Here is a 254,353-nt window from a genome sequence, read left to right on the forward strand (position 1 = left end):
TCCATTACCTGCTATTAAGTTCACTTAGAGAATAGCCACTGCCATTAGCAATGGTTACATGGAATAGACTTAGTTTTTGGGTACTTGCCAGGTTCTTATGGCCTGGATTGGCCACTGTTGGAAACAGGATGCTGGGCTTGATGGAGCCTTGGTCTGACCCAGTATGGCATGTTCTTATGTTCTTATGTTTGCGGTCCCAGTGTTATCTGTCCATGTATAGTGCTACTGCTTACGTCCATGCCAGGACTACATGAACCGCCTGCCCCACCTCAATGGGGGGGGGGGGAGAAGAGATTCCTGCGGCGCAGAGCAGGTGTCAGGGGAGGAGGCGCGCACATACCTATGACATTTATTGAAGGGGCTTCGTATACGGGCAGTGCACTGCAGAGACCCTGGAGCTGTGAATGGAATCGCTAGACCTAGGGAACCGTACAGGCCATCCAGACTACAGAGAGCGGACTACGAAGATCCAATTGCCAAGCCGCTGCTTTCCGAGCCATCTGGTCCTGGGGGGCTGCAGTGCTGTCAGCGAGGAACCTTCTTCTCTTTCCATTGCGCTAGAGAGGAAGAAGGCCTGTTTGGGTGGCCTCTGTAATACAGGAGCCAAAGTGAAACTGGATGGCGCGGAGTTCTTCTGCCATAGATGTGGGATGCTGGGCAGAGATAAACCAAGGGTTTGGGAGCACTTTCTAGGCAGCCCTCGTTCGCCCTGGGTCCAATAATCCCAGAACTACTCCCAGAGGGATTCCAGTAGGAAGGGCTCCGGCCTGTGTATGTGCGCATCAGTTTGAAGAGCAAAATGTTTGGGGCTCCAACTTGTTCTTCTGTAATCGGATTCAAATAGACGCCCAAAATCTGCTAAACTGTGCCGCTCAGCATCCAGTTACTACACCCAACAGCCGCTGCACTGCAGAACCAGCCCTCTGCCTATTCTTTTAACTACGGCAGCGTTAATTCAAGGCTCATTGCTCTCAATTTGTTGCTCATAATCCCAGACTCACCTCTGAATCTGTTCTGCTTGTGGTGCCTCGCAAAGCAAGACTGAAGAAGTGATTTATGAAGCACTGGAACATAATTAAATAACGATCAATTAAGCCCATGCACGTGGAGGTCACGTGATGCTGCGAGGGAGAGCCGACGCTGTTACCTGCTCTCCCCGGGGGGCGCTCTCTCCTCCTTTTCTTTTTTTTTTCTGCGGCGCTTTCCGCTCACCGAATTAGCCGGCTTCCATCGCCACCGCATTCCACCAAGGTTGGAGACGCGAAACGTGGCGAACCTTGCAGTCTCCCCGCATTCATGGCGTGCAAAGAAGGAGAAGGACGAGGCGAGGGGAGGTGAATCCAAAATGGCCGACGCGCCCGATATTCCCGCCGCAGCTGAAGAGCCGGACCCGATGAGCTCCGATGCGGCGGCGGCTGCTGCCGTGTTTGCAGCCCTCGACGGCAGGTTTGCTCAGATATTCACTCAGCTTTCCGGGGTAAGCAATCAGCTGGCCCAAATTCAGCAGCGGTTACAGTCCGCAGAGCAGAGGATCCCCGATGTGGAGGATAAGACCTCCTCCATCTGCACCGACACGAAGCACCCGCGCGCCCCGTGTGAGTCCCTGAAGTCCAAAGTGGGCGACCTAGAAAACAGGTCTCGCGGAAATAATTTGCGGCTGGTAGGGATTCCCGAATCTCTTCCAGACAGGGAACTGGGGCCGCGGTTGGAAGCTTGGCTAACTCAAACCCTAAGCCGGACAGACATTCATGGTGCCCTGAGGACTGAGAGGGCCCCGTGCTCCTGCTAAACCCGGAGCAGTGATATTCCGAGGCCTTCATTTTGCTCACAGACCTGAAATATTAAGAGCCTGTCGCCTCCAGAAGGAACTCCGCTTTGAGGGGGGCAGAGTATTGCTCTGCGGCGGTGGCCTTGAGGCGGAAAGTGTTTGTACCGACACGCACTCAGGTCTCCGCTGCTTTTCCCTGCCAAGCTGAAGACCTTTCACAAGGGGAAACACGTTTTCCTTTACTTCAGCGGAGGAAGCTCAGAATCTTTTTTACAAGGGCTCAACTCTGACTCTGGATGAAGTTCCTTATATCTGCCCTTTTGTACTCTGATTTTTGTAGCTGCGTGACTTCCTTACTACAGCTCAAAGTCCTTTTTTGGGCGCTGGTTTCGGGGGAGGAGGGGCCCCTCACAGCACACATGGTTTTTCCAAATTGGCTAATTTTGGCTGGCATTAGGGGTGTAGGGTGGGTTTTTTTAGCCTTCACCCAATGCCTCTTTATATTGGGGTTTATTGTTTTTGGTGGGGGGGTTGACTGCTGAGAAGACATGCCCTATGTTTTTGTATCATGCCTATTGTATTGCTGTCCTTTTTTGCTGCTCCATTTCCTGTGCATTGCAATCTTTTCTTGGAGATGGGTGTTCTTCTCAGGTGTGGTATAGATGTCCTGCCTCTATCTTTTCATGCTTGGGAGGGGTGGTGGGTCTATGCTGGGGGCCTATCACCTTTATGGAGATATTGCATTTTCCTTACATTGTAATTTCATTCCCTAGGGGTCTTTCCGGTGAATCTCAGATGCTTCACGTGGAATGTCTGTGGCATCGGCTCAGTTCCCATAGGTTATAAGGTCCTTACAGGCTGTGCACTCAGGTCCCGTGTAGACACAGCTATACTGCAAGGAGCTGAGCATCAGAAACTGCAGAAGCAGTGGGTGGGCAAGGTTTGCTCTGCCTCCTCTGAGCACCGCGGGGCTGGCGTTGCCGTACCTGTTCATAAATCCCTGGTGTTTACTGGGCGGCACTCAGTTGTGGATCCAGAGAGCAGGGATCTTTTACTCGTGGCAGAGCTTTTTGGCAAACAGATTTTGTTGGGGAACAGTTACGCTCCCAAACGCTCACTCACTGTCTGTCTTTACTAAAATATTGAATATTCTCTCTCTATATTCTCACTTACCTATTGTTTTGGGGGGAGATTTCAATATGGTGTTTGACAGTGTTATTGATAGACAGCCTCCTAGATCCTCTTCCCAGGCTGATATCACACGTGGCCTTCCATTTCTGGATTTAATAGAGGTCTGGAGAGTCCTTCATCCTTTGTTGGACGACTACACCCATGTATCTCGGACTCATGGCTCAAAATCCTGGCTGGATTATCTCTTAGTGAGTAAGGCTTATTTTTCTAAGGTGCATCGGTTCTGAGATTGGCCCTTTGGCTATTTCAGATCACGCACTTGTGTGGTGCGATATTGCGGGTATTTCTCCCCCAGTCAGCAGTGGAAGTTGCCTCCTCATCTTTATTATGATACCACCTTTCACACTTACCTGCGGGATAAATGGCAGGAATATGCCCATGTTAATGAGGAGCACCAGTCCAGCCCTGTTGTTTACCGGGATGCTGCGAAAGCAGTGCTGCAGGGGGAGGTTATAGCTTAGGTTGCCAAAAAGAAACAGGCGCTGGCTAGTGGCATTTTGCGGTTAGAAAAACAACTCCAAGGGGCTAAGAGACGCTACTGCCAAGATCCTTCTGCCCCGAATCGCACCCGGTTTTATACAGCCCAGAGCGCCTTGAATGAGGGGGGGGGGGGGGAAAGGTGGCAGAATGCCATTCTGGGTTGCTGCACCCAAAAATTAAGCCCCGAAAAAAAGACACAAACTGGAGCTGAAATTAGCACAAGTTAGAAACTTGTGAGCTGCAGTGCCAGTCAGCAAGGCAGGGCTGAGGCCTGGATAACTGGCACTATGGCTTATAAGTTTCAAATCTGTGCCTTGGCTTTCCTCTGAAGTTTCTGCTTCGGTGATGCCTCTTTTCCTTCTGTTCCCCTGTAAGACAAGAGGGGAGGGGCTGAATGAGGGAGCAGTGCTCTGTCCACGCCATCAACCCCCCCCCCCCCCCCCCTTTTACCCTGCAGACTGACGGGTAAGAGCTGGAGAAAAACACTCCTACTGCGCTAGAACTTCCTGAAAAGTTGCAAATATTTTGTTTCAGTATAATACAGATAGAGAGAAAGGTAAATAGACAGACGGAATGGGCATTATCCACAAATGAGTTTTTTTCCTTATCTTGGTCTATGGGAGAAAGCTTTATTGAACAAGGCCCGTAGACATAAATATATAGATATAGGCACAAAAAATGTTTGTGAATACAACTTTTGCCGCACCCTGAGAGAGAGGATCTGGCTACACTTGTTCATTGTGTGGCGACCAGCCAAAGCGATTACCAAGGAATGCCTGCTCTAGGTTTGACACGGCTATCGCTTGTGCAAAACACTGGGTCGAAGAGGTGGGAACGTGTCCGGCCACTTGGGAAGAGAACGTCATTGGCGCCCGGTAGAATTTCGAAGGCGATTTAAAATGTTGGCAATAGTCTTTAAACGCTGCCGGGGAAATGGCCCAAAATATTTGGCCGATGCATTGGCCTGGTACAAGCAGGATGTTTACCGAGGTCATCCCTGCAGATGCTGTCAGAAACTCTCCCGATTGGGGGCTGCTGGGTTAACATCTACTCAGCAAGCTGCTTTCCGTTGCTTTGGACCCTGCTTCCCCAGGAGATCTGAGAGGGGGAAAAAAAAATGATTTGAAGCTTCAGAAGGGAGCAGAGTCCTCACCATTTAAATTGGCGTTTGAGAGCTAAGCACACATTGCAGTGGTGAGTTCCCACCTGATTGGGTTAGGACCGGGTCTGCAGAATCAGGAGGGTCATTTTATGGGACATTGGCTGGGACAAATGTATTTTATATTTTTATTTTTGTTTGGGGAGGGAAGGGATGACGGGGGTTTCTGGCCAGATTTGGGGGAGAAACCTTCAAGTGTTTTGTTCTTTTTTGAATTTCTAGCCTTTTTTATGACATGTGGTATGGCCCAGGACCAAATATGGGACTGTATGTGATGTTTTCTTCTTGTTCAATTGAAAATAAAATATATTTAAATATAATTGTATTTTTGTGATATCAAGTGTGACTAAATAAAGGAAATAACATCTGTAAAGAACCAGGAATAACAAGAGGACCGAAAAAAAGGCTACATACTGCCAGGATGATCATTTAAAAGAGATCAGAAAGGAATTATTTCAAGAACAAAGGTGACAATAACTAAACAGAAAAGAATAATTCCGACTATAGCATTTACATCTAGTGGTGATATTTTTCCGGGTCACTGACCTGGAACATCTTTGAACTGTGGCAAATACATTTTTCATAAATTTGCTGTGGTCCAGGGGAGAAATCTCCAGGTGCTGTGTACTTCTAAGGCACTGCAAGAATTTTCAAAACTCACAGGCTGGGACTTCCTGACTGCCGAGCTTCTGCACCAGGCGATCAGCAGCTTGGAAGTGTCGGCCAACGAGCTTTAAAAACGCTTTCTGTGCATGAACGAGGCAGCTAGCAGAGTCCATCCTGCCTGCCACCGAACAGAGGAGGCAGCCAGAGTGAAGGAGGCCCAGGCAGCTGATGGAGCCCATCCCGCTAGCTGCTGAAGAGAGGAAGGAGGCCCGTGGTGGCTAGTGGAGTCCGTCCCACCATCTGCCAAAGAGAAGAAGGAAGAGGCCCAGGGCAGCCGGCAGAGCCCACCCTGGCAACAGTCAAAGAATGAAGGAGGTCTGGGGCAATGGGGAAAGCCCCAACCTGCTAGCTGCTGAAGAGAGGCAGGAGGGCCAAGGTGGCTAGTGGAGTCCGTCCCACCATCTGCCAAAGAGAAGATGGATGGTGCTACAGTAACCCCTTGTGATAGTTGAACCCAGATAATAGTTCCAGAGGCCATAGCTCACATTTCTAATAAAGGTGGAACACTGTTATTATGCCATAAGATATACTTTTCAGGGTTTCCTGCGTGAGGTAACATTTCCTTTCAAGGCCCTCACATTGCTCTTAGTATTTCCCAAGTCTTTGTATACAGCACTAATGATCACAGTATTAGAGAATAATGAAGTCACTACTCAGTGAATCACCAGGATTGTTGTTTAGTGGTTTCCAACATTTCTTTTACTGATAAGGTTCAAATGATGAGAAGGGCAACCAAAATGATAAAGGGGATGGAACAGCTCCCCTATGAGGAAAGGCTGAAGAGGTTAGGGCTTTTCAGCTTGGAGAAGAGATGGCTGAGGGAAGATATGATAGAGGTCTTTAAGATCATGAGAGGTCTTGAACGAGTAGATGTGAATTGGTTATTTACTCTTTTGGATAACAGAAGGACTAGGGGGCACTCCATGAAGTTAGCAAGTAGCACATTTAAAACGAATCTGAGAAAATTCTTTTTCACTCAATGTACAATTAAACTCTGGAATTTGTTGTCAGAGGATATGGTTAATGCAGTTAGTGTAGCTGGGTTTAAAAAAGGATTAGATAAGTTCTTGGAGGAGAAGTCCATTACTTGCTATTAATCAAGTTTACTTAGGGAATAGCCACTGCTATTACTAGCAACAGTAACATGGGATCTTCTTAGTGTTTGGGTTCTTGCCAGGTTCTTATGGCCTGGATTGGCCACTGTGGGAAACAGGACGCTGGGCTTGATGGACCCTTTGGTCTGACCCAGTATGGCGATTTCTTATGTTCTTAAAGTTTCTATAGCTGTTTACTTCATTTGCAAGATAGTACAAATGCTTTTAGTAAGTTTGTGACTTCTTACAGTCTCTTTTAAATTAAAATATTACTCCAATTGATGTAATTCTTTTAATTGTTTGATCTCTTCTCTCCCATTGGTACTGAGCAAAGCTTTTGTGCTTCCCTCCCTTGGTAGTTTGATGTGTCAAAGATGTAAAGTATTTAATCTTTTATCTTCTCTCCTTGCAGTACCATTCTGTCCTCATCTCCCAATCTTCAGTAGATATTCATGGGCCATTAAAGTGGTCCATCTCCCCTCCTTCTCTTTCTTTTCTCCTTCTTCCTCTTACACAGGATGGCTGGAAGTCATCTTCTCCTTGGATCTTTTGGTGATCTCAAGTCCATCTTGCATGAAGTGAACCTCTCCCAGATGATAGCAGAGCAAGAATTAGATTAGCATAATCGAGTCCCAAATTGCTAGGTATTCCACACTTAAAGAAATACATTAGAGACTTAATGGTGGATTGGGAGGGTGGAAAGAAAGTCCCAACCAAATAATATGCTCCATGGAGACAGAAGTTTTTGGGTACTTGCCAGGTTCTTATGGCCTGGATTGGCCACTGTTGGACACAGGATGCTGGGCTTGATGGACCCTTGGTCTGACCCAGTATGGCATGTTCTTATGTTCTTATAATCAGTAGAAAAATTAGAGAACAACACAAGACATGCTGCCTCCGCAAAAGCAAAAGGGGAATCCACAAAGTAAAATGGTGCACTGGCTGTAAGTGCCAGAGGGAGATACCATCACCAGCTTCCACATGGGGGAGCTGTAAACCCACAATATTATCCTTAGGTCTCTCCCCATACCAGTTGGTATATTCTTTTACTTAACTCTAGAAGGAGACTAACAGGATCTCTCCACTAAGTTGAACTGGAAAAACAGGCAGGGTACCCCCAGAACAGGAGATAGCTCGGAATCAAATGACATTTCCGATCGCCTTTATGGCAAATAAATAGTAGGGCTGGTTTAACCCGGGATACATCTTTCCTTTTCTGAAGCCTTTCACTTTTAGCTGAAAGAGCCAGGCTTTGTGTTCAGCACAGATGCAGGCAAAAAAATGTGGACAAATGGCCTACGTGAGCCAGAGTTGCCTTCCTCCAGAGCTTTTTTTTTAGCCCTTCTGTGCTTCTGGCCAAAATTTTCAAAATTAGCACTCATTTGTTGTAAAACAGGAGAGAGAGGGGGGAGAGTGAAAAATCCCAAAGCAGCACGTGCCGCGAGGTGATTGGCACGAAACAGTGTCCCAGCTCCCCCCTCCAGGGACCTGCGGGAGGGCTTCCAGCCTGCTAGCCACGCTGGGATGTAAGGAAAAATAATTATTGCTGTTAAAAAGCATAGAACAGCAATAATCCCCTTGAAATGAAACACTAACACCATTCCAGGAAGGCTTGCCAGAACAGTGAAATGCCCTCAGCACTGCCTCCGACCACAATTTAAATGAAATAAAACCAGCTTTTGTTTGAGGCTGGCTCAAGCAATGCATCAGCCCTGAAGAGAAGGGGAAATGAAATGCGGAATCTTGACGCATTAGCTCTTTGAGTCCCTGTAACTCTAACAAGCAATTCTGAGGGCATTAACTGGCTTTGTTTCTTTCATGAGAGCTCGTGGCATGCCACCTGCCAGCCCTTGGGTGGGAGGCAAGTGCACCGTATTTCCATTGTTTGGAATTATCGGGCTCCTCAGCTGAAACTCCTGCATTTAGAAGCTGTGTGGGATTTTTCAGTGCCAATCGCCCGCCGCCTTTCGAGTCCCTTCACCCGTTCAGACAGCTGGTGGTGCTTCCCTCTGAATCTTATCAGCTGGCACCAGGATAATGTGCTGGCACACTGTCATCTGTTGCTAATTCAGTGACACCAGAGTGAAAAATCAATCCTGCACCAACCAGATGTGTACAGCTGGCACCATCAACTATTGGGCCAAGCCCTGGTATAGATCCAACATCCAGCACAGCTAACACATCAACCAAAATTGAGTTCAAGCAGAGATATCTACAGCTTCTTCCTCCTCCTCCCTCTCCTGTCCTATCTAGCTCTTATCAGGAAGCCATTAAACATGATCAGGGCTCATTTTCAGTTTTTATTGTTCCTGGGAATTTATCAGTGTTTTATCAGTTTATCGATATCGTTACAATTTACAAAACAGGAGAAAGTCAGAGTGAAAATTGTTCCGTATTTTTCTGGGTAAATCCCAGGGGTTAGTTTGGTAGACAGAAGCATGAAGTATTGCAGGAGGGCAGGAAACAAGGCTGTGGAATTGTACTAGGGGTATCTGGGTGGTAGAGTCCATTCCAAGCGTAGGGAAAGCCAGGCCAGTCATTAATTTTGCAGGACCGAAACAAGTCTAAATATAGAATGTAACAAAATTAGGAAGAAAAATCAGTAAAAATTGAATAATAGTCTTTGTAACACCCAGGAATTTTTCAATTTAAAAAAATTGATTTAAATGGAAAATGAAGGGCTCTAGATAAATATAAACGGCAATGTGCGAGATTGTAGGGGGAAACACCTTTGTACACCAAGCATTGCAGATGCACAGTGATGAGATCCTTGGAGTTTTATCTGAATACAGCGACATTTCTTTTACCTTGACAGGCCTGTTAAACCTCATTTATCTGAAGTGAGTCTCCCTCATGCTTAACATCTTTAGCCCAATACACTTAAGAGAGTCTTGTTCCTGTTAATACTGGAACTAATCCAACATAATACCAATTCTAGCTCATATCTTGCTCATTCACACCTTCCAACCTGATAACTCACTAATGATTGTGATGTTGTGATTCTCTTTTCAGAGAGATGAAATTTGATAGTTACTGATGCTAGCCAGGGTAAGGCCATCAAAGTCTAAGGAGACAAATGATATAGGGAGCGAGCTGACATCTTAAAATGATGGCAGTGATGTGCTGAAGGGGACTCTCGGGACCCTTTGTTAAATTATTTTTTAACAAAAAGTATCTCACCAAGTGAAGCAGAGCTGGTGAGGGCTCTTGATAAGAAATTGATAGCCTATCACTGACTTGTAGTCTTTTTCTAGAGATAATGGTGGGCTGTGCTCATTTTGACGCTTACATCTTGACAACTATGTCTTGTAACAGTCGACAATTAAGATAACTATGATGTCTTATTATAAGTTATTGCTGGGCAACTGGGTGCTATCCAATAATAACTTAAAATATCAATATCAAATTAAATTCTAAAATATGGTGTTATGCATGAGCTTAAAGCTCTGTGGGATCCAGCTGTCAATTACAATTCAACATGAAGTGCCCTACAAGTCTCCCTGGGAGGTTGCATCCTGTACCCTTCATCTGCAGGTACATCACCTCTTTCATCTGCCCGAACCCTGACACAGAAAGAGATCCAGACTCTCACTATTGTCATATTCCCATGGTGATAAGTCCTAGATTCCACCTAAAAAGATACTGGCATTCCGCCTAAGAGAGTCCAATCAGTTTTCTTTCATCTACAGAATAGACTGCATCTCTTGTGGTTTCATGTAACATTTTTATTGAGATCAAAGTTTCAAACATCTATTTCACATCAATTTTAGTTGCTTTGAATACAGATATTTAAGAAAATAAAGGCAATGCTGTCAAAGTACCATACATATCCCTAACTTTTCAGGATTTTTACTACACTTTGTTCAATTTTTACCATTTTCGTTTGCACAACATATTGTCAGTGCTGTTTGTCCTTCATAACAGAATCTGTGTCACCTTGTTGCCAGAAGCTTGAATTTCCAACAAAATGCTTGTGAACTATCAAATGTCATGCTTCTTATAATATCTTGATCCTGCTCCATCTTCCAGTCTATTTTTGTTCTTCCCTCTCCTTAAACTGCATATCTCTCCTCTGCTCAATAAACCCTCTCTTGACCCCGTTCTGCTCTCAAACTAACAACCTATTAGCACCTTTCAAAAGGCCTCCAGCTGCCTTCTCCTTGGGCTCAAGTTACCTTACTGCATTCTGACCTCTAGAGGGCAAAATATTGCAAATATTGAGGTTCTGATGATGCAAAAAAGCCGATATTTCATAAATATGCAGCAAAACTAGAAACCCTCTATCAAATGCCATCTTCAGTTCAAAGACTTGGCAACATTTTTCCAACCTTCCATCATTTCATGCACTCTTTCATTTTAGATTATGTGCTTCCAGCTAAGCTTCAGAATTAGTCAGTGAAAGAGCGTGCACATGCATGATAGTGAAAGAGCGTGTGCATGCGTGTATGTCGGTGAGAGCGTGCGCATGTGTATGTCAATGAAAGAGCATGCACGTGGGTGTGTGTCTATCATTGAAAGCATGCACGGATGTGTATATCCGTGAAAGAACGTGTGTGTGTGTGTGTGCATGTGAGTGCATATACAGTATGTCAATGAAACAACATATGTGTGTACGCATATATCATTTGCTCAAGTACAAATTTAGATTGTGAGCCCTCAGGGGACAGGAAAATACCTACAGTACCTGAATGTAATCCGCTTTGAAGTGCCGAAAAGTGGAATATTAAATCAAATAAATAAATACTCTACACCACATTTCCAATCTACTTATGATCTCTTTGAAGTAAGTCCATGTTGCACTTATGCGTCCTACCACTGAAAAGATGCAAGGCTCGGTAGATTTAGATGCAAGTTCCTCTTAGAAAATTCCTTACGGTCACAAAAGCTTTTTTTTTTTTTGCTTTCCCAATTCTTCTTTATTACTCCTGTTAAACATTTGCCATGCAAAGATAATTTCAACCATAAAACACATACTGACATGTGCAAGTCTGGCACTACCATAAGGCAGCACAAGCAACACCCTAGGGCAGGGGGTGGCCTACTCCGGTCCTCGAGAGCTACAAACAGGCCACGTTTTCAGGATATCCACAATGAATATGCACGAGATCGATCTGCATACAATGGAGGGTAACGTATCCGTTTTAACCTATAAAAAGACAGTCACACGGATAAGAAGATGCGCCAAGGAAAATTTGAAAAAAAAAGGAGAAAATAAAAGACTAAGACTTTCAAAGAGACGCCATAAACTGTACATACCAACAGAATTAAACGCCTCGATCTGCCAAATGTAAAGTAGTAGGACACCTACTGTAAAGGAAATACCTAAGCATTTTTAAAAAGTTCAAGAAAGCCCACCAAAAAATCATGGGCCAATCACGAGTAAGATAGATAAGTCTTGTGAGAGTGTACATCAGCATTTAAAAGGCCAAAAAAAGGTAATGACCAGAAAGAGAACTGAAATCAAAAGGTGAATGTGATTAGTACCTGAGGGAGAACTGAATTGCCCAAAGCTTAAGGATAGGCCTGACCATAAAGAGAACTAAAACTCAAACTCGCCCCTACGGTTGTATACCTGTCGGATAAAGAGCTGAAGCTGCTGGGTTAAGAGGATAATTCAAGAAGAGAATTCACAAATAAGAATCACAGAGAGGGGAAAGGAGGTAACAGGCAAGGAGGGATATGAAGCCGGAAAATTCTACATATAAACGAACCATTCTGTTTCTTTATTAAGGCCCGCAAGCATTAAGGAGTTGAGTTTGAAAATCCAGCGTTGTTGACGATGGATTAGTGAGCTTGAAAAATTGCCTCCATGGCTCGTAGGAGGGCAATATTTGAGCACAAAAAATCTCAGATCAGCAATTGAATGAGAAAACGATAGCCAATGGACATCAAGCTGAGCCTCCACATGGCCTGACCGAAGAAGGATCTGTGTTCAATTATCCTAGTCCTTAATGAGGGAACCATTTTGCCTACTGTAACCAAAGTGTCAAGGAAAAAAATATGAGATGAATGTAAGTGAAATTCAAATTGAAGGTTTAGATCATGAACCATTCCATAAATATACAGAACTGAACTGAAGTACCATTCCATGGAAGAAAAATATCGATATACCGAAGGCATAAAGGAAATAAAACTGTATGAAAAGTGAAGAATGAATATGAACTGCTTTGAAATGGGCCAGTGACTGGAATAATTGGTATCAATAAGCTTCTGAGACAATGGAAAAATTACCTACCTGATAATTTCGTTTTCCTTAGTGTAGACAGATGGACTCAGGACCAATGGGTATAGTGTACTCCTGTTAGCAGTTGGAGACGGATCAGATTTCAATCTGACCTCAGCCCCTAGTACATATACCCCTGCAGAAAGTGCAGCTCTTCAGTATTCTCCTCGAAAAGCACTGGGGATACATGTGTGACCGACTAATTTAAATAACTTCATAACTTGAATAACTTGATTAACTTTATAACTTGATTAGCTTGATTAACTTGGACTGGTTGAATTGGCTATAGCTGGAGACCGCCAATGCCCTCAACCGGGAAACATCGACACCTGGTAGGATGGGTGTCCTAGATGAAAGAAAGCATGGCTTACCCTTGAATTACTCGCTCCCGGGGATGTCCCCCCAAAATTCCATGAGTAACGGCAGCTGTGGGTGGGATGCTGAGTCCATCTGTCTACACTAAGGAAAACGAAATTATCAGGTAAGTAATTTCTCCATTTCCTAGCGTGTAGCAGATGGACTCAGAACTAATGGGATGAATAAAAGCTACTCCCGAACTGGGTGGGAGGCTGCCCGTGACCCACTTAGTACTGCCCTTGCAAATGCTGTGTCCTCCCAAGCCTGAACATACAAGCGGTAAAACTTGGAGAAGGTGTGGATGGAGTACCATGTCGCCACCCTGCAGATCTCGGCGGGTGACAGCATCTTGGTTTCTGCCCAGGACACTGCCTGGGCTCTAGTAGAATGGGCCTTGACTTGTAGAGGCGGCAGCTTGCCTGCTTCTACGTAGGCCACCTTGATGACTTCTTTGATCCAGCGGGCTATGGTTGCTCGCGAGGCCGCTTCCCCTAGCCTCTTACCGCTGTGAAGGACGAATAGGTGGTCCGTTTTTCGTACGGGTTGCGACATTTCCAGGTATCTGGATAGGAGTCTGCCAATGTTGAGGTGGCGTAGACTTCGAGCCTCTTCCGAATTCTTATGCTCATCCGGCAATGGTAGCGAGATGGTTTGGTTGATATGGAAGTGAGACACCACCTTGGGGAGGAACGAGGGGACCGTGCGTAGCTGGATGGTTCCCGGGGTGAGCCTGAGGGACGGCTCAGGGCAGGACAGTGCTTGTAGTTCGGATATATGACGGGCTGAACAAACTGCCAGCAGGAAGGCTGTCTTCAAGGTTAATAGTCGGAGAGACAGGACGCAGAGAGGTCTGAAAGAGGCTCCTGCTAAGAAATCCAGGACCAGGTTGAGGTTCCAAAGAGGGTACCGGCCACTTTAGGGGTGGGCGGATGTGCTTGACTCCTTTCAGGAAGCGTGAAACATCTGGGTGAGAGGCTATGCTATCACTCTCGGTTTCGTAACATGACAATGCGGCCACCTGTACCTTGATGGAGTTGAAGGACAGACCCTTCTGTAGGAATTCCAAGACAGCAGGAATTTTGGCTGAGCGTGCTATGATGTTGTGGTCCTCGCACCAGGCTTCGAATGCTCTCCAAATCCTTATATATGTTAAAGATGTGGAGAACTTGCGTGCTCGGAGTAGGGTTTTCTCCGTTAAATGTACTCGAACGCTGTGAGAGAGTGCAGGAAGTCCCTAACTGCTATGGAGATGGAAAATACTGAAGAGCTGCACTTCCTGCAGGGGTGTATGTACTAGGGCTGACGTCAGATTGAAATCTGATCCGTCTGCAACTGCCATCAGGAGTACACTATACCCATTGGTCCTGAGTCCATCTGCTACACGCTAGGAAATCGGATCTTTTTGCCAATACTGAGGTCTTCTTCCCCTTTTCAAAAAATGTTTCTAGTATTTTCATTATCGGGCCGATACAGTAAAAGTCGCGGGAGAGGCTCTCCTGTGCGCGCGATACAGTAAATAAATTTACTTAAATTAGGCCCAGCAGTAAAAAGAGGCGCTAGGGACACTAGCGCGTCCCTAGCGCCTCTTTTCGGACAGGAGCGGCGGCTGTCAGTGGGTTTGACAACCGACGTTCAATTTTGACGGTGTCGGTTCTCGAGCCCGCTGACAGCCACGAGTTCGGAAACCGGCAAATTTGAGCGTCCGGTTTTCAACCCGTGGGCCAATTTCAAATTTTTTTTTTATTTTTTACTTTTTTTAACTTTTGGGGCCTCCGACTTAATATTGCCATGATATTAAGTCGGAGTGAGTGAGACAGAGAGTGCCAGCATGTGTGTAAATATATGAGAGAATGTGTGTGATTGAGACTGCATGTGTAAGAGAAAGAAATGTGTGAAAGCAAGAATCTGGTCAGGGAGGTGACTGGTGTGTGTATGAGAGAGAGATTGGTCAGGTAGGTGACTGATGTATATGAGTGAATGAGATCGGTCAGGGGTGTGACTAGTGTGTGAGAGAAAGTGTATATGTGTGTGTGAGACAGACAAATCATGGACCCTAAGGAAGAGGAACGTCAGAACAGAGCTTCACCAGCCATTGCTGCTTCTGGTGTGTGTTAAGGCCTACAAGGGAAAGGAGTAGGAGAGTTGCTAGTGAGGGTAAGTAAAGGTGGCTTTTTAAGTTTATCTTTCTTGATTGACTGCCATTTTAATTATTGGGTATTATGTGATGTGCCTGCTGTTTGAAATATTTTATTGGTGTTTAGGGATTTTTTAATAATTTTGTAAGTTTTTAATGATCAGATATTATTCTATTTATCAGCTATTTTATATTTATTATTCTAGTTTTAGAATTATTATTTTATATTACTTGAGAAATGTATAAATAGAAATGTGGAGACAAAAACTGAATTGGAAACAGCAAGAAGCCAGACTGAGTGTATTCATTGCAACAATGGGAAAACAAAATCATTTACTTGATGATCACTTTATTCTGTATTTGGTGATGGTCTATCTGTGTTCTGTGTGTGTGACCCAGGTAAAGGTATTCTGCAAGCTTGTAGTTTCTGTGTAGGGATCTATAGCAGCTTGGCTTGTTCTGGTTTTCCTCATAGGAGGTGTATTGGTGTTTAGGGCCTGGTTAAATATTTGTAGTGTTGCCTTTTCATAGATAGGATTGTTACTGTTTGAATGAGTTCCATAATACAGGTGTAACTTTTTGTGCATTAGTTTGTGTGCATTATTGCAGATCCTGGAAGTCTATTAGGTGCTATATTTCTGTTTCCATTTCTTCAGTTTTGCACTGCATGCAGAGTAGCTTTTTTGGATCTCCATTCCAGTGTCTCCATATTTGGATTTTGCGGTCTTTCTGTACTTGGTGAAGGTCGATTCTGTGTGTGACCGATGTGAAGTATTTTACAAGCATGTAGGCATTTGTATCAATATTATTTGTTGTGTTTTCTCAATAGGACATGTATTGGTAGTAAATTATTATTTTTTCATAAGGAGGGCTATTGCACCTGATAGGAGAGAGTGTTTATGTTGCTGTTACTGAGATGACACCAGAAATATCTTTTTTGCATGGTAAATTGAAAGGGGAATGTCCTAGTTAGGTTCTGCACCCACTGTTAGGGGTCAGGGTGGATCCCGTAGATACAGAGACTGGGGTAGATTTTATAAATTTACGTGCACGCGTACTTTTGTTCATGCACCAGGCGCGAACAAAAGTACGCTGGATTTTATAAGATACGCGCGTATCTTATAAAATCCGGGGTCGGCGCGCGCAAGGGGGTGCACATTTGTGCAACCTGCGCGCGCTGCCTGTTCCCTCCCCTCACCTTCCCCTACCTAACCGACCCCCCGGCCCTATCTAAACCCCCCCTACCTTTGTTGGCAGATTTACGCCTGCCAGCGGGCTGCTGGCGCGCCATCACCTGACCCGGGGGCTGGTCCGGAGGCCTCGGCCACGCCCCCGGTCCTGCCCCCTCCCTCCCCCGGACACACCCCCTCCCGCCCCTTTTACAAAGCCCCGGGACTTACGTGCGTCCCGGGGCTATGCGCGCGCCGGCGGCCTATGCAAAATAGGCGCGCGAGTGCCCTGCGCGCGTAAATCCGGCCAGATTTACGCACGCAGGGCTTTTAAAATCCGGCCCACTATGTTTACATTTAGCCCCGTGACCGTCATGTGTTCAGTGTGTCACGCATGTGACAACCATCTGTCAGGTGTGACCTGACCGAAAAAAGGTTGAGAACCACTGCCCTAAACGTACCACCTGAAAAGTGGGTGGACCACATTTGGGAGTCTCTGTAGCTGACACAAGTCTGGTCGTGTCCTTGATGGAACAATGCACATGATTGTTGGCGAAAGTTCTGATTTTGATTCGTACTGAATTTGCCTTCTGAAAGCAACAAACAGATTTTTCATAAAACGTCTCTCCTCCTCGCAAAGCTTCGCAACGTCGCCCTCAGCCCTTCCCGTATCTTTCCACTCTAGTCCGGGTGCCTCGTGTCTATGGGGCGCGCGCGGCGCCACTCTAACCTGCTCTCGCTGGCTCCGGCTGGGCGCGCGCGCGCCTGCGCACTGACCCGGCATTTGCGACGTCCTCCGGCGCGAGGGTCGCGCGTGGTTGTGGGGAGCGGGAGGGGGAGGGTGCTCTGTCGCGATGTGGCGGTTGCCGGGCCTGCTGAGCAGAGGTGAGTGGCGCTGTCGGACCGGAGAGCGGCCGGGACTTGGCGTCCTTGGGGGAACGTCTGGAGGTGTAGGTGCGGGGGGGCCCGGCGCCTGTGCACGCCTGCGGTCCGCGTGTCTTCCCCGACGCGGCCTCCCGAGCCGAGCTCCTGAAACCTGCCCGGGGCATATCGGGAGAGTCGTGCCGGGATAAGTGACAGCGCGACAGAGGTCCGGTGAAACCCCCGAGCGTAGACGTAGTATTTATTATTGTGTAAACCGGAGTTTTGAAGGTTGAGGGACTTTTCAATGGACGGCTGTCATTGTGCGAAGATGATGTAACACCTGAACCTTTCACGTCGCGGGGGGGGGGGGGGGGCGTGCCTCTCTTCCTACGCTTTCTGGAGTAGCTCCAAAAGTCATGCATAAGCAACATTTCCGGATAATTTAGCCGTTCTTCCAATTATTGATTTGATTTATATTCCGATCTCAGAGGGCTTACAGTCAATTAAAAGCATCACATCTGGCAGAGAGTTTAGTGCGGCTACTAGAGCGTTCTCTAGGTAAGAATGGTGCCTTGTATGGCCTGAGAGCCACCAAACCAATGGAGCTCTATGAGGTTTGTATGGTACATTACATTACGTAGTGTCTGCCATATAGCTATACCGGTATCTCCATATGTTTACAGTAGGAATATATTGGTCCAGAAAATCTCCTTGCCAGAAAGCTGCTAACATGCCTTTACATGTTTCAGTACTTTATCTGACAGGTTATATTCTGCATAGATACAAATCTGAAACATGCGTAAATCATACCTCATTTTGTAAAGTTTTTACCCTTAGCTAACTTTTTACTTTTTTAACCTTTTTTTGTTTTTTTTTTCTTAGTGCTGGAAACTTAACTCCATCCGATCCTGCAGTTAAGTTTCCAGCACTAACAAAATCCTGGCCAGGCCAAAGCACTTCTCTCCATCAGGGAGTACTGCTTAATGCCCTTATTTGCATGGGATTTCCATGCAAGGGCACTAAGCATGGAAATCCCTTGTATTACCTAGTTAGGACTCTTGCTGGTTAAACGTAATTTATACTTGTTACTAACAACCAATACAAAAGAAAGCAGGCCCTGTTTTTAAAATGAGTATATTGACTGTAAATAGAAAAATATGAAATATGTAACAAACATTACTCTTTCTTCTCCCCCATTACAGCCCTGCACCGTTTTCATGTGCCTCCTGGTCCAAGCTCTGCACATGTGACACCAGGGACACACAGTGAAACTGAAGTCTTTAATTCCTCTTCTTTACTCCACTTTGGACAGAGTACAAGTAGTAAGAGGTATGTATGCACATGAACAAAATATTACACTTCAAAACTCTACAGAGATAACAGATATTCACAATCTTTTATACCCACTGCCCAGGGTATAAAAGAAAGCAAAAGGAAGGCACCATTAAGTCCCCATCCCTCATGCTGATATCACGTGTGTCGCCCTCATCAAGTGACCCACAGCGAGGTGGGATATCTTAGAAAGGGCATCCCAGAAGTAGTTGCCCTTTTGGGAGTGTTTAGGGGCATTTGGGCCACCTATGCTTTAGGTAGATTGCATTATCAGTAGGAAGACCTAGGGGCTAGTGGGGCCTATTTGGTAGTATTTATTGCCCTGGCCATTCAGGTTTAGGTTTTGGGGTTTGTAATTTAATGCTTGTATTATGTTTGTAATTCATGTCTTAGCTCTTCTAGTCCCTAGTGAGAGCAGGGCGTATGAATCATTTGGGAGTCTGGGGTTTTTCATTAATTTATTTTGATTATAAATTATATATGATCTATATTTTTATTAATCCTCTTCCACCTACCAAGCTCCCCTCCTCTGGAACTCCCTCCCCTTGGACATCTGAGTAGAAACACATTTTTTATTAATTTCGAGAAGCAGTCAAAACCTGTTTCTTTAACTAGACTTTTAACATAGTAACATAGTAATGATGGCAGAAAAGGGCCAAATGGTCCATCCAGTCTGCCCAGCAAGCTTCTTATTGTAGTTAACTGCCGCGCCATGCAGATTGCCTCCATGTTTCTCTTAAGGGTAGTAGCTGCTGCACCATGCAGTTATCCCCAAGGGGATAAGGTAGCAATATTTACAGTCAAAACAAAGCGGCTGTCAAACCCATAAAAATTACCATTAGTGACATTTTCACTGGGTGAGGAGCCTTCTTGAAAATCCAGACAATGCTGCTTGACTTGCTTTGCTTTTGGAAGTGGCCATGGAAGCAGTCCTGTGCTTTTTCCCATATGTATGCATTTCATGACCACAGACCATAAAGGCTGAGGCCCATGTTGGTTGGCATCTGAATCCAGTCCCCCTTTTTGCTTCCCCTCCATAGAAGCAGAGAGCGATGTTTCTTCAAAAGCATCAAGACTTATTGGTTAAAGGTAGTATTACCCATGCCTTCTGTTAAGGATAGTAACTGCCGTGCTGTGCAGGTAACACTCATACTTATCAGTACCCCAGATGGTAAAATTTGAGGCCATCATTGGTTGTTTGAATCCAGCTGCACATACCCATTCGGTTTTGGGACCTTACATTTGGGCTAGCAACGGCATCGCGTATGTTCACCAAAGTGATGGTGATGGTGGGTGGCAATTCTACGGAAGGAGGAAGTCCTGGTGTATCTATATTTGGATGACTGGCTCATTCAGGCAAATTCAGAAGGCCTATGTCAGCAGTCATGGGTCATGCCCAATGGGTAATGGAGAGGTTGTGTTCTCTGGACTGGATGGTGAACCTGGCAGAGAGCAATCTCATACTATCCCAGTTCTTGGAGTATCTGGCAGCCTGTTTCGACACCGGATTGGAAAGGTATTTCTCACAACAGACAGGATTGTGAAGCTGCAGAACTCGGTTTGCCGTTGTTATTTATTTTATTTATTTATTTAAAGGATTTATATACCGGAAGTTCCTGTATAATATACATATCACCCCGGTTTACAAGGAACAAAACTATCGCTTCATTTAGTGGTTTACATTGAACAGATTAATCAAAGTAACAAATTAGTATATATTGCTAAACAGTTAATAAATAACATGCGAGTCAATAAATAAATAAAATGGTTATATGTTTGTCAACATTAATCATTAATAAATAAATAAAATGGTTATATGTTTGTCAACATGATTATATGAATATATGATTATATAATAAATAAATAACATGATTATATGATTAAGTACAATTCAATATTGATCTCTTCAGGAATTTTATATGCTAGGGGCTGGGGAAAGAACGAATAATTTGAAAATGTCTTTCTTCCTGCTCTTAGCTCTAAGGGAATGCTTGTTTGAACAACCAAGTCTTAAGTTTCTTTTTAAATGTAGTGTGGCAAGGTTCAAGGCGAAGGTCTGGAGGTAGCGAGTTCCAGAGTGAAGGGCCCGCTGTGGATAGTGCGCATTTCCTCAGAGAGGATTTCGCCGGTTGGGTGATTAGTCTGTTCTGATACGCACTTCTAGTCGGTTTCACGGATGAGTGTAGCTGAATTTGAAATGTTAAGTTGAGAGGAGCGATGTTATATAAGGCCTTGTGTATCAACATTATGGACTTGAATTGGATCCTGTATTTAATCGGAAGCCAGTGGAGATGATGAAGGATTGGGGTGATATGATCGCTTTTTTTGGCGTTTGAGAGAATTCTTGCCGAGGCATTCAGGACCATCTGAAGTGGTTTGGTGGTGCATGCTGGTAGGCCTAGGAGGAGAGAGTTACAGTAGTCCAGTTTCGGGAGTATGATGGCTTGTAGCACCATGCTGAAGTCTCTGTATAGAAGGAGTGGCTTTAGTTTCTTTAAGGTTTGTAGTTTAAAGAAACATTCTTTTGTTGTGTTATTAACAAATTTGTTGAGGCTGAATCCGCTGTCTATGATGACCCCCAGGTCTTTTACTTGTTGCGAGGTGGAGTACACGGAGGTATCCAGACGTTGGCTAGCGATAGGAGGTGTGGGTGGGACATAGTTTTCCGGTGCTATAATGAGGATTTCGGTTTTGTTTGTGTTTAAGACCAGGTTGAGGCTGGTCTTAAACACTGGTTGATAGCTGAAAGACATTTATTCCAGTATGACATGGCTTTGTGTAGTGAGTCTTCTATAGGGATGAGAATTTGTATGTCATCCGCATATAGGAAGTGTATTAGCTTGAGGTTGGTGAGTAAGTGACAGAGCGGGAGAAGATATATATTGAAAAGAGTCGGAGAGAGGGATGATCCTTGCGGTACCCCCCTCTTGGATTCGATGGCGTGAGACTCTTTGTTATTTATCTTGACCTAGTATGATCTGTTCTCCAAAAACGATTTGAACCAGTTGAATGCTGCTCCTGTGATGCCAATGTCCGTTAGGCGTTGCAGGAGGCACGGGTGGTTTACGGTATCAAACGCTGATGAGAGATCCAGAAGAGCGAGGAGGCAAGGTTGGCCTTTTTCCAGATTAAAGATAATAGTGTCTGATAGTGAGGCTAATAGCGATTCGGTATTCCTAGTCTTACGAAAACCAAATTGGTTTGAGGTGAGGATGTTGTTTTCGTCAAGAAATTCTGTAAGTTTGTTAACAACTTTCTCCATAATTTTGGCTATCATAGGGAGGTTTGCTATGGGTCTGAAGTTAGCTGGGTCTGAGGTGGAAAGGTTGGGTTTTTTGAGGAGCGGTTTGAGCATGGCTAACTTGAGTTGGTTAGGGACTTGGCCTTGGGTGAGAGAGCAGTTAATGATGTCTGCAACAGGTTTGGCTATGGTGTTAGTGATCAGACTCAGTATGTTTGAAGGAATATGGTCTGATGGATGAGAGGATGGTTTTATCTTCTTGAGGATATTCTCTATTTCTAATGTGGATGTGGGCTCAAAGGTGTCGAGCACTGCTGGGGTTGTGTTGGGTTGTTGAGCGGTTGAGTGCGATGGTTGTTGGGTGGTTGAAAGCGATGATTGTTGGACGGTTGAGTGCGATGATTGTTGAACGGTTGAGTGCGATGATTGTTGAACGGTTGAGTGCGATGATTGTTGAACGGTTGAGTGCGATGATTGTTGAACGGTTGAGTGCGATGATTGTTGAACGGTTGAGTGCGATGATTGTTGAACGGTTGAGTGCGATGATTGTTGAACGGTTGAGTGCGATGATTGTTGAACGGTTGAGTGCGATGATTGTTGAACGGTTGAGTGCGATGATTGTTGAACGGTTAGGTGCGATGATTGGGGGCTGTGGTTGATTACGTGGTTTGGATGTGTAGATGATCCCTTGAAGGGGTCTAGGAGTGAGGTGATTTTATTGTCCAAGAAGTCTGCTAGTTCGTTCGCTTTGTTGAGAGCTTGATCGTCTGGAATGGTAGGCGCCGGGGGTTTAGTGAAGGTTGAAACATAGGAGAAAAGAGCTCTTGAATCAAAAATGAGGTGGTGGATTTTTTTTGGAGAAGAATTCTTTCTTGGTTTTGTTGATGTCGTTTCTGTATGAGTTGAGGCCCGATTTGTAGATGAGGAGGGTGGTTGAAGATGGGGTTTTTCGCCAATTTTGTTCCTTGCATCTCAATTCATGTTTTCGTTTTTTCAACTCCGGAGTGAACCAAGGTTTCCTGTTGTCTTTGTTTGGATTGATATATTTAGTCATCATGGGGCACATTTGATCTGCAACCTTTTTAGTGATGTTGGTCCATGATGAAGTTGCTGAGTTGGCGTCGGAGAGGTCGAGGTGCACTAGTTCCTTGGCCAGGTGTTCGCTGAGTTGGTCTCAAATAATCCCAAACACTGTGCCCAGTGTTTGGGATTATTTACAGGTCCTGGGTTTGATGGCATTTACACTACACTAGATCTAGTTCCTTGGTTTTTGCGCATAAGCGCCCCCTTCAAAGGGCGTTCCTATCCCAATGAAATCCATTATCGGAGAAATTTCAAATTCTGTTAGCCCTCTGGGGGGGGGGGGGGGGGGAGGCCAGGTTCAATCTTTTGTGATGGCTTTCTTGGGCCGATCTGAAGCAAAGAGTGGAGCTGGAAGTCCTGTCCTGGAGTGGGTGGTGGTAACCACTGATGCCAGCCTTGAAGGGTTGGGAATTGTTTGTCAGGGACAGATGGCTCAAGGCTGATGGTCAATCAAGAAAGCATCATGGTCTATCAATCAATTAGAGACTAGGGCGGTTCGGTTAGTGTTACTGTCTTTTTGGCCACGGTTGCATGGATGAGTGGTGCATGTCGTATCGGACAGTGCAACAACAGTGTCTTACATCAACTATCAAGAAAGAACCTAAAGTCAGAATGTTGCGCAGGAGCTGATTTGCTGGGTGGAGCAACACCTGGCGGCATCTCACATAGCCAAGGTGGACAACATTTAGGTGGACTTTCTCAGTCTGCAGGGGCTAGAATCCGGAGAGCGGGAGCTGGCAGAGGAGGCGATATGCCTCTTTCAGATCAGGGTATGCTTCACATGGATTTGATGGCGTCGAGACAGAATGCCAAGGCACCCTGCTTTTTCAGTTGCAGGAGGGATCACGGAGTGGAAAGAATTAATGTGCTGGTTTTACCATCTAGCCCACAGGGATCCTTCTGTATGTATTTCCCCCATGTCCCCTGGTGGGACGAGTGACACGAATAGAGAGACACCCTGGTGAGGTGATTCTTGTGGCTCCAGAATGGCCAAGTCGACCATTGTTCGCAGATCTAGTAAATCCTGGCGGTGGACAGGCCATTGAGGTTCGGGCATCTGCAAAGGTTGTTCCGTCAGGGTCCAATATTTTTGGATCAGGCGGATTGCTTTTGTCTTGCAATCTAGCTTTTGAGAGGCATTGCTTGAAATGGAAGAGTTATTCCGAAGAAATCATTACCAAATTGCTGCAAGCTAGACGACTGTCTACATTCTTGGCGTACATTAGGGTGTTGAGAGTATTTGAAACATGGTGTTTTGAACAGCGCATACAACTAACTCAAGCATTGGTTTTGCATATGCTGACATTTTTGCAAAGAGGTCTGGGAAATGGACTGGCTTTTAATTCCCTTCGATTACAGATGGCAGCCTTAAGCTGTCTTTGGAGTAAAGTATAGTGAGTGTCCCTGGCTTCTCATCCAGACGTGGTTCAGTTTCTTCGTGGTGTGAAGCTTTTGCGTCTTCCAGTGAAGAAGATATGTCCCTTGAAAAACCTTAATCTGGTCTTGCAGGTACTTTGTGGAGCTCCGTTTGAGCCACTGAAGAGGGCATCTCTAAAGGATCTAACCCTGAAGGTCATCTCTTTGGCTATGTGTTCAGCCAGAAGGATTTCAGAACTTTAGACATTATCGTGTAAAGACCCTTTTCTGCAGATTTCAGAGGAGGTTGTGTCATTGCATATGGTGCCTTCTTTCCTGACAAAGGTGGTGTCTTCCTTTCATCTCAGACAGTGGAGCTCCCTGTGTTTCCAAACTTGGATGCGTCTACACCACATGAGAAGGAACTTCATTTATTGAATGTGCATTGAGCCTTGTTGACGTATCTCAAGATTACCAACAATTTTCGGAAATCGGATCACCTCTTCATACTTTGCATGGCCCAAAGAAGGGGAATAAAGCTTCCAAAACAACTATTGCACGATGGCTGAAAGAGGAAATTGGCTTGGCATATATTCGTAGGGATCAGCTAGTGCCAAAAGGGCTGAAGGCCCACTTAGCTTGGACGCAGGCTACCTCCTGGGCCGAGTGTCAGTTTTTCCACAGGAGAACTGTCAGGCAGCTACTTGGACGTCGCTCGCTTTCACCAGACATTACTATCTGGATGGCCTGGCTCTGGAGTCAGCTGGTTTGGGGAAGAATGTACTGTGAGCGGGGCTGTTAAGTTCCCGCCCAGTTTAGGGTAGCTTGGTATATACCAGGCATCTAGACTGATCTAGGGTATAAACATGAAAGGAAAATTGGTTCTTACCTGCTGATTTTCGTTCCTCGAATACCACAGATCAGTCTAGAGCCCACCCATTCTGGAAGCCCACTTTCATATTCAGTTTGTATATAGCAGCTATATGCAGTTTGTACATAGTGCAGAGAGTTTGTTACTCGTTGGAAAGTCTATCATTCATATTTGACGGAAGAGCTTCATTTTCGAGGACTCCACCTTCCTCCATGCTCATTTCAAGAGGAGGGTTAAAATTTGTATTGCAGTTGTTCTCATCTTGGCTTGGGTACAGGTCATACTGAGGGACTGCAGGTGGTATGCTAGATTAAGTAGCAATGTCAGTAAAGCTTTTCTTCTGTCTCCATCTGCTGGCAGGAAGGCAAAGCCCAGGTGTCTGGACTGATCTGGGGTATGTCAGGAAGTATTTCTTCACGGAGAGGGTGGTGGATGCCTGAAACACCCTTCCGGAGGAAGTGGTGAAGACCAAAACTGTGAAGGATTTCAAAGGGGCGTGGGATAAACACTGGATCCATAAAGCCTGGAGGATGGGAATGAAGAGAAGAGGTATGGGGGTGGCTTGCGGGAATGACGGCTACTACCTGGTGATTAATACCCTTATTCAATAAACGTTCACACGGTTAATGTGACTCCAACATTGCTCTATGCTTCAACGGCAAGAGGAAAAGAGGATTTGCATTCGGGCAGCAACCAACAAGGTAGCACAGTCTGGGTAAACAAATAAGCATGGGAGTAGCTTGCTTGTTGCGGTTATTACCCTGAACCAATTAAGCCTGTTACTTCACTTGGAAAGCATATCCAGCGCAGCTCACTGCTTCAGCGGCAGGGGGGAATGAAGAAATAGGATTTACATCCAGACAACATCTAACAAGGCATTGATCTGAGCAGTATGCGTATACAAACATCGGGGTAACTTGCTCGATACCACGGTTACTACCCTCAAACATCACTTTGCATTTCCAACACTGCTCTCTGCATCAATGGCAGGGGTGGAAGGAAATTAGAATCAAAAAAGTTACCAATAAGGGCCCTGAACTCAGTGGTCGGAGTAACAGATAAGTATGAGAAAATAAGTGTGAAAGCTTGCTGAGCAGACTGGATGGGCCTATTGGTCTTCTTCTGCCGTCATTTCTATGTTTCTATGTATGAACAGGAATGAAAATTAGCAGGTAAGAACCAATTTTCTTTTAAGCAAGTGTGTTTCTTTGTCATCCTCTACTCATTTCTTTCCTTCACTTCATCAGTCTTCTAATGCCACTTTTAAACTTCCTTTTTATGTGTTTAAAAACAAGTCTCTTTCCTCCTCTCTATTTTACTGTATTGGCTGGTTATTTCTTTCATTTACATCTTTGTTCTCTAGACTATTTTCCCAGCTTCTCTTAGCTTTGTTTTTCTAAGTTTATTTTATGTTATCTTTATTTGTGACTTTTGTTCATCTAGCTCCAAGAATGGAAACGATCAAAACGACCAGAGAGAACGAAAGACGTTTAGGTCTTTCCAAAGACAACCACCACAGTACTCTGCTCTGGATGCTTTTGGATGGGTAAGCAACAGCAAACAGCTTTGGCCCCCTTGGGGATAGGTTAATGACTGCAGTGCACTACATTGTTAGAAATGGTCTCTTTAAGTAGTAGCAGAATAGCACACAATGATTTTGTGATAGCTGAGAATATTTATTAGCCAGAGAGGACTGAAAACTTATTTCCTGGTAAATTTCATGCTTCAATAACATAATTGTGGTAATATTTCATTTGAACACTGGAGGCTTAATTTTGTATTAAGGAAGACAAAACTCCATATTGTATAATTTATAGATAGGCATGCAGTATTTATTTTATTTGTATTTCTTGATCTCTTACTGCCTAAGCTCTAAGCAATTTACAATTTTCAGACATACACAACCGAACAAATAAAAACCGACAAAAAGGTTATAAAACCAAAAACAAAATTTTTTCATGAGACAAAAAATAATAAAATTAATAAAAAGATAAAAATTTGTAAATCATTAAAAACAGATTAAAAGATTTTGTCCGAAATAAATCAGAAAGCCTTAACTTTCACTGATCAGTTAGGTTAATGTTCTCATGGTTAAAGACCATGTGATCAGTAAAAAGCCAATTTGAATAAAAATGTATTATGGTCACTTTTTCTGTTTTGGCTCTCCTCATTCTGTAGTAGAGAGAGAAAAAGGATATATTTCTTTTTACATTAACTAGATTTTTCTTTTCCTATTTTCATAGATATATTTGCATTGGGATATTACTTGGTTCCAAACTGTTTTGAAAACCACTGCATGTGGAGCGTAGGTGTTGGCATTCGGTATTGTCTTGATTTCATGTGCAGCTTTTGTTCTGTAGATGGAGTCCTGATGGATTCTAACGTTGCGCTTATTTTAGGAATTTCCCTAAATCAGTGTTTCTCAATCACTGCCTCATCTGAAGGGCCTGGTTTTCAGGATATCAAAAATGATTATGCATAAGATTGATTAGCAGTATTATCCCCAATGCAAATCTATCTCATGCATATTCATTATGAGTGCCTTGAAAACCAGATGTGTTAGAAGTAAAGTTTTGAGACCAGGTTGGGAAACAAGGCGGTGGTCTGCATGTGTAATGTAGAAACAGATGAGGTGTATTTTACTGGTATGTTATGATGGACATTTTTCTGCAGGGTGCCGCAGCGGTAGTCTTTCTGCAGCTGGCCAGACAAGGCCTGTTTCTGGGCTCTTTGCAGGCTCCTCATAGAGAGAGAAGTCTTTCCTGGCATCGTTGCCTAAACAAGCTTCTAGATTGTCTCCTGCAACATCAAGGTACAGCAATCTGGACTCGGGGAGCTTCTGATAAATATTGGAACCTTTTTCTGTCTCTTGCAGTAGGTGTTCCCATCTGAATTAGAGTTCCCTCTTTTTCATACTAAAGGGTTATAGTAAGTATCTTTCAGCACCCCAAGACAAAAACTTAGATTGTACTTGACTCAGTATCTTGAATGGGATGCCATATTTAACACTTTCTAATCCCAAGCTCTCAGAACCTGTTGCATTTGGATAGATGGGCTACCTAGAAATGTCAGTGCTACTGTTCTGGTAGAGAGTGCTTGTACTGCAAGAGTCCATTAACCAATCATGTTGGAATTACTAAGTGAAGCCTTTGTAGCTTATATGGGAGCCTTTTTTGTTTTAGCACATTTGATTCAGCAATGATGCACAACATATGATGATGCTTGTACATGCATTGCACTGTTGTGTCTACAGACCTCTTTGGTAGCTATTTGTTTCATGATTGGTTTTCTGAATCAAATAATGTGCATCTCTGAGCTTATTTTCAAGGTTTAAATGTTAGTTCTTTGTGTTTCAGCACTACGCAGCCAGATCGTGCCTAAGCAAAGTAAAGCATCATGTATGAACGAATATGCAGTGCAAGAATTAGTCTCGAACAGCTTCTCCAGCTCACAGACTGGAAATTCATCTCCTGAGAGCTCCTCCTCCTCCTCTTTAGGGGAGAATGTGACCTACAATAGTCCTGTGGAAGGTATGGTTCTTGCTCTTCACACCCCGATAGCTAAAGTGTGGGATCTGTTCCCCTCTCCGCTACAAAGTTAAAACCAATTCTTGTTTGCAGAAAACCACAGCAGCCAAATACATGCTAAATGTATCATCAGTCCACCAGTTGTACATTGGAGGCCTTTCTCAGATGAGACACCATTTTTCTTGTAGAGGATCATGTGATTTCAGTATAGTTTCAGTCATATTAGATCTTATCAACCCACCAGATAGAAGAGAAAAATGAGAAAGATTATGGAGCAGGCATGGCAGCCTCTAACAAATCATTGCACTAGGTGAGAGGGAAGATGGATGGGGCAAACAAGGGGAGTAACCATTTGTATGATCTCTAAATGATCCAGGCATGATCGCCGAAACATAGCTGAAGCAAGATTAGCTTAATTTATGCTGTTAAGTTCATGGTCTGCTTGGTATGTATTAGGTTAGACCAGTTAGGAGTTGTCATATAATTCAAAGTTTCTATCTTTGATATTTTTATTCTGCCTTTTGTGGCTGGCTAGCCACTTCGAGGCAAATTACCTAATAAAGTGTTTTCTTTGATATCAAGAATGGATTTTATTAATGTCTGTACCTGACCTTTTGCAGTAATTCTTAAATGCTAAGGAGAAACAAACTGAGCCTTCTTTCTCCCCCCCTTCCCCACCCCATCCATCGGTCTGCAGTTGGCATAGTGTCAGTAAGCTGTAGGCTGTGACAGTGCAGACGTACAGTGGGAGCTGTGCTCCCAGTTCCCTTAACTCCTTCTCCTCTCCTGGTGGCTTTCTGTTTAGAAAAGGAAGCACATGCCAGAGGTAAGAAACAGCTGTAGGAACCAGTTGCATTGCTTTCATGTGTTCCTATGCTGTTGATCTACTGATGCTAAGCCTGCTGCAGTGCATGAAGGGTAAAGACGTTTCTCGGCTGAGTCAGCTTTATGCCCAAAATGGTTTACATCATAAAATGAATAAAATACATCTGTGCACGTGGGCAAGATGACCAGCTGCCGAGGCTGCTTCTCCTTGCATGAGGGCCAAAGTTGGGTGAAGAATAGCCAGTACCTAATGCCCTCCTTTTGAACTCTGGCACCAACATCAAGCTCTTAGGCACCTAGCTTGCTTCATGGTACTGAATGAGGTTGCATTCTATAGAATAGGAAGTTGACAAGTGAAACAGTAGGACCTGACGCAATGAGCTGCTACAGAAATCTGAGGAAGGAATAAGGTTGATCAGTGCTTACCTTACGACTGGTGTTTCCCCTCTGCTGTTTCTCATATCTTCCACCACCCCATGACAACATGTCACTAATAGAATTTCATATCATATTGCAGACGAATTTTCCTTCGTGAGCAGCAGACTCACCGGATGTGGCTTAGAGCAAGAGGAGATACCCCCACAGGTAATTTCCAGCAGTCAGCACAGATGTCTTGCTTCCCTGTTTAATTTCCAATTAGGGCCTACCAAAAGGACGTTGACCAGATGACCGATGAGTGCCTGGCCTTCTTGCCCTTACTTTAAGTGACCCGCAAGCCAGTTTCCAAGTTCTAAAACATTGTGGCACTATTTTCACCTAAAGGAAAAAGAGACCAGATCTGACTTTGTTCTGGTGCTGGGGCTCAGTAATACAGGAGGGGATTGCATTGCTGCTTCTGTGCCTGGTGTTTTTAAGTGTCCTCATGCAGTGTCAGTTTGCTCTGTTCCTTCATTGCATGTATTCTGTAATTCCTTTCTTTATGGGTCAAAGATATTTTTAGATTTTGGGGGACCAAAAAGTGTGGCCATGCCTCTTGTGCCATCTGTTCAGTTACTCTGGCTGTTTTTCCTACTTGGGAAGCCCAGAGTACTGGTACTAGCTTGGGTTTGTAGTTTGGCTCCATACTGATCAAAAGGGCAAGGCAGGGGAGATCATTCATAAACTCCACTCTTCTTTTGCCTCAGCACTGAGAACCATTAAACGCAGAAATACCACCCACAACAAAAAATAAATGTAGGAAATGGTAACAGAAGAAAATCTCTAATGTCTCTCTTTCTGAGATTAATTTTCTCACCTTTGCATTAGTTTTGCTCTATTTGACTTGTGTTTTGTGTCCCCTGACAGGAAGAGCCCAGCCTAGGAGAGTCTCTGGAAGATGCAGCCTCCAGGCTGCAGGAAGTATCCCAAACCAGCGTCTCCGTAATTCTTAATATTCTCGGTAACTTGGATCCAGACTGCTCTCCTGTGCCAAACTGTTTTGTCTCTTCTAAAATGAGTTGATTTCCTCCTTCTCCCCTCCACGACACAGAAAGCTCCCCTAAAATTGTTAAACTCCAATATAAATTCTCCAGTGGGAAACGCTTTAAACCCTGCTTCTCTGGCGCGCTGCCTACACGTTTGCGAGTCATTTGGCACAGAATAGCATAATGGAGTAGTAAAGAAAAAGGGAGCCAAAGAAAACAAAGGAGAAAGTGATGGCCAAAATATCTGAAAACTATTAAGATAAACTGAAACAAACCTTAAAATATCAGTAAACCCTTAGGACTCTTCTGTTTCCTCAAATGCTTAAAACACTATATGATGTAGTCGTAGGTCCTTAATCTTTGTTTCTATAGATACTAGCTGAAATCTGCAACATGTTTGCAGGTGAATTAATTTCTTTATTCTGTACATATAGGATTTCTAGTTATTCTTTCACCTACGACTATAACAGAATCCCAGCTTCAGAGGAGCATCTAAATTGGGGGGGATCAGTACTGGGGCTTCCTTTGGCTCCAGTCCAGCTTCCCCTCCCTATCCCAGTCCCCTCCCTCCGTGCTGCCCTGATGCCAAATTCCCTGTCACCCACATCACACACTTATTTATTTTTTAAAGAAAATTACATTCAGGTTCTGTACAATAAGTTTTTACCTAAGGCAATGGAGGGTGAAGTGATTTATTCAAAGTCACAAGGAGCAGCAGTGGGGTTTGAACCTTGATGCATCCTGGCTCTGCTGATGCTAATGCTGCCACAACCAGTGCGGCCCATCTCCACAATTACACGACCTGCCTTGGTTTCATTCGTTCTCCCCACCGTACTTTAGTAGTGATATTCTTGCTTTCAGTGGATTCAGATAAATGGGAGGCTGCAATAACAGGAGAGGCCACAAGGTGGCAGTGTGTCTGTCCTAGGATAGTACATTTCAAAAATCCACACTTCTATGCACACACTACTTGAAAAATTAGTTTTTTAAAAAGTACACCTCAATGAAAAAAATCAGTTTCAAAAATTGGGTGAAATAATTTTCTACACTTTTTCCTCTAATAAAAAAATGAGCCTTTCCTAGAATAAAATCTAGGGAAGGTGTTAGATGCTTTTGTGGACCATACCTCAGGTAGAGCTGGGCAAGCAGGGGGTTGGAATCCTTGGTCTGGCTCAGCCCGAATTCTCTAGAGGATTGACATCCAGGGGTCTGGTTCTCTCAGTCCCGCTGAAGTCCTCTCTTCTGGGTCTTCCCTTCGTTGGACACTGACCAGCTGCAGGGAAGTATTTTTTTGTTTTCTTTGGGGTGGTCAGCAGGACTGTCTATTTTAAAAAAAAATAAATAATTAAAATTTCAAGGAGGCATAGCTAGGGGGGACAGCAATCCTGCTGTTTGAACTCACAGGAAGGGAGAGGCCGAGGCACTTCTGTGACCCGGGGAGCCATTTGAGGTGACTGGGATGAAAGTTTTTCGGTGGGTCGGTAATGTGTAGGTCACATGGCTGTGACCATGGGGCACGGGAAATGCTACAGGGCCTGCAGGGAAAAGAAATTGCAGCTCGGTGCAGCAGCACGTTTTTTTGACGTCTGCCTCCAGGTTAGGAGGAAACTCCGGGTTGGTATGGAAGCAGGCGAGCCACCCTGTCAATAAATAAATCTGGAGGTGATAAGCGGGCCATTTCCAGTAGCACAGGAAAAGTGACTATTTTGCCTCCACATGATATCAAGTAACAGGCTTCAAGCAGAATAAGCCACCACTTTAGTTTCATCCAGTCTTGCCTCCTTCAATGTAGAAACCACTAACCGCACTTCTTGAGAACAGTCAGGAATCCTGTCCTGACTGTCATCTGTCAATTGTAAGAAAGGTGGTTGTTAAAAATTGTATTAGGTGTACAGCCTAGTGTTTGTGTGTTAGGACTGGTATTGGTTCTGAATGTCATAAACCCAACATTCAGCAGAGCTTGTAGTAGTAGCTTTTCAGCCTTGTCTTTCCGGTATCTCTGGCATTATGAAGTCTGACTTTCACACCTGCCTAGTGCAGTTTCAGGTGGAATCTTTGGATCTTGCACAATGGGACTTGGGCTGGTCCTTTCCTGACCTAATTTTCCTACCTATGATTATTTGCTGCTTCTAATTCTGGTCTTCAAATTCGGGACAGTGATAGAAGCAACACATTGGACAACTATAGTAGATGTAATGCAGATTGTTGCATTGTATGATGATCATATTTGGTACACCCACAGCAGTTGTGAATGTCAGGTGCATATGGTATGCTTTCTGGATTAGTGCACAGAACTGAAGCATAACAAAATTTGTTATGCTTCAAAATTTGTTATGCTTGGGTGTACCAAATATGATGAGCCCAGTGATATCTGCACAGATTTGTAGCTTAATTATGTTCAGGTCTATCTTACTTGCCATTTTCCTCATGCTCTAAACCAATTTTATAATCCACTGCATTCAATGACTATAGTCCATAACATTCTTTACAGGTATTGAGAACTCCAGGGACGGTGACTACAACACAGCTTTCTTCTGCTTCCAGGCAGCCGCTGATCGGGGCTACAGCAAAGCCCAGTTTAACACTGGTGTGTGTTATGAGCAAGGAAAAGGTGTAGCAAAAGATATGGAGAAGGTATGGAGCTGTTTTGGAGACCTGCAGAGAGATTCCAAACTCATAACACTTCTGAGTCATAAAACAAACCAGTTAGATGGCACATTACTTCCTGTTGGGGGAAGGTCTGATTCACCAGTACAGGATTTCTTGATGGACAATGCCAAGATGACATTCCAGTGTATTTTGTGACATAATCTAGACGGAAACCCTTGTGCTCTTCCTAGCACTGGAGGCGAGAAATCTGTTGAGCAGTGTAAATTCGGTTGTAATTGCATCCTGGGACATCTAGAGCTTCTTTTATTGGTCTGTTCATGTGTGATGAGAAGACCTGTTTCTGTGGCAGACATGGAACTTGATCATATGCAGATGAACAGAGAATCTGCTATTAAACATAAGAGAATTATAGTGGAACATTCTTTTCTGCCCAAATGTTGTACCAAAATTAAAGGGTGATAAGAGAGGAACTTCTCCAGGAAACCCCATACCCCCAACAGATTGTTCACATTCACCTAAACGTTTCTCATCTTCTACCAAGAAAAACATCTCGGGCATGGTTCACTGCTCAGACCCTGCAAAATAAGTCTGTCTGTCACATGAAGGTCTTTACAGTCTGATGCCCATTGCTTTGGACTTTAGCAGAAGTTCATCTTCCTTTGGTTAGGAAGCCTAGTAAAGACTGGAATGGGTAGACTGAGTTGTCCAAGCAGTCCTTAGAAAAACAGATAATGTTGTTCATACGACCAGAATGACAGATTGTGTGTATGCGTGCATATATGTTCTGTTAGTATCCAAAACTTACTCAATGCTTTGGGATAGCTAATGTATGCATTGGAATAGACTTTTTATGTTTGTATGCATTGATGCATTTTGAATGCTGGTTTTTTTTTTTTAGTGCTTTTCAACACATGTAAAAGCATTTAAGGGATGATTCAATCCATCCGTCAGTCTGTCCAGAAGCCCAATAACTTCCCCTAATGTACCCCAGTCAGGTACAAACGTGGGAGGAAGATCCACCATGGTCTCATACGGTACACTATTGAAAATGACCAGAACTTGAGGTTGAGATTATTTTCAGTAGGGTAATGTTGAAAATCACTAGAAAATCCCAGCAAACGTATGGTGTTGTCTTCCTCCCTGGTTATCAAATATATCTGTAATTGATGACTACTGCTCTAATGTTTAGTTAACGGAGCAGTGTTGGTGAAGCTCAGCAGACAGTTTATCTTCTGCAGAGTGTCTCACAGTGTCTTACTTCATGATACACATGGTGCCAAATGTGGCATTGATCAGACCCCCTCCCCCAACACCCCTCACAAGTAGGTGTGTGAGGGGAATGTGTTTTTTTTTCCTCTTTATGACTAGGTTTCCCTTTCTGTTGCCAGGCAGCTTGCTATTACCAGCTTGCAGCTTCCCAGAGACATAGCATGGCATTATACCGCTACGCCAGGTATCTTTTACACCACAAGGCTGGTAGAAATGCAGAAGATACGCAGAAGGCATTGACAATGCTGAGACAAGCCGCAGAAGCTGGGCTAAAAGAGGTGCGTCTCCAGTTGGAAGGTGCTTCTTTCTATTTTATTATTTAATAATTTCATGCGAGCATATCAAATTGGTTTACAGTAGTTAGCAAAAATTCATTTAAAAATATTTGCATTTCCAAAAGAAGAAAGGAAGTAGATGCATAGTTTCTTAATGTTTTAGTAGGCTAAATAATCATAAAACTTAAACAATTAGAGAGGCAGTAAAGTAAAAGTAGAGATAATAAAATCAAAACTATATACATTACCTTGGTATAAAATCAGTAGTTTGAAATCATTATGTTAACAGCTCTTGGAAGCCAAGTTTGAATGCCCTTTTTAAATATTTTGATGTCAGCTTCCAATCGAGTTCCTGTGGAATAGAGTTCCATAGTGGGGTCCAGCAATAGAGAGAGTTCTTTCTCTTAAGTTATTTAGGGAAGGAATTGACACCATCCCTGTGCCGGTTGATCTAGTAATTCTTGAAGGGGGTGTGGAAATGAAGTGATGAAGTTAGCCATTCAGTTTTTTCATCGTAGAGGTGCTGGGCCCTGTGTTTGCCTGGCAGCCAGTGAAGTACTCTCTAGCAGTTTGGGCTATGTTTCTGCTGCAGTGATCAGATGTCTTTGTCTTTGATGCAGGCACAGGCTTACCTGGGTGTGCTTTATACCAAAGCCCCTCACTTTGATCCACAGAAAGCAGTCAAGTACCTGTGGCTGGCAGCTGAAAACGGGGTAAGAAATAATTGCTGAGATGTGCAGCGGAAGCCCCCAGACTCACTCAGTCTTGCAGATGGCTGGCGAGGAAACTCAAAGCTAGGATGCAGATTGGAATTATTCTGCATTGATGACAGGAATATGGGGAAATTATCGATCCAGGTTCGCCTCAGAATTCCTCAGCCATGATGGCATCTGAGGCAAGGAACATGACTTTGATTTTCATTGTGAATCTGGTAGCTGATTATAGCACTGATCTGCAAACCTGGACTCCCAGGTTTTATTTTCCCCATCCTTAAGTTATTAGGCAGCCAACTTATAGGTATTTAATTTAGAAAATATATATCTGCTTTTTTAGAAAATTCAAAAACATCAAAACCCCTAATAAAATAAACTGTATCCCCCAACCCAGAATCTGCTGCCTCAAACAGATAGGTAAAGCACAAAGTCCTCTATTTCATCTGCACTGTTGTAAAAAGGCTCCCCTTTGTCCTTTCTTCAGATACCTGGAAACACCGTCTTTGCTTCTCAATCTGTATTCTTACTACATTAGCCTGCGCTCTTTAGGTTCAGAAACATTTTGTGAATCTTTCCTACTTTGTTTATTAAACACTTGCAAACCGCCCATCAACATTTCTAGGCTTTCAATCTCAGAGTAACAAACGCTGTGGGTATCTAGCAGCTGGAAACTTATAGTAACATAGAAATGATGGCAGAAAAGGACCAAACGGTCCATCCAGTCTGCCCAGCAAGCTTATGGTAGCATCTGCCGTGCCATACATGTCTCCCTTGTAATGGTATCACCAGGGGGTGGCAACTGCTGTGCCGTCAAGTTACCCCTATACTTAGTTTCCCAAACCATTAAAGTCAGGGCCCTTGATGGTTGCTGTCCAATTCCCCATTATCTCTTGCCGTTGAAGCAGACAGCAGTGTTGGAGTTACATCACAAGTATAAGGCTTATTGGTGAAGGGTAGTAACAGTTGTATCCGCAAGTTACCCCCATGCTTATTTGTATTCCCAGACAGTAAAATTCAATGTCTGAATCTAATTCCCCTTTTCCTCTCTTCCCCCTGCTGTTAAAGCAGAGAGCAATAATGAGTTGCATCAACTTGGCCAGGTTCTGGAACAACACAGCGCTTATTTCTCACAATTCAAAAAATGTTGCTATCATTGTCCTTCAGTATCTTGGTAAAGTTCTGGAACAAGCAGACCATTTAATGCTGCAGCGATTGTGTCTCTGTAGCTTGGTAAAGTTAGTTCATGCCACAGTTCATCTCTCGCTCTCTCCTTCTGACCTCTGAGCCAACACCTGAAAATGCTTTTAACTATTAGTGTGTTAGGAGTTTCCCTTCAGAGATGCTGGCTGCTTGGTAATCACCTGAAAGAATGCTGGGAGTTGTAGTATCCTGTCAGTGGCCATCTTCCATGCCCAAAAGGGCACGTATTGATGCATCTAATGTGCAGTATTTTGAGTTTGTAAATTCAAAATAATATAAATGAGGTGAAGAATCAAGAAAATCTGCTCATTATTTACATTTGCAATGTTAATTTTCCAATGCTAAAATGCACAAAATGGCCTTTTTGCAAGAAACTTAACCACACCTTTCAGAGATGTAGTTGGGGGGTTTTTTTGCCTGCGGTTTCACAAGAACTTTTAATGCAAACTTAACATGAACCTGATTTGTATATCGTGCAAACTGTTATCACAAGAAAATTATCGTACATTAATGAACCATTTCTGCGATCTGCCCTCTGAGTTAGTACATTGGCCTCGTAACCTGTTTGTGCTCAGACTTTAGAAAGTAAGAGTTTGCGAATTGTCTGGCATATCTCTGTGTACGTTGATGCTATATAAATAATAACTATACATTGCTTAAGTTTACTAGTCACATCCAAAGCTGAGTAGTAAGTTACAGCTGTTGTGTACTGGTGCTGAAAGCTTTCAAAATTTCAAAGTGCAATCTCTGTGTATTGATTGGGGGGAATAGGGAGGTAGGAAAGTGATCCATGCTTCGTAGTCACTGATATCCACAGTAAACAACAGCTAAACTCAAAAACAGCTAGGGTCATTCTCCCCAGTTATGTTTTTCAAAAAGATCCCAGCTTCCTTACTGAAGTGATTCATAGCTCGGCATCATGTTCCCCTATTGTAATTTAAATGTGTCCAGGTTTTACTCATGTCGTTTGTTCAGGATTCTCAAAGTAGATACCATCTAGGAGTATGTTATGAGAGTGGTTTTGGTGTTCAGTGGAACCACGAAGAGGCAATAAAACATTATGAGACAGCAGCAGCAACAGGAAATAAACCAGCTCGAGAAATGCTGAAAGCCATCCACCAAAAACAACTGCAAGGTACTCTCACTGTTCTTTTCATAGAAAACTTCCAATTCTGAATTCAGATCAGGAAAGGGTCTCTGGACACTTGAGGAGACTTGGAGCCTGCTGGAGTCTAATGCTGGCTTGTGTCATGCACCGCTAGAATCCAGCCGGATTCAAAAAGGGCGCTAAAGCGAGAAGCTGGTGCCGCTGGGATCCAGCCAGACAGAGAGGGCACAGCTGGCGGGAAGCTCATGCCGCTGGGATCCAGCCAGACAGACAGGGCGCTGCTGGAGGGAAGCTCGCGCCACTAGGTTCCAGCCACACATGAGCTTCCCGCTGCTGGCGGGAAGCTCATGTTTTTGGTGTCCTGGCTACTGCTGGCAGACTGCGCTGTAATTTACACTACTGGATACTTGAGCTGGGTGTACATTGGGCTGGACTCTCACAATTAGGGATTGTGATATCTGTCAGGGTCAGCAAATTAGTACTGGAGCAGCTACTGGCTCAATGCATCAGTTTGGCTGGAAATATGGAACTGCGGGGTCAATGTATTTAATCTTTAAAATCAACAAAAATTTCTAAGCATTTTTTCAAGGATTTTCATTTGAGAGTTTTTTGAAATAAAGTTTGGACTTTGTGGTTGGTAAATGATTCTGTTCGGTGCTGAATGTGATAGCATAGGCAGCACGTTTATGGGATGCCAGGCATTTTTTCTGATTTATTTTTGGACACTCACTTTTTGAACGTGCTTCTATTTAATTCTTCTTGTTTTATGTAGTAAAAAATGACAGTTTGGATGTTTTGGTTTTCTCCCTCAACAGACCTGGTATGTAGTCATGCCCCTCAGCTGACTCTGAGAACAGCATCATCCAGCCCGAGTCTCTCTACTCTGGACAGAATCAAAGTACTGGGCCAGCCATTGCGTGGGCAGCCGCCATCTCTCGCTGCGGGCGGTGCGGCGTTCTATCTGCCACACTCCTGGAGCACAGGAAGCCTCGTCGGTGGGGGAGACAGTCCAGCTGCAGCATACATGGACAGCCTGGAGCCTCGAGCAGCCCTCAGTGTGCTTCCACTCTCTTCTCTCAGGGCAATCGGTGTTGGATGACCAGAGGGATAGCAAAGAGCACATAAAATGAGCACTTACAACAGGTACCCTCCGGGCAGCAGCTCCTCCTGCCCAGAATGTAGCAGTAGAACTGCAAAGTGCTGTATACAAGTGCTTTATCTGCTGTTCTCTGCCTGGGGGGGGTTCCTCTGAAAATATTTCTAATCTGAACAGGCATATTTATGATTTCTAGGCACATTGGGGGTAATTTTCAAAAGGAGTTACATGCGTAAATGTAGCTACTATTGTAGCAATTTTCAAAAACCCACTTACTCAAGTAAAGTGAATTTACTCCAGTAAACCTGGTTTTTACTCGAGTAAATGCTTTTTAAAATCAGGCCCATTATAATTACAGCAGCTGTTTCAGGAATATGGTGGGGCTTGTTTGTGGATGCACATCTCATTAGACTGAGGCAGGTGTACAATTGTAACCCACTAAACTCTGGCTTCTTTAAGTGCAGTGTAAGCTCCCACCATCTGCTTCCCCAGCCAATGTAATCAGACATACAGTGTTCCTAACATCTTAGCAGGATGTCGTATAGTCAGAAGGGAGACTGGCTGAGGAAGCCCTGTCACAGTAACAGTGATGTTAGTGTAGATTGCTTAACATCTGATACATTGCTAATGTAACAGAGATGAGTTGCTGCTTATGTGTATGAGAACAGGCGAGTCTGTTTCTGCCACGATATAAAATCGTAGGAATAAAACTGGAAATGATGCTAAGGGCCTATGGTAGTTTACCTAGCTACAGGTGTTAAGGTTTATCAGTAACCCTGTTTTTTTTTTGGCCTGGCGGTTTCTTCATGCTTTTTTGGGCTTCCAGCTCATTGGGAACAGGCCTTCAGTTTCCACTACATGGGGTAATGTTCCCCGTTTTATAATTCCTCTCCCAGCGCAGTTCAGCCATCTTGGCAGCAGCCCTCCTCCAAGGGCCATAAACCGCAGCTTCGACTCCAGACATGGAGGATCCTAAACTTTGGCCACTAGGTGTCGCTATTGAGCAATGACGGTGAATTCTCCTGGCTCCTGTCAGCATTACCTGCACAGGCAGCAGAAAGCTGACAACCGGGCTGACCAGTAAGATTGCTTTTCTACCTTTCCTTAGAGTAGATGGACTTAGCTATACGCACAATGTTTTTTTGAAAGAGCAGTTTTTGGGTGTTTTGTTTCTTATTGTTTTCTGATGTATTCTGACATTTTGACATCTTGTTTTCATTTTGGTTTGTGAATAAAATCTATTTGCAGTAATCTAAGACTAAGGGGTTTAGTGAATAACGACTCTGTACTGCTCAGCACATGGCAGAAGGAAGGAAGGGGCAGCGAGAAAGCTCCCACGCACCAATTTTACTTCCTAATCCCAAATCGGCTTTTGTAGTGTGACCCTTCAGAACCTGCACTTCCTCAGGGGTCAGAGCTTACCCAGCTATTTGTTATGTGTCAGAAGGGATGGGGCATGGGTGGATACTGTGCTGCAGTGCCTTATGGAAACAGAAGTCAGCCTTCATTTCTTGCATCATCAGTACAAGGAAGCCCACAGCCCAGGGGATCTCTTATTTCCGTTAACATTTGTTTGTAAGCATCAATTAACAGGTACTGATTCATGGGTTTGCCCAGACTTAGCAAATGAGAGATCATGTGTAGTATTTAAAGAAGGAACAGAGAGAAATGCCTCCTCCTTTATTCAGAACCACATTTCCTTTCTGCTTTACAAAAGAACAGGGTAGGGCTTTGCTTGAGGGAAGCAGAACTCATTTGGTGACACACAATTTGCTGTGCTTGTATTTTGCTGGTATTGCATCCCTTTTTTCTTATCGCTAGCTCTTTGTTTCTCATATTTTTACACTTTTTGGAATGGCATAAAGCTTGTATGCCTTTTTCTTATAACCACTCCCTTCTGTTTAAATCTCTTTACTTGTCTTTCCTTTGGAGGTGTTTTGTATGCTCCAGTATCACCATGATGTCTGCATGGCTTTCTGGGGGGTTATTGGAAGCAGTGCCCTGATTTATTACAGATTCAGAATAATGGTTTTCAGAAGCTAGGGGGAACTTTCAAAAATGTAAAAAGTCTTTAGATTGAAAAAGAGGGTGCCAACTGAATAATATAAATTATTTGTGCCATTTGCTGTTTTAAAATCACATAAATGTTGGCTAAACACTCGCTGTCATTTTAGAAAGTCTATAAATTTGTTGCCAAAAGTCTATGTGATAGTCAACAAAGGTTTTTATTTTGCTGCAAAAATGTTTTGATAATAAAGCTATATTTGTTTTTTCTTAGCCATGAGTCTTTTTCTTCATACTTCTGTGTTTGCGTTGTTTTGTAATGAAAGTTGAAGACCACGGCAGAGTCTGACTGTTTTAGAGATGGCTCTGCTCTTCCCAAACTGCTGAATTCAGCGCAGGTGCGGCTCCCAAACTCTCACCAAACTCCCTACACCGAGCTGGGAGGATGTGGTCGGCTGGGAAGAGGGGCTGTCTACTTCCCCTGCTCTGTGGCTGGTTTTAAAAACTGTCGGGTATTGACACGAAAATGCAAACATGAAATAGGAATTTTCATTTTCAAGTGCACTAATAAAAAAAAGAGCAGAATAACAGCACATTGAGAAAAATATCCAGTGCACTGCCTGTAGGTGTCTCATTGAGGTGAGTTCTGTTTAAATCGCTCTATCCTGTCAACCATAAAAATGCTTTATTTTATGGTTTGCTGTCTGGTGCAGTTTAAATAGGTAGTGCACAGGATTTTGTTGATATTCCACTCCTGTTTTATTAGCATATGTCTTATGTGGATAGTGGGGCTTAGCCTCTCACGTATACTTTTTAACTTTTAAAGTGGGCCAGTTCTGTGGAGCTGAAGGTTTTCCTGTGTCTTCAGCAATCACACTGTATCCCTTCAACGACCCGGAGTTATTCTGTTAATTGTGTGACATATTTTTGTGTCAGGGGGGGGAAAAATATCTTCCCTTGAAGGTCTGTTTCCAGGTAGCTGTGTCTGTATTCTGTGGTGTTTTGTTCCTCTAAACAGGATTCATAATACGAGGAGCAAAGCAATAGATCACTTTCCCTTGAACACTAGAAAAAGATGGTGTGGGAGCAGTTATCCCCAGTCGCTTGGCTGGTACCTGCTTTTGATCTTTCTCTTCCATAACCTCTTCATGATTTCTCAGCACCCATGACTGACCAAACCCACAAGGCAAAATGTGGCTTCAGGTTTCTCTCACTATCAGGCCGATAAAGTACAGTGCGCTCCGACGGAGCGCACTGTTAGCCGGCATTTGGACGCGCGTTTTCGACGTGCTAGCTTTACCCCTTATTCAGTGAGGGGTAATAGTGTGTCCAAAATGGCGTCCAACCCCCCTGAACCTAATAGCGCCCTCAACATGCAAATGCATGTTGATGGCCCTGTTAGGTATTCCCGCACGATTCAGTAAGTAAAATGTGCAGCCAAGCCGCACATTTTACTTTCAGAAATTAGCGCCTACCCAAAGGTAGGCGTTAATTTCTGCCGGCACCGGGAAAGTGCACAGAAAAGCAGTAAAAACTGCTTTTCTGTGCACCTTCTGACTTAATATCATGGCGATATTAAGTCGGAAGTCCCGAAAAAAAAAGTTAAAAAAAAAAAAAATTTGAAATAGGCCCGCGGCTCGTGGGTTGAAAACCGGACGATCAATTTTGCCGGCGTCTGGTTTCCGAACCCGTGGCTGCCAGCAGGCTTGAGAACAGACGCCGGCAAAATTGAGCATCGACTGTCAAACCCGCTGACAGCTGCCGCTCCTGTCTGAAAAGAGGCGCTAGGGACGCGCTAATGTCCCTAGCGCCTCTTTTTACCGCCAGGCCTAATTTAAATAAATTTATTTACTGTATCACGCGCACAGGAGAGTGCGTGCGCCGGGAGAGCGGGCGAATGCCCGCTCTCCCGGCGCACGCACAGGCCACTCAACTTTTACTGTTATTGGCCTGTGTGTGCTTCCTACCAACTGTGCCCTGTCTGTGCCAGCAGGCCCTCAAGGAGTGTGAGCTTCTTATGGCAGTGACTTCTCTTGGTCCCAGACTGGCGTCGGCATTACAGTGCCTTGCGTTTCCTTCCATCTGGGTTCATTTAGTTCATGATTTAAAGCTGGTTGAGACTAGCCAGGGAAGAGCAGCTAAAGATATTTGGACACATGCGGCTGCAGTAGCAGTTGAACATGCAGTGTGACATGTTTAGTACAGATGTGAGTTCCTTTTCTTTTCTTCAGACTTCACCTTTTCCCTTCCCTCACCCACTCCCGGGAAGCCCTTGATATTTTTGTTAGAAGAAAAGTCTATCCTGTCACAGAAACACAGAAGATGCCAGCAGAAGAGTCTGCCTACTGTGCTGCCACAGGTTTTATTCCATCTGTGGTTTGGTCCCTCTCCATGCTAGACTCCTCTCACCTCCACTGGAAGTCTGTTCCAGATGTCCACCAGCGTCTCAGCGAAAGTATTTTTCTTTTTTTGCATTCATTTATTTTGAACCTTTTCCCCTTCAGCTTCAGGTGGGGATCCCTTGTCCATCAGTTTCTTTTCCTAAAGATAATGCTGCCTTCTGGTACATGTTAGATATTTGAATGTTTGTAGTATTCCTCTTCCTAGAAGAGAGTGTATCCTTAGCTTGTTAAGTCTCTCTGTAGGTAAGTTTTCATTTGGTAGTTTCAGCTGCTGATTCTCCATTCTGCAGAAGCCATTCCCACACTGAAGACTTAGTATGAGGTGGAGAGGTTGGACCTGGTTCTGAAGGATCACAGCCGTGAGCAATACCTGAACAACTTGCAGATTCTGGCCCCGGGCAGTATAACCTTGGTCAATAACACAGTCTAGATGCTATAGAGTTCCAGCAGTACAGAAGAAGAACCAGTTGCCTGGGGCTTCTAAAGATTGAGTGCATGTAGCCAAAAATAACCAGCTGTGTCTAACAGACTAGTAAAGGAGAATAAAGGTAAGACAAAGAATTGTCCTGTACTCGCTATGCTATGCAGAGAACTGAAGACCTAAAAGCTTTCCACCAGCTAAGTCGATCAGCCTGCCTCTCATACAGGGGTTTTCATCCCTGTCCTTGGCGCACACCTAGCCAATCATGTTTTCTGGATGTCCATAATGACTATGTATGAGACAGATTTGAATGTACTGCCTCTGTTGTAGCTCATGTATATTCATTGTGGATATCCAGAAAACCAGACTTGCTAGTAGATTATTCCATAGACTAGGACTTCCCAAACCTGTCCTGGGGATCCCACAGCCAGTCGGATTTCCAGGATATCCACAATGAATATGCATGAGGTAAGCTGACATACTGAGTCTCCATGATATGCAAATTTATCTCATGCATATTCATTGTGGATATCCTGAAATCCCAACTGGCTGTGGGAAGCTCTGCCATAGACCCATGAACTCAGCATCTGCGTTTTCTTACCCTATACATTACTTTTCTCAGTACCCATTGGTTTTTAGCTAGAGTAGATGCCCTTTTTTTCATGCATCATTTTGTGTTTATTCTTTCCATGGCGTGGTCAGGTCGACCCCCAGGAAACTGTTCTCAGCTCTGCATCTAACATGTGCAACCATGTCCTGTCCCCTTGTAAAGCATAGTCCCAACACCCAGGTCCTTATCCCTGTGCACCCAACTATCACTTCCCTAAACTCAGACCCTTTCACTGGTACACTCAGGTTTGGCAAATAATTGTGTCTGTAAGATGAAATGCAAACGTTTTTGTTCAGTGTGCATTTTGACAATTCGAAGAGTTTGTGTTACAATGTATTGAATTTGAGCTGATGCCTGAAACTGGAATTCTCACCTGCTTCTTCATCCAGGTATGTAAACTTCTCTGCCTTCCTTTCTTGCCACCAGGAGGGGACTGTAGGCTCCCAAATGTGTCCCCAGTGTAGCTTACAGTGCTAGAGCTTTGGGAGAGCATTCAGTGCATTTCAGTAAGGATGGAAGGTAGGGAGGGCTAGGTGGGGGCTTGGGATTCCCCTGAAACAGCCCCCCCCACCCTGGGGCATAGACCCCACCTGATGTACTCTACCCCTATGGGCTCAGTGTTCCTAGGAAACGGAGCTCAGGCGAGATCTTCCCTTTTTTTTTTTATATTGTTACCTTGTTGCCTGGTGTTTGCTTCCTATTTTGGGCTCTCTGTCAGATGCTCAGTAATCACATTTTTTTATCTGCACTATTCTTTATGGCTCAGGATTGCAGGAAGCAAAAATGCACAAACGGCCAGACCAGAAACTGCAGGACCCGTCCTTTGGTGTGCACTGTGAGGAAATGCGATCCTGCAACAGCACGAAATGTCCATCAAGTGACCTAAAGGAAATTAGTTAAAAAAAAAAAAAAAAAACAGCAAGGTAAGCCATCATGAGGCTAGTGGATGCCCGACGATGCCAGCTTTGGAGACTGCTAGGATCTCCTCATCTGGAAGCGTTCGTCAGGAAGGTATGATAGTTTCATGAGGCTTTTCTTTAACCAATTTTAGTTTTTGCCAAGCTAACATGGTACTCCCTGTTTTACTGTGCCCTACGGTAAAAATGTAATCTTTCATTCATATTGTTTATTGGAGGCAGGGGGCCTTTGTCGCTGTTTTGACAACTGTGCTATAATCTGGTACTGCTCTGTGGCTGGCAGTTGAATCCTGCTCCCTGGGGATTCACAGTTTTCCACCATAGACAATATAAAGATTAAAAATATAATAACGGGACCTGTTTACCAGGTACGAGGTGATAAATGTATTCATGGCAGCAGGGGTGGTTATTTATTTCTGATGTTTACAGGGAGCAGGATTCCTTAGGGATTGGGTCTCCTTTATTTCTCACCAGACTCATCCAGGGACGGCACTGACCTACGATTCCTTTATCGGGGTAGCCAGCCCCCTTCAGTGTTAGAGCTGACACACTCACTCCCAGGGCTAAGTCCCAGTTCTCGAGTACCGGTCCTTTCAACCCTGAGGTATGAAGCACTTTCCTTCGGAGAGGAAAAACAGGCAGGACACCAGAGAAAAGTCCATTCAAAAAATAAAGTTCAAGATTACTCACAAAACAAACCAAAAAAAAAAAATCTAGTTGATGTTCTCTGAGCCAGAATCCCTGTGGGACAATTTCAATACCCAGGCTCCTGGGCCACTGAAAGTAGGCTCCTGGCACAAAGACCAGGTCCTGGTATCAGAAGGTCCAAACTCCTTGGACCTTGGCTGACAAAATCCAAAACCTTCCAAAAACACTGGGAAAAAAAAACTGCTCCTTCTCTCAAACCGAAGGAAAAGCCTCTGCTCTCCCTTCAACGGGGCCGAGGGCAGACACAGCACCCTGACTCGTTCCCTTCTGAAGCTGGGATCAGGTCCAAAAAAAACCCCCGAAACCTTCTCTTCACCAAAATGAGTCTCTCCAGGCCAGATGGGCCTGGCCAGGGACCTCCATCAAAAACCAACTTCAATCCCGCTCCAACACCTTCTCCCTTTTGCACCTTTCTCAGCCTCAGTTTATGAGCTGATCCAGCCCCAGCCGTGGGAGAAGGAAGCTTTTAGGGGCGATCTAAAAAAAAACTGCAGAAAGGGAAACCGTATTAGTAAGGGGGCAGCGTATCCCTCTTCTGTAGAAGAAGGTGACAAGGAATATCTGCATCCGGGGCACCTTTTAAAGCATAAGTTCATCAGTACCCTACTTGGTGGCAGGCAATGTCCACCCCCAGTCCTCCTACCCTACAAGAGCGAGGGTCCTAACGGGGACTGCGGCTTGCACCTCTTGAGTTGGTAACAAGAGTGCTAGAGCAGGACACATTTTAGAGGTCTGCAGTTTCTATTTCCTGCTGGTAGGTGCATTAGTGCTTTCCTGGTGATGTCGGACATTGGGTGCAGCCCAAAACGCTGAGCGAATTCCCCTCCCCTACTAATCTCAGACCGAACAAGACCTAAAAGTTCCCAGGGATGGGCAGTGCTTGACCGTCCCCTTTCAGGATCCCTCACGTCCCACTTCTTACATCCTGCTGGGGCTCCCCAAGTCCCCTCTCTGATGGGGTTCCTCATGCAGAGCCCCCAGACCATTTTCTTCTTGTTCTACCTTCCGCGGGGGGGGGGTGTAGCATTGTACAGCTGCAAGGAGACTTTTTGCAGAAATGACTGTAGGATTGAAGAGCCACTTTAAGCCGAATTTAAGAAGAGAGATCTTTGTGAATTTAACTTGTGAAAATGAACAGGCAAACATTTAGGTGGTGGGAAAAGCTGTTCTGTCCCTCATGGAAAGTAAAAGCCACAAACAGGAAATATGAGCAGTAAGAGGGGAAGGCAAGAGAAGTTATCAGGGGGGGGATGATGGATGGAGCTCTGGTAGTCCTGGGCCCTGCAGCCCCTGAGAGTTGTTCTAAGTTTATTCTAACCCAACAGGGCCTGCTATCGAGTCCCTAGCAGATGTGGTTATATGAGGGATGCTTCGGGAGGACATCTTGCACTAAGAATGGGCCTGTCTTATTAATCTGTGAAGCATGACGAGAGGAAAAAATTAAGACCCTGGGCACATGTTTCAGAATTATTCTCAATGAATGTTCCTAAGAGGTTTGCATACAGTGATTATAATTTCCATATTTGTACAAACCATGCTGAAAATCAAATGTTTACGGTTTATTAAGGTCTACGGTTAACTCTCTTCTCCTATAGATAGGGAAGTTACTCGTGGTTTTTGTTTTATTAAGAACTGTAACTGACTTAACTCTGCGATGTGACTTGGGCGATGTCAGACTTGTTTAGTGAAATAATAAAGTGTCATGCACTGGTTGAGAAAGACGTCTAACGAGCTGCTACCTTCATTATGAATTAGTGGATGTTTTATTGTATGTTTCAGAGCAGTGTTAAGCGATAGCGCCACAGCACATGTGCTTGTCTACGCCCAGCTCTCTTCCTGCCACCCAGGCATTCAAAACACTGCTAAGCACAGTGCTCCCAGGAAACCCTTAATTAGAAATGGCGAACACGGAGGGAGGGAGGGAAGAGCCCGCTGGTGTGGTGCATGGCTCTGAGTGTAAAATGGAGCCTCAGCGTTCTGCCTCCAGAAACCAGATTAACGGGCCTTGGGGTTTGTGCACATGGACAGAAGACTGCATGCCTGACTGGGCTGAGAGTTACAGCTGAAGATCCTTTCGGAGACAGCTGCATTGTCTCCATTCTCGAACTTTCTGTCATACGAGCAGCAGCGTGGGCCTTGCATGTCCATGGCTACTCTGTCCGCGTGGGGCCTGCCTGGTGGTTAGAGCAGCAAGCTAAGAACCGGGGAAGTCAGAAGTTCGGATTCTGCTGTGGGCAGGTCGCTTCACTCGCTATTGCCGCAGTTATGATTTGTGAGCCCTCTGGGGCTAGGGCAATACCGACAGTACCTTGAGCTCCCAATGATCAGATGTGAGCTTAAATGCACAATAAATAAAGGGCAACTGCGGAACTTGCCTTTGAAAATTCCAGCTTCAGGCTGGGGGGGGGGGAATGAATGAGGGTACTTTCCACCTGGTGCACTTTTCCTCTCCTGACCTAGCCTTGCTCCCTTTTCTCCTGCATGTAATGGAAGTGCACTGTGAATAGCAGGTTGACTTGTACCTGCACTGGGGCGAGCTGCAATTTTCAAACATGCATTTTGTGCAGGTAAACACCTGCTTACACATCTGATAAGTTTTGAGAATTGATCTCAAAACGTGTGCCCTCCTGTAGCTTTAGTTATGAATTAGTTAGCATTTTATTATAATAGTTTAATGTGTACTTCTGGGATCAGACCAACAGCCTTAAAATGCAGTTTCCCTGCCTTTCCTTAAGCAGCCAGGGTTACCCTTGTATAGGAGGTGGAAGGTAATACCTTCTTAACAGCCCTTTGTGGTGCGATGGAACCTCAACAGGGAGGCAGGGAGAGGGTGGTTGCAGGCTGATCCCTCTTAGAACAGGAGCAGGCAGTGCTGAATAGTTCTGTGTAGTCCACGGCTTTCCTTCCTGAACCTCCTAGCTAATCAGCCTAGATGTGCAGGGAAGTGAGAGAAATGGGCAGACTGGAGGAAATGGTCTCTCTGCTGTAACCAGCCTGTCTCATACAAGTGATCATATAAAGGGTGTCCCGGTGCAATAAATGCAGACCTTACTGAAAGTTCCGGAATGAAAAGATCCTATGCAATTATCCTTATCATGTGACCGTCCCCTTAATGGGTGGCCTCCTTCAGTCAGGTGTAATATATATATATATATATATATATATATATATATATATATATATATATATATATATATATATATATATATATTCGTTCAACTACTATGCCATCCCCTCTTGGACACAGGAGCTGAAGAAAATTCAAGAGCAGAACTTGATTAGAAAGTTCCTGAAGGGAAGCCATTAGTAAGATCAAGGTTTAAGGTTAAACACAGCATTAAAAGGCAAAGCAATGGAGCATATTAACCTTTTCACCAAACTTTACTTAGACAGACAACATATACAAATGCTGGAATACATTTTATATGACCAGAGGAGTACAAGATAAATAATTTATAAATAAAATTAAATTATAAAATAAGTGCGCTTAATTCTCTCCTTTGACTATTGGGAGACTAATTCCCTTTTTCTACCTCAACTCCAACCACAGCTTAGCTCTAGGGCTTTTTTAACTGCAAGATTTTTACACACATTCCGCAGTTGGACATGTCTCGCATCCCATCCGTGCTATGGGGTCGTCGCTCAGCTTCCAAAATAAGTCATAAAAATAAGATCTAGCCTTGAGATTTGTCAGACAGCATGAGGTGACCATGCAGTGATGCCCAATCAACTCTGACCAATGGCAATACAGCTGTAACATTGGTTGATGGCATCACAATGGGCCTGAACAATTGGCAGGGCTGGACAAAGAGCAGAAGAAAGTGAGAGGTAACATTTTCATTGTGTGGCAGGAAATACTCCAGGGTGTGCATGAAAGGATTTCAGTGTGTCTTCTAGCTGCTGCAGGCACTCGCCAGTACATCTGAAATCCTAGAACCACCGCCGGCACGTTTTCATGCTGGTGCAAGTTTTAAGAGCTTGCACGCTCAATGTATGTGATCACAGCAGGTTGAAATTCTCTGACTTTGTAGATTTTTTTTTTATGAACTTTGGTTTCTGAAAACTTTAGCCTCTTACCCCCTTCAGTATTTGATCCACAAGTGGAACAGCCTAGAACAGCCAACCGACACATTTTTGTGCTGGTGAAAATTTAAAGGCTTGCACAATCAGTGTACATGAACACAGTGGGTTGAAATTCTGTGAATTTGTAGACTTTTTTTAATGAACTTTGATTTCTGAAACTTTTACACCTCCACCCACTTCTGCATTTGCTCCACATGTACCTAGTACCACCGGCAGCATTCACAGCCCCTGAAGGGGGAGGGAGTCATGGTCAACAGTAAGGGTGAAACCTAGTGCCCACGACGAAGAGCTCCAGAAGAAGTCCTGATGCATGGCTCCTGGCCTCTGGCCTATTGCTGCAATGACCGAACTAGGAAATGTAATCACACAGAAACAGAATCCCAGAACTGGTTCCAGTTGAACTGGAAGAAAAATGAAAAAAGGAGGGAACTACCAAGCCAAAAAATAAATGTGGCTTGTTTCCACAGGCTTCTGGCCTTGACCTGCAAAGGACCATCCCCACCTCCCCTAATCAGTCTGTATGATTATTCAGCCCTTCTGCTCCCACCAGACGAGCTGTACCAGTTTGACCCAACTCTGTCAGACAAATGTCTCCTTGTCTGGTACTGTTCATCGGTAACTACGATTATGTCACTACACTGTACAATAGCATGGGGAGTCCCATGCAAGGTCAGTAATACTTATAAAAGAGCACTTCTCTTATGTGACACTGGTGCCACTGAGCCAGTTAGGAAAATGAGTTCAGTTCCTCAGTTATCCCCAGGGAGCCCAACCTGAGACCTCCTTGCAGGAGCACAATATGTACATTTCTGAAGCCTTTGTGCCATTGTATCAGTCTTTGCTTAGCTCTACTGTTGCCCTCAGTCCTGCTGAGTGTTCCTGGGGGTCTCTCTGGAACCCCTTCTCAATTTCTAGAGCTACGGCAACCCCAATATCCAGTCCAAGGGTCTTGCCACCGGCAGAAATCCTCAACGGCACCTCGGAGGCGGTGCCCGCATGGGCTGCAGCTGTCTGCGTCAGCGGCATCCCTTTGTTCCATCATCTCAGTCTTTGGTCAAAGCTCTACTGTTGCCCAAGGTCCTGTTAAGGGTTCCTGGGGTCTCGCTGGAGCCCCCATCTTCACTTTCTAGAGCCATGGCAGCCCCAATGTCCAGCCCTAGGGTCTTACTACAAGCAGAAAGCCTCAGCAGCACCTCAGAAGCGGTGTCAGCATGACCTTCGGCTTTCTGCGTCAACAACATCTCAAACAAGGTGCTCATCTCTGCCAGGAACGTGCCAGTCAGCCGGGGTTCCCCGTCTCCTGGGTCGCAGCTTCCTCCACCTCCGTTGGCTTTCCCAAATGTCAGGAAAGTTCTCAGTTCGTCTCTCTCAGCAGCACTGATGGGACGCTGGTCCTCGGGGAAGTTCAGGGAGGCAGGGGAAAAAATGTTGTCCTTATAATTGGTGGTGAGTGGCAGTGACAGCCTGGCCATCCATGCAGGGTCAGGCTCATTCCTGTCGTCATCATCCAAATCTGCAAGTGAACACCAAGATAAAGAATAGCACATCCAATTTAAATCAGTTTTAGAGCCCTGAAATATTATAAACTTGGATCCTGCAGACTGAAATATGTATTATTTCTTTGTAGTATAGTACAATTAAAACTCTTCTCTTCCAAACGATTTCCCGTTGTGGTACTACCATCCACAAAAAAATATAAATGATGGGATTTCCCCATTTGAAAATACAGTAGAATGGCAGGAAGGGCCTCTCTCCCACCAAGCAGAAGCCAAGATTTTCACTGCATCAAGCTAGAAGCTATGGATTTGCAAAAAAAAAATGTATACTATTATCCAGAATTTGCATAATGTCGGTCCTACAAGACAGACTTTCCAAAAAACCTCTGGCAACTGATTTTGAGACATGCAAGAGCGTTAAACATGATAACATGGCAAGGGTGTTAGCACAGCCAGGACTGACCACGTTGGGGTGCACTGGGGGTTAATGTGGAGACATTACTGCTGCCTCCAATCCTGCCCTTATTCCCCCATCTTCTCCTCCAGCCCTACTCATTGTCCCACCTCCAATAAGTCAAACTACAATCGTGCTAAATCACTGCTGGCGATGGGGGTGATTTTGTTCTTCACACATCTGGCCCACAAATAAGAAAGTGATTTCTTAGTACTTTGTGAAAATATCCTATAATTGCAATAATATTTATTATTTAATAAACACATAAGGGGAGCATTGTTAGGCACAAAGTACAAAACCGAGACTCAACAGGGCAGCAAGAACAACCCTAAAGCTTTTAACAGAACTAAAGACGATTTGATCTTAATCATCAAACAGAGAGGAGGAGACGTCATGGATCAAACATAGAGGCCTAAGGACCAGTAAGGCATTTCTTTGGGGCTAGGAGATGATCCCAGGGTCACACACCCCTTGCCTAAACTTAAAGGGAAGCTCTCTCATTACTGATCCGCCGGTGTTACTACAAAAGACGGTCCTGCTCACCTGCACCAGGGTCCAAAAAATTCTCCAGTCCTTCCTCCAGGAGCATCTGGTTGGCAGACAGGTCACCACCTGCTTCCGAGTCAAGGTCTCCAGCCTCGCTCTCTCCATGGCCGCTGTCCTTTGTGCTCAGCCAGTCAGCATCCTGCCCAGCAGCTCTGGCAAAAAAAAAAAAGAATTAAGCAACAGTCCCACCGTAAGAGCAGGCCAAGGTCTGCCTTGCCAGATGCAGCCGTCCGGCTCAGTTTATGCCTATTCTTCCTCAAAGCCATCTCAATCTCCTCAGTTTCCCTCCCTCTGTCGTCCCCCTATTTTTATGATTCTGATTCTGTACCAGGAGATGGAATCTGCTTTGCCTTTCGCTTTGAGCACTGCCTGTGTTCTGGGTTGTCTGTTGCCATAGGCTGGCAGCGATACTAACTCAGCCACGTTTGAAAGCATTTCTGTGTCTGTCATTGTGCCCTGGGGCAGCCATGTCGCCTCTAGTGCAGGCCAGGGCACTTCCCATGGTGTATGCACAGCCGGGCTGGTACCAGTTCACACAGACACGGAGCCAGTTTTAGGGCGGCAAGCACTACAAGCAGTCCCTTTGGCGAAGTTCACTGAACCGGGGCTTCAGGGCTCCTCGTACTGGCTTGGCCCACTCCTTAGCTTCTGCCCTGGGCCTCAACGTGTCTAACACCGACCCTGCATAGACATCAAAGCAGAGTAATCATTTTGGCATTTGTGTGGCACACTGCCAAGGGTGTTTTACATTGAATATACAAGACAGAGGAAACGGTCCATAGCAGTGGAAAATGAATCAGAAGTATCAAAGTTAAATAAAGTAAACAAAAGCCCAACTCTGCAGGACACAAACCTACAAACAAATTAAACAACACGTCTGCATGGCGTACGCTCAGGAAGACTATCGTTCCCTGACTGGTCATTGCCGCATCCCTGCTTTGAGGGTAAACATTTTGCACACAGGCAGCAGACTCCTTTGATTCCTAGCCCGGAATTTTATTCTCTTTGCTTGCTCGGTTACAGAAAAATATCTACCAGCAACCTTTTGCCTCCCCCCTAGCCTTCTGCTCCTTGCCTGAAACACAGGATGGCTTTGCTCATCAGGCTTGTCCTGGCCTCACCGGAGGCCTGGCCAGAATCCTGGGCGGGATTTCAGCTGAACGCTGCAGTGACATCGAGCAATGACCCCCACGCCACCTCTCTGCTTCTCATCAGGCCCGCAGCGCTCCAGCCAGCTCCTGCTAATTTTGCCCGTCCCTGTCCTCAGTGGCTTTGCTTTCTACCATGCAGAATCAAAAGTAGGAGCTTTGCTGGTTTCTGACTGAGACTCGCTTTGCGAGCTGCCAGCATGGACGGACGGCTGGCTGGCTCAGGAACCAAGCTGCCACTTCCATGACAGGAGTCCAGAGAGGGTGAACTTACAGAAGGCCACAATGGACCACCTAGTATCTCTCTCACAGGGAGATTTCAATGCTATTCTGGAGCCATTAATGGACATTTCCATGCAGATTTTGCTAGAATCTCAAACACACACGGGAGCTGAAAATGTTGGAGAATCCAGCAAAACAGGAGCCTTTAGAAAGAGTGCAGAACCCTTGAGACCTTAGCTGGCCACTCCCCTCCTCCTGCTGTCTTCCTGTACAAAAGCGAGCTGGGAATGTGAACAAGGCCGCTTGCTTTTCACTGGGCACCTTTGAGACTGCACACTGTGCAGGTTTCATGTCCTAGGAACGAGTCCGTTCATGCCCGTCTCCTTCAACTCCCAACCCACATCCCACAGCCACTGTGAATCTGCAGTGTGTTTGGAGATACTGGAGCTGACGTTACCCAGGTCCTCCTTCCTCCCAGTCTCCCAAGAGCCTTACCTGCCGCTCTTCGCTGGGTACTTGTTTCCTCTGTGGTTTGGCCTGGGGTGGACCTGACCTTGGTGTAACAAGGACAGCAGCTGGGATATTTGCTGTAAAACAGGAAAACCGGTTCATTCTATACAATCGCCATCAAGCCCCACTTCCCAGCAGGATGTTTGCTCTCCATCCTGCCTCTCTTGTTTTTAGAGCTTCCTCTGCTTTCAAATGTTTGCTTGAACTGTTCTAGGACCCAGCAGAGGAGGGAAGGGGGGCATCTTCATCGCACAGGGATATTTTTCTTCCCTCCCCCCGCCCCGGCATCCTCTCTCCCCCACACTTCCTCAAGTTCATTTGTGCTTCTGCTATCTGAATGAGATTTAAAGATGTTTGGGATGTTTAGAAGGAAACTTGTTCCATTCCTGTTTCTTTTTTAATTTCTCAGTCTCTGAAGGCGCCACATTAAACCGCTTTTTGTCTCAGAATGACTTGCGAACTGTGGTTCGTGCCATGGTAACTGCAATTTCCTTTGCATTGGACCCCCCAGTTCACAATTAAAGCATTACAGCGAATCCCGAATGTGGCAGCCCGAGTAGTCACTGGAGCCAATATTCGTGAACATATATATATATATATATATATATATACATATATATACACCTCCAATGTGAACATATAGTATATATATACACCTCCAGCGCTTCTGGATTTGATTGGCTCCCAGTATCCTGGCATTGCTGATGTATACGGCTAGTAAGAACTTGGCCCCGCCCTGTTTCGGCTCCCTTTTAAAAATATATTGTCCAACGCACACCCTACCACCATCATCTCAAAATCCACTTTCAATCCCTTCAGTTCGGCGGGTCCGCTTTAAGGAAAATAGAGAATATTTTTATGTGGCAAGGCCATGTTTATGGAATTCATTACCTAAGCCAGTTATAAATAGACACTCGTTGCAAGCATGTTGTAAAATATTAAAGACCTATTTTTTTTCCACAAGCATTTTTATGAGTTTTTTCATCTCACCCTTGTAAATATACGGTCACATTTTCCGAGAATACCAATTGAAATGAGCCATGCTTTTATGCTTTTACATTTTGGAGCAAGCGCATTAAACCATTAAATTATTGAGTTTGAATTCTGCATTGAGAAGCCGGGCACGTGCCAAAATCGGGGGATGCGCGCACCCAGCGGATTTTAAAAACCGCCTACGTGCGCGCCATCTCCTGATATGCAAATAGCTCGATCCAGTAGGAGGGGCGTTGGCATTCTGGGGCGTGGCCAACAGATGTTTATTTATTTATTTATTTAGCATTTTTATATACCAACTTTCCAATAACAGAATTACTGATCAATTCGGTTTACATTTTAACAGAACAATAACATTGACAAGTAAATGTCTTACAAAGAACAGGTCGATATAACTTGGATAAGTAAATATGGGGTTAACCAGTAAAGATACATTGCCTAATATAGGTATAAGTAAAAGATACAGTGCCTAATGTAGGTTAAATAAACAGTTGCTAATTATAAGACTAGGTTATGTGTGCTCAAATAGTCATGCGCCTGGGCACGCGTCCAGATCCAGCGCTGCGTAACTTTACTTCTGCTATGGAGGAGGGGAACTTAAAAAAAACATTTCTGAGAGGTTTAAAGAGTCTGAGGAAACTGGGGGGAACTGCAGGTTATTAAACCAGGGGATGGTTGAGGATCTAGTTCTATACTGGGTGAACTGGTGAAACTGGTCATGGCGTGTGCACGTGCTGGTTATAAAATTCCCCCACATAGGTGACTCAGACCTGGATGTGCACGGCTGTGCATGTCCCGTTGCAAAATTGGGCGCACACATATGCACGCCCAGGCTATTTTATAACATGTGCGCAAATGTTATGAAATCGCCACATGCCAACGCACACACATCAATGTGCGCCCACTCGTACCTTTGAAAGTTAACCCAGATTACTAATAAGCATTTTTTAGGAATTTTATAATGAAGCATTTTAATGTTTTTGTGTTGTATTTTAGTCCTTTCATATTATTTATATTTGTGTCTTATGTTTTGGTATTGTGATTGCTGTTTAGTGCTTTTACATGATTGCTTAAATTTGAGAAATTAGTTTTAATGTGTATGGACACCTGTAATATACATTTATAAATAAATAAGATCCAACCCCAGGCCCATTTTGCATTTTAGTGTAAATATAGAAATATACTGGGTGAACTGGTGAAAAATGATTTTATCTTGTAAATGACCTAAATGGTGCATCACTGATTTAAATGCTTGCTAGATTCCAAACATTCGGCTCGCTTCCCTTTCCATTTTGATTGATTTGCATTTAGTGTCCGAAGAGGCCATAACTTTTCAATTGTTTTCAAAGTTAACTCCACTTCTTCCAAATGCCCAAAGTGTCAGTCGGACACCTGCCCAGTGATAGGTTAAGCTTTTAAAATAGTAGCCCCCGTGCGTACGTCAATGAGGACGCTGCTGTGCCCACTTTCATTTGAACCCCATGTACCTTCACTCTGACACATGGAAAGCAGAACTACAGCAGAAATAATGGAAGAAGGGACTCACCCAGCAAAGGAGATGTCTGTTTTAATTAGCTAGGGCTATATGAAAGGGTACACACCTTTTTTTTTTTTTTTTTTTTTTTTTTTAACAACATAGCATAAAAATATTAGAAATCTAATATGTCAGGGTTGAAAGGGAATTTAGGGAACCCCATTTTGTGAAGAAGCAACAGAAGCAAAAACAGATGAGTTGATATCTTAGAAAGCAATAGCTAATGCTGCTGATTTAAAGCCCTGTTCTAGGGTCACTGGGTATTAAATGGGACCTTTGGCTCTTCTGTGACTGGTCAGTGACTAGCAGCTTGGAGCTGCTCAATTTATTGGCTAATGTCACTTTTACAGACTCAGGTACCATAGAGAGGAAACGGTCCAACTGTTGTCTTTGGAGCTGGCATTGTCAAACAAGAGAATAACCTTAGTGTCAGCTCCAGACAATACATCCTGAGCTCTAATATTCTATTGTCACTGCGCAGTAACAGACGGAATTACAATTATTATCACTGCCTAATATAAGCTCAGCAGGGCAGGAACACCACAGGTCTAACTTCTATGCAGCAAAATTTAGCACCAGTAAGACACTATACATTGAGACAAAGGAGGTGCTAGAGGGAGATGTGGGCCAGCTAAAAGCACTGCCCTGCCAGGGAGAACAGATCTCAAATTGTTAATCCCTAAGAATTTCACGAAGGGGAATGCCTGCAGTGGTACCAGGTCTCTTATTTGCCTTCCTGTGAGGTCAGTGGTACTGCCGCTGACCTTCCTGGTTTAATTCCTCACGTGTGCAATGATTGGTAAGATCCCATCATAAAGATAATATGGACCCTTGATGCAACAATGGTGCAGAACAAACAAGGCAAGACAAATAAAAAAAAGAAAACATATATGCCACTGTAAACGACACAAAAGTCAACACAAGGCTGAATCCAACATTGCTACACTAAAGGAATGGCACAGCCACCTGCACCCCATTTGTCAAAACCCAGGAGCAATCTTGAAAGTGAACTCTCATGTAAAAAATAGCCTAATTCTGACTCTGAAAAACTGGTATGGACTGGAATAATTGTTTCCTATGCTTTTTTTGCACTGTACGGTGCAGATTTTTGTTTCTGACATTAAAGAAACCTCTCTTTTGGTTTTAACAGACCTGGTAGAAATGTCTTTTCTATTACATGGAATTTGTCAGCCATGACCAGCAAAATCCAGAAAGAGCAGCATGTAAATGTCCAGTTCTTAAAATAAATAAACAGGAGCGCTCCTACCTGCACGTGCGGTGATTCTACAGTGAGCTCCACGCGATCCCGCTCTGCCAGTGCAGCCATGGATAACCTGACCAGGCTCCTCAGGATCTGCTGGTGAGGGTCCTTCTCTGGCCTTGTCCTTACGTCTGCATTCCTTTGACCTCTCGGGGTCCTGGTGGTTGTTGGGGAGGCGGTTATATTGGCTTGCAAGAGAGGGTCAGTGCTCCGATCGTCTCTTGATCTGACCTGCGGGCTCCCTGGGTTCTTCAAGATCCTGGAAGAAGGCAGCAGGGGATGTAGCTGCGGGTCTTGTAAACTTAGGCTCTCCCTTGATACGCTCTTCTGCCGTTGATACTGAAAAGTCCTGCATGCCGCTGAAGGCAGGTTGAAAGCATCTGGAAAAAGCTCCTTGCTTTCGTCTAAGGTTGCTTGGTTCCTAAGGGTCCTGTAAAGAGTTGGGGTCATATGAAATGGGGTTTGCAGTGGGTCCTCTTTTGTCACCTCTATGTATGCATCCTTTACCGGCGTCCCAGCACAATGATCAGTTGGTGCACCATCGCTCTGTTCTTCTTGTTTATTCCTGAGCACTGGCACTAAGTGAATGTCTGTTTTATGAATCTGCCTCTGGGGCCTCCTGGGTTGATGTCTATAGGTTGACTCTGCTTCCCTGCAGTTATAAGCTCGGTTCTCCTTGTTATCAGTTCTGCACACAGACAGTGTTAAACCTAAAATGAGAAGAAAAATAACCAGCAGTACAGCCAGGCAGATCACTGTCACCACAGAGAGGCTCAGTTTTTCGGATCTAGCTGAGTTTTTGAGATGGTCCTGATGACTGCTAAAAATAAACTTCATAAGTGCTTGAGTGTGGAGCGAGGGATCTCCTTGGTCCCTCACCAAAATTTCCAGTTCCCATTCACTTCCGATGAGGCTAGTGGCATTGCTAACATTTACATACACTTGTCCTAACTGCTGGTCCAGAGCAAAGAAACTGGCATCGTGCCCCCCCACAATATCATAAGTCAAATCGCCATTCAATCCCGAATCGGCATCAGTAGCCACAATGCTTAGGACCGGGTATACGTTTGATCTAGTGATTGCTGGTGGGGTCCCCATATATCCTAAAATGTCAGTCACTGCTGTAAAATATTCAGCTCTGTCAGCAGTCGGGCTCTCTACAGATGTCAGTAGCAAGCCTGTCTCTGCATTGACTAGGACAGTGATACTTGCTCTGTCTCTCTTTAGCACTGGCTGTACAATTACTGGATAATTATCATTTTCATCCTGCACACTAACTGTAATAGATGCGTTGGATGAAAGCTTGGGTTGGCCTTCATCTTCGGCTAGAACAAGGAATTCGAACCTTGACATTTGCTCATAATCAAAAGATCTAATAGCAAAGATTTCCCCAGTGTTAGGGTGAATGGAGACCAATTTTGAAACTGGGTATCCTGAAACAAGAGATTCTTGGATGCTATAGGTGATTTTGCTATTAAGATTTAGGTCAGCATCATGGGCCGTCACAGTTAGTAAATGGGTGAGTGGAAGATTATTCTCTGCAATAGAGACGTTATAAGTATTTCTTTCAAATAAGGGTGCATTGTCATTGGCATCACTGATATGAATTGTCAAGTGTCTCATCCCTTTCAATGATGGAATTCCTTGGTCTTTGGCCTGTACAGTCAGGTTGTATTCTGCGCAACTCTCCCTGTCCAAGGTGGCATTGGTCACTAAAATATAACTGTTTCCATTTGTTCTTCTTAACCTGAAATGCCCATGACTCTGGCTGAGGTCACATTCCACCTGCCCATTGCTCCCGGAGTCTGGGTCACTTGCTGTTACCAAGGCAACAAAGCTATCCTTATGTAGAGCTTCAGATATGACAGGGACCTGAGAATCCCGAGGTGTCCAAGTGATGTGTATCTGTGGGGCATTGTCATTCACATCTAAAACCTTGATGAGGATTTTGCAGTGGGCGGGGATAGGGTTGGGTCCTAGGTCCCTTGCTTGTACATCCACTTCGTAAGCATGCGTTACTTCATAATCCAGTGGTTGGCTCAATACTATGCTGCCTGTCTTTGCATCAATCCTGAACGTGCTTAACACTTCCTGTGGCACATGTTTACTGAAGGAGTATTCTATCTCTCCATTGGGCCCTTGATCAGGATCATTGGCTGTCAGGTTTAGAATAAGAGTCCCAGGAGAAGTATCTTCTGCGATCTCCACCATCAAAGAGCTTTCTACAAACACTGGGCTGTTATCATTAGAATCCAGCACATTGATTCTAATCAAGGTGGTTCCTGATTTTGGTGGTTCACCCTGGTCAAAAGCTGTTAACACCAAATCAAAAGAAGAATGAAGCTCCCTGTCTAGTTCTTTCACCACCACAAGTTCTGCATGCTTGGTGCCATCAGAGCCAGAGATCACATCCAAAGCAAAGTGCTCACTGGGAGACAAGTGGTAAGATTGCAGAGCGTTGTGATCACTGTCCAGGTCCAAAGCACGATCCAGTGGTATCCGTGTACGCAAAGAAGCACTCTCGGAGATCTCCAGTTCCAGCTCCGCTTTTGGAAACCGAGGCTCGTGATCGTTGATGTCTAAGACCTGAACCTGCACGTGGATTAAAGCCAAGGCTTTGGTAGCCAGCACATCAAACGATACCAGACAAGGGTCCTGCAACCGACAGAGCTGCTCTCTGTCCAAACGACCTTGTGTGGAGACGGAACCATCTCCAAACCCAACCTGGACGGGGAGGGCACTGGGGTGCTGCATTAACTGGAACTCTTCTGCATGCCCTCTTCTCCCCTTCCAGCCCAGCTCTTCAGGTAATCTCCCAATCACTGTCCCTTCAGGCGTTTCTTCAAACACTTTGTACTTCACCACGAAAGTGGCCACCTCCTGGCATACCACGGAAAAAAAAAGGCACCACGGCGATAGTAAAGCAACAGACTGAAGCAGCATCCTTAGTGCTAGAGCCATGATTCCTCCGCAGTCAAAGGATATCTCGGTCTGTTAGTCACTGACTATTGTCCCACCGCTCTGTAAGCTTTTAAAAAAAATAACAGGTCCAGTAAAGAAGACTGGCTTCATCTGTATCCAGCCACGGAATGGCACCCCCTGTGTATGTTTACAGGCGTGCAAGGATGACAGCACTCTGAAGCAACAGGATCTGTAGATAAACTGGACCTCACTATGTGTGTGAGAGAGGAGATATCTTCCGATCTGATGCCTGGAGATGCTCCGAGTGGGTCGCTAGAGCACACAGCTGCACTGTAGGGACTGGGGGAAAAAAAAAAAAGGTTTCAGTGAACTTTGAAAGAAAGAAAACCTTTTTATTTTTTTTTTTGCCATATAACATGACGTAGGGAATCCCTGATCCAATCGACTCCAGAGGCTTAGGTGCCAACTCAGTTTTTCTCATGGAAACCCCACCTACAGGAAGAGGGTGAGGAAGGAAGGAACCAGGGACACATTTGCTAGCTCTGCAAGTTTCAGTTGCCTGGTTAACTCTTGGCGATGCCTCTTGGAGGCTGTGTGTGTGTGTGTGGTGTTTGTTAATCCTAAAAAAAAAAAAAGTGACACCTCAATCCTGTTTTTCTAACATTTCACTGTAAAGGTGGCTTTATTCCAAAATGCATTCAAAAATTGTAAAAATAGAGCTATTTAATCTAACTTTAACCTTCTTCAAAAAAAAAAAATAGTGGCATTAGTGACCACATTAATAAAATCAGACTCTGCCTTCAAAACGATTCAAGCAAAAAGGTGCAAGGCATATGGAAAACAATTATTTCATTAGCTAATAGCTATGTGACTTGTTATGATAATGCTATTTGTCAACTTTAAATCCAACAATGCTGTCAACTAGATCAGCAAGAAAGTCATTGACAGTGAAGATGTAAAGTTTGATCATTTAAGGCCTTGGTTATCTGAGACCACCCAAACATCCAGGCTTACATCCTGAAGTTCAAAAGAGGGAGATTCAGTGTCAGCAAAAGGGAAATGTCTTAATTCCCCACTGCTAGTAAGGAGGGGAAATGTAAGGGAAAGTGGAAAACGGTGACCTTTTCTGGCTGGAAACGGTCTCTCTCCTAACTAGGGAGAGTAGACAACTTTGCCCAGAGTCTGAGTGTAGGGCTGGTGCTTCCAGCAGGCAAACCAGGCAGTTGCAAGAGTGGCAAACTTTCGGGGATGGCAAACTCCTGCTGGCGTGAAGCAGAGAGGGGTGTTGTGCCAAAGAAGGGCGTGCGTAGTAGGGATGGGCATGTCTTGCTCCATTCGTTTGGATGGTACGCGCATCTCTTACATTGGATGGTAGGCGCGCAAAACGAATAGTGTGTGCGAACGTTTACTGGAGCTGTTTGCTAACAGGTAAAATGGTGAGAGGGATGCATGACTAAAGGTTCACCTAGGGTGCCAAATACTCTTGAATTGGCTCTGTCCGAGTGATGCCTAGAGCACCTCACCAAGCCTAATGCCATTTAGGTACCCTTGCTCTGGGGCTGGTTTGTATCCTTCACAGCTGCGATTCACTCTTACACTGTAAAAGCAGAGTAAATGACCAAATCCACCTTTCAAGTGATATTTCACTCAGCAGCACCGGAGCTTGGTGCCCCTCCTGTCTAAACTGACTCCTATCCTTTCTCTATTTTGCTAGTACTTTGGCCATAGTGAAATAAGCAAATCAAAGGTGGGTTCTCGGTTAAATGAAACTAAACAGAGGCCATAGAGGAGGGTGGGCCACTGGAGTTAGGGCCCGGCCAGCTGTTTGCCCCACAGAGAATCAGCAGCCATGGAGCTCGGGGTTGGGGGTAGGGCAGGGCCAGCTCCCCCACCAAATCCAAGAGGTATTCTGCTGCCCCTGAATCATGAAGAGTCCTCCTTTTTCATTCTGAGTAACTTCTATATAATTCCTGAGGTGATATGATGATGGGGAAAGGGGGGCGGTTTCTTTTGTTTGAGAGGGGTAGGTGTTTCAGGGAAGTCTACCAGTTTTGCTCCTTTTTTTGGGTCCTCCAGCTCAACTGGAACCAGAGCCTCCTGGAATTACAGGAGGCTCTGGTTCCAGTTATGAAAAGTTCATTTCTATTTTAACTCTCTCCCCACCCTCTCGTCCAGCCCAACCATTGTGGCAACAGTCTTTAGCCAAGGGCCACAGAAAGCAGCACCTTCCAGAACAGGGATGGCCAACTCCGGTCCTCGAGAGCCACAAACAGGCCAGCTTTTCAGGATATCCACAATGAATATGCATGAGATAAACTTGCATGCACTGCCTCTCATGCATATTCATTCATTTATTTATCACCTAACAGAAAATATCTTCCTAAGCAATGTACAACATAATTCAAAACATAATATAAAGAATTACAAAACACATAGGATCAAAATACATAATAACATCCTCAATACTTCTGGACAAATGTTTTAATTCCTCTCTACCGGGCCCTTCTGTTTACTAAACAATTTCATTCATGAAGCAGGTTTTTCATCAGTTCCTTTCCTTGTTTTACTAGAATGTCATAACAGCTTGAAGGATTCAGCTTATTGCTTTGAATAACTTTTTCCTTGCATAGGTCTCTTTCCTCTGTAAAGCAGTCCACTTTTTCTCCAAACTCTAGATCATGGTCATCAGTTGATTCATCTAGAAAATCCTCCTCATCCTCGCTGGAGCTCTTGTCTCCAGACTCCTCTTCATCCTCATAACTGGGGCCAGTACCTTCTAATGGATGCGACTCTCCGGGACGTGGTCCGACTTGTCATGTGACTCAGCTTCCTCTGCTTTACAATCTCCTGGATTTTCAGAGCTTGCAGTACTTTTTCTTTCCAAGATTTCTTCCACATGGTGGATTTTCTGCAAAAAAAGACAAACCCTGCCCTATTTGTTTGTGGCTCTCGAGGTCCGGAGTTGGCCACCCCTGCTCCAGAATCTGGTGCATGTGTACCTTGAAGCTGAGCATTAGATGTCACCATTGTGCAATAATGGGAATTCCCTTTTGCCCTAGGGCCTGTGCACACTGGAGATTTTATTTGTTAAAGTATTTGAAAGTCATGCCCGGTAAATCAGGGCACTGCTCATTGTTGTTGGATGTGTGATATCACGATCATACATTGATTACACTCACATGCAGTGCCCACAGTGCCAGGCACTCTTTCAGAGGAATCTGCTTGAAGATCATATGAGGCTTGAATGTCCACAGTGGCAGGTCTCCTGTGAATTCTGCACTACGTTCATGGCTTATGAAGCTAGAACGGGATCATGACCAGACTTATCCTTTGGCTATGTGATGTGTGAAAACTGCCACACACAGTTCATTCGACAATGCCTAGTGACTATAACATGGATTGTCCTATGGCTCCTGACCCCTGTATGGACAGTTTCTTAAGATGCCTAGAAAATATGCATAGGAATGACCCGGCATGTCACGAGGAAGAGTTCACTCAAGTACACATGCGAATGATGGCGCAGACCCTCTGAAGTGTTAGTGCTACCACATCCTATTCAACCATCCATGTATCCAGGATTGACCCTTTGTGATTTGAGCCAGGACCTTCTGGAATGACAGCAAGGCACTCTTCGGCCTCACCCTTCCAACATGTCTGCACCCCTGAAGTTCGGAACTTATGAGGGACTATTCTTTAACTAGAGGGCCGACTAGTTAAACAGGACCACCAGAGCCAAGAGCTGATGGCTAAAATGGAGACCCAGCACTAACATAACAGATTTGAAATGCAACATTCAAGCATTAGAAAAGAAAATGGCTGAGGTGCAAGCTCAGCAATGCAACTCTGCCTACCCCTCCAGCTGTAGCTACCCAATACCCAGCGCTGTGCTAATTTTATATCTCTGCATACTATGCAAAGAGCTACTTCCTGTGGCCATTCCAGGTTTTAACATCTGCGCATTGGTATTCAATATTAACACCTAAATTCCCACTACTAATGTTTGTTTGTTTCTGGTATCCTGTATCATCTGTTTCATATTTTATATTATCATTTTATGAGTGTTTGTATCTGTACACCACGTAGAACTGTGAATACAGGAGTTTATAAACGCTTAAGTAAGTAAAATAATGTATGATAATTATTTTAGATGCTATTACAACTCTGTGCAGCGGTGTCAACAAAACAGCCTAAAAGGGCAGGGCGTCCATGGAGGTTTCATGCCTTCCTTCCCAGTTTCAGAGCTGTTAGGAAGCATAGGATTTTTATGTTTGATTTCTTTTAACCATTTTTCCATCTCACCGTATATTTGCAATGTATATTTTTCCATTTTTGCTGACTACATTATTATTATCTTTTTTTTTTCTTAAAACATGATCATTTTCTATTTCAGGTGCAGCAGCAGTGGCACTGCTTGTGCTGACCCTTATCTCAGCAGCATGTGTCAAACTGATACATTTAGAGGATGATTTTCAAAAGAATTTGGCCAAGAAACTAAACAATTACATAGGTAAATCCTTTGATCTGGAAACTGCTCTCCCCCTCAATAGCCAAAAGTATGCGTAGTTGTCTCCTAGTCACAGTGCGTACTTTTGCCGATGGGGTGAAGTTATGAAGGGGGATTTTAAAATCCCTGTGTAAAGCTTTGCACCTGCTGCCCCCAAATTGTTTCTCTTTGAAAAACAGTGCACAGGCCCTTAACTACAAGGTACCTAAAGCAGGGCTTCCCAAACTGTGGGTCAGAACCCCAAATGGGGTTCTGACCCACAGTTTGGGAAGCCCTGCTTCCCAAACTGTGGGTCACAAGTGCTTCAATTGGCAGCACTTGTGACCCCTTCAACTGGGGTCACAAGTGCTTCAATTGGCAGCGAGCATTCTTCAGATGCCAGGAGCAGCAGCATCTGTAGTTGAAGTCTGCTCGGGGCCTGTGAACCAGCCCACGCTCCCAGGGCCTGCAGCGGACCCACCCTTCCTTGAGATTGTATACTACTTGGAAGCCCTGTGTGAGGAGGGAGCTGGGGTGCTGCAGGGCCTGTGAGCTTGCACTGGCTCACAGGCTCTATGCCGACTTTCATTGCTAATGCTATTGCTGTTTACAGTTGCACGTGGGACCAGCTAAGAGGAGGAAGGGAAGGTCTGAGTGTAAAAGGGGCTGATGGTGACTGCCACTACTTCCTTTTCCAATAAATTTACCCATGAGAAAATTGCTGCCATTATCATCAGCCTGCCCTCTATTCCCACCAGCTGTCATCTATATTTGGCCCGGGACTCAAAGCAAAATGTTGCTGGCCCTGACCAGGGAGAAGGGTCTGTTTGAAGGTTCACTTAGGGTGCCAAATACTATTTGCTCTGTCTGAGTGATCCCTAGAGCACCTCACCAGCCTAATGCCATTTATGTACCCTTATTCTGGGGTGGGATCAGATACAGGAGAGGCCTGAGGGATTGGCTATGGACTGTGAGAGAGGGGGAATGACAGAAGATCCCCTGGTGAATGTAATGGATCAGCTGGAAGGGGGGATTTGAGAGAAGGGTTGGCGGGAAGCAGGTGAGGCTGTGAGGTTTGGGAGAGGGAATGGGGCTGAGAGTAAGGGTATGACAGGATCAGTTGTGGATTATAAGGGCTTTGGGGTGAAAGAGAATCAGCTGGGGGGATGTGAAGGGTTGGAAGAGGTAGGGATAAGTTTGAAGATGAGAAATATTGAGGGATATAAGAGGGGCAAAGGTTGAGAAAGGGGGTTTGCTAGAGGTTTTCAGCTAGAGAGAATGGAGCTTGAAAGTGGGGATCAGTTGGCATGCGGGGAGGGTGACGGCACCCCTGCTAATTTGTTTTGCCCGTCCTCCGGGATCATGAGTATTTTCAAGTACTAAAATGGGATCACACTGGCCTGAAGTTTGGGAAGCCCTGACCTAAGCACTTGCAAGCTGCCCCAGGCTTTCACAATTATGCCCTGAAAGAATAAATACAACATGAACAGCTGAAGAATGGATTGAAGAGGGTTTTATAAACAAAACGAATGGACACAATGAAAGATGCATATATTTATTGCAAAAATGTGAAAATATAAAAAATATCAAGGAAGGAAATATAGGAATAAAACCCAAAGAAGAAGTGAGAAAGGTAAGAAACAAGCACATAAAATATTCTGATGACTGTAACTGCTATGGCTGCTTTAAACTCAGGGTCACTTTCTCCTTCTCACTGTTGAGAAAGGGAGGAACAGATAATATCCACTTAAGAATTCTTTTCAAGTTAGCCAGAGGGATTCCGAAAGGAGATAAAGGAGGAAGGGAGAGAAAGACATTCAGATAATTCAGACTGAGTCAGGAAGCAGGTGGGAGGGGGACTCCATGAGTCTTATTGATATGGCTGGGAAGCTGTTTCCCCAACTCCCTGGTTCCAGCAGCAACCCAGCGATCGGAATCACATGAAGGCCCCTGGAGAGGAAACTCCGACAAACTTTCTCATGGAGAATATGGGCCAATAGCAAGAATAAGAGCTTTTCATCAGATAAACATAATTTCTCCTATCTCCAACTGCCTCTACATTGCTCCTGTGTGTTCAATTCACTCTCACTTTGCAGTCCTCTTGCCTCCCTTTGATTTTCTTTGCATCACATTCCTTCTCATTGTACTCTTTTTTTTTTTTTTCTCTTCTTAATTCTCATGTTCTGCATTAAAAAGAAAAAGATGCTGACAGAGGGCATGCAGTAGAGCACACATTTTTTGGGTGTGCAAACTTTACTCTGGATGCAGCAAGGAGTTTTGCATACAACAAAAATGTGTGCCGCTTACTGCCCTCACATGGAAATCCCATTTGCTATACCTCCCCCCTCCCCCCCCCCCCCCCCCCCCCAATGCAGAGGTGCACTGGCTCAACTCAAATTTTTCTTAGCGCTGGAAATTTTGAGGATAATTTTCAAACAAATGGATGTGGCGGCATATATGCGCGTATATGACCTCAAGCAGATCTAGGCTTATAAAATAGGTTTTATAAAATATGCGTATCTCTATACCGTAACATACACATGTATGTAGGCTTATGCATGAATACATGCAACGCATTGAAAAAGCATATATCAATGCACTGAATGTGCATACTTTTCCTATTTAAAAAATATACACAGGTATATTTTATGTGTGACAATAAAGTAGGACTTACTCGTATAAACCAAGATTTACATGCATAAATTGGTGCATTTTAAAATATGTGCTCGTTAAGGAAATTACCAGTTTTACCAATTACGCCATCAGTTCACCCAGTCCTTCTCCAGGTCATCTAGACCCTCCTGGTTCTTCAGCATGAGTTCCCCTCAGTTCACCCAGGCAATAATGCATAATGAACATGTTTAATACCATTTGTGCAAGATAATTAGCAGGGGTAATATTACACAAGTTGGCAAACCTATGTGCATAAGTGGTTTTTAAAACAGTAATTTACGCATGTAAATGTTGGCCCTGCTCTGGAACACCCCAAGACCACCCTTTGTTTATGCACGTATATGTGTATGAAAATGAAAATACAGGCAGACTTTTATAAAATACGGAGATCACAAATAGAGGCTACTTGCACATATATGCTCATTTTTACTCGTGTAAAGTTTTTAAAATTCACCCATTAGTCCTGGTCTGAGGTAATGTTTCCAGCACTAGTCTTAGCCCATGGACAGAGAAGTAAGAGTTCCAGTGCAAGGATCTAGAGTCTGTATTTTAGGCACAAAAAGCATGGTCTTCTACAGGTAAAATATGATTTATGTGCATGAAACCTTTTCTTTGCACACATTTTTGGGTTTGTGTGTACGTTTTCATTCCAGATGCATTAGCATACCATTATGAAATTCGCTTTTGCGGGCTGTACTAATCATTGGAATCTGATCTGCTGACTTAGTGGCAGTGCTGTGTACTGTCATGGCGAGCCTGACCTCCAGGGAATGCTGAGGCAGCGGTAATAACGGCCTCAGATGGGAGGGGATCCTGGTGACAGGATTTACAGCCATGAGACAGCGCATCTCCACCCCTCCCAGGACTATTGTAGGGAGGGTTTATTAAAAAATAGGGCCAAATCCCGGACATTTTTTATTTATTTTTATTTAACACTTTTCTATACCGACCTTCATGGCAGTGACCATATCAGGTCGGTTTACATCGAAAGGGGGAACTGTAACGAAACCCCGTAGGTAACAGGAAGAACAAAGTTACATTCAACAGGGGAGGTAAAACTTGGAAGCAAAGACTGCTGGAAAGAAAAGACTAAGGAACGAAGTGCTTAGGATAATAATAACAGCTAAATGCATCCTCCCAGCTCTAGTTTCGACTGCACTGGAAGAAAAACGACAAAGGAAGGGGGGGGGGGGTGCGGTGCCTAAAACTGTCCTTAATAATAATAGCACCGGTTTAAGGGATTCGGGAGAGAGAAGAGCCCCAAAGCTGATCCTAAGGATTCGGACGACCTGAGCCTCTGCGGGCTGCTGCGGTCTTGCGATAATGAGCGCAAGAAGCCAAAGGGTGAGCCAGACGCGGCGCTTCCTTCCTGGGCTCCCCCCAGCCCCGGCCGACTCTGAGGCCGAGGGCAGGTGCGGCCGCCTCAGGAAGGGCCGGCGGCGCGTCACGTGGGCTGGTTGTCATGGCAGCAGGGCCTGCTCCTCCCACAGGGGAAAGAGGCAGTGGGCGGCTGCGGTTTCCTCTGCCCGGCGCGCTCAGCAGAAACTTCGGGGCAGGCCGGGCCCTCGCGGAAAGCAGTTGCTGCCCCTTCCCCTCCCACCCCGCCTAAAGCTTATTTCTGAAATCCCGAGATGTGCGCTCACGTTCAGCGATTTATACGAAGGGCTTATGAGCAGCGAAGCGGCTGCGGTTACTTTTTACTTTAGCGCCTTTGCAACAAGCCGCGCGTTATTCAGCCCACGGTTTCTTAACTCCGGATGCAGTAAGCTAATTGTATTGTAATGCATTAGAAGCTTAAAGAAATGACCCCAACCAGATAAATGTGCACAAAGAGAAGGCGGGGGACACTAACTTTCAAACAGCTGCGCGTCCGGCGCGCGCAAATGGACGGGCCATTTTGTGCGCCCAGGATCTAAAACAGGCTTATGCACGGGCATATGCGCACAGTTTTATATGGGCACGCGCATGCATGCAAATAACTCTGCCATGTAAAGTGGGGGGCTTTTAAGAGACGTGCATTGACACAATTACCAGTCTGCCCAGTTTGTTCCCAGTTCACCCAGGTAAAGGATAGGACTTCCTAACCCCCTAGCTAAATAGCCTGCCTTTTACCCTGTTAGCTCCAACCCTCAAAAACCCCACTGACTAGCCTTGATTTTTTTTATTTTACAACTTTCACGCCATCCATAGCAGAAGTAAAGTTATGAGTTAAAGGATCCTGGTATGCAGGTAAGTATTTATGCGCAGATTTCATTAGCCTGTTGTTTTACTCCGCCCATACCATCCAAACTCTGGATCTGTACGTGTCCTCTGAAAATTTGGTATTTTCTCAGGATCTTTCATCTCTATCTTCTATGATCTTTCTTTATCTTTCTCCTGTCTTTGGTGTCTATTCCTCACTTCTTTTTCTTGCTGTGTATCTTCCTGCTTCTGGCACTTTCTTATTAGAATAATAAAATGGGAACCAGGAAATCAAGGTTCAGATCCTGCTTTCTCCCACTGATAGTCCTTGTGACCTTGATCAAGCCACTTTCTTTCCCATTGTCTTTGGTAGTCACTTAAGCGAATTTGAAAAGTGTTGCTCACGCTAAAAGGCGCCTTCGCTGCTTGAGCGCCCAAATTGGACGTGCGTTCATGCACCTTCGCCGGCGGGGCTGCTGGAAGCCGCTTTCGCCGCCGGCTGCCCCCGGGAGGCAGGGGAGCCACGGTGGGCGCCTCGGGAGGAGGGGAGAGAGGACTGGGGATGTTGGAAGCATGCAGTAAGTTTACTTTTGTTACAATTTCTATTTGCTTTAGTAACATGTCGAGTCGATTTTCGCCCTGCGCCTTGCTTCGGGAGGGGGGGAGAGAGGACTGGCAGTCCCCGATGCCCGAGCGTAGGAGAACCATCCACTTCCTGGTACCTGTCATTTCAAATGACAGGTACCAGTGCACCCAGGATACTGTATAGGCGCTGTATAGCGCTCTATACAGTAAAATGGATTGCGCTTCATGGACGCGCTTTGGACGCGGCTTGCATTTGCATGCCATTTAAATACTGTATCGAGCGGTATGTGATCCGGACTGTGCGTGCGGCAAACGAGGGTGCGCCCGGCACTGCCGCTCTATTTCTAACGCGTCCTTACTGTATCGGCCTGATAATTAGCTGCTAATTAATTGACTCTGTTTGACCTTGTAATCCCTGTTTGCTATTGTTACCCTGTAGTCTTGGGAGCATCCTGGTTCAGGAAACATGGGAGACAGGTTTTTGTCAATGATCCTCCCAGTCCAGAGAAAGACTTTGAGTTCATTAAGAGCCAACATCTGACAAAGTGGACTCCTGTCCTCAAACGTGTATGCCTCAATGAACCTGTTAGAGATTGGTGGCTCCTTATAATCTGTCATTTTGCTACTAAAGACTAACATGGAAGTTTTAAGAGCCAGCAGAATACCACCTGTGGTGCCTTGGGGGAGTTTACTTATTTGTAGTGGAACTAGAAAAGGTGCAGGGGAGGGTGACAAACCTGATAAAGGGAATAGAACGGCTCTCCTACCATCAGGCTGATTCAGTAAAAGTTGTGGGAGAGCGGGCACTTGCACAGGCCACTCTCCTGTGCGCGTGATTCAGTATTTAAATGACGGCCCGCGGTAAAAAGAGGCGCTAGGGCACTAGTGCGTCCCTAGCGTCTCTTTTTTGACAGGAGCAGCGGCTGTCAAGCGAGTTTGACAGCAGACGCTCAATTTTGCCGGCATCTGTTCTCAAACCTGCTGACAGCCACGGGTTCGGAAACCGGATGCCAGCAAAATTGAGCGTCCGGTTTTCAAGCCGCAGGCCGATTTAAAATTTTTTATTTAAAATTATTTTTTACTTTGGGACCTCCGACTTAATATCGCCATGAAATTAAGTCAGAGGGTGTAGAGAAAAGCAGTTTTTACTGCTTTTCTGTGCACTTTCCTGGTGCCGGCAGAAATTAATGCCACCTTTGGGCAGGTGCTAATTTTTTAGAGTAAAATGTATGGCTTGGCTGCACATTTTACTTAGTGAATCGCACGGGAATAACTAATAGGGCCATCAACATGCATTTGCATGTTGCGGGCGCTATTAGTTTGGAGGGGGGTTGGACGCGCGGGTAAATGTAGCGCGTCGAAAACCCGCGTCCAAAAGAGAGTTTACCATGCGCTCCGCCGGAGCTGCATGAGAGGCTACGCAGGGCTCTTAAACTTGGTAAACATGGCTGAGAGAAGATGTGAGAGAGCTTTCTAAAATCATGGGTGGAAAGGGAAAATAAAGGACTGTTATTTACCCTTTCAAATAACATTAGGACCAGGGGCATTCTATGAAAATAACCAGTAACAGATTTAAAACATATCGTAGAAAGCACTTTTTTTTGCTCAGTACACAATCAAGCTGTGGAATCTGTTGCTAGAGGATGTGATCAAGGCAATTTGCATAGCAGGTTTAAAAATAGGTTTGGACAAGTCCCCGGAGAAAAAGTTAATTAAAAAACAGGTAGACTAAAGAAAGCTTATTTCTATCCCAGGGAATAAGCAACAGGAAATTCGTCTGCTTTATAGGATCTGCCAGAAACTTGCAGCTCGGACAGGCTTCTATCAGAGACAGGATGCTGAGCTTGATCTGACCCAGCATGACACTTCTTATGTTCTTATTTTAGCAGAAGGCGCAGTATGAAATTGTATCTACCAGGAATGGCTCTGTATTCTGATGAAATATGTTATTTTTGTGCAGCATCACTCCTAAAATTCCTTTACAGCAGTGCATTGTAACCATTCAAACTGGCAGGAAATACATTATTGTAAAATAAATAAATGCATTTGAGTGGTTAATGTCCCTATCCCTCTCAAGAGCTTTCAAATGTTGGCATTGAGACATCATAGCATTGGTTGTAGAGAAGGTCACAGCTAGCTCGGTCCCAGCACCTAAAATTCTAATGAGGGTGATCCAGGAGCAGGAAGAGGGAGATGTCTGAATCTTCCACTAGCTTTTACTATAGTAAGGGAAACCATGACAAAACAAACTAGCGACACTTAAGCCCATGCCACTTGGACATGCTTTCTGCTATCTTGTCACTTGGTTGCTACATATGAAAAGAGCAGAAAGAATGTCCTAGTGGCCCTAGCATTTTGTATAAGTGTTAATAGTGCCTTGCTTGTCTGATTCACCAGTGAGTTTTGTGGCTGCCAATATGGAATGCTAGAAGTCCTGCTGGAAACACAGGCAGCCATGTGGCAGGCTTTGTCTGGCAGGTGGCAATGATAAAATCAACTTTTAGCAGCTGTTTGGCCCGTGGAAAATACTGTAATAATTAGAAGACCTAACAGAAACGCAGGCACTTACATAGCTGGGTCTGTCTGGCAACTTACCCAAAGGCCCTAGAACAATGATTATGCGTGAGATAAATTTGCATAAAATGGAGTCAGTACATGCACTGGCTGTGGGGTCCCCAGGACAGGTTTGGGAAGCCCTGGCGCTAGAACATAACATGCCAGGCTGGCTCACATCAAAAAGGCCATCAAGCCCAGCATTCTGTTTCCGACCATAGCCGATCCAGGTCACTAGAAAGTAACTGGCAGATCCCATTTCTTATTGCTCACTCTGGCTTTCTCAAGTCTACCTGGCTAGTGTTTATGAAATTTTCCTTCCAGAACTTATCCAAACTCCTTTTCAACCAAGCTATGCTAAATGCTTTCACTACATTCTCCAGAAATAAACTCATCAGCGTAATAGTGTGTCAAGTGAAAAAATGTATTCCCCCCAATTTGTTTTAAATGGCGTGTTCCCTAGTCCTAATACAATTTGAAAGAGTAAATAACCGTTTCCTATTTACCTGCTCCTTCCCATGCATGGTTTTATAAAACTCTTATCGTAGCTTCTCCGTCGTCTCTTCTCCCAGCCGAAGAACCCTAACCTGCTTAGCCTTTCTGCATAAAAGGAGCTATCCTTTTGTTGTCCTTCTCTGTACCTTCGCTATTACTTTTTTTAGATGACCAGAACTGAACACAATACTCTAGACATTATGATATTCTCCATTCCTTTCCAAATAATTCCTAATTTTCTATTTGCCTTTTTTTTTTTTTTTTGGACGCCACCACACACTGACCTGAGGATTTCAACTTATTGACCACAATGATTCCCAAATCCTTTTTTTCCGGGTGGTGGTTCCTAACACATAACCCAGCATTGTGTACCCACAGTAAGAATTATTTTTTTTCCTTATGTACATCACAATACACTTTCCATCATGGCCTTGTCATCCCCAAGTTCCTTTTTTATTTATTTAGTCATTTACCTCTATTTTATGCATGCATATAGAAACGCCATTCAAACAACTAAAAAAGAATACTATGCCAAGAAAATTCACCACCTCCAATTCAACCCAAAGGCACTATTTACCCTTGTCTCTAATCTTACCAAATCCAACGTGTCCACACCCCAAATCCCCTCCACACAGACCCGATGCAATGAAATTGCCCATTTCTTTAAGAACAAAATATCCAACATCACTGCCAAGTTTACCCCTAACACCAAAACCCCCTCCAATACCAACAGCATAATCCCCCCCACCCCACACACACCCACCATTCTCTCTTCTTTTGAACCCTCCTCAACTCTAGAAATAGAGAACATTCTAAAAAAGATGAGACCTTCCTCCCACCCCGCGGAAACCATCCCTACCAAACTTCTACTCGCTATCCCTAAAGCAATAGCCTCTCCTCTCTCCAAAATCGTTAACTGCTCCCTGGAACACGGCCTAGTCCCTAACTCCCTGAAACAAGCTGTGGTCAAACCCATCCTAAAAAAACCCTCCCTTGATCCCTCTAATCTATCTAACCTCCGTCCCATCTCCAATCTCCCTTTCCTCTCCAAAGTCATTGAGAAACTAGTAAACTCCCGCCTCTCTGAACACCTAGAACAATCCAACATACTCCGACCAACACAATATGGTTTCCGAAAACACCTCAGTACAGAATCCCTACTCCTCTCCCTTACAGATACCCTCATCAAAGGAATGGATGCTGGTAACTCCTATCTCATTGCCATGCTAGATATTTCCGCTGCTTTCGATACCGTAAATCATAACATCCTCATTAACACCCTCATTAACATAGGAATCTCAGGTACTGCTCTTTCATGGATAAAGTCCTTCCTCCAAAACCGTACTTACACAGTCCTCACCGACAACTTTACATCCCCCCCTGTTAATCTCGACTGTGGCATTCCCCAAGGATCCTCCCTCTCTTCCACCCTATTTAATATCTATATGCTCCCTCTTACAAACCTCCTCTCCAACCTTGGGATTACACACTTCATCTATGCGGATGATGTGCAAATCCTCATCCCCTTCACTAACTCTGTACTCACTGCACTCCAAAACTGGAGCACCATTCTCACCTCCATAAACCAGCTCCTCACTGACATGCACCTAGCCCTCAATCCGCAAAAAACTGAACTCCTCCTCATCTCCTCTAAACATGCATCCATACCCATTCCCTCCACTCCCCACCCCCCCAACTTCCTCTCTGACACAAGAAACCTCGGTGTTATCCTTGATAATCAACTAACCTTCAAACCATATATCAAATCTATCCTCAGCAGCTGCTATTTCAAACTCCAAACTCTCAAAAAACTCAAACCCCTTCTCTACTTCTCCGATTTTCGTACTATACTCCAATCTATAATTTTTTCAAAAATTAATTACTGTAACGCTCTTCTACTTGGACTCCCTGCTACCCACATCAAACCCTTACAACTTCTTCAAAACGCCACTGCACGCATCCTCACTAATGCCAACAAGAAAGACCACATCACTCCCACCCTCATTGATCTTCACTGGCTCCCCATACACTCACGAATCATTTACAAGACCCTCACCCTCATCCACAAAAGTATTACTAACGAACACTACAATTGGATAAACCCACCTTTCCTCCCTCGTACCTCCACAAGACCCACCCGTTCCTCCCTCCGTGGAACTCTTATTCCTCCTTCCATAAAATCCACAAGACTCATCTCCACCACCAATAGAGCTCTTTCCCTCGCAGGCCCCTCCCTTTGGAACGCTATGCCTCTTGACCTTCGTACCGAAACCTCCACATCCACTTTCAAAAAGAAACTCAAAACCTGGCTCTTCCGCCAAGCATACCCCCAATCAGCTTCCTCACCTTCCAATAACCTTACCCGTCCATCTTCTCTCTCTAACACCCCCCACCAGGACCTACACCCCACACCTACCCCCTCAAACTAATTAAGGAACTACAAACCTCTCACTTAACTTCCTGCTTTTAAAACATGTTACTTAGTACAAGTCACACTTATCACCTCACCCCAATGACTTTTGTTTTCACGTCTATACATCTTTGTATAAAACCATTATACATATCAATTTATTGCTTGAATCCCTTGTACATATCTTATCCCCATGTGTCTGTTTTCACCCTCCCCCGCCCCCCCCCTTTGTCATGACTACCCCTACCCCTCCCTCCCTAAGTTATTTAGTTTCTTGCTCTGTTACTGCATTAGTTTCTTGCTCTGTTACTGCATTTATGTTACATACTGTTATTTGTAAAGGCTTCTGCCTATATATCTTATGGTTGTAAGTTACTTGTAAACCGGCACGATGTGCAAACGGCTGTCGGTATATAAAATTAAATAAATAAATAAAATAAAATTTCCAAACAGTTGATATACTGTCTTTTGCCAAACTGGCCCCAAAGCGGATTACAATCAAATAGAATGACTACTAGGTATACAAGTGACATATTTGTTCCAGGGTCATGTGCAGTTTCGTTGAGTTTGTCTCAGGCCTAGAGGGTATTTCTACATTGTGGAAAGAGCTGGATGAACAGGCATGCCTTTGTTTTCTTCCGGAAGGTGACGTAGGATGGTTGATGGCGAAGGTGTACTGTTATCTCATTCCCGATTCTGGGCGCATAACAGTTGAAGGCCAGAAATCTTGTACTACTAATTTTGCAGATGTGGAAAGTGTGTGTGTGGGGGGGGGGGGGGGTGGTGTGAGAAGGGAATGTTGGGAGGGTTTGAGTTCTCTGGTGGGGGTGTAGAAGGTAAGAAGACAGGAGAGGTATTCAGTAGCCCCTCAATCATCTAACAGTCTGACCAACTCCCTCACAGGCTTCTTGCTTTGGATGTACCGTATTTGAAAAAGTTTTTATGAGTTTTTTTGCATCTATGGCAAACTTCTTTTCAAATTCTTCTTTTGCCTGCCTTATCAATGTTTTGCGTCTAGCTTGCAGTGCTCTTGCTTTTTCCTATTTTCTTCATTTGGATCCTCTTTCCTGAAGGAAAAGGTCAGGTAAACATGAGGAAAGCCACTACTTATCCCTGGGAGTGGCGAACAAGACATGGATCTACTCTTTGGGGTCTGCCGGCTACTCCCTAGGGATCTGGATTGGCAGCTGTCAGATTCAGGATGGCTGGGCTCGATGGACTGTTGGCCTGATCCGGCCTGGCACTTATGTTTCCGTTATTGAATATACTGGTGTTGCTGCAGTTTGAGAGTGAGGATTCTAGCCATGAGCATTTGTGTGATGTAGGAATGCAGTGTATTAGTTTATCATATTATTCTGAACATCAGGCTCATTTAGGGCTCTAGCAAACACTGCTATAGGGAATGGTATAGGAACATTGACCATGAAGGAAGTTACAACTCTTCTAGGCCTACCCGCAGGAGGGACTATAAGGAATGTGTAGGAGCCTTGATTGGAGGACTTCACATGTTCTCTAGTCCCAGTGTTTTCCCTTGGAAATGAATGTATGGAACAGTGTGGGGACAATTTACAGCTATGCCATAAAATCCTTGACGTGATTCTGCTGGAGACCTCTGCTTCCAAATTAACACTGAGCGGTTCTGCCCTTTTAACTTTTTTTTTTGGGTGCAATAAACCATCCCCATGGAGCCCACTCAGCCCAAAACAATAGCACGGCACTTCCGCAGAGTCAGATGAGGATATGATGCCGCTGGCCTTACAGCCTGCTCGGTCTCTAATTACGGCAAGCAACGTGAACAGAGTCCACAATTAGAGGAAGTTGCATTTAACCTTGTGTATACTGTATTTCCTTTGCACCTGGGCGCAGCGGAGACGTACATCTTTGGCAGTGCCCCAGGCAAGAAGCACATTACCCCTCATTATGCAGCTGCTAGCCCAAAGGGGACAAGGCAAAGAATGCTGGACGTGTATCTAACACTGAAAAGCACATAGGGTTAGAGGCGTGGGAGGAAGATGTCAGATGCACATTGTCCTTGGCCAGTTTACCGAAGAGCAAGTAACCTTTTGCAGAGGAAACGCCTCGGGGTGGAGGCAGTCTTGCTACAGATGATACCAGCTTTAATCCTAGGTCATGAAGGGCACAGGGTTATGAGAGAGAGAAAGGAAGTAAATGAGGGAGGAGGTAGAGAGAGAAGAGGGAAGAAAGCCCCAAAAAGTGTCTCATTCACCGAGAGAGAGCCGGGGAGGAAGAGTCCCATGAAGGCAGAGGAAGGCCCACAGCAGCACAAAGCCTGTCGGAGATATACTACTAAGTTGACCTTGCTTCCTAGGTTGCGTTCACAGGAAGAAGAGGAATTTATTAGAATCAGAATTTGAATGTGCCATTAATTTTCCTAATCAAAAGGAATGTCCTTTTTATCTGTTGAACTCCAATAGCCCCAGCCAGGAGATAGCTACTTCGTGTTTCTGGCAATATTCGGTGTCATGGTTCCAAACTGCAGTGCCCGTTCTCCTCTTCACGAATTCAGCTTCCTCTCTCCTTTTTCTTTTAATTCTCGCCATATTTACATCTTTTTTTTTTCTTCTTCCTCTTGCTTAATGATAATGAATGTATTTCTCACGCCGTTCGTGGCGAGTTACAGCAAACATTCATAATTAAACGTTTATAACATTAAACGTTTATAACATTTTATGATATACTCCCCTTTATATCTCCCCCCCTCAATTACTCTCTTGTTGACATGTTATAATTGTTCGATGTAAAGCGCTACCCCAGGCGTCTGTTTGCGTTACACTGTGAACCGATGTGATATCATTGATGAATGTCGGTATATAAAAACTTTAAATAAATAAGCATATATAGTTTGTTTTTTTTAAAAACATGATCGTCAGTCTGTTTACCCCCTTTTTATTAAATCCAGTCCCCCATTCACCCCCTGATTGTTTATACATTCAGGTTAAAAATTGCTAGCATTTTCCATTGTGGTGGTTACTTTAACTTATGAATGAAAAAAATTGACCCTGTCTGTTTCCTGCACTGCCTTTTAGTAAGCCTTCTCCATGTCTTCCTCTATCATCAGTTAGGCAACTGGAAGTGGGGGCAGAGAAGTACGGAGCTTTTGCTCCTGCTGGCCAGGTGTAAGGCCTACCGTGGGCTAGTAACAATAACAGGCACATTATCTTTCATTGCAGTCACAGTCCTGTCACATGAAATCTCTATGCAAAGCAGAGCTACCAAGTGGCCCAGCTTCTGGCCATTTCTGGGGTTTGAACCAGTGTGGGAATGCCTGTGGCATTTGTACTCCTGCTTCTTCCATTTGAAACCAGCACTCAAGATAGCAAAATGCATGAGGATGGGGGGTCAAAAAGCCAGGCCTGGCCTAAAGTTTGCCTGCGGAAACTGGTTAATTGGCAGGTTTAGCAAAGAATCAGACAGGAAAAGATCCCCTGCAGAATACAGGGAGCCTGATGAATCTGGCCACCAGAACAGTACGCATTGCACTTTACTAGGTCTCCAGCAGCGTTTGCCATACAACCTAGGCAGGCTCCACAGCTCGAGTCCATTAGAACTTTAGAACACAAGAACAATGTAAGTATAGTCATAGAACTCGTGTGACAATGGGTTCAAGCTGACTCGGGTTAATCGAGTCTTCCAATTGTAGAAGGGCAGGTATATCCAGTCCTTGAAAGCTGCAAACAGTTCTGGGTTTTCAGGACAGCCACACTAAATAGTAATCACATATATGAAAAAGCCCTGGTCATTTGCATGGCTTGGTTATTGTGAAAATCTCGCCTGTTTGTGACTTTTGAGGACTGGACTTGCCTACCCCTTTATACTGTATGGATCACTACTGTGGAACTCTTCTATTCAGTCAGTGTCATTGTACACGTGGCTCCATTATTTTTAGGACAGGCTGATCTCTGCCTGTCCTTCGTTTTGTAGGGAGATTAGAACTACACCTCCATGGGAGATAAACAAGGACTGGACCAGCCGGTTCTGGAAATGTTTGAGCCAGTCGTCAACCCTAAAGGGACGGCTACCGCTGGAGGCCTTGGGAAGTCTTAGATCTAGTCAGTCTTGTCAGCCGAACTTTGTGTTATCCTAAGATGCAAGTGTCCCTTTAATTCAAATATGTATTCGATGAGAGATTAAAAATGGGTAGCAATACAAAATGAAGCTCCGGCATTTTGTGCTATCTGGATACTCAGCTTCAGTCTAGTGTGGTATAGTGTCACAAGAAGTCCTGATGCTTTTACAACTTTATATTTTTAAAATGTTTTAGTAAGTTTTCTCATATACAGCAGAAATATATAAACAGACCAAGCAGTCGGCATTCATATGCCCCTCAACTATCCGTTAGTAAGGAGATGGGGATTCTCCTTCCATTGGCCTGAATGTGAAATCACAGAAGGTTTCAGAACTGTTCAGTGTTCTGCTCAACCTTTTCCTCCACGTTGCCGATATGCGATTCTAATAACAACACTGCACCTGGGCGAGCCTGGTGGCGCAGTGGCAGTGGTTTAATTGTTAGGTCAGGTCTTCCACAATCCAGTTGACTGGGGATGCTGCAGAGGCAGCGCTCACAACAACTGGGAGCAGCCAGAGGGAGTTGTGGTCATCAAAGTGCATCACCTGGTAGGCAGGGCTAAAGCTACCAGATGATGGGATAAACACTGTGGATCCCTAAAGACCTAGAGGATGGAAACAATGAAAATAGTGCATGGGGGTAACTGAGGGTAACTTGCTGGTGTCACAGTTACCACCCTTAACCAATAAGCCTTGACACTCTTAATGCACCTCCTTCATTACTCTCTGCCTCAATGGCAGTGGGAAAAGGGGAATTGGATTCAGACAGCAACCAACGTAGGCCTCGACATTTATGGTTTAGGGAACAAATAAACATGGGGGTAACTTGCAGGTGCGGCTTTTACTACCCTTAATTACTAAGCCTGATGCTTTTGATGCAACTCCAACTCTCTGCTTCCACAGAAAGGGTTAAGGGAAATTGGATTCAAACAGCATCCAACGAGGGCCCTGACTTGTACGGTCTGGGAAACCGATAAGCATGGGGGTAACCTGCACGGTGCAGCAGATCCCGGCAGAAGCTTGCTGGGCAGACTGGGTGGATCATTTGGTCCTTTTCTGCCGTCGTTTCTATGTTTCTGTGATCCAGGATTCCAGGAGGAGCCCTGGTGCACGGTTCAAGGAGCAGACTAGGAATGAGGGGGAGGACATCCTATTAAAAACAGGGGAACAAAATCCCTGGGTGCCAGGATCCAATTAAACTGGAAGAAAGAAGAAACTAGCAGGAAATAAGTGATTTAGAAAAATAGTCAAACAATGTTTCTGTTCCCCTCCGCTGGACATGTATGCGTTTTTGAGATCAGAGCATGTACTTGAGTGTACGGAGGTCCTTTTTGGATCCAGGAAACTAAATAAGTTTTTGTTTGTGTCACGTGCAAGATGCAAGAAATAAAAACAAGAGGAGATAAGGCAGGGAAAGAGAAATATAAGGAAAACAGCTGGAGCCTGAGGGTTTTTTTGTTGTTGTTGTTGTTTGTTTTTTTTTACAGGGGAAAGTTGTTGTTCGGCATTCAAGGCATTTTAGATGACATTTCTGAAAGGGATTTAGCTGGGGTATCTACAGAGTTCCCCTACTGGATTCCCCTGAGAGACTCCAAAAGCAGGGGAATAAAAGCAACGCACATGCACTTTGAGCTGGATTAGAAGGGGGCATTTGATTTCTGCAGAAGTGTTCAGGTTAAGGGTATAACATTTGTATTTTCACATGTGCAGCCACTGTTTTACTCAGGGCTGGACTCAGTCAAGCGGCTGACCTGAGCTGTGTCTAGCTTAAGAGGCATTCCCGAAAACAAACGTACAACTTGATATTGAATAACTGCTTTTACAGAGTCCCCTGACCATCGAAGGTCCTAAGCTATAGCTTAGGTAGTTTGTTCCTGAATCCAGCACCGGTTTTATCTCCGTTCTGCCACCCACAAAAATAGGGGCAAAATACGCAGCCACTTTATAGATGGGCACCTATAGTGGATTTTCAAAAGGAAATTAAAGGCGTGTGTGTGTGTGTGTGTGCGCGCGCGTGCGTGCCATTAGGCGGCTAAGTGAAAATTGCCCCCTTAAAGGCTGTTATTTAAAGCATTTAGGACCCTCACTTTGGGAGTTAGGCTCCTAAATTGACCCTTTTGAAAATGTTCTTCCCCAGCTTCCTAAATTTAGGCTCATAGTTTCACTAGGCTTCTAAATTTAGTAACCCAAAAAGCAGGCATGGAAAAATGTGAGGTGCTTAGCACTGATTTTCAGCCCCAGGCAACGGAGGAGCCTAAATCTAGGAAAACAAATAGCAGGCTTCAATTTAGGTGAATTTTCAGCTGAAAATGTAGGCTTCTAGGTGTGGCTGACAATGGGCATTTAACTTAGGATCCCAGCTTCGTGTGAATATCGGCTTCTTGTTGTCCAGCCAGAAGAGAAGCACTCCTGATAGAAAAACACCCTTTAGAACCATAAGAACATGAGAACTTGCCATGTTGGGTCAGACCAAGGGTCCATCAAGCCCAGCATCCTGTTTCCAACAGTGGCCAATCCAGGCCAAAAGAACCTGGCAAGTTCCCAAAAACTAAGTCTATTCCATGTTACTGTTGCTCGTAATAGCAGTTGCTAGTAATAGCAGTGCTGCATGGGAAGTAGGGGATGTGCTGACATCACAAGCTATTGCAAAATGGATCCTTCCATCAGAGCAGGGCATCAGTTTCACAGTTAGCTAGGCCAAAATTATCATGGAGCTAAACATATCGCCAGGGGAAAGGGCTCACCCATCTCGACAAGTAAGACACCACCAGTTTTGAGCATGAAAGTTCCTCTTTAAGCTCTGAGTTGATGGAATATCTGAAAACAAGACTAAAATCACAAATGAAATAACACAGAAACCATTTATGCTTATACATGATTCATTTATCAGGCTAACAGTGACAAGGATGCTGGCTATTCTAGTGTATGTTGTGCCTTTTATTTAACCCCAGATTCAAGTAGGTTTTCCTATGGATGTGCTTACTCCTTGCTCTGAAGCATCAGGATCCTGCGCGGTTCCTTCATTCCTTTGCTTTTGAGGTAGATTTTACTTCCTAGTTTATCTTCCAGGGAATGTAGCTGCGCTGTGGCCTCGGTCAGCATATCCATCAGTAGCTCCATTTGCAGCTTCAGATAGTTATTCTGCTCTATCAGGGCCTTGTTCTTGGCCAGCAGCTTCTTGTAGGACGGCTTGACTGGGTAGCTCTGGCCTTCGTTCATCCACGTGCCATTCTTGAAGACATACGTGGTGCCATTCAGCCGGACGCAGGGTGGCGCGTATTCCAGGCCGAGTTCCTCCAGTCGTGCCTTATGGTTAAGCAAATAGAAGGTGGAGGCAGAGTTTGCACGGCGAAGAGGAGAACGCTTTGGGTGGAATTTCCTCATGGTCCGTATCATGCAAGGGTTGAAGTTAATAGCGATATCCATGGTGGAGGACATCAGAGGCAAGAGTGGCAATGGGGATTTCACGATCACTGCAACACAGAATCATTTAATACAAGTGAAATGCCCATCCTGAATGGAAGTCTCAGGTTTTAGGAAGCTCAACAGGGTTTGCATAAGTTTCAATGCAAACGCCCATCTCCCAAATTTGAGTGTCAATGACGTCTTCCTCCCCTGTTCCCCTTTGCTATGCTTTGAACTGGAGCAAAAGACCTTTCTTACGGAAATATGAGGCTCTCATCGATAAATGTAGGCAAGCTATCTGACTGGTGTCTGATGCCCTTTACAATAACCTGCCACGTTTTCTCCAGCGTTCAGCTTAGGATACCTGGGGCATAACTGCCTTGGCTTAGATTCTTTTTGAATAACGTGGATCGCGCGTGCCCTCTCTGAGTCCGGAGGAAAACTCCCCAGCCTCCTTGATTCCTAAAGTATGAACCGCAGCAGTTATGCCCTTTCTTGGGCTACCCTTCCATGAACCCTATCAAGTTCTGGGGGGGCCTTTTTTTTTGCGTGCAAGCCATTCTTTCCGACTTACTGGCCACGCAAGCCACTCTGTACCCTAATATTTAAATCTAGTATCCTTACTATGTTTTATTCCTTAACTAGCTGTCCCACCATAAATTCGGAAGCAAAGACGTCATTTTGGATTTCTGCTTTGTCCGTAGGCCTCGTAAGTTTGGGTACCGTTCAGCCCACAGAGGGACCGACAGAGTCCCTCGGCATCCGTTCCTTACCAATATATGTAACTTCTTGGGGGGGTTCCTTTTGCTATCCTTGGCAATATATATCTTTAATAATTTTATAATTTAGCGTATTTTAGAACTCTTACATTCCTTGTTACTTGCTTTGTCCGTTTGCAAGTCGTCCTCTGCTCCCCCTCCTTTCATTATTTCAGAGGCCCTTCTGTGTAAGGTATGTGTCAAAATATATCTATATGTGTCTAGGAACGCTTTAGACGGCAACTGACCTGTCTATCCTTCCTGGGCTGTTGGCTTCTGTTGTGGATTCTGTTGCTATAGGAACCAGGGCATCCCGCTTCTGTTGTATCGTTCCAAGTGACAAAAGCACGCACCGCGTTTTTTTTTTTTATGAGGTCCAGTGGGGCTGGCGGAGGTTTTCGCTGCTGGTGGGGGTGTGCAGAATGGCCGTTGGGGGGGGGGAGGTGTCCAGGCAGAGGCCTTCGCTCACCTTCTGCAGGACTGTTAGGCTTCTTTTGCCAACCTGCTTTACATTTTCCGAGGGTGGCGCCAGAAGATATTCCAGATCGCTGCGTTCCAGGTACTCTTCTAGACGTACCCTGGCGGATGCTCCGTGGCTGCTTGTGAAACGTGGATTCTTAGCACAAGAGAATTGTGAAGCCAATTGGAGAACACGGTGAGGAGCTCTTATCTGGATGAGAATGCCCACAAGGTTAATGGATTGTTCAGCTGATCAGGAATCCAGAGGCCCTGCTTATGTAAGCCGCTTTGAACTTTTGGAGCAAGCGGGATATACATTTTTAAAATACATAAATAAAAATAATCCATTTTATCAGCGAGCATCTGAAAATATAAATACAGTTGTTTCCGGTTCCCAGCTCCACCCTTCAGAATAAGCTGGAGCTGAGCTAAGTCCTTCTTGCTATTGTAAGAATTCCTCATACATCACTTCATCCAGTTAACTGACCACCACATCTGGTCTTACAAGAAAATTCTTAGTGAATAGAAAAATAGAGCAATCTTATTGGCTAAAAAATAAATAATAGCTAATTATAAATTATAAAATTGGTAAGCACTCAGGAATGTGGGAAAGTGACTGAACGCTAATCCAAAGTGTTGCATCTTTTAAAAAAAGGCTTTGATAATTTTAGAACCGTAATCATCTTTTATAACCATTAACAAATTAACCAGAATTCCAAATAATCCAAACGGGTGTCGAGTCCTTGCTAATGAGGGTGAGAACCTCTCTGGCCTTTCCAGGCTCTGCTCCTGAAGTGAAGCAGTTAAGAAACACAAGGGTTGATTTCACATCTCGGGAACAACGGAATGCAAGGTTATGGACTGGATGGCGCCAATTGCCCAAGCAAAGCATACACTGTTGGTTATTGCTAGCAATGTGTCCAGGAAATGGAATTAGAAAATACATAGATGAGAACAAATGTTGAAATCCTTACACTTAAAGTATTCTGTCATTGCCACATGCCACGGTGCATGACTATACTGATAGATGAACTCTCATTCAACTTCACATACGAAGACAGGCTGATTCTTAAACTCCAAAGCATTTCTTCAAGAGAACAAACTGAAAAACAGACATCTCACTGAAGAATGAAATAGAGGCAAGCATAACTAAAAGTTAAGGCAATTAGTGTAGCTGGGTTTAAAAAAAGGTTTGGACAAGTTCCTGGAGGAGAAGTCAATAAACTGCGTTTAACTAAGCAGACGTCGGGAATAGCCACTACTTATCATTGCACAATAGCAGAATGGGATTTGTTTGTTGTTTGGGATCCTGCCAGCTACCTGTGATCTGGATTGGCCACCGTTGGAAACGGGATGCTAGTCTGGATGGACCCTCAGTCTGACCTAGTATGGCATGTCTCTGAACTGTGTCACACATGAACTGAGGCCTGCTCAGAATACTCAGCTGAATGCAGTGAAAAAGCAAAGCTTTCTGTGGGGATGGTAGGGGAGGAGAGAGGTAAGAGAGCTGCAGGCTTAGCTGAGAGCTGCTGTTTGAAAAGGAGGCGGCTAGGATGGCCAACTGGCTCCAGATTTTCAGGACAGGCTGATCCCGTCCTGGTTTTAACCCCCTGCACACAGGTACTTATAGTCTTGATTTTCTTAGGGAATGCAACAGGGAAATCAGAATAAATCCCAGCATGCAATGGGGTAAAACCAGGACGGGATCAACCTGTCCTGAAAAGACCTAGAGGGTTCTCACACACAACTGCCAGAATACACGCTCTCTGCCCCCGGACTTAACCAATGAAAGCAAAATGTGTTGTTTTTTTCAACCCAAACAGAAGAATTTCTGTGTTTACAAGCAGCCAGTCAGAAGGCTTTGTCAGTGTTGTGCATTGTCTCATACTTGAAATGGCAATTTGGGACATTTATAGGGGATTCTGAAAGGAAAAATTAGAATCATCATCCTTATTTTGTTTTTAAAACTGATTGCCAAGAACCTTTACCAGCCTAATTCGGTCTGCTTGCTAGCAACTGATTCCTTTGTTTAGGTTTTTGAATGCAATCCTTGGCTGCTAATAGAGGTGAGAAGTTCACTGTTGTATTTCTCTGTAGGTTTAGCAGTATCCAATGCCCTGTGACGGAAGGCATCTATTCTCTTCGACAAGCCATTCATTCTTTATTTGTTGGATGTCATATCATCTCTTTTGTTGAATTTTCCGCCTCAGTAATACAGTACTTGTCTTTTGGCTAAATTATTGTACCAGCTAGGTAGAGTTATGTCCAGCATTATTTAATCTCAAGCGTGTTATAAATAACAACTCAGGACTTTACATCCAAGCAGGATCCCAACCTGCTTTACAGTCATGGCACTTCAGAAACAGATGTACAGCCACCTCTGGGCACCGGACATTGTTGCATGACAGCCTATGACTGAAGAGGGCAGACGAAATTATATTTATTACTCTCTCAGTTACAGCTGAGTAAACTTAGGTACAGGGGGGTAAAATGGCTTGCCGAAATGTACTGAACAGAGGGCCAAGAAAGAACTGAGGAATTTAAACTCCCATTCCCCTGCTTTCATCGCTAATCCATACCTCATCTGTGCAAAATGTAAAGGTGCCCCTCACTAGCACTGGGGCTCCTGTTATAGGGCAGTTCCCTTTCTCCACTTCAGAAGCCTGAGGGGCCCATGCAATACCTATAACCCGCGGGTTGGATGCATGTGAATGAGGCTATTAGGCATTCACTCCCGATGCAAAAAAAAAAAAAAATGTGCGTCTAAGATGCCCATTTAGCAATCAGCAATTAATGCCTGCCTGGAGCAGGCGTTAATAGCTGAACTCTCTTAAAACTAGTACAGAAAAGCCTCCTACTTAATATCGTTGCGATATTAAGTAGGAGGCTTTTTTTTTTTATAACTTAAGTACCAACAATCAGAGGACACTAAATTTTCTCATGTACACAAATGTCTGGTATAGCTAAATAGGTTATCCCATATGTTGGTGATAGCCTTATATTTGTTAATACTGTTTTTAATTTTTCCATTTTTTTTAAATTTTTGTTTTTATATATTCCTTTTTATTATCCATTGGTAATTCTCCTTAGCTCATTAATAATTGTCCTTAGTCAAAGTTCTCTCTTACGCAGTCTCCATCTCTATAAGTTGTCATTTACTTAACTTATAATTAAGAGGAAATCTTCTTCTCTTATGTAAGCCTTCTATTGTAGCGAGAGTGGAGCCGTCAGCCCGACACTGACAGTGTTTCGACTATCCCGTCTTCCTCAGGGACTAAGAGAGATTTTTTCTGTCTTTGGGTTCTTCTCAGACACCGTGGAGCTGTTCCAGACAGAAAAATAGCTCCTTAGCTCATTAATACCAATGGATAATAACAAGGAATATATAGCAATAAAAAAATTTTTAAAAAATTAAAAACTGTATTAATAAATATAAGGCTATCACCAACATATGGGATAACCTATTTAGCTGTACCGGACATTTGTGTACATGAGAAAATTTAGTGTCCTCTGATTGTTGGTACTTGTGATAAGATAAAGAGAGGACCATTTGGGCTTTGTAAGTTTTTGGTGTGATCCCGTTTTTTATAACTTAAGCTGCCATTTTAACAAATTCATTACGTTTGCCCTTTTTCGGCTAATTTATTTTTTTGTTTGTTTGTTTAATTGCTGATAAAGGGGCAGATTTTATAAATCTGCGCACACGTGTACTTTTGTTCGCGCACCAGGTGCAAACAAGAGTACACGGGATTTCAATAGATACGCGCGTAGCCATTAAAATCCGGGGTCAGCGCGCGCAAGGCTGCCCAAAATTGGCAGCCTGCCTCCGTTCCCTCCGAGGCCGCTCCGAAATTGGAGCGGCCACGGAGGGAACTTTCCTTCCCCCCCCCCCCCCCCCCCAGCCCTATCTAAACCCCCCCCCTACCTTTGTCGGCAAAGTTACGCCTGCTTCCAGCAGGCGTAACTTTGCGCGCACTGGGATGGCTGCCGCGCTCCATGTTCCGGTCCGGGGGCTGATCCAGAGGCCGCGGCCACGCCCCCGGAACGCCCTGGGCTGAAACCACGCCCTGCGGTGCCGCCCCGAAACGCCGCGTCACTCGCGACACGCCCCTCCATGCAAGCCCCAGGACTTACGCGCATCTCGGGGCTTGCGCGCGCCGCCGAGCCTATGCAAAATAGGCTCGGCGCGCGCAGGAGGTGTTTGGGGTAGGTTTTCGGGGGGTACGCGCGTACCCCTTTGAAAATGTACCCCAAAGTGTCAGAAGTATTTTGAAAGCTCCTCCTACTCAACAATTATGAATGTAAGTAAAGCATGGTGATGCCGTGCATCTGGTCGTCAGAGGGATTACTACATCGCTCCCCATCATAGGTGGACAGCCTGAGCTATCCCTGGGTTTGCCCCACTGCATAGAGGGAGAGGTTCTGCTTTCCCATTGATTTCTCTAAAAATAGAACTACAGCTCCCTGCATGCAAAGGGCCTGGCTCAGCTTGTTCCCCTTAACATGGAGATAGGTGGGCACTGTGCCCATGCAAGCATCACCCCGACAAATGGAAAACACAGATATAGCAGCAATTGCTGGCAGCTGAGATCAGAGACACAGAACTGTAGAAATGGGGATGTGGTCATAAAATCTGCACATCCTTTATTCCAAATAAAGCCCAGAAAGGAAGAAATAGAGTCAAGGAACAGGAATGTTGATGTTTTGAGGCGCTCTGCTGGTGCTCCTGCTTTGATACAGTGTAGAACTGAATGGGAAGGGTAGCGCAGAGGAAGGTCCAGGCTGCTGAATTACTCGTCCGGTTGAGTGAACTCCAGTCGCCAAGTGGAGGATGTTGTTCAGGAAGGCTGGAACGTGCAGAATCCACGTAGCCGGCAAGTAGCATTCCGGCTGCCGAGAGTGCCGTAAGGAGCCAAGGAACGCCTGCAAAGCAGAGCTAACCTGCAGAAAACACACACAGGCCGATGCCATAAAGTGCGCTCAGCCTAGCACACAGGCTAACCCGTGATTGGATGGCTCTTTTGGACGCACCAGACTAACACCCGATGCACTAAGAGGATTAACATGTCCAAACAAATGCGTAGCTGACAGCGCTCATCATATGTAAATACCATATAGATGAGGCTATTAGCTATTACTCACAATGCAAAAACCTGCCATGTGGCCGACGCATACTTTTTTATCACTGCAAATTTAACGCCATTCCTGAAGCTGGCATAAAGTCTTGCTGTGTGTCAAGGGCTCAACTAAAAAAAAAATACTGCTTTTCTGTGGTTCCTCCTACTTAGTATCATCGTGATACTAAGATCTACTCCTTGCGATGCCTAAACATTATTAAAAAAAAAAGTTATCCCTAGCACTCAAAAGCAGGTGCACAGTTTATCCCTAGTGCGTCCTTTCTAGCACCACAGCTCAGTAGAGCATTGCATCACCCACCCAGGAGAGGTGGATGTGCGTGCGTTGAAAAAAAACGGACTCCCAGTTTGGACGCAAGGTATTGCATCACACCCCCCCCCCCCCCCCAAAGGGAAGCAGAGGCTAAGCAGACCTGAATCAGGCCTGTCAGCCATTAACCTCAGCACTTCCTGCAGGCCGAGGACAAGGGCGAAATGTGCAACAGGAGTGTCAGACTCCAGCCTTCTGGCCTTGAAGGAGAACCGCAAACCAAAAGTCATCTGATTTTCCGTGAGTCCATGTTAGCAAGCATGAAATGCATTTGCATTCAGCAACTCTGCTTTAGAAGTAATTTAAAATGTATCTATTTTGCACCTATGTCGGTGAAAAGTCTATATACATATACATTTTAGAACAATAAGTGAACAATAATTTAATACAATAAATAATGTAAAAAATGAAAATAATTATAACAAGAAATAAAATAGCAAAAATAACTAAAAGCACACATTTTTATATTAATTTGTTTTGACTTTTATCTCCTTTTTCTATTATTTTTACTTCATTTTCTTAGGTAGGTGGGGCTTGTGCTCCCTTCTGGCCTGCTTCTCCCACAGTGGGGGTGATGCAATACGAGGGCGTAGAAAATGGGCGCTCGTATTGAGTGCCCATTTTCCTAACTGCGCCCATCCACCTTTCCTAAGCGCATGATTCAATATGCTAATGAGGTGCCGTAAATTGAGCGTCCGTTTTCCTAACCTGACTGCCATCAAGACTTTTTTTTTTTTCCCTTGATGCTGTTTTCTGTGGTTCCTCCTACTTAGTATCGCGATGTTATTAATTGAGAGGATCCACAGAAAAGCAATATCTTTTGCTTTTCTGTGGCGCTTTGGGGCGCCCACTAGCTCTGGGGCTGGCGTTAAATTTTGCATGTTAAAACATGAACGCCAGGCGCATGGTGATTTTTTTGCATCGGGGTAATAGCTAATAGCCTCATCTGCATGGCATTTACATGTGATGAGCGCTATTAGCTATGCACTGGTTTGGACACACTAATACATAATTGCATCGGGAGTTACTCTAGCGTGTTCAAAACACGTATCCAGCCGCACTTCAGGCTGTGCGCCGGGATGAGTGCACTGTATTGCATTGGCCTCGGTGAATCATTTTTTTTCTTGTACTTCCCGCCAGTCCCACTTCAATGAAGACATCCGGCTGCTGCTCTGGAGCCTCTTCTTGACTCGTAGTGACTAGATGGTGTCATCGGAGCTTCCCAAGGTAAGTCAAATTGTGGTCAGAACCGAGAAACCCAATCTCCCCATCAGAGGTCTTTTATCAGTGGGTTTTTTTTTTTTTTTTTTGTGGTAACTGAGAATAAGAAGCTCTAATTAAACTATTTTATCATTTTTATTTACACATTGTATAAACCTATTTCTTGCATAATTGATATTATTGACATAGATAAGGCCCTTGTTTTCCAAAAAGAAAAAATCCTAGGGCAGGGTAAGGGGGAGTTGGTGTAATTCTGAATATCTGCCCTGGGCACAGAAAAAGCTGGTCGCTGATCACAAATGTATTGTTACTTCAATAAAAAGACATTTATGGACTTTTTTATTTCTCTGGTTTCCCAAGAAATAATAAAAGGGAAAATTATGTAATTGTTGTGCTCTCACTGCAGATTTAGACAGGTTCATTTAGGCATATAGGAAACAGCTCTTTTATAGTTCCTAGTACTGATTCTGCCTTGGAGTCTCTCCAGCCCTTCAGGTTTTTCTTTTCAGAGGCCGCTTACTTTCATCGGCCTTGTCAACCCCTTCATTATCCTTTGGGCTTCAGTCCCTTTCAGGGGCCGATGCAATGAACTGCGCCCAGCCTAGTACACAGGTTTACACGTGGTTGGACACACGTTTTGGACGTGCTAGACTAGCACCAGATGCAATAAGATTAGCACGTCCAAAACGCATGCCCAAACAAATGCATAGTCAATAGCATCCATCACGTGTAAAATCCATGTAGATGAGACTATTGGCTATTACCTCCCCAATGCAGAAAATCGCTGGGCGACCAATGCACACTTTTTTAACACGGCAAATATAACTTCAGCACTGGAGGCAGCGTAAATTCAATCCGCCAGTCAAGGGCTCGTGAAAAATTTAAAAATACGGTCCTATGTGGTTCCTCCTACTTAGTATCACTGCGACACTTAAAATTTACTGCTTGTGGTGATGAAAAATAAATGTATATTGCCTTGATTTAAAAAAAAAAAAAAAAATTCTTGATGCAAAATTTAGATGCCCATAGCAAGAGGTGTTTAGCTATGGGCGTCTTCAGCAACCTCAGCAAAATCGGCCAGAAACGGGATAAAAATGGATGTTTATATTGAGCACCCGATGCATTTGAGCACTAGAGATGCGCAATTCTCTTCATGTTCTTTTTTATGCAGCCCTTCATTTAAATACTGCATTGGGCACCCAGGGGATGTGGCTGCGTGTGTGTTAGGAAAACAGGCGCTCAATACGAGCGCCCGTTTTCAGAGCACGTCTTATTGCATCGGCCCATCATTGTTCAGACGAGTCGGTGGGCACATTCCCATTTTAGCCACATGATGGCAGTCTCGGATTTAAAATGTATGACCTTTCTGTAATAGCACATAGAGAACTATACTTTGATTCAAGGACACAATAAAAACATAATCATTCTTTCTCATATGCAGATGTCACTGATTTATTGTGAACTGAGCAGCATACAGAGGCCAAGTGTCCTCTGTGTGACTGCGCCACAGTGATCAATAAGAAAAAATGGAAACTGGTATCTGTAGATTCTCCCATCCCTGTCAGGCAATCAGATCTTTACCTGAGCATTATTAAAGATTATTCGCCTGACAAAGATACAGTAGCAGATGTATACTCTCATCTGCCCCTAGGCAGATGGACAGCCAGCTGCTATCCCCTCCCCATAGTTGCAGCCAGGGGATGGTCCCCCTGTGAAGTTGTGGCCAGCATGGGGTTGGGGAGGGAGCCCCATTTGATGACGTGCTGGCCCCCTACCATGATAATGCCTTCCCAGGAGTGGCCACCGGAGTTTACTTCCACCAAAATCAGCAGCAAGGCTCTGGTGCCCCCTCAAGGCCCGCCCCTGCCAAATGACAAACACACAAGTAGAGCGGCGAGTTCCCTACTCTCCACACACCTGAGGTTGCCATCCATGGACAACTGCTTGCTCTACCTATCTGTAAATGCACCCTTGGCCTGACAGTTTCATTTTACTCCTTTGAATGAGAACCAGCTTCAGCTGCCCCTTCATTTGCAAAGACCCGGGGCGACTCCCCCTCTCTAGCCCAGCTATAGCAGCAATAATCCTCAGCTAGGAGCCACAGAACATGACTTTTTCCATAGATGTCGCCACTGGAGGATGCTCAGGACTCCTCTTCTGGCAGAAGCAGTGCACACTGATCCCACAGAGACATCAGAGACCACATCCCCAACCACAACCAAGAGGCGGAAAAGTCCATAACACTTCCGGAGACAGACTGCCAGACACACAGCCAGACAGGATCCACACTGAGCACACCCTCCTATTACTGGACAAACCCCTCAGAAGCTGAGCAACAACAACCTCCAGACATACCCGCTCAAGAAGTGCTACAGCAACATCTAAAGGACGGAAAAACCTTCAACTCAATCGACAAAACCACCTTCGCAGACTCCAATCAGACCCCACCACCTCAACGTCCTTAACCAATGGAAGAAAAGCAGCAACAACCTCCAACCATACCTGCCCAAGAAGAAATCAAGAGGTGAAGCAGCGACCACCGAACCTCAGCAACCACTGAATCCCACCTCTCTGGAGACCGTGGCATTAAGACCCTAGAGCCACAACCCTAGCAACAGCCTCCACAGGTCCGATCTGACATCATGCATCTAAGAACCCATTGATGAATCCTACCACTCCAAGTCAACCACCAGCGAGAACACGAAACCTGATAAACATCACCATCAACAAATCCATAAAATTTCTGACATGCCTCATGTTCCTTCTCATAAATGCTCAATCTCTATCAAAAAAATTAATACTTATCTCAGACTCAATACACGACACTAAACCTGACTTCATTGCGATTACCGAAACCTGGCTAAAAATATCAGACAACATCCTAACCAACCAACTGGCAACAACACATATGACCTTTTCTCTATTCCCAGAAAAAAATGCAAAGGAGGAGATCTTATGCTAATAGTCAAAAAATGTTTTGCTATGAAACTCATCCCCAACTGTCTCCCATCCCAATACGAAGTAGCTCTATTTGATTCTACCAAACTCCAGATTTATCTGATTTACTGCCCCCCTAAACTACTAGACAACGACATCTCCCCCCTAATAGAATTCATCGTATCAACCGTCAACCACAAAAAACCCACAATCATACCTGGAGATTTCAATCTCCACACTGACAAATCACCCCCACCTCACTCCACGCAAACCCTAATTGATGCACTTACAGCCCTCAATTTCATCCAACTCATACACTACCCAACACACAAAGCAGGCCACACTCTAGACCTGATATTTACCAACGATAAATTCCAATCAAACCCCACTGTATCAATCACACCAGTACCATGGTCCTACCATTATCTTATAAAATGCCAAACTCTCTAGTGGAAGCTAACAATAAACCAGAAATAAACACCCCATACACAATCAAATACAGACCCGCATTTCCCCTTGAACCCCTACAACAAGAACTTGGAACGCAATTAAAGAACCTCGACCTATGTAACATCAACAACGCCACACACTCATGGCATAGAATAACCACAGAAGTTGCCAACAACATTAACCCAGAAAGAACCAAACTGATAAAGAACAACAGGAAAACAGAGAACCTGTGATTTCACAAACACTTAAGAGACACTAAATCAACTCTAAGAAAAAAAGAAAAAGAATGGAGCAGAAACAAATGCCCACTAACACTAGCCAGATACCGAATCTACTTGGCATACTATAAAAACACAATAACTAAAACTAAACGAGATTACTACAGTAAGAAAATCAAAATTGCTCAAACAATCCAAAAATCCTATGTAACATTGTAAAAAACCTCACAGCAGAAAACATCAACACAAACTCTAACACAAACAAAAACCTAAGCAAAGAACTTGCAAATTTCTTTAAAAACAAAATCAGAAAAATTTCTGAGAATTTAATCAAATCCACGAACCAAAACACACAGCTAACCAACACTGCATTAATATCATGGTCATCCTTTGAACCCATTTCATCCACTGAGACTGAAAACCTCATTAGAATCAATAAACCCAGCACGTCATGAACTTGATACAATTCCCACCCGTACACTAAAAGAGATATCTCAATTCATCTCCCCAACAATAACATCAATCATCAATAAATCCCTTGAAGATGCTGATCTACCCGACTTTCTCAAAAAGGCAACAATTAAGCCCATCCTAAAAAAAATGAACCTTGATCCCAATGACCTAAATAACTACCGACCCATATCGAACTTACCCTTACTTGCAAAACTAACAGAAAAGGCTGTACTGAAACAACTAGACGAGCATCTGGAACTAAACAACATCCTTTATCCCACACAACATGGCTTCCGAAGATGACACAGCACCGAAACACTACTCATCTACCTAACAAACACTGTTCTAAAAGGGTTCAACAATGGCCAAAAATACATTCTCATCCTACTAGAGCTATCTGCAGCATTCGAAATGGTTGACCATAAAATCCTAATTCAACGACTAACCGAAATAGGCATAACAGGAAACACCCTAGCATGGTTCTCCTCTTTCCTTCGAAACAGATCATTCCAGGTAGCCGTCAACAACTCCCTCTCAGACTCAATCCCTCTTGAAACCGGAGTACCACAGGGATCTGCTCTATCTGCCACCCTGTTCAGCATCTATATTCTACCGCTATGCCAACTACTTTCAAATCTCATCATCACCTATTACATGTACGCAGACGACATCCAACTTATCGTCCCGGTAACAAGCATAATAGAGAGTGCCTTCAACCTTTCAGCCACATATCTTACCAACATAAAAAATACCTTAAATCAAATGAAATTATGCCTGAGCATAGACAATACCGAATACATTCTACTAGAAAGAAAAAGCTCAACAAACCCTCCCAATAACACAAGTCTAACCGACAACACAATGATCAAACTTTGAGAAAACGTGAAAGACCTAGGTATATGGCTAGACCCTGAACTGAACTTCAAGAAACACATCGCCCTGCAAGCCAAAGAGGGCTTCTACAAACTTGCAATACTCAAATGACTGAAACCACTTCTAAACCAACCAGAATTCAGAACAATACTGCAATCTCTAATTTTCTCATGCTCTGACTACTGCAACTCACTACTCCTAGGACTCCCCAAAACAACCACACGTCCTCTCCAAATACTTCAGAATGCCACAATCAGTATTCTCACCGGACACATACGATCTGAACACATCACCCCGTTATTAAAAGATCTGCACTGGTTACTCATTGAAAAACACATTGAATACAAAATGCTCACAATAATCCACAAAACTATACATAACAATGACCCCAACTGCCTAAATACATTATTCCAAAAGCATCAGCCCCAGCGAAACACAGGAATTCCCCCAATCTCCTCAGTAAGAGAAAGAGCGACATCAATAGCCTGTCCATACCTATGGAACTCATTCCCAGAAAACATAAGGCTTCAAAATGACGCAAAACTCTTTAAAAAAAAAAAAAAAAACTACTCAAAACTTGGCTATTCCGACAAGCCTACAAAGACTGTATTGGATCAGCTGATGATATTGTAGAAGCCGACTGTATTAGATAAGCAGATATCAACCTTTGCATTTGTTTTTGTTTATTTCATTGTTATGCTATTTAGCAGTACTCCCACGATTTGTTATCCTCTTTTGAGATTTATATTTTAGTATTTTAGATTATTCCAACAGCTATTACTAATGTTTTACTTCTTTATATATGATAGCTATTATCATTCTTTCACTATTTCATTATTGTACTTTCCTTGTTAAATAATTGTAAACCGTTTTGTTCAATGAAGATTCCCACTGATATGATGGTATAAAAAAACAAACCATCAGCCCAGCCCCTGCAGTTCTAAATATTTGGCTTGCTGAAACACAATAACATAAAATCAGATTAATGAAGGCTATTCCCATGTCTCTCTTATCTCTTTCGGGCCAATACAGTATGGTGCGCTCGATTGTGCACACCGTTAGCCCCCGTTTGGCCGCGCGTTTTCGACATGCTATTTTTACCCCTTATACAGTAAGGGGTAATAGCGCGTGGAAAACACGCGGCCAAACCCCCCCCCCCCCCCCCGAAACTAGTAGTGCCCGCAACATGCAAATGCATGTTGATGTGCTTATTAGTTAGTCCCGCGCGATCCAGAAAGTAAAATGTGCAGCCAAGCCGCACATTTTACACTCAGAAATGAACTCCAAAGGCAGGAGTTAATTTCGGCCAGCACCAGGAAAGTGTACAGAAAAGCAGAAAAAACTGCTTTTCTGTACACCCTCCGACTTAATATCATAGCGATATTAAGTCGGAGGCCCCAGAAATAAAAAAAAAAAAAAAAATCAGCCCGCAGCTCACGGGTTGGAAGATGGACGCTCAATTTTGCTGGCGTCCGTTTTCCGAACCCGTAGCTGTCAGCGGGTTCGACAAACGACACCGGTAAAATTAAGCGTTAGCTGTCAAACCCGCTGACAGCCGATGCTTCTGCCTCCTTATTACCGCGGGCCCTCATTTGAATACTAAATCGCGCGCCCAGGAGAGTGACCGGGGTGCGCGTCAGGAGAGCGGGCGCTCACCTCGGAGTGCCAGCTCTCCCGTGCATTTTACTATATCGGGTCGAATTGGGGAGGAAGGAGTCAGAATCTGCAGGAGTCAGCTTTGGAAGGGGAGTCGGGCTGGGCAGTTGAGAAGGATTCTGGGATTGGGCAGGGTCTCAAGATATGATAGGTCCAAGCTGAGGAGGGAAAAGGGAGTGTCCTTCTGGCTGGAGCAGGGGGTCAAGGTGCGTTGAGGTTGGGGGAAAGTGGAGGGTTAGAACGTGATACGCCTGGGCTGGGAAGGTGGGGTGGAAAGAATGTGCTCGGGTCGGGTTAATGAAGGTCATCAGAATGTGCAGGGTTGGGTGAGAGCAAAAGGGGAATCAGTGTGATAAGGTTGCCAAGAGTCCTAATTTTTTTTTCTGGCCTGTACATGTTACGGTTGCCGCTCGCGCCCGACCGCCTTCCCTCCATCTTCGCAGCCGCTGCTGCCGTGGTTTCTCCTTCGTGGCGTGGAGCCGCTGCAGCTGACTCTCCTCTGCAGCATGGAGCCACTACTGGGACATTCCTCTTCATGGCCCCAGTGCCACTGCCTTCTCCGCCTTTACGCGGCAGGAGGGCCACTGCCGTTGCCTCCACCTATGCGGCAGGAATGCTGCCGACGCTGCTGCCTCTCTGCCTGTCCCGGGTCCTGCATAGGCGTGCGTGTGTGCCTCTTCTCAATATTTAAAGGGCCAGCGGCAGGAAAAGCCCCGCAGCCCCAACAGATGATGTCATCTTCCTGCTACATCTTCAGCCCTATAAAAGGGCTCTGCTTCCACTCCTCTGGGCCTTCGCATTGGATCTTCACAGTTGCCTGTGGTCTCTTCATCCGACAAGGTCCTCCGTGGTCTGCTTCTGTCCAGATGGTTCTGTGTTCTTTGTTAGATGTTCCTGTTCTCTCTGGATGTTCCTGTTCTTTGTTGGAGCTCCTTCATCACCTGCCAGTGTTCCTGATGTTCCTTGTCCTTGATGTTCCCTGATGTTCCGGTCCTGGTCTTGATGTTCCAGCTTCCGGCTCTTCATCCTGCTTTCAGATTTCCCTCTTGTCCACCTTTTCTTGGCGTGCCACCGTCATGGTCCGTGACCAGCCCACGGGGGTGTGTAGGGTGCTTTGTGGCACAAAGCCTGTCTTCATGTTTGCAGCACAAGTCTCCTGAAGGTCCTTGCTTTTAATGCTGAAGTCTGTTCCTGAATCCTGAGTCTTGAATCCTTGAATCCTGTTCCTGGTCTTTGGAATTTCTTGTTCCTGCTTCCGCCCGTGCCCTAGACTCAAGCCAGAGCCTGCTCTGCTTTAGCGTGGTCAGCAACCAGCCATGGGCGGCTGTGTAGGGCACGCCTCTGTGTAGGCCTCTCCTGAATCTTCATCATGTTTCCAGCCTCAAGTCTTCATCTTCTCATCTGGAGTCTGCTTCGCTTCTGGTGTGGTCCGCGACCAGCCATGGGCAGCTGTGAGGGTGCACTGCGGTGCAGTACTCACCCTCTACTAGTGCCTGAATCCTGAATCCAAACCTGAGTCTTCCAAGTTTCTCGAGTCCTCGTTTGAGTCTCCCAAGTTTCTTAGTTCCATGTCTCGTCATGCTCCTGCCCTCAGCCTCCGTCTGGCCTCAGGCACTTGTCGTTCCCAAGCGGCGGGTCTGGAAGGGCTCACCTGTGCGTGCAGGTCCAGTGGAGGTCCGAGCCTGCCTTGTTTCAGTTTCTCTGATGTTCCATGTCTTGATCCTGGTCCCGCCTTGCTCCAGCCTGTGCTTGGACACTCTCACCTCCCACGGTGAGTGCCTTGGGGCTCCTCCCTGAGCCGCGCCGTGGTCCAAGGGCTCACATCCCTCCAGAGTAAGCGACCGCATCCCCGCGCTCGCAACAGTACAGACCTTTGGGATACTGTACTGACAAAAGATGGAGGGTGAAAATGTTTAGAAAGGTCCTGATTTTTACCCTCCAGCTACAGGTTAGCATCCAAATCCTCTCCTGCGATTATACAATGCAGCATGCACTTTGGTAATTACTCTGCATTCAGTAGGTGTTGGATACGTTTATTTTGTGTCACTCACATACAGGCCGATACAGTACAGTGTGCTCCGGTGGAGCGCACTGTTAGCCGGCATTTGGACACACGTTTTCGACGTGCTAGCTTTACTCCTTATTCAGTAAGGGGTAATAGTGCGTTGAAAATGCGCGTCCAACCCCCCCCGAGACTAATAGGGCCCACAACATGCAAATGCATGTTGATGGTCCTATTAGTCATTCCCGTGAGTTACAGTAAGTAAAATGTGCAGCCAAGCCGCACATTTTACTTTAAGAAATTAGCGCCTACCAAAGGTAGGCGCTAATTTCTGCCAGCGCCGGGTAAGTGCACAGAAAAGCAGTAAAGACTGCTTTTCTGTGCACCCTTCAACTTAATATCATGGCGATACTAAGTCGGAGGCCCCAAAAGTTTAAAAAAAAAAAAAATTTTAATTGGCTCGTGGGTTGAAAACTGGACCCTCAATTTTGCCGGCGTCCGGTTTCTGAACCCGTGGCTGTCAGCGGGCTCGAGAACCGACGCTGGCAAAATTGTGCGTCGGCCTTCAAACTCGCTGACAGCCGCCGCTTCCGTCAAAAAAGAGGCGCAAGGGCCATGCTAGTGTCCCTAGCGCCTCTTTGTACCGTGGGCCCTAATTTAAATAAATTAAGTTACTGAATCGCGCGCAGAGGAGAGCGGGCGCTCACCCGCTTTCCCACGTGGTTTACTGTATCGGCCCAATAGACATTAGTGCATGATTTCATCAGACCTAAAATATTTTACAGAACAGGATTGTAGTCTCTGGGCTAGTAAAGGTGAACCTTTTTGGAGTAAAGAACCAATGGTCATGCTATGAGGCTCCAAAGGGATAGATTCAGGAGTAACATCAGAAAACATTTCCTCACAAAAAGGGTGGTGGATGCCTGATAGAGGCGAAAACAAGAGAGCCTGGGACAAACACAGAGAACTGGATAGTCTACATGTACAAGCTGAAATCAGTTGGAGGACCCTATTCAATGTCTGACATCTACGCTCCCTTCCATTCTCCCCAGCAACTCCTTCCTTTCTCCGTCAAATTTTCAAACATTTTGGAGATGCTGTGTAAAGGGACTTTTATTGGCACTCTTCCCCATTACAAACAGAGACTGTGAAAACAGGTAGGAAGCAGCTAGAGCCTGCCCAGTTTACTTCCTGCCGCAGTGCCATAGACCCCAGTTAAGCTCTGCCCACCCCCTCACTTTCCAACGTCTCGTTTACCTTGCAATCTTTCCTGATTAGCACTAATAACCCTTTACAGGAGCGCAGGAGTCCATTACAGGTGGAATCTTTTGCAGACAGATTTCTCCTGACACCTGCATAAACCAGGGCAGTGATTGTCCACCTTTCTTAAAGTCTGTGGAACAGCTGCAGCCCTCATGAGCCGGGGGGAGAGCACTGAAAATGAAAAAGCAGGAGGTTGGGGATGTATTCCCTCCTGCACCCGCTCTTTAATCTCCTGGGTCAGCCCTGCAGCTGGTCCAGGCCATTTTAAGAAGGTAAGTACAGTAGCCAATTTAAGAACATTGTTTTTTTTTTTAAAAAAGGTTGCTCTTATTAACATTAAGCCTCTCTCTCTCCCTCCAGCCAACAGTATTATCCTCTGGGAAAAAAAAGCAGAACATCCGTCCCTCTCTTTCCCTCCCAGCCAGCCAGCTTCCACTCATCAATGAAAAGAAATCCTTCGCTCTAGCTTTCCCTCCCAACTGCCAGCCAACAACATTAATAACCCCTGGACATTTATTTGCCAGTGGAGGTTGGTCCCGAGGCTCAATGTCTGACAGGGGAGCAGCTGAATATCAAGTCAGCGTGAGACTGCTCCAGAATCTGTTCCACTCTCAGACCCCCATGGTACCCCCTGTAAGAAAGTGGGGTCTGAGAGCAGTAACAGCAGCAGCTATTCTCCTCCCAGAGATCGGACCTTGAGACCACCCCAACTGGAAAAAAACCCCCCAATGTTTGTGCAGTAGGTAATGCAGGATAGAGGGCTGGGCTTAGGAAGGGTATCTGCTGGCTGTGATGCAGGGTGCAATGCAGCATATTCAGCGTCTGTAGCTGCAGAGCAGATCCTGCTGCTTCCTGAAATCACTCACTCCAGTGAGTAGCAGAAATACTGCCAGGAAACCGGTGCTGATCTCTGGACACTGCACTAGGGTTACTAAATAGCTTGCTGTACTCTGTTTTGAAAAAAACAAAACCCTGAACTCCTAATATTTAAACAAGTTACAGCAAAACAACTTCTCCCTTTTCCTTCCATCTAAAGTTTAGAGCTGCTTTTGGACTATTTGATTTGCAAACTAAATCGGGGCACTACAGCGGTGCTCCTTCCCTGAACCCTATTTCTTGCTTGCTACAGAACAGTGAGTGGCAGCCCAGTCCCCGGGGAAACACTCGGCCAGTCAGGTTTTCAGGATATCCACAATTAATATGCGTTGGGTGCATTTGCATGCAGTGGAGACCGTGCATCACTGCAAATACATCTCATTAATATTCAGTGGGGATATCCTGAAAACCTGAAGTATTCGAAGACTATAATTGCCTACCCCTGGAAGATAAGAGAAAGTTTGGCAGTAGGTAGCTGCAACATTAGCGTCTCTCAGAACGTCGATTGCCAGTTTTAGTCCTTTTTTCGCACTGAATACAAACTCTGAATATTTTCAGTTGAGGATAAAAATGTCCCGACAAAGGGAATTAGCCAACTGTACATTCAGTGATAATTCCTTTCTTAGCTATCTTTTTGCCGCCTCTGGTATTATTTCATATGCCTAAGCAAAATGCTTTTATGGTGTAAAACAGTTGAAGTGGCTGCAGTGCTGCAAACATGGTGCTGTGCAAGGAATCCTATTGACTAGAGTAGGGGATAGGCAACTCCAGTCCCGGAAATGACACAAGCAGGGCAGGTTATCAGGATTTCCATCATCAATCTGCATGAGAAATGTTTGCATCCAACAAAGGCAAGGCATGCAAATAAACCTCATTCATATTCATGGTGGATGTCCTAAAAATCAGACCTGTGTGCCGCAGCCCAAGGGCCGGAGTTGTCTATCCCTGGAAGAGTGCTGATTCATGTTACTCCGTATCACCATTACAGCCTTTGTTCTCCTCTGCCACTGGTTAAGATAAATGAACTCTTTGCTTTGTACCTGATTTATTACATTGTATTCTTTTTTTTTTTCCCCTGTGAGAATTCTGTTGGATTTTACTAATTACTGTTGCCTTGGCACTAGCAGATTTTCTTCCCAAACCTGCTGTGGTGAGTTCCTCTCCCTTAGTAGATTGAAATGGAGTTTTAGTTCTTAATTTTTGATTGATTGGAGGGAGAGGATTTTTACTATTCTCACAGGTCAAGCAGGACAGCAGGATGGTAGTCCTCACATATGGGTGACATCAGGATGGAGCCCAATCACGGAACACTTTCGTCAAAGTTTCTAGAACTTTGACTGGCACCTACTGGGCATGCCCAGGATGGCACTAACCCTGCAACCAGCAGGGGTCCCCCTTCAGTCTTGTTTGAAAGCTAAAGTAAGTGCCAAAAATAAAAATTAGAAAACGTAACGAACCCAACACCGCGGGGTGGCGGGCGGGTTTCGTGAGGACCAACATCCTGCTGTCCTGTAAGAACACCTGTTACAGGTAAGCAACATTTTGCTTTCTCACAGGTCAAGCAGGATGGTAGTCCTCACATATGAGTGAGTACCGAGCTGAGGCTGTACCCAAAGATGTGCAACAGGCACAACAACTGGGGTGGAATTTGGTAAAGGGCATCCGTGATTGGGCTGCATCCTGTGATGTCACCCATATATGAGGACTAACATCCTGCTGTCCTGTGAGAACACCTGTTCCAGGTAAGCAACATTTTGTCATCTGCTCTCAAGTCTAAAGGTCACACACTTCATATACGCCGATGATGTCCAGATTTTGCTGCCAATTACCGACTCCATCACAAACCATTAACTTCTGGAACAATTGTCTACAGTCCATAAACTCCCTCCTCACTAGCCTTAACTTAGTACTCAATACGTCAAAAATGGAACTTATGCTGATCACTCTGGATGACAACTTTCAGGCTAACAACAACCTAATCACACCGCTAATGATCACCCCCACACACGTAACAGATCTTGGCGTTACTATCGACAATAGGCTGAACCTCAAAAAATTTGTCAAGAACACAACGAAAGAATGCTTTCACAAACTACACATATTGAAAAAGTTGAAACCTCTCCTCCATTTTCAGGACTTTAGAACAGTCCTCCAAACAATTCTAGTTTCAAAAATTGATTACTGCAACTCTCTGCTAATTGGCCTTCCAACTATCACCACCAAACCACTACAAATGTTGCAGAACTCGGCTGCCAGGATTCTAACCAACACTAGTAGAGGAGAACACATCACACCTATACTAAAAAACCTACACTGGCTCCCTATCAAATCCAGAATCATATTCAAAGTACTAACCATAACCCACAAGACCATTCATTCCCAAACTTCGCTAGCTCTAAGCTGCCCACTTCGTCCTCATGCATCATCAAGACCAATCAGAACCAGCTACTTAGGCACCTTATATGCACCTCCAGCCATGTCATTGCTCAAGAAACGTGCATTCTCGACTGCCAGCCCCTTTCACTGGAATGCCCTCCCCACTGACCTTCGTCTTGAAGCTTGTAGTCGAGCATTCAAAAAGAAGCTCAAAACTTGGCTTTTCACAAAAGCCTTCACTTAAAGATCTCTCCCCGAGCCATGACTCAGGGTTAGACTTATTCTCGCATTTCATAATCCCTTACGCTAGATGTCTGATGCCGTAACTATTTCATCTTATAACTTTGCCTAATGATTCCACCTGTTAGATGTACGTTATGCTGCACGTTATGCTGCACTCATGCTTAAGTCAGATGTAAACCCAACTTTTTGTTGACTGTTTTTAATTATTTGCAATTATGGGTATCTATTTATAATCATTTAATTCTTGTTCTCTGCTTTAGCTATAAGTTCTAAGTTCTTATGAAGTTATCCCTGTTCTTTGTACCCACTTGTTTGATGTAATTTCCAACTTTGGTTCTATGTAAACCGACGTGGTATGTACTAGTACATGAACATCGGTATATAAAAGCCTTTAAATAAATAAATAAATAAATAAATAAAATAACTGGTTTGTCATCTTCTGTATATGGTGCGATTCAACATGGCATCTCTCTCAATTTCCAGAGCGTTCCCAGGTATCCCCCTGAGGCAGTAAAGCACTGGCCTCCCAACACCCACTTTTTAATGCAGCAAATTTAAATCCAGTCTCAGAGGTGGAATAAAGTCAGCTTGCAGTCAAGGGCTCATTAATAACTTAAAAAATAGATTGTGTTGTGATGTGTCCTCCCCTTAGTATCATTGTAACACTTTAATTTACTGCTTTTGGTGGAAAAAAATAATTGCATATTTTCACTTCATTTAAAAAAAAAACAAAAAACCACTTTTCTTATGGCCACATGGCAAGGGATGCTTAATATTTTGCTGAGGTTGCTAAAATCAATTACAGCAAAATAAGAAGCCGGCTCAAATCGGCGCACCATGCAATAAACTATTGCGTGCTACGACCGTTCTGTTCGTGTACCCTTTTTAACGCTTCCTCTCTTAAATATTGCATCGGACACCCAGGGCAATGTGGCTGCAGGCGCGTTAGGAACATTTCAGCGCACTTCTTAGTGCATTGGCCAGACTGAAAAGAAAGGAGCCTTTCGGAGAGTGTGGGCTCCGCATCGTGGCGTTACGTTACAAATGCGTTCTGCCCGTAAACGGTATCTTGTCAATGTCATGTCATGAAGCTTGAACGTCTTTCATGGCATTATCCCTTTAAGAGATTTCTTTCCCACGTCTCCTCCCCCTGGTATCTACGCTCCCTCCGACAGCTTCGTGCTCTCGGAGCACGCCAGCCAATCCCCATCCACTTCCTCCGCGCCAACCAGCGAATCCAAGCACTCCACGAAGAGCAGGTCGGCCGGGCGGGCTTGGAAGGCTTCACCGACAACTCGATAGACCAATGCCGTTGCTCCACCAAGGAACTAGCGTCACGTTACCCTCACCAGCAGCCAATTGCAGACGACAAGATGGGAGGGGTCTTGTAGCTCGAGACAGACACACGGCGGAGGCGCGCCTCCCTTTTTTTTCCCCTGACACGTGACGGAGGGCAGCCGTTGCTGCGTCCGGGTGGTGAGGTGAGTGATGGAAACAAGTCTCGCTCAGTGCTGGGCCGCGCTTTCAGCCCCGCGGCCGAATGATTGCTCCGTCCAGGCTACGAGGGGAGTGGGCGGGAGGCCACTGGGAGCTCAGCGGCGGGAGAGGGAGGAGAAGGCAGCGAGGCCTCGTGCTGCGGCCTGTCCTGGAGATGGAAGCCGGCAGCTCGCTGGAGAGAGCGGAGGGAGGTTGCCCGTCTTGCGGGAGGGGGCCCGGCTAGAGAGATTTCCGGTATCGTGGATGATGGGAGATAACCTGGAGAGATCACTGGTTTTAACAGTGGTGGCAATTATTATCCCTCTCTGTCTGTGATGGAGGAAGTGTTCGGGGCTTTTAGGCACTGTCAATGGTGGTAAGAGAGTCGGGGTTTCCCTTGCGTCATATTTAGTGGTATCATGAATGATAATGCAGAGGTGATACTTACATGAATGAGAATCAAGGGTATGTTAAGGTGCTTAGGGGGAGGTGCAGTTAGCAGAAATAGTTAACGATTCTGTAGAAATCACTAATGACATCTTGTCTTCTTGTCGAGGTCAGGAGGTTGGGTTTTCAAATGCATACGCAAGGGTTAGGTATACTCTCCTCCCTTTGTCCCCTTTTTTTCCAGCCTGAAAGAAAGATCAGCCCTCTCATTAAAACTGGCTGGAGAAATCAATGCTTGACTGATCCAGGGGATCTTCTTTTTTTTTTTTTTTTTTTGTGGAATGACACCTGCCTTTATATTAACTGGCAGGGAAGAGTTAGTTGTACCATCTCTTTCCCCCATCCTCTATCTGCCCAAATTTGGAGCCTCTGATCCCTACCACCTTTGTGAAACAGTGTCAGGTCCATCATGCAACCCGGTTCCCTTTACCAGGGTGTTTTTGCTAGTGGATGTGGTCAAAACTGTCAATATAGCTGGGTTTAAAAAAGGGTTGGACAAGTTCTTGGAAGAAAAGGCCATAAACCATTATTAAGGTAACTTAATAGAATCTGTCAGTAAGAGCAAGGTGGTGCATATAGGGAAGAATAACCCACAATGTTAAGTTCTATATTAGGAGATACCACCCAGGAAAAAGATCTTCATAGTTGATATTACATTGAAATCTTTTGAATGTTGGTGTTCAAAAAGCAAACAATGTTAGGAATTATTAGGAAGGGAATGGCAAAATGGAGGATGTCACTAAATCAACCTCACCACCTATTCCAGATGAACAAGCTCTCTCAAAAGCTATAGAACTCGCTTCTTACTTCCAACAGAAGATCTTAAATACCCTCGCCCTCCTTCCTACAAATACAACCCCCCTAAAGTCAGGTGAGAATTCCAATTCTCTAAATAGACCCAAATTTGACTGTTTCGAATCAATCTCCACCAAAGAGATTGAATCCCTTCTAAATAAACTGAAACCTGCTAGCCATCCAGCTGACAACATCCCATCGAGACTCCTGCTTCTAATCCCTAACTTGATCTCAGGACCTCTGACCAGTATAATAAATAGCCTCCTATCCCAAGGAAGCTACCCAGACATCCTAAAAACCGCTTCACTCAAGCCCCTCCTCAAGAAACACAATTTAGACCCAAATGTTCCAGCAAATTTCAGACCCATCTCTAACCTCCCTTTCGTCGCTAAATTAACGGAGAAATTGGTAAACACACAGCTTTCTGACTACCTGGAAGACCACAAGATCCTACACCCTTCGCAATATGGTTTCCGGAAATCACGCAACACGGAAACCCTCCTCATCTCACTAACAGACCATATTATTATGGGGTTAGATAAAGGACATTCCTTTTTACTAGTCTTGTTAGACATTTCGGCGGCTTTCGACACCGTCAATCACACCATCCTGTTGGATCGTCTAGCAGATATCGGCATCTCGGGATCTGCGTACAACTGGTTCAAGTCCTTCCTCAGTAATAGGACTTACAAAGTCAAAATCAATAATAAAGAGTCTCCCCTAACAAAATCTAATCTTGGGGTACCACAAGGATCTTCTTTATCCCCAACCCTCTTCAACATATACCTCCTCCCCCTCTGCCAAATGTTAACAGATCTCAATCTAATTCATTATCTGTACGCAGACGACGTACAGATTCTAATCCCCATAACAGATTCAATAGCAAAAGCGCTCACCCATTGGAATAACTGCCTACTTTCCATCACCAATCTACTCAATAGCTTAAACTTGGTCCTTAACGCTTCTAAGACAGAGCTTCTCATCTCCTCAAATGATAATATCCATCAACCAACATCATTCAACGCTAACATCACATGTAAACAGGTGAGAGATCTTGGGGTGATTCTAGACAACCGACTAAACCTCAGGAAAATGGTCAACACAACAACGAAAGATTGCTTTTACAGATTACAGGTCCTAAAACGACTTAAACCTCTCTTATTCTTCCACGACTTCAGGACAGTCCTCCAAGCGTTACTGTTCTCCAAAATAGACTACTGCAGCGCCCTGCTACTAGGACTTCCCAAATCCTCTACTAAACCACTGCAGATGATTCAAAATGCGGCAGCAAGATTGTTAACCAGTACCAGCCGCCACGATCACATATCACCCATTCTCAGGAATCTACATTGGTTACCAGTAAATTACAGAATTCTTTACAAATCAATCACCTTAATCCATAAAACTATCCATCATCAACTTCAACTTGACCTGGAAATACCTCTTAAACTCTATTCTTCTATCAGACCAACTAGAGACATGTACAAAGGCACTCTGAATGTTCCCCCCACTAAAGCCTCATGCCTCGCTATGACCAAAGACAGAGCCTTTTCAATAGCAGGCCCATCGATCTGGAACAGTATCCCATCAAACCTCAGACTGGAGCCATGCCTTTTAACTTTCAGAAAAGGACTTAAGACCTGGCTCTTTCAACAAGCCTTCCCTGAACCAGACAATCAATAGTTGGCCTTCATTGCTACTCGGTCTGGCACTCCATTTTTCAATGAAGGAATAAATGGACTCTGAGTCATTAAGGTTAAAACACCGTCTAAGTTTTTAACTTGTACTTTCTATGGTAAAATTTCTTTTACCGGCCTATCTTCCTTCCAGCTTGTTGCAAGCTTCTAAGTTCTCTCCCCTTGTTGATTGTAATTTTTGACTTATTCCTACTCATTGTTATCTTTCGTTTACGTGGATTTGTTACTCTTGTTGTTTTTCCCTTTTGTTAATCTGTAAACCGATCCGATATGGTAATTTACTATGAAGGTCGGTATAAAAAACTGTTAAATAAATAAATAAATAAATAAATAATGCCTCTGTATCACTCCAGGGTTAGAGCATTCCTTGAATACTGTGTACAATTCTGGTCACATCTCAAAAAAGATTCAGTTGCACTGGAGAAATTACAGAGAAGGGCGACCAAATGATAAAGGGCATGGAGTGACTCTCCTTTGATGAAAAGCTAAATAAGTTAGAGCTGCTCAGCTTGGAGTTAGTAGGTAACACAGTTAAAACAAATCTGAATTCTTTTTCATTCAAGGCACAATTACCATATATACTCATGGATAAGGCAAGGGTATTTTTTGGGCCAAAAAAGTAAGACATTTCTGTGATCTGTGGATAAATCAAGGGTGAAATCTAGGGAGCTTATGAAATGAAGGTCAAATCATAATAAGAAGTATACCCATAACTTCAGAAAATTTCCTGGTGTTTGAATCCTTTCCTCTCTCCCCCATGGCTATCTCTAGTGGTTGGCCCCTTATGATGACTGAATTGTTCTCTTGCTCCCCTCTTGATCCCTTAACTCACCTGCTGCTGTCAGGAGTATGACAGGACTTGTGGTTGTTCAGGCATGTCCGACCTCCTCCCCCGTGGGGTCCTAGTGGTGTGTTTTGAACCATGTGGTTCTATGTGCGCCAATCAGGCCCTAGTTTGGAAAGAGGGAGGATGCGCCTGAGTAACCACAAGTCCCATTCTGATAGCAGCAAGTGGGTGAGTTAAGGGATCAGGATGGGGAGAGAGCAAGTGAACAGTTCAGTCAGTCGTCAGAATAATTGTGGATTGACCTGTGGATAAGGTGACCAAGCTTTTAAGGAGCTATTTTCTAGGTTTAATTTTTCGACTTGTACACAAGTATATATGGTAAGCTCTGGAATTCATTGCCAGCAGATGTGGTTAAGGCAGTTAGTGTAGCCAGATTTTAAAAAAAGTTTGGATAAGTTCCTGGAGAAGAAGTCCATAAACTACTATTAATCAATGGCGACAAGCAGTGGCTATTCCCTAGCATTAGTAGCATGGCATTGTATTTATTTAGGATTTTTATATACCAATGTTCTAAAAGAATATCATAACGGTTTACAAAAAACAATATTCATAATCTAGGTCTCTTCAACAAATATGTTCTGGGTCAACATAACATCAGAAACAAGTTAGAGGTCAGGACAGTAGTTTGTAATATGTAAGTTCCACTTCAGTGATCATCACAGATTAGTCTGTAATTTGTCATAATATACTTTACATCGCTCAATACTTTTGCTCATTCTACTAATAACTTCACCATCAAAAATCAGGTGACATTTTCATATTGATGATGTAAGTTAAATCATATGCATTTTTGAAGAGCCAGGTCTTTAGTTCACGTTTGAAACTTTATCAGGCGTAATGTCTCTGGTAGTAAGTTCCACAACTTGGGACCTACTGTGGAAAACATTCAGTCTCTTATTTGTGTTAGGTGCTTACTGGCACAGTTAATAGTCCTTTGTTTTGTGATTTTTAATGTCTGCTCCTTTGTATATGGTTGAAGTGTCACTCGTAAAAAGTAGGGGTTTGTGTCATTGATGATAAAAATTATTTAATGTTTGGATACTTGCCAGGTACTTGTGGCTTGGATTGGCCGCTGTTGGAGACAGGATACTGGACTTGATGGACACTTGGACCCAGTATGGCATTTATTTATTTATTTATTAACTTTTATTTACTGACATTCGTGAAACACATCATACCGGTTTACAAAGAACTCAGGCGGAAAATACAATAAAACAATGTTCTTATGTAATCTTTTGAGATCCAGTCAGGTACTTGTGCCCTGGATTGGCCAGTGTTGCTAATAGGATACTGAGCTTGATGGACCTTTCATCTGGCCCAGTACAGAAAATCTTATCTTCATTTAACCAATCTCAAAGCATTTTCAAGCAATCCTTGGCTTCACAACTGGAGGACATTATGGTTATACTCAAAGTCTTACTTTCCTGAGCTTTTTCTCAGGAATTTCTAAGCTGTTGATTTATATTATCCTGCTGACTCAGAATAAACTAGAAGTTTTGTGCAGGAGAGAGGATTGGACCACAGCTGCTTTTGATAAGAACATAAGAAATTGCCATGCTGGGTCAGACCAAGGGTCCATCAAGCCCAGCATCTTGTTTCCAACAGAGGCCAAACCAGACCACAAGAACCTGGCAATTATCCAAACACTAAGAAGATCCCATGCTACTGATGCAATTAATAGCAGTGGCTATTCCCTAATTAAACTTGATTAATAACCGTTAATGGACTTCTCCTCCAAAAACTTATCCAAACCTTTTTTTGAACCCAGCTACACTAACTGCATTAACCATATCCTCTGGCAACAAATGCCAGAGCTTTATTGTGCATTGAGTGAAAAAGAATTTTATCCAATTAGTCTTAAATGTGCTACTTGCTAACTTCATGGAATGCCCCCTCGTCCTTCTATTATCCGAAAGTGTAAATAACCGATTCACATCTACTCGTTCAAGATCTCTCATGATCTTAAAGACCTCTATCATATCCCCCCCTCAGCCGTCTCTTCTCCAAGCTGAACAGCCCTAACTTCTTCAGCCTTTCCTCATAGGGGAGCTGTTCCATCCCCTTTATCACCTTGGTTGTCCTTCTCTGCACCTTCTCCATCGCAACTATATCTTTTTTGAGATGTGGCGACCAGATAATTAGCACTGATGTTTTTCTGTAAGACAGCTGTACAGAAGTCATGTTTTGTCCTTCATACTCTGTTTAATTTCCTTTTAAATTCAAGGTTTTATAGTGTGTTTTCTTGTGTATTCTGATGGTAACTTATGTAGTTCTAACCTGATCGTATGGGGAGCACAATTGTATATTTGATCACATCTAATTTACACAGCCTAGCATGAGGTTCTCTTTATAGATGGCTTAGAAAAGACTGTAATTAAATAAAAATCTGCATTGTAAGGTGTTTAAAGCAACTAATACATCAACCACAGGCCATATGTATTATAATAATGCTCAAAACAGGTTTCAGTGTGGTTGTGTTTGAACTGTTTAAAGCAAACAAATTCCTGCAGAGGACTGGAACTTTGAAGCTAAGCTAACATCCTTTACTTACAGGTCCTCTTCCTTTAGTACTGTTGAAATATTTTAATATTAAATATAATTTTAGCACGATATTGTCATAATTAGGGCATGTAATTATTGCTTAAAACTGATAAAATCCAGTAGCCCTAATTTTCCCATTGAAGAGTATTTTATTGTTTTTAACTAAAATACCACTAGGAACTAGATTTACCAACCTCCTTTTCTTTCAAACTTGGGATTGACTCAAGTTCAGACTGGGGCGGCAGTAACCCTCTTCAGCTGTGTGGGCTGGAGCTAGGTTATCCCTGCTCCTGGGCTTCGTCTCCCGTACTAATGCTGGGGAGAGTAGGGTCTGGGAGCACAGCATGCTCTGGCTCAGCCCTCAGTTCATGTTTCTTTAGATTGTATGCTGCTGGCACCAGGGTCCATAGATGGGGCTGTGATGGGAGAGTATAAGGGCTATGTGATCAGCTTTGCTGAGGTTGTGCAGGGTTTGGGGAGAGGGATAGTGGGGAATAGCTCTGTGGCTGTGGCATGGGAGAGGGCTGAGGGGAGGACTTGTCCAAGGGCATTATCTCCTTTATTTCTCTCTGTCTGCAGCCCAGCATCCTTCTGCTATTGCCTTGTCACATTGCTTTGCTGCCTTCAGATCTCCATACACTTATTATCCCAAGGTCCCGCTCTTGGTCCATGCACATCAGTAGTCATTCACCCCTCCTCCCAATCGCCATTGTTGCCAGATGGGCAGTTTTCATGCCCAATTTGACTACTTTTTAAGCATGTGTGGGAAATATTTTGCTTTTTTTGACTCTGGGATTTTGGGCTTTTTTTTGGCATGTGTTTTTTTTTGGGCATCTTGCTGGAAGGAGAGCAGAGTAGGCAGGATATATGGCCTTAAAGCTGGAAGCACCTTTCGCCAGTGCATCATAAGCTACTGCACAGGGGACGGGTGGCGATGGCAGGATGCGAAACTGGCCACTCACTTGCTGTTCAACCGCTGATTACCGGATGGTCTTGTTCTCCCCCCCAATCCCCCAACAGATCACCTGCTACCCGATTGCCTCGTGCCACTCCTATCCAAGAAACATACCACTCGCTGCCCAGCTCACTCCCCCTGCCCCCCCCCCCCCAATATGAGCCAGATCACTCACTAGCATACTGCCTTGCTGCTGCTCCCATCCCCACAATCTGGACCACTTGCCTGACCACAGTCTGGACCACTCACTGCCAGACTGCCTTGCCGCCCACCTATTCCTGTGATCAGAACCACTTGGCACCACTCACCTTCTCCCCGGCAGTCCAGACCATTAGATTATCCAGACTGCTTCGCTGCAGTCTTCACCCTCCCCAAAATTCAGGCTGCGTGATTGCCCCCTGCCCCCCTAATCTGGGCCACTCTCTGCTCCATTGCCTTGTCACTCCCTAACCCCATAAATTTGAATGCAATGCAGGAATTTGTGTACAATCATGCATAATAATTGTTTGCCACTTTGAGTTTTGGGCTAGATTTGGTGATTGATTGGGCTCTAAAAAATTTTAACATCTGGCAACCCTGCCCATTGCATATGGCTCTTTCAGACTGCATCTCAGGTATAAGATGCTATACTTCTTGGCATTGAATCCCAGATGCTAAATAGACTACTCTTCAAGTTTTCTGAAATCACTTTTCATTCTCTCTGCTCCTTCAGGTGTATCCTCTCTGTTGCAGATCTTAGTATCATCCACAAAAAGTTGAACTTTACTTTCTATCCCTTCTGCAATGTCACTTACAAAGATATTGAACAGAATCTGCCCCAAAACCAATCCTTGAGGCACTGCATATAACACTCTCTCTCTTTTCAGAGTATGTTCCATTTACCATTACTTGCTGTCTCCTGTCAGTCAACAGGTTTGTAATCCACTCTGACACCTTGGCGCCCAACCCAAGCTTCTCACTTTATTCACTGGTCTCCTATGCGGGACCATATCACAAGCTTTGCTGAAAAGCAAGTAAATCACATTGAGTGCTCTTCCTTGATCCAGTTCTCTTGTCACCCAATCAAAAAAGTCAGATTTATCTGGCAGGCCCTTCCCCGGTGAATCCATGTCGCTCTGGTCCACTGGATTGAGGATACTTCACTTTCCTTTCCTTCAGCAGAGCTTCCATTAATTTTCCCACAGCCAAGGGGAGACTGACTGGCCTATAGTTTCTATCCTCCTCTCCGCTACTGCTCTTGTGAAGCAGTATCACAATCGCTCTTCTCCAGTCCTGCAGCACCATTCCCAGGGATCTATTGAAAAGTTCTTTCAGCGGATCCACTAGCACATCTCTGAGCTCCTTTTGTATCCTGGGATGTACCTCCTCTGGCCCCATGGCCTTGTCCACATTTCCCTAGCTCTTCCTTTACATTCTCTTCAGTAAATGGGGTTGCATCTACCCCACTCCTATCCATGGTCTGGTCAGCCAGCAATGGTCCATCTTTAGGGTTGTTTTTAGTGAATACTGAACTGAAGTATTAGTTTAATATTTATTTCTTCATCTTTCTCCACACATTGCTCTTGAGCCTTCCTCCTCTCTCTTTTGCTTTCCTGATTTTTCTTTGTCTCCTTCAACTACCCCAGATGTTCTTCGCTGTGTTTGGGATCCTTTGGTTTTTCCTGCAGATAAGCAGGCTCAATTAGCCACGCTGTCTGGGAGTGCTCCCTGGCGGCTCGAAGCAGGAACTTCATTTCAGACCGCATGGTCTTTCTTCAGGGGATGTCAGCCAGACTCATAGTTGAAATTTCAAACCATTACTTGCAGCGCTTCGATTTTGTCACCATCTCAACTATTCATCCGAGTGCTTCTGACTTCAGTTTCAAGATGCTGTAAAACTACTTCCCATTGCTGACCTATTTATACACCAACCCACACGTCAAAATTAACCAAAGGGGCATCACACTTCCCTTCGTCATCACCAAGTCTTAAATCAAAGAATTCCAATCCAGTTCTTCATTCAACCCTGCTGGCGTCTGTGTATTTAATGTAAAAATCCAAAAGGACTCCCAATAGTTCATTGTGTATACTCTATTGCCTCTGCTCCTTGAACACTTAACTTGATCTAAAATAGTCCTCTTCAATTGTCTAAAAGTATGTTGATGTAAACAATGAGAAACTAGGAGCTGTTACAGACTGTGTATTCAAGCGAGACTTATGTTCATTCAATTGCGTCCGCATATTGCGAATAGTCCTACCAATATAAACTTTCGGGCACGGGCAAATTAATGCATAACTACATGATCTGAATTACAAGTCGTCCGAGACTTCCGAACAACTTTTGTATTTAGACACTGGGTCAATCCAAAATTCTCCTTCAATACAATTCGAATATTGGGCACACTGGTCACATTTAAAATGGCCCACTTCCTCATTCTTGTTATCCAACAATGGCTGTGCATGCACCAGTCTGTCCCAAATATTCATACCCCTTGTGGAAACAATTAAAGAAAGGTCTTTGAAAATATCATGCAACTGTAAAATATGCCAATGCTGTCAACTAGAAGCTGCTGTGGCTGATGTTGCCGTGGTTTGTTTCAGTACACACACCAGGGCCAGAGTATGACATGGCAACCTTTTGGGATCCAGTCAACATAAATAGAGCATGGCTGACCTAGGCCTGAAACATATACTCTGAACTGTATATGAGGGGTATGAACTCTCAGCCTGTACCTCAGTGGCCTCAATAATGGCCTGCCGGATAGTCTGGCTGAGAGCGAGAGCCATTTGTGAGGATGTACATGACAAACTCGTGGACCTTCCATGCAAAGGCGATAACTTATTTGGAGACTATCTTCGTGAGGCGGTCTCCCAACTCAAGGAGCAGAGTAGCAGTATCATCGCTCACATTACCAACAGACAAGACAGTTGCGAAGTTGTATTATCCTGCCTACAGGAAGCCCTTTTATCCCCGGCGCTCATACAGATCCTGTCTGCCCTACCGGCCTCCCTCTTACCCGCTACAGAGACCCCAGCTATCGCAGCTGCGGGGCTGATCCTAGCCATCCCCCAAAACACTGGTGCTACCACCAAAACCCAACCATCTTTTTGACTCTGCTGTGGCCACAGCTACAAGAAGGAGTAGACGATTGCACCGGTGTGGAGCCAGATCATATCCCACCGTTGGGTTCTCAACATCGTCCAGAACGGCTATTGCCTGAATTTCAGAAGACCTCCACCTTACCGCACCTCATTTCCCCTTCATAGGGAAGCGATGTTCTCCCCCTCTTGCAGGAAGTGAGATCCATCCTGCAGCAGAGGGCAATTCAGTTGGTGCTCCCTTCTCACCAATCTCAGGGATTTTACTTCCAATACTTCCTCATCCCCAAGAAAAGTGGAGGGCTACTGCCGATTCTTGTCTCAGAGTGCTCAATAGAATTATTGTGTGGGAGAAGTTCAAGATGACCTCTCAAGAACATCTTGCCTTACCTGCACCTCAACCACTGGATGTGCTCCTTAGACCTCAAGGATGCTTATGCGTGAGGGGGTGTTACGTTTTTTAAACCCTTTTAAAAGTCAGCCTCTACCAATGCAGTCCATGCTGTTTTTAGTGATATTTGTGGGTCCTTGGAAGTTTTTCTGTGCACAGTAAGAAGGTGGTGCTATGGTTATTCAGAATCACAGAGCATAGGTTGGAATCAAACATGCACAGTTTGCTTTCAGAATAGACTTGACTGCTGGTCATTCTTCTGTAATAGGCCTGGAGCAGTGCTACTGACATAAATTGTGCTTATATTAGCAGGAAATACTGATGCTCTGCCACTGATAGTCTTTTACTTCAATTCATTGTCCTCTTTTTCTCATTCACTACCCTTTAGCCAAATCTGAAATTCTGGATTTTAGGAAGGAAGCTTTGTTTTGGTAGGCTGGAGATTAATCTTCCCTGCCTGCTGGTAAGAGTATTACCAATGTTAGTCCTGGGGGAATTCTGTGCTACTGCAGAGCAGAATTTGACAGGCCCAGGCGTGCTGCAAATGAAGGCCATCCTGCTCACGGTGAAGATGAAGCAGGTCTAGGTGTGCCGCCAGAGGAGGCCGTCCCACCTATGGCGAAGATGGAGCAGGGTCCAGTGAGAGTGAACTGTGTGTAAGACTGAGCCTGGGGCTGAGAGTGAGCAGATGTGAAAGGGTGTGTGCAAGAGAGGGGAACGGTGCGCGCGCGCGCAAGAGGGAGCTTTTTGAGAGAGTGTGCGCGCGCAAGAGGGAGGTTTATGAGGGGGCGGGTGTGTGTGCACGCGCAAGAGAGGGAGCCTGTATGAGGGGGCGGGTGTGTGTGCGCGCGCAAGAGAAGGAGCCTGTATGAGGGGGATTGCGTGCGTGTGCGAGAGAGGGAACGGGGGTGCGCGCGCGAGAGGGAGCCTGTGCGGGGGCGCGCGAGAGAGAGAGAGAGGGAGCCTGTGCGGGGGGGGGGGGGGTTGTGCGCGAGACGGAGCCGGGGGGGGTTGTGCGCGTGCGTGAGACGGAGCCTGTGCGGGGGTGTTGTGCGCGAGAGGGAGCCTGTGCGGGGGGGGGGGGGGGTTGTGCGCGTGCGCGAGAGGGAGCCTGTGCGGGGGGGGGTTGTGCGCGAGACAGGGAGCCTGGGGGGTTTGTGCGCGAGACGGAGCCGGGGGGGGGGGGTTGTGCGCGTGCGCGAGAGGGAGCCTGTGCGGGGGGGGTTGTGCGCGTGCGCGAGAGGGAGCCTGTGCGGGGGGGGGCGCGCGCGAGAGAGGGAGCCTGTGCGGGGGGGGGGGGGGCGCGCGAGAGAGAGGGAGCCTGTGCGGGGGGAGGGTGCGCGTGCGCGAGAGAGGGAGCCTGTGCGGGGTGGGGGGGGGGCGCGCGCGAGAAGGGAGCCTGTATGAGAGTGTGTCTGCATGAGAGAGAGGGATCGTGTGTGATGGGCATACTGAGACAGGGGTCAGACTCTGGGAGTGGAGATAGGGGAAGGGGATAAAGAGTGGCAGGTGGAGGAGTTGGGGCCACAGAGGGCAAAGTGAAAGGAGACTGGCTAGTGGAGTAAGGAGAAAGAGTGGAAGAGACTCGTACAGTGAACTTCTAAGGCAATTCTCAACATATTTAACTCTGCATCTTTAAGTATTAATTTAAAATATAATACACAAAATGTAATTACTTAAACTGTCATGTATATTGTTTTGACCAATATAAAGTATGCAGAATTTTAATTATTTTTGTGCAGATTTCCCCCAGGAGTAGTATGCATTGTACTTTCTGACCTATGTGATCTCACTGATGCTTTGAAAGAATTATTATAATATAGGATGGAAAGAGGGGGCTGTTGAGAGAGAAAGATATCCAGTTAAACAAGCTAGAGAAAAGTAGGTCACTTTGTGGGCATCTGTGTACAGATCCGTCAGGGCTAGGTTGCAAGCAGGATATGTGGTTTGCGCATTTTCTCATTGCCCTGGTCCCAGTCACTGTCAGTAGTGGGGAGGGATAGGGTTACAAGTACTCCACCCTGTTTCCATAGAGAAGCTGGGCATGGCTGCGTTTGGTGTTTGAAATTGCTGTGCAGCTTTGGAAAGTGCAATATTTTACTCCTGGGGGAATTTTGCGCACAAAAACTGAAAATTCTGCAAATTTTATATTGGTCAAAATAACACAGTTTACATGACAGTCTTTAACTACGTTTTAAATTATTACAGAAAAAAAGTTGTTACTTAAATTTGCAGAATTTTAAATATTTTGAGCAGAATTTCCCTCGAAATTCACTGTAAGTGTCCCTTCCACTTGCTCTCCTTACTCTCCTGGCCAGTTTGCCCTCTCAGGCCCCAACTCCTCCATCTGCCAATCTCTCCCCTTCACCTCTAGGCCCAACCCTTTCCACTCTATTGCCAGTCCCAGACTGCTAGAAGTTCCTGTGACCCTTTAAAAGCTTTTTTGTTTTTACACTGTCTCTCAGTAATATTACACTTGTTTATATTTGTCTGAGGAGCATAAATAAAACACAGACATGGGCTTCTATGTATAGTGAGATTTAAAAATCTGAAAGCTGCAAAATCATATGAGGCTTTTTGGGTGTGAAGTTTAATTTTAGCCATCCTAATTCAGCACTTCTGTGTCTTCTTTTTTTTTTTTTCTTTTTCAGAAAATGGAGAGGAGGAGCTGTAGCTTTTGTGTACTGTGCACGATTTCAGATTTGTACACTACATGCAGTAATGCCCTTCAGTAATTACAAATGTTGTTGCACACATACTTTTTAAGCAATTCTGAATTCTGGAGAGCAGCCATGTTTGGTAACTGCCACAAAATCCCTCCTGTGGTTCGGATTGCTTTTCACATTGTGTAGTGACATAGTCGAATCAGTAGGTAAGGTAACTTTAGCCGTCTCTTGCTGAAAGGATGCTGCCAGAATATTCTAGTAAAAAAAACATGGGATATTTACAGTTTGAGTTTTTCCCTCTCACTTTTACTGTGAGTGGGACACCTTACATTTGCAAGCTTCTGGTTCCAAAACAGACTTTAGGATGAGAGAGCTGAAAGCACAAGTTCATTAATCCATAGCTTCTTTACAGTGTGGCTCATTTTTCATTTCTTGTTCCTGATTGCAAAGAGCTCACCTCTTGTTTTACCAGGGCAACAGTTTGGTTAATTTGTTGCAGTTGACTAGCAGTTGCTCATTAGAAAATGTCCTACAGTGCTTAGTATAATCTGAATTTCTAATTAAATAAATATCATATGGAATTAGCACCAGCCCTCAATGCATACCTAGCACTATGCAAAGGAAAGGGCAGATGGATGGATGGATTGTCCTTTACCTACATTCTCTCAAGTATTGTGTGTAAAGACTATTGTAAGGGATAGGGAGGGGCAATTATTGGTTAAGGGTTTGCTTTGTTCAGATCTGGTAGTATGAATACTTTTAAAGAAGGACTGAACAAGTTTCTGTTGGGGGGAGAGGTCTGAAGACTTATTAAACATTAAAAAAAATATATATATTATATATATATACTTGTCATCCACTGTTTGCTTGTCTGATAATTAAATAATGCTGTATACTGAGCTCACTGTTTAAACTAAAAGCAGAGCTCAGCCATGGAGCCCTGTCTGGGGTTCATGAATTGTTGCAAGCAATCGTTCTGTTCTTTGCTAGTCACAAAAGCTTTTATTTCCTGTAACACTTGGTACAGCATTTAGTCGGGATAAAGCCTGGCTGTCTGGTAAGCGCCATAATCCCTGAAGCCCACAGTTTCAGGAGAACAGTGGTTGATACAGGGTATTGCCATGGAGATAAATCAGAAGGGGACTCTGTTTAACATAGCCACTCCGCTGCTGTTACGTTTTGAGTGGGGCTTTTTTTTTTAATTTTTCTTTTTCAAACCTGGCTGAAAAAATTAATGTGCAGAATATTAAAGCTTTTCCAGAGCACAACTATTGCTACTTTTAATGTTTTTACAGCATTTTTGCAACATTTGATTTGTTAAAATCAAACTGGGATATTTGTAACTGTGAAATTTTTACTACGGTATTTATAAAATCATAAAATGTCTGAAAAAGCAGCATAGAACTTGGTCTTTCCAAACCTATCCTGGTGATCCCATAACTAGTCATGTTTCAGGATATCTACAATGAATAGGCATGACATTAGAGACCCAGTTTATGCAGATTTCTTACTATAGATGTCCTGAAAACCCAGCTGGCTGTGGAGTTACCAGAAGAGGTTTTGGATGCTCTGGCTTAGAACAAAGACCAGACCTCACCCACCCAACCCAGTATCTGCTTAGCTTTTAGAGCTAGGATACATAGAAATGACGGCAGAAGAAGACCAAACAGCCCATCCAGTCTGCCCAGCAAGTTTCGCACTTTTTTTTTTTCCTCATACTTATCTGTTACTCTTGGTCCTTAGTAACCTTTTGGTTCTATTTCCCTTCCACCTCCACCATTACTGTAGAGAGCAGTGTTGGAACTGCATCTAAGTGAAATATCTAGCTTAATTAGTTAGGGGTAGTAACTGCCGTAATAAGCAAGCTACATCCATGCTTATTTGTTTACCCAGACTATGTAATTCAGTCCTTGTTGGTTGTTGTCTGTATATAGATCCACTTTTCTTCATTACCTCTGCTGTTGAAGCAGAGAGTTATGCTGGATGTTATGAATCGCTGCCCGTGGATTCCCCCGCGAGCAGGCATTCACCCCATGCTGCTTTCTTCTGCCCGGCATGGACGCCCCCAGAGTCGGGCCCTCAATGCGACTGGAGCCGAGGTCTCGCCTTGCTCACGTGACCTGGAGGCCGCCCATCAAGTGTCCTCTTCACTGAGGTGAGCCGTGGACTTCCCTGCCTCTCTTCGCGGCTGGAAGCCGCCGTCGACATCATCACATCCTCCGGGGCTGCAGGCCGCAAGCCCCGGGCTGGAGTAGGGGCTGGAGCCGCCCCCGGGGTTTCCTGCTGGGGCTGCTGCCGTCATCGGGCCTGCTCCTCAGGCCCAGCCCTGCGTCTCTGTGCATCTGTGCTGGCTGCTGTCCGTTGTCCTGCACAGCTTCCTGCTCTCTTAGGCACTGGCGCGCCTTTCTTCAAGATTTAAAGGGCCAGACGCAGGAAGTGTGCTGGCCCCACCTTTAATGGGACTTCCTGTACCAGCCCTATAAAAGGGCTGCTCTGTCATTCAGTTTTTGGCTTGCATCGGAGTTACTTCACTCTGGAGGCTCCTGCCTGCCAGAGCACCGTCAGGTCTTCTTCGTGGAGCTCAGTTTCATTTCGTCTCATCATATCAAGTCATGTTCGTGCCTGAGGTCCTCGTCCAGGTGTCTAGTCTTGATCTTCTGTTTCCTGATGTCCCAGGTTCCTTGATGTTCTGCCCTTCTTGATGTTTGCTTCATCGCTCCTGAGCCTTTTGGTCCTGTCAGGCCATGCTCTCTCAGATGACGTCTTTCCCGAGCGTGGAGCAGCCTACAGGTGGACTGGTGTCCTGTGCTCCTGAGCCGTTATGTCCTGCCAGCCTTTGTGGAGCTCCGGATGACATCTGGCTTCGTCGTCTGAGTCCCACCTCGACTGGATTCTTCCCTGCGCTTGTCCCGTTCTAAGCGTGGTCCGTGACCAGCCTCCTCGGGCTGTGTAGGGCACGCAGTGGGACAGGGAGGTCCGCGGGTGGACTGTGTAGGGCGCCCTGAGAGATTGTGCCAATGTCCTTCCGCCACGCTTCTTGTATCGTCTGGACTTCAAGTTCCTCGTCTCGTCCTGGATCCTGTTGCATCAGTCTTGGTATCATGTCAACGTCTTGCTCCTGATGTTGTCACATCGACCCTGGTCCGGGATGCTGTCACATCGACCATTGGTCCGTGATGTCTTCACATCAGCCTTGGTGCCATGTCTTCAGCTACCTTGGTGTCATGTCTTGTGCCAGCCCTCGTCTCTGATGCCTTCCACGTCAGCCTTGGTGGCATGTCTTCGTCTGCGATGCCGTTGCATCGACCTTGGTGTTATGTCTTCGTTTCAAGGTCCGTCTGCTCTCAACCTCAGGCCAGGCCTGCTGCTCCATGCCGATCCAAGCGGCTGGTCCGAAAGGGCTCGAAATGGTCGGAGGACCATTCACATTCCAACATCATCCTGTTGTTGGCCTTGGGAACTTGCCGGCCTGGCGGAGGGTAAGACCGTCTGTTATAGTGGAACATGCCGTCAACCCTCTGTTCGGTCCTGGATCTCTCTGGGGTTGGGCTGAGTCCCAAGGGCACACTAAACACCCCCGTTTGTAACACTGGATATGCATTGAAAGTGAAGTATCAGGCTTATTTGGTTTGGGGTAGTAACCGCCGTAACAAGCAGGCTACTCCCCGCTTTTTTGTGAATGTAAATCCTTTTTTCCACATTTCCTCTTGCCGTTGAAGCTTAGAGCAATTTTGGAGTCGCATTAACTGTGTGTATGTTTATTGAATAAGGGTATTATTTCCAGGTAGTAGCCGTCATTCCCGCGTGCCACCCACTCTTCATTCAAGTCCTCTAGACTTTATGGATCCACAGTGTTTATCCCACACCCCTTTGAAGATCTTCACAGTTCTGGTCTTCACCACTTCCTCCGGAAGGGCATTCCAGGTATCCACCACCCTCTCCATGAAGAAATACTTCCTGACATTGGTTCTGAGTCTTCCTCCCTGGAGCTTCAAATCGTGACCCCTGGTTCTGTTGATTTTTTTTTTCCGACGAAAAAGTTTTGTCATTGTCTTTGGATCATTAAAAACCTTTCAAGTATCTTAAAGTCTGTATCATAATCACCTCTGCTCCTCCTTTTACTCCAGGGTGTGCATATTTAGATTCTTCAATCTCTCCTCATAAGTCATTCGAGTTCATGAGCAAAAATTGTTTTACCAATTCACCAATTAGGTTAACCTATTCCTTACAGGCTAAAGGCTGTCTCTCCTTCAGTTCTGTCTGGTTTTATCTTTTATAGTTTTACAATTGAAAGAGTAATTAAAAGCTTTTTTTTATAAACAAAGTGGGATAGATGATTCTGTATTTTATTGTAATGATACCACTGATCAGTAACATCACTTATCAGAATTTTCCTTAAAATTTTACAACCCTGACATCACAAGTGATCAAAATCTTCCATTGATCTGCCTTATCGTTTTAATTGTATTTAGTTGTCTTTTCTTGACTTAATTGTAAGCCACTTGGAGTAGGGACTGTCCATATGTCTCTGTAAAGTGCTGTGTACATCTAGTATGTGTTATACAGATCATGATAAGTACAGTGTAAGTGTTGACTTTCCCAAGTCTACCTGGCTTTGTAACTGTTTATAGATTTTTCCTTCAGGAACTTGTCCAGTCCTCTTGAACCCCACTGTAAGGGTGATTTGAAAAGATTTTCCTATGAAGCCACACTAGTTTGGAGGCAGTGAAGAAACAATTTCCAGTTAGGAAAATGTTATGTTAACTATTGGGCCGATACAGTACAGTGCGCATCCGGAGCGCACTGTTAACCCGCCATTGGACGCGTGTTTTCCCTTACCCCTTAACCCTTATTCAGTAAGGGGCCGAAAACGCACGTCCAACCCGCCGAACCTAATAGCGCCCTTAACATGAAAATGCATGTTGATGGCCCTATTAGGTATTCCCGCGCGATTCAGAAAATAAAATGTGCAGCCAAGCCGCACATTTTGCTTTCAGAAATTAGCGCCTACCCAAAGGTATGCACTAATATCTTCGGGCACCGGGAAAGTGCACAGAAAAGCAGGTCCCAAAGGGTTAAAAAAGTGAAAATAAAATAAAAAAATTTGAAGTCGGCCCGTGGCTGTCGGGTCAAAAACCGGACGCTCAATTTTGCCGGCGTCCGGTTTCTGAGCCCGTGGCTGTCAGCGGGCTTGAGAATGGACGCCGGCAAAATTGAGCGTTGGCTGTCAAACCCGCTGACAGCCGCTGCTCCGGGCCTCATTTAAATACAGAATCACGCGCACAGGCGAGCGGGCGTTTGCCTGCTCTCCCGCGGACTTTACTGAATCGCCCGAATGTACCGTATTTTTCGCTCCATAAGACGCACTTTTTTTCCCCCAAAGGTGGGGGGAAAATGTATGTGCGTCTTATGGAGCGAATATAAAAAAAAAACCAAACAAAAATCTAACAAACACCCCCCCCCCCGACTCCCCCAAGACCTGCCGACTTAATTTCCTACAAACCCCCCCCCCAAGACCTGCCAAACGTCCCTGGTGGTCCAGCGGGGGTCCGGGAATGATCTCCTGGGCGTGGGCCATCGGCTGCCAGTAAACAAAATGGCGCCGACGGCCCTATGCCCTCACTATGTCACTGAGACCGACCGCTGCTATTGGTCGGTCTCAGTGACATAGTGAGGGCATAGGGCCGTCGGCGCCATTTTGTTTACTGGCAGCCGACGGCCCTATGCCCTCACTATGTCACTGAGACCGATCGCTGCTATTGGTCGGTCTCAGTGACATAGTGAGGGCATAGGGCCGTCGGCGCCATTTTGTTTACTGGCAGCCGACGGCTCACGCCCAGGAGATCGTTCCCGGACCGCTCCTGGACCCCCGCTGGACCACCAGGGACGTTTGGCAGGTCTTGGTGGGGTCAGGAGGGTGGGGGGTTGCAGGAAATTAATTCGGCAGGTCTTGGGGGGGTCAGGAGGGTGGGGGGTTGCAGGAAATTAATTCGGCAGGTCTTGGGGGGGGTCAGGGGGGTGGAGGTTGTTAATTTAAAGGGTTGGGATGGGGGGGTTTGGGGGTTCCCACAGAAAGAAAAATATTCTGATCTGGGGAGTGGACCGAAATGGCCCTCCCCAGACCCGAAAACAAAATGGGGAGAAAAAAAAAACCTATGCACTCCCCTAATTTGCTCCATAAGACGCCCAGACGCAGAACCGGTTTAGCACAATTTTTTTTTTTTTTTAATTTTCCCTCTCTGAAACCTAGGTGCGTCTTATGGTCAGGTGCGTCTTATGGAGCGAAAAATACGGTAACTAACTTGTTGGTGAGCAAGTTGGAGGTGTTGACCTATTTAACCTACTGTTATCACTAATGTTCTCTAAGGCCTGCTCTGGTTTCAGTTTGCTTGATAACAGGTAACTCCATAAGATATCTTATCTGCCTTTTTTGAATAAAAAGATTTCTCTTAGCTGCTTGTTAGGGGCTGGAAAGAAGCTTAACATCCTCTGATAACAGATTGCATGGCGCTATAGTGCACGAAGTGAAAAACTTCTTCCCACAGTTTGTTTTAAATCTGCTGGTTAGTTTCATGGTGTCCCCTAATTTGTTTGTTTAAAATTTTTTATATTCTGCTTATGAGAACATGCTAAGTGCAGCATGAAGTTTAACAATTTTAAAACAATACAAAACTTACATTCTCTGTTATAATTTATATTAAACACAAATTATCAAGATTAAGCCCAAATGCTTCTATAAATAACATTGCCTAGCTCTAGTGGTGTTTGAGAGGGTAAATAACTGTTCCCTATTCTATTCCACTCATTTTATAAATCACAATCATTACCTCTCTCATCTCTCTTCCAAGTTAGAGCCTAATCTGTTTAGGTTTTCCATCCCCTTTATCATTTTTGTCACTCTTCTTTATACCTTTTCTATGTCTGCTATGTCTTGAGATGGGACAACCAGAACTGCACACAATACTTGAAAGTGTATCCACACTGGAGCTATACAAAGCAATGATATTCTGTTTTGTTCTCTGGTCTTTTCCAAATAATTCTTAACATTCTGTTTACCTCTTTGACTGCTACCACACACTAAGCTGCAGATTTCAAGGACTCTGTGGTCCTTTTCCTGGCTGATGTCTCCTAATATGGAATCCAGTATTGTAGTCTGGATTCATTTTTCCTGCGTGCACTAATTTGCATTTGTCCACATTAAATTGTATCTGCCCTTTAGATGTCCAATTTTCTAGTCTCACAAGGTCCTTCTGCAGTTCCTTACAATCTGCTTCTGCTTTAGAGACTTGAAACAATTTTGTGTTATCTGTAAATTTGGTCACCTCTTTGTTCTTTCCCCAGATCATTTATGAATATGCTAAATAGCTCAGGTCCTCTTCTCAATTTGGAAAACCAGCCATTTAGTTCTAGCCTCTGTTACCTGTCTCTTATCCAGTTATCAGTCCACAATAGGGCATTGCCTCTGACCCCATGGCCTTCCAATTTCCTGAGGAGTCTCATGAGGGACTTTCTCAGATATCTTCTGAAAATCCAAATACGCTATATCAGCTGGCTCGCCTTTATCTGCATGTTTTATTTATACCTTCCAAAATATCAAGCAAATTGGTAAGGCAAGCCTTCCCTTTACAAAAAAATGTTGCTCCCCCCCATTAAGCCATGTCTATCTGTGGCCAATAATTCTTGTTTTTAAGAAAGCTACCATTTTGCCTGACACCAATATCAGAAGCGCCGATCTATAGCTTCCTGGGTCACCCCTGGAGCCCTTTTTAAAAACTGGTGTCATGTTGACCACCTTTCCACCCTTCTGGTGCCATGACTGTTTTAAATGATAGGTTGCAAATCACCAGACACAGGGCAGCAATTTCATGCTTGAGTTTCTTCAGAACTCTTTGGTGAATACCAGTGGATCCTGGTAATTTGTCTTTGTCTGATTTATTACATTCTCCAATTTTACAGTGACTTAGTTTAATTGCTCAGTCATCACCATAAAAACATGTTTTAGGTGTGTATGACCCTGACCTCCCCAGTATAGGCAGAGGCAAAAAATTCATTTAGTTTTTCTGCTGTTTCCTTGTCTTCTGTGAGCAGTCCTTTTACCCTTTGGTTATCTAACGTCCCAGCTGACTTCCTCATAGACTTTTTGCTTCAAATGCACTTACAAACGGGTTTTATTACTTGTGTTTATCCCTGTAGCAAGTTTTTCAAATTCTCTTAGCTGGCGTAATTACTTTTTTTTTTATATCTAATTTGCTAGTGTTTATTCTCTTCCCTGTTTTCCTCATTTATATCTGCTTTGTTGTTTTGAAAGATGCCCATTTGATTTTAATTGCATCTTTCACTTCACTATTAAATAATTCTGGCAGTTGGTTTTTCCTTCAACCTTTTTTTAATGCACAGGATACATTTTGTATGAACCTCAAGGATGGTAATTTTAAACCATGACCATGCCTCCTACAAGTTTTGAATCTTTTGAATTGCTCCTTTATTAGTGTGATTTTTTTTTTTCTTAAATTTCCTCATCTACAGTACCACTCCCTTGGGCTTTTGCAACACATGCATATCCCTGCACTTTAGTAGTAAATTTTAGCTGACAAACGTTAAACCAGGCTCTGCACTGGCTCAGTTGAGCTCCTTCCTCCACAGCCACTCCTAGAATATCACTGGGCACAGAACTCTCAGAAACCCAGCCACTACATGGTGTTCATACCCACCTTCAACATCTATATGGCTCCACCAGGCAAAATTGTAAGACTTAATAATCTACTAAAGAATTTGCGGCACAGGCTAAGCATTGGATCCCTAAAGACTAGAGGATGGAAATGAAGGAAAAGGATGCATGGGGGAAACTTGCTGGAGTGCTGGTTTCTAATCTTAACTAATAAGCCTTGATACTTTTGATGCAACTGCAACATTGCTCTATGCTTCAATAGTATCAGAAAAGGGGAGTTAGATTCAGACAGAGAGCCCTGATTTTTATGGTCTGGGGAACTAATAAGCAGCTATTACTACCTTTAAAAGAAGTCAAGAGATTACTACCCCTACCAATAAGCCTTGATGCTTTTGATGCAACTACATCACTCTCTTCTTTGGGGGGGGGGGGGGGTGGAAGAGGAATTGGGATTCAGACCACTAATACAGGCCCTGACTTTTACTGTCGAGAGTACTGATATGCAAGCATAAGTGAAAAAGTAGAGGACTGCTTCTAAGGCCAAGTCCGTAAGCAAAACACATCAGCAATGTTTGCATTTAAGAAGACTCATTGAATAATTGCATGGAGCAGCAGTTGCTATCTTTAAGAGAAACATGGGGTAACCTGTGTGGAAAATACTACCATAAGCTTGCTATGTAGACTGCATGGACCATTTGGTTCTTTTCTGCCATAATTGTTACTATGTTTTTCCCTACCACTTTTGCTGATGACTTCCATCTACTGATTCCACACAATGAAAATCAAGATACAACCATCGATTACCTCAATAACTGCCTGGAGAAAGCAGCATGCAGGCTAAGACAAAAACAGTGAACATTCTATGCATTAGAAAGCAAAAACCCAGCGTTTCTCACCCAAAAGTGACCCTTGATGGTTATTGAGTAGTGTTGTGCCAAGCTCAGAGTCTAGGCTTCATACTGGATTCACAGCTAACAAGCCTCAAATTCAAGCTGTGACCGAAGCAGCCTATCTCCAACCCCTCCTGGATGACAGTTCCTTAATGACTGCTGTTCAAGCCATAATAATCTTATTCCTTGACAATTGCAACTCTCACTACTGGCATCTTCAACCTCTGACTACTACTGATTTAAAACCGCACAGCCTTCCTAATAATGAATGGAAATAAATTTAACCAAGATCCTTCACTGGCTCTACCATACCAAGTTCAAGCTAACCCTTGCTTTCAAAACACTCTCAGGCTAATGCTATATCGTGTGCTGAGCCTAGCGCACAGGCTAACAAGCTCTTGGATGTGCATTTTGGATGTGCTAGGCTTAAAAACCTTAAGTGGAAGCAGTTGTTGGCTTGGTGTGTGGGTGCGGTCTGGACCTCTTCTCTTCCCCTCTGAAGCATTTGGTCTAACTATTGCACTTCTCCGAATCTGGTCTGCAGACCACTTCGGTGAGAGTTCACCTTAGTGCCACCAGAGCTTACCATTAAGGGAAAGATGGTGCTTCCGTTTTTCCACCCATCTGCTTTTGGGGTGGTTCATGCATGGCTTATTGCAATTTAAGCCTCCTACTCAGCCTCCAGTAGTCTCCTGGGATCTCAGTGTAGTCCTGTCCAGCCCTTGCGATCTAAGGTACCTATCCCAGAAGGTCATCTTTTTGGTAGCAGTTACTTCAGCACGCAGGGTCAGTGAGCTGCAGGCTCTGGTGTCGTAACCCCCCTTATACCAAATTTTGTCATAAGGTGGTTTTACGTACATATCCAAAGTTCCTTCCTAATGTGGTCTCGGAGTTCCATCTCAATCAGCCCATGTTACCTTCCTTTTCTCCAAGGCTTGTACACTCACCAGGGTGAACGGGCACTGCATACTCTGGATTGTAAAAGGGCTCTGGCCTATTACCTGGAATGGACGGCACCTCGTCACCTGTCCACTCAGCTTTTTGTTTCCTTTGACAAAATCAGGTTGGGAATCGCAGTGTCTAAACAGACCATATCCCATTGGCTAGCGGACTGTATTTCTTTTTGCTGTACTCAAGCGGGACTGCAGCTTGAAGGTCACATCAAGACTCATTCCACTCAGGCCTTGTCTGTTTCGGTGGCTCACTTGTGTGCTGTCCCTGTTCATGAGATATGCAAAGCAGCAACCTGGAGTTCTCTCCACATGTTTGCCCCCTCATTGTTCGGATAAGGATGGCCAACATGACAGTCATTTTGTTTAGTCAGTTCTCCATAATCTTTCTCAGTCATGAAACCCCAACTCTTCCTACTTTGGGTCCTTTCCTTGGGAGCAATCTTGCTCCCCTAATTCTAACAGCTTTAGATGTTCATGTTGGCCCCTGTTCTATGCCGCACATGTTGGCCCCTGTTCTATGCCGCACATGTTGGCCCCTGTTCTATGCCGTACATGTTGGGAGCAGCCTGGAGCTAATCACCCATGTGTGAGCAGTACCATCCTGCTTGGCCTTGGAGAAAGCAGAGTTGCTTACCTGTAATAGGTGTTCTCCTAGGACAGCAGGATGTTAGTCCTCACGAAACCCGCCCACCACCCCGCGGAGTTGGTTTTATCTTGGTTTATTTTATTTTTGCGAACTCTATATTATAAGACTTAAAGCATGGATGAGTGGTTAGTAGCATGCTGGGCATGCTCAGTGTCTGTCAGTTTCTAGAAACTGACAAGTTTTCTGTGCTGGACTCCATTTGATGATTGTGTCCTTGGAGAACACCTGTTACAGGTAAGCAGCTCTGCTTTCTTCAATAATAGAAATCAGTTAAGGGTCTCTTCTTCAAAATTTAAGGTTTTCCTAATTTAACTGCTGTTTTATTCCTAGCCTGAATTTTCCAAACGTATCTATCCCTTATTTGGCACGTTATGGCCTAGATATTGCTGTTCCAAAAATACCACATTACTATTGCTATAGTCTTACCTGGATTCTGGAAGGACATGATTTATGCTTGTGTATAGAAATGAAGGAATTTGATATGCATTTAAACTTACCCTTGGAAACTTGTGCCCTTTCATGTGAGTTCCCATAAGGAAATGAACATTTCTACAAATCTTTTTCCTGTTTTTAAAACTTGAGTTGTTATGAATTTCAAAAAACTTGGTTGAAAATCAAACCAATTCTGTTGAAACCATATATATTTATTTACTGTGCAAAATATTTCTGCATTTAAAATGTCTAGTCATCTAGTTAATAAAATAACTCAGTAGTTCTGTGATGATCCTTGAGGGTGCATGAATAAAGTACAATTTATCTTTAGTAGTTTAGGTTTGACTAGTTTAGTGCATTTAGCAGCAGGGATGATTAAACGGATGCCTATTCTCTTAGAAGAAAATGTCCTTTTAGTCCTCATCAGTTCAGAAATGGTCACCCAGTTGTTTGGGCTGGGATTGAGGTTTGAAGTCCTCTATTTCAGTTTTCATCCCTTGTTTGCTGTCTGTAGATCATGGAGCTGAAATGCTGGTTGTGCTTGGCCTTGCTGGTACTTGGGTTAGTAACTGTTCAGGCACACACGGAAGAGGACGACCATGACCATGACCATGATCATGATCATGATCATGATGGTGACGTGATTGATGAGGATGATGACTTGGAAGATAATTTTGAGGAAACAGAAGAATCCAAACCTGAATCTAGCACTCCTCTACCACCCCCAAAGGTTTGACCTCTTCTGATTAATTTGACAATTTCAAAATAAGAGTAATTGTTTAATCTACTGAAAATTTATATATTTTTTTAATGTCCAAAAGGAGTGCAGAATTGTAAGTCCAGTTAGGGGTCAATAACTAGCAAGTGCAAACAACTTATTTTGTAATTTGCAGTGAGCAATTGCATTTTTTTTTAAATAATTTTTTCTACAAGGGCGTTAAATCCATTTCCCTAGAGAAATGATGTTTTAGTCAACATTGGATTGATAGCTTGTGCGATCAGTCTTAAGTTTCCCCCTGTAGAATCGAGATTTTGCCATTTATAGTTATGTACATCTTAATGACAGGTTTGTTTTAGCAGTACTATACATTAGAATTTTTCTTTGTGGGATTCTTTTTCTATGGTTGCAGGATGAAACGGCTCTGGGAGTCATACACACCTGACCGGCAACCAAAGTAAACTAAATGTTAAAACATGCTAATGTATGAGTTTTTGTTCATTTTCTTCCTCAAAAATCCATGAAAATGGAATTTGCTAGTGACAGAAAATAGAGGGTAAAAACTGTTTTTATTGTTCTACCATAATGAAGCATGCTCACTTAAAAAAAAAAAACCAGACTGCTGTGCTGGAGCTTTGCCATTAAATGGGGAGGGATATCAGCAAGTGGGCTAGGAAAAACTAGTGAGAGGAAGACATTTCCCAGGCATCTGTTAGAACATGGTTCAGAAGATTCCTGCCCCAGCAGGAGAATATGAATGGGAGGCGCTTTGTAGTTTACAGGAAGATGGAAATTCTTCTAGAGTAAAAGAAAACAAGGTTGGGTTGTTTTTTTTCACTTTGAGACCAGTTGGTTAACTGTTTCGTAAATTTAATATTAAGTAAGCTACTGGCAGGTAACGCGGTTGAGCAGTTAAAATGACTGGCTGGCTTTTAAAGAGCTCTCACATGTACATTTCTGACTATCAGAATGAAATAATGTGAAATATCCAATCATGTGATGAGTGAAAATGTGAGTTAAGATCAGCTGTTCCGTTAATTTAAACAGTAGTAAAAAGCTAATGTGGCCTTTGAGATATTTTTGATAGGATGTGCTTTTCCCTTAAGTATTTCAGTCTTGCTTTCATCGTTTCAGAGCTATAGCCACATGAAGTTTCTTCATTTAAATTTGAAGACCAGGATTGACATTGACTGCTAAAAAAGTATGATTAAGAGTAGGACTGGTAGGATCACTTATTTGTATTCTTGTCCCTCCTGCCCTCTCTTCCCAATAGGTAATTTATCAGGCTCCAGTACCAACGGGAGACTTTCACTTTGTTGAAAGTTTTGACAAGGGAACTCTAGAAGGGTAAGTGATTGGGGAAGATTTGCCCCTTTTTTTTTTTTTTCCCCCTCCAGTATACATCTTGCCCTTCCATTACACTACATTAGATTGTTTGGGTCTGTCCCAATGTCCCGCTGTTGCTGCTCACATTGATGGCAAATAGCTACCAATTTTGTGGCATCCAGTTGGTTTGAGAAGGGAGGGGCCTGAGGCTTAGTAAGTGAAGAAACAGGTGTACCCAACATTGGTTCCTTACATAGATTCATCTTGTATGTCTCTGTCCAGGCTCCCCTTGCCTTGGTTAAAGAAAAAAAAAAAATATGGTATTTTCCTGTGGTAGTGAGTAGAAGGCAACTTTTTTAGCACAGCTCTTCTTGCTGTCTGTCCTCACCATGAAACATGAACTTTGTGTTCATCAGTGTGGCGAGGGAATTTCCATGTACTTAATTCACATATGCCATTAAATGGATAATGAATTGACCACATGAAGGACAGTGAGGAATTAATTTTCATTGTGAAGTCTGCTTAATGAAACTGTGAACAATTAGAGCAAAGATGCCAGCAAAAATACATTGTACATTATTTTTCTTTTCAGTTTTGTAATCCCTTGTGATAGGAATTGGTGTAGAGCAGAGCTTCCCAAACCTGTCCTGAAGGACCCCCAGCCAGTGCATGCAAATTTCTCATTTATATTCATTGTGGATATCCTGAAAACCCAACTGGCTGGGAGTCCTCCAGGACAGGTTTGGGAACAATTTGTGTAGAGAATTCCTGTTCAATATTGCATTTACGGTGGCCGCAGACTCTCCAATGTTTCGCCTATGGACTTAAGGTAAACATTGCTTGCATCTGTGACATTCCTTTGAAGAGTAAGCACCTCTTAAGTGAGTGTCTGGGAACAGCTGTTATGGCGTCTGTCATGGCTCCTTATTCCAAACCACTTTCTTATAACAGGACTAGATCTGGTAAGAAACAGTTTGCTTCATTTGCATATTTTAGTGGTTTGGACATTTTTATTGCAGATGGATTGTATCAAAGGCAAAGAAAGATGACACAGATGAAGAAATTGCCAAATATGATGGTGAGAATTTCTAGTCTCTTTACATGTAAATTAAACATGGTTTCTGTGCTGCAGACCCAGATTGAGGAACAATCAATGTCTAGGTGGATGACAGCCCCACTCCACTACGTGAAGGCTACAAACAGGCCTGGTTTTCAGGATATTCACAGCAGATAATCATAAAATATATTTGACTGCATTTATTTGTAGACTAATCTACATATGTTGGTTACTCCTTAGTAACCTTCAAAAGATTGTATTTGACAGTTTCTGATCTAGACTAACTAACCCAGAACGTGATTCAAGAGGGACTAGATTAGTTGTATCTATCTTTTAACATTGAGTCTCAGTAATGGGGCATAGAATGCTGGGACAGAAACTTTCCTTCCAATTGGCCAATGTCATTCCATTCTTTTAAGGGTCTCTGGTAGGCAGAAAGTTCAGTATAATTGTAAAACAGATTACAGCAAAATTAATTTTTAGTTTATTGCAATTTAAAACTCCAAATAATGCTGTTGGGATGGGTAGTTCTCACAGGACAGCAGGATGGTAGTCTTCACATATGGGTGACATCATCAGGATGGAGCCCAATCACGGAACATTTTTGTCAAAGTTTCTAGAACTTTGACTGGCACCTACAGGGCATGCCCAGCATGGCACTAACCCTGCAGCCAGCAGGGATCCCCCTTCAGTCTCCTTTTTTTTTTTTTTTTTCCCCACGCAGCAGTAGCCATGCGGGTTAAGGAGCTCTCTAGAGATTCCTGACAGGAATTTTCCTCATGGAACTTATTTATAAAATTTAAAAAAAATTCTACCCTATAGGGGTCCCCCTATGGATTCCATAGTCCGCGGTCGTAAAGTAAGGCTTTACCCTCATTTGCGGTCGATTCCCGTTGAGTTTTCCCTTCGAGCCACACCGCGGCTAAATTTTTGTTGAAGCCATGGCGTCTGGTTTCCGTCGGTGCCCCGATTGTCCTCGGACAATGTCCATCACAGACCCACATAGGGTCTGTGTGTTTGGGGTCGGACCACGACATTTTAACTTGCACCAAATGTGCCCAAATGACACCGAAGGGCCGTAAGGCCCGCTCAGATGGAGTTTTTTTTTTTCCAGGCTAAGCCACAGACTTCATCGAGCGCTTTGACATCGTCTGAGCCGGTGCCATCGACCTCTCGCCAGCAGCGAGACACCGGTGCTGTCCACCCGGCACCAACTACTCCGAAGGCATAGACTTCTTCGGCTTTGGGGAAGGACTGAGGAGAACATCGTGAAAAGCGTCGACACAGTCATCGGAAGGCTCAGTCCGCTGATCCAGGCAAGCCTTCGGCATTGGCGTCGACAGACAAAGAAATCCCGTCCAGAGGCATTCCCCACCTTCATTGGTGCAGGGAGCCATGACTCCACTTTCACCGGTGGACCCTCTGGCTATGCCAGTTCTGCCTCCTTCTCTGGAGCTGGGGTTCCACGCCCCAGGCTTCCGCAAGGAATTGGATCATCCGAGGCCATTGGAAAGGCACTGCTGGGCTTCCAGCCTCCATCGCCAGCACAGATGCCAGCTCCAATCGCCGACCTGATGCCCACGGTGCTCGCACCGCTACTCGGCAGGCTGGATGCGTTGATCGGTGCCCTTCCACTGGTGGAACCGAGGATACCGGTATGTCAAACGCCTTCCATCCCGATTCCTTTGTCATCGGATGATGAGGAAGCTCCGAGGCCGGAACCTATGTCCGGGCTGTCTAGGATCTTGCCAGCGACTCGCCCATCAATGTCACAGATACCACATCGTCCTCAGTCTGTGCCGTCGGTGCCTCCATCGATGCCGTTGGTGCCTAGACCTGATCCTTCAGGAATAGCACCATTACTTTCCTCTGGAGATCCTATGGGAGCAGGTGATCAGCCTTACAATCCTTGGACCAATGATTCTTCCCGGGATTCTGATGCTCTACCTTCAGAGCCATCTCCCCCTGAGGAGAGAAGACGTTCTCCTCCAGAGGACCTGTCCTTTATTGGGAAATGCCTGAAGCCATACCATTCCAACTTCAGACGGAAGAAGACTCCAGACACAAGATGCTGGAAGTGCTCCAATTCGTAGATGCACCCAAGGAGATCATGTCCATACCCATTCATGAAGTCCTCCTGGACTTGTTGAAGAGGAATTGGGCGCATCCAGGATCTGTACCACCAGTGAATCAAAAAACAGATGCCACCTACCTGATACAGACAGCCCCTGGTTTCCAAAAACCACAGCTGAATCACCATTCTGTGGTTGTAGAATCAGCCCAGAAAAAGGCACGACGTTCTAAGCCTCATTCTTCTATACCTCCAGGGAAAAAATAGAGGTCCCTGGATGCATTTGGCCGTCATGTTTTCCATGGCTTAATGCTTATTTCTCGCATTGCTTCCTACCAGTTATACATGACCCAGTATAACAGGGGCCTATTTAAAAAAAAAAAAAATCCAAGAATTTTCTGAGTCTTTACCCGACCAGCTTCAGGATCAAACTCAATACCCTGGCTCAGAAGGGTCTAGATGCTGGCAAGCATGAGGTCCTCGCTGCCTATGACATTTTTGACACTGCTTCTAGGGTGTCCGCAGGGACCTGACTGATGTCCTCTGACTTAAGACCAGAAGTACAGGACCGGTTGGCTGACCTGCCCTGCGTGGGAGATAATCTCTTCGGGGACAAAATCCAGGAGACTGTAGCACAGCTCAAAGACCACCACGAGACACTATGCCAGCTTTCGTCTGTGCCTTCTGATTTTCCATCCACCTCTAAAAGGACATTCAGAAGAGACTGTAAGCGGCCGTCCTTCAAGCCACGGAGATATTATCCTCCTGCTACTCTTAAGTCGCCCCTCCAGACTTTACCAGAAAGGTCAGGCCAGACAATCCAGGCCTCAGAAAACTCAGCCAGCTCCTCCACCAGGCCCAGCTGCTGGATTTTGACTCTTCACTGGAGAGCATAAGCTACTGTCCGTACCCGTCAGCGGTCGGTTGTGCCACTTCACCAACATATAGCACACAATCACTTCAGATCAGTGGGTACTTGCTGTACTGACTCAAGGTTACCAACTCAGCTTCCTGTCTATACCAGCAGACTCCCCACCTCGGCTGACATGGGGATCATCCGTTCACTCCTCTCTTCTGGAGGAGGAGGTTTCAACCCTCCTGAAATCCCAGGCGATAGAACCAGTACCCCTCTCCAGGCAGGGGTTCTATTCCTGGTATTTCCTCATTCCAAAAAAGTCAGGACCTGCGTGCCTTAAACAAGTATCTACAGAAGGAAAAGTTCAGGATGGTAAACTTTGGCTCTCTACTTCCTCTTCTGCAAAGAGGAGATTGGCTTTGTTCTCTGGATCTTCAAGACGGGTACACACACATCTCAATCACTCCGTCTCACCGCAAATTCCTTAGATTCCTAGCTGGCCCCCGGCACTTCCAGAACCGGGTACTGCCCTTCGGCCTAGCATCCACACCTTGAGTCTTTACCAAGTGCCTGAGGTGCCAGGGCTAACCTTATCTCGACAATTGGCTGATCAGGGCTCCAACTCAAAAGGACACACTAGCCTTCTTATGTCTAACTCTCCATACATTGCTGTCTCTCGGGTTTCTGATCAACTATCCCAGCCTAGTTCCATCTCAAGCCCTATCCTTCATAGGAGCCGACCTGGACACCATGCAGGTGAAAGCATTCCTTCCTCAGGATCGAGCTCATACTCATGTCCCTAGTGCAATGCCTCCAGGATCAAGATTACACGACAGCTCGTCATTTCCTCATTTTGCTGGGTCGCATGGCATCCTCTGTACGTCACTCCAATGGCACGCCTCGCCATGAGTCATGCAATGGACTCTGAAGTCCCAGTGGGTTCAGGCTTATTCAATGTCCTGCATTGTCCACGTTACCAAGCAGCTCCGCATGTCGCTGGCCTGGTGGAGGTGGCTCTCCAATCTTCTTCAAGGCCTTCCCTTTCAAATTCCAGAACCTCAAATTATCCTGACAATGGACGCCTCCAACCTAGGTTGGGGTGCTCATGTCTCCAGCCTCCAGACTCAGGGAACCTGGTCTCCAGAGGAAGCCAAACATCAGATAAATTTCCTGGAGCTTCGGGCGATCAGATATACCTCAGTCTTTCAGGATTGCCTCTCGAACAAGGCCATCCTGATTCAGACCGACAACCAGGTGGCGATGTGGTACATCAACAAGCAAGGGGGAATGGGCTCCTACTTTCTGTGTCAGGAAGCTGCACAGATATGGGCGTGGGCTCTTTCCCACTCGATGTACCCCAGAGTGACCTATTTGGCGGGCTGGACAATATTCTAGCGGACTTGAGTCTAACCTTCCATCTGCACGAATAGTCTTTCAACCCCAAGTTGGCGGACATAATCTTCCAGCGTTGGGGGTATCCACAAATAGACCTTTGTGTCCATCCACACCCGCAAAGTAGAGAACTTCTGCTTCTTCACTCGCAGCCGCCGTTCACAGCTGAGGGACGCTTTCGCCCTCTTGTGGTCCAGCGGTCTCCTCTACGCGTACCCGCCACATCTACTTATATCGAAGTCTCTTGTGAAGTTACGAAGGGGCAAGGGCTTAATGATTCTGATAGCCCCTCACTGGCCACTCCAAGTCTGGTTCCCAATCCTCCGGGACCTATCAGTTCGCAGGTGCATCCTTCTAGGAGAGGATCTGCTTCTCATAACTCAGAACGACGGGTGCCTTCGCCACCCTATCCCTGACGGGCTGGATGTTGAAAGGTTAAACTCCAACCCCTTAACCTTTTGGAGTTGGTATCCCGAGCCCTGGTAACTTCATGAAAGCCTTCCACTAGACGCTCTTATTGTTCGAAGTGGGAAAAGGTTTACGGTCTGGTGCACGTCCATGTCCATAGACCCCTTCACTTGTTCCACCGCTCGCAGAGTTAGTGAGTTACAGGCATTAGTCACCTACCCGCCTTACACTAAAGTTCTACATGACACTCCCTAAGCTTTTACCGGAATTTCATCTTAATCGATCCATCTTACCTACTTTCTTTCCAAGGCCCCATTCAGACCCAGGAGAAAAGGCTTTACATTCCCTGGACTGCAACCATACCCTAGCCTTTCAATGACATCAAATTGGGAAATCCAGTGGGAAAACAGATCCTTTCCTCCTGGTTAGCGGACTGTATCTCCTTTTCCTACCAGCAAGCAGGCATTCCACTACAAGACCGTGTGAAAGCACACTCTGTTAGGGCCGTGGCAACCTCTGACACCTTCCTTCGGTGCCATTTATTGATATATAAGGCTGCGACTTGGAGCTCTCTCCATACCTTTGCAGCCCATTATTGCTTGGATAAGGCTGGCCGGCAAGATTCCATTTTGGCCAGTCTATCCTACGAAATGTATTCTCAGCTTAACTACCCAACGTCCTACCAGGGACCCGTTCGGGGTTTTCAGGATGCCCTCCTACCCAAATCCACCCCTGTTGTTGTGCCTGTTGCACGTCTTTGGGTACATTTGGTGCATTGCTCGGGCATCCTCAGCTCGCTACTCACCCATATGTGAGGACTACCATCCTGCTTGTCCTATGATAAAGCAGAATTGCTTACCTGTAACAGGTATTCTCACAGGACAGCAGGATGGTAGTCCTCACGAAACCCGCCCGCCACCCCACAGTGTTGGGTTCATTATGTTTTCTTATTTTATTTTTGGCACTACCTATAGCTTTAAACAAGACTGAAGGGGGGACTCCTGCTGGCTGCAGGTTTAGTGCCGTACTGGGCATGCCCAGTAGGTGCCAGTCAAAGTTCTAGAAACTTTGACAAAAGTGTTCCGTGATTGGGCTCCATCCTGATGATGTCGCCCATATGTGAGGACTAACATCCTGCTGTCCTGGGAGAACACCTGTTACAGGTAAGCAACTCTGCTTTCTGCTTTATACTCTTAATCTACAGCTTCTCTTTGGGTTCTAGTTAGAATAAATGAGATGCCATTTTCTTTCTTAACCTGGTAAAAAAATATTTTGAGATCAGAAATCCGTGGGCTGTCCAGCCATCTGCATATGCTATATAGGATAACTAGAACCCAGTCACAGTGGATAATTCTGCATTCCTAATGTGACGTCAAGGTAGAAAACTTTACGTTTGCACTTGGATTGTCAAAATGTATATATAATCTGGTAAATTATGGCTTTGAAAAAGAAAAATGCCTCCTTCATAGATGTTCATTTTCTAATTGTAGATTTTGCAGTTAATTTTATTGCTGCACTGTGGTCCTAAACATGTCTGTTTTTAAATTACTACTACTTATCTCTAAAGCTACTAGATACAGCACTGCATAGATACACAAGATACTTCCTTCTCCATGGAGCTTAGTCTAGACCAGACAGACTCATTTGTCATGAAAGTTTATGGGAAGTGCATTTATTGTAGGGAAGTGGTTAGGATTTAAAAGCAGTTAAAGGACTGTCCTTCATTGGTTGGAAATGTTGGTCACTTGAAGTTGACATGATATTGTTGGTATAGATACCTTCTTAAATAGGGTTTGTATGTGGCTTTACTTAACTCTTTTAATTATTCTTTTTTTAAGAGAATTTGCATTTGCAGAGGTGGGGTGCATGCACAGATCAAGTTAACTGATGTCCCTGCTGGGCTCCACAGGTAAATGGGAAGTGACAGAAATGAAGGATTCTAAGCTCCCAGGGGACAAAGGGCTTGTGTTGGTGTCTCGAGCTAAACATCATGCTATTGCTGCAAAATTGAAGAAACCATTCCACTTTGAAAGCAAACCACTCGTTGTGCAGTAAGTGAGGGGAGTTGGGGAAAACGCTTCCAATGAAATGATCCCTGTGCAGTTTTTCAGCTTCTAGACCAGGTGTATGTTAAGTAATGGAGTCTCCCTGTAACTTGTTCATAATAAGGAAGATATTGCTATTTTTTTCTGGGATGGAAGAAGCTGGACTTTTGCAGAATGAGTAACCTGCCTCTGCCAGAATCTTCCCTTATTACAGGAAACTGTTTTAGAGCAGTTTGCAAATGGGTTTTGTTTTGCTAGTCTCAACTATAATTAGCTAGAGTAAAAAGCCATTATCTAGAACTCAACTAACTGGCATCTAGTTTACTGCTGTTGAGGAGGTTTAAACAGAATACTAATCAACATTAGGAAGCAGAATAGCTTTTCTCTGCATTCCAGCATCATCTCCCTCCCGGTTCCTTGCAAGCCGCTGACTGGAGCAGGAAGCAGGGGACTGTCAGATAACGGGCATATTCGATTAACGGGCATGGACTAACTTTTTGTTAAACAATATACTGCCTAATCAAATTTCTTACCAGGTATTTACAACATAAAACCAACCTCTTAACATAATCATACCCCAATAGCATCAAATTGCCCATACGTAGAATAGCAACCTAATGACGAACCACCATATTCACCCCCTAAAACTCCACACAACTCCATATTTAAAGGACAGCGTATAATCATGAGACTGTATTGGAGACCCATTTTTCACAGTACAGCCCACACTGACGCTCTAAATGTGTCCCTAGATGCTTCATGAAATAACACAGATTTAATCAGCTTGCAGAAATTCAAATTTCCTTCATGCCTGCCAGATAATGGGGCTTATGCTGTATTCATTTTTTGTTTCTAATAGTCTAGCTCAGGATATGTTAGTGGTGATTGAAATCCTACCGCTTGAATAATTGAGGTCATTCTGAGAATGTGTTCACGTGCTTATTTTTTTCCACCTTTTAGGTATGAAGTCAGTTTTCAGAATGGCATAGAGTGTGGCGGAGCCTACGTGAAGCTACTGTCCAAGACCTCTGAGCAGAACCTGGTGAGGATTGAATGCTTTTATTTCGTATTCATAGTTTTCACATTTGTGTGGCCTGCTTTGTTGCAGAAGCTGTTCAGTTATGGTAAAGTAGGGTGGTCATTGCGATTGTTCCCTTCGCATAGTTCTGTAAGTGGATTCGGTGTCGTCAGTAGCTGTAAAATAGTGTGGATCACAAAGCGCTTTTTAACCCAGTTGGGAGGCATTTCTGACATTGCTGCTGTGAGCTCAATAGTGACTCTCAGCAGCAGCATAGAGCCCTTTTTAGGGCAAGCATAATGAGTCTGAGACTGAAACATATTTAATCAGCCAGACGTAGCCTCTTGAACAAGCCTACCAGAATTATGAGCATGTAACAAAGGCTTGTAAAGATTTATTCCCAAAATATAAAAATTTTTTTTTGTTTTTAGGACTGATTATTTTTTTCTATTGGATTTCTGTTTTAATTGGGAAAACCAGTGTGTGTGGTCGTATTTGCTATCATTTTCTCGAGTATTGACTGTATATGAGAGGGTTTAATTGTGCCACCAGAAAGACATTGATCTGTTGTTGCGTTTTGGACCATTTTATACCTCTTAATTAAGGCTTGTAACTGAATAAAATTTGAATTTCAGCTCTTGGTTTCATGCCAAGTTGCGTTTAACCGGGTTTAAAACTGTACAGAATCAAATCTTTGTTCTTTCTTCATTGTACTGTATCTGACTTGTCACACTTACCTAATTCAAATTTTATAAAATCTTAAAAGAATCAAGTCTGCTGAATTTGAGTGAGAACCTGTGTTCATAACAAGGTAACAGATTTAAATTCATGCAGAAGTTCACTCCCCAACCCAGAAACCCAAGAGAGGAATACCAGTCTAAAGTTATTGCATTTATTCCATGGAAAAATGGTATTTTCTGATCTGGTTTGGGATTGATTTATTTAAAATAATTTGTAGGCTGCTTTCCCAGCCAAGATTGGTTGTCTATTAAAGAAATAAATCAATGTAGCAATAGACCAAAGGTTCCTTGAACTTGCTTCATTGTGATCATGGACTCTTCACAGTTCTAGGCTTTATCTTAAAAGCAAGCTAGCATGTGGAGGTGAAACAAACTTTAAATCCAGTCTGGCTCACTTTATCTGTCCTCCTGTCTATACTTTGCTTAGAGCACTGTACTTTCTATACCACTGACACGCTTTACATTCTGTTTTTAAAGGATCAGTTCCATGATAAGACTCCCTACTCTATCATGTTTGGTCCTGATAAGTGTGGAGAAGATTATAAGCTGCACTTCATTTTCCGGCACAAGAACCCCAAGACTGGAGAGTATGAGGAGAAGCATGCCAAGCGACCAGATACTGATCTGAAGTCCTTCTTCTCCGACAAGAAGGCTCATCTTTACACACTTGGTAAGCTTCCTAACGGGTAAAAACACGCTTGGGAGCACTTACGGATTTCTGGTATTCTCAAGCACTCGGACTTTCAGGATGTTAATTTAAGGAAGCAAACTCCCTTATTTGTATCTTGAAAGTTTAATTGCTAGTAAGTAGGCCTTCCTTTTACAAGCATCAGGGAAGAGCATAAAAGGAGAATTCCTTTTGCTGAGGCAGTCTACAAGATAAACTACATTTCATGTGTTCTGTCTCGCTTTGCGTAGCTGCAGGAGTTCTTATTACACACTGCAGATCTGTAGGCTCAGATTGTTCATAGAGCTTGCTTTGGATTTTCAATTTGTTGGTTTCTATAAACATAAGCATAGACGGCTGCTCTGTTATGAAAATGCTTATCGTATGCTTGTATTGGCATTCATCTCATAAGCAAAGTTCAAATAAAAATAAATCAAGGTTCACATTAATTGGGAACTGAGAAAATAGCAAGCAGGTAGGTCTTCTGCTTATGGGTCTAGATTCTGTCAGAGCGGGTAAAGTGCTTCACACTTCTCTCTTGTAACGAAGTTTATCAGGTGCATAGTCTGGTACCAAGGTTATCATTTTCATAGGGGTAAAGTCCTGATTATATATGGAGAGGGTACCTATAGTTAGTCTGCTGCAAAGCTTATGTTTTAATATCCACTAAGGCTCAGGGTCATTTTAGTACCTTATCTGCATCTGTCTTTTTTAGCACAGCCAAGTATGCTTTCCCCTAATGAGAAGTTCATTTCTTTCACAAAACCCCCAAGTCGTTTTCTCTCTTTGGGGGGGGGGGGGGAGTTCTGCTACAGCTGCCCCAAACCACTTCCTTTTTATTTGTGGAGCATGAATGAACACATCAGAAATGGCTACTGCCTGTTCAGACCTGGGTCTAAGTAGTCTAACCTGCCTTGATGCCCTACATAGTGGGATCCAGACACGCCCCAGCTTATTTATTTTAAATCCCACCGTTGATTGCTTGTTGGGTGGCACCCATTTTGTGGACAAGGATATGACAAGTAGGAGGAAATGGCCTAGTGGCTATTACCTTGGTTCATAGTGAGACATTTAAGAACATGGGTGCTTCGGCAAAACTAGTTCTGTAACTGTTACTCCAGTAAGGAGTAATTTATATCTTCTAGGGTTGCTCCTTTAAAAACAAAAAACCTTCTTGTATCTTGGAGTCTGCATTTTTCTGTAACTCTGCCTTCTCAGTAGGGGCTTTCTAGTATGTGTGGAAAGGAACATGGACCTGGTTTATCCAGGCTCCTCTTATTTATTTATTTTTTTCCTGTGCCTTTGGGGAAAAAGCTTTGATAAACGAGGTCCTTCTGTGGTACCATTTTGTCAATGAGAGATTCTGACTCTAAATGCACTTCTGATTCAGTGGGTCTGTTTCTGTAACTTCTGGGTCTGCTCTTCTCCACCTCAGTCTTGAATCCTGATAACAGCTTTGAAATCCTGATTGATCAGACGGTTGTGAACAGTGGGAACCTGCTGAATGACGTGAATCCTCCTGTGAACCCTCCGCGAGAGATCGAAGATCCTGATGACAAGAGGCCGGAAGACTGGGACGAGAGACCCAAAATCCCAGACCCGGAAGCGCAGAAACCAGAAGATTGGTAAGACGTGTACAAGGAGCATTGCCCTTACAGCAGGCCTCACTTTGTTGCAAAGCTTAACCTAGAAGTTCAGAGGACGTATCTTGTGCTTGGATGCTTAAGAGAAAGATATTCACCTCACATCTGTGTTTTTTTTTTGTTTTTTTTTCCTGTTTCTGATGCTTTTTTTGTGCCCTGTCCTGCCATGAATAAGTCTATTAAACAGTTTTAATTTATCCATGAAAAACACTATTTTTCAAAGCACCAGTCCATTAAAGACCAAAAAGGCAATGTAAATGAGGAGCATTTACACAGCAAAAGTCCATAAATTTTTTATTAGCAATACAGAGCACCTCTGTTTCATAGCATGTAGCCAGATGGACTCAGGACCAATGGGTTTATGCTCCCCTGCCAGTAAATGGAGACAGAGTTAGGTTTCAAAGCTGACCTCACCCTAGATCAGGGGTGGGCACTTCCGGTCCTCGAGGGCCACAAACCAGTCTGGTTTTCAGGATATCCCTAATGAATATGCATGAGAGAGATTTGCATGCACTCTGCCTCAGTTGTATGCAAATCTGTCATGCATATTCATTAGGATATCCTAAAACCTCGACAGGTTTGTGGCTCTCGAGGACTGGAATTGCCCACCCCTGCAGTGACCTCAGCCCTTCAGTATTTCTCTGTCTCCAACAGATGTGGACATGCTGAGGTCACTGCAGGGGTGTATCTAGGGTGAGGTCAGCTTTGAAACCTGACTCCGTCTCCATCTGCTGGCAGGGGAGCATAAACCCATTGGTCCTGAGTCCATCTGTCTATACTAAGGACAACGAAATTATCAGGTAACTAATTTCTCCATCTTTTTTTCTGACCCAGCACTTTTCTCTTGCTTTAGGCTTCTAGCTGATTTGGAACTAGGGCTGGGATTTGGCATCTGGAGCCTTGATTTGCAGCTGTGTGGAGATGTTCCCTCTGTTTAATATTCCTCTTCCCCCACCCCCACCATACATAGATCATTACAGTTTAAGGCAGTGGCTCCTTCCAGAACCCAGCAATCATAGGGCCTGAGTCAAGCCACCAGGTGCCACACTTAAGCACTCCCACCCCCCCTCCACTGGGAAAATAAACTCTTGAATCAAACCAGGCACAGTACTGTCACACACACCATGCCAGCCATTTCAATTAGTTTTACTCTAAAGACCTGAGAACTTGCAGGATAAGTAACCTGCTCAATGTTGTCTAACTCAAATTATGAAAATGTGAAGTCCTTCCAGTTTGCTTCTGAAGGCTGAAACCTTGAGCCGTTCTGCCTGATAAGGACAACATGTAATGGAAAATCTTTGCATTTCCTCTTTTGTCTAGGGATGAGGATGCGCCTGCAAAAATTGCAGATGAGAGTGCTTTGAAACCCGAGGGGTGGCTGGATGATGAACCCGAATACGTAGCTGATCCTGATGCAGAAAAACCTGAGGATTGGTATGTTCACTACTACTTATGATTTGTGGAGTAGGGTTGCATTTTTAGTGTATAATTGTCACATCCCCCATCCCACCAGCTATAGTGTGCACAGATGACTGGAGCGTGCATGGTCCTAGCCGTAGAAGATGCTGACAAACTTTTCTTCCTGTGCCATAGTTGTGCAGATACAGTCCAGAGGTGATTAATTTATTTTTTTGCACAATGCCTTTGGAGATGGGAAGGCAGTTAAGAATTCTTAAATAAAATAAAGCACCAGTTCTACAACTGGCAATAAGCAGATGGTGAGGTTCCTGGTGAACTGTATTTAACACCTACCTCAAAACCTTATCCCAGAGTTCATCTAATAAGCTTTGAACTGCCTTGGGTAAATTTTTGCTCCAGAAGATTGGTAACAAATTATAATAATATTTTCATAATGTGGTTAATTTTATTTCTGATGAGAGATGGTTCAAGAGTTTGAAAGCTCCTTCAGTGTGGCTGCCCCCATCTTTATGAAAACAGTTTGGATACGTGCCAAGCGTGAACTCTGCAGGAAACATTAAAGCATGGACTTTGCAGAGGGGATTTGTAAAAACTATCGCTGTGCTCATGGTAGAAGGTGCGCACGCCTTTTGTTCAAAAAGTAAGACAAGAAATGGGAGAAAAAAAGTCCAAGGAGTATGGCTAAAGGAGGAAGCAGTAGATAAGCAGTAAAGTACGGGGATTAACTAGATGACCTCTAGCCCATTCTTTCTGCTAACATAACCATGAGCAACTGGTAGTGTTGCAATAAGAGATCTGTTCTCTCTCATGTTTTGGATATATCATGCATTTTTGGTGTCTGATTGCCAATCATATTGCATCACTGCAGGCAGTAAAAACTGAGCCATTCATATCATGTAATATGATCTCCCTCCTGCATTAAACTTGGCGCGTTGTGTTGCTGTTTGGGGCCAGTGGCATTGACATCCTAAGGAAAGCCTAATGTCTTGCAGGGTATCCGTGTTAATACCCATGTGAATATTTCACTGTTAGAATAGAACGGTAATAAAACAGGATCATATATTGATGGGGAATCTTAGGCCAAATGCTTTCAACTGTAAGCGAGTGCCCAAATGCTTATATTAATGATTCTGGGGAATCTTAACGTCTATTAGGTAGCAGAAAAATTAGAGATTTTAAAATCCATGCAGTGGTGATAGTGGGTGACATACTTGTATAGTTTGTTCCTTTCAGGCATTCTTGTCTGCTTCTGTACTCTGAATTAATACTGTAAAACTGCCCGAGTAGGTCTGTAATATTCTGGGAACTGTACTGCATGCATGTGCATGAGCTCGCCTCTTTTTTTTTTTTTTTAATATAACTGATTTCTTTGTAAACCTCTTGAATTTCCCCTTTTAGGGATGAGGATATGGATGGAGAATGGGAGGCACCTCAGATTGCAAATCCTAAATGCGAGTCTGCCCCTGGCTGTGGAACCTGGCAACGGCCTACAATTGACAACCCCAATTATAAGGGCAAATGGAAGCCGCCTATGATTGATAACCCCAATTATCAGGTAGGATCTGGTAATCAATTCTATGCCTGAAAGAGAAGTTGTGTAGATGCTTCATCTCTTCACACTATCTTCACTCTTTGTATCATGTCAAGCTACTCAGTACCTACCACCCTTCTGTTTTTAAAACTCTTGCCAGCAAGAGTCCTGCTGTCACTCGTGACCTTGGGCAAGTCACTTTACCCTCCATTGCCTCAGGTATAAACTTAGATTGTAAGCCCTGTGGGGATAGGGAAATTCCTACAGTACCTGAATGTAATCCACTTTGAAGCGCAGAAAAAAGTGCGACAAGCGGAATATAAATACATTTTAAAAAGTAATCATCTGTGGGCAGTACTGCTCAGCAGTGTTTGAGACTAGAAGTTGTCGTAACTGTTCTGTCCTACTGCCATCTCCTTCAGCAGTTCTTTCTGCTGCTCTTAGGTGGAAGGAAGATTACAAAGATGTAGCTGCTAAGCAATACTGCTTCCGGGCTCTGAAAAAGGAAAATTGGTTCTTTCCTGCTAATTGTCGTTCCTGTAGTACCATAGATCAGTCCAGATTCCTGGATTTTTGCCTGCCTTCCAGCAGATGGAGGCAGATTTTTACAGCCACTGGCACATAACCAGATGTAGCACTTGCAGTCCTTCAGTATTTCTGTGTTCCCAAGCTAACACTGAAACCCCTGCAACAAATTTAAGGAACAATATCACCCCATTGAGCAGGGGAAAGAGACAACTTATAACAATAGACCTTAAAGAAACTTGAAGTAGCAATCAGAAACATGTGCCATTCATCAGGCAACAGAGAGACAGTTCGAGCAGACTCTCTCCAAAAGGTCATTCCTCCACTGAGCGGAAATCTGGACCAATCTGTGCTACTACAGGAATGAAAATGATCAGGCAAGAACACATTTTTCTTTCCCTGTACATACCCCAGATCAGTCCAGACTCTTTGGGATGTACCAAAGCTTCTCTAATTGGAGTGGGACTGTAAGTCCTGCTTAAAGAACCCCCTACACTGAAGTTGTTGATGTCTGAAAACTGGACCTCCACAATCGGTAATGCCTAGCAAAGGTATGCAGAGGCTTTCAAGTAGCCATCCTACACATTTCCTGCAGTGACGCTAGCTGACATTCTCCTAGGACAAGCAGGATGTAGTCCTCACATGGGTGACATCAGGATGGAGCCCAATCACGGAACACTTTTGTCAGTTTCTAGAACTTTGACTGGCACCTACTGGGCATGCCCAGGATGGCACCACCAACCCTGCATCCAGCAGGGGTCCCTTCCTTCACTCTTTTTTATTTTTTTTTTCCCGCGCAGCAGTAGCCTCGTGAATTTCTGGAGCTCTGTGAGAAATCCTCACAACTTTTTCCTCATGGAAATTTGTATCAAAAATTTCAAAATTTTTCCCCATCCCGGAGTCCCCCCATCAACTGCTGACCTCCGTTGACGCCGGTAAGTTTACCTCATCCTTTGTGGTTGGTGCCCAACAACCACCGACCGCGCGCCACCTTTTTTTTTTTTTTTTTTTAATGGCGATACTACAGAAAGGCCTTGAGGTTGGGAAACATGATGTTCTTGCTGCTTACGACTCTTTTGAAACAGCTTCTCGCTTGTCAGCAATAGGAATCTGCGCCAGGAGGTGGGTCTGGCTGAAAGCTTCTGACTTGAGACCTGAAGTCCAAGACAAACTTGCTGATTTCCCATGTACTGGTGAAAACCTATTCGGAGACAAGATACAAGACGCAGTGGCTCAACTAAAAGACCACAGTGAGACCCTGCGGCAATTATCTACAGTTACTACTGAGGCCCCTTCCTCTGCAAGGAGATCCGCCAGAAGGGACATCAGAAAACCATTTTATCGCCCATGCAGATACTATTTATTTATTTATTTTATTTAAAACTTTTTCTATACCGTCGTTTTGGTTATGCACCATCACAACGGTTTACAAATAGGCACATATATTTAATGTTCAGCTAGGGTGATACTATCTTACAAAGTGCCAACATAGTTTCAGTTACATGTTTCAATAATACAATCTATGTGTAAGGTGACATGGTACTTGTCACCTACATCTTGCGTGAGGCCAACTAGGCCGTCTCAGAGAGCACAGCCTCGACAGCCCAAGACATCCCAGCCTCAGCCACCACTGCAAACAGGCCAAGCCTCTGGATCTATCCAGAGAACAGTAGCCGCTCCACAAATCCAGATTCAGATTTGCCAGTAGAAGGTCGAATTCACCACTTTATAACCAACTGGCTCCACATCACCACAGACCAATGGGTTATATCCATCATAACTCGGGGATACCATCTAAACGTCTCATGGTACCCCCAGACTCACCACCCAATCCTTTGTGGATGCAAAAAGATCACAAGACTTCTAGAGTCAGAACTGTCCACCCTTCTGGGTGCCAGGGCTGTGGAATCTGTTCCCCGGGCTGTCAGTTGACCTGTTTGTATTGGAGCAAAACAGAAAACTAGATACATTTTTCCTCTATTCTATCCAGCAGACAGGCTCAGGATGCTTTCCTCCATGATCGGAGAACAAGCCTCATGGATGCTTTTTCACCAGCTGATTGCAGTGCAAAAGGTGCTGCAAGACTGCTTGCTTGATTCTTATAGCTCCAGCATGACCCAGACAGATGTGGTTTGCATATATTAAACAATTTTCCAACAGTCACTCCATATACCTGGGGATGCACCCTATATTAACTTAGGACAAATGAGTGTGCTTTCATCCCTGCCTTCCATTTCTCAATCCTAACGGCTTGGATGTTGAACACTCAGTAATTTCTCATCTCTCTGCCTAGAGCAATTGGACATTTTGGTTCCAGCTAAAAAGCCATCCACTAGAAAGAACTATTCCCCCAGATTTTTGCCATCCTAGGCACAGCTCTAATGTGCTTATTGACAAATCCAGGCCTGCATGTCTCTCTTCTGTCTTCCAACTCATCTGTTAAATTTATTATGAAAGTGGGTTATGCATGTTGTGAATAGGATGTGTTCATCTAGCTTTGTCATTGAGTAGTAATCCATACTTTATCTATTGTCTGCCATCAACTTCAGAGAGATATGTAAAACATTTTATTTTGTGTTTGGAATAGATTGTGTATGATTTTAACAGTAAACTGGGCTATTGTGATCTGGCAGTCACAGATCACAAATATAAGCTTTAAGGGTCTCATTTTGACACACTGACTTGTCACTTCAGACTATTTCTCACAGAATAATCTCACTTTGTTGTGCTTTGCAGGGTATTTGGAAACCCAGGAAGATCCAGAATCCAGATTTCTTTGAGGACCTGGAGCCTTTTAGAATGACTCCTTTCAATGCTTTGGGGCTTGAACTGTGGTCTATGACTTCGGACATCTTTTTCGACAACTTCTTGATTTGCTCGGATCGGGCAGTAGCCAACGATTGGGCCAATGATGGCTGGGGCCTGAAGAAAGCAGCTGATGGTGCTGCTGAGGTGAGAATATTCATCTTGAGTGGTTTGTACATAAGTATGTGCTCCCTGTCCATTAGTAAAATGCATTCCTACCAAGGAGGGGATATGTTTTCTTTAACTCAGAAGTGAGCTGGCCTGATGGTCTGGTAGCATTGCTGTATGATGCCAGGTTGGGACATTAAAGGGGATCTATGTACTAAGTATTTTCTCTGAGGACAAAGAGTATCTTAGTCTTCACAAATGGATGACATCAGATGGCGCCCCGGTATGGAAAACGTATACACTGAGCATGCCTTATACGACATGTCCACGCAGGGTCCCTCTCCAGTCTTTTTCTGTGGATCTGTAAGCCTTGCAATGTGAGTGAGCTCACTTTTTCTGTTTTTTGGCCTTATGGAAAACTTTTCCTGCTCGTGTTTTTGTTTTTTCATGCTATTTCATGCTACAGGAAGGCACCTCTCTTGGTGCCTTCCTGTAGTACTCCTAATCGGGGTTTTCGGCAGTTCTGATTAGTTTCCTATCACCGTCTATCCCTGTGGTGGCGGTGGATTGATGCCCACTGGCCACTGACACCCCGCCACCATTGTTTTTGTTTCGTGCCTCTTTTGTTTCATCTGACATGGCCATGTCCGGTTTTTGGCGATGCCCCTGGTTCTCGAGGTCCATGTCCATCACTGTTCCACTTGACGTGTGTCCTCTGTCTGGAGGCATCGCATGACGTCTAGGGTTACTAATTATGTACCCAAGTGACTCCAAAAGGATGTCTGCTTCGACTAGACAAGATGGAGCAGCTATTTGGGCCGAAGAAGTCCATGCCATAGGCATCAAAGGACCAAGGAGTTGCACTGGTGGACACAGAGCCATCAACATCCGTGGGACCATCTTCAAAGCCATCGGCGGATAGGATGTCGGATTCTTTGTCCATCGGCCTTGGAACTGGGGACATTGGCTGAAGGATCATTGGCACCGGTCTCAGTCAATGCATGTTGTCAGGCACAAGGATGCACCGGCTCATGCCGCAATGCCCCTGAAGGACCCAGTGGTGAGGAGTGCCAGTTCTCCATTGGTGCCAGGGGTCTACGATGGTCTCCATCAGTTCTGATGCCAGTCACCGATCCACCTCATGGGTTCGAAGACTATCTGGCCACCCCCTCTTTCCTCCCAGTCGGTGTTGGCATTGGCAACGTTTGAAGAGGAACTAGAGCATAGAGTCCTGAGCATAAGGGGGAAGAGGCTTGGAGAAAAGTCAGAAGAAATTTAAAAGCATAGGATGAATGAAAAAAGTGTAAAGGCCTAGTGTTTTAAGGGGCTATAAGGTTTTGCTGATAGTTTTAATTTTGACTGTGAAGTTGACTCTGCATGCAAGCTTTTGGGACACAGCATTTTCATCTTGTGTGTCACTTAGCCTGAAAAATCTGGATTAAAGTAAGCTAACTCTGTGTGTGTTCACAGCCTGGTCTTGTTGGACAGATGATGGCAGCAGCAGAAGAGCGTCCCTGGCTTTGGGTGGTCTATATCCTAACCGTGGCTTTGCCTGTTTTCCTGATCATCTTATTCTGCTGCTCGGGCAAGGTAAGAGCAACATCCTTCCACTGTAGCTTCACTTCCCTGAGAAGGAACTGGGGCATGATTTTTATACAGCGTTGAATCAAAACCTAGGTAAGGATTTATTTAACCCTGGGGAATCTCAAGAGATGGTCTAATTCCTAGCAGTGAAGAGAAATCTACTAGAATAGACACAATGAAAAAACACAGAAAAATAAAAAATTACAGTAAAATGCAATAACATGGTACCCTCACCCCTTTTCCCTAGAGAAAACCTACAGTTTTTCAGAAAGGAGTGTAGGCCATAGTCCCAAAATATACTACACTTGGAGTTGTCTGACCATAACTATTGTCAATAATCCCTAAGATCATTTGGCACATAGGTAGATCCAGAAGTTTAGGGAACAGTGGATTAGATTCCCTAAAGAAATCAAAAAAAGAAACCCCTGATAACATCAAAATGAGTTCTTAGTTCCCACGTTAATTTTTGCATAACTACAGTTTGCTAAACTTCTGTGCCCAGTCAGTGGGTGGATTTGATTTGTTTGCCACCATAATACCCGGTCACTGCACACACCTAGCTGCAAGCAAGAGATAGTTAAGGAAATGTTTGACCAGCTTCCAAATCTGCCTTGAGATACATAAATGCTACAAAGTTTTATACAGCTGTCATATATGTGCTCCTTTAATACTAAGATATGATGAGTAGGGGAATGTAGAGCTCAGCAGGGTAAAAACCCTGAATTGCATGTGACGTGTAGTTCTAAATGAGGATAAGAACATAAGAACATGCCATACTGGGTCAGACCAAGGGTCCATCAAGCCCAGCATCCTGTTTCCAACAGTGGCCAATCCAGGATGTTGCATTGTTAGTTTTCTTATCTTGATAAAGGTTCTTCAGTCTTTCTTGATTTTATTTAGAAACAGCCTACTGCTGCAGAATACAAGAAGACCGATGCTCCCCAACCTGATGTGAAGGAGGAAGAAGAGAAGGAAGAAGAACAAGAGGAAGAGAACGAGGAGGAGGACGACGATAAACAGGGTAAGAATATTTTACAGTGAAAAGTAATTGTCTACGGAGTACAGAATTGACTGTTTGTCACTGCTTAGCCCCTGCTTATTCAAAGGGTGCAGCAAAATGGACCTTTCCCTGTATGTACCCGGATCAGTCCAGACTGGGTTTTGCCCCACCTCTAGCAGATAGAAACACAGAAGTTTAAAAAACAAAGCTCCACCTTATATAGGAGAGTGCCACCTACAGTCCGCCAGTATTTCTCTGTCTCTAGCAGATGGTGGAGGTGCAAAACCTACAGTCTGGTCAGAGTATTTTGGGTTTGATTATTTTTAGTTAGTTTTTCTATGTACTTTCCTAATTTTCAGGGTTTGTCCCTTTAAATTTCTTAACCAAAAAAAATAAATAAATTACAAGCAGTTCCTATGGTCCACCTCCCAGAGGGTTGTTAGGCTCTGAGAGGGCCGTCCCCTGCTGGTCAGAGACCCTAACTGTTTAATTGAGGCAGCGTGTGTGCGATACCGGGGAGCCCGGCTCACCACCCTAAGGATCATCACCCTGGACCACGGTAGGCTGTTTTTGCCTTTTAAAAAAAATATATTTTGAGGTAATTTTCTTTACTTTCGTTTTCGATCGGGCAGGCTTCTCCCTCCCTTACTGTCACCGGGGGTGGGGGGGGGGGGTGTTTTGCTGCGTTTTCGGTCGGGGGGGGGGGGGAGTTTTGAATTTTTTTTCAGCTTCTTTTTTCTTCTCTCTGCCTTCCCTGATGCCGCGGACGGCCACGTGTCACGCATGCGGCTCGGCCCGCGCGCAGCTCTCTCGCCAGAACTTATGTTCACAACGCTTACTGGGGGGCAAGGGTTCCTCAGGTGCAGGGGCGGCTAGAAATCTTGCTAAAAGCAAGCCCCCGTGGGTTCCTTCGCATGCAGCAGGGGGAGGCTGTTAGCTCAGGATCCTTTTCCTCTGATCTGGATTCAGATCTTGGGGACCCGGATTGTCAACCCCAGATTCCTCAGGGGGCGGATGACCCGGAGCCAGATCCACCACTGGCTTAGAGGGGCGCTCAGGTGGCTGAGGGTGATGATCCTAAGGTGGTTCGCCTTTTTCATATAGACAAGTTGGCACCTCTTATTCCAGCTATCCTCTCTGAGCTGGGCATTGACAGCCCTCCCGAGGAATCCAAACTCGGGAAGATGGACCCTGTCTTTTTGGGCCTGAGAGGTCCTGCTACTGCCTTTCCCTTTCATTTTTCGGCAACGGACTTGTTTCGGGAATGGGATATCTCGGATTAAAGGTCAGTAAAGCCATGGATAAGCTGTATCCTCTGCCAGAGGACGCCTTAGAGCTGCTGCGGGTCCCAAAAGTGGACTCTGCAGTGTCCGCTGTCACAAAGAAAACCACGATTCCTGTCACAGGAACGACAGCGCTCATGGATCTGCAGGATAGGAAGTTAGAGGTGCAGCTCAAACGGATTTTTGAGGTCTCAGCCATGGGAGTCCGGGCGGCTATGTGTAATAATTTTGCTATGCGAGCCGGGCTTCGCTGGGTGCAGCAATTACAGGCCAATGTAGATTTCTCGGCCAAGGAAGCGGCTCAGGCGAACCGTTTGGAATCCCCGGTGGCTTATTGTGCTGATGCCTTTCATGACCTCCTCCGGACATCCGCCAGGTCCATGGTGTCGGTGGTCGCGGCTCGCCGGCTCTCGTGGTTGCGCAACTGGTCGGCGGATGTGTCTTCTAAGGCTCAACTGGGGTCCTTGCCCTTCAAGGGTAAGTTACTTTTTGGTAAGATCTTGGACGACTTGATTCAGTCGCTGGGAGAGAATAAGGTGCATTGCCTGCCGGAAGACAGACCTCACTCACGCAGTTCCCTCTCTTTTCGAGCCAGATTTAGAGGGAATAGGAGGTATCGACATCCTAAGTCGCCCGCTTTGTCCTTTTGTTCGGCTCCGGCGAAGCAGAAAACATATACCCGGTCCTTTAGGGGGTCGAAGATTTGGCAGACCTGGGGCAGTTCTCTCTTCCTCGGGAGCAAAATCCTCCCAATGAAGGAGCGCTGGTCCGCTCCTCGACCCCCGGAAGTAGGGGGCAGACTGGCCCTATTCTTTGAGGAGTGGACCAAGGTGACCACGGATCAGTGGGTCCTGTCCGTGATAAAACAAGCCTACGCTTTAGATTTTGCACAGCGCCCCCAAGATCAGTTTCTCATCTCTCCCTGTAGGTATGCCACAAAGAGCAGTGGTTCGGGACACATTGCAGCGGCTGCTACAATTAAGAGCCATAGTTCCCGTTCCTCCAGAGGAGCAAGGAAGGGGTCGGTACTCAATATACTTCGTGGTACCAAAGAAGGAAGGATCGTTACGTCCCATCCTAGACCTCAAGGAGGTGAACAAGTGTCTAAAGATCCCAAGATTCCGCATGGAAACTCTCCGGTTGGACATTACCTTGGTGAGGCATGGAGAATTCCTAGCTTCGCTAGATCTCACGGAGGCTTACTTCCACATAGAGATCCGTCAGGACCACCAAAGGTTTCTGCGGTTATGCATCCTGGGACAGCATTTTCAGTTTCGAGCTCTACCCTTCAGCCTGGCGACTGCGCCACAGACTTTCACCAAAGTGTTGGTGGTGGTGGCAGCTCATCTCCGGAGGAAATGTCTCCTGGTGCATCCCTACATGGACGACTGGCTGATTCGCACAAAGTTGGAAGCCTTAGCCACAGATGCGATTCACAGAGTTCTGCAGTCTCTACGGTCGCTGGGCTGGGTGATCAATCTATCCAAGAGCAAGCTCGTTCCCTCTCAGTCCTTGGAGTATTTGGGAGCGCTCTTCGATACCCAGTGGGGCCGAGTTTTTCTCACCATGGACCTCATCAAGTTACAAGCTCACGTGCGGAGTCTTTTGCTCCAAACTTCTCCCAGGGTTCAAGAATATCTACAGGTTCTTGGGTCCATGGCGTCGACCTTAGAGCTAGTGCCATGGGCATTTGCTCATATGCGGCCCTTGCAGTATGCGTTACTGTCCCATTGGAACCCAGTATCCGAACAGTTTTTTCTTCCATTGCCGCTTACGCAAGTGGCGAGAAACAGCCTAGCGTGGTGGCTGGAGACTAACAATCTATCCAGGGGAGTTCCCCTGGAGATTCCCGAATGGACAGTGGTCACCATGGATGCCAGTCTCTCCGGCTGGGGAGCAGTGTTCCAGAGGAATTCCATGCAGGGCTTATGGTCTCCCAAGGAGTGTCTGTGGTCGATCAATCTGTTGGAGACCCGGGCAGTACGGTTAGCGTTACAAGCCTTTGCTCCTCTCCTACAGGGGAGGGCAGTCCGGGTGTTGTCAGACAATGCGACCATGGTGGCTTATATTAACCATCAGGGAGGAACCAGGAGTCATCCTGTGATGGAGGAAGCGGCTCAGTTGTTCAGCTGGGCAGAACATCACTTGATCAGCATTGCAGCATCTCATATTGCTGACGTGGACAATGTCCAAGTGGATTTCCTCAGTCGACACCATCTCGATCCTGGAGAATGGGAATTGTCAGAGGATGCGTTTCAGCGCATATGCCTTGCGTGGGGAATGCCCAGCATGGATCTCATGGCGACTTTTCGGAATGCCAAAGCCCCACGGTTCTACTCGCGCCGCCGGGAGTGGAAGGAGTAGATGCTCTGGCTCTACCCTGGCCCATAGACTCTCTTCTGTATGTGTTTCCACCCTGGCCGTTAATCAGCAGAGTGCTCCGACAGAGCGTCGCGCAGCGCCGGTGATTTTGGTAGCACCGGAATGGCCGAGACGTCTTTGGTTCGCAGACCTCAGTCTCGCGATGGCAGGACCCATTCGCTTTCCAGGAATCCCGGATTTGCTTCACCAAGGACCCGTTTGTTTGGAAGAAGCCAATCACTTCTGTCTTGCAGCATTGGCTTTTGAGCGGCGCTGTCTAAGTGACAAGGGTTATACTCTTGCGGTAGTGGCTACTCTTCTCTATTCGCGCAAAACTTCTACTAATCTTGCGTACGTTTGGGTTTGGAAGGCTTTTGAGGCCTGGTGTCTTGAACAAGATGTTTCACCGACCCGGGCTTTCGTATCCAATATTTTGTATTTTTTGCAAAAGGGGCTGTCCATGGGCTTATCGTGTAGCTCATTACGTGTGCAGGTAGCGGCCCTTGGTTGTTTGCGCGGTACAGTGCAGGGTGGAACTTTGGCGGCGCATCCTGACGTGGCGCTATTCCTTCGAGCAGCTAAGCATTTACGTCCTCCGCTTCGCCAAACTTGTCCTTCTTGGAGTCTGAATCTGGTACTTACAGCCCTGTGTGAGGCGCCTTTTGAGCCTTTGAGGACAACTCTGAAGGATCTTACATTGAAGGTGATTTTTCTCGTCGCTATCACTTCAGCTCGGCGAGTGTCAGAACTCCAAGCTCTTTCTTGCCGGGAGCCTTTCTTGAGGATCTCTGATTCGGGTGTTTCCATCCGCACGGTTCCTTCTTTTCTCCTGAAGGTGGTATCTTCTTTTCATGTCAATCAATCAGTGGAGCTTCCAGCCTTTGGGGATCTGGACCGTTCGGCTCCTCTGTCCCACGATTTGCAGAAGCTGGATGTTCGTAGAGCACTTCTACACTACTTGGAAGTCACCAATGAGTTTCGCATGTCAGACCATCTCTTTGTGCTCTGGCATGGTCCTCGACTGGGTTACATGGCTTCAAAGGCTACTATTGCTCGAGGGATGAAAGAGGCTATCAGCTCCGCTTATTTGCTAAAGGGCCAAGTTCTTCCAGTAGGCCTCCGGGCTCATTCTACTCAGTCGCAAGCAGCATCCTGGGCGGAGTCTTATTTCGTGTCTCCACAGGAGATCTGTCGGGCGGCGACGTGGAAGTCCCTGCATACTTTCACGCAGCATTACCGATTGGATGTGCAGGCTACTAATTCGGGAGGATTCGGAGAAGGTGTGCTACGAGCAGGCCTCTCTGGATCCCACCCCGGTTAGGTACAGCTCTGGTACACCCCAACAGTCTGGACTGATCCGGGTACGTACAGGGAAAGGAAAATTAGTTTCTTACCTGATAATTTTCGTTCCTGTAGTACCACGGATCAGTCCAGAGGCCCGCTCTGTCAAAATGGTTCAAGTGGGGGAGAGTCCACTCGCCTTGCCATTAATTTCTGCAGATTTTTTAATTTTTCCTGTTCCTTATTGCCTGTGTGGTTCTCTAGGTTCCAATCTTACTGGGGTTCAGTGCCCCGGTGGTCACGTTTTTTCCTTTTCTTGTTCAGGAGTTACTGTATAAAGTTATGGTATCTTATGGGAGCCATCTTGCTTTGTCATTACGAAATGCTGGCGGACTGTAGGTGGCACTCTCCTATATAAGGCGGAGCTTTGTTTTTAAAACATCTGTCTCTATCTGCTAGAGGGGGGGGCAAAACCCAGCAGTCTGGACTGATCTGTGGTACTACAGGAACGAAAATTGTCAGATAAGAAACTAATTTTCCTTTGTCACCCAGGCAGCCATCCTGAGGTGGTGTGAAAAGTACACTATAAAGAAGTACTGTTCATACCTGAATGTTTTTGGCTTTATAATGTAAACATAATTCAGAGAAGGTATGGGGGTAAGGGTAGAGGCTGCCACTCTGGGCAGGTTACCTCGTGCTTTCTGTTAACTTTAGTAACTGCTGCTTCCCTGCAGGTTACTCCTGTGCATTCGGTTAAGAGTAGTTTGTGATATTGCAAACCACCTCAAGAATTAAGTGATGGTAATTTGTGTTAAAACAGTCCTCCACATAGACACAGTCTACAGTTCTTGATCTGTTCCTTCCTGTTATGGCATTTTCATGTCCTGTTTCCTGCTTTTTTTATATTTAAACTTTTAAGAATAAAAATATATACGTTTTTCATTATGGTCCAACACTAGCTTGTGTAAAGTATTCCCCCCGCCCCCCCCCCACACACACGAACTTGAGTCCTTTATCTTTTACTTTACATGCCTTTATTTAGGTTGTGTTTCTGCTTTGTGCTCTTCCCAGCAGTCATAATCTGTGGGCACTGTTACTCAAGAGTGTAGTTGAAATCAGGAGCTTCAGACCAGAAGCTGGACTCTAGCATTTCCCATCCTGCTGGCAGGGCTTCCCAAACCTGTCCTGGGGACCCCACAGCCAGTCGGGATGTCAGGATATCCACAGTGTATCTCATGCATATTCATTGTGGATATCCTGAAATCCCGACTGGCTGAGGGGGCCCTAGGGCAGGTTTGGGAAGCCCTGTAATGTGGTGGTTTTTTTGTTTAGTCCAGTCGTTTGCTGTTCTTGAACAGGGAAGGTTTGCTGCAATAGAGCTTCCACAGTGTGTGGCTTCTGGGCCTGGAAGAATAAAAGGCACTGCCATTATAAGCTGGGACTCAGCTGCAGTGCAGATGTGCTTCGGTTAGACTCCGAGTAGCAATGGAAGTGTTGTACATGCAGACCCCCCCATGGTCACCATCTTAGTAGTCATTGCATGGTAGAGTTGTACAATTACTTTTGCAAACTACAAAACTGCAAGAATGACCCCAGAGATGTGGGATAGGGGTTTGATGCATGAATCTTATTTCTGGGCAGCAGGATTGTGCTTATAAGTCAAACCTTTTATATAAGTTAACATTTTAAGAAACTATTTTTTTTAAACACATACAAATACATATTTATAAGCAGATTGACCATCAATGTATTCACATGTATCATAACAAACCCCTTACCCCACCCATAGTAAATAGTATACTAAATCAGTTTGCAACCAAATGTGTTAAATTTCTGTATTGCTATACCATAATGTTTGTTTGTTTTATTTATTTATTTAAAAATTTTTATATACCGACATTCATCCAGGATATCACATCGGTTCACAGTGTAACGCAAACAGACGCCATGCATGGCGCTTTACATAGAACAAATAAAACATGTTAACGCGGGAATAAGGGGGTAAGAAAACATGCAGTCAATTTCCCCATCAAGTGTTTTTGGTTTGTTTTGTTTTTTTAATAGAGGGTCAAACAGTTGTGATCTTAGGTCTCTTCCGGAAAGCAGGCAGGATGCATCTTAAAGCAACAATAACCTGAAGAATAAGAACCTGTTTAGATATTGCCAAATTTGGTGTAGAAAGGCTCAACAGAAATATCTTAGGGTCTCTACAGACAATAACTTGAGTGATATTTTGAATAAAATTAATCACGTCCCAATATTTTTGTACTAACAAAACACTTCCGCCAAATATGAAACAAGTTTCTTGCCTCGCCACATAGATGCCAACACTCTGGGCTGGCATCGGGATAGCTATCGAACTACTTCTCACAGATTAAAAAAAAACAAGTTTCTTAGCAATCAGCTACATGAATTCAGAGCAAATGGATTGTTTTAAATGTGCTATTTACCAACTTCATGGAGTATCCCCTAGTCCTGTTATCCAAAAGAGTAAATAACCGATTCACATTTAGCTGTTCTAGTCCTTTCATGATTTTATAGCTAGACCTTTATCATATCCCCCCAGCTGTCTCTTCTCCAAGCCAAACAGCCCTAACCTCTTTAGCCTTTCCTCATAGGGGAGCCCATTTTGGTCACCTTTCTCTATACCTTCTCTTTTTTGAGATGCACTGACCAGAATTGCACACACTATTCAAGGTGAGGTCTAATCATGGAGCGACTTATGACATCCTCCATTTTATTTGCCATTCCCTTCCTAATAATTCCTAACATTGCTTTTGACCACTGCAGCACACTGAGTTGATAGCAATGTAATCTCTGCTATGATGCCCAGATCTTTCCTGGGTGGTAGCTCCTAATATGGAACCTAACATTGTGTAACTTACAGCATGGGTTATTTTCCCCTATATGCATCACCTTGTCCTTGTCCACATATTTCATCTCTCATATGGACGCCCTGTCTTCTAGTCTTGCAAGATTCTCCTGCAATTTATCACAATTTGCTTGTGACTTAACTACTCGGAATAATTGTCATCTTCAAATTTGATCACCTTGCGTGTCGTACACCTCTCCAGATCATTTATAAATATATTTAAAAGCACCGCTCCAAGTACAGATTCCTGAGGCACGCCACTTCAGAAATGAAAACAAGTTTAGAAGCTTTAATCTTTTGTAGACCAGATTGAAGTAAAATGTATCAGTCAGACAATATGGTTTCCCATCATACATGTAAACAAACAAGGAGGTTCCAGAAGGGTGTCTACAGTGGGCAGAAAAGTCTTTCAACCGTACCTATAGCAAGAAAGATCAATGTTCAAGCAAATTGGTTACGAAGCAGCAAATTCTCCCAGGAGAATGGGAGTCTGTGCCAGACTTCCTTCATGGAACTGATGGTTACACAAATGATTTAAAAGGACTGTGCTGTTCAGCGGATAAGATCAACATGCTTTAGGAATGCGTTAGCTTAGACATAGACAAAAGAGATTATTGCTATCTTTCTTCCAGAACAAAATCATATCTCAACACATTGTAACTTTAATATCCCCATACTGTCCCAAAAGGCTCATTCTTTCAGACTTCTGGCTATGTCTGTTTCAGAGCCATCATCTCCACCTCCAGTCAGGTTTTCTTCCTAAGGGGCTCTTTTCTCTTTCCAGATCCACAACTTGGATGTTAAGAGATCATGGTTCCTGAATAAGTTGGGGAAAATGCATGCTGAATCAGTGCACAAGAAGGCGCATTTCATAATGTTGTGGGAAAGGACAATGGTCATGTGTCGAGGAATTCCTAATCATAATTGGGAGTTCAGAATTCCTGTTTTGGCGTGCAACTGAATCTATTTCCAATTGCATAAAAATCCCTCCAGTCACAGCCTGACTGGGTGTTCATGGACAGACACAGCCATGCCACCAGGCTCTTTCATGGCATAAAATGAAATGCATCTTTAAAAAAAGAAATCTTACTCTACGAGAATAGTGAGTGAACGGTTAAGAGCAGAAAAGCATTTTTAATACAGTCTATTATGCAAGATGGAAATTTTGTGTAACGGTGTAAAGATGTCACTATCTAAAGCTTCTTTAAAATGCATTTTGGGGGCTGGCTTAGTAGGTTGGGGGCAACACTGCCATGCAGAAAGTCCCTGGTTTAATTACCAGACTGAGTCTTCCAGGCCCACCCCATCCTTCCTGTTCTTGCATGCCCATAGGTAAAAGCAACCCCGATGCCCCTTTTGGGCCTGATTCCTGGCACTGCTTAACTGCATTCCCAGATGGTCCAAAACACTGCCACTGAGCCACCAAACCGGCCTAATAAAGGGGACGCTTAATGACTGTGTGTGTAATTGTCAACTGGCGTCCCTAAAGTGTCTTAGTACTGCTGCTTTAATAAGAACCAATGTAGCATTCTGTCATTTCTGCCCCAACTCTGCTATCCTGCAGGTGCACACAGGTTACCTGTGACACTGGCTGCTACGATTAAAATGTAAGAAGAAAAATTGTTGGTGTTTTGTAGTGACACATGATTGATCCCTGATAGAAGTGCTCAACCCGAAGTCTTGGGTTATTGATGTCAGTGGAGCCACGTTCTCAGCTGCCTGTTATTTAATGTAAAATGTTTCTTGTGCAATAGGGGGAATCTCTGAACTTTCTACAAACTAGAAAATAACTGCTAATTTTTTCTTAGTAGAAGAGAAGCAGAAGAGTGATGCTGAGGAAGACGCAGGAAGTGGCAGCCAAGCAGAGGATGACAACGAAGATTTGGAAGAGAAAAATCCCCAGGTAAGCACTGCACATTAGGCTGCTCTTAATGCACGGTGATTCACTGGGACCAGTATCATATGGAAGGAGGTCGACTGACATATTACAGCTTGTTAACTGTTGCTCTGTGCCCAACAGGAGGATGACATTTTGAATCGATCCCCCCAGAAGCAGAAAACCAAACAGTGATGAAGAAAAAGTATGAACTTGATGTATGACAATTTCTACATGGTGTGGGAGGGAGAAGAATGCAGGACAGCTTACACTGGATCTCTGAATGACTTCATGATGATGCCACCCTCAGGTTCCAGTTGAACACTATATGATCTAATTTTGAGTGTCTACCACTTAATATTTGCTATCATGAGTATGAACGAACATCATTCCTGTAGTGAGAGTGCATTTAACAATAACTGGCTTTAGCTTTTATGTGGATCCTGAATGGAAATAAGAGTAACCTGTATTTTTGGTTTTAGAGAGATTTGAAATGATATATAGTATATGCACCATATATTATATATAAAAATACCTGATATAATGTTGCCAAAATCTTCCAAGTCTTGGTTAAATAAAATGGTATTAAATCTAGAAACTAAAATAGTAATGTTTATGGAGAAAAGTGCTAATGATATGTTAAAATGAAACTTTTTAATTGTGCAGATTTCTAAATGTGGACATGGCCTATAATTTAGGTTTAGCAATCAAGTCATGAGCATCAGTTTTAATAGTTCAAGTACAAATGGTTGCTTTACAAAGCAAGAAAGAGGGCTGACCTGTCTAAAACTGCATATTTGCATTGTATTTAAATCTGTGCCCAGAAAAGCCCCCTTGGTTTAACTTGTGCTGGAAAGAGCATGGCTAGATCATGACCCATGCATGTTGCCCTTGGTTACTGATCAGCTGCCAGTGTTCACAAATGATATGAGGGGTCTTTGGTACTAAGGTGAGACTGATCAGACTCCTAACAGGTTCTAGTTGTCCTCTCTTTCTCAGTATGTGTGTGTGTGAGCGTGAGTGTGTGTATATATAAATATATATATCTAGCTTCCTTGTGTGGTTTCTTTAGTTCAGCAGCACTTGTTAATAGGGCAGTGTTGTTCCCTCCTCCACCCTTCTTCCTTCTGCACTGTGTGTTTGGTCTGGTTCTTCCCTCAGGTGCACCTCCTGCCAGGATGCAGTTTCTCCAGAAAGCAGCTTGGTCTTCAGTGTCCCTTGAACATTGTTAAATAAAAATAAATAAATAAATAAAAATCCCCCCCTTCCTTGCCAGGAACTTGACTCCTTAGGAGCGTGACGTCATCTAGTGTGGTGCCGGAATCTAGATACCGAATAGGGGACATTGCGCCCCTAACTTTGCTTTTCTCGCTTGTAGGCTTTCATTTTCTACATCTCCTGCATATACGTGTTCTTACAGTGGAGAACAAGTTGCTTAAAGCCTTGGCTTCCGGTAGAGGCTAAAGTATTTCCAAGGAGGGTTTGGGAGGGGAGAATGCCTTGCTGCTGTCTTGTTTGTGTGTCTGCTCTCAAATGTAACAATTGCATCATAAATTATATTGTGAATGTAGGGATTCCAAATGCAAACACAGAATAAACCTTTTATTAAAAAAAAGTGTGTTTAGTGTATCAGAATTGCTCCATGCTTTGTATGAAATTAATACAATCGGTGTCCTGCATTAATCAATAAGAAGGTACAGTGGAATGTATTTAATTGGTATTTATATCTTTATTAGCAGCATTGCAAGGGGACTTGATGCAAATGATGTGTTTGCAGTTGATTCACATCTGTAACTGAGTAGACATCAGAAGTAGAAAAATGAAAGAGGATTGAAAAATGGATGAAAGGTCAAAGATTTAGATGTTGTGTTGCAATGTAAAGCATTAAACCACACAATGATATATCCAAAAAATGTGTATACAATAATTTTTATTAATCAAAATATCAATACAAAATCTTTTCAAAAAATATATCCACGAACAGTTTAAAACAGCATATATCACATCTCATTCACCACCCCATTCACACCCAAATATACAAGACATAAAAAAATAAATCAGAGGAGTACCACCCAACGTGTTTTGCTTGACAAAGCTTCTTCAGGGGAGAGTCCAAAATTTGTATCTCAATATGAGTAGTGAATACAATTTTATATTTCTAGTTTTAATAGAGGAACACATGTTGTCAGCTGTGAATTTCCCCATGTCATTTTGGAGAGAGAATTATTCCTTATTCTTACTTATTATCCTCCTCGTATACAGATGTACTTACTTCTTCCTCTATGTATGTTCAAATCGAATTGAAGCACAGTTCCCGGTGTATCCCAAACAAGCAACAATCAAAAAGCAATAGAAGTCGGACGCAAAAACTCTCACCACTAAGAAATCGCTGAATTGGTTAGCTGTGAATTTCCCCATGTGAAGATGTGTTCCTTGACAAAAGTTTATAATATAGAATTGTATCCACTATTACAATGAGATACGAAACATGTTGGGTGGTAGTCCTTTGACTTTTTTTTGTCTTATATATGAGAATGTGAATGGGGTGGTAAATGAGAAGTGATATGTTTTAAATTGATGTTAGTTGGATATATTGATATTTTTTTTAAAAGATATATATTTTGATATTTTGGATACATTATATAAATGTAATATATTCTGTGGTTTAATTAGTTTGTGTGTGGTTTTTATTGCCTTCTAATTGGGTAGCAAGGACGGTGCAGAAAGTGGTCCTCATTGCTCCTGCATGGCTAGGCAAGTGTGATTCTCTTACCTTGTCATAATGTTGGTTTGTCTACTGATCCATCTGGTATCTGATCCAGCTCTAACAACTGATGGGAAAGGTTATCTGTCATCCATATCTCCCCTCCCGCAGTGGAACATAGGTTTTGAACAGATATTAGTCTCATAATTGTCACTATCTAAGGAGGTTAAGGACCTTGTGATTTTGGCCGGGAAGCAGACTACCAAATGTGTACCGTTTCAAATAGAAATGTTTTTCCCTTGGTGTCATGCAAGCTCCTGCTTCAGTACTTGTTTTCCCTCTCCTCTTTGGGCCTCAGTACCTAATTGGTCAAAGTGCATCTCCATGGCATTATGCTTACCACCCTCAAGTTGATGGAAAACCGATCATCCATCCATCCTTTCCAACCAAGGTCTCGTACGCCACAAACCGTTCATGAACTTCAAGTCCAACGTCATCAGTGCCACGGAATCTGTGTTGTCTCTGCAGTCTGTTTTCTGGTTTTTTTTTAAACTATTTATCTGTACAGAAAATACTAGCATACAGAATATAACATCAAGGTAAACCAAAATCTTTAAGATCTGTTTTATGCTCATTGTATAAGCCTTAAAGCATTTAAAGGAGGGGACATGCATAAGAAATACTTAATATTTATTTTCTGTCTATAATGGTCGTGCTATGCTAGGCAGATTACAATAAAACAGACATCAAATTAAGCATTACAATAAAATTTAACAATTACATGACATTGCTCATATCTTGATCTGAAAGTCACCTAATAAAGAACCTATCCTTGAAAGCTGCCTGACATAACAGTGCCTTTAATTGCTTCCAGACCAAAGCAATCTCATCCAACCCATTTAGAGAGGGGGGTCAGGTAACCCATTCCAAAGAATAGGACCCATAATGGGGAGAGCCTGTTTCCTAGTTTATTCAAATGCCCATATTTTATTGAAGGACTTGACAGTAGCCCTTTATCTTGTGAACAAAGCACTTGAGCAGGAGTATAAACAGTAAGGAGCTTGGACAAATAAACAGGGCCATCCATTTTTAAAACATTAAAAATCAATACAAAAATGTTTAAATATTCTCTTGCACTGGAAGCCTGTACGATTGTTCTAACAAAGGTGAAACACATTCCTATGGTCTACCCTTCAAAATAAAATGGGCAGCTGACCTAAGGGAGGATAGCATAGTCCACTAATGTGAAAGTGAAAGTATGGAGAGCTATATTTTCTATATAATATATGCACAAAGCAAATAGTTATGACAGTATCTGATAAAAAAAACAGGTTATATATTCTTATATTCAGATACCAAAGGTGTTATACATATAAAAAGCAGTAGCAAAAGATATTTATAGTGATACTTCCCTCACAGTTTCCCAGTGTGAGCAGGGTATCAAGATATGAGAGACACAGTATTGGCAATCAGCCTTGGGTCTGAAGGATGGCTAAAGGTGCTCTCCTTACTGATCTAATCTAGGCTGCTCTTTGCTCTTTCTTTATAGCCCTTTTCACGGTTCTGTTCCAAGTTGTGTAAGCTGGAAATTTATTAGGCAGCAAAGCTAATTCCATCTTATCTCAGCAGATTATTTCCAGAGTTCTAGTAAAGCTATGCATGCGGACTGCACTCCAATGGGGCCGTAAAAGAATTAAGTTCTTTGGGGCAGGAACCTCTCCAACCTCCCTTTCTTCCCAGGGTGTAGGCTCCTTTGACTGGGGGAGGAAAGGAGTCCTCTTGGTTCCCAGTGTGGGGTGACTGACTCTTCCACTGGAATTCCTGGAGCTAGGGAAATTCGCTTGTGTGCTGTGCACAGTGTGCCAAAAAGTCAAAGGAGCCACTTTTAGTGTCCAAATAAATCTTTGCTGTTGCAAATAGTTGAAAAATGGCAAAATTCTGGTCCACGTCGCCATAAATGTTAGAACATAAGAAATGCCAGACTGGGTCAGACCAAGGGTCCTTCAAGTACCTGGCAAGTACCCAAAAATTAGATCACAAGCTACTATTGCTTATTGATTACGTATTAGCAGTTTATGGATTTAACCTCTAGGAACTTATCCAAACCGTTTTTTAAACTCAGTTACACTAACTGCTGAAACCACATCCTCTGGCAATAAATTCCAGAGTTTAACTATGCACGGAGTGAGAAAGAATTATCTTTGATTAGTTTTAAATGTGCTACTTGCTAACTTCATGGAGTGCCCCTTGGCCCTTATATTATCTAAGAGTAAATAACCGATTTACATTAACTTGTTCAAGTCCTTTTATGATTTTCTTTACAGATTTTTTTTTTTCCTCAAATCTATGCAGGAATCTTTGGCAGAGCCAGGGGAACTTCTACCTGCCGGGGCTTGGAAAAAAATAGTCCCCAGGTGGGCAGGGTGTCCTTAGGATGGGCAGAACACCCCTTCCAGATGGCCAGAATACTAAGTTATTGCACAGTTAAACTTCTCTCTTGCCCCCCAGGGTTTTTAATGGTAGGCTTTGCTTCTACTCACTGACAGATGATTCACACCTTTGTTCTTATGCAGTCCTTGTTCTTTTCCTCTGGATCCCATCTCTTGGAGCAGCATTCTCAGTGTTCCCAGCAGGGAAGGGCAGTCAAAACTTCCAACCTGAATCTTGAATGTAATCTTCAGAACAGTTCACTGGCACTCCTCCTCTCAGAAGCAACATGGGAGGCAGGTCTTCCCTAACCTTCCCTGAGCCAGGAGCTGAACAGACTCCAGTGAGGCCCCTATATACAAAAAGAAAAGTTAAAAAAAAAATGCACTCAGAGGGATCTCCCCCCAGACAGGTTGTGTGTGCACTGGCTAGACAGAAACCCTCCTGACCCTGGCCAGGACTGCTAAACTGGATGGGCCTGTAAAGTAACAAAAACTAAGCTCCTCTCTACCTCTAAACACTGTTCACAACTCAACAGACTGCCGCCCCCACCCGAGCTGTAGCAAGGCTGCAGTTATATTTATTTATTATTATTTAAGGCTTTTATATACCGACTTTCTTGATACAAATCAAATCAACTCGGTTTACATTGAACTAAGCAGAACAATAATCAACCAATTAACAAGTGACACGTTAGAGGAGCATAAAAGTTACATTATAACAAGGATGCCTTAACTGGGAGGAGGAAAAAAAGAGGGGGTGAACGAAGATAAACTATATACAATAAATTAATATATACAATGGAATATGGGAAGGAGGCAAGGGGCAGAAGTCATGATGAAAGTTACATACTTTCAAGTGGGACTCCACCGAAGGAAGGGCTGCATTTGAATAGCTCCTCCCCTTTTCCATCCTACTCTAGCTAATTTATACTGCACTAACCCAGGGCTTATTGGCAACCTGAGGAATGCCTGGGTTACACTGGTTTTGTTGAACTGTGGTTTGCACCCATTCAGCTACTGAGATATCCTGTTTCTTTAAAGAACAGTTAGGCTGTCTATCTTTGTTACAGTTTGTGATTAACTTTCTTCCACTGACCCAATTTCCATGTACAAAGTTCATCATGTCCACTAACTCCTTAATATTTTCCACATCTTACAGATAAAAAGGACTGAAGGAGAGCAAAATTAACAAATTTACTATGCCGCATCGAGCATCTGTATCCCCAGGATTTGATGTAGTAGCAGAGGCAAATCTGTTTAAAAAAAATTCCTTAATTGTTTAGGTTCATAAAAGACATAGCTGACATCAGAAAGTTTTACCCCAAATTTAGAAGTAATGGAAGAAAAATCTCCCCCTCCCCCTGATCTTTAACCTCCTGTCACATGTGGAGCAACCAGCTTTTCTCCTATTCTGCATCTACTTGCACAGATTTGGAAACGATATCTTCTGACCCATCAGCAATCCTTTATGACTGAAATTCCAAGGAGATCAACATGTAAACATTTCTCTAGTGTGGAAGCCTCTAAAACAGCAGTCATATTTAGGCTAGCGGTGGAGACTTGAATTTTTCTCTATAGATGCAGTTCCTTCTTCCCATGTATTGAATGGAAGAAGATAAACCCTGTTCAGTGGAGAAATAGCATTCAAGGGAATCTGTAAAACCTCCTAAGTATTGAATAATTTCCTTGGGCCACTAGCTAGTATACAGAGAAAATTGTGGGCTGTAACATTTAACTGCCTCAGTCTATTCTCCCACATCTCCAATTTATGGTGGATTATCATGGAATCCTGCACTGAATTCAGAAAATCCAACATATTGGGACTGTAGTTCTTGAATTTCCCAGGCCTGACTCTCCAGTTTAGTCTCCACAGTCACAACCTGTTTAATTTTTCCCAAGGAGGGAGTTGTGTTATCTTAAAAAGCACAGCTTTCTCCAAAACCACAAGTTGTGAGATATCTTCCAATCCTATCGGAGCAGGCTGCTCCAGGGGGAGAGTCCAAGGCATCAAGGAGGTTGTGGATCTCACCTCCATCACACCAGATGCTGCACTTCTACTGCAATTGGTGCTGTCACATCTAAGGTCTGGGGCAGCCGAAAATCCTCTCCAGAAAGAATAGAGGATTGTAGTGCAACACTCAGTCCTGTCTGGCCAACCAGCTCTACCCCAGCATTTGTGGGATCTGGAAGGGGCCCTTGGAGTGTTCTGGATTCTTTGGCACTATACTAATCTTGCTAGAGCTGGTGGAGGCGTGAGTTGCACAGAGCTGAGAGAAGCCTCTGCCTTTGGCTGGGGCAACCCTGATGCTGAGGGGACTGCCTTGGTGGATCTCCCTGCATTCTTCCTGGGATTTGAACCGAAGGGCATACACCCGAAGTAGACCCTTTCATTCTTCCTTCTCTCTTCATCAATAATGCAGGAAAGAAACTCCAAGCAGAAATATAATAAGGAAAACAGTATGCAGAGCTCTGGGGGAGCATCTTAACCCTCCAGTGCCATCTTGGATTACACCTTGATGCTGCTTCCTCAGTTTCTTACCTGGCAGGTAATATTTGTGTTGCATCTCGTTTTGGCTAGAAGAGTTAGCGAGCTACAAGCATTGTTTTATTACTCTCCAAATTTACAGTTTTTCCATAACAGTGGTGCTCTGCATTCACTACAAGTTTCTACCAAAAGTGGTTTTGGTATTTAATTTGAATCAAGCCACTGTTTTACCCATATATTTTCCATGCATTTAAGGGGAGAAGGCCCTTTTACAGTCAATGGACTATAAAAAGGCTTTGGCCTGTTATCTGAAGAAACCTGAACCACATCATCAAGCTTCTGAACTTTTCATCTCTTATGACCTAGCAGACTGGAAACAGCTGTTGCCAAATGCACATTGTCCAACTGGCTAGCAGACTGCACATTGTGTTCTGGCTGACCTCCCGATCAGACTTTGTCAAGGCTCATCCAGTAAAATCCTTGGCAAACTCCGTGTCTCACCTAAGAGCTGTGTCCCTTGAAGACATTTGCAAAGCTGCAACTTGGTTGTTAGTTCACGTCTTGTTATTGTCTGGACAATCTATCAAGAAATGACTATAACTTTGGGCAAGCATTTTTGTGCATTCTGTTCACCCAGTCCACGCTCCATGGGGGGAGGGGGTATCGGAGTTGCTTTTTTCAGCAAGTGCTGCGCTTGAAACCTTTAGCCCTACTTGTTGACGGAGAAAGCAAGTTTGCTTACCGTAAATGGGGATTCTCCATAGATGAATTAGCCATGCTTAATACCCACCTGCCTCCCTGAAGAATAGACTACCTAGCTAATGTTAAACTTTTACATCAAATGAGGGGCTCACAAGGCAGCGCATGTGTGAGCTCTTCCACACAGGTGCAGTAGTAAAAAAACCCAAAAAACAAAAAATGGAGCTAGAGAGAGAGAGGTCCATTCGATGACATCAGATGATGTCATCAATGTGTCATGGCTAATTTATCCCTCTGTCTACAAGAACCTACTTTATGGTAAGCAAACTTGCTCTACTGATGTATGATGATTTAATGCTGTAATATATTAGATATTAAAACAGATTACTACATTAAAATAAGTTTATTTTATAAAGAAAAACATAAAACACATAGCAAGTTGGGTGGGGGAGTATCTGCCTCCCTCCCTGAAAGAGGTGGTCCCGGCACTGCTGCTGGAAGTCCAGCTTGTACAGCTGGGATATTTCCTTAGCTAAGAGCACCGTAGACCAGAACAACTTTGGCAGACTTGGTGGTCTAAGTGGTCCTCCTCTGCCATCGTCATTCTATATGACGTTATGTTTACTGGCCCAGCTGTATGACCTCTGTCTTGCAATCTCTGTATTTATAGGACCAATTTACTATGAAAATCAAGACAATAATTGAAAGCAGAGATCATTTCTATTGTCTAACATCCTATATAAATAACAGCTGTTTTCACGTATTGTTAGACAAGTGCCAGCAGCAATGAAGATGTAGTCTTTACTCAAATTACTTTTAACTGCACTTAAATTATTTTCTGCTTTCAATGAAAAATCTGAGCTCATGAAATTAATTTTAAAGGAAAAAAAAAGAGCAGTTTTACGGTAATAAGGCAATTGAAGGTTATACTAAGTAGATTTTCTTTCTTCGTGCTTATATGATGTGAACAGTGCAAAGATTCCCAGTTGGAGACCAAATAGGCAGCGTGTTGATCTGAAACACTAGTTCAGTGATGATGCATGTTACATTTTATTCACTGACGGCTGGGGATTTCCTAATAGATTTGATTTAGTCTATTATATTGTCATCCTGCACTAAAAGTCAGTAAGTAATTTAGGTGGTAGGGGTGAGAGGGGTAGGCTAAGTTGGCACCTTTTGAAAATAACCCCAGTTCAAACCACCCCTATGTTTAGAATATTCCTTTCTACGTGTGCACTTGTGTATGACTGCATGCCCCCTCCCTCAGTCTTTTTCAGTACGTTGCTGAATGGGGTTAAAACGAGCAGCAGCTCAGTTCATAAATGTGAACGTTGCTAAGGAGAAGCTTTTGTATAAAGTTTTATAAAAAAAAAAAAAAAAAGAAAGTGGTTCTTTTTTTTTTAAACCCCTGACTGCTTTAAAAATGTTACAATTTCTTGACGAGGAAGAATGAAATGTGGAAATAATGTGGGAACTGACATCCCAGTTCAAGGAAAGTTCAATTTTTGGGAAATGGATTGGGAAAATTTTGCAAAAGCAGGTTGATGCACGTAGTCATGACACCAGAAAAAGACCATACAGCTTATTTAATCTGCCCATTCGCTCAAATGCTCAGTGCTGCGAGGTCCCTTGTCTCATGCTTTCTTTAAATCAGCTAGTCATCTTCACCCCCTCCACTGAGAAGCTGTTCCATACATCTACCACCCTTTCAGGAAAGAAATATTTTAATTCCTGATCCCCCCTTTCATCCTCATCCTGTGACTGTTCCAAAGCCTCCTTTCTGTTGAGAACCCCACTTCCTGTGTATGTTGATAACTCAGAGAGATTAAAATGTCTTTCATATCTCCCCTAGCCTGCCTTTCCTCTGGGGTAAGGAGGAGTTCCCAAACAAAGAGCAATCTGTCACATTTGAAATCACCAAGAAAGTTTGGGGGATTCTCCTTGGAGTTTTCACTGGGGGGTTTTCCACTTGGAATCTGGCCCTTTCAGTGATTTGAAAGCTGTGGAAGGTGAAAGGCCAGGATGGGTAGGGAATGCCTATAGAGTAGGGTTTGCCAACTCCCATCCTCAAGAGCCACAACTATGTCTTGTTTTTTTCAGCATATTCAACATGAATATGCTAGAGATTTGCATGCACTGCTTCTATTGCTTAGAAAACTTTCACTCGCTAGAACCTTGAGTTTTTTGCAGCTCAAATGCAATTCCCTGTATTTGTTAGCAGGAAATCTTAATTGCCGGACTCTACACCCGTCCTCAGCCTTTGCTGAATCCCTCCTCGTGTTTTCCTTACTTTTGTGGGTACCTACCCAGTTAACAGATTTTGATATCTGTAGATAGGCCAAAGCCTACTAATGCTAAATGTCTTCATAGTGTATGCAGCACTGTAGAGATACATGAGAGCTCCATGCCAATTACAAGCGAGACACGCGACTGAGACATTTTCTAGGTCTTGTTTTTGGATGATACCAAAATCAGCAACAGCGTAGACAGAAAGGAAGGTGTGGAAACTGAGGCAGGATATATCGAAGCTTGACGAATGATTTTACAGCTAAGATTTAATGCTAAAATAAAAAATTCAGATGTATGTATTTGGGCTGTAAAAACTCTGAGAGACACACACTATGAAAGGTGAAATTCTATGCATGCAAGAAGTGGAATCTAGAGCTGATCATATCTAATGCTCTCAAGGTGGCAAATGAAAGGGATAAGGTGGTGACAAAAGCCAGAAAGCCGCTTGGGTGATTGCTTTCACAGCATGTTCCAAATACTGTTGCCTGTCTTCCTCGTTCTTTGACCTTTTGTAGTTTATCAATACTATTTTTTTTTTTATGGCGTACTTTTTCAGCTAATTCTTTAGAAAACCATAGCGGCCTCTTTTTTTTCCTCTTGCCCTATTTACTTTTTTTTTTACCAAAAGGGTTTATTGCTTTTACAATATCTCCTTTTAGTTTTGCCCACTCCTTTCTACTTCTGCTAGATTTTCCTATCCAGTTAAAAGGGAGGAGTACCTCAAATTGTTAACAAAGTAAGTTTTGCTGAAGTCCAGGACTGATGCTTTTGAATGAACCAGCATTGCCTACGCTCCTAATACTGAACCACACCATTCAGTAATCACTAGATCCCAGCAGATTATTCACTGTGACATCAGAAACTCTCCCCATTGGCAAGCACTAGGTCCAGTATTGCCCCTCTCGTGTGGCTTTTCTTACCAGTTTCCAGAAGATGCAAGATCTCCCGCAGTGGGGATAGCCTAATCAACAGCCAGCAGACTGAAATTGCATCTCCCCTATATCAATTTTGTGAATCTCCTCTATTAAATCTCTCCATTTCTTCTGCCTGTGATGAAGGTCTGTATATTACACAGCATAAACAGAAGTTCCCTGTACGTACCCGGATCAGTCCAGACCGTGGGTTATGTCCCCCGTCCAGCAGATGGAGTCAGACAAAAACTTCCGAGGGTGCTGCCATATAAGCCAGCACACCCACTATCCCTCTTCAGTATCTTTCTGACTCCAGCAGATAGGAGCAGGGGAACATCAGTTCCCCAGCACACCGTCTAAGTGTTTCTTATCTTTTCCTTCTCCTTTGCAGTGTTGTAGAGGGATCAAGTTTCTCTAGTTAAAAAAAAAAAATCCTGGTTCTCCATTTTACACTTGCAGACAGACCTGTTTCTCTTTCACTCTGTCTGCGGTCTTTGGTCTCTGCCTCTCTCGTGTAGCTGGCCGGGGTAAGTTGTTTCTTTCCTTTCAGGATTTCCCGCTGGAAACCAGTGTCGCGGGAGTTCCAGGCCATCCTTCCGCTTCCACGAGTTGCCAGGGACAGTTTACTCTGGCTGGACCCACTGCACTCACCGACTCTGGGGTCATCTTGCGCACGGTGCCCTCGTTCCTGCTCAAGGTGGTCTCTGCTTTTCACCTGAATCAGACGGTGGAACGTCCTTCTTTCTCATCAGCTGACTCTCGAGATCTCCGCAACCTCGTCAAACGCGTCCTGATACGTTACCTGGAGGTCACCAATGAGTTTCGTCTGTCGGACCACCTGTTTGTCCTTTGGTCCGGTTCTGCTGGCTGAAGGAAGCTATTGCGGTCGCGTATATAGGCGCGGGGAAGCAACCCTCACTGGGCATCAGAGCCCACTCTCTCTGCTCCCAGGCGGCATCCTGGGCGGAGAGTCACTCCGTTTCTCCTCAAGAGATATGCAGAGCGGCCACCTGGAAGTCATTGCATACCTTTGCTCGGCACTATCGCCTGGATGTCCAGTCGTCGACTTTTGGTTATTTTGGCGACAGGGTCATTCGAGCAGGGTTATCTAGGGCCCACCCTCAGTAGGGAAGCTTTGGTACATCCCACCGCCTGGACTGATCCGGGTACGTACAGGGAAAAGAAAATTATTCCTTACCTGCTAATTTTTGTTCCTGTAGTACCACGGATCAGTCCAGACGCCCTCCCTCAGACTTGTTGGGATTTCTGTTTGGGATCTACTGCTTGACTTCCTTGCTTTTGCCTCTCTGTGTCTCTATGGCTATCTTATCCACCTGTGGAGCTGTTTCACAGTTCTTTGCAAGTTTGCTGTTGCGCACCGGTTTGTTCAAGTTTACAGTTCAATGTTAAATTAATATGGTTTACTTGATCCCTCCTCTCTCTCTCTATGGCTTTGATAGCCTGTTTACTGAAGAGGAATAGTGGGTGTGCTGGCTTATATGGCAGCCCCCTCGGAAGTTTTTGTCTGACTCCATCTGCTGGACAGGGGACATAACCCACTGTCTGGACTGATCCGTGGTACTACAGGAACGAAAATTAGCAGGTACGGAATAAATTTCTTTTCCATTTCCCCTTTCCTGATAAAGAATTGTAACATTAGAAATGTTGTACTGGGTCAGAGTAAAGGTCCATCGAGCCCTGCATGTTGTCTCTGACAGTGGCCAAACCGTGTGTCAAGTATGAGGTAGGATCCTACAAAATAGGTCCACCCCTTCTTGCTCATAACTAAAGATAAGCAGTGGCTCTTCCAAGGTTTATATGGTTAATAGTGCTTAATGGTCTTTTCTTTCTGGACCTTGTCTAAAACCTTTTTAAGCTCAGCTATGCTAAGTGCTTTGACCACATCTTCTATCAACAAATTCTACAATTGAATTGTGTGCCGAATGGAAAATACTTTCTCTGATTGGTTTTAAATGTTCTATTAGCTTCCTGGAGTGTCCCCTAATCCTAGTAAAATTGGAAAAGGTAATTAACCATTCCCTATTTACTTTTTCCACCTCACTCATGATTTTATACAGTTCTATCAGATCCTCTCAAGCCATCTTCTTCCGGCTGAAGAACCCTAACTTGTTTAGCATTTCTTCAGAGGAGAGCCATTTTTTTTTTAGTTTTAGTTTTTTTAAATTTTGGTTACCTTTTTCTCTTTTCTAGCTCTTCTCTTTTTTTTTTTTTTTTTTTTTATTTAGGTAGAACTGCCCACAGTGCTCAGGTGCAGTCACCCTGTAGATCTATGCAGAGGCATTATATCTTCCATTCTTTTCCTTATCGATTATTAATTTTGCTTTTTTTTTGACCACTGCTGCCCACTGCTCTTTTGTAACCTTATTACTGGGCTAACATATCAAACATCCCACCACCCTCCTACCCTTTTCTTTATTTCCCTTCATACCATTATTATAATGTAATGTGTGGTCATTTGTATCCTCAGCCAATACCATATTTAGCTCGGATGTACTGATTTGTATCCATCAGCTATAATGTATTTTAAGTGCAAAAAAAAGGTATCGACTTATATTTGCGCATTCAAGTGAACCATTCGCAAATCCATATTACTTTAGCTTCAGTAGGGCGAACCTGGTCAGTCGCCCACTGTCATAGGAGGATCTCAACATGGTACTGACCCAATGGCTCTCTTTGAGCCATTAGACTACTGTGAGCTGAACTAATTTTGGCAGCAGTCATTTTGGCCGGCAGAGTCTGTGAACTCCAGGTCCTAGTGAATTATGGTCTTATTGAACGTTTTCTACAGTAGGATGATTCTGTGCACACATCCTAAATTCCCATCTAAACTAGTCTTGGATTTGCACCTTAAATCACTTTTCCACTATTTTTCCTTAAGGCACATGTAATGGGGCTATGCCAGTCACTAATATTATCCCTATTGATTTTTCTAGTAAGGGGTAGTAGGAGTTCTTGAATGTGCAGTTCCTCCCATTGCTATAACCCTACCTTTTTGGGTGAAAGACTTCTAAGGGTTTATAATTTCTTGGCACATGCCCATTACTTCAGGCGGTAGGAGAGAGAGTTAAGAGGGTAGTAAGAGCATGAGCTTCAGCCAGGGTCTCAACTGAGGAGTGAAGGAGAATTTTCATGGGCCTCTCTGCTTAGCAGATTCAGTTAGTGAATAGCACATTTAAAACAAATCGGAGAAAAGTCTTTTTCACTAGATGCACAATTAAACTCTGGAATTCATTGCCAGAGGATGTGGTTAGGGCAGTTAGTGTAGCTGGATTTAAAAAAAAAAAAAAAGGGTTTGGATAAGTTCCTGGAGGAGAAGTCCATAAACTGTTAATCAAGTTCACTTAGGGAATAGCCAATGCTATTAGTGGCATTGGTTGAATGGGATCTGTTTAATGTTTGGGCAGTTGCCAGGTACTTGTAACCTGGATTGGTCACTGTTGGAAACAGGATGCGGAGCTTGATGAACCTTCGGTCTAACCCAGTATAGTAGCTTCTTATGTTCTTATGGACTATTGAGAAAAGAAACTGAAGAATTGCTTTGGAAGAAGTGACCAGTGCCTGAGGGAAGGGCATACCCCAGGGATCTCAAAAGGACTGGGTCAAAGATCTTTTTGCTCAGGTGACCAGAAATAGCTTGGGTGATGAGAATATACATTGGACTTGACAACAAAAGAAAGCTTGGACTCTTGTATTAGAGGAGGAGACAAAAGATTGGACTCTTGGATTGGAGATATCAGAACATTTTTAAATTTGAATTATGAGAGTTTTGGCCCATATTGGCATGTTTCTAATGGTTTTTGTACTTGGGGATTTGTTTCTTTCCAATTATTTTGCTTTGAGACATTTCTATATCGTTTTGTTAGCTATGTGCCCGAATGCCATTCTAACTAACCCTCCAAGCAAGGGAAATTTTTCCTAAGATAATGGTGCAAGAGAGCCTGGAAGGGAAGTAAGGCCTCGTAGGGACAAACTAGCTATTTTCATTGCCATAATAATTTTTATGTTTGCTTTTTTAGAATATGGGCTTGACTTATTTTATTGTTGCAGTAAAGATTTTGATTTGAATACCAAGTTGGACCCTAGTTTGATTTTTGACCACTCTTTCCAGTGCACAGATTGAATCGAGGAATGCTTATGGGAGTATTGGCTGTGGGACATCTTTGCACTAAGTGGAGGTTTTGATTGTTGGCAGTGATCCTCTGATAGTGATAGTGACGGCTGTAGCAGGGCCCCTAAAAGACTATCTTTCTTCTCCCTATCTGCACTTGGAGCTGGAGCCTTACCACCCTTGCATATGGTTAAACCATCCAAATGGAGTCTCCCTACACATATCCACAAAAGTGAACAAGCATTTCACAGTCTAGATTGGAAAAGAGGCTTGGCCTGCTCTTCTGGGCAGATTGAAGTTTGTAGCAATTCCATAGAGCTTTTCATGTCTGTTGATCCCAATAGGGCTGGAATAGCTGTAGCAAACTGCATACTCTAATTAGACAACAGATTGCATTGCTTTTGGTTATGCCGAGGCAGGTTTGACCTGAGGGCCATGGCAGAGATGGAGGCCTACTTGAGATGAACCTCGAGGGAGGAAATCTGCAACGCTGCTGTGGCAATTCTATCTACAGATTCACCTTACTGGTTACATAGATGCCCCATAGGCTAGGTTTGGTCAAAACTTATTTTTATACTGCTGTTTTCTATAACCTATCACAATGCTTTACAAAATTAACATTCATAGTTATAAATCAACAGGTACTGGGTAAAGGAGGTAGTTAGATACATTTGACTCAAGGTGTAAGACATTGGCAAGGGTAAAGAAAGTTAAAATAAATAAAATGATGTCAGGGATTTCACATTTAATTATTAGGTTATATTGAGCCATTCTCTTCATGCTTCAGTTAGTATTTGTTGACCTTGTTATTGTTTCTATATTCAGCTGTTTTAAGTTATGCATTTTAGAAAAGCCATCATTTTAGCTTACATTTAATTTTTTCTATCTGGTATTTAACTTCAGCATCACCTGGACTGCCATAGCTTTGGCCCTGCTCAGGCACCCACATGATCCCTTACTTGTGTCAGGTGTGTACTGTATATTATAGGTTTTGAGGGATTTAGAATCCAACTCCATCTTAGCTAGCACCTGTTCATTTGATGTAGAGATATATATTTTTTTTCTTTTTAGAGGCTAAAATCGTCTCTTGCTCCCCAAAGTAGTGCTTGTTTGTTGCCCTTATTGCTTTCCCTTTTTTTTTTTTTTTTTATTTTGGAGCAGCAGGCTAAGGATGTAGTATCCTGAACCTTGGAGCAAGTAGCAGGATTCATGGTCCCTACAATCCCATCATCCTCCCCTAGGAGTTGGGTCAAAGTTTTTATAGCTTTATAGGGAGTCCAGATGCGTTCTGTGCTCTACTTTCTCGGACACTGTCACGCATTCCTAACAGAGCCTTCTAAAATGTAAGCTTAAATAAAAGCTGTCAGCTAGCCTTCATTACTTGTCATCTCTAGATGCGGATTGTGTATCTTTATGGATGCGAAGAAGCTCTTTATTCAATTCATCGTTTTCTATAACACGACAGAAAATATTGCTGTAGTTTTCTACGTGAACTCATACCACATTTACCCTCCAGACCAATGAGAGCAGCATCTAGAGACACTCTCCTTGCCCCACACATCAAAACCTTTCTAAGTAAACGAGCTATGTCCACAGCAGGTCCTACACAATGGAACTCTCTGCCTCCAGAACTCCGGTCGGAACAATGCCCGATCACTTTTAAAAAGAGACTAAAGACATGGCTATTCGAACAAGCGTTTTATTTATACCAATGACTTACCTCCTTCACCTTACTAGCAAGCAGGTTAAATACCAGACAATCGAATCAGGCTATCCATATAGTTTAGCATCCAAACTTTGCAGCCGATCAGTCCAAGCTTATTTAGCATACCCGGACCTTACATTAACTCCAGTATGTACCTAGATCTTCAGCTAGAAAAACAGTCTTATTTATTCTTCATTTAATATAACTTTTTAGTTATCCCCCTTTTATTTGATCCAAGTTCTACGCTCTGTTCAATGTAATTGCATTCTTACATGCTTGTTACCGTTACAATGTAAACCGAGATGATATGTAATTTTTTACATGAATCCCGCTATATAAAAATGTTCAATAAATAAATAGCACTAAAAGTTAGCAAACAAGCTGACTGATACTTTTCACTGGAACTTTAGGACTAACTTTCTGATGAAAGGTATATAACATAGGGTTATTAAAATAGCTATTTCCATGTTGGTTTCTCGTTATTTCTAAACTAGTCCAATTTTTAATGTCTTAATGCGGGTTATGCCTCTGCCTTTCATTTTATTTGGTACCCAGAAACGCAACGGTGTCGGTGGCAAAAAAAAAAAAAAAATCAGAAACAGAGAAACTTGAAGTGGTAGCAAAGACGAGGGAGAAGCAAGCCCACGATGAATAAGAAGCAACAAGGCAAATAAGATAAAACGAGAATGAATGAGATAGCCAGAGCCTGGACAACATGCTCACAAATGTATAAATAGCACAGACAGTTCGTTCCAGTACTGAAGAGGAGGCTACATCCTAATAACAAGGGCCGGGCCAGGCCATGCGTTCCAAGCCTCCTCCTGGCGCATAACCCCGCCTCTTGGCCTTATTTGACCAATTACCACCTTCTTTGTCCCTGCGGGGTCGTGTGGCCTCTGGCCAGAGCGAGGCTTGGCTTTCCTAACCCGTCCTGTGATTCTAGCCTCTGAGCGCTAGCCAAGGCTCTGGATGGGAGGAAATGTTACAGCAAGGAATGCAGAGCTGCCATCTATCCTTATTTAGGAGCGAGACCCTCTCTTCTTTGGCGTACATGAACTGAACATTTTCCACTTTTTCTTTAATAAAACTTCCCCTTTCCAAGTCAGATCAAGGCTCTTGCCTCAATTGTTAATATGCACAGGAGAAATGACATTTTCAGAAGAAGTGGCTTTGTTAAAAAATGCGAATGCTAGCAGTTTTCTGCAAACAAAATGAAATAGCTTTATGTCGAGGTTAGTTTCAGCTGAGAGCCAATATTATGGTGAAGTTAAAAATAAGCCTTTTCTATTTGGATCTAACAAAAATGGGGGGACGGGGGACGGGGACGTCTTAACTAACATCTATCACGTACCTGCCAACATTCAAAAACATTCAATTTTAACCTTATATTGAAAAGCAGTACAATAAGGGTTTTGTTTTGGTTTTTTTTTAGTAAGTAAATGGTAGCATGCTTGGTCAAAAAGAGGGAGGCTGATTCATAAAAACTCGGGAGATTACAGTTCTAGTTAAATAATAATAATTTCTCTTTATGGTTTATTGCCTGCCATAAAGCTGAATCAGGCGCAGTGGGACCTAGCCTATGCACTATCCTGTAATTGAACTAACTTAGGTTAATACCTAGTGCTTCATAGGTGATGATCCTCATGTTTCTGTTTGGCCAAAGCGACTTGAGTCATTTTTTTATGTGCTGCGCTGTTTATGTTTCAAAGACAGAGCTCTATGTTTATCGCTTTCAAAAAAAAAAGCACGTCTTTGTTCAGAAACTTGTTTTGTTGTGTACTAGTCTGGGAAGATCACCAACTCTTCAAAGTACTTGTGTGGGAGTATGTATGTCAATCACACCTACTTAGGCCCCGCCTACTCAGAATCTGATTTAAGCAAAGTTTCTCGTGATTTGCTGGTTCCAGCGTGCACCAGTCCTTCTTCGCCCTAGTATGAAACGAACAAAGTAATTGGCTCCTTTCAATGTCATTTACAAATTCAACGTCAACATCCTGGAAAGCTTGGCCCGGCTCCTGAACAGCCTCCGGGCTGCCTGATTCGCCAGTCGAGGTGCTCGTCACGGTAACGGTCGGCGTACGTTCTACGTCACGCAAAGTATTTCTTCCCCCCCCCCTTCGCCTTTCTGAACTCCGCGAAGCCCGAAAAACAATTTCAAGATGGCGGAAGTGCGAGTAACAATGGCGAGCTGGCGGCCACGGCTGGCTCCGCTCTGATTCGGAGTGAGACGAGCAGGCGCGGCCGCTTCTGTGCGCAGGGGGACGGGAGGCGCCACGCTCCACCTCCTCCTGCTGCTGCTCTCCCCCGGGACAGTGGTGTCCCGGCCGGACCGGGGGGGAGGGGGGCTCCTCTTCCGCACCTCCCTTAGGCCTGAAGTAGAGCCCGGCCTGTGGGGAAAAGGAGGGGGACAGCCGGGAGCCGAGCTGCAGGCCCGGCAAGGCCTGGAGCGGACTTTTTCCTGTCCGTCCCAGAACCGGGTGTCCCCGTCTGTCCTGTCCGTAGCATTCCCCTTCCAATGGCGGCCCTGCGAAGGGAGGCAGGTGGGAGGAGAACACCGTGAGGCTCCCTGGGCACAGCGAGAAAACCTTAGGCCCATGCTGGCCTTCCCCCGGTGCCTTTAGCGTGTCCCCGTCCGCCCAGCGTTTCCTTTCTCTCTTCCCCCCCCCCCCCGGCGCGGAGGGGCCCGGTCCATGCGGCGCGCCCATGGCCGACTTCGTGGTCCCGCGGCACAGCGCCGTCATGGAGCGCCTCCGTCGCAGGATCGAGCTCTGCCGGCGGCACCACGGCTCCTGCGAGGCTCGCTACGAGGCCGGCTCCTCGGAGCGCCTGGAGCTGGAGAGGCAGCACACCTTCGCGCTGCACCAGCGCTGCCTGCAGGCCAAGGCCAAGCGGGCCGGCAAGCACCGGCAGCAGCAGCCCTCCTCGACCCCCGCCGACCCGGGCGGGCTCCGGGGAAGCCTGGCAGCGGGGACCAACGGCTTGGAGGTGGCGGACAGCAGCGGAGAGCAGAGTCGCAATAGCAACCTGATAGCGGTAAGAAATGCATCTTTCTGACCTGGCACCGAGAACTGCTCAGCTAATGTGTTGACAGCTGGAAATCATGTGTTTACTTTTTAGTTGTGGTAAGGTTTAGGCTCAGCCATTCAAGTCATGTTGGAGGTTGTAAACGGGGGAGCGAACTTGTCTCTGTGCATGAGAAGGTTTGTGGAGTGGTATAGGCAATTGGGAGCGAACTTCTGAGATCGACACCTGTTAGTTGGCTAATGACTTTTTTCTTCTGTAGTAGAGAATTTAGTTTGGATCATTAAGTTATGATATTTCAATGATTATGCTTCCAGTTTTTTTTTTTTTGGGCTGTGCTTAGTATTGTTTTACCATTTGGTTGGCATTATCTAGATGATGATACCGTTAAGCAAATAATTGGGCATGTGTTGATGTAACACTGAAATAGTATATATGCTTGACTATTTTTGACCAGAAAAATCAAAAGTACACTATTGCTAGATAGCAGTTGGTAAATAAGTTTTATTTACCAACTGCTATCTCTTTTCTGCTATCCTCTATCTCTATCTTTTCTGCTATCCTCTATCTCTTTTATTTCTTACAATCCCAGTTCATTAACCCTTGTTAATTGTAACTGCTTCTCTTCTCCACGTTTATTTATGTTTTTGGTTATATTTTGCACCCCTGTTTTCTGTAAACGACATGATGAGAACGAGTTCTTGAATGCCGGTATAAAAAAACCTTAAATAAATTTATAGCATTAAAGGACAGCTTCCCTAACAGGCAGTTAGGGTATCCAACCAGGTGTAAGTGATTTCTTTATTGGATTGTAAGTTGTTTAAAAGAAGCTTTTCTGGTATCCTCTATCTCTTTTTTATTTCTTACAATCCCCGTTCATTAACCCTTGTTAATTGTAACTGCTTCTCTTCTCCACGTTTATTTATGTTTTTGGTTATATTTTGCACCCCTGTTTTCTGTAAACGACATGATGAGAACGAGTTCTTGAATGCCGGTATAAAAAAACCTTAAATAAATTTATAGCATTAAAGGACAGCTTCCCTAACAGGCAGTTAGGGTATCCAACCAGGTGTAAGTGATTTCTTTATTGGATTGTAAGTTGTTTAAAAGAAGCTTTTCTGGTAAGCTCAACAAGGGTTTGTCAGCCTGTAGTTTATTTCACTTAAGAGACTGAAGGAAGCAATATGCCTGATATCTGTTGTTAATTTTGGAAGCTAGTTTATGGATTTATTTTCATTTTTTTAAAACATGACTGGACTGGACACTAAAACTGTGATGCCATTTTTTTACTTTTACACCTGTGGTGTAAGTGAATTCCAGATGGAAAAAGTAGGGGAACAGCTGTACTAGATGCTTATGCTTAACCTGTATGGTTATTAAAAAAAAAAAAGAGCACAGCAGTAAAAGGTTGATGTGGGGTAATAGAAGAAATGAAACACAGGAACATACTTTGGCCTATTGTGGAGGGAGGTGAGGAAGATGGTGTTTGGGGGAATGAGTAGATTTCTAGAGAGGAACAGTCTTAATCCGGGTAGATTGGATGGGTCCATTGGGCTTTCTCTATCATCCCTTACTTTTATTAGTTGTTAATTTACTACTTAAAACAAGTTGTTTTTTTATGTAAGCTTTTAGTGGGATATATTGCTTTGTGTGGTGAGAGGGATATTTGACCCATTTTGAAAAGATGGCTTACGGTGTTAGAAACAGCTTCTCCTAGCCTGAATCTTAATATGTCTTTGCTTTCATTCATGTGCAACTCTCTAGCAGTATGTCCTCAAGAAAATAATGTAGGTCTATTTCATGGTATCTTAAACTTTAATTAAACACAGTTTGCCATTTCCTGATGGAATTAGCGTAGAAAAGATTAATTGTGATGTGTTGGTGATTTGCAAAGTGGTTTTCAAACCAAAAGAGTAGGAAACTTAAGCCTTGATCATCAAAAAAAGAAACCAAAACCCAGTACATTTTAGTAAGGGGCTGATTTACTAACAAGTACTGCTGTGTAACCACGCAAGTGTTAATGCACATTAACAAATAGGCCCCATTTGCTGTAATATAAGCCATATTAAAATTGGCTGTTAACGCACATTAATAACATGTTATGGTGGCCAGTTTTTAATGTTGCTTAGTAAATTGGCCCCTCAATTACCAAGTAATTACAGCAGGCTGAACTGGTGGCTGTGTATCACTCACTTTTCAGCTCATAGATGCAATTAATATCTGTTTGTACTTCTGTCAGCCTAGTTTCCTACAGGGAGATAGGTCCTATAAGATCATCAGGTCTGTCTATCCTTCCCTCTAATTACTTCTGATTTCTTCATTCATCTCTTGGTTTAATTATTTATTTCCACAGTTTCTATTCTGCTGATCCACCAATCTCAGTAGATTAGTCAACATACACATCATCCCGTTTCCTTCATGTTCAGCCATTGTTGACACCCCCTGTGACCCCCCCCCCCCCCTTGCACTTTCTAGCTTTGCATTGCTTTTAATGTATTATAGGGAAACAGGTCAGTTCAGTTGAAACCTCAACTAGGTTAGAGTAAATTGTGATGTCATCAAGCATATTTAGCCTAGTTTTCTACAAAAAATCAGGCCTTATAAAATAATCATATCCGTGTAAAATATCTCTCCCTACCCTCAATAACTTTTGAACCATTCTTACAATTTCATTTCAGTTTCTGCCAAAGACAGAACACCCAGTGACTTCTAGTTCATACTTTTCATGTGCCCTAGATCCCACCACAGGCTGATGCAGTATAGTCATGCGAAAAACGGGTGCTCATGATTGAGAGCCCGCTTTCCTAACGCACGCCCATCCACCTCTCCCGGGCACCTAGTGCAGTAGGCTAATGAGCTGCCACCTTAAAAAGGGGGTGGTAGGGGAAATTGTGCGTCCCTAGCGCTGCCTTGTCATCGTGCGCCCAGGAGATGTGGCTGTCAGTGCGGGTTAGGGAAACGGATGCTCAATACAAGCTACCGGCACAGTATACGCAGCCTTGACAATATATATTGTGCGTGTATATTGGGCTCCCAGAATTAATTTTTTTTCCAAGACATTTTTGGCACTGTGCTTTCTCTGGTTCCACAGGAAACAGGAATTTTTTTTAGCTCTCTAGCTTGGCATGCCCTTAACACCAGTTCCTGGACTGTCGCTAAACTTGCCATATTACGTGCAGAAATTTTTTGAATCGCAGGCTAAAAGCTAATAGCGCTCATCCTCATGGAATTTACATGTGATGAGCGCCATTAGCTATGCTCTGGCTTAGATGCGTGTTTTGGACGTGCTAAATCCGGTATTACATCGGGCGTAAGTCCAACTGCGTGTTTAGTGGCGCATTGACCTGAGCACCCGATATTGCATTGGCCCGTTAGAATTGCTGTTTGGGATTTCTTACCTTACTTTTCTATAGGGAAACCTGCCAAGCCAGTTCAGTAGTAATCTCAGGGAGATCAGAGGAGATTGTATACTCATTGGAGGTGCTCTTCCACTGCTCTTCCCTAATCAGAGTTTGAAATACAGCAAAATGTCACACGTGTCAACTCTCTCTGAAGAAGAGAGAGTTGAAACCATGAGGTGGTCAGAGCGCATTATGAAGTCATCAAAGAGTTTATTTTGAAGGCAGCCCTGTTATTGGTTAATAGTCAAAACCATACGCAAATTTCTGTACCAAAGAAGGAAAAAGTAAGTAGCATAAACTCGTCTCCATGAAATGTTTTTTTGTTAATGGCCAGTTTTATACAACTGTGAAGCCTTTCCCTGTTGCACTAGCTGTGGAGTATCAGAATTAGTTGTGTCAAGTGACAGATAAAGATCTTTCCTTTTCTGCCAGAGGAGAGTCTGGAGTTTGAATCACAGCTCAGCCTAGTCAAGACTATAAATGTTCTTAGTGCAAAAACCTGATCCTGAGGCTACAGACAGATGATATGCTGTTCCACGAGGACTCCCAGCCAAATACAGTGAGGCTAGATTTGAAAGTAAGAGGCCTGTATTCAAACCCAGCTTTATTGATTCTGGCTGGGAGTCCTCATGGATCAGCATAATATGTATCTGTCTCTATCCTCAGGATCAGGGTTTTGCACTGAGAACACTTAAGAGTCTTGACCAGTTAAGAATTGCATCCTGGGCTTTCAATTGTGGGGAATTCATAAAGCGCAATATAGAAATTGGGGTATAGTGAATCACATTTCTGCCTCTGGCTGATTGATGCTGTCTTGGCCTTTTGGTTGAAATAGGGTGCCTTGCACCCCACCACAATATTTCCACTCTCATAAGAAACATGGGAGAATACATCCCCTGTTCTTTGCTGAGCATACAGTGTTCTGTTCAAAAAAAATAAGGGGAAAAGAACATAAGACTTGCCATACTGGGTCAGACCAAAAGTCCATCATACCCAGTATCCAGTTTCCAACAGTGGCCAAACCAGGACACAAGAACCTGGCAGAATCCCAAGGGGTAGATAGATTCCAAGCTGCTTATCCTGAGAATAAGCAGTGGATGTCCCCTGGTCTTTGTACTTTGCGAAAGAGTAAACTGATTAACAATTACTCATTCCATTCCACTCAATAGTGCCGATGCAGTATCGGGCACTGAGCTTAGCGGGTTGCTAAACATGCGGTTGGATGCGCATTTTGGATATGCTAGACATACGCCAATGCAATATTGGGATTAGCGCATCCAAAATGGCATGTAGCTAATAGCACTCATCGCATGCAATGCCATGTCTATGAGGCTGCTAGTACCCTTGATGTAAGAAACAAATAAGTGTGCCAGACGCGCACATTCTAACCCTCAAATATTAACGTCAGCCCAGAGCCTGGTGTGAAGTTTTGAGGGCACCCCAAGTTATGCTCAGAAAAGCAAAAATTCATCTTTTCTGTGGTTCCTCCTACTTAATATCATTGCAGTACTAAGCAGGAGGAACCACAGAAAGCTGTAATATGGAAAAAAAAAAATCTCAACAGCAATCATGTTAGAAAAAGGGAGCTCAACTTACAAGAGTCCATTTTACTAACCTGTTTTCCTTACCTGTGCACAACCACTTCTCAAGTTATCAATTGCATGTCCTTCTTAGCGCACCAGCTCATTTGAGTATTACAGCCGAGCACCCAAGAGAGGGGATGTGCACTTGTTAAAAAAAACAAAAACGTGCATCCAAGTTGGACGTACTTTTTTTTGTGCATGATATTGCATCCACATGATTATTTTATAGATCTCTATCATATCTCCCCTCAGCCATCTCTTCTCCAAGCTGAAGAGTCCTAACCTCTTTCCATCTTCTCTATCGTTTTGGTCGCCCTTCTCTGTACCTTTTCTAATTCTGCTTTATATTTCTTGAGATGTGGTGACCACAACTGCGCACAATACTGAAGATCGCACCATGGAGTGATACAGAGGCATTATGATATTCTCTGTTTTATTCTTCATTACTTTCCTAATAATTCCTAGCCTTCTATTTGCTTTCTTGGGTGCTGCAGCACACTGAGCAGAGGATTTCAATGTATTATCAATGACACCTAGGTCCTTTTCCTGAGTGGTGACTCCTAATGTGGAACCTTGCACAGTATAGCTATAATTTGGGTTTCTCTTTCCTACGTGTACTACTTTGCACTTGTCCACATAAACTTTCTTTTGCCATTTGGAGTCCCAGTTTTGCAGTGTCTTGCAATTTCTCACAATCCTCTTGTGATTTAACAACTTTGAATAATTTTGTGTCATCGGCAAATTTGATCACCTCACTACTTGTTCCCCTTTCCAGGTCATTTATAAATACATTAAAAAGCAGTGGTCCCAGAACAGATCCCTGGGATACTCCACTATTCACCTTTCTCCATTGGGACAATTCCCCACTACTTTGTTTTCTGTCTTTTAACCAGTTGGCAATCCACAATAGGTCACTGCCCCCTATCTCTTCCTAAGAAGCCTCTCCTGAGGGACTTTGTGACATGCTTTCTGGAAATCCAGATACACTGTATCAACTAGCTCAGCTTTATCCACATGTTTGTTTATGCCCTCAAGAAAGGTAGCAGATTGGTGAGGCAAAGCTTCCCTTGGCTAAATCCATGTTGGCTTTGTCCCATTAAACCATGCTTAAACCTACACCTAGGTCTTAAAAATCACTAATGTACTGTAGACAAACTATTTTAACTAGTCTGCTCCATAAGTTGTTAAAGAAATGTCAGCAGCATAGTTTGTTTAGGGTGAAAAATTTCTATGTGGTGGTAGTAATCACTACTAGCTTATTTAAAGTATTCATCTATTGGAGAGAAGTTTTGTTCTTGTGAGTTAAAGGGGTATTACTGAATACCCCGGTATCACATTGTTTTTACCATGCTGTCAAAGTATGACGTCTCTGGTATTTATATTATCCATAGAACCAAATGTGAAACAATTAAGTTTGTAGCTGATTATTTTTTTTTTCACCCTGCAGTTGCTACTGCTTTCCCATTCATTGTGTCTTCGTCCATTACTGTTCTTTCAGGATTTCCGTACTATCCTTCAATCTCTTATTTTTTTCAGGTCTCAATTACTGCAATTCTCTTTATCTAGGTCTCCCCGATAATACCATCCAATGATTACAATTAGCCCAGAATGCGGCAGCACGTATCGTATCAGGTACTTCTGTTAGAAATCACATCTCTCCAATACAGTACAAAATCCTTACCATTATCCATTCACTCATCCACAACTCTTCTTCCACTTGGCTTTGCTCTCTACTTCATATTCACAAACCCACTAGACATCTGAGATCGCTAACAAAAAAAACTTCTTAGACACCCCTTCACCTCGGCCAGCACGATTAGATATCACAAGAAAAAGGGCCTTTTCAGTAGCAGGTTCCATCCTTTGGCATGCATTGCCAGATTCATTAAGATTACTATCCAATTCACTTTAAGAAATCCTTAAAAACCCACCTGTTTCAGATTGCTTTCAAAATTACCTCAAACATTAACCACTTTACACATCACATAACCATCCGTTTTTCAGTTTTCCCCTCATATACCGCTTATCTTATCTTGTTTTTGTTAGGATTTAATTTCTGAGCTTGTTTTATTGTATTCTTATTTTATTATAAGATTTGTGTAATTTTTAATTGTTTTTATTTTTATGGTTTGTATCTTTTGTACACCGTTTTGACTAAATCTTGTTTGGAAAAGCGGTATAAAAACATTTTTAAATAAATACAGTATCACATTGATTTTACCATGCTGCCAAAGTATGACGTCTCTGGTTTTTATATTAGCCATAGAACCAAATGTGAAACAATTAAGTTTGTAGCAGATTTTTTTTATTTCACCCTGCAGTTGCTACTGTTTTCCCATTCATTGTGTCTGCCTGTATAGGCTTTGCTGATGTCTTACGGTATCATATTGACAGTAGCTACATCCCTGATGTCAGATTCACAGTGGATTTTAAGGTCAGAAGGAGTGGCCTGGTTGCTGGTGGCAGTGCTCCTGCCGTTGACATTTACTGTGTTACAAATTCTGTATTTCCTATTTCCTGTTGCTTCAGGTGTCCACTTATATTGCAAGTTTAGTCATTGTACGTGCTTTGTTTGTGATGTGCTGCCATGGTTTAGGACATGGTTGATACAATTTCTGAGGGGTGAAAAGTTTTTGATGTCTATTTTTGCTGAAGTGGCACATCCATTCTTGATCTGGACAGTGGTGCTATTTCCATTACCCTCTGCTGCAGGTTTTCTGCTTGCATCACAGTGACACGGTACAACCGGTATCTAAGTTTATTTAAGATATGGGCCACTGGCGCAAGTGAATTTTCCTGCTGCTTTGATTCCATACCGTCAGTGTAATGGTTTGTGCTGGACACGAGGCAGTTTCTGTATATTTTAATCTGTGTCAGACGAGTGAATAATTCTGTAAAGTAATCAGTCTCTTGATAAACCTTTTCAGTTGTTTCTTCTGCTGCCCAAAACAATACTGAGAACATTTTACTGAATAATGAAATGGTGGCATGAAATAGAGAAACATGATGGCAGGAAAAACCTTATGGTTCATCCAGTTTGCATTATAATTCTCATCGCTTCCTGTATTTATCTCTTGCTTTCTTGAATTCAGATATTGGTTTTGTCTCAACCACCTCCACGGGGGAGGCTGTTCCACACATCCACTACCCTCTCTGTAAAGAAATATTTCTTAAGATTACTCCTGAGTCTACCCCCTTTCACCCTCATTCTCTCACCCCTTGTTCTAGGGCCTCCTTTGTATTGAAGAAGGCTCATGTCCTGTGCATGGAAAACTTGGAGGTATTTCAATGTTTCTCATTATCTCTTGCCTTTCCTGTAAGGTATACATCTTTATAACTGTCTATTCCAATATGCTTAAGAACCACTGACCATTTTAGTAGCCACCTTCTGGACCGACTCCATCCCGTTTATATCCTTTTTAGGTTGCAGCCTCCTGAATTGTACAGAGGAATCCAAGTGAGCTCTCACCAGGGACCTATACAGGGGCAGTATCACCTCCCTTTTTCTGCTGGCCATTCGCAGCCAAGCAGCTTTCTGGCTTTTGGCATCATTTTATCCACTTGTTTGCACACCTTAAGATCATCAGATACAGTTACCCTCAGCTCCTGCTTTTTCCTTTGTGCTTAGAAGAATTTCTCTTCCAATACTGTACCTTTCCCTTGGGTTTTGGCATCTTAAATGCATAACTCTGCATTTTTTTTTTAGCATTAAATCTTGGCTGCCAGACCTTAGGCCGTCCCTCAAGCTTCACTAGATAATTCCTCATTTTCCCCTCCAAACTGACTGTCCACCCTGTTGCGGATTTTGGTATCATGGGCGAAAAGACACCACTTTTCCAACAACCCTTCTGTTACGTCATGCCCAAAAATGTTTAAAAGAACCAGTCCCAGGACCGATCCCTGAGGCACACCGCTAGTACCAACCCCTTCCTGAAAGAAAACTCCATTTACCGCTACCCAGTCAGTCACAATTAGTTTACAAGTCTTCTGTGCGTCCAAGGCCTTGCTGAAATCCACGTACACTACATCGAGCACATTTTCAATTTTATAACCATTGTTCTGGTACGGCTACTGGCGTTTTCATTGGAGCAGGTTGATGTTTTGATTCTGGTATTTGTTTAAGCAGTTTTTCCTTTGTTGCCAGCTCAGGATTTCGTCAGAGAGACTTGCATTCCTTGAGCTGAATTAACATTTCCTGTCAGTGTTGGAACCCATGTGTTTCATGTCCCACTGCCTTTCATTTAATAAGTTGCATCTGTTGCTGCTTCCCTTTAAGTCTGCGAATGTTTCTGTCCACTGCACTTCCTTTACCTTGATTTAAAAAAAAAAAAAAAAAAAATCTTGTGCGATTGAAGAAGGGAAATGAAATCTGTCCTACTCCAGAGAGAGAAATATGCCTGCGATAAGTGGGTTTTCTAAGCCAGTCTGGTTAGGTTCTTTCACAGCTTAAATTGATACATTGCACTCCATGTCGCCGCAGTTTCTTAAACTAATATCTAAGCACAGTGGTTGTTTAATTCAGTTACTGCTTTTCAAATTAATCTGGTTATCTTTTGTGTGTGATAGTTTTTGTAGGTAATGTCACCAAGAAAACAATCTGATTTCAAGTGAGCAGTAATAAGATCTTTTTTTCTATTTGAAGTATCTTTGGAATGAATACAAACCATAAATTTCTGTTGCTGCATTTTATATAATTCAGAGATCTAACAGAGGTAGTTGTTGCTAATGCAGCAATAACTGTGAAAGTAGTTACATGATGTTAGGTTCCATATTAGGAGCTACCACCCAGGAAAGATCTGGGCATCATAGTGGATAATACTTTAAAATCGTCGGCTCAGTGTGCTACAGCAGTCTAGTAAGGGAATGGTTAATAGAACGGAAAATGTCATAATGCCTCTGTATCGCTCCATGGTGAGACAGCACCTTGAGTACTGTGTACAATTCTGGTTGCCGCATCTCAAAAAAGATATAGTTGCGATGGAAAAGGTACAGAGAAGGGCAACCAAAATGATAAAGGGGATGGAACAGCTCCCCTATGAGGAAAGGCTGAAGAGGTTAGGGCTGTTCAGCTTGGAGAAGAGACGGCTGAGGGGGGATATAATAGAGGTCTTTAAGTTCATGAGAGGTCTTGAACGAGTAGATGTGAATCGGTTATTTAAACTGTCGAATAATAGAAGGACTAGGGAGCATTCCATGAAGTTAGCAAGTAGACCATTTTAAAACTAATCGGAGAAAAGTCTTTTTCACTCAAGGCACAACAAAGCTCTGGATTTTGTTGTCAGAGGATGTGGTTAGTGTAGCTGGGTTCAAAAAAGGTTTGGATAAGTTCTTGGAGGAGAAGTCCATTAACTGCTATTAATCAAATTTACTTAAGGAATAGCCACTGCTATTACTAGCATCGGTAGCATGGGATCTTCTTAGTGTTTAGGTAATTGCCAGGTTCTTGTGGCCTGGTTTGACCACTGTTGGAAACAGGATGCTGGGCTTGGTCTGACCCAGCATGGCAATTTCTTATGTTCTTATAGCAAAGGTTTGTTCTAAAACTGTGTTCTAGTGACCCTTGAAATTTTGTGTTTGGAGTCTAGGTCCCTTTGACTTCCTGGTTGTGGTTTGCTCAGTTGAGAGATAGATATAAGCTATCAAGTAATCTATTTCTCCTAGAATTGACAATCTGCTGGTCCCTTTAGCACTGGGACGAGGATTTGCTGTTTCACTGTGCTGTTGGATAATTGAGACTGGATTTAGATTTGCCGAGTGACATAGCAAAGAGTAGCTGCTGTAGGAGAATGCAGGTGAGGAAGAGAGACCACATGGTATGGGGCTTCTGTCCCTTGCTGGATTCAGTGCAGAGATTCCTAGTAATAATTAGGTGTCAGATATTGAGCATCCTTGCTCTAAGCCACAGCATGACAGATGTGAGATTGAGCAAGTTATTTTATGGTCCTTAGTCCAATGGTCAATCAAATACCGTACTGAGATTTTTCACACTCTGTGTAAACAAGAATGTGCCTTTTGATTTCCTGGCAATTTTTTTTGTTTAACCCGCTCTGAATATGGACATGATCTCATTAACTTGAATTATAATGAATGTTGTAGATTTCCTTGCAGCAAAACGGTTTTGAAGTGCACATCTGGGGCAAGCCTCTATTTCACAGGAAACTGCCGTCAGCAACTGATTTACACAACAGAAGATGTCTTTTAGTATATGAATGAGCCTTCCTTGTGATGAACTCCCATTTCCTTCCTGGGATAAGGGACTCGGTATATACTGAAAGCATTTTATTGCTGTTAGTTCAGAGCTTGATGACTGTCCATGAGGCTTTCAAAGCAGCAGCAGCAACTGCAAAAAATGTTTAGATAATTCATGCGATAGTTAAAAGAATAGTCATTAAGTTTCCCTTTTTTTCATGTGGAAATACTAGTATTGAAAACTCCTCAAAACTTCTCTGGCAAGTCCCACTATTATTAATCTGAGTTAAAGTGATGTTTCTGTGGTGGTGGTCTCCTCGGAGGTCCATGCAGGCATGCTTGCCAGTACATTAATCAGAATATAGCTGGTGGAATATGAATATAGCTGTTAATAGTGGACTCAAGAAAACAAATAAAAAAAAAATAGAGTAGCTAAAATAGGGTAACATCTTTTATTATAAACACAATTGTAAATGCCCAAAAGCATAATAGCAGAAAAAGACCATTGCTAGTCCACCCAAATATAAGAAATAAAAACAGAACTGAAAGGAAAGAGGCCTGAAAATATTACACAGTGGAAGTAATGGAGCCAGGAAACTGGTTTGAATAATCTGTGAAGCGTGTTTTTCTGAATTGACGAATTGGTGGAGTATGGTCAGCATTCAGTGTATGATTCAAGCACCAACTGGATAGCCAAGTTAATGTTTTATAGCAAGGGAAGTGTTATTATTTGGCAATAATTTAACCAACTTATCTCACAAGAGACAAAAATAGATTACTTTTTCAAATAGGTAAAGTAGGGGGAGGAATTACTAGAAGAGAAATAGATGATGTCGCTTGCCCTCAAACGAACTTTTTTTTTTAATTCTACTTTCCGAAGGGAAAGAAGGCTTATGAAATCACCGTCTGTATGTGTATCCCAAATAACCTCTGTGTTTGGTCTCCTATCAGTACCATATTTTCAGGACATGTCAGGGGAACATCTGATGAGGTTGGAAAATTTTCAGGTCCGTGCATATCCATAGACCATGCATGCATGCGGCTTGGAAAAGAGGCTGCTTTTCCTATGGGTGGAAGCTTTTGTCCTAATTTTGCCCCTCTCTTCTCTTCCTTTTTTTTTTTTTTTTTTTCCTTTTCACCACTTGACTTGTTTTCAAATGCCAGGTTCTTATGGCCTGGTTTGGCCTCTGTTGGAAACAGGATGCTGGGCTTGGTGGACGCTTGGTCTGACCCAGTATGGCATGTTCTTATGTTGGCTTATTAGTTTTCTTTGCTTTGTGGGCCCCAATTATGGAAGGCATGACTCCAAGCAGCTAATAAGATGAGACTGCCAGGGTCCGAAGAACATGGGCAATCTGGCAATGACTAAATTGCTGCTGGAGTGAACCTCTAGAAATGGGGATGTCTTGACCAGGCCCACAAAAGGAACAGCCTTTTCAATGAAGAGTGGACAATACTTCATCTGTTTGTGTTAGAAAAGTTGGCCACAATCGACAAACTAAGTACTGTAAGCAACCTTGAAAGAGTGTATGCCCACAAAGAACAGCTATTGACCTAAGTGGCTATGAGATTGAAATGTATTTTGCTTTGTTTGTGTGGTCCAAAAAATGTAGGAATCTACTTGATCACTCAGCAGAAGAGCTAACTTGCTGTAGGTTTCCGTTCACTTGTGAGAGCTGTGAAGTACACATTACTGAAGCAATGCTGCTTAGAAAATAGTGATGTCCAGTGCCTAGTGTCGAGACATTAATACAAATCTTGGCACTTGAACCTACAAAAGGCTGCATGTTGTGACTCCATTTTTTGCTTTTCCCTTTGATCTTTTCTGTGCAATTATGCTTGCATTTAGCAGGCACTTTTTGAAACTATAATTTATTTATGAATTTGACATAACTATACACTTTTATGCTGGTCAGTTCCATTTTTTTCTGCAGATCCAATGGTTGTCTGTCAGTAAAGCAGCTGTGAAGAAAATGTGTTTTTAAAATTTTTTTTTTTTTGGAAAATGTCAGGCTTTTCAATTGCAGTTGCCTTTCTCTCTTTTCAATTTCCTCTTATCTGTACCTAGTTTAGGTTTTTCATCTTTTTTTTTTTTTTTAAGTTTATATTTCTGGGGTTTTTTTTTTTGTTTTTTTTTCTTGTTGCTTCTGCCCATTGCCTAGTGGCCCCATGAGCTTAGTTGGCTTTTTAAAATTTTGTTGCAGTTGATACCTTTTTGATTTTTTTTTTTCTGATTCAAAGATTTTTTAATCTTTCCTATCTTCCAATGCCCAAGTTTATTCCCCTTGTTTAATGTAACTTTTTACCTTCTATATATTGTTAATTGGTTTTTTCCTAGTTTCATTGTAAACCGGTACGATAAGACCTTGTCTTGAGCATCGGTATATTAAAAGAATTTAAATACATAATTAATACATTTCTAGCTTAACTAGTAAATTATCCTACTAACATTTTTCCCCAGGCCATGCCTTTATAAAGGTGAAAGAGCCCTGTATAGTTTAATTTGCAAAAGTACTGTTGCCTTCTTCCGGCAACAGACCAAAGCCCATGGGAAGGTCCACTCAACTTTTCCTTTTGACCTCAGCAAGCCTGGTATTGTTTTACCAAATGAAAATTGTCTGGATAGCAGATTGCATCAACTTGGAGTGGAGGAGTAACTTAATGGTTAGAGGAGTGGGCTGCAAACCAGGGATGTCAGAGTTCAAATCCTGTTCTACTCCTTGTGACTTTAGGCAAAATTTTGCCTTGGGTGCAAATTTAGATTGTGAGCTGTGTGGACAAGGACATATATACAGTACCTGCTTTGAAGTGCTTGAAAAGCCAAATATATATATATATAAAAATCATTATGCCTTAAGTAGCTCTTCCTCTGAGATATTGCATAGTCTGTGGCTCATATAAGATCTCCTTCTGTTTGAGAGAGACAAGGCTGCAACATAAGACTTCTGTTAATATATTTACGTTCCATTACTTTTTAGACACTAACTTAGAACGCAATAGTAAGTTTGAGTCTGTTCATAGTATCAATGAGGAGAACAGACCTCAACTCTGCCCTCTCTTGCTTCGTTTCATGCTCCCTTACAGGTCAATACAGTAAAGTGTGCTCCGGAGCGCACTGTCAGCCTGCTCTGGACGCGTGTTTTCCCTTACCCCTTATTCAGTAAGGGGAGGAAAACACGCGGCCCACCCGCGGCACCTAATAGCGCCCTCAACATGCAAATGCATGTTGATGGCCCTATTAGGTATGCGCGCGGGATCCAGTAAGTAAAATGTGCAGCCAAGCTGCACATTTTACTCTAAGAAATTAGCGCCGACCCAAAGGTCGGCGCTAATTTCTTCCGGTGCCAGGAAAGTGCACAGAAAAGCAGTAAAAACTGCTTTTCTGTGCACCCTCCGACTTAATATCATGGCGATATTAAGTCGGAGGTCCCAAAAAGTAAAAAAAAAATAAATTTGAATTCGGCCCGCGGCTGTTGGGCCAAAAACTGGACGCTCAATTTTGCCTGCGTCCGGTTTCCGAGCCCGTGGCTGTCAGCGGGCTCGAGAACAGACGCCAGCAAAATTGAGCGTCGGCTGTCAAACCCGCTGACAGCCGCCGCTCCTGACAAAAAGGAGGCGCTAGGGACGCGCTAGTGTCCCTAGCGCCTCCTTTTCCCCGTTTTTCCCGCGTCACCTCATTTAAATACTGAATCGCCCGCACCGGCGAGGGGCCGGTGCGCACGCCGGGAGAGCGGGCGTTCGTCCGCTCTCCCGCGGTCTTACAGTATCGACCTGAAAGTCTGTAATCATGACCCTTTGCTGTAGAAGAGATATTGAAATGACTGTATTGATTCCAATATTTTTTAAAGATTTCTAGAATTTGGATTGTAAACTTTTATTTTGATCAGAAAACCTATACATTAATTTTGTACAATATTCTAGAAAACAAATCCTTACTATTACCTGCCTGTTTGGGCTAGTTTACTTTTCCCTACCCTTCAGAGCTATAGCATAAAGCTGTCTATAGACCAAATAGTAATTTTGTAATAACTTAGAACTGGAATCTGCTTTCTGTGTCCATTTATTTGCCAGCACTATTGTAACTTTGTCTATTTGGGCCTTCCCGCTTATGCTCTAAAAGCCCTTCAGCTCCCCCAGAACGCCACAGTGTGCCTTATCACTGACTCGCACAATAAGGAACGTATAACTCCTGTGTTGTGTAAGCTGCATTGGCTCTCGAATCAATGGAGAGTGAAGTACAAGATTGCTGTTATGGTGCATAACCATCATCAACTTATTGCTTTTCTTTGGGCCAATGCTCTTTTGCAAATTTACGTTCCATCAGCCAGGGCATGTTGGACATTCCCTCATGCAAAGTGGCTCGTCTACAAGAAACGGAAAGAGCAGTTCTAGAACACATTACTTGTATTTCAAGAAACCTCTGTTCTGCCACTTCCATTTAAAATAGAGACCAGGGTGGCTGGTGAGACTGACATTAAAAATTCAGACACATTTGTTCAGGTTAGCATTTACATGATAACTTATCAATATTTCTAATATATACTGTAAAAATACTTTTACAGGATCCAGAATGAAATGTCACTATGAAGAAATATCCCAACTTTTGACCAAACGTTTAAACATTGCAGCATAATGGTGGATTTTTTGACATTCATGAACAAAATGCCATAGTATAGTCTTCTGTGACCTCTGTAATTTTGTAAGGGAGAATTCTAAAAGTGCGCATTCCTTTAAGGACTCCGATACTGTTGTGTATTCTAGGTACAGGGCTATTCCATTTCTTCAGAAACGAGTAATTCCACTTTCAGGAACAGCCCTCTTAATAATGGCAAGAAACTTTATCCTCTCGTAATAAGGCTCTCGTTTCATAGCTCTATCTTTGATGCAATGCTCTGATCTCAAAATCAGGATAATAAATGGGAACTAAAAATGACCCAAGAAAGAGAGCCACTCAAAATTAAATTGATGAAACAAACACATAAGGGGCCAATGCAATATGATGTGCAGTAAAATGAGTGCACAAACATCTCTCTCCTGGCACCTGATGCAGTATTATAATGAGCTGGCATGCTAAAGAGGACATGTTGGGGATCAGTTGTGCATCCCTAGCATTCTGCAACTGGCGCCTCGGAGACGACGGTGCATGGGTTAGGAAAACAGATGATCAATATGAATGTCCGTGTTCTTGCTCCGGGAAAAAAAAGCTGGTGTGTGAAATCCCCTGCAGTGACCAAGAGCAGCCGTGCTCAGAACAGGGACGGAGTCACAAGTAGCCTCTGCAGTAAATATTTCAGCATCCTAAAATCCTGATAGCACCTTGCACTTGATTCTGCTGCTAACAAGAAGCCAATACAGCTTATGCATTTCCACCAGGCAGGTAGCTAGTAGAAGGAAGCAGAAAATCACTGCCCGGCTAATGGGCCCTCGACTTGCTGTATGATTTAAAGCCAGCTTCGGGTCCAGCGTTAAATTTGCAGCATTAACAAGGGTGTGTTAGCCGAGCGGTGTTTTCTGTATCAGGGGTAATAGCTAAAAGCTTCATCTACATGGCATTTACATGTGGTGAGCGCTATTAGCTACGTGTGAGTTAGGATGCTCTTTTTGGACCCGCTGATCCCCTTATTGCATGGGGGTTTAACCTAGCGCGTACAGAGCACGCATTAAGCTGTGTGCATCGGCCTCAAAGGATCTTAACATGGACGTTAGTTTTCTCGTCCATTGCCAGGCACTCCTCAAGACTAGTAGCTAAAACTTCTGCTTTTAGTCTCCTTGGGTTTTCTCACTTTCCTGCAAACATACACCCCCCCCCCCCCCCCCAGTTTTTTCACTTTCATTTCATTAGAGCTTTGAAAACAAAGGCCATCTTTGTAATACAACTGATTAATCTGCTTGTATATTACAACATCATCCTCTGTAACTTATGTGAGAGAGTGAGCATAGCTCTGGAAAGCTAATCACCAATGTAATAAGTTCAATAAAAAGGTATTGCCTGCAGTTTATTTTTTGATCTTTATTTCTTTGAAACTAGAATCTCTCACTTTTAGTATCAGACCAAGAATACACATACTGTCAGTAGTAAGTTCTGGGACCATGCAAGTTGGCATGAAAGGGCAGTGTATTGACATTTTATTAGAAATTTTGTGTACATAGTATTTTAATTTCAAGGGTGGGTGTATTGGGGTTTTTTTAAATAGAAAGTCTCCCATTTGTTTGTTTTTTCATCCTTGGTTTTGAAGTACAATTCTGTCTTTCATGAGTTACGGCTATCACAAGCATGGTTGCCAACTAATCCTAATTTCATGTTAGTAAACCGGACTGGGTTTTAGCTTTGCAGTGCCCCTACGCAAAGGAGCAGGGGCTGCCCAAGATGTACCAACCCATGATGAACGTTGGGCCTGTGGTCCCCTGCCCGCCCAGCGTTCCTCTCCCTGCTGTCAGTGGCAGCATTGCAAGCAGCTCTAGAAGAGGTTTTCCTTCAGACGTCACCACTTCACTCCAGTACAGCTGTCCTCTTCTTTTTTTTTTTTTTTTTTTTTTTGCCGGTTGAGGCAGCAGCTTACCCAGCAGCTGTGCCTGCTTGGAAGTGCTGATGTAATAAGGCATGAGTAAATCACTTCCCCTTGCAGAGAGAGATGCGTAGGCTGAACTCACGTTTTCTTAACCCTGGAAATATAACAGCTCATGAGGACAATAAGGTCTGTCAGGCTGAAGCTGGACTTTGTGATGCAGGGGGTCCTGTATTTTGGATTTAAAGTGTAGAAAGCATTCAGGTACTTTGGTATTTCTCTGTCCCCGGAGGGCTCACAATCTGATTTTTGTACTCGAGGCAATGGAAGGTGAAGTGACTTGTCCAAGGTTACAAGCAGCGTCAACAGGATTTAAAACCCGGTTTCCTTGGTTCTCAGCCTTGTGCTCTAACCACTAGACTACTCCTTCCCTTTTTTCTGCACACATTTTCAGGTTAACATACCTTTTTTTATGCTCCTGATGCATTAGAATACTCTTAGCTTACCGAAGCTAAAATTCACCTTTTTAAGAATGCAGGTAAAGAAAATGTGTGCTGACATTCAGTGACGTTAGCTAATTCCTTGATTAACATGGAGCTTGCACAGAGGAGCGCTAATGCAAATGCATGTTTTTTTTTATGTTTGTAAAATCCATTTTTTGTGCATTTAGTCCGAGTTTAATAAGGAGTTAAAGATTTGTGTGCACAATCGACATTTATTTATTTTATTTATTTATTGTTTTTGTTATACCGAGTTTCATGATAGGCATCACATCAACCCGGTTTACAAATAACAAGGAGTGTAAAGCATAACGTAACGTAAAAAACAATATTTTCAATAAGAACCTTGAACTTTAAATACAGTGAATCAGAAAAAGGGAGAGGGAAAGTTACAAAAAACAAGGAAAATAAACTTGGGATGGAAGGGGAGAAATTGAACAGCACAATTTACATTTCAGCCTATTGATACATTAGAATAGCAAGTGAAAAATAAGACTATGAAACGGTACATAGGTAATCAAATGAATAAATATGACACAGTTGTGAATGGTAATAGTATGATAAATATTCAGCAGGAATTAGTGAGAGAGGGTTTGAGGTTGGTTGATTCGTGTTTACATTCCATTATTGCATACGAGTTAGTGCTAGTGAGAGGAGGTTTTATTCAAGGCTTGGAAATGCTTTTTTGAAAAGCCAAGTTTTTAGTCTTTTCCTAAATGTTAAAGAGCATGGCTCTTGTCTCAAATCAGGTGGGATCGAGTTCCAGAGAGCTGGACCTGCTGGGTGTGTGTTCAATGTGTGTTCAATGTGTGCACTTGGGTGTGCACACATTGAACATGTGTGCACACCCAAGTGCACCTCCTCGTATGGGTTTGTGAGTAAGTAGGTCAAACTGTGTATGCTGCCCTGCCCGACCTGCAGCGGTATCTGAAGCCACTTCAGGTTTGGTTTATGGAGAGGGAGTGGATGTGGCAGGCTCTTGAGCTTAGCAGCCTTGTGTTGGCAGATCAGGAAAGGAAGAAGGGCTTTCGGATCTCCTGTCACTAAAGACACCCTGAGTGTGTCTGGTGCCATGGGCTCAGGCTCTGTGAGGTTGCGGTAATGGGGAACTACATCTCGGTGCATACAGGAGTGAATCTTAGCATAGTAATTCTAGCTGTGAACAAAATGCCAGCTAGTAAGATTAGATGTATTCTTAATATAAAGTCTTCCAAGAGAGATCAATAAAAATCAGAAATAACAGTAATTCAAAGGTCAATGACCTTACAATATAATACAATAACAAAACACACACATGAATCTTAAGCACCTCCAGGTGCTTGTTTTAACAAGCTTCCTAAATATCAAATGGTGGTAAAGAGTTCCCAAACAATGGTGCTTGGTACTTAGAAGCAGACAGTCCTGATACAGAAAATGTGTAACTGTGAAAAAAAAACAAAAAAAACCCCAAAAAAAACAAATTAAGCTTCCAGTAAGAATCTCTCAAAAAAAAAAAGTCATGATCACAACTCATAAAATCAAAACATAGTGAATCTGCATAGGTAATGGGTGAAAAACCACATCAAAAAGCAGTAAAATAGCCAAGCAGTAGCAAGTGATAAAAGTCATTGCTTGACTCTAAACTGCCCAACAAAAAGGATTTGTACCAAGCATGGCAAACATGTTTTTTTTTTTTTTGTTCCCTAACTATTCTAACCATAAAGTAAAATGTTTTCAGACTTCTGACCAGGCAGGTTTTTCTGGTCTTTGGGCTGTGTCAGCAAGGTAGAGATTCTCTAGTTGTGGATGATGCTGACTTGATTCTTGGATCTGCTTGCTATTGAGTCATTTAACGAACAAGCTTCCTGGTCTTCAGAAAGACTGTGCTTAGGTTATCCAAGATGAAATAGGACTTTATTATTTAAAAATTGTTGATGTTATCTCCATAGAACTGAGTTCTTTAAACATGTTCCAGTCACTTACCTATATTTTCCTAATTCTTGAGGATAAGCCCTTCTAAGAAAGGTATATTGTTTGAGCTGTTTAGAGAGTTTATGGCTATACCTGACCCAAGAAAAAGCAAAAGCAGCATATGATCCCTAATTGTAAGGCACAAGGATTTGAAAATCCCTGCCTGGCTTACTCACTGTATGTGCCATGTACTGTACTCCAGTGCAGCTCTCATCTTCCGCCTTTCCTCGCTTCTCTCTGTGCAGCCCTTTCACACCCTTTCCAGCAGCCCTGCTGCCGCACATTGTAGCCCCTCCTCCAAACCCCAGTCATGGCCAGAGGGCCCCAGCCAAAATCAGACATACTACTTTGTCCCAGTCCCATTCAACTCTGCTTGCCAGCCATGAAAATGCACGTGCACCAGGTTGAATGGATTTTCAAAACCCTGCTAAGGCACAAGAGCTACACAATTCAGTTGATAAGAGTACAATTTGAATTTAGCTCACATCCTTTCATTGGTAGCTCAAGGCGAGTTACATTCAGATACAGTAGTTATTCCTCAGCCCCAGAGGACTTTCAACATTTTTGTGAGCCACTTATCCGAAGGATGTCGGGGAAAGGTTTGTCTTTTTGCTGCTGATACCAAAATTAGTAAAGGGGTGGACAGCCAGGAAGGAATGGAAAACATGAGGAGTGATCTAGCAAAGCTCGAGGCATGGTCTAAGGTCTGGTATTGCTAAAAAAAATAAATAAATGCAGAGTAATGAATGTAGGGTGCAAAGACCTAAGGGACAGCTACGATGCTGGAGGTGAAATTCTTCTAAGCACGAAGGAAGAGCATGATCCTGGGGTGAATGTATCTTAAGGTGGCCAGACGGATAAAGCCACAGTTGAAGCTAGAAAGAAGCTTGACTACATAGGGGGAGGAATGGTCAGTAGAAAAAGAGAGAGGTGATATTGCCCCTGTATTAGGTCCCTGGTGAGATGTCACTTGGAATGCTGTGTACAATTCTGGAGATCGCACTTCAAAAGGATATAAGCGGGATGGAGCCAGTGGCTATTAATATGTTCAGTGGTCTTTGATATGAAGCATACCGGGATAGAGGAAAGGCAAGGTAAGGGAGATATGATTGAGACATTTAAATATCTCAAAGGTTTCTATGTATAGAAGACCAGCCTCTTTCAGTGGAAAGGAGGCTGTAGAATGAGGGATCATGGGATGAAGGTGAAAGGGGGTAGACTCAGGAGTAATCTCAGGAAATATTCCTTTACAGAGGGTGGAAATGGTATTTGCATTGTGTGTACACGTATATCATTTCACCAACAGGCAGATAAGCATACATATACATATGGCAGCACTCTGTGCAAAAGACTAGATAGTCTTCAGCTTGCTACTGGACTTCTGTCTGCATCTTCATTTTATAAATTTGCTAAAGGTTTAAAGCTGATTATGGAGTAGGTATGTCTCTCAATTTAAGGTGTTTTAAATTATTTGGTTCCTTTTAAAATGGATAACTAGGTGACTTCTTAGTTTGTGAATGATCAGCAACAAGACTAAAATTAGTCACTAAAATCAGGGTTAATTGTATGTCATAATCATTAATTGACTTGTATCTTTATTTATTTAGGGCTTTTTTATACCGACACTCATGATACCAATCATATCATATCGGTTTACAATAAACAGTGGTGCAATAACAAACAGTAGGCATTAACATTAAAAATTAACAGTGAACCATAGCCGAAGAGAGAAAAAGTGAGAGAAAGTTACAATAAAACAGGGATACTTGAACTGGGAGGAGGAAAAGCCAGAGGAATGACTGACATAGAAATAAATAATTATTAGTCTCAAAATAAATAATATCTGGACATCTGCTTAGGACTACAATATACGCTTGTACTCCGGATTGAATGTTATCAAATATATACACGGTATCCTATACTTATGGCTGTAGCACATCATATGGTTCCTGACTGAATAGTGTTTGTTCATAACAATCAGGACTGATTAATATAACATCGGAAACCATGTTGGGGGTGGGGAACATCGTTTGGTGGACTATGGTGAGTTGTAGCAGCAGGGGATGTCATAGCTCCGGGAAGGCTTGTAGAAATAGCCAAGTCTTGAGTTTCTTTTTGAATGTCAGCATGCAGGGTTCTTGTCTGAGGTCTGGGGGCATGTTATTCCAAATGGTTGGCACTGCTGTCGAGAAGGCTCGATCTTTAGTGGATGAGAGGTGTGTGAATTTAGCTGGGGGGGTGTAGCGTACCTTTGTATGCTTCTCTGATGGGTCTGGAAGAGAGGTGTAACGTGAGAGGGTTGTGTAAATCGATGGGAGTTCTATTGTAGATAGCTTTATGGATGATGGTGAGACACTTGTGTAGAATTCTGAAGTTTACTGGGAGCCAATGTAGGTTTTTCAGGATAGGTGTGATGTGGTCTCTTCTGTTGGAGTTTGTTAAAATTCTGGCAGCCGAATTTTGTAGCATCTAGAGCGGTTTGGTGGAGGAAGTGGGAAGGCCTAGTAGAATGGAATTGCAGTAATCTAATTTGGAGAATATAATGGCCTGTAGTACCGATCTGAAGTCTTGAAAAAACAGTAGCGGTTTGAGTCTTTTTAGTACCTGAAGTTTGAAAAAGCAGTCTTTGGTTGTGTTGGTGATAAACTTTTTTAGATTTAGCTGGTTATCAATTATAACTCCGAGGTCTCTTGCTTGATTGACCAGGGTGTTGGAATGACTTGTGTGTAGGTTATCATTGTGGTTGAGAGATATGAGGAGCATTTCTGTCTTGGACGTGTTGAGCACAAGATTTAAGGAAGTAAGGTCATTGATTGCTTGGAGGCAGTTGTCCCAGAATTTCAGTGTTTTCGTAAGGGATTCGGTTATAGGGATCAGGATTTGGACATCGTCGGCGTAAAGATAGTGTTTGAGTTTGAGATTCGTAAGCAGCTGGCAAAGGGGGAGAAGGTATAGGTTGAATAGTGTAGGGGACAGAGAAGAGCCCTGAGGGACACCTCTTGTGTTGATGAGCGGAGATTCCTTGTTGTTGATCTTTACCTTATAGCCTCTGTTTGTGAGAAAGGAGTCGAACCATTTGAAAGCCGTACCTGTTATCCCGATGTCTGAAAGTAGTTTAAGTAGAGTGGAGTGATTCACCGTGTCGAATGCTGCCGAGATGTCGGAGTATTAGCAGGAAGGAGTGCCCAGAGTCCATGCCCATGATGAGATGATCTGTGAGGGAGATGAGGAGGGATTTGGTGCTTAGAGCTTTGCGAAACCCATATTGCGATGAATGGAGAATGTTGTGGTCTTCCAGGTATTCTGATAATTGTGTAGGTCATGTATTCAGTTAGGAGGAAAATCTTGAAGATTTTCCTCCTAACTGGAGGGGGATGGTATCTATTTAACAGAAAAAGAGCCTGGAGTGTGTATGGGTAAGCTCACTAAATTAGCTGCTCAAAGCCTATTATCTAAACTCTCACAATTCGTAAGTGACAAACAAATACTAATTTATACAAGCTCACAAAATAACACAAAGCCCTATTTCTAAACGCACACAGTTCCTAACCCTTGCAGATAACTACTAGCATTAAAAACTAAGCGCAGCCAGTAATAGTTTAACCCTTTAAGCTTTAGGCATTGTTTCGGAGCACGTCCACCTTACCGCCTGCAGATGAAGGCTCTTCAGGCAGCATGAGTACTGCATTGAAAGGCTGCAGTTCTCTTTGCTCTCCATTAGATGTCAGCAGCAGAACAAGCGCTTTGCCTCCTTCCCCCAACTATACTACCTTGTGTGCTGCTAGAAATCTAATTGGATGCAAGAGTGAGTCATTCAGCCTGCAGTACAGTATTGCTGCTGGCATCACAGAGGAAAGGGAGTAACTGTTTTCAGACTGTTTAATTGACTCCACAGTAGGGAGCCAGCTGGTATGTGTATTTTGCAGGAGTTTGTTTGTTCTGCTAATTATATGGCCTCTACCTTGGCTGTGGAATGGGAATCGTGGGAGTCTGGGGGTTATTTTTATAAGCATTGGGTCTCATTGGGTTTTCTTTAAATGATATATATATTTTTTTTTTTTGTTGGGGATAGGGAAAGATACTTAAGTTGCTAATTAAATACCAAAAATAGCATTTTGTTTTGATATCCCTACATTCATTCAGTGTTTAAGATGAAGTATTTCTCTTGAATAGATATGTACAATAATTCATTTAAAATGTTTTTTCTTAAGAATATTAATCTTCGGATTATTTCTTAAAAACAAATGGTATCCACCTTAACTCGAACCCGATTTCACTGAATGATGCGATTAGTAATGCTGAGCTTGCCACACAGGCTGTTAAGAAGGTGGAATTAGTTTCTGCAGGAGAAACCTTTTGATTTTTTTTTTAGCAGTTTTCATTTACTTATAATTAATTGATGCCTTATCAGACCACGCTGCTAAAGGTATTTGTGTTGCGGCTGCAACTGGATTTATTCCTGGTACTCTTTTAACATCAGCAATTCTTAGCTAGTCGTCATTCTTTTGCATCAAAAAGAGCAGCAAACAGGCGGGGAAAGTCTCTTCTTTCTAAATGATTTCAAATTGTGGTGTACTCTAACCAGGAACAAATTAGTCTAACTGAATACTTAGGGAGAGAAGCCCACCAATGAGGTGGTTAAAATGAATGAGTTCATTCCGTTGCCACTAGATGGTGCTATGAAATAGGAAGACCATTTTGCAAACTTGCAAGGTTTTAACAAGACCTATTTTGTAACTAGATTTCAGTTGTTATCATCCAAAAGTAGTCCTTGTGTCCCTTGCATCGAAAGTGATGAAAAGTTGAATACAAGATTTGGCCTTTATTTCTGTTTCATACTCGCCAGCCAGCTTCCTCTTCCGCATTTTGCAGGAGTTAATTTCCAAGGTACAAAACATTTAGAGGCCAATTCTAGTCTTTGTTCCATCGATACTTACTACAAAGGCAGATTCGGCCCATCAAGCTGTAGGATGTGGACTTTTCTGTCACGTAAAACTCTTTGGGGATGTGTGTGTGTGTGTTCAGAGAACTTTGAATCATTTCAAAGTTATTAAAAAAGAATTTTCAATAAAATGTAGAAACTGGTGAAAGTTCTTTATTTTGCGTGTGCTAGACAATTTCAGCTTTCAGTAGTAAGATGTTTCTAATTGTGCACAGTCTCATTGAACTGTAGTACACGATCAGATATTTTTTCATAAATGCATGTAAATGGAGGGGGGAAATGTATTTGCCGTCTGGTCTTAAGAGTTAATAATTGTCAAAATGTGGTTAATAGCAATCAGAGTATAATGCTTAAGGCAGCGCAGTTTGCTACAGCATGGGATGCTAAATAATGTCAAGTTTTTTTTAGATGACTGGTTTATACCTTCCAGTAGCAGAATATTTCAAAAGAATGTATGCTGTTCTTGATATGAAGTGTGAGGGTTTAGATGGTGATGATGTTTACAGTATATCTATGCAGTTAACTATTTGGTTTTTTTTTAACTTTGGAATTTTTTTTTATTTTAGCAACTCCATGAAACGGTGAAAAGGAAACTTGATAGTGCTGCCTCCCCACAGAATGGTGACCAGCAGAATGGATATGGAGACATTTATTCTGTGTCTAAGAAACTGCGCCACGAGGATGGTCTTGGTGGAGTTGGTGGCTCCTCCAATGGAATGCCACCTGTCTCTCCTTTGCATCAGCTGGACAATAAGCCTCCCAATGGAGATGCCTTGCAGCTCAATGGAGCCCATTCACTGGGACTGGACAGCATCAACAAAAAGTGTCTTCCGGATTCTAACCTCCAGCTTAATGGAAGCAGTGATAGAGATGATGGGTTTACACTGTGTTTAAACAAAGAACTCAAGCAAGAACCAGTGGATGATCTTCCTTGTATGCTTGCTGGAGCTGGTGGTTCCATGTCTCAGAACAACTTAATGCCTGATCTGAATCTTAATGAGCAAGAATGGAAAGAACTTATTGAGGAACTCAATAGATCAGTACCCGATGAAGACATGAAGGACCTATTTAATGAAGATTTTGAGGAGAAAAAGGACCCGGACTCTTCAAATTCAACTACGCAGACTGCTTTAGCACAAGATATTCATATAAAAACTGAATTTTCCCCAGCAACCTTTGAGCAAGAGCAAATGGGCTCTCCACAGGTGAGATCTACTTCATCAGGGGCATCTTTTATGGGGGCATCATCTGTGCCTGCTAGTAGTGCATCTCCAGTGGTTGGTAATTCTCAAGCAATGTTTCAGTCTAGTCAAGCAGTAACTGAAACTCCTAATCAGACCATGATGCAGGCATCAAACCAGCCACCAAATGTGCAGAGAACTCTACCCAGTGTATTAATATCAGGACAAGCTACTGGAACTGCCAAAGAGATGTCTTCATCACATCAGCTTCAGCAGATAGCTGCCAAACAGAAGAGAGACCAGCTACTACAGAACCAACAGCAGGTCCATCAGTCAAATCCGATGCCTAGCTGGCCACAGTCTGGGCCCTCTCAGAGTCCACTTAGTGTTGCCTATAATATGGAGAAGCCCTCAAGCCCTTCTGTTTACCAGCCAGACTTTAATAATCCAAAACTTATGATGCCCAATATGGCAAACAAGAGCTCTCCGAGAGCTTCTGGGAACTACCTTCAGCCCAATCATGTGAACATTATGACCCACCAACCAAGCAGCTTAAACCAGAATCCAGTGAGTGGTCAAAGCTCAATGTTAGATTATGGCAACACCAAACCCCTTTCTCATTACAAAGAAGATTGTGGTCCAGGAATCTCGGCTCAGAGTCAAAACAAGGCACCTATGCTGGCATATCTTCAGCAGCAGCAGCGTTCTCAGCCACAGTTGCCGCACATGAGTGAGGAGCAAAATCAGCTTTTTTTGATGAAACAGAAAGCTGGAATTGCATATAGGCCTATGGTGCCACACAGTCAGGTAAGATTTATTAAAGGGGAAGGAGAACCATTGATCATCACATGGCAGAAATAATGCAAAATACACTTTACTGCACATTATCAAATTATTATATACGTCTGTGTTTATTGGCTGTCTTGTTATCTACAGAAGTAAAGGAAACATGATAGCAAGCAAAGATGAGCTGTTGATTCCTACACCCAAATGTCGAAAGAAAGCCTTATAAAATGTACATCTTGACAAAAAGAAAAGTGTACAGAGCCTTTGCGCAAATAGAATAGAATGTCTTGTCACCGAGCCGTTCCAAAATTTGATCGGCATACGGGATTATAAGAGACTGAATATTTTTCAGTTGTATTGGCACTGCCTTGTGAAGGAACTCAATTCCCAGGTCAGGATTTTCCATTCCCTGGGCCTACTGGGGTTGCCACAAAGGCATTGCAGTACTCTGTTGTAAACTGCTCTGGGTTGAACGCTTGCTCTAGGAACGCCGTCTTTATGAACGTAATAGAACACACGACTCCTGGGGAGAGGGAGTTTTCGACATTGCTCAATGGCAACGTCTAGTGCTCGAGTTTTAGGTCCTAGAGCTGGTACAAGGTTTCTGGCTGCCCTGGACTGCATCAAAATTTGCTGTTCGCCAAGCCAAGTGCTGATCACAGGAATGGGAGGTTATGCAGTACCTAAATCTGAGCTCATGGTCCCTGTGCGGACATGGCCTCCAGGAGGGAGGAGATTGAGAATATGCAACAGGCCATAGCCGGATCCATGGATGGCAATGGGGATTTAGGTGGGGGGTAGGAATGCTGCTGAGGGGCATATGGACTTGAAAGAATAGAGCAGGTAGGTGGTGCCCTAGAGAAAAGCAAATATTAGTATGTGCATCACCCTTCTCCCAAAATTGTAATACATAGCCCTGAGTGTTGGAACCAGAATTAAAAAAAAAATACCTAAGAAAATCTAAAACCTTCCAAAGTCACATAATCCGATATATAAAATAAGAGCATAAGAATTTGCCATACTGGCTCAGATCAAGGGTCCAACAAGCCCAGCAATTATGTCTTCAGCAGTGGCTAGTCCAGGATACAAGTACCGCCAAGTACCGAAACATTAAATAGATCCCATGCTATTAAGATGGATCATGAGCAGTGGCTATTCCCTAGGTCAACTTGACTAATAGTTTGTGGACTTCTTCTCCAGGAACTTATCCAAACCTTTTTTTTTTTTTTTTAAGCCCACTAAGCTAGCTTCCCTAACCACATCCTCTGGCAATGAGTTCCAGAGCTTAATTGTGCATTGAATGAGAGAGAATGTTCTCCAACTTGTTTTAAACGTGCTCCTTGCTAACTTCATGGCGTGCCCCCTAGTCCTTCTGTTATCTGGAAGAGTAAACAGCAGATTCACATTTACCTATTCTACAAAAATCATGAAAAGACTAGACCTTTATCAGGTCCTCCCTCAGCTATCTCTTCTCTGAGCTGAACAGCCCTAATCTCTCTCTCCTCATAGAGGAGCCGTTCCATTCCCTTTATCATAAACACATTTACCTTTTGCCCTGTGTCATACTGTTCTTCCCCTCTGCATTAATCTTCCGGCTTTCCCTGTTTTTCTGTTCTCATTTCTCCTGCTCTCCCTCCCCGTTTTCTTACCACTTTTCCCACCTGTCTGTTATCCATCACTACATCACACCTCACTGTTTTTCATGTCTTACCCCTGTGAGCTGACTTTTATTCCTCTGATGTCATTGCAACCCTCCCTTTCCTGTTCCATTGAACCCAGTTATCTTGCCTTTACCTGCACCCCTTAGTTGTCCTTCTGTCTCCTTCATGTCTTCTCTGAATCTCTCTCCCTTCATATCACCACATCCCGCTCCATTTCTCACTCCCTCCTCACACCCGTGTTTCTTATATTATTCTCCTATCGTCCTCCCCAGTGGGCTTTCTCTTGTGGCTTCCTCTGTCTCCTTCCCCAGTCTCCAGCTGAGCTCATCTGACCTCTGAAGATTTAAAGGACCCCTTGCATTGCCGGGCATCTGTGGGGGTGGTGCAGGGGTCAGGCAATGCTAGAACGTTAAATGACCCTCTGGTAGGAGAGAGCATTTCAGCTGTCAGAAACTTCCCCACCCTCTCCAGCACTCTCCCTCTTGCCTTGGAGGACCTCCAGCAGTAAAAATGGCCTGGGCTAAGCTTCTGGTCACAGGGGAGCCAAGGCATGTATAGATACAGAGATGGCAGGACCTAGGTTCCCTGTGTCCCTCTGTTTTGGAAGTAACTGAAGTGCATGGCCCCTGCTTTGAAGACTTGGGGCTATAAGGTGGAGGATACTGCTGTTGGAGTTTGAGCCTCACATGTTCGGAGCCAGGTGGAGGAGGGGAAGCTGCGGCTGCTGGACTGGTCTGCGCGGCAGCGTATGCGGCTCCGTGCTGTGGCTGCCAGGCCACCACCACCACAGTCAATAGCCTGAGTCAGAGTGGCAGAGCAGTGGGTGTGGGAGTGGATCACCCCTTTGGCTCTCTTTGGTGTCTTCCTTCCCAGCTTACTTTAGTCCACTCGTTGCGATGACCGTCCTCTGCCAGAGGCCTGCGGTCACGAGCCTTAAATCCAGCCAGTAGGTGTCAACATTGCATTATGACGGTCGCGTTCTCCCTTCCTGAAGCAGCAGAAGATTTGAGATGGGAATTAAATTCGGGTCTCTGAGCGGCAGTGCACAGCAATCCTCGAGTTGGGATCTTACACTAGCCAAGTACATTAGAACTAATAGTAGGAGCTTAAAAGGGAGGTCACATTTGGAAAATCTAAGGGTCAGTATAAAACTGTTTAGTTTTCTCTTCCTTTTCCCTCCCCATGCTGCCTCATGTGCCCCCCCCCCCCATGCTTGGCTTTCTCTAGCTGTTGTTGAATTGTTGCTTCTTTTTCCCTTCCTCTTGCTCCCTCTCCTCAGTGGCAGTGCCCCAGGTGAGAGCAGGTTTTCTAGCAGCCTTGGGGCAGGGGTGGGGGGTTGCCCAAGGTCCGAGCAACGTTAAGCTGCTTGCCTTTAGTGACGTTAGACATCGTCCTTACAGATTTAAGGGTCAGCTCCGTGGGAAGCGCTGGGCCCCGAGTTCAGTTCCGGCACCAGAACCCTGCTGGCCAAGCCGGGCCAAAATGTCCTCTTTGCAACTGTGTGCTCTTTTTTGGTTCCTTTTGTATTTTTTTACCATCTTTTGTTTGATTGGCTTTGCCTATGTGCTGTTTTTATTCACGTTTGCTTGTTTTTGTCTGACTTTCTGCTTGCTAGCTGTTTTTGTCAATTTAAGTGTTTTTTTTTTTGCTTGTATTTTTTTGTTTTGGCTAAATATTTATGCCTTTTGGGGGGGGGGGGAAGGTAGTTTTCTCCCCTGTCACCTCCCCTTCCTGGCCTCTGCTTTGAGTGGGCTGGAGAGCAGCCCTAGACCCCAAGTGGCTCTTCAGGGTCAGGTACCAGTTTTTAAGCAGAAGTTTCCAGCCCCATGGCCGGGGATGCCGGTGGCCAGTCTTGAGATCCACGTAGCTGCGTTCCTGATGGATGGTCTCTGCAGTTAATTGGAAGGGTATCTAAAACAGGGGGAAACCCTGACCCAGCTGCATATGAAGGTTCATGCTGCCTAGTCCAATGGATGCAGATTTTATTTCAGCTTGAAGTCCAGAGGAACAGGACAAAATGGTTGGAATAGCCATTTGTATGTCTCATCTACATAAAATTAAAGCGTATTCTAGTATGAAATACTAATCACTGAATATTAATATGCCAGTTGCTGATTAGCATATTCTTTTACAAAAGCTCTCAGGGCATTGTACTTGACGAAACCAACTCTAAATGCATTTCTTTCCAAAGATTAGCCAAGGGCTTGTCTTAGCTTACCTCCCTTGTTTCTCTCTCTTGGGGTTACCTTGTCTAGCAGAAGGAAATATGTCATGGATGTACATATTTGACTTGCCTAAGAACTTATTTTATGGGCTCCCAAATAAGTTTTCATCATGGATTTTGTGTGCTGTATGTGAGGCGGAAAGGTGAATGAATGATGTAGCTAATATTTCTGTTCTACCTATAACTCGCAAAGCCTGGGGCCTTATCAGTTACTGTGCCGTCTTCATCCCGCAGGATCAGAAACCGTCTCCTAGCGTTTCTCGTGTCCCTGTTTCTGTACCGGGCCCCGGCGTTGGCACCCAGCCTCCTGTGGTTTCAATGGCAGGTAACCATAGCAACGCGGTGTATCTCAATAGCCAGCAGCGAGCGGTAGTAATGAAACAACATCAGATGCTTCTGGACCGGCAGAAACAGCGGGAGCAGCAGCAGAAACAGCAGCAAATGTTGATAGAGCACCAGAAGCAGTTCCTGCTGGGACAAAGGCAACAGCAACTCCTGGCTGAACAGGTATGTTAAAGGGCCTAGAACAGTAAGTTGAATGTAGTTAGAAGATGGGGGTAATACCTGGTGCTTATAAGATGAATGTGCACAAGACAAAATTGCATACACCGGAGACCCAGTGTATGCAGATTTACCGTACGCACATTCTTTATGGCTATCCTGAAAACACCACTGGCTTGTGGCCTTTAGAGGCCATGTTTAGGGATACCTGCTCGAAGACAAAGGCCTGTCCTCTGCCAGGCACAGTCACATGATCCAATTGAGTGACTGGTGAACTGATGTCTTCGAGAGAACAGGTGTTACAGGTAAGCAACTTTGCTTTCTCATTGGGTTAATGTAGATCTGGTTACAATTTGGATATCTTATTAAAGGGGTGGCTGGTTCTGTTTTCAGACCTTGAGAGAATGGTGTAGTGTTCCATCTACTTACGTCACACAGAGTATTATCTGCTGTGCATCTCATTAGGGAAACTACACAACTAGAAGTACAAATTAATATAGGCCAGGAGTTCCCATGCTTTTTGGGAGCATGCATCCCTTTTTAACTTCCAAACCTTTTGCAGAACCCCACATGCTTCTCTATAATTTTTACCTGCAGTTCTATGTCATACATAGAAAAGTTATTAATGTAACAACAAAGAATTGCACACTAGGCTCATTCATAATATATAAAATTTAAGTAATGCTTACTGATGTAAACTGAATGCATATAATTGCAAAGCTTAGCAGTAAAGGTGCAAGAATATTCATTCACCTACCTATTGTAACTAAAGCACACAGCTGGTTCTGTTGATCTTGTGGAGGGAGAGAGACTGGCAGGATGGGAGATGGACTGGTGGAGGGAGAGAGAAACTGGTTGGGATGTACTGGTGGAGGCAGAAAGAGAAATTGGTGGGGATGGACTGTGGCAAGAGAGAGTGGTGAGAATGAACTTAAAGAAGAAGAGAGAGCAACTGGCGGGATGAACTATTAGAGGGAGAAAGAGACTTGGGATGGACTGGTGGAGGGAGCGAGGGAGACTGGTTGGGATGGACTGCAGAGCGGAGAGAGAACGAGACTGGTGGGGAAGGCGGAAGAAGGAATGTTTGAGGCAGGCCCACATCCCTAAAAGGGAGAAGAGAGATTTGGTGCACATATTTCCTTCCCAACCTCCCTCTGTAACAGGGAAACCATCCTGTTGAATCTTGGTGGGGATCTAATGGCTTTCTCCACACCTGCTCCTTACCAAAACTCCATGCATGTAGACACAGGATACCCCCCTCTCATAAAGCAAGAAGCACCACTATAAACATTTTGCACCATTGAAGATGCTGGGCATGCATGTAAATAGCATATCTAGAGAGAAGAATCTTCTAAGTAACACAAACTCTGTCCAGTTTCGAACATCTTGTAAATCTGCTTCTAATCTTATTCAGGAACATCAGTCAAAAATTATTCTATATGGAAGAAGTCTGGGGTCTATATGGGATAGGACAGAATCCCAGTATAAAACCTGCACCTCAAGATCCTGTTCATAAGCAGATCATTCTAGACTCCTGGGATTATGCCTCCCTTCCAGCAGATGAAGACAGAGAAAGTTTCGCAGGCACTGGCATATAACCCAGAGTGCCACCTGCAGTCCCTCAGTACTTCTTGGTCTCCAGCAGATGCAGTCTGTGGGGGGGAGGGATAGAGAAATTTCAAATTTGTGGATTTATCCTCCCCAGAGGTTGCTAGGCCCTGGTGGGGCTATCCTTCCTGGTGTTAAGTACGAGCAGTGGGCTGAGGACCCTGGTTTGTCTTGTTCGTTTGCCGCCCGGAAGGGTGTATAGCTGGTGAATAGCTATAGCAGCAGCTCTTCTGTTAGGATGTCCAAGCCCCAGAGACTGCTGGCTTCGGTGAGAGTATTAAAGTGGAACTCTCCCAGTCCCCACCAGGTTAGAGAAGCTTAGTTACATCCCAAGAGTCTGGACTGATCCGGGTATGAATGGGAAAGGAAAATTGGTTGTTTTCTGCTAATTTTCATTTCTGGAATACCACGGATCAGTCCAGAGACCGCCCGGGTATGGGGGGAGAGTCCACTTCTGTCATGCTGATGTGTATATAGAATGTAGAGCTGGTGAAGATTTCAAGTTTGTTCTCCTGGTTTTGGGGTTATGAAACAGTTTTATTTCAAAGCGGGATTTTACCCTTTTCCCGTGCTCGACTGTGGGGCATTGTTAGCATTTCGTTAGGTTTGTTATGTGGCAAATCTTGGCTTGGGTACAGGTCAATACTGAGTGACTGCAGGTGGCACTCTGGTTAATGTTAGTGCCAGTGAAACTCTCTCTGCCTTCATCTGCTGGACACTTTATCAGTAGAGCTAAGTGAGTGCCGGAGGAGATTCTGAGGAATAGAGACCTTGGGCTCTCTGTTTGGTCTTGTCGTAGGATTTGGACTTTTGGGCCATGAACCAAACTAAAAGTAAGTTCATATAGTATTAGATTCCCTGGTGGTCTTGTTCCGAAATGGCATGGAGGAGATGAAGCTCTAAGAAGATCAAAAATACTTAATTGTCTGTAGAACATTTCACTGTGAATGCATGGTAAAATGCTTCACCTTTTGCAGGCACACATTGCTGGAAGCAGACTCCAAATCTTCTGCACATCATCCAAATTAAGCTATCGGCCAGTACTCCTTAGCAGTCCTTAAAACAAATTTGTTTTGTTAGATTCCCAGCACATTAAGCCATTTTAGTCCAGCCAGTAGGTCCACTATCAGGATCGTAACAATCCTATTGCTGGATCAAAATAATTTGTTGGGCATCTAATAAAGCAAGTTTTGTTTTAAGGAGAGCTTGCTGATGTTCTAAATCATTTCTAAGGTGGCCCTGTCTCGCTTATTTCTGTCTGCAACCTGCAAGGCCTTCCTGATCTAACAGAAGCAGCCAGTCCCTCCTGGCACTCTTGAATGGTTTAAGAATGCTCTTTTTCCTTAATGTTGCTGAGCAGGTGACTTTCAGAGCCTGTTATGTCCTTAAGGAAATCAACCACATCTATTTATTTATTTAAATTCTTTTGTGTACAGTCGTTAAGCTGGGAGCCGTCACATCTGCCTGAACCAGTAGACTGGAAGGACCCTGCGCTGTTGTCCAGCACATCTTTATTGGAGTCTCTTTTTGATCCCTCTGGGCCTTTCAGTTCCCATGTCACGGGCACTGAGGGTATTCCCAGGCAAATCTAGGCATATTGCTTTGCATTTCTCTGTACTGATTTCTGGAAAAAGTTAGGTTTTCATGTTTTATTAAAAAGGAAGTAATTCTGTAAAGGTATTTAAGTGGAAATATGGTTTGTTTCCTTTAGACATAAAAGGGAAAATACATTCTTATTTTAATGTTGGAAGATCCCAACAGCTATCGGTACGGAAAAAAATTAAGTTGATACGCATGTCATAAATTATATGTATATATTTGGCTGTGCAGACCTGCCGTCTGTTATGCAGTAGTTCACATATATATTTTTACACATTTGGGTGTTAGACAATCTCTAGTGCATTTCACTGGGAGAGTCTTTTTAATCAGACCTTTCAAATTATAATGTACCTTGTGCTTTTCATAGGAGAAGCGTCACCAGCAGGAGCAGCAACTCCAGCGGCACCTGACCAGGCCTCCCCCTCAGTACCAGGACCAAACACAGAATGCCTACCAGCAGCAGCAACAGGTTGGCCAGTTTCCAGGTAAAAACAAAAGCTCATCTTAGCGGATTCCTCGGATTGTTCTGTATTTCAGCCATAAAGATCAGTCTTCTGACTACCTTAAAGTAAAAAATCCTGATTCGTCTGTAGCATATCTAATGCACAGCGTCTCTCCCCCTCCCTAACTCAAAAATATGGCAATTACCGTAAGTCCCTGGTATCTAATTATATTCTCCATTTCCCTTTAATTCCTTAGTTTGTTAGTTTAGCTGGAGGTTAAAAAACTGTTCCATTAAATGAAATCTACCTTTAGTCTTTTATTTTTAAGGTAAATAGCTGTTGTCTGAATGATCTTCCATCGTATGAGCTTTCCGGCCTCTTTATTAAACTGAGGGCTCAGAGCGGGATTTTATTAACCATATGTGCTAAGTCGGCGTTTCTCAACCAGCGTGCCAGGGCACACTAGATTGCCGTAGTGGCAGTGCAGATGTGCCACGTAAAAAGCCTGGCAGGGAGGAGTTGAGAGCAGCTGCTGTCTTCCTTTTCTTACCCTCCTGGCCTGCAGGAGAGCAGTGTTTCTCTCTTCCTGCTGTTTCCCCCCTCTTGAATTGTGAAACAGCATGGGGGCCCTATAGCCTTGCGAGGTCCGCTGGTCCCCTGCACTTCCGATTGCAGAGGGAAGCCAGCAGCAGGTAAGTGCTGTTCACATACTTTGCTGGTTCCAGGACATAGAGAGAAGGCACTGCCAAATGTGCCACCAGCTGAGTGAGAGAAGGGAAGGTGAGAGGAAAGGGAAGGGGGGTTGATGATTCCAAGGGTGTGGAGAGAAAGAGAAGGTGATTGTGCAAGGGAGTGGGGGGGAGGGAAGAGAAGGGAGGGAAAGTAAATGTTAGGGATGGGGGATGGGGGAGAGAAGTGGAGGGAAAGTGACAATGCTAGGGCATGGAGGAGAGAGGTGGGGGGGGGGAAGATGCCAAGAGAGAGGGAAGATGATGGTGATGGTGGAGGGAAAAGGAAGAGAAGAAGGATGATGATACCAGGGGAGAGGAAAAAGAAGGTGGTGATGGTGCCAGAGGTGTGGAGGAAGAAAGAAGGTGATGGGGATGATGCTGGGGGTGGGGGAAGAGGGAAGAGAAGGGGAAGATGATGCCAGGTGGAGGGAGAAGGAAAGAAAGAAGGTGATGGTATGCCATGATGAAGTGAACCCTGTACGAGAGGGTCCACTACACAAAAAAGGTTGGGAACCATTGTCCTAAGCGAGAGGAACAATAATTTCTTCAAACATTAAAGGTAAAAGAAATAATTTTAAAAAGCCAAGCATTCGGATATCTCTATCTGGATACATATATGTAAAATAAAAAAGCACACATCAGAACTCTGCTGAAGTTTCGATATAAAATCAGTTTTCAAGAGGTATAGGTCTCAGAAGAGAGACCCTGTATCTAGTTATCCAGCGCCCGCTTATATTGATGAAAACGTTGTCTGTCTCGCTGAGGAAGGGAAAGAATTCCCCCACGTGTTAGCGTTTGTGGATTTAGGCGTTTATTTCGAGATTCAAAGCGTCCCTTCACACAGAAGCTTCGTAGTCGGCACGCCACTTATTGAAACGATTAGTGGAATTATAAACTGGAATAGTACCTCCTCAGACACGCCATTGGATGCCACGACTCTGCCAACTTTGTAAACTACTTAAGTGTATTCGCTGTACTTAGCCTGATCTCAGCTGTATGGGCATTTGCCTCCCGATGCAGACCCTCCAGCGAATCACAGCCGTGAGGGACTGCAGTCATTGAATTTTTCATTTTGTAGCTTTAAACGCCATTTTGAAGAAACAATTGGAGCATCACGTTTGCTTGCTTGCTTGCTTGCTTGGGATAGCATCATCCGTGCTCACACGCCTTGTTCTGTACTATATGCTTCCCTGTGTAACAAAGTTTACTCCACAATTAAGAGCATAAGAACATAAGGCTTGCCATACTGGGTCAGTCCAAGGGACCATCACGCCCAGCATCCTGTTTCCAACAGCGGCCAATCCAGGTCACAAGTATCTGGCAAGAGCCCAGGGGGTAGATAGATTCCAAGCTGCTTATCTCAAGAATAAGCAGTGGATTTCTGCAACTTTACCTTAATAGTGGTTTATGGACTTTTCTTTCAGGAACTTTGTCCAAACCGTTTTTTAAACGTAGCTATGCTAACAGCTTTCACCACGTCCTCTGGCAACGAATTCCAGAGCTTAATTATCCATTGAGTAAAAAAAAATATTTTCTCTTATTAGTTTTAAATGTATTACCTAGTAACTTTATTGTGTGTCCCCTGATTTGTATTTTTTGAATAAGTAAACTGGTTAATATTTACTTGTTCCATTCCACTCATTGTATAGACCTCTAGCATCTTTCCTTAGCCTTCTCTTCTCCAAGTTGAAGAGTCCTAACCTCTTTAGCCTTTCCTCATAGGAGAGCTGTTCCATGTCCTTTATCATCTTGGTCGCCCTTCTCTGTACCTTTATTAATTCTGCTTTATCTTTCTTGAGACGTGGTGACCACAACTGCACACAATACTCAAGATGAGGTCACACCATGGAGCGATACAGAGGCATTATGATTTTCTCCGTTTTATCCTCCATTTATTTCCTAATAATCCCTGGCATTCTATCTGCTTTCTTGGCTGCTGCTGCATACTGAGCAGAAGATATCAACGATGGCACCTACATCCTGAGTGGTGACTCCTAATGTGGAATCTTGCACTGTGGAGCTATAATTTGGGTTACTCTTCCCTAAGTGCAACACTTTGCATATGTCTACGTTAAATTTCTTCTACCATTTGCATGCCCAGTCTCCCGGTTTTGCAAGGTCCTCTTGCAATTTCTTACAATCCTCTTGTGATTTGACAACTTTGAATAATTTAGCAATTTTCTTCTTTATGATGGTTTCTACCATTTTGCCAGGCACAGACATTAGACTCGCTAGTTTGTAATTTCCTTTGTTGTTTCAATTCCATCTTGACTGCTTTTGTTTGTCTAATTCACTGGGTATTGCCGTTGGAGCTGTACAGGACTCGGCCCCCAGCCCCTTATGGAGGAGGACAGGAGCATGGTTTGAATAGTGAAGCTGGCTAACAGCTGGTCAAGGCCAGGCATCTAAATGGCCAGCTTTTAATCGGAACTGATAATGTGTTCTCATATTTGATGAGAACACATTGAATGTCATTCTTAAACAGTATTAGCTAAATGTAGACCTGAGACTTGCAAACATCTTGTTTGTGAGCTGAAACCATTTTAGATGAGCAGTACGGATGCACGAACTTGCCAGGGTGAGAAAACGTTTAGAAAACTTAGGTAACAGCCTCATTTTTGAATAGCTGGGGAGGAGGAATTCCTTACAGCCTGCTTTTTTTAATCCTGCTTTTTTTTTTTCCCTGGGGCTTTTTTTGGCTTTAATTTTTCTTTTGACATTTCTTCTCTCTCCACTTTTTTTTTTTTTTTTTCCAAACCCCTTTGCAGCCTGGCAGCCCTAACTCTGACCCCTCTGCCAGGCACTAAGGTTTAGTGCTGGGATGTATCCTAACCCTGGACCTTACTAAGCAAATGTCTTTAATAAAGATTTCAAGTTCAAACATGGGCTGTGGCTGGACCTAAATCACCAGAGAGAGACTGGAGCAGCCTATGCTTAATCTGTCCCATGGAATTGTACGGTGGCACAGCGTACATTGGGTGGTTCTCTACCTCCATGATCACTGTTTTCAGTTCAGTAAAAAGATATCCATTGTAAATTGCTTGCGGGCTTTCTTTGTGTATCTTGAAGAGAGCAATCTTGTTTTTGCACAGGTTTTACGGTGGCTTTAGACCTTAAGGTTTGTTTAGAAAGATTTCATAATTAACTTTCTTTAATGATTTTCAAATGTGATGCAGGAAACCCTGACATTTTTGAACAGTACCTGAATGTAATCCACTTTGACGTGTTTGAAAAGTGGAATATAAATGATAGATTTGCATTCACAGGTAACTTTTTTTTTATGCTGGTCTGCTGATGAAACTTAGTTATATGCAAATATTCTTATCAGGAGATAAACAAAACAGGAATATCCAAATCCAGTGACTTTATTTTTTCCATCCTCCACCATCTTTGCTCTTCATTGTTTTCTTTTCCCTCTCCATCCATGACTGTCTCACAAAAGTGATTTTTTTGATCGAAAAATAAAGCAATTGTTTAAAAAAATATTGCCACCAGTAATGAGAATCCTGCAGTATGCAGAAGAGAGCTCTGATCTGCTACCGTGATGTGGTTTAATGTGTTCCTCTGAGTGACAACCACAAAATCGAAACAGTAGTACCCACCGGTCAATTAATAAATGATAGAATATATGCCAGGTATATATATGTGGGCCCCTCTAAGGGTCTGTATAGTGGCACAGACTCATATATGGTATGGGGTCACCTTACTTTAATTTTATACATCATATTTTTTAGTTATTTTTCTTTATGTATTAAAAATTCTTCAGACTCAGTCAATTCTTATAAAGATACAGGAGGAAGATTGATACTCATCTATTCCAATTTTGACGTCCCAAGACGTCCCTCTGATAAGTGAAACATCGGTGTCTCACAAGGAGCATCATCACTCATTGCCAATCGCACTTTTTTCCAGAGTATTTAGGGAAAGTTAAACACTTCTGTGTATGTGCGGCTATTCCGGCATAATTCACAAGGGCTCTGCCAGACACAGTTCAAGCCATGACTTTCATCCCTACAATCAGGGTCCCAAATATATTGAGCAATCAACTTTTATTTGTTACTAGGGATGTGCATTCGTTGGTCCATTCATTTAATTCATTTCGGCATCGTACACATCTCGTGGACGGAAGGTAGGCGTGCAAAACTAATGGTATGCCTGCATGTAGGTGGCTGCCAGAAAATGCTGTGGCAGAGGGACTAAATCACCAGCTAGACTCTCGAGAGTGGTTCCTGAGTCAGTGTGTAGAGAATTGAAATAAATAAATAACACCTTTGGGTGGGCAACTCCTGAAATAAATAGAGATCAGAGCCGGAAGATGCCAGCATTCTGCTCCAGAAGATGGTCGTGAAGCTAACATCGGGTGCCTTCTTCCTATATCAGGAGACAGTCTTGGATGCATATTTGCTGATGTTGCTAGTGTCAAAACCCTTGGTAAAACAGAAAAAGACCTGGGAGTTCTGATTCTTTTAGCTCCTTGGCCAAGACAGATGTGGCTTCCAGTCCTTTGGAATGTATCCATTATGGGACCAATCAACTTGGTCCTTGATAACCAAGGAGCATAACCTACCCCAACTTGTGATTTCTCACCCTCGCGGCTTTGATTTGAAAAGAGGAAGTAATACATTCTGTGACTTTTCCGATTAAGTGTCTAAGAAGGAATCCAAGAAAAGGTCATATGATTGTAAATGGAAGAGGATTGTGGTTTGTGACAGCAGATCCCTTTTCCTGTCCCCCACACAAACTGCTTGAGTACTTTCTGCATATCGGACCAAATATGTAGGGGTACGTCTTAAGTGCAGTTGTGTAGAGAGCTCTTTTCCTCTACAACCCTTAGTCGGAAGCTTCCCATCGAGTCACTGCAGTACCTGGAATCTCAGCTGATGAAAGCCCACTTTAAGCTGCCGAAATCTTAAGGGCTAAAGCGTCTGACCTAGGTCATCCATTCAGCCTGCAAAGGCCGTGAGCTCCAGACTCTAGCAGTGTGTCCACCTTTATACCAAACGTCATCTCAGTAGTGGTGCTTCACAGGTACCCAAGTTTTTGCCTAAGGATTTTAACCTTAGTCGGTTGCCGTCCAGCATTTTTCTCAAGCACATACTCTGGATTGCAAAAATGCTACTACCTTCTATCTGGAACAAACTAAAGACCTTAGAAAGCTCATCCAGCTTCTTGTTTGTGTTTGCCTCAACAAACCAGTAATTGTGTCTGAGATTTATCTAACTGTGGATAGCTGACTGCATATTCTTAAGCTTGTGCTGGTTTGACCGTGGAGGGGCAGGCCCCTGGCTGCTTATTTAAGGACAACCTCAATAGATGTATGTAGAATCCACTCCACAATTTCACCTTCATTCACCGTCCCGCTATATGGATTCCCGGTATAACAGCAGGTTAGCTGAGGAGTCCCATATGTGTGTCTGGTATGTAGTCTTGTCTTCAGAGAAACTGAACTTGCTTTTCTGTAACAAGTGGCCCATGAAGACGGGGGAACGTGCCAGTCTCTCTCATGCCTTCCCTCCTCCTCCTTTTGAGGTGAAGCTTTTACCTTTTAGAATTGAACTGAGGCCTGCTGTGGGGACGGGGAGTGTGAGGGATTGCCCATGCATGCCCAGGAAGAGCTTCTAACACTTCTAGAAAACTCTAGAAAAGCACTGATTGGTGCTGAATGATAATGTCACTTGTATATGGGACTGGTGATCCCATTTTCAAATGACACCTGCTACAGATAAGCAATTTTGCTAAATCTAGAGCTGGACCGTCGTGGTGCAGGAGGTCCTCACTAACAAATTGGGGACTTGTAGCACCTCAACTAGTAAGCTAGCTAAAGCAAATTGTATGTACCCTCCCCCACGCAGCTCCTAGAATGAATTGCAGCTAGATGCTTCTGAGTTCAAATTCAAATATCACCTCTGTGCTATTTGCATACTTACCAGTAAAACATGCATTCCTTCGTGCTATGTGGAGACCTGTAATAATCAATTCAGCTGCACCACAGTTTTCTTTGTACGTATGCAAATCATTGCAGCAGCCCAGTCTTTTCCGCAGAAGACATCACAAATGGGTCTGACTGAGACGAGGCATAAGCAGCACTTACTCTTTTCTCTCTTGTTTGCGAAGAGGGGAGAGGGAGAGAAAGTGAAGAGAAGGTGACGGACAGGTGGGTGGAGTGTCTCACAGAGACCTGTAAAGCATTAATATGTTGTCCATTTTCTACTAGTGGTACCTTGTCATGCACCTAACCGCTTTGTCACACTGACTCTGCTATTATCTTTCGGATAATAGAAGGACTAGGGGGCACTCCATGAAGTTAGCATGGGGCACATTTAAAACTAATCAGAGAAAGTTCTTTTTCACTCGGCGCACAATTAAACTCTGGAATTTGTTGCTAGGGGATGTGGTTAGTGAAGTTCGTGTAGCTTTGTTTAAAAAAGGATTGGATAAGTTCTTGGAGGAGAAGTCCATTACCTGCTATTAATTGAGTTGACTTAGAAAATAGCCACTGCCATTAGCAATGGTAACATGGAATAGACTTAGTTTTTGGGTACTTGCCAGGTTCTTATGGCCTGGATTGGCCACTGTTGGAAACAGGATGCTTGATGGACCCTTGGTCTGACCCAGTATGGCATTTTCTTATGTCATAATATACTACGAAAAGTGCAGAAAAGGTTACATAGTCCACATTTTTAAATATTCAAGTAATACTTTTATTATTCAGCAGTATGGCCACTCCACTGTTTTCAAATAGTAATTTACATAGCAGGGGTCCCCCAATTACCATTTGAAAACAGTGCAGTTGCCATACTAATGAATAATAAAAGTATTACTTGAATATTTAAAACTTTGGACTATGTAACCTTTTCTGCACTCTTCATGGTATATTATTGAATATTGAGTGCAGCCATTGCTCTGGAAAATTCTTGGATATGTTCTTATGTCATGACAGCTGGGGAGAATAGCAAATGGGAATTATTCTTGGCTATCCATTCCTTTTCTGTTAACTCCTACAGCAATTAAGACCAAATCCCCTGTAAATCTTTTGGATATATTGGGCCTGTAGGTTTATGTAGTATATAGATTAATATATGGTATGAAAAGACACTTGAAATTTTGCTTCTCAGGTTATGATTTGTTGCAGAAATGCTCAGACTGGACAAGCACTGTCACACGAATAGGAGGCAAGACAGGAAATACTATGATGTAACTTCTAGATAAAAACTGGGGATCTCCCTTACACTCCAAGTTACATACATTAATGTCCTGGAAATGAGGATTTTTTTGACCCCAGGTAATGCCTATAGGTCTTAACTGCTGTAGGAATTACTATTCAAGAAAATGTATTTTCTTAGTTTTCTAGGTATCTTAGCCAAAGTTAGTTCTGTTGAGCTAGCCTCGTGGTATAAGCTACAGCACTTTAGCATAGTTCAGTTTGTTTTCAGTCCAGCAAATGTTGGCAAAGGGTCTTTATTATGAAGGCAGTATGATCCATCCTGTGGGAGCCCTCATGGAGCAGGTGGTAGAGGCTAAAATGGTAACATGGGATAAGCACAGAGGATCCTGAAGTACAAAAAGTTGAGAGCGCAGAACTACAACTGAGTGGCACATGTTTAAAATGCCCTACTTGAACAATTCATCAACTAGCTTGGGGGTTGCAGTAATGAATGGTTAGTGAGCAATCTGAAATATTAGAAGGCCTAGCAGATATACAGGCAACTATGCAGCTGGGTCCAGCAGTAACTGAGTCCTAGCGGAAATTCAGTTGCTCATATAGCCATATATGTTTGGAAGGCTATACAAAGGACCTAGGACAGCAGCCACACTAGTATGGGTAGAATTTTTTGGATAAGGGAAGGGTCGGGTGCTCGACATGAACAAAGTGGCAGATCTTGTATGCTTATCAGCCTTAGATTTTAGAGTACAAATGAGGAAGACAGCAAACACTGTCTTGCATAAGATCCTATATGTGGTCATGCTGTATGGCTGACAGCTGGGATACAAATATATCCTTGTAGCGTGGAAAGGAATAACTGGATGGAATGGGGATGCTGCCATCTGCTACGTTACTATGAGACTTCCTTCTAGCCCAGTGCTTCTCAGGGCACACCTAACAAGTTGGGATTTGAGGTTATCCACAACGAATATGCATGAGAGAGAGTTGCATGCACTGCAGATCTATCTTAGGCATATTCCTTGTGGACATCCTGAAAACCAGCCTGGCTAGGTGTGCCTGGGTTGAGAAGCACTGCCCTAGCCCTGTGTGGGAAGCCATTGCTCAATGAAAACCCTTAGTGGCCTGACATACGGTTAACATTTAGCCTGTTTCTAGAGGGAGTCATGCTTTGTGTCTCCTGGTTGCAGTTGCTCTTACTGCAATGCTGGGAAGAGGAAAGGTTAGTTACAAATTAAGGATTCTGGTGCCAGATTTCAACTCTGGTTCTATTTAAGCTGAAAGCCCAAATCAGCAGGAGGAAGGGTTGGCCGTTAAATGATCTTGAGTGTATGCATTAAAGGCTAAATTGTACATCTGTGTGCTTGAATATGAACCCAGATGGTTTGTCAGCTTTACATGTAATTGAAGGCTAACTTGGGTCTTCTTTCTGTTTCAGGGTCATCTCCAGCAATGCCTGGAGTCAATAATTTGGGACAGTCCAACTCCAGTAGCCCACGGATGTTTTCTCAGACTCAGTCGCTGATTCAGATGGGACCTGGGCACACTGCTGTACCTTCTGTCCCCTCCGGCTCCAGCCAGCAGGATCGGAGTGTGCCTCAGTACAGTTCCGGCATGCAAAGTGTACAGCGAGGTGCGGTGTACAACATGGCACCCGGCATTACCCAAATGGTTCCAACACATACAACCCAGGGCACCATCACCAATGGACAACCACAGATGCAGAGGCAGCCAAGCCTGGGTCAGGGTACTGCTGTTTCTACTGCTTATGCACAAAACACGTTAGCAAACTCAAACTTGGCGCAGCAGCACAGTAAAGGGACATTGAATACAGCCTTATCAAAGCCCCAGATGGCAAGAGTACCAGCAGCTATGGCGGCTCCAAATCCATCTTGGCAGCAGCAGGGTTTGCAGACTATAAACAACCAGGCCCAAGGCAATAACAGTTTAGGACCATTTAATGCCACCGCTGGTTTCCATATTCAGCAGAACCATCTCAAGATGGCCAGTCAGCAGTTTACGCAAGGCATGCCTCAAGTAGGTCTCGGCACAAACAGGCCCATGGCATCGATGAACTCTACTGTTCCTGGGCAGATGATATCATCTCTAGGTGCACAACAAAGGACAAACCCACCTAGCCAGCAACCCACAGCACCCCAGCAGGTTATGGCGAGCCTGAACCAGCCGGCTCCAGATATGACTGCTTTCAGTCAGGCAGCCAGTCAGCAAATGGCTAATAGAACCAACCTCCACTGTAGTCAAAGCTACCAGGTAAGGGTGCCCAGTCAGGAGCTATCTTTTGCCTATACTAACCAGTCAGGCAGTAGTGGATTGCAAAATTTGTCTGGAGAAACGGACCTGATAGACTCTCTACTGAAAAACAGGACTTCTGAAGAGTGGATGAATGACTTGGATGAATTGTTAGGCAGTCATTGAAAGCTGGAGTTATCTTTTGCGTGTAGGCATTTTTCCTTTTGAAGTTTTCAAGAAATATAAACTCCATTCGGACCAAAAGTCTATGACATTGACATCTGCCTACATTGAGGTGAATGGCTGGGAAAAACAGACTGGGAACGGATCCTTCCTCTCCCAGAGCCTTGAGTTCGTGTGACGAGCCTACAAAGATTTAAGGATCTGCACCGACCATGGCCCCACCTCATCGATAGCCACGTAAACACAGGTTTAGGGAGCGAGAGGGCCCAGTTCAGACCGATCTTCTCCGTCTATAGATTCCAGCCTTGTTTCCAAGATGTCTGCCAACTCTTCAGAAACAGCAGTGTACCCAAACCAAGAGCTCAATAACTTAGATATGTCAACAAGGTAGCAAAGGTGTGTTAAGTAGTACAGGTAATTGTTGTTCTCATGAGTTGGGGCATTACAATAAGACTGCCTTTGCACCTGCTGCCATTATCTAGAAAGGTTTGCGATGCACTCGGAAGGTACTAAGTATTTCAGGTTGTTTCGCTGATTTGGGTGGGGGGGGGGAGAGATCACGAGAAAGTATTAAGACTTGTGTATTCGTGATGTGAGCGGGGAAAACCAGAGACTGGATCACTGAATGGGAAAGCCATTGAGAAGCAATATATTTGCTCAGCCGTGACAGAGGTTTATTAATGCCCGTGACAGAGGGTAAGGTCAAAGGCTTTCTTTCTGGCTCATAACTGCTCGGCGTTGTGGATTTCCTAGGCTTAGCGGTGAGCTGGCTTCTCTTAGTCCATGTACTACTTTTGGCTGTAGCCATGCAAGCCCCTTTAATGAATGAGTTTTGCACTGGGCTGAACTTGAAGCAACATCCTTCACATGTAATATGTTCCTCTTGTCCCCGTTTTATACTTATAAATATATATGAGTAGGAATTTTGTTTCTTTACAGTTCCTAGCTTCTCCTGGTCTGTAACCTGCTAAATCTCTTGCTGGCATAGAAGTATGCTGCCTCGGATAGGCTTGTGATGTCACTAATTGGAACTTCAGTGCAGAATTGAACAGAACACAGAGCGCCTATAGATATATAGATGCGTATATATCTATATATGTGTGTGTGTAGCAAATTCTCAAAAATATGAAGATCTTACTTGAAAAAAATGCGTTTGGCCCTGCTAAATGGAATTAGTTTAATTCTGACGTCCTTTACAGTTTCCCCCAGTGTGCAAAATTTTTTTTTTTTTTTTTTTTTTTTGGAAAAGTCTGCATTGACTCTCCCAGCCTGCAGGTCTGGTAATCTCAGGAGCTTCGGGTACCCCGGGAACAGAGAGCTTGGTTGGGCACCCCTGATGCTGCTTTAGCATAGCTGCAGCCACGGCTCCAAGTGAGAATGAAAAGCAATAACAGGTGGCTTGAATAGTCTGGATCCAAAGCCTCATCAACTACCAAACTTCCCTCCCGTTTTTATTTAAATTTGAAGTGACTTGGACTCTTTTAAGCCAACTTTCTCAGTGACACAGGGGTGTGAGGAGGAATAACAGCTTCAGCAATCACTCGACATGCCTCAGAAACATTTCAAACACTGGCTGGCCCAGCTCGGAATTTCACGGTTGTATATTTAATCAGCATTGTAACACATCCCCCCCCCAAAGCCACAAAAGTCTTGGGGTTTCATTGCCAAAATGTGAACTCTGGCGTTGACGCGCTTGCCGACTCGTGTGGCCCTAGCTCCCAAGGGGTGATGGATGATTCAGGTGTGTGACTGGACAAGCTTGAGCAGAAGCGGCAGAGTGGAAAGACTGACCGAGTCCTTCCACCCCAGACCTTGCGAAAGAGTTCCAGGAACTGCTTGGAGGCGTTTCCACGGTGGACATGGGTGGACTCTGCGTAAAGCAAAGGAGGAACTGTCTTCTCTGGCCCTTAGACTGTATTACCTACCCTCTCTTCTCATCGTGTTTTGCACTTTTCTTTTGAATTGCATTTTAACACTAACAGTACCTTTTTATTTTTTTGTTTTTGTAATCTTGTTAGAGTAGACTGTAGTCTTTGTCCAGCGTTACCAGGTTCTTGAAATTTCTCTGTTCTTTCACTGGTCCATCACTGAAAGAGAGTGCGTTGTAGCAAAGGCATAGAGGTGACTGGATCACACTGTTTAAAGTAATCAGGGGGGTCTTGACACTTTAAGAGAAAAAAAAAATCAAAATTGGGGTGAGAGGAGAGAGAAGATAGCGTAGCGATTTTGGACCTCAAAATACAAAAAGGCACAGAGAAGCAGAGGCAAGTCCGTTAGCAAAGGGTGCCCTGCCTGAGCTTAGTTCAATTTGATGTTGTAGCTGTTGCACTCAAAACTTGCTTGGAGGAAGTGCTCCCGTGCAAAGAACCCATGATTTGATCAGTGTTTTTTTTTTGTTTGTTTGGTTTTTTTTTTAAACGTGCTGCTACTCGTTTTGCACCGGTGTGCCTTGCCTCTCTAGGGGAGGGAGGGGTTTGCTTCATCTCTTGATTTTGAAAGAACTGATAGCGAAAATAACGTAAGCCTGAAAAGGAGGGGAGACGGAAAAGAATCCAAAACAGTTTCACTATTGAACAGAAACGATTGGATTGTAGTCTGAGGCAGAGCATAGCTCTTTAAACAGCCTTACAGTGGAAGGAAAAGATTGTGTGAGCATGGGGAGGACGAGGTTCATATATATAGATCTATATCTATATATATGAACAATGGAGTGTGGTTTGCCTTTTTTCCAACCCTGCTGCTTACTCCATGCCATCGGCATTATCCTGGGTGCAGATGGTGAGAGAGGCCAACCTCCGTGCGGCAGACTTCCACCAAACCCTGCAGCTGTATCGCAGACTGCACACGTGTCTCGCATGTGCCCGGGTATGGAGAGAGGTGGTGGAGTTCTCCCGCTGGCTTTAGACCTGCTTCTGTTTACACGCAGACTGCTGGCGCTTCCAAGCAATAACTCGTAGGAAATGTACCCTGGGCATTTTCAGCCGTTTCTGGCTTTTTTAAAATTCTTTAGGGGGCGGTAGGAGTAGGGGGTTTGGCTGACACTGTCACTGTGGAACATCCGCTGCCTTCCAAAACCTGAATCCAGAAAAAGGGTGCTCACATTTTTATAATACACATTTCCTTTGTGTAAATAAATGTTTACAGTTTTATATAAAAGATGAAATAAGAGCTAGATCTTCTGACTGTATATTTTTTACTTTTTATAGATTTTAAAAACTGTATAATTCTATATTTGTTTTGGGGGGGATTTGGCAGATATGGTAAGTTTTATGCTTGTAAATGGAGAATAATTGAAATTGATGCTAACCTTAAGACTTTTTTTTTTAATGTATAACGACCCCATTAATACCTTATTCTTCTACTTCTCTTACCCTGTTTCACACCAAAAATGAGATCATTCACTTCTGTTTTACCATTATTAAAAAAATAAATATAAGTATTTTGCTAGTGTATAAAAAACAAAAGTCATCATGCTGTGGTTTATTCTTATGTGGTTCTGGTTATTCCGATGGAGGTCTCTTGGAAGCGGACAGCTTTTCCATGTAAAGAGCTAGTTTTGGTAATCTGAGGGTGTTGCGCAAAACACAGTTTCCTGATTTGCGGCATGAGGCGAGTACATCCAGATAATCTGCACAGTTGAAACCTGGTGAGAAGGTTACCCATGCCTTGCAGAGTTTGTCTTTTTTCTAAATCTACAGTTTAAATTTTGTGTTGACACTTTGAAACTTTTATTGTGTAGTAAATGACAGCAGAAAATGACACAGCAATTTTTAAGGGTTGTAACTTCTACTCTATGCAGATGACACAAGTGCTTTATTAGCAACCTAGGGGTCCTTTGTGAAGTCCTCTGCCAGCTCTTGAGAGTTTATTCTAGGTATCTTAACACCCTTTCAGGCCAAACCGATATCGTGCGCTCAGGCTAGCGCATGGATGCGCGTTTTGGGCACACGTCCGTAACTCCGATGCTATAAGGGGATCGGCTCAACCAAAGCGCATGGCCAAACCAGCGTATAGCTAATAGCGCTCAGCCTTTTCAACATTAGCATTTACATGTGCTATTACCTAGTACCCACCTCATAAAACAAAATAATCGTGTGCTTGACACGCACCTTTTAACACTCAAAAATTAACACCAGCCTGGGAGCTGGTGTTGTGTTGAGGTGCCCTAAAACCTGCACAGAAAAGCAAAAAATACTGCTTTTCTGTGGTTCTCACAGGACAAGCAGGATGGTAGTCCTCACATATGGGTGACAACAGGATGGAACCCAATCACGGAACACTTTTGTCAAAGTTTCTAGAACTTTGGCACCTACTGGGCATGCCCAGCAACTGACCCTGCATCCAGCAGGGGTCCCCCTTCAGTCTTCTTTTTTCTGCATGGCAGTAGCCACATGGGTTAAGGAGCTCTCTGGAGATTCCTGACAGGAATTTTCCTCATGGAACTTCATTAAAAAATTTTCAAAACATTCTACCCCATAGGGGCCCCCCCTCTCGATATCCATACTCCGTGGTCGAAAGGTAAGGTTTTACCCTTGTTGCGGTCTATTCCCATCGAGTTATCCCTTCGGGGCCTACTGGCCATCAACCGCACCGCGGCTAAATTTTTGTTGAAGCCATGGGGTCGGGTTTTCGTCGGTGCCCCGACTGTACTGAGATAATGTCCATCACTGACCCACATGGGGTCTGTGTTATGTGTTTGGGGTCCGACCATGATGTCCTAACTTGCACCAAATGTACCCAAATAATACCGATGGGCCGTAAGGCCCGTTTAGAGAAAATGGACTTTCTCTTTAAGTTAAAAACCCCGACTCCATCGATAGCTTCAACGTCGTCCGAGACTGTGCCGTTGACCTCTTACCAGCACTGGGACACTGCTGCTGTTCGACAGTGTCGACAATTCCAATAGTGTCGATAGCCTCCTTGCCTCAGGAAAAGAACTGAGGAGAACATCATGAAAAGCATCGACATTGGCATTGGAAGGCTCCGTCCTCTGGCATCTATGTCGATAGAGCCACTGACAAAGAAAAGGCCCCATCTTCTTCTGTGACCGGTGTCACCGAGGCGTTCCCCACCTTCAGTGGTGCTGGGATCCGGTATTTCACCTTCACCGGTGGACCCTCTGGCTACGCCAGTGCTGGCTCTTACTCCGGTGACGGGGTTCCATGCCCCAGGCTTCCGCGAGGAATTGGATCGGTTGATCCAAAAGGCCATCGGTAAAGCACTTCAGGGCTTCTATCCTCCAACGCCGGTACCGGTCCCCGAGCCGGTCACCGATCGATTCCCATAGCGCTCACACCGCTACTGGGTAGACTGGATGCGTTGATCGGTGCCCTGCCTCCGATGGAACCGAGAGCACTGGTGGGTCCAGTGCCTTCTACACCAATTCCATTATCAGATGATGAAACACCAATTCCCATTCCACTGACTGGGATTTTACCACAGACTCGTCCATCGATGCCTAGGGCTGGTCCTTCAGGATTAGTACCCTTTCTCCCTGCTGGAGATCCATTAGGTGCTGGAGATCAGTCCTACAGTCCTTGGACCGACGATTCGTCCCAGGATACAGATGATCTACCATCAGAGCCCTGTCCCCTAGATGAAAGACTACATTCTCCTCCTCCAGAAGATCTGTTTTTTATCATTTTCATCAAGGAAATCTATGAAACCATTCCTTTCCAACTTCAGACAGAAGAGGACTCTAGGCACAAGATGCTGGAAGTACTCCAATTTCTTGATGCTCCTAAGGAAATCTTGTCCATACCTGTTCATGAAATCCTTCTTGATCTCCTGAAAAGAAACTGGGAGCACCCATGTTCCATCCCACCTGTCAACTGCAAGACAGATGCCACCTTTCTGGTGCAGTCAGCTCCTGGTTCCAGAAGTCTCAGTTGGATCATCATTCTGTGGTTGTTGAATCAGCCCAGAAGAAGGCACGACGTTCAAAATCTCATTCCTCCATACCTCTAGGGAAAGAACAAAAATCCCTGGGTGCTTTTGGCAGGCGTGTCTTCCATGGCTCCATGCTCATGTCTCGCATAGCCTGTTAACCAGTTATACATGACCCAGTATAACAGAGACCTCTTTAAAAGGATCCAGGACTTTTCTGATTCATTACCAGAGCACGTGCAGACTCAGCTCCATACTCCGGCTCAAAAAGGTCTGGATGCTGGAAAACACGAGCTCCGCGCTGCTTATGATATCTTTGATACTGCTTCTAGAGTGTCTGCAGCGGGGATTAGTGCATCAAATTTGGAAATCCTGTGGGAAAGCAGACCCTCTCCTCCTGGTTGGCGGAATGCATTTCTTTTTGCTACCAGCAAGCAGGCATTCCGCCGCGAGACCGTGTGAAAGCAAAGTCGGTCAGGGCCATGGCGACATCAGTAGCGCACCTCCGTTCGGTGCCGCTTACTGATATTTGTAAGGCTGCTACCTGGAGTTCTCGCCATACTTTCGCAGCCCATTATTGCTTAGATAAGGCAGGCAAACAGGATTCTATCTTTGGCCAGTCTGTTCTACGCAATTTGTTTTCTGTTTAACTTCCCAACATCCTTCCACCAACCCATTCGGGGTTTCAGGATGCCCTCTTGACCAAAAATCCACCCCTGTTGTGCCTGTTGCACATCTTTGGGTGCATTTGGTGCTTTGCTCAGGCATCCTCAGCTCGGTACTCACCCATATGTGAGGACTATCATCCTGCTTGTCCTGTGAGAAAGCAGAGTTGCTTACCTGTAACAGGTGTTCTCACAGGACAGCAGGATGTTAGTCCTCACGAAACCCACCCGCCATCCCGCGGAGTTGGGTTCGTCTACGTTTTCTTTTATTTTTTGCACGTACTTTTGCTATTTGCTATATGACGAGACTGAAGGAAGACCCTTGCTGGATGCAGGGATGCTGGATGCAGGGTCAGTGCATTGCTGGGCATGCCTAATAGGTGCCAGTCAAAGTTCTAGAAACTTTGACAAAAGTGTTCCGTGATTGGGCTCCATCCTCACAAGTGGGTGGTGTCACCCACATGTGAGGGCTAACATCCTGCTGTCCTGGGAGAACACCTGTTACAGGTAAGCAACTCTGCTTTCCTCCAACTTAATATTGTTGCGATATTCAGAAAGAACCACAGAAAGCAGCAAAAATGAAAAAACAAAACAACCCCAAACATTTGCCAGCAGTCAGATTAGGAAAACGGATGCTCAATTTACAGGCATCCCTTTTTCTAACCCGTGGCTGTGCAAGGGTTAGGAAAATGGGCACTCATAAAATGAGTGTGTTCCAGGGCGCCCAATGCCATGGACGCGCTATTCCCAGCGTGTGCCTATTGCAATGAGCGCCCAAGAGAGGTGAATGTGCGCATAGAAAAAAAAGAAAACGGGTGCTCAGTTTGGACGCATGGATTTTACACATGCTTTATTGCATCGACCTGTTTCTGAGAGAAAATATTTTCTGATGTTGGTCCTCAGTTAACGCTTTTGGACCTTTATATCATGACCTTAGTTCCAGAATTTTCCATTGGAAAAGGTTTTGCTCTTGTGCATTACCAATACCTTTCAGGTATTTAAAAGTTAATATCGTATCCCCCACCCCCGTATGCAGTGAGAATTTTGCAGAATTGGTACGAGTAAGCAGTGAGATTGTATATGCAGTATATGATAACTGTATAATTTAATTTTACCTTTTTAGGTCAGTTCTTTGGTTCCCTGTAACAAGTTAAGTATGTCGAGCATCAGTACGATCTCAAGCAGGGTATGAAAAATTTCTCCAGGATACTTGTCATAGACTCCCCTCCCCCAAGGGGCCTGCCGCGCCCCCCCCCCCCCCCCCCCCCCAAAGAAGTTTGTTTTCCAGGATGGCAGGCACACATGGTGTGAGGGTATATCTTCCCTGGAGAGTGGACACCCCCTCCCTTCCCCCAGCCCATCGCTCGCTTCTCTTCTTACCCACTCTTCCCTCACATGCCTCTTCACCTTCCTTTTGTCTTTCCACCCCACTCATGCACAATTTGTTCTCTGCTTATGCTCCAGTTTCCTGAAACCACTCCTTTTCCTTGCTGGGGGGGTTGTCTCCCCCCCCCCCTCCCCCATGACCGAGCTGCTCTGCTTTTCTCTGTTTTCTGTGTTGATGCCTCCTGGCAGTGGGTGTTCTCCAGGACCCCTGCTCTGCCATGCAGCTGCTTCCACTCGGGGGGGGGGGGGGGGGGGGTTATTCCTTGCTGCCAAGACTCAGAGCTACTGCCCTTTTATGGGCTGTTCTGCGATAGCAGGGGTCTTTTCTGATTTCAATGTATGACTCCTGCTTCCGCCTGTAGGTTCTTACCAACAGGTGATTAGGTCAGTGTATTTTTTAAACCCTGACTTCAAGCATATTTTGTAATAGGGTTTAGCTCCATTTCAGATAGACTTAACAGTTCTCTTGTTTAAATTTTATTCTTATGGAGGAACAAGTGGAGTTTTTAAACTCCTCTTTCAGCCACTTCCTATCTGTTGCCTGTAAGTTTGATGCTGTTCTTATTGCTGCTATAAACCCATGACATCGCCCTTGTGATGCCAGACTGAATTCCAAAAAAATTATCCTTATTGCAGCGATATGAAAAAAATGCATTATTAATCTTTACGGCACTTTAATTCAAATGTACTTGCTGTGCTCTATTATCCACTTATTCTAGCCTCATAATATGAATAGTGCCTTCCATCCATTAACTGTTTTTTATCTTGAGTTTGTGTTTATCTCTTCTGTCTATCCTCCCCACCCCCTTTCTGCCATTAATAGCAAAATGTTCTTCCTTTTTGGTAGCTGATAATGATCTTTTGTACAATTTGAGAGCAAGCAGGCTCCAGTGGCTTATACAAGATTGTGTTTGACTTAAAACTAAAATGAGTGTGAAATTTCTAGAACCAGTGCTTGTAAGACACAATCCCATTGGGTGCCTTCCAAAAAACTAAGCTGCTTTGGAAAGAAAACAAAGGTTTACAGTCTGTTTACATTTGAAACACAAACTTCTAGTTCTTTCCAGAAGGCTTCCAGTCGTCTTCCTCTACAACATTGCAATGTTGTTATGGGGGGAGATTGAGATGAGAATAGGGATCATAACACTGCAGCTGTGAATTTACGAGTGCTGTTGCTGATGGGAACAAGCTGTTTTGTCCATAAAGTAGTAGTGCCTCCTATGGTTCTCAAAATACCAACTTGGTGGGTAAGTGTTTGACCTGATAACTTGATAAACAGCAAATAACTATCTCAAGCAAAAGTGCCTATTACTGGGTTACAATATCATGAGCCTTCCTTTGCACCTATGTGGCATTCCCCCCCATAGTTTAAAAACCAAAATACCCTTCCCCTATTCCAGTTTACCCATGGCAGTGAGTCCGCAGCCTATGGTGATCTCCAGCACTTTAGTGTATGTACAGTCTGGTCAGATGATAGTGACTGAGATGCTGTTTCCTGGGGTTGATTAAACAATGCTGTTATAGCATCCGCATTGGACAGAAGCTGGACATGGAAATTTAAACCCAGATCTCTTACATGGCAGCTTGCAGCATTGCTACTAAGACATCAACTTATAGCTTTTAGTTGAATTCCATTTATTTATTTATTAAAGCAAATTTTTTGCATGCCTTTCTGCAGCCTACTCAAGGTGCCTTACATTAAAATAAGAAAGCCCAAATACCACTGCTCTAACATGTGTTGGTGCTGTTTAGACGCTCTGGGAGAGTTATCTTTCTCTGATTTCGCTAAGCCTGGATCTTCCCAGCCTGATGATGGTCTGGTTAAGGATCTCTCTGGAGGTATGTTGGATCTTGGAATTTCCTTAACTGGTTCCTCTGTGGGAGATGGCAGTTCAGTGGGTCCTGCTCCAGTTCCTTCTGGGTTTGGACTGGATCACGCTGCTTTTTCTTGGGTGGAGTTTTTTCACGGTTTGCAATCCTTTCTTCAGGCGTAGTCTTCAGCTTCGCCACTCCTGTCGGGTCGGACCCTCAGCCGGTGGCCCCTTCCTCTTCCAGTCCAATGTTAAAGCACCGGAGCACGCCTCTGTTCGCTGCGGGTAATCCCGACAGGAGCTCGGATGGCACTGATGAGGCACATCCAGATTCCCTTTAAGATGGAGAAATTCCTCCGCGACTGGAACCGTATCAGACCATGTTGCAATTCTTTCATAGAGATGAACAGCCGGCCTTGATTTCCCAGATTTTGAAGATGCTGAGTGTTCCTGGTGCAGATTCCATGTTTAAACCAAGGAAGAATCCCATTTTAGTTTACTTGCATGTTAAGCCTCTTGTTGTTTTCCCTGTTATGGACACCATTCAGGAATTGACTGATCTTGAATGGGGCGCCCCAGAGGCAAATTTCAAACGGGGTCTGACATTGGAAGGCCTATACCCCCTGGATCCAGCGGTGAGAGAGCGTTTGTATTTTTCCAGAGTGGATGCGCTGGTCTGTGCCATGTCTAAGCGGACGATTATCCCTGTGGAGGAAGGAGTGGCCTTGAAAGATCTGCATGATAGGAGGATTGAGGCTATCCTTAAGCAAGCCTTTGAAGCAGCGGCGATTACAGATAGCTTCTTGTTGCACCCTAATGGTACAATCTTGTCTGCTTCTCTCTCAGGAAGTTGATGATTCTGGAGTGAATTCCAGAGCGGTTATGTAACCCGCTGCCACCTTTTTAGCAGATGCGGGCTGCGATTTGGTCCATACCTCGGCCAGGCATCGACTGTGGTTGCAAAATTGGTCAGCTGACGCAGTCTCCAAAGTTAATCTTATGAAAATGCCTTTTAAAGGCTCGCTATTGTTTGGGAGCGAGTTGAACAAATTGGCCAATAAGTGAGGCGAATCTCCGGTCCCCCGATTGTCTGAGGGAAAGAAGCAGTTGTAGCGCCCCCCCCTCCTAAGGTATGAGTGGCTGTTTCTGAGGTTCCAAGAGCTTTTGGAACCCCAGGTGGATCCTCCCAAGCTTCCCAACAAAGGTTTGTGGACCTAACTTTGGGAACAAGAGAGAGGGTGCGCCTCTCTCTCTTATCAGAGGTGGGTCGAGATCACATTGGATCAGTGGGTCCTGGAAGTAATACGAGATGGATAAGTGCTGGAATTTTTGCATTATTCCTCAGGCAGTGTTCATGGTGTCTCCATGCCACTCCCTGCAGAAGAAGCAGGCAGTGGAATCTACGCTTCTAAGGCTCCTCCAGCTGAGGGCTGGAGTATGGGGTGATATTCCATTTTTGTTGTGCCCAAGAAGGAGGGCTCCTTTCGTCCCATCCTGAATCTCAAAAGTGTCAACCGTCATTTGAGGTTGACTCATTTGTGCTTGGAAACCTTTCGCTCGGTGATAATGGCCGTGCAGTAGGGGGAGTTTCTGACCTCCCTTGATCTGTCCGCTTACCATCTCATTTCCATCTTTTTGGAACACCAACGGTTTTTGTGTTTTGCGATGTTGGGGTGCCATTATAAGTTCTGGGTGCTGTCTTTTGGGCTAGCCACCACTCCCAGAACATTTTTCAAGGTTACGCTGGTAGTAGCGGCAGCATCGAGAAGAGATGGGATCCTGGTACACCCGTATTTGGACGACTGGCTGATTTGAGCCATGTCTTGGGAAGAGCGCTGCTTGATGGACCCGCAAGGTGATCTCCTTGTTGCTGGAACTTAGGTGGTGAACCTGGCCAAGAGCAGTCCTCAGCCATCTCAGTCGTTGGGAGTATCAGGGTGTTTGGTTCGACACGAGGCAAGACAAGGTATTCCTGCTAGAAGTTCGGATTCAGAAACTGATGTCACGGGTTGTTGAAAATCTGTTCTCACCTCAAGCTTGCAGGAGGCTCACCTGAGAGAGAGTGTTTCCTTGACCTCCACAAACTGGTTGATAATCACAGGAGATGCAAGTCTCCAGGGTTGGGGAGCGCTCTGTCGGGTGCTGACGGCCCGAGGGAGTTGGAATGCCAAAGAGTCCCTCTGGAACATCAATCGCCTGGAAGCCCGGACTGGCCGGTTGACATGCTTGCAGTTCAGCCTCAGACTGCAGGGTCAAGCGGTCCGAGTGATGTCAGACAATGCAGCCTCCCACCCTGTTCAAGAGTAGCTTTGGTACATCCCATTGGTCCTGAGTCCATCTGTCTACACCCTAGGAAAGGAGAAATTACTAATTACCTGATAATTTTATTTTCCTTAGCGTAGACAGATGGACTCCCGCTCTCGGCTGCCGAATGCTTGTGTCGAGGGTCCTCCTGTGGGGTTACGTGTTCCAGGGTATGTGTTCATCTGGTCTCTAGATTGGGGTACATATGTTCCTTGCTTGAGTTCAGTGTTTTTTTGTTGTTTGAGTACATTAATGGTTGACTTATTTTTGTTTAAAAAGATGTCTTTATTCATTTTATAAGGCCAAACGTGAAGAACAGTACACCTACAAAATACTTTCCAATTGTAACAGTTGAATATAGAAAAGATTTGGTAACCACTCAACGATGTTCCAGTAGGATGTTACTTTAAAAGAAAAAAAAAAAGTATAGTGTTGGAGGTTATATTTGTATCAAATGCTTGGTGTCCTTCTCCTTTTCCCAAGACACCCCCCCCCCCCCCCAAATATAAATGAACCAATGCAGATAGACATAGATGATATAGAATATCTAGCAATTTGCCTTCCCTTTAAATATATACATTGGGAGATAAATCACAAAAAACAGCTCACATTGATGTTGGTCGGTCAGGTAGAGAGACCATAGCCCGATGGATTTAACTGAGCAATGAAAGGTCCCCATATACTAGGAAATTGCTTGGTCCCCTTACCATTACTGCCCATGCACCACGTATTGAAATCTAATAATAAAAGATCTAACCTTTCTGCATGCCAAAGAAAATGTAGGAGCATCTCCCTCAACCCATCTAGCCAATATACATTTCCTTGCAATGCAGAGCCCTTTTGCCAACAACATCATCTCACAATCATTGCCTGAGGCCTCATCTGGTATACCTTCCAAAATACAAAGAAGCTTAAGCTGGAATAGTGAGCTGCAATTTATCAAGAAAAAACTTTCTAACTTGTGCCCAAAACTGTTGTATGGGGCCACAGTCCCAAAGGCAGTGTTGCAGCATCGCAGTGGGTTCTGAGCACCTGCGACAACTTGGACTCTCAATGAGCTTCATCCTAAACACTCGCTGGGAAGAAATGATAATTCTGTGGAGAATTAGCAAAGGTTGTTCTCTAATCAATATCGAAAGTACCTCGTACATTACTGTTTAGCATGACCAAATTGTCCTAGAGGTCCTTCCAAGTCTGTCTCAAGATCCTGATTCCAAAGCAAAGCTAATGTGGACCGAGTACGAGATTTAATAGTAGAATGCAGGAACTTGTACAGCCCTGCTAAGGAATGTTTCCCCCCACGATAGAGACCAAGTAATCTCTGAAAGGGACCCATAGTAGGAGACAAGAGTCTAGCTTAATCATTGTGAATGTAAAACCATGAGGCTCTAAATAGTCCAAAAAATCCTTAGCTTGAAAATTAAAAATTTCTTGAAAATATTGAAAGGAAAACATCCGCTTATTCCGATAATGAAGACATGAAACTTATCCCAACCCGCCAGTGATAAATTTGTGAAAAAGGAGATGCTATCTCAGACAGGGAACCGTGGGTTTTCACAGATTGGCAGCCAAGGCGAGGCCTTCCATGGCAGAAACAGCATTTTCCGCATTGCACACCAGCCATACTGCATATATTGAATAAGCATATTAGCAGTGAAGTGTCTTCAGCACCAGCATGCAGCAAGAAGCTTAGGCTATATGGATGAACAAGTACCACTTCCAATCAAACATCTTCAAATGAAATCTTTTCCGAACAGCCAATCTCCCCATAGTCCATAGGGTGCACGTCAAGTTGCAATAGCAAATGTTGGGGAATCCCCAGCCGCCCTCTAATTTGGGTACCATGAATCTTCCTGTGGACACCCTAGCCCTCCAGCCGTTCCATATCAAGCTGGAACAAATACGTATTATAATTTTCAAATTCTTAGGGAACAACACCAGTGGCAACATTTGCAATGGGTATAGCAGCTTAGGGATAAGAGATAATTTAAGCAGCTCTTTTCGTCCCATTAAAGGTAAAGGAAAATTCATCCAGCCTAATGTGCGATGTTGAAACTCCTTAATTATAATAGGTACATTAGCTTGATACCACTCCTTAGGATCTCTGTGAAATCAAACCCCTAAATACTTAATGCAAGATATCTCCCACCTCAGAGAAGGGTCCCCAGTTGTCATGTAAATGCCCCAAAATATCTAGTACTTCCGATTTTTCCAAGTTTAACTTAAGTCAAGAAAAAACCCATATTCTTCATAAATTCCTTAGGTAGTAAACATTTAGCGCATGGTATAAATAAAAGAATATTGTTCTCAAACAAAAAGGTCTGAAGAGGGATACCTTGGTAAACCACATGTGCCTGGAGTAACCCATTCACTCTGGCCACCTAGGGTTCCATAGTTAAAATAAATAAAGAGGAGAGAGGGCACCCCTATCTAGTCCCTCGGAACAACTGGAACAGTACAGAAAGAAAACCATTAACCCATATCCTCGTCATCAGATTGCTATAAAGCACCTTAATTGCTTGAGTTATGAACCCCGAGGAGCCAAATAACTGCAATGTACTAAGCAGGAAATCCCAGGAGACCCTGTCAAATGTTTACTCTGCATCAAATCCCACCAGGACAGGGTGTACAAAGGCGCCACATTTGCATAAATCCAGCGATGTCCACAAGTAATAGAGACATGGGGGTGATATGAATGGTTGACTGTTCTTAATCAAGTCTCTTTTGCTAGTCTGTCCACAGTTGCTTTTGAAGAGAATACTGGCAGACTGGTGTCACCGCAGAAGTATGTAGACTGCGATCTCTGCTTGCTCGGTCTCCATCTGCTGGCAGAGGAGCACAACCCACTGGTCCTGAGTCTGTCTGTCAGGTAAGTAGTACAATTCATCCTTCTGTCTGGTCTTCTAGTCTTTCTATTTTTGGTGAATAAGATATGCATCTTGTATTATCTTATTCTCTTTTTCAAAAGTGAGGTTCTCAGCAGGATGGCAGTCCTTGCATGTGAATGACATTCGAAGGAGCCTGTCCCAGAACTTTTATGTCAGTTTCTACAACTTTGATAGTGTCTCAGTGAGTGTGCCATTATACCACATGGGAGCCCCTTTAGTCTCTTCAGCAGAACCCACTGGTTAGTTTCTCACTGTCCTTGCCGTGCTGTTTCTCAGGTAAAGTTTGCAGGTTTGTCACAAGCCCCTCTTCCTCTTCCTCTTAATTCCTAGATAGGTGTTTTGGTTGTTCTAAGTGTTTGTTCTGTTCCTTGTGCCCGACTGATGCACTGACAGGTTTAATTTTGCTTCCCTGATTTTCTGGCTGTCCATGGGTAAGTAAACCAGCAGCTTCCCAATGATGCCCCCATCCAGGTTTGTCTATCACAGTTTCCCATGATAGATGTAATCTGTGCCTGGGAACATCTCATGATGTCTTTGAAGTGTCGCCTGTATGTGACCATGACTTCCATCCTGAACTAATGGATAAACATTTTGGATACTGAGGGACTGTGATCCATTGACATTGAGGGTCCTGGGAGCTGCATAGGACACTTGAGATGCATCGGCATCAAGAGAGCATTCCACGCCCTCTACGTATGGCATCAGTAGGGACAGTGAAGAAACACCAGCGTCTGTTTCTTGGTGTGTGATGCTAGGAGTAGGGATAGTCCTGCTGCAGCCGAGAACCCCCCCCCCCCCCAAAAAAAAAAGCAGTCCTCTGGAGAGGAAAGCTAATCATTACCAATGGCCTGGGAACTGCACCAATCTCCAGAGATTCAGGTGTCAGCCACTGATGCACCTCTTGGTTCCCAGATATGGTCATCCTCCTGTCTTCTAGTTAGTGTTGGCATCTGTTATCTTTGAGGAGGAGCTAAACAAAAAGATACAGCAGGCCCTGGACAAGGCACTGCAAGGCCTCGCTGGTCCAGAATCTGATTGGTGTGGTCTAAAGTTGAATCTCTCCAGCTGCCTGGCAGGTTCCCCGATAGATGATCACCAGCCCAAGGTGCTGGAGTTCATAAGAACATAAATTGCCATGCTGGGTCAGACCAAGGGTCCATCAAGCCAAACCAGGCCACAAGAACCTTGTAATTACCCAAACACGAACAAGAACCCATGCTACTGATGCAATTAATAGCAGAGGCTATTCCCTAAATATAATTGATTAATAGCCATTAATGGACTTCTCCTCCAAGAACTTATCCAAACCTTTTTTGAACACAGCTACACTAACTGCACTAACCACATCCTCTGGCAACAAATTCCAGAGCTTTATTGTGCGTTGAGTGAAAGAATTTTCTCTGATTAGTCTTCAATGTGCTACTTGCTAATTTCATGGAATGCCCCCTAGTCTTTCTATTATTCGAAAGTGTAAATAACCGATTCACATCTACTCGTTCAAGACCTCTCATGATCTTAAAGACCTCTATCATATCCCCCCTCGGCCGTCTCTTCTCCAAGCTGAGCAGCCCTAACCTCTTCAGCCTTTCCTCATAGGGGAGATGTTCCATCCCCTTTATCATTTTGGTTGCCCTTCTCTGTACCTTCTCCATCGCAACTATATCTTTTTTGAGATGCGGCGACCAGAATTGTACACAGTATTCCAGGTGCGGTCTCACCGTGGAGCGATATAGAGGCATTATGACACTTTTCTTTTTATTAACCATTCCCTTCCTAATAATTCCTAACATTGTTTGCTTTTTGACTGCTGCAGCACACTGAACCGACAATTTTAAAGTATTATCCACTTTGATGCGTAGATATTTTTCCTGGGTGGTAGCTCCTAATATGGAACCTAACATCGTGTAACCACAGCAAGGGTTATTTTTCCCTATATGCAACACCTCGCACTTGTCCACATTAAATTTCATCTGCCATTTGGATTTCCAATCTTCAGTCTTGCAAGGTCCTCCTGTAATGTATCACAATCCGCTTGTGATTTAACTACTCTGAATAATTTGGTTTCATCCGCAGATTTGATAACCTCACTCGTCGTATTCCTTTTGTTTCATCCGCAGATTTGATAACCTCACTCGTCGTATTCTCCCATATCCTCAGCTGCACCTCCTGAAAGATGTTATGAACTGGGACTGCTATGATGTTCTTAGAGGGCTCCAAAAACTGGAGGATGTCCAGCATTTTATTTCCTGTCTCATTCTCCACCATTCTTTGAACAAAGCCAGCGAAGATGAATAGGTCCTCAGGAAGGAAAAGGGTCAGAGGTGAGATGCACTGATCCCTCATCAGAGGTACCCCCAAAAAATTCAGAATCAGACCCCAATTGGTAAGACAGTGAAGAAAAAGATGGCGCCAAACCCACTGACATGGCCTCAGAAAGGGGACCCCTTAGCAGCGCTGTACTTGGACCGGTGCATATATATATATATATATATATATATATATATATATATCTGGAAAGGAATACGACGAGTGAGGTTATCAAATCTGCGGATGAAACATATATATATATATATATATATATATATATATATATATATATATATATATATATATATATATATATATATATATATATATATATATATATATATATATATATATATATATATATGTTTCATCCGCAGATTTGATAACCTCACTCGTCGTATTCCTTTCCAGATATATATATATATATATATATATATATATATATATATATGCACCGGTCCAAGTACAGCGCTGCTAAGGGGTCCCCTTTCTGAGGCCATGTCAGTGGGTTTGGCGCCATCTTTTTCTTCACTGTCTTACCAATTGGGGTCTGATTCTGAATTTTTTTGGGGGTACCTCTGATGAGGGATCAGTGCATCTCACCTCTGACCCTTTTCCTTCCTGAGGACCTATTCATCTTCGCTGGCTTTGTTCAAAGAATGGTGGAGAATGAGACAGGAAATAAAATGCTGGACATCCTCCAGTTTTTGGAGCCCTCTAAGAACATCATAGCAGTCCCAGTTCATAACATCTTTCAGGAGGTGCAGCTGAGGATATGGGAGAATCTATTCTGTGGTTCTTGTTAACAAGAAGGCAGACACGGTTTAGCTCATCTAGAATACTCATTTTGTGGTGGTCAAATCTGCTCTCGAGTCCTAGGACCCACTCCTTGGTGCCCCTGGGGAAGTATTATACGACCCAGGGTACTTTCAGGAGAGCTGTATTTCAGGGAGCTATGCCAAATGCTTGCATAGTGTCCTACAGCTCTTTACGGGCCAGTATATGTGGAATGTATTGAAGCAGAAGCATGACGTGGTGAAACAGCATGATATGCTTAAGTAATAGGTGGGGAAAGGAACGGAGATTGGAGAGACGAGGTCCATTTGACCTTTATTTTCAAAATGGCAGCGAGAGTCTCTGCAGACCATGTGTTGGAGAGAATCTCTCCAGCGATAGGGTGAAAGAAGCTATAGCGTAGATCGGTGAACATGTCAGTGCTTCAATAGCCCTCCGCAGTCATTCCAGGCTCACTCTCCTCTTCCAGGAGATAGCTGGGAATGGGGCAGAGGAGGCGCTATCTTCTATCCCTTTATGCACTTCCTCAGCCAAAGTGGCCTGTAAGCCAGAGCCAGCACCCCAGTCAACACTTGGTACAGGATTTTGATTGGATTGCAGAGAATGTGCGCTACATTCCCATATCCGTGCTGCTTGACCTTCATCTCTGAGGCAGTCTGAGGTATTACATAAACCATTGGCCTAATGTAACCTCGGCATTATAAGAAAAGGATACAGATTACATCTAAGTCTTCCTCCAAAATGTGCCCTGGACTGCAGCTGGGATCACTCACCACATCATAAAAGTGCTGCAAAAGAGCTCTCCTACCTCTTGGAAGCCAATGCAGTCAAACCTGTTCCATAGGAAAGAGGTGGGGATTCTACTCCAAGTTCTTCCTGACTGGTTATGCTCTCGAGCTCACGAATGCTTACACTCAGAGATTATTACATTACTGAAAATATCTCCGGTTTGTAGTGGGAGACATTCAGTTATTGTGTGCTGCCTTTTGGTCTAGCATCAGCTCTGCGTATCTTTACCAAATTTCTTGCTATGGTGGCAATGCACCTATGCATATAGAGGGTGCAAGTCGATCCCTGTCTGGACGATTGATGGGTCAAGAGCGCATTGCAAGCAGGAGCTTCAGAATCAATATGCAAAACCATCTGCATTTTGGCGTGACTAGCCCTTGAGCTCGTGTTCTCATTTGTAGTTTATTGAAGCTCTAAGAGAGATGACTTGAGTGAAAGTCTTCCTTTTTAAAATTTATATTCAGCTTTTAATGACACTTCAAAGAAGATTACTTAGAGATACTGTAGGTATTCCGCTATTCCTGGAGGGCTAAGAGCCTAATTTACTAATGCATTTCTCCCATCCTTTGTCTATAGGAAAAGTGTTTAGTAAATGTGGCCCTAAGTTTGTATCTTAATATCTGTAGTGGAGAGGATCCAGATGAGTCAGCGGACATGAGCATAGGATAGGTTGAGGATGTTGGGCTTTACGGTTTCAGCTATCCATGATACTCCTTTGGCCCATCTCCACATGAGGAAAGTCCAATGGACTCTCAGCTCAGTGACTACCCACGATCTACATGACATCCATGTAACATGACCACTCCGATCCTCTGTTCTGGTGGTGGGCCAATTCCAATCTGACCAGGTTATCCCCTTTCAGTTTCTCCAATCACAGACAGTCTTACCATGGACAGGGGTTTTGCACCCAGCGCCTATGATCTGCTCAGGAGAAGTTTTATCGGATAAACTTCCTAGAGTTAATGGTATACGATATGCTCTGAAAGCTTTCAAAGATCGGTCGGGCAACAAACTTGTCCTGATCCAAGTTGTGAAGATCTACCTCAACAAGTAGGATGGGTTCATACCTCCTGAGGCAGGAGGCTGTCCAGATGTGGGAGCGGGCCAACTTTCAGGAGATGGTTTTCAGGGCCACGTATCTGGCACGTGTAGAGAATATCCCGGTGGACGGACTGAATCAGATCCCGGCACCTCCTAAGAACACAAGACATGCCACGCTGATCCAAATGCTTTCCCTGATGTTGCATAAGGCAGGAGCGACTTTCAATAATTCAAGCACAAATTACAAACTACATTATTTAGAAACTTCAGCATGGCTCTTTTGTGCACTGGCAGTGTTGTATATTGCTGTGTGGAAGCCCTAGGTCAGGTCTGCTATTCACCTCATTGACTTGGCCAGGCATCTGCAGTCTGTGCGACCTCGCTGGTCACTTTGGATATTTGTGAATGAAGGCTTATGGTGTCCTAGCCGTCTCTTCTAGTTGAGTTGGAAGCCAAAAGGAGCAGGGGGAAAGTGCAAGGCCAAAAAAAAAAAACAAAAAAAAAAATGTCTGCATTGTGCGGAGTTGCCCAAAGTAGCAACAGCTTAGGTATAGATTGCCAAATGGGCTTTCCTATGACATTCGCCACATATACCAAGTACCTGTGGACATTTGCACTAACTTTATTCATGGAATGTAATGGCTCTACATTTGAAAATGGAACCTGTGTGTTTGACCTAAACGTGTCCCCAGGAATGCCGCCTGTATGGCTGGCGTATAGCAAGTGCCTTGTAGTACATGAGTTGTGAGGAAGAGGATTATTTTTTTTTTTTTTTAAAAAGGGCTGATTTATAGGTGCCAGTGGCTTTAATGTACTTTCAATTTCATTCCAAATGTCACATCACCACCTGCTATTCTCACAGGACAAGCAGGATGGTAGTCCTCACACATGGGCGACATCATCAGGATGGAGCCCAATCACGAAACACTTTTGTCAAAGTTTCTAGAACTTTGAATGGCACTAACCCTGCAACCAGCAGGGGTCCCCTTTCAGTCTCTTTTTTTTTTTTCCCCACACAGCAGTAGCCAAGCGAGTTAAGGAGCTTTCCAGAGATTCCTGACAGGAATTTTCCTCATGGAACTTTTTTCAAAAATATCAAACAATTTCTACCCCATAGGGGTCCCCCTATCGATTCCGTGGTCATAAGGTAAGACTTTACCCTCATTTGCGGTCGATTCCTGTCGAGTTTTCCCTTCGGGGCCTAATGGCCATCGACTGCACCGTGGCTAAATTTTTGTCGAAGCCATGGCGTTGCGTTTTCATCGGTGCCCCAATTGTCCTCTAATGGCCATCACAGACCCGCATAGGGTTTGTGTATTGTGTTTGGGGTCGGACCATGAAGTCTTAACCTGCACCAAATGTGCCCAAATTACACCGAAGGGGCCATAAGGCCCGATCAGAGAAAATGGAGTTTCTCTTTCAGGCGAAGCCGCCGACTCATCGAGCGCTTCGACATCATCCGAGCCGGTGCCATCGACTTCTCGTCAACAGCGGGATACCGGTGCTGCCCTTCCGGCAGTGACTACTCCGAAGGTGTCGACCTCTTCGGCCCTGGAAAAGGACCGGGGAGATCATCGTGAAAAGCGTCGACACTGGCATCGAAAGGCTCAGTCTGCCGATCCAGGCAAGCCCTCGGCGTTGACAGAGCCACCGAAGAAGAAATCCCATCCAGAGAAGGCTCCGTCCGTCCTCTGCGGCCGGATCACAGAGGCATTCCCCACCTTCATTGATGCCGGGAGCTGCGATTCCACTTTCACCGGTGGACCTTCTGGCTACGCCTGTGCTGCCTCTTACTTCCGGGACTGGGGTTACATGCCCCAGACTTCCACAAGGAATTGGATCCTAATGATCCAAGAGGCCATCGGGAAAGCACTGCAGGGCTTCCAATCTCCATTGGCACCGGCATGGAAGCCAGCTGTGGTCGCCAACCCGATCCCCACAGTGCTCGCACCGCTCCTCGGCAGGCTGGATGCGTTGATCGGTGCTCTTCCACCGGCGAAACTGAGGATGCCGGTGTTTCCAACGCCTTCTCCCCTGATTCCATTGTCATTGGAGGAAGAGGATGCACCGAGGCCGGAACCCATACCCAGGCCATCTGGACTTCTACCACCGACTCACCCGTTGATGACACCGGTCCCATCGGTGCTTACTTTACCATCGATGCCGCCCCGTCCACGATCGGTGCCGCCATCGATGAATCCTTCGGTGCCATCGATGCCTAGGCCTGATTCTTCGGGACTAACACTGTTTCTTCCCTCTGGTGATCCTATGGGAGCTGGTGATTCGCGTTATGATCTTTGGACAGATGACTCTTCCCAGGATTCGGATGATTTGCCTTCAGAGCCCTCTCCTCCTGAGGAAAGATGATGCTCCCCTCCAGAGGACTTGTCCTATATTAATTTCATAAAGGACATGTCTGAAACAATTCCATTTCAGCTTCAGACAGAAGAGGACTCAAGGCACAAGATGCTGGAAGTACTCCAGTTTGTTGATGCACCTAAGGAAATCGTTCATTCCTATTCATGAAGTCCTTATTGACCTGCTACAGAGGAATTGGGAGCATCCAGGCTCTGTATCACCTGTCAACCCTGGCCATGAGAGTGACACAATGGACCTTGCGATCCCAGTGGGCTCAAGCTTATCACCCAATGTTCTGCATTGTCCACGTTACCAAACAGTTCTGCCTGTTGGTGGCTTGGTGGATGCGACACTCCAATCTCCTTCAAGGCCTTCCTTTTCAGGCTCCCGAACCTCAGATTACCTCGACGACAGATGCCTCCAACTTGGGGTAGGGTGCTCATGTCGACGTCCTGCAGACTCAGGGAACCTGGTCTCCAGAGGAAGCCAAAAATCAGATAAATTTCCTGGAGCTTCAGGCGATCAGATATGCCCTCAGAATTTTTCAGGATTGCCTCTCAAAGCTATCCTGATTCAGACCGACAACCAGGTGGCGATGTGGCACTTCAGCAAGCAAGGGGGAACAGGCTCATACCTTCTGTGTCAGGAAGCTGCTCAGATATGGGTGTGGGCTTTTTCTCACTCGATGTACCTCAGAGCAACCTACTTGGTGGGCGTGGACAATGTTCTGGCAGACAAATTGAGTCTGACCTTTCATCCACACGAATGGTCTCTCAACCCCATGGTAGCGGACACAATCTTCCGACGCTGGGATTATCCACAAATAGACCTCTTTGCATCCCTCCACAACCGCAAAGTAGAGAACTTCTGCTCACTCGCAGCCGCCATTTACAGCCGAGGGACGCCTTCGCCCTCTCGTGGTCCAGCGGTCTCCTTTACGCGTTCCCTCCACTTCCACTCATATCCAAGACTCTCGTGAAGTTACGAAGGGACCAGGGCTTAATGATTCTCATAGCCCCTTATTGGCCACGCCAAGTCAGGTTCCCAATCCTCCAGGACCTGTCTGTTCGCCGGCACATCCCTGTGGGAGGATCCACTTCTGATAACTGAGAACGAAGGGTGCCTTTGCCACCCCAACCTCTGGGCCCTGTCCCTGACGGCCTGGATGTTGAAAGGTTGATACTACAACCCCTTAACCTTTCAGAGGCGGTGTCTCGAGTCCTGGTAGCTTCACGAAAGCCTTCCACGAGATGCTCTTATCATTCTAAGTGGAAAAGATTTGCGGTCTGGTGCACATCCATGTCCATTGACCCTTTCACTTGTTCCACTACCAAATTTCTGGACTATCTCGGACATCTGTCAGTCAGGCCCGAAAACTTCTATAAGAGTGCATGTCGGTGCGGTAGCCCCTTTCCAGAATGGTGTGGGAGATGTCTATTTCGACACAACCCTTAGTCACACGCTTCATGAGAGGTTTGCTCCACCTGAAACCTCTGTTGCACCCCCCCGGCCCCCGCTTGGCACATTAATGTGGTCTTAGGACAGCTCATGAAGCCTCCGTTTGAGCCTCTCCACTCCTGTGATCTCCGCTATCTCATGTAGAAAGTGATTTTTCTTCTCTCTATAACATCTGCTCGCAGGGTTAGCGAGTTGCAGGTGCTAGTCACCTATCCACCTTACACTAAAAATCTTCATGGCAGGGTGGTCCTCCGTACACCCCCTAAGTTTTTACCGAAGGTAGTGTTGGATTTTCATCTTAATCCATCATCTTATCTACTTTCTTTCTAAGGCCCCATTCAAAGCCAGGAGAACAGGCTTCTACATTCCCTGGACTGCAAACGTGCCCTAGCCTTTTTTCTAGAGCGCACGTCGGCCCACAGGAAATCCACTCATTCATTTTTTTTTTTCTTTCGATACCATCAAATTGGGAAATCCAG

General features: G+C 44.0%; 4 protein-coding genes across 6 annotated transcripts; 3 read left to right on the top strand and 1 right to left on the bottom strand.

Annotated features, from left to right (window-relative positions):
- The first annotated feature begins 16,983 nt into the window (after positions 1-16,983).
- DELE1 (DAP3 binding cell death enhancer 1) lies at positions 16,984-41,292 on the top strand. The gene is made up of 12 exons (XM_029583609.1): positions 16,984-17,126; positions 18,308-18,434; positions 26,432-26,534; positions 27,662-27,800; positions 28,345-28,518; positions 29,858-29,925; positions 30,625-30,718; positions 33,235-33,377; positions 34,742-34,900; positions 35,518-35,610; positions 37,786-37,945; positions 38,734-41,292. Exons 1-12 carry the CDS (start codon positions 17,096-17,098, stop codon positions 39,015-39,017), a joined length of 1,575 nt encoding a protein of 524 aa, XP_029439469.1. The 5' UTR covers positions 16,984-17,095; the 3' UTR covers positions 39,018-41,292.
- An 8,979-nt stretch (positions 41,293-50,271) lies between these two features.
- Positions 50,272-61,575, bottom strand: PCDH12 (protocadherin 12). Its single transcript, XM_029583874.1, has 4 exons — positions 58,330-61,575; positions 54,521-54,612; positions 52,653-52,807; positions 50,272-51,672 (listed from the first exon to the last, which is right to left on the bottom strand). The coding sequence occupies exons 1-4, from the start codon at positions 61,282-61,284 to the stop codon at positions 51,203-51,205; spliced, it is 3,672 nt and encodes a 1,223-aa protein (XP_029439734.1). The 5' UTR covers positions 61,285-61,575; the 3' UTR covers positions 50,272-51,202.
- Positions 61,576-69,948: 8,373 nt separating this feature from the next.
- CANX (calnexin) lies at positions 69,949-166,041 on the top strand. 3 transcript variants are annotated; one of them, XM_029583231.1, is made up of 15 exons: positions 69,949-70,630; positions 132,343-132,558; positions 133,820-133,893; positions 134,892-134,950; positions 141,566-141,707; positions 142,662-142,743; positions 143,937-144,129; positions 145,562-145,751; positions 147,090-147,203; positions 148,587-148,743; positions 151,981-152,196; positions 153,628-153,747; positions 154,642-154,762; positions 164,347-164,441; positions 164,559-166,041. In XM_029583231.1, exons 1-15 carry the CDS (start codon positions 70,625-70,627, stop codon positions 164,607-164,609), a joined length of 1,836 nt encoding a protein of 611 aa, XP_029439091.1. In that variant the 5' UTR covers positions 69,949-70,624; the 3' UTR covers positions 164,610-166,041. The 3 variants fall into 3 exon arrangements, with proteins under 3 accessions (XP_029439091.1, XP_029439092.1, XP_029439090.1); XM_029583232.1 differs by lacking the exon at positions 69,949-70,630 and adding an exon at positions 106,692-106,827; XM_029583230.1 differs by lacking the exon at positions 69,949-70,630 and having other exon boundaries at positions 164,350-164,441.
- Positions 166,042-183,893: 17,852 nt separating this feature from the next.
- Positions 183,894-233,638, top strand: MAML1 (mastermind like transcriptional coactivator 1). Its single transcript, XM_029583693.1, has 5 exons — positions 183,894-184,798; positions 210,424-211,845; positions 215,944-216,216; positions 219,785-219,902; positions 229,192-233,638. The coding sequence occupies exons 1-5, from the start codon at positions 184,469-184,471 to the stop codon at positions 230,187-230,189; spliced, it is 3,141 nt and encodes a 1,046-aa protein (XP_029439553.1). The 5' UTR covers positions 183,894-184,468; the 3' UTR covers positions 230,190-233,638.
- The last annotated feature ends 20,715 nt before the right edge of the window (positions 233,639-254,353 follow it).

The sequence above is a fragment of the Rhinatrema bivittatum genome, chromosome 18, assembly GCF_901001135.1.
Source record: "Rhinatrema bivittatum chromosome 18, aRhiBiv1.1, whole genome shotgun sequence".
Lineage (NCBI taxonomy): Eukaryota > Metazoa > Chordata > Amphibia > Gymnophiona > Rhinatrematidae > Rhinatrema > Rhinatrema bivittatum.

What these genes read in the sequence shown, in the direction of transcription:
- DELE1 (XM_029583609.1), top strand. Translation starts at nt 17,096, where the DNA reads ATGTGGCGGTTGCCGGGCCTGCTGAGCAGAG. An exon ending in TTGTCTCCTGCAACATCAAG is followed by an intron (nt 27,801 to 28,344) that starts GTACAGCAATCT and finishes TTTGTGTTTCAG; the next exon opens with CACTACGCAGCCAGATCGTG. An exon ending in TAGCAAAAGATATGGAGAAG is followed by an intron (nt 33,378 to 34,741) that starts GTATGGAGCTGT and finishes TTCTGTTGCCAG; the next exon opens with GCAGCTTGCTATTACCAGCT.
- PCDH12 (XM_029583874.1), bottom strand. Translation starts at nt 61,284, where the DNA reads ATGGCTCTAGCACTAAGGATGCTGCTTCAGTCTGTTGCTTTACTATCG. An exon ending in TAGAATCACCGCACGTGCAG is followed by an intron (nt 54,613 to 58,329) that starts GTAGGAGCGCTC and finishes CCTGTTTTACAG; the next exon opens with CAAATATCCCAGCTGCTGTC. An exon ending in TACCCAGCGAAGAGCGGCAG is followed by an intron (nt 52,808 to 54,520) that starts GTAAGGCTCTTG and finishes TTTTTTTGCCAG; the next exon opens with AGCTGCTGGGCAGGATGCTG.
- CANX (XM_029583231.1), top strand. An exon ending in GCAGAAAAACCTGAGGATTG is followed by an intron (nt 147,204 to 148,586) that starts GTATGTTCACTA and finishes TTCCCCTTTTAG; the next exon opens with GGATGAGGATATGGATGGAG. An exon ending in TTGATAACCCCAATTATCAG is followed by an intron (nt 148,744 to 151,980) that starts GTAGGATCTGGT and finishes TGTGCTTTGCAG; the next exon opens with GGTATTTGGAAACCCAGGAA.
- MAML1 (XM_029583693.1), top strand. Translation starts at nt 184,469, where the DNA reads ATGGCCGACTTCGTGGTCCCGCGGCACAGCGCCGTCATGGAGCGCCTC. An exon ending in AGCAACTCCTGGCTGAACAG is followed by an intron (nt 216,217 to 219,784) that starts GTATGTTAAAGG and finishes TGCTTTTCATAG; the next exon opens with GAGAAGCGTCACCAGCAGGA. An exon ending in ACAGGTTGGCCAGTTTCCAG is followed by an intron (nt 219,903 to 229,191) that starts GTAAAAACAAAA and finishes TTTCTGTTTCAG; the next exon opens with GGTCATCTCCAGCAATGCCT.